The sequence below is a fragment of the Stenella coeruleoalba genome (assembly GCF_951394435.1).
Source record: "Stenella coeruleoalba genome assembly, chromosome: 3".
Classification (NCBI taxonomy): domain Eukaryota; kingdom Metazoa; phylum Chordata; class Mammalia; order Artiodactyla; family Delphinidae; genus Stenella; species Stenella coeruleoalba.
In genome coordinates, this window is record NC_137148.1 from 165,922,103 (window position 1) to 166,210,460 (window position 288,358).

General features: G+C 40.9%; 2 protein-coding genes and 1 long non-coding RNA gene across 8 annotated transcripts; 2 read left to right on the top strand and 1 right to left on the bottom strand.

Annotated features, from left to right (window-relative positions):
- Window positions 1–1,247: 1,247 nt before the first annotated feature.
- On the top strand, window positions 1,248–27,546 carry ZNF333 (zinc finger protein 333). Of its 6 annotated transcripts, none has more exons than XM_079915463.1 (12): window positions 1,248–1,571; window positions 4,384–4,427; window positions 5,477–5,600; window positions 6,022–6,120; window positions 9,458–9,540; window positions 12,587–12,703; window positions 13,906–13,993; window positions 20,974–21,062; window positions 21,663–21,789; window positions 22,206–22,301; window positions 22,803–22,879; window positions 23,381–27,546. In XM_079915463.1, exons 1-12 carry the CDS (start codon window positions 1,508–1,510, stop codon window positions 24,476–24,478), a joined length of 2,106 nt encoding a protein of 701 aa, XP_079771589.1. In that variant the 5' UTR covers window positions 1,248–1,507; the 3' UTR covers window positions 24,479–27,546. The 6 variants fall into 6 exon arrangements, with proteins under 6 accessions (XP_079771589.1, XP_079771592.1, XP_079771590.1 ...); XM_079915466.1 differs by having other exon boundaries at window positions 23,462–27,546; XM_079915464.1 differs by having other exon boundaries at window positions 20,977–21,062.
- A 2,802-nt stretch (window positions 27,547–30,348) lies between these two features.
- Window positions 30,349–54,900, bottom strand: ADGRE2 (adhesion G protein-coupled receptor E2). Its single transcript, XM_079918488.1, is given in 11 exon segments — window positions 30,349–31,171; window positions 31,255–31,423; window positions 32,405–32,481; window positions 32,845–32,911; window positions 42,244–42,479; window positions 42,754–42,951; window positions 45,650–45,829; window positions 46,013–46,130; window positions 46,132–46,243; window positions 46,433–46,540; window positions 54,886–54,900. Coding segments are annotated over 10 exon segments (1,347 nt in total). The 5' UTR covers window positions 46,476–46,540; window positions 54,886–54,900; the 3' UTR covers window positions 30,349–31,024.
- A 916-nt stretch (window positions 54,901–55,816) lies between these two features.
- Window positions 55,817–152,160, top strand: LOC307184754. Its single transcript, XR_013827819.1, has 4 exons — window positions 55,817–55,945; window positions 59,473–59,599; window positions 61,345–61,417; window positions 152,033–152,160. It is a non-coding gene; the product is annotated as an uncharacterized lncRNA (long non-coding RNA).
- Window positions 152,161–288,358: the final 136,198 nt, after the last annotated feature.

The following is a 288,358-nucleotide window of genomic DNA, read 5'->3' on the forward strand; positions in this document are numbered from 1 at the left end:
GGTCACAGGTTGGCTAGTTAAGTATCAAAAACCAGTACTCTTAACCATTGGGCTATGCAACTGATACCATACCTTTGAAAAATATAAAGCAAAATCTGTTAGGAATACTATTCCTATACTTTCATCTAATATCTTAAAGTTTTTTTAAGTTTGAGTCAGTCTTCCTGTAATTTATTGTTGTGAATGATGTGAAATGGGGATCTAAGAACTTAATCCTTTAGCCAATTGTCCCACTGCCTCCTTCCCCCATTGATTTGAAATACTACCCCCTAACCCATATAAAAGTCCATACATGCCTGAGTCTGCTTCTGAGCTATTGTTTCTTTGATCTATTTGTGTATTCCTGTGACAGTAACACACACAAAGAGCTTTAATCTCTAGCCATAACTCATTATTCAGTGTTCCCAGAACATGCATTCCCCCCTTGCCTCTGTGTTTTTGCTCACAATATATCCCCAAGTTGCAACATTTCTCACCCACTGCACTAACCATTCTCCATGACTTGATATTCATCCTTTAAGATCTACTTTCAACCAACTATGCCAAGTTTCTTTATTTCTCTTCCACATATCCTTATCAGTTAAAAAAATTATGCTAATACACCACATATGACAATGTGTTGAGTTAGTTTTATTGGAAGGGATCAATCTCATCTCTCTCTCCACATCTTCCCTCCAATCCTCCACTTGTAGCACCCTTGCAGGAAAGGGCTTTGTAACCTTAGCATGTAGCAATCAACTGATACTCTGTAGGTTACTTATTGAGAAAAATAATACACGCAGTGCTTGAAATATAAACGATATCAGGGAACTGGTCACAGTGGTTGTTTCTGGGGAGGAAAACTTAGGGATGGAAGGAGATCCCCCATTTGAACTTTTCCTATATGTATGTATTATCTGTACGACATAACAAATACATAATTTTAAAAAGAACAGTCAGATCTATCTATTGTCTTGAATAGAGTTTCACATTTTATTTTTAGTAAGAAAGGCAAATTGTAGAAGAAGTAGAATATATAATCTTATTTTTAGAAGAAATCATAAATTCTGAACAAAACAATCTTACTTATGGGTATGTTTTTGCAGGGCATTGGGTTAAGGCAAAGGAGAAGGCAGGGCGGGGCAGGGTCGGGGGGAAGGAAGGGGGAGAGGAAAGTAGAACATCAAGCGTGCCAACGAGCCAGCGAGGCCCCGCCTCTATTCCGCCCACCAAGCCCTGGCCCTCTCCCAATCCCCACCCATCGGGCTTCGGCTCTGTCCTTAGCCCCGACCAGTCGGCGTACACTCCGCTCCAACCCCACTCTTTAGGCCCGGTCAGACCCCACCCCAGAGCTTAACCTCGCCCGCAGCCCTGGGGAAGGAAACTAGAATTTTTCCTCCAAGGTTGGATGAAGGAGTCAACCTTTCCGCCAGTGCCCTGAGGTCCTCTGGCACTGAGGGCCGGTGCCCCGACCACTTCCGCTCCCGGCGGCCCTGACACCGGAAGCAGAAGTGCGCAGCGGCGGCGGATGGTGGCTGCAGTACGGGGCCGCACGGCGCGCTGCGGTGGGAGTGTCTCCGGCCGTTCTGCAGGTGCGGCCAGGCCCCTCGGGAGGGCGGGGAGGGCTCGGCGGGCGCGGGGAGAGGCCGGAGGGCCTAGGACGGCTGCCTGGGCCGAGGTGCTTCCTCCCCGCGGTAACCCCGGGGCCGGGATGGGAGCCCGCACAGCTCGGCTCTGCAGCCGGGCTCCCCCTTTTCGGTCTGTCGCTCTCAGGTACCCCTTGTTCGGGCCAACAGGACTGTCATCCGCCTGTTGAAGGGGAAGTCACGAAGTACAGCCCAGGTCCCGCAGCTAACAAGTGGTGACACCAGCCGGCCCCAGTACTCACCCGTCTTCCCCGATTTGTAGGCCTACCGTATCTCCCATATGCAGGATAACTGTTTATTAATAAATCACGTTTTATTTCATATTACGTTTCAGGTTATCTAGCTCTGCAAATGGAAATTTAGGTCTGAGTCTACATGTGCAAACTGGTTTGAGTGACTTGGCATGTGAATTTAAAAAATGGAATGTACCCTCTATCAAGGGATGAATTAGTTGGTGACTGACAATTTGCACTTGCTTACCTTAGGACCTGTTAACTTAGCTTTCTTTTCCTTTTCCTTTCCTTTCCCCTCCCTCCCTCCCTCCCTTCTGACTTTTACTTTGTATCAGTTTTCTTAACTGTAAGGAGAGCATGTCCTAATAAAAGCTATTTCTCACTTATGTCACAAGTCTTATTAACATCAAAGAAAAGTAAGACTATTCAGTTCTTTTCAAGTTGGCTCCAGCCTGTAAATCGCCGTAAGGCTTCAAAAGATGGGACTCCAGGAAAAAGAACATAAGCTTTGTTAGTACCGGGAATTGAAATTGAGTTGGCAGTAAATGGGATGTCTTTTTTTTTTTTTTTTTCGGTACGCGGGCCTCTCACTGCTGTGGCCTCTCCCGCTGCAGGGCACAGGCTCCGGACGCGCAAGCTCAGTGGCCATGGCTCACGGGCTCAGCCGCTCTGCGGCATGTGGGATCTTCCCGGACCAGGGCACGAACCCGTGTCCCCTGCATGAGCAGGCGGACTCTCAACCACTGCGCCACTAGGGAAGCCCGGGATGTCTTTTTTAAATCATAGGGTTAAGACTCACTTCTAATGAGAAATGGAGAAAAAATTAATTCTGGAGGAAAATTAAGCATCAGATTTCAATTTGATGAGTGTGGTGTTTGTTTTTAGAGAGGATTCATGTCCTACCTTGTCTTTTTAGAAAGAGTTAACGTTTCTTAAAGACAGCTGAAATCTAGTGTTGCGATTTTTGTTATATGAACAGGCATTTTAAGTCATTTTTATTTTTGACTTGTGGTGTTGTCTTATGTGTTTGTGTGTGTGTGTGTGTGTATGTGAGTGTGCATGTGGGCACATGGCTTCTTAGTCTAACTATATTGAATTATTCTTGAGGGGTGTTGATTGTTTGGCAATTTTCATCGGGGGTGCCCTCAATGAGCCAGGCCCTGTACAGGGGAAACAATGTGACTGAAATAGATTTAGTGCTTGCCCCTGTGGAGGTTTTGTTCTAGCTGGGAAGACAGATTTTAAATTAATAATGACAAGGGTGATGTAGAAACACAGAACAGGGGAACTTGAGGAGGAGATCAGCAAAAATATCTTAAATGGGACAAATGTTTGAAATTAAAAGATGAGTTTTATGTAACTAGACAGGGGTCAGGCTGTGGAGTCGGAGTGGGGAGGAGATTTGAAAGAACGCTGTATGCGTAATCCCTCAGGCAGTACAAAGCCTGGTGTATTCCAGGAGCTGAGAAAAGATAGGGAAAGCTAAAACACAGAAGACAAAGTACCGAATGGAAAAGCCGGGAGGAGAGGAGGGCAGGGCCCTGAAGGCCATGGTAAACTTTGGACCTTGTTCTAAGGCCAGTGGGAAGCCACTGAATCAGAGTTTTAAGTAGGGAGTAATATGATTTTGTTTGTGATTTAAACAAACCACCAACTCCTGGGTTGAGCATGGTGTTTAGGATGGACAAGAATGAATGCAAAGTCCACACATATAGCAGCTTGGGTTAGTTCAGGACTCAGACAATTGTGGAGTTGGAAAAGTTGGGGCTTGGTGGTGATCGTGGAATTGAAAAAGTTGGAATGTTTGCGATGCATAAGAGGTAGAACTGAGAGAATTTGGTGCTCGATGTATTCTCTCTACCACATGATATAGAGTAGGGCTTGGCAAACTGTGGCCTGTGGGCAAATCTGCCCCAGTGCTGGTTTCTATTAATAAGGTTTTATTGGAACACGTGTTTATGTGTTCCCTGTGGCTGTTTCTGTGCTATAACCACAGTTAATAGTTGCCATACATGTGGCCCACAAATTTTAAGATATTTACTGTCTGGCCCTTTACAGAAAGTTTGCCAACCCCTAGTACGTAAAGTACTTAGTACTTATCAAGTGCGGTTCTGGTGGCAGGATTTGGAGTCCTGAAAAAAGTGGACACAGGTCTATACCTCGAGAGTTTACATCGTGGTTGGAGAGAGAGAGGCAAACTTACCTATACAAATACATATTAAAAAATCGCAACTTGATAAGGGCAGTGGAGGAAATGTAGAGGATGTTAGAGGTGTTTTGAGGGAGGATAAGAGGAGAAATGATCCTTGTATTAGGTGACTGGAGCCAGTAGAAACGGTCAGGGCCTGTGATGTGAAAGGTGGCTCAGGGCCCAATATGTTCCTTATTGAGATAATTTCCGGGTAAGCATGTTTCGCTTGGCCACCCTGCTGGTCCACAGAAATGGAATTATCTGGGCCAAACCCCTGCTTGGTGTTCTGCTTCCACTCTCATTTCTTCTTTTACCTCTGTCTCTCTTATTGCAGGAAGGACACCTACTGAAACTTTAAACCCTGGCGCTGGTGTCATGGTGAGGGGGAAGGAGGTGGTTAGGATGGATGGAGGGGGAATAATTATGTACTCTGGGCCCTGTCTCCTCTCTGCCTGCCTCCCAACTGAGGAAGAAAGAAGAGGGAAGTGTGGAGCATCTTTAGCCCCGTCCCCAGGACCTGGCAACCTCTTTCAGTACATGACCTCCGGAGGGAACTGGTTTGGGTGGAGGGTTCCCAAAGCGACCCTGGGGTTCTGTGCCTAATTCCAGAGTCTGACTGCAGTGCGGGGCTCATTTAGAGCCGGCAGCAGCAGAGCTCCAGGGCCATCCCTGCCATCGCTCGTGAGACCTACCAAAAGCACATGGCTCTATACGGTAAAATTAAAATTGATTAAAATCCAACAAAATTAAAACCTCAGTTACTCAGTCACCCAAAGTACATTTCTCAAATGCTTAGTAGCCACATGTGCCAGTGGCTGCCTTTTTGGAAAGTGCAGACATAGAACATTCCCATTGAGCTTTACCAGTCAGTGCTGTTGTAGAGAATTCTGAGATTAAAAGGCCATCAAGTTTCTCAGATGCAATGAAAGTCCTATTTTAACAAGCATAAAAAATGACTAAATGCTTATCTATGTCTTGGGCGGCGTCCTAGGGACTTCATGAAAACTAAAAGATCAAACCCAAACTTTTGATGTCTTAAATAAGGAGTTTAGGAAAAGCTCTGTAAAGCTGAGAAGAACAGGCTCCGCCATCACTGGTTAGTGGAGTGACAGAGAGCCAAAGTTTATACTTTTGGATCTGTCCAAACGTTAAAAGAAAGTCAGTATTTTCTGCTGGGTCCCAGCAACTCCTCAGTTCTGCCCTTGTAGCACAAAAACTGCCATAGAGATAAACAAAGGGGTGTGGCTGTTTGCCAGTAAAACTTTATTCAGACAAACAGGAGGCAGGCCGGGTTTGCTAAGCCTTGCTTTGGAGAGAACACTCTCTGAATGTTCTTGCATTGGGTCTACCTTCCCCAGGGATAACCCCTCGTCCTGCAGAATGGTGAGGGTGGTCCTTGCTGAGCCGGAATATGTGTACTGTCTTAGGAATCAGTCACCTTGGAGGATGTGGCAGTGGGACTCATCCAGGAGTGGGCGTTGCTGGATGACGCTCGGAGGAATCTGTGCAGATACGCGCTGCTGGACAACTGCAGGACCCTGGCCCCCCAGGGTAAGGCTGGTGCTACTCCGGTCCTTCCTGTATGCAAATGCTTTTTAAGCGCCTGCCACGTGACCATAGTGATGTAGTGTGGGTTTCCAGTTCATGGGCTTCCACAGGATAACAGCTCCATGCATTGCTTTTACTTAATTCTCTCCATAGTCACTCGTGTGGGTCTCACTGACCTTGAGCTTGGGCTTTGGGACTTAGAGAACCTCAGTTCCATGGGGCAGAGAGGGAGCGTTTGTAGTTTGGGCCCTTGTGAAAGAACCTCACTGAGTTCATTAAAAACTGGATGTGATCACTTAGGTACCCCATGTATTTGCTCGGGGTCAGGAGCTGAGGTCCAGGTGGTGGGTGGGCAGGCAGGGGAAGCATTTATTTTCCTCTGCAAGCCCTCCCTTCTCTCAGCATGTATGTTTTTCTCCACCAGCAGGGACTCCATCCTGCAAAACCTGTCTGGTCTCCCAGGTGGGGCCAAGAGAAGAGCTGATGACAGCAGAACGAGGCATTCTCTGTGCCATGGGTGTGGGTGAGTACCAGGGGGCGTAGCACATTGTGACCCATCCAGACCGGGGTTTGAGGGTGGGTGCTGCTGGGAAGTGTCAGTCTGAGGGCATTTTGAAGGTTCTTTATTTTGAGGGGAAATAAGGTTGTTTGGGGTGAGTTCCTTTAGCTCTTCTTTTTTCACTTTTTAACTCTCTTACTTTTTGTTGGTTTCAGAAAAAGATCTGTTCCAATTTCTCTTTTTTTAAAAAAAATTTGAGATACATACTGTAAAATTCACCCTTTTAAAGTGTACAATTCAGAGGTTTTTAGTATATTCACAGAGTTGTGCAACCATCACCACTATCTATTTCCAGAACATTTCTATCACCTCCAAAAGAAACCCTGTACTTATTAGCAGTCCCCCCCATCCCCCTTCCTGCAGCCCCCAGCAACTACTAACTCACTTTCTGTCTCTGTGGATTTGCCTGTTCTGGACATCTCATATAAATGGAATCATACGTCTGTGTCTGTCTTCTTTCACTCAGCATCATGTTTTTGAGGTTCTTCCATATAGTAGCATGAAATGCTTCATTCCTTTTTAAGGCTGAGTGATATTCCATTGTGTGGATGCACCACATTCTGTTCATCCATTCATCAGATAATGGCCATCTGTCTTGTTTCCACTTTTTGGTGATTGGGAGTAGTACTACTCTGAACATTCATGTATAAGAATTTATGTGGAGCAAACATCATTCTCAATGGTGAAAAACTGAAAGTATTTCCTCTAAGATCAGGAACAAGACAAGGATGTCCACTCTCACCACTATTATTCAACATGGTTTTGGAAGTCCTAGCCATGGCAATCAGAGAAGAAAAAGAAATAAAAGGAATACAAATCGGAAAAGAAGAAGTAAAACGGTCACTGTTTGCAGATGACATGATATTATACATAAAGAATCCTAAAGATGCCACCAGAAAACTACTAGAGCTAATCAATGAATGTGGTAAAGTTGCAGTATACAAAATTAATGCACAGAAATCTCTTGCATTCCTATACACTAATGATGAAAAATCTGAAAGAGAAATTAAGGAAACACTCCCATTTACCACTGCAACAAAAAGAATAAAATACCTAGGAATAAACCTACCTAGGGAGACAAAAGACCTGTATGTAGAAAACTATAAGACACTGATGAAAGAAATTAAAGATGATACCAACAGATGGAGAGATATACCATGTTCTTGGATTGGAAGAATCAATATTGTGAAAATGACTATACTACCCAAAGCAATCTACAGACTCAATGCAATCCCTATCAAATTACCAATGACATTTTTTACGGAACTAGAACAAAAAATCTTAAAATTTGTACGGAGACACAAAAGACCCCGAATAGCCAAAGCAGTCATGAGGGAAAAAAATGGAGCTGGAGGAATCAAACTCCCTGACTTCAGACTATACTACAAAGCTATAGTAATCAGAACAATATGGTACTGGCACAAAACAGAAACATAGATCAATGGAACAATATAGAAAGCCCAGAGATAAACCCACAAACCTATGGTCAACTAATCTATGACAAAGGAGGCAAGGATATACAATGGAGAAAAGACAGTCTCTTCAATAAGTGGTGCTGGGAAAACTGGACAGCTACATGTAAAAGAATGAAATCAGAACACTCCCTAACACCATACACAAAAATAAACTCAAAATGGATTCAAGACCTAAATGTAAGACCGGACACTATAAAACTCTTAGAGGAAAACAGGAAGAACACTCTTTGACATAAATCACAGCAAGATCTTTTTTGATCCACCTCCTAGCGTAATGGAAATAAAAACAAAAATAAACAAATGGGACCTAATGAAACTTCAAAGCTTTTACACAGCAAAGGAAACCATAAAGAAGATGAAAAGACAACCCTCAGAATGGGAGAAAATATTTGCAAACAAATCAACAGACAAAGGATTAATCTCCAAAATATATAAACAGCTTATGCAGCTCAATGTTAAAGAAACAAAAAACCCAGTCCAAAAATGGGCAGAAGACCTAAATAGACATTTCTCCAAAGAAGACATACAGATGGTAAAGAAGCACATGAAAAGCTGTGCAACATCACTAATTATTAGAGAAACGAAAATCAAAACTACAATGAGGTATCACCTCACATCAGTTAGAATGGATATCATCAGAAAATCTACGAACAGCAAATGCTGGAGAGGGTGTGGAGAAAAGGGAACCCTCTTGCACTGTTGGTGGGAATGTAAATTGATACAGCCACTATGGAGAACAGTATGGAGGTTCCTTAAAGAACTAAAAATAGAATTACTGTATGATCCAGCAATCCCACTACTGGGCATATACCCAGAGAAAACCATAATTCAAAAAGGCACATGCACCCCAATGTTCATTGAAGCACTATTTACAATAGCCAGGTCATGGTAGCAACCTAAATGCCTGTCGACAGAAGAATGGATAAAGAAGATGTGGTACATATATACAATGGAATATTACTCAGCCATAAAAGGAATGAAATTCAGTCATTTGTTGAGATGTGGATGGATCTAGAGACTGTCATACAGAGTGAAGTAAGTCAGAAAGAGAAAAACAAATATTGTATATTAACTCATGTATGTGGAACCTCGAAAAATGGTACAGATGAACCGGTTTGCAGGGCAGAAGTTGAGACACAGATGTAGAGAGCAAACGTATGGACACCAAGGGGGGAAAACCACGGAGGGGTGGTGGTGGTGGTGTACTGAATTGGGCGATTGGGATTGACATGTATACCCTGATGTGTATAAAATTGGTGACTAATAAGAACCTGCTGTATGAAAAAATAAAATAAAGTTCAAAAATTAAAAAAAAACGAATTTATGTGGATATGTTTTCATTTCTCTTGAGTATATACTTAGGTGTGGAATTGCTGGGTCATTTTTTAAACTTTTTGAAGAACCGCCAAACTGCTTTCTAGAATAGTCACACTATTTTACCTTCCAACCAGCGGTGCATGAGGGTTCCAATTTCTCCATATCATACAAACAATTATTGTCCAATTCCTCTTTAAACCAAACATTTCTTTGTGTGTTCCTTTTCTAATTGCTTCTTACTTGTTTGCCTGATAACACTGTCTGATAACGTCGCTTTCAATCTCCACGGATTCCTTTGCTGGGAAAAAAGTCTCTCATATCCACCTCATTCCCATCACTACCCAATTCCTACTCTTAGAGCCTCACTTTCTCACTGATAGCTTCTTCCATTTCAGTACTGACCCAAGTTTAGGGTCAATATTAAAAAAAAAATACATGTTGTGTGTGTCAGTATCATGCCACTACTTCTTTCTGAAAGAAGGTAATTTTTTTTTTCCAATTCATTTTAGACTGGGAATCTCAACTTAAACCCAAAGAGTCTACGCCTCTGCAGGATATTTTGGAGGAAAATTCATCCCATGATTTGCAAATGGTAAGATTCACGGGTGATGATTCTTTACTCCCTCTCATAGAAGAAGTTGAGGAATACGTGAGTTGGACACACACACCAAGCGCCAGGCAGATATTTGAGCCAGGGCTTTTCCTCAAGGACATGAAGTGTCTGGAGGGAGCATCCATGACCCATGAATTTGGGCAAATCCCACCTATCACTTAAGATTCTTTCTTCTTAGAAAGTTCCCCTGAGTAAACATTTCCATCAGTGAGAGTCAGACATTGATTGTATGCAGTGTGATTTACTCTTCAACAGTGATCAGAAACACGCTGTCTGTTAGAGATGCCCCATGTAAGTTCAGGATGTGAGAAAGCCTAGTGGTGGAACCTGCCACATCCTGGAAGAACTCGACCTGTCTGAACAAGGCGCACCTTTGAAAATGCTGAAAACGTGCCCCTGACAAGGAGCATCCCTGGGTGACCTTTTTGTCATCATCCACCGCTCATCAGGAGCAAACTCCTCCTGGAGAGAAGCCACCTGCTGATTTAACCGTGGTGAGAAAGGCTCCTGGAGGAATTATAACTTGGACCTGAACAAGAGGACCTGCAGGAGAGGGCCACTCTGATTGTAAAGAATGTGGGAAAGTTGTCAGGGGTCCCACACCCCTAGGGAGACAAGTTGAGACCCCACACTGGAAGGAAGCCCTTGTCAAAGAGTGGAAAATCATTCAGAACCAGCTTGCACAGTATGGTGTGTGAGAAAATGCAGAGTCCTGCCATCCCCCCTTTGACCCTGAATTCCTGCCTTCCTAAACTACCGAGCCTCCAAGTTTGAGTTCCCATTCTTGGGGTTTTGAAGCTTAGGGTTAGGGCTAAGATTTGGATAGAGGGACATACAGAGCCCATCTTCACCCCCAGGCCCAGAGCCAATGAGGTATCTAGCTTCCCTTCCTCTCCACCTCTATCACGGATGGTGTCAGCCTCAGAGTGTCAGAGACACTGGCACAGTGCATGGGGTGGTGAGGCCGGGGTAGTAGAGACCCCTTTTCCATTCCTGTGCCCTGAGCACGCGGAGCCTCAACCCTGCACAGCCTCGTGAGGAGTGGGCTGCCAGGCAGCTGAAACTCTCGCCCCTGCATGGCTGGCATCAGACCCCAGGGTAGCCGAGCCCTCTCCTTAGTGCCCAGATCCTCCTTGTCCTTGGTTTACACTCTTGTTTTGGAAGAGAACGTCCTCCACTAGCTGCTTGGGAAAGGGCGCTGGCTTTTGAGACCTTAGGATCTGCAAATGTCTTACTGGAGCTGCTGGATCCCAGGGGCCTCATCTGCTGTTGTTGTTGCAGTAACCCCATTATAGAGTGTTCTGTGCGCCATTATAGAGCTCTCGATTGATGCCTGTTGAATGAAGGAGTGAACAGATGGGTGCTGGTAAAGACGGCTCCAGGCCCCTACCGGCACCATGCCTCAATCAGCAGATGGACTGTGTGAGGGCGGGAGTACGGGCCATGAGGGACGGGTGTCCTCTGTGGTTTCTGTGGGCTCTTTCCTCTCAGTATGGGGTTCCAGCACTTTCCACAGAACTTCACTGCCAGCTCAGTAGTGAGTACTGAGTGTGGGAGAGGAGGGGCTTCTGCTGTATCTGGAAACACAGGCAGTCACAGAATGTTGTGAGTGGGCATAAGTGGTCCACTTCCTTCTATATAGAGGAATCCCACTACAGTTCCTTCTGTGTAGAGGAATCAAGCAGCTCACCCCTGAATATGCCCCTGAGTGGTCCAGCATATGTGAGGTCGGGAGTCCAATCCAGGCCTGTCTCTAGAGACCGCCGTCTTAGCCACCAGGGTCTTCTGCTTGAGGATCACACATCCTGATACTTGGTCGATGTGGCTGAACCTTTGGTTATCCCTTCTAGGCCATGTGGGTGTCACTGAGCCTTGTCGCAATCACTGGGGCCCCTTATGGCAGCTCTGAGGTCACGTGTGAATAAGTGCTGGTGGCCAGGGACAGACCAAGGCCCTGTAGCCCCAAAGAATGGGCATCTCCAGGCTCAGCCTTCCTACTGTCCCAGGGCCACCCACGCCACCTCTCCTGCACAACACCCAGCTCCTCAAGGCTGTGGTTTCACCTCTTCTGTTTCCTGCTGGATCCACAGTGCCTGTACTAGCAGTGCTCAATAAGTACGTGTTGAGCAAATAGGCGGAACTCCTAAAAACCTTCAAGAAGAGTGATCTGTGTCAGAATTATTCTGATGAAAACATTTGTCTCAAAATGGTACCCCCGGGATTTCAATTTACAGAGGTGACTGAGTGATGACATGGAGAGGCCAGTGACAGCGACTTACATTTCTTGAGAGGAGGGGGCTGGCCACGCCACACAGGGCCACACGAGGAAGCACCAGCATCAGTCAGGAGGCTGACAGGAGTGAGGGGAGACTCTAGGCCGGAGCCTTCATTGGTTTTCTGTAGGAAAGGCAAGGCAGGGCAGGGTAAACATCTTAGGATTGGTGAGTTTGAGTGATAATTCTGGGGAATCTTGAGGCGCAGGGGCTGTCCCCAGTTGTCTGGTACCTGGCCTTGGTGATTTAGGGCAGGGGGAATGTTGGCTTGGTGTGTGAGAACTAGCTAAAGGAGGTGGTTCGGAGTACGAGCTGTGGATCACAGGGGAGATGTAAACAGCTGTGGCCATCAGTTTGGCCCTGTGATTGATGGATGCCAGGGGCATCCTCAAATATGGAATCTAAGGAAACAGAATGAAGTTCATATTCAGAGCCAAGGGCTCCCAGCCTTTCTATAGCAACCTTTCTAGTAAAATATCTTGTAGTGCCTCCAAGGGCTTGTGGCCTGACCTCCAGACAGGGCCTCTCCAGAACCAGAAAGGGGACAGGTCTGTCTCCAAGTCTCTGGCATGATCAGTCCTCGTTGGTGGCAGGGGCCCACAGTGCAATAGGGGGAGTCACGAGGTCTGAAACTACCAGGCCCACGTTCCCCAAATTCTGATGGCACGAGCCCCAAACTTAGGGTCTCTGAGGGTGAGAACAGCCTCCATACCGCCTCTGTCCTGCTCAGCACCCTCCATGCCTTTTCCCAGGGGCTGGGACTGGACCTGAGGATGCAGATCAAGCCCATGATGGGAGAGAGGGGGACACCTCTGACTCCAGGGGACCGGTCAGCTCTCCAGGAGTCACCTTGGTCTTCTGAGGACACAGTAAGCCTGGGAAGTGGTTTGCTGGGAGGGCCCCAGCCCCATCCAGGAAAGCCTAGGGTTCAGGAGTTTTGTTAGGTGGGGAGGCAGGAGGGAGGGATGAATCTAGGACCAACTGCCAACTGTTGGGGGAATTGGGAACATGCTGGAGGCCCAGGCTTACCTCCTGGTAGGAACTGCTGGACATGCCGTGGCATTTCTGCGTTGAATGTAAATATCCCTAGTGTGATGTCAGGCCCAGAGCAGTCCTAGGGGAGGGGCTAGCACCTAGGGTTCAGGCCCTGCCTCTCTTCGTCCAGTCCTTCCACCCTCATTCCCACCCTGTCCATGGCCAGGAAACCTACAGGAATGAGTGGGTCCAAGGGCTGTGTGAAGAGTGTCCAGGCCGGTAACCAAGCTCTTGGCTCAGGGCCTTGTGTTTTGGTACTGAGGTGGACAGAGTTACCGAGAAGGACACTTTAAGGTGTGCTATGAGCCCCGCGCTGAGGAGGAGGGGCCTCCTCTCACCTGTCCCTGCCCATCACCTGCCCTGAGGGACCTGCCACATTTACTTCCCATCCACCACCAAGTCCTACAAACTTTTCCTCCAAAATATAAACCTACCTCTGACTGCTCCTTCTGTTCCTGGTGCCACCACCCTGCCCAGAGCCACCGTTATTTCTCCTGGACCCCCGGGAACTGCTCCTGACAGGCTCCTGCTACCACTGGGCATCACCCTGGACACCGAGGCCAGAGGCATCCCTTAGAAATGCAAGTCAGTTCAAGTACCCTTCCCAAGGGAGTGGCTGGCGGTAGAGGAGAGTTCAGGTCCTTTCTCCCACAGCAGGGCTTCCCCTCCGGAATAGTTTACTTATGTCCCCTCATTTGCAGGGGTCCACCTCTGCATCCTCCCTCTACCCCCTCAATCTGCTGGCCATCCACTGCCCCTCTCTGCTCCAGCATTTCCCCCACTACCGGAGGCTGCTCAGAGGAGGCCTCCCTTACCCAGGCCCCCTCTCTCCATCCCATCTTGGAGTTGAAATTCCACGACGGTGGCTAACTTTATACTGAAGAATTGTAAACCTGGACAAGGGAACAGGGCCTGTCCCTGTATGTTCAGTGTGTTTCCCCAAAGCAGGGCCAGTCATGCCAATTCAGTCTGGGTGAGCAGGTGTGAGTGGATCCCACCGACTGTGTGACTAATATGTTCCTGTCACTCTGTCCAGGGGCTGAAGGTGGCTGTGCAGATTCAGAGGGTGGCCACGCCGGAGCCTACGCTGCGCCTCCTCAACCTGTTGGGGGCTGGGGATTCTGGTGAGTGAGAGCTGGGTGGAATTGACAGCCAGAGGGCCCCGCTTTGCTGTGTTGTGTCTGGGAACTTGCATCCGCCGCCTTTTCCTCTGACTGCAGTCGTTGCCACAGGGAGAGAATGTATGAAGCAATCTCTCATTATTTACATACGCAAGGGGAAAGGCACTTTCTAGGGATTGTGGGCTGGGATTCTTTTTTTGTTTTTTTTGGTCTCAGATCTTTCTGTTATGGAAGAGCAGTCCCCACTCAACTATGGCAAAGGCCAGACCTCTTTTGGGGCACGGTTAAATTCTCCACTGCACAAGCATGTCGATGCTGAAGGTTACAGTTGAATTTACTATAAGTGGCACATGTTTGAACTGAGCTTTTAAAAAATGAGGCTAAAAGCCACATCTCCTGAGAAGTGGGGGAAAAAATTAATTCTGGAGGACAAATAACATTGTAGCTTGTACTGCAAGGCGTTTGTTTCCTTCCATCTTAATTTATTGTAAGAATAATAAATTTTGATTATTAATCATATCATCCAGTCTTGCATTTGGAATCTGTATTATGCCACTGACAGGAAGTAATGCTTAGATTTGGGTTATATGTTGTTGTTCTATATATTTTTGGTACGCCTTCTGGGCCAGGCTCTGCCATAATGTACTCGTTTTATTTATTTATTTTTAAAATTTTTATTAGAGTATAGTTGATTTACAATGTTGTGTTACTTTCTGCTGTACAGAAAAGTGAATCAGTTACATATATCCATATATCCACTCTTTTTTAGATTCTTTTCCCTTTTAGGTCATTACAGAGTATTGAATAGAGTTCCCTGTGCTATACAGTAGGTCCTTATTAGTTATCTGTTTTATATATAGTAGTGTGTATATGTCAATCCCAGTCTCCCAATTTATCCCTCCCCCCCTTTCCCTCCTGGTAACCATAAGATTGTTTTCTACATCTGTGACTCTATTTCTGTTTTGTCAGTAACTTCATTTGTACCGTTTTTTTAGATTCCACATATAAGTGATATCATATTTGTCCTTCTCTGTCTGACTTACTTCACTCAGTATGACAATTCCTAGGTCCATCCATGTTGCTGCAAATGGCATTATTTCATTCTTTTTTATGGCCAAGTAATATTCCATTGTATATATGTACCACATCTTCTTTACCCATTCCTCTGTTGATGGATATTTAGATTGCTTCCATGTCCTGGCTATTGTAAATAGTGCTGCAGTGAACATTGGGGTGCATGTATCTTTTCAAATTATAGTTTTCTTCGGGTATATGCCCAGGAGCAGGATTGCAGGATCATATGGTAGCTCTATTTTTAGCTTTTTAAGGAACCTCCATACTGTTCTCCATAGCGGCTGTACCAATTTACATTCTCACCAGCAGTGTACGAGGGTTCCCTTTTCTCCACACCCTTTCCAGCGTTTATCGTTTGTAGACATTTTAATGATGGCCATTCTGACCTGTGTGAAGTGATACCTCATTGTAGTTTTGATTTACATTTCTCTAATAATTAGTGATGTTGAGCATCTTTTCATGTGCTTTTTGGCCATCTGTGCCATAAAGTACTGTTGAAGTACTTGGTGTGCTCTGTGCTTTTGAAGTACTCTGGAAGGTACTCTTGAAGTACTCACCGCTGTCATCCTGTGGTGAGATGGGCACTGGGAAACAATTGCAGACCAAACCCTGAGGCCCTCCCCCATGGAGTTCACAGTCTGGCTTGGTGGTCAGATTTTTCAATGGAGACTGGAATGCAGTGGAAGCATGTAACAGGAGGGCTTTATCTTGGGGGGCAGGGAGGAGCTCTGGGAAATTTAAGTTTAGACCAAGTTTCTGAACTGCAGCACTGCTGATACAGGGGCTGGATCTCTGTGGTGGGGGCCGTCCTGCATGTTGTAGGATGTTTAGCAGCATCCCTGGCCACCACTCCCTAGCTGGCAGTACCACCTCCCCCTGTATTAGTTTGCTAGGGCTCCCATAACAAAGTACCACAGGCTGGGTGGCTTAAACAACAGAACTTTGTTTTCTCACAGTTTTGGAGGACAGAGGTCCAAGATCAAGAGGGCCGTGATCTGTTCTTTGGCTTGTTGATGTCCGTCTTCGTCCTGCATTTTCCCTCTGTATGTGTCCGTGTCCAAATTTCCACCAATTACATTGGATTAGGACCCATCCTACTGACCTCATTTTAATTTAATGACCTCTGAAAAGACCCTATGTCCAAATACAGTTATATTCTGAGATTCTAGGGGTTAGGACTTCAACATATGAATCTTTGGAGGGACACAGTTCAGCCCATAACACCCTAGTCATGACGACCAAAGACATCTTCAGGTGCTCTGGATTGTCCCCCTCTAATGCATATGTTGATGCCGTAACCTCCCATGTGGCTGTATTGGAGACAGGGCCTTTAAGGAGGTTGTTAGGGTTAAATGAGGTCTTAAGGGTGGAGCCCTGATCGCATAGAATTGGTGTCCTTATAAGAACAGGAAGAGAAAAAGCAGAGTTCTCCACCATGTGAGGACACAGTGAGAAGGCAGATGTCTGCTAGCCAGGAAGAGCATTCTCACCAGAGCCGGACCATGCTGGCACCCTGGTCTCAGACTTCCAGCCTCCAGAACTGTGAGAGAATAAATTTCTGTTGTTTAAGCCACCCAGTCTGTGGTATTTTGTTACAGCTGCCCGAGCTAAGATACTAGACACTGCCACCTGACCTCTGGGGAGAGGGGTGGCTTAAGACCATAATAATTACTGTATTGTTTAAATGTTGGTCTGTTTGGAGGTTTGGGGAGAGGCGTTCAGGCCTAGGAATGGCATCTGTAAAATCCACTGGGCACCGGGGAAGAAGAGCCTGGTCTTTCAGCACCTGGGAGGAAGATGGGCCTCGGGAGGGTATGAGTGGTGGGTGGAGGCAGTTAGAAAAAGGATGGTGGTGGCCTAGACTTGGGGGTGAGTGTGGAGTAGGTGTGTCAGGGGTCCCTAAGACCACTCCCAGGTTTGACGATTTGCTAGGAGGACTCAGGACTTAGCTTACAGTTGTACTCATGGCTATGATTTATTCCATTGAAGGGATGCAAAGCAAAGTCAGCAAAGGGAAAAGCCTCATGGGGTGAAGTCTGGAGGAATTCAGGCACAAGTTTCTGGAGTCCTCTCCCAAGGGAGTCGCATGGGACACGCTTAATTCCCCCAGCAACAAGCTGTGACAACACGTGTGCAGTATTATCTACAGGGAAGTTCCTTAGAGACTCAGAGCCCAGGGTTTTCCCTGGGGGCTGGTCATGTAGGCACCCTCTGCCCAGCACATACCTAAATTCCAGACTTCCAGAAGGAAAACAGGCATTCAGCATAAACCACACTGTTTGTACAAACAGTTTAAGCAGAGAGTGAGCCCCTCTTATCAGTTAGGGTGGTGGGAACCCTCTCGAAATCCAAGTTCCCAGAGGCCAGCTAAGGGTCAACCTTCCTGGCAGGCCTTGCTGAGGAGAGCAGTCAGGCCTGCTGTGTTAACTCTTGTCTGCACACCAGGTAAGCTAGGAACCATGTAAGATGTACACAGGAGGTCGAGTTGAGATGTTTGGTGAGTCATGTGTGCATTCGTTTACCAGACATTCCAGGGCTTTTTTTTTTTTTACATCTTTATTGCAGTATAATTGCTTTACAATGGTGTGTTAGTTTCTGCTTTACAACAAAATGAATCAGTTATACATATACATATGTTCCCATATCTCTTCCCTCTTGCGTCTCCCTCCCTCCCACCCTCGCTATCCCACCCCCCCCAGGCGGTCACAAAGCACCGATCTGATCTCCGTGTGCTATGCGACTGCTTCCCACTAGCTATCTACCTTACGTTTGGTAGTGTATATATGTCCATGCCACTCTCGCTTTGTCACAGCTTACCCTTCCCCCTCCCCAGGGCATTTTTATATGCCAAGCACGGTTGGGGGGTGAGGGTGTAGCAAAAGGAAAAGGACCCCAGGCTTGTTCTTCCGAAGCTGCCAGTCCATTGGGGGAGATGGAAGATAATCACCTAAGGAAGCAAAAAAAAAAAAAAAGTAGCTGGTTATAGATAGGTAAGGGCTGTGAAGAAAGGAGAGGGTCTTTTTAGAGAAAAGAAGGGTATTGGGGAGGAGAGACTCTCCAAAGGAGTGACATTTAAGTGGGTCCAAATGAGAAGGTATGATATAGGCATTCCCCATAGCAGGGACAGGGTGGGAGGAAGGGGAATGGGGTGGGTGGAGGTGGGGAGGTGGGTGTAGAAATGTCATCACTGATTTTTTTTTTTTTGACTGATCGTTGGGGTCAGAGGGGGAGGGATTGCTCATCTGAGATCAGGGACACTGGAAGAAGGACAGGCTTTGAGAAGAAGGTGATAAGTGCATTTGTTGTTTTTTTTTTTTTTTGGATGGAGTGGGTGAAACAACAGAAATTTCTATCTCAGTTAGAGGTCAGAAGTCTGAAATCAAGGTGTCGGCAAGGCCATGCTTCCTGTGAAACCTGTAGGGAAATAATCTTTCTTGCCTCTTCCTAGCTTCTGGTGGTTGCTGTAAGCCTCAGTATTCCTTGGCTTGTGGATGCATCGTTCCCATCTCTGCCTGCCTTGCCACGTGGCTTTCTCCCCTCATTCGGTATCTCTTCTCCTCTTACAAGGACACCATTTGTATTGGATTAAGGGCCCTCTACTCCACCATAACTTTATCTTAACATCTGCAAAAACCCTATTTCCAAGCAAGGTCATATTCTGAGGTGCTGGGGGTTAGGACTTGTTATTTTTTGGGGGGACACAGTTCAACTCATAATGTCTGCTCTCTAGACCCCCCAAATTCATATCCTCCTTACATGCAAAATACAGTCACATGATCCCAACATCCCCAAAGTTTTTACCCATTCCAGCATCAACTCTGTCTAAAATCTCATCTAGATATTGACCCAGAATATCCCAGATCTTGTCATCTAAATAATCTAAATCAGGTATGGTGAGACTGGGGGTGTGATCCATCCTGGGGGCATAATTCCTCTCCATTTGTAAATTGGTAGAACCAGAAAACAGGTTCTCTGCTTCCAAAATACAATGATGGGGCAGGCATTGGATAGACATTCCCATTCCCAAAGGGAGAGGAAACAAGGGTCCCGGGTCTCACGTACGTTTGAAACCCAGCAGGGCAAGTTCAAAGCCTGAGAATGATCCTCTGTGGCTTGAATCTCTGTCCTCCGCCTCCTGGGGCAACAGCTCACCCCATATAGCTCATTTTGGATGTTTCATTCGTATTCCCCCAGGTAGATGAGTGGAGATATCGGAGCCAATGGTTGTGTATATGGGTCTGGAGTGCAGATGTGAGAGTCAGCCTGGAGATTTGGGCCTTGTCAGGTAGTTGGGAATTGACGCCCAGAGCCGGGGACGGTGCCTTCCAAGGCGGAGACTACAAGGTGAGAAGAGGAAGGTGTGCACCTTGGGGACACCAGCAAGTGATGGAGGAGGAGCCTATACAGGAAACCGGGAGGGAGGCTGCGGGGTAGGGGTGGGCACTGAAGCCCAGGGGGGTGGGTTTTAAGATGGAGGGATTGGATGACTGAACATGTCAACTAGATCCCCACTCTGGATGGAGGTCACAGGTCATCCTAGTGAGGTGCTGGTCCTTGGAATGGTGATGTTGGGAAGTGAGTAGGAGGTGAGAAAATGGATACAGAGATTGCCCACGATGGGGAACAGAGAGATAGAACAGTAGCTAGAGGGAAGTGTGGAGTATTACAGCTTGAATTGTGACCACCCCCAAAAAAGCTATATTGAAGTCCTAACCCTCAGTACCTGTGAATGTGACCTTATTTGGAAATAGGGTCTTTGTAGATGCCATCAAGTTAAGATGAGGTCATGATGGTGGGCCCTAACCTAATATGAATGGTGCCCTCGTAAGAAGGGGAAAATGCCATGTGAAGACAGGAACACACGGGGGGAGGGCAGCCATGTGATGACAGAGGCAGAGATTGGAGGGACACGCAGTTACAAGCCCAGGATTGACCTTCACCACCAGAAGCCAAGAAGAGGCAAGGAAGGACTCTACCCAGAGTCTCAGAGAGAGTGTGACCCTGCCCACACCTTGATTTTGGGCTTCTGGCCTCCAGAACTCTGAGAGAATACATTTCTGTTGCTTTAAGCCACCCAGTTGTGGTACTTTTTTACAGCAGCCCCGGGAAACTAATGACATGGGGGTCAGGGATTGGATGTGATTCAGGTTTAATTACCAAGGGGAAAGGTCCCATCGAGAGGGGAGGTGAGGGTGCAGGGAGACAAGGGTTGGCTGGGGAATCACTTGCTCCTCTGTAACAGGCCAGAGTGAAGAGGCCTGGTGCGGATGAGGGATGTTATTGATTTGAAGGCAGGAAAGGAAGGATGCTTCCTTCTCAGGCACACTCACAGGGAGGTGGTGGTTTCTCTGTCCCCTACTTGTGGTAAGTCCTGGGGTGCTATCGGCCCTGCAGAGTTGGGGCAGAGGAAGGGGCCCAGCAGCTAAGGCAGGACAGCTGACCCAGGGCTGAATCAAGGGGGAGAAAGGGGTGCCCCAGAAACTTCAGAGTCTGTTGGTGAATTGAGACTGTGGCTCCAGAGATTTGGAACAGAGGAAACGTGTGTGTGTGTGCATGCGTGTGTGCATGCATGTGTGTCTGTGTGTATGTCTGTATATTTCTGTGTGTTTGTGCTTGTCAGTGTGGGTATGCGCATACTGTGTATGCGTGGTGTGGATGTAAACATTTGTGTGAGTGTACGCATGCGTGTGTACTGGTGTGTGTGAGTGTACGTGTGTGCCCAAGCAGCTGGGAGTGTGTGCAAGCATATGTGCGTGCATCTCTCTGTGTACATTACATATGTGTGTCCCTGGGAGTGTGTGCATATGTGTGTGCACATGCGGTCATTCACAGGGTGGGCAGCCCTTGGCCCTGCAAGTGGGGTCACTGGGCCAGGCCCAGACCCTAACGGCTCCCCTCTTCTCCTCCAGCAGTGCCTGCTCAGGACCCCACCTGGCTCCGGGAGGAGAGCACAGAGGAAGAAGCCGTGGCTCCTGGGACACTGAACACTTGTCTGCAGGTAAGTAACAAATACTTGTTCTTCTTGCTTTGCCTCCTTGTCCCCTTCCCCTGTCTGGGAGTTTCTTGACCCCAGAGGACTGGTCTCCAGGCTTCCAGGCACTGGGCCTCTAGTGGTGGGTGGGCAGTGACCCCACTCCCTCATTCAGGCCTTCCCCCGGTTATCAAGGGCCATGTTCAGCTGAATGTCAGGAGGGAAAGCAGGGCGAGGACGTGGGCTGTCCTTGTCTTATAGTCATCATGGTCTCCCAAGAGCAAACAGTTGTCATTTACCAAACATTTTTCTCTTGCCTGTAACGCGATCAGGTCTGCTGGACCCTGGGGCTAGAGGGGAAGGACTTCCCAGCTAGTTGTTAATAACTAAGTCCTGTCATGAAGTTTAGGTCCTTTTCTGCCACCCCTTGGGATGCTGTCATTTAGGGAGGGAAGAGTAGATGGAGAAGAGTTCTAGTTCTGAGGCCTGAGCAGAGAGACCTCAGAACTGTGTCTGAACATCTTCTACATGTAAGTGTCCCTTTCCCAGGCCTGCAAGCCCCACACTGTCCTCTTGAGTATTGGTCGGGGTGGCCCCTGGCTGAGCAGGGACGGGTGTGCGTTTTAGGAACCAGTCACCTTTGCGGATGTGGCCGTGCTGTTCACACCGGAAGAATGGCTGTTTCTAGACTCTGCTCAGAGAAGCCTGTACAGAGACGTGATGCTGGAGAACTATAGGAACCTGACCTCTGTGGGTAAGGCTGGCCTTGCTGCTTCATCCACACACTTGCGCAGCTACTATGGTTTCCCGGAACTGTGCTGGTTTCGGAAATCGAGAGGTGAAGAGACAGGAAGGTCCTGCCTTCATTGTGCTTATAGTCTAGTGGTTTCTTCTTGGAAATGAAGATCTGTCCATTGTTTCTGGTCTTCTCAAGTTTGTCCCTGAGCCAGGCGCCGGGTTTTGGGGACTGGAGAGTCCCACTGTCCTTTGGGACCCAGTGAGGGAGCTTGTACTTTGGTTCCTTAGTGAAAGAGCTCAGCGGTGCCATCAGAATATAGGTGTGTCCATTTTGCTATTCCTATCTCCAGTGACCCTAAAGACTTCAGAATATCGGCTCCCGTTGCATGGCAGGCACAGTTGCTCATACCCTGCATCTTTTCCCATGAGCAGGAGATCAACTCTGCAAAGCCAGTACATTTTCCCATTTGGAGCAAAGAGAAGAGCTGTGTGTCACTGAGAGAGGGATCTTCCCAGGAACCCACTTAGGTGAGCACCAGGCAGATTAGGGGTGCTCAGTGCCCTTGATGGGGAAGGCTGTTGGGTTGAGCTCCCTCAGTAAATTCCACTTTCTTTCCTCTTTCTCTTCCCTTTTTATCTCTAATGCTTTACTTTGGCTTCATAGAAAGATTTATCCTACCTCCTTTTCACATTTAGCACGTCCATGTGTATATTTCATCCAGTTCCTCCCCACTGTATGTTCTTACTAATACTTCCTCTCAACATCAGTCCCAATCTTCATAGAATCCCTTCTTAGTAAATTATCTACTATTTCCATTCCTTGTTCCTATGATTACGTGACTCCTCACGTAGCCAAACACCTTAAAATTTTCCTTTACCCTCTGATACATTCCTCTTATTCATAGTTTCTTCCCATATTTAGGATCAGTATTAAAAAAAAATCTGCACATGCCTAGCTTTTTTTGTCATCTTGATCCCACAGTTTCCTTCTCTGTGCGCTTAATATTTCTTCCCCTTAATTCATTCCAGAACCTCAACTTCAACCACAAGACTCAATTCCTAACCAAGATATTTTTGCAGAGATTTCATCCATTGGCACAAAAAGGGTAAGGCATAAAGGGGTTATTCTTGTTCCTCTACAGTAGGAAATGTCTGGGATTGCTGTAGGTTAGAAACACAAGAAACCCAGAGAGAGATTCAAGGCAAGTGGTACTCACCTAGGAGAAAGCAGTTTCTTGGGAGAGAGTCTGTGAATGTCATGAATTGGGGGAAAACTCTAAATGTAGATCAAGATGTGGCTTTACAGAGTTCCCAAAGCTAACCATTTTCGTAAATTTGACACAGATGTAGAGCATTTAAAACTTAATTTAGCCTTACATAATACAGAAAAAGTCTACATCTAAGAAGTCCCATGAAAGTAATGAAAATGATAGCTCTTGGTGGCAGAGTATATGCTTGAAGGAACTCAGGGTAGAAATGTATAGATACACTAAAATGGTAAAATCTTCAGCTATAGGAATGTCTCTTTCCTACACTCAGTTCACTTGGGGGAGCATATCTGTGAATGCAATAAAGCCTCTGGTCTTCCCATTTTCCTCAATTGACAGGAGCAACCTCAGACTGGAGAAAAACTCTATAAATGCAATGTACTAGGGAAACCTATTAACAGCATCAAACCACTTTTTCAGTACCAGAGAATTCCTGCAGGAGGGAACCCCTGTGAATGCCGAGAGAGTGGAAAACCCTTCTTCCAGACTGCTCACCTAATCGTGTCTGAGAAAATCCATAGCGGGGATAAAACCTATGCATGTAACAAATGTGAAAAATCGTTCAGATACAGCTCCGATCTCATCAGGCACGAGAAGACTCACACTGCGGAGAAGTGCTTCGAGTGTCAGGAGTGCAGGCAGGCCTTCAAGTATTCCTCAAATCTGCGGCGGCACATGAGAACTCACACTGGAGAGAAACCCTTCGAGTGCAGTCAGTGTGGGAAAACCTTCACGAGGAACTTTAACCTGATCTTGCACCAGAGAAACCACACGGGCGAGAAGCCCTACGAATGTAAGGACTGTGGGAAAGCTTTCAACCAGCCGTCCTCTCTGAGGAGCCACGTGAGAACTCACACCGGAGAGAAGCCTTTTGAATGTGGCCAGTGCGGGAAAGCCTTCAGGGAACACTCATCACTGAAGACACACCTGCGGACCCACACCAGAGAGAAACCGTACGAATGTAACCAGTGTGGGAAGCCCTTCCGGACGAGCACTCACCTGAACGTACATAAGAGGATCCACACAGGGGAGAAGCTTTATGAGTGCGCCACCTGCGGGCAGGTCTTGAGTCGTCTCTCGACCCTTAAGAGTCACATGCGGACCCACACGGGAGAGAAGCCCTACGCGTGTCAGGAGTGTGGGCGAGCCTTCAGTGAGCCCTCATCCCTCAGGAAACACTTGAGGACCCACACCGGCAAGAAGCCCTACGCGTGTCAGGAATGTGGGCGAGCCTTCGGCCAGTCTTCACACCTTATTGTACATGTGAGAACCCACACTGCAGGGAGACCCTACGAATGTAATCAGTGTGAGAAAGCCTTCAGGCACAGCTCTTCACTTACCGTGCATAAAAGGACTCACGCCAGGAGAGAAAACGTCAGGACTGGCAGCCTGCCTTTATCAGTGTCTCTTGCATACGGTGGGCCCCATGATGATTAACTTCCAATTTGTAAAAACATAAACATCCAAGGCTGTGATCATCTCTCATAGTACTCGTTAAGCGACATCCCATGTTTTGATATATAATATTTTTATTTCAGTTTAATTCTCCATATTGTCTTAGTTTCTTTTACCACTTATTCTTTGACACACGAGTTAAATGGAATTAGGTTTTTAAATAAAAGTACATGGGTATATTTTTATAGAGGCATAATTGTAGTGAAATGCATAAATCTTAAGTGTACAGTTGGATGAGTTTGACAGATGTATACTTGTGTGTAATCAATACTCCATTCAGGATATAGACTGTTTCTGTCGTCCTGGAAAGTTCCTGCATATATATGGGTGTTTCTTTTTAGTTGCCTTTTTGTTGTTGGTTTCTAATTTAATTACACTCTTAGCAGGGTGTGTGGTCTTTATGTTGTTGAATGTTAAGTATTTGTGGAGATTTGCTTTTAGGTCTAGTGTGGCGCGTCCTGTTAGTTGCCTACCAAAATTGCCCCTTCTTGCTTACCAAAGCACTTAGGTTTTTTTTTGTTCAGATTGGGTCTGTGCACTATTTTTTTTTTTTTTTTTTGTGGCTTAAAACAACAGAATTTTATTCTCTCAGAGTTCTGGAGGGCAGAAGTTGAAATCAAGGTGTCTGCAGGACCACACTCCCTCTAAATGCTCTAGGGGAGGTTCCTTCCTTGCCTCTTCCAACTTTTGGTGGCTCCAGGTGTTCCTTGTCTTGTGGCAGCATCTCTCCCATCTCTGCCTCCGTTTTCAAATGGACTTCTCCTCTGTGTGTCTGTGTCTTCTCCTCTTCTGTCTCTTTTAAGGACACTTGTCATTGGATTTAGGGTCCACCCAGATATCCAGGATGGTCTCATCTCAAGATCTTTAATTACATCTGCAAAGACCCTTTTCCAAATCAGATCACATCCATAGTTTCCAGGTGGACATATCTTTTGTGGGGGCATCATTCAAACCACAACACCATCAGGGAATGTGCACTATTAAAACACCTCCATCTTCCTGTCCTTGCTGCCAGGTGAGGCCACATCCTCCAGTCCTGGCCAGTATGAGACAGCGCTGGGTGTGAGTCCTGGGAAAGATGTTGCAAAGGAGTGGTTTCATTTAGCCAGATCCTTCTCCTTCTTCTGTACAAGCAGACACCGTGTCCAGGGCTAGAGGAGCCATCCTGTGACCATGAGGGTGAAAGCCACAGGCTAAAGAGAGTGTGGCCAGAAGTCACAACCATCCTGGTTCCCCAGTTGGTGTCCTTGTATGGCTGTACCAGCCCTGGATTATTTATTTCTGGACATTCTGTTACACGAATAAGATGTACCTCTTGCTGGTACATGACATTGTCTGTTTTGGGGGGAGGCTGGGGGAAGGCAGGGATGGGTTTATTATGGCTGAATGCAGTCTCTAACTGGTACACTTAGTATATGGTCAATTTTTATAAATGCTTCGTGGGTAGTTGAAATCAATGTATTCTACATATATTCACTAGATGGAGCATATTATTTGTGTTTAAAAGTCCTTTACACATTTTAAAATATTGATCTCTGTCTTAGCTCAGGCTGCTATAACAAAAATACTGTTGACTGGGTAACTAATAAACAACAGAAATTTATTTCTCACAGTCCTGGAGGCTGGAAGTCCAAGATCAAGGCTGGTAGATTTGACGTCTGGTGAGGGCCCACTTCCTGGTTCATAGATGGCCACACTCTCGCTGTGTCCTCATGTGGCAGAAGGGGGAGCAAGAGAGCTCTCTGGGGTCTCTATAAAAATAAGGGCACTGATCCCATTCATGAAGGCTACATCCGCATGACCTAGTTACCTCCCAAGGGCCCCACCTCTTAATACCATCCTCTTGGGGCTGAGGCTTCAGCATGTGAATTTTGGGGAGCACAAACATACAGTCCTTAGCAGTTTCTGATCTATCATATACTGAGAAGCCTCTCAGTATATGATACTTTCCCACCATAAGTATGGATTACTGAATAAGTCTTGTAATTCTGTCAATTTTAAGTTTCATATATTTTGAAGAAATGGAATTAAATGAAAATATTTTTGACATTTTATAAGTTTCCAGATAATTGTTCCTTTTATTCTTATAGTGACCATCTTTCTCCCTAGCAATGAATATTCAACCATTCATCATCATACTAACAAATAATTATTTAGTGCTTATTATTACTAGATAGTAGCTACTACCCTAAACTTCGTATCTTTTAGGTTATTTAGTCCTCACAGACTTTCAGGAAGGTACTGGTTATTATCCCCAATTCACAGATGAGGAAACTGAGGCCTGGAAAGTTGAGGTGAGTTTACAGAGGTATGTAAGGTGGTAAGTGACAGAGTCTGGCTCTTTCTACAGAGCTTCACCCCAGGGGGCCATTCTCCGTTTTAACCTGTACTCAACATGATTCTATTTTTGTGTTTTAAAGTTCTTTAATTGAGGCATAAATTAGGTAAAATTTCATAAGTTTTAGTATATACCTTAATGAATTTTATATATGTCTATACCACCCACATCAAATATAAAATATTTTATCTCCCCGGAAGTTTCCCTTGGGCCCTACCCCAGTCAATAAGCCCCATCATCAGAGGTAACCAGTATTCTGACTTCTATCACCATAAATCTGTTTTTCCTGTTCAGAGAAATAGAACCACACAGTATATGGTTCTATTTCTGGTGTCTGGTGCCTGGTGTCTGCTGTTTTCACTTAATATAGTGCCCATGAAATTTATCTTTGTCACATTATCAGCAGTTTATTCTTTTTTTTAATTAAATTTTATTTTTTTTACATCTATATTGGAGTATAATTGCTTTACAATGTTGTGTTAGATTCTACTGTATAACGAAGTGAATCAGCTATATGTATACATATATCCCCATATCCCCTCTCGCTTACGTCTCCCTCCCAGCCTCCCTATACCACCCCTCTAGGTGGTCACAAAGCACCGAGCTGATCTCCCTGTGCTATGCAGCTGCTTCCCACTAGCTATCTGTTTAACATTTGGTAGTATATATATGTCAATGCTACGCTCTCACTTCGTCCCAGCTTATGCTTCCCCCTCCCTGTGTCCACAAGTCCATTCTCTACATCTGCGTCTTTATTCCTGTCCTGTTCCTAGGTTCATCAGAACCTTTTTTTTTTTGATTCCATATGTATGTGTTACCATACAGTATTTGTTTGCTTTTTCTGACTTACTTCATTCTGTATGACAGACTGTAGGTCCATCCCCCTCACTAAAAATAACTCAATTTCATTTCTTTTTATGGCTGAGTAAAATTCCATTGTACACGTGTGCCACATCTTCATTATCCATTCATCTGTTGATCGACACTTAGGTGGCTTCCATGTCCTGGCTATTGTAAACAGTACTGCAATGAACATTGTGGTACATGTCTCTTTTTGAATTATGGTTTTCTTGGGATATATGCCCAGGAGTGGGATTGCTGGGTCGTATAGTAGTTCTATTTATAGTTTTTTAAGGAACCTCCATACTGTTCTCATAGTGGCTGTATCAATTTACATTGCCTCCAACAGAGGGTTCCCTTTTCTTCACACCCTCTCTAGCATTTATTGTTTGTAGATTTTTTGATAATGGCCAGTCTGACTGGCGTGAGGTGATACCTCATTGCAGTTTTGATTTGCATTTCTCTAATGATTAGTGATGTTGAGCATCCTTTCATGTGTTTATTGGCAATCTGTATATCTTCTTGGAGAAATGTCTATTTAGGTCTTCTGCCCATTTTTTCGATTGGGTTGTTTGTTTTTTTGATATTGAGCTGCATGACCTGCTTGTATATTTTGGAGATTAATCCTTTGTCAGTTGCTTCATTTGCAAATATTTTCTCCCATTCTGAGGTTGTCTCTTTGACTTGTTTATGGTTTCCTTTGCTGTGCAAGAGCTTTTAAGTTTCATTAGGTCCCATTTGTTTGTTTTTATTTCCATTTCTTTAGGAGGTGGGTCAAAAAGGATCTTGCTGCGATTTATGTCATTGATTGTTCTGCCTATGTTTTCCTCTAAGAGTTTTAGAGTGTCTGCCCTTACATTTCAGGTCTTTAATCCATTTTGAGTTTATTTTTGTATATGGTGTTAGGGAGCGTTCTAATTTCTTACTTTTACCTGTAGCTGTCTAGTTTTCCCAGCACCACATATTGAAGAGGCTGTCTTTTCTCCATTGTGTATTCTTGCCTCCTTTACCAAAGGTAAGGTGACCATATGTGCGTGGGTTTATCTCTGGGGTTGCTATCCTTTTACACTGATCTATATTTCTGTTTCTGTGCTAGTACCATATTATCTTAATTACTGGGGCTTTGTAGTAGAGTCTGATGTCAGGGCGCTGACTCTGCCAGCTCCGTTTTTTTTTTCCATTCCCTCAAGATTGCTTTGGCTATTTGGGGTCTTTTGTGTCTCCATACAAATTGTGAAGCTTTTCGTTCTAGTTCTGGGGAAAATGCCATTGGTAGTTTGATAGGGATTGCATTGAATCTGTAGATTGCTTTGGGTGTATAGTCATCTTCACAATGTTGATTCTTCCAATCCAAGAACATGGTATATCTCTCCATCTGTTTGTATCATCCTTAATTTCTTTCTTCAGTGTCTTATAGTTTTCTGCATACAGGTCTTTTGCCTCTTTAGGTAGGTTTATCCTTAGGTATTTTATTCTTTTTGTTGCAGTGGTAAATGGAAGTGTTTCCTTAATTTCTCTTTCAGATTTTTCATCATTAGTGTATATGAATGCAAGAGATTTCTGTACATTAATTTTGTATCCTGCTACTTTACCAAATTCATTGATTAGCTCTAGCAGTTTTCTGGTAGCATCTTTAGGATTCTCTGTGTATAGTGTCATGTTACTGCAAACAGTGACAGCTTTACTTCTTTTCCAATTTGGATTCCTTTTGTTTCTTTTTCCTCTGTGATTGCTGTGGCTAAAACCTCCAAAACTATGTTGAATAGTAGTAGTGACAGTGGGCAAGCTTGCCTTGTTCCTGATCTTAGAGGAAATGGTTTCAGTCTTTCACCATTGAGAACGATGTTGGCTATGGGTTTGTCATATATGGCTTTTATCTGTTGAGGTAGGTTCCCTCTATGCCTACTTTCTGTAGAGTTTTTATCATAAATGGGTGTTGGATTTTGTCAAAAGCTTTTTCTGCACCTACTGAGATGATCATATGGTTTTTATTCATCAATTTGATAATATGGTGTATCACATAGATTGATTTGCGTATATTGAAGAATCCTTGCATTCCTGGGATAAACCCCACTTGATCATGGTGTACAATCCTTTTAATGTGCTGTTGGATTCTGTTTGCTAGTATTTTGTTGAAGATTTTTGCATCTATGTTCATCAGTGATATTGTCCTGTAGTTTTCTTTTTTTCGTTAAATCTTTATCTGGTTTTGGTATCAGGGTGGTGGTGGCCTCATAGAATGAGTTTGGGAATGTTCCTCCCTCTGCTATTTTTGGAAGAGTTTGAGAAGGATAGGTGTTAACTCTTCTCTAAATGTTTGATTGAATTCGCCTGTGAAGCCATATGGTTCTGGGCTTTGGTTTGTTGGAAGATTTTAATCACAGTTTCAATTTCATTACTTGTGATTGGTCTGTTCATATATTCCATTTCTTCCTGATTCAGTCTTGGAAGGTTATACCTTTCTAAGAATTTGTCCATTTCTTCCAGGTTGTCCATTTTATTGGCATAAAGTTGCTTGTAGTAGTATCTTAGGATGCTTTGTATTTCTGCGGGGTCTGTTGTAACTTCTCCTTTTTCATTTCTAATTTTATTGATTTGAGTCCTCTCCCTCTTTTTCTTGATGAGTCTGGCTAATGGTTTATCAATTTTGTTTATCTTCTCAAAGAACCAGCTTTTAGTTTTATTCATCTTTGCTATTGTTTTCTTTGCTTCTATTTCATTTATTTCTGATCTGATCTTTATGATTTCTTTCTTCTGCTAACTTTGGGTTTTGTTTGTTCTTCTTTCTCTAGTTCCTTTAGGTGTAAGGTTAGATTGTTTATTTGAGATTTTTCTTGTTTCTTGAGGTAGGCTTGTATAGCTATAAACTTCCCTCTTAGAACTGCTTTTGCTGCATCCCATAGGTTTTGGGCCGTCGTGTTTTCATTGTCATTTGTCTCTAGGTATTTTTTGATTTCCTCTTTGATTTCTTCAGTGATCTCCTGGTTATTTAGTAACGTATTGTTTAGCCTCCATGTGTTTGTGTTTTTTACGTTTTGTTCCCTGTTATTCATTTCTAATCTCATAGCGTTGTGGACAGAAAAGATGCTTGATATGATTTCAGTTTTCTCAAATTTACTGAGGCTTGATCTGTGACCCAAGATGTGATCTATCTTGGAGAATGTTCTGTGCACACTTGAGAAGAAAGTGTAATCTGCTGTTTTTGGTAGGAATGTCCTATAAACCTTCTTTCATGATAGATGAATGTCTTGGGTGAGTCTAGATGTAAACCACTGTGAGCTATCATAGGGTATCACCTGCTTTATACCCAATTATTCAGCATGATAAGCATGTGCTGCTCAATGGATCTTTTAGTGAAGTGCTCTGGGAGCAGTACATGATCTTACCACACTGTGTTTAGAGGGATCCGACAAGGTCTTGCTGGAGAGTGTGTACTCCTCAGACTCGGCTTTGGTTTTCTTCATCCTTTTGAACCATGTCCTGTACTGCTCTTTGACCTGTAGATGCAAAACGTGGTCTGGGTCAGAACAGAGAGGAATGAGGATGGGAAGAGTTTTGAGTGGGAGTCAGACAGTGATACCTGATGGCTTAGGAGGCAGTACACCAGGAAGATGAAGACACCCAGCAGGCTGTTGATGATGGTGAAGAGGTAGGCCATGATGTGGGCAGCCGGTCCCACCTGCAGGATTCCCAGACACCATGTACATCCCAAGATGAAGAGCTGAGCTGTGGCTTTAAATGTCATCATCCTGGGTAGGAAGCGAAAGGAGGCTCGTGATGCACCCTGAGCAAAACAATCAAAGCCATTTCTTTTCTACACCATGGATGCCTCTGACTGAGTTGTGGCCACTCTGATATTTACTGTCAATGATTCTCGAAAAGAAATGCTTTTTCGATCCTGGATGGCATTTAGACTTGGACTGAAGTTGGTAGTGACACTTCATAATGTGGGTTTCAGTAGTATGATGTTGCATGAATATCCCCAGTTTCAATCAACCGATATTACTGTGGATGTTCTGTACACCTGGCTGTGTGTTGGACCCTGTGCATTAAAAATAACAAGGGCAAGATTTTTGTTTTCACAAACCTTACAGTCTACTGGAAAGCCAAATACAAATGGTCAATGATTAATTTGTGAATATTAGGTACCTCTGTCCTTGGTCCCTCCAATGCTGTTCCTATCCTTTTCCTCTCTATGAACTGACCCAGAGCATGCTTTGCCCAGATGATTCATTCTTTGTAAACTTGAGGAAAGCAAAGCACATCCCTAGCCTCTTAGAAGATGTGATATGTGGCTAATGAACCTGATTTCATCAGGTAGCGCAGTGTGGTTGAAGGTAGCAGGAGGAGCTTAAATAAAGGTATGGGCAGGAAAGAGCATCCTGGGTTCTGGGTCAGGTATGTAATTTCCTAAGTGGTTTATAAGTATGTAAATGTTCTCAGGACCTTTCTCATAGAGCCATGGTAGTAATCCCTGTTTTTCAGAACAAAGTCAATTCTCTTTGTAGCTGACGTAGTTTCATTCTTGGGTTATAGACGAATGGAATGTTTCCGGCTTGGGTGTCAGCAGAAAAACACTGTATCTGAACTTCCAAGGTGTGTGGCTGTACATCTTCCCTCAAGTCTGCTTAGAATTCCTGTGAATGTACATCAGGAGCTTGGAACCATATGGCCTCACTCCCGGGTCATGCTTTTTATGAGGAGCAATGTGTACCTCTGATCCATCTCACCTAGTGATCCAGAGAGTGGACATCATCAGTGTTGAGAGCTTGTTTTTCACAATCCAGAAGGTTATCAGGAAATTAATCTGCAGAAACACCATAAGGCATATTGAATACATCCACACCTGCTAAATGTTCCTCCTGGCTCATCCAACACCTAAACCAGCAGGTAGGAAGGTTTTTTATTTCACTACAGTCATAGAACACCAGACCAAACACCCAGTAACTCAGTTTGCGTGGGAATTTACATCTTTAAACACTGAAAGTCCCGTGTCTAAGGAAACAATCCTTCTTGGTTTTAAAGTGGAAATTCCTGCATCCTGGGGGTCCACTCATTCCTGAACAAACTGGAAAAACTGGTCACTCTGCCTATACTCCTCTTTAGACCTCTGCTTTTGATTCACGCTCAACCAGATAGGAAGGATGCTCTGACGTCATCCATTACTCACAGAGAAGATGGTGCAGACAGGGCCAAGAAAGGTCCATATAAATCCTTTGTCTGTGTGGAGCCAGCATCTATGAGAGAGGTGGAAGGAGATTCAAGAATATATTGGCCTTACCAGTCCCCTCCACCAGGAAGTCTACACAAGCCACTGAACCAACATTACCCACTGGGGGCAGACAGCAAAAACAATGGGAACTACAAACCTGCAGCCTGCAAAAAGGAGACGCCAAACACAGTAAGTTAAACAAAATGAGAAGACAGAGAAATATGCAGCAGATGAAGGGGCAGGGTGAAAACCCACCAGAGCAAACAAAAGAAGAGGAAATAGGCAGTCTACCTGAAAAAGAATTCAGAATAATGATACTAAAGATGATCCAAAATCTTGGAAATTGAATGGAGAAAATACAAGAAACGTTTAAAAAGGACTTAGAAGAAGTAAGGAGCAAACAAACAATGGTGAACAACACAATAATTAAACTTCTCTAGAAGGAACAATAGCAGAATAACTGAGGCAGAAGAATGGATAAGTGACCTGGAGATTAAATAGTGGAAATAACTACTGCAGAGCAGAATAAAGAAAAAAGAATGAAAAGAACTGAGGACAGTCTAAGAGACTTCTGGGACAACATTAAATGCACCAACATTCGAATTATAGGGGTCCCAGAAGCAGAAGAGAAAAAGAAAGGGGCTGAGAAAATATTTGAGCAGATTATAGTTGAAAACTTCCCTAACATGGAAAAGAAAAGAGTCAATCAAGTCCAGGAAGTGCAGAGGGTCCCATACAGGAAAAATCCAAGGAGAAACACACCAAGACACATATTAATCAAACTATCAAAAATTAAATACAAAGAAAAATTATGAAAAGCAGAAAGGGAAAAGCAATAGATAAAATAGATAGATAAAATCCCCTTATGGGGATTCCCCATAAGGGAATCCCCATAAGGTTAACAGCTGATCTTTCAGCAGAAACTCTGCAAGCCAGAAGGGAGTGGCAGGACATATTTAAAGTGATGAACGGGAAAAACCTACAACCAAGATTACTCTACCCAGCAAGGAACTCATTCAGATTAGACGGAGATATTAAAACCTTTCCAGACAAGCAAAAGCTAAGAGAATTCAGCATCACCAAAGCAGCTTTACAACAGCTGCTAAAGGAACTTCTCCAGGCAGGAAACACAAGAGAAGGAAAAGACCTACGAAAACAAACCCAAAACAATTAAGAAAATGGTAATAGGAACACACATATCGATAATTACCTTAAACATATATAAAATAAATTCTCCAACCAAAAGACATAGACTGGCTGAATGGTTACAAAAACAAGGCCTGTATATATGCTATCAACAGAGACCTGCTTCAGACTTAGGGACACATACAGACTGAAAGTGAGGGGATGGAAATAGATATTCCATGCAAATGGAAATCAAAAGAAAGCTGGAGTAGCAATTCTCACATCAGACAAAATTGACTTTAAAATAAAGACTATTACAAGAGACAAAGAAGGACACTACATAATGATCAAGGGATCAGTCCATGAAGAAGATATAACAATTGTAAATATTTATGCACCCAACACAGGAACACGTCAATACATAAGGCAAATGCTCACAGCCATAAAAGGAGAAATCGACAGTAACACAATCATATTAGTGGACTTTAAACCCCACTTTCACCAATAGAGATCATCCAAAATGAAAATAATAAGGAAACACAAGCTTTAAATGACACCTTAAACAAGATGAACTTAATTGATATTTATAGACATTCCACCCCAAAACAGCAGAGTACACTTTCTTCTCAAGTGCTCATGGAATATTCTATAGGACAGATCACATCTTGGGTCACAAAAAAACCTTGGTAAATTTAAGAAAATTGAAATCGTTTCAACTATGTTTTCTGACCACAACGCTATGAGACTAGATATCAATTAGAGGGGGAAAAAATGTAAAAAATCGAAACACAATGGATGCTAAAAAATATGCTGGGGCTTCCCTGGTGGTGCAGTGGTTCAGAGTCCGCCTGCCAATGCAGGGGACACGGGTCTGTGCCCTGGTCCAGGAAGATCCCACATGCCACGGAGTGGCTGGGCCCATGAGGCATGGCCACTGATCCTGCGCATCTGGAGCCTGTGCTCCGCAACAGGAGAGGCCACAACAGTGAGAGGCCCATGTACCGCAAATAATAATAATAATATATGTATATATATATATATATATATATATATACACACATATATATATGTGTATATATATATATGCTACTAAATAACCAAGATATCACTGAAGAAATCAAACAGGACATCAAAAATATGTAGGAAAAAATGACAATGAAAACATGATGACCCAAAACCTAAAGGATGCAGCAAAAGCAGTTCTAAGAGGGAAGTTTATAGCAATACAATCCTACCTCAAGAAACAAGAAAAATCTCAAAAAACAAACTAAACTTACACCTAAAGCAATTAGAGAAAGAAGAACAAACAAAACCCAAAGTTAGCAGAAGGAAAGAAATCATAAAGATCAGAGCAGAAATAAATGAAATAGAACAAAAAAAACCCCAAAATAGCAAAGATCAATAAAACTAACAGCTTGTTCTTTAAGAAGATAAAGAAAATTGATCAACCATTGCCAGACTCATCAAGAAAAAAAGGGAGAAAACTCAAATCAAGAGAATTAGAAATGAAAAAGAATTAACAAATGACACTGCAGAAATACAAAGGATCATGAGAGATTACTACAAGCAACTATATGCCAATAAAATGGACAAACTGGAAGGAATGGACAAATTCTTAGAAATGCACAACCCTCCGAGACTGAACCAGGAAGAAATAGAAAATATGAACAGACCAATCACAAGCACTGAAATTGAAACTGTGATTTAAAATCTTCCAACAAACAAAAGTCCAAGAACAGAAGGCTTCACAGGCGAATTCTATCAAACATTTAGAGAAGAGCTAACACCTATCTTTCTCAAACTCTTCCAAAATATAGCAGAGGGAGGAACACACCCAAACTCATTCTACGAGGCCACCATCACCCTGATACCAAAACCAGACAAAGGTGTCACAAAGAAAGGACTCTACAGGCCAATATCACTGATGAACATAGACGGAAAAATCCTCAACAAAATACTAGCAAACAGAATCCAACAGCCCATTAAAAGGATCGTACACCATGATCACGTGGGGTTTACCCCAGGAATGCAAGGATTTTTCTATATACGGAAATCAATCAATGTGATACACCATATTAACAAAATTAAGGATAAAACCATATGGTCATCTCAATAGATGCAGAGAAAGCTTTCGAAAATATTCAACACCCACTTATGATAAAACCCCTCCAGAAAGTAGGCATAGAGGGGACTTATCTCCACATAATAAAGACCATATATGACAAACCCACAGCCAACATCATCCTCAATGGTGAAAAACTGAAACCATTTCCACTAAGACCAGGAAGAAGACAAGGTTGCTCACTCTCACCACTATTATTCAACATAGTTTTGGAAGTCTTAGCCACAGCAATCAAAGAAGAGAAAGAAATAAAAGGAATCCAAATGAGAAAAGAAGAAGTAAAGCTGTCACTGTTTGCAGATGACATGACACTATAGATAGAGAATCCTAAAGATGCTACTAGAAAACTACCAGAGCTAATCAATGAATTTGGTAAAGTGGCAGGATAGAAAACTAATGCACAGAAATCTCTGGCATTCCTATACACTAATGATGAAAAATATGAAAGTGAAATTAAGAAATCACTCCCTTTTACCATTGCAACAAAAAGAATAAAATACCTAGGAATAAACCTACTGAAGGAGATAAAATACCTGTATACAGAAAATTAAAAGACACTGATGAAAGAAATTAAAGATGATACAAACAGATGGAGAGATATACCATGTTCTTGGATTGGAAGAATCAACATTGTGAAAATAACTCTACTACCCAAAGCAATCTACAGATTCAATGCAATCCCTGTCAAACTACCACTGGCATTTTTCACAGAACTAGAACAAAAAATTTCACAATTTGTATGGAAACACAAAATACCCCGAATAGCCAAAACAATCTTGAGAAAGCAAAACGGAGCTGGAGGAATCAGGCTCCCTGACTTCAGACTATACTACAAAGCTACAGTAATCAAGACAGTATGGTTCTGGCACAAAAACAGAAATATAAATCAATGGAACAGGAAAGAAAGCGCAGAGATAAACCCACACGCATATGGTCACCTTATCTTTGACAAGGGAGGCAAGAATATACAGTGGAGAAAAGACAGCTTCTTCAATAAGTGGTGCTGTGAAAACTGGACAGCTACATGTAAAAGAATGAAATTAGAACACTCCCTAACACCATACACAAACATAAACTCAAAATGGATTAAAGACCTAAATGTAAGATCAGACACTGTCAAACTCTTAGAGGAAAACATAGGCAGAACAGTCTATGACATACATTACAGCAAGATCCTTTTTGACCCACCTCATAGAGAAATGGAAATAAAAACAAAAATAAACAAATGGGACCTAATGAAAGTTAAGAGCTTTGCACAGCAAAGGAAGCCATATACAAGGTGAAAAGACAACCCTCAGAATGGGAGAAAATATTTGCAAATGAAGCAACTGACAAAGGATTAATCTCCAAAATTTACAAGCAGCTCATGCAGCTCAATATCAAAAAAACAAACAACCCAATCCAAAAATGGGCAGAAGACCTAAATAGACATTTCTCCAAAGAAGACATACAGATTTCCAACAAGCACATGAAAGACTGTTCAATATCATTAATCATTAGAGAAATGCAAATCAAAACTACATTGAGATATCATCTCACACCAGTCAGAATGGCCATCATCAAAAAATCTAGAAACAATAAATGCTGGAGAGGGTGTGGTGAAAAGGGAACCCTCTCGCACTCTTGGTGGGAATGTAAATTGATACAGCCACTATGGAGAACAGTACGGAGGTTCCTTAAAAATCTAAAAATAGAACTACCATACGACCCAGCAATCCCACTCTTGGCCATATACCCTGAGAAAACCATAATTCAAAAAGACTAATGTACCACAATGTTCATTGCAGCTCTATTTACAATAGCCAGGACATGGAAGCAACCTAAGTGTCCATCGACAGATGACAGGATGAAAAAGATGTGGCACATATATACAATGGAATATTACTCAGCCATAAAAAGAAACAAAAATGAGTTATTTTTAATGAGGTGGATGGACCTTGAGTCTGTCATAGAGAGTGAAGTAAGTCAGAAAGAGAAAAACAAATACCATATGCTAACACATATATATGGAATCTAAAGAAGAAAAAATAATGGTTTTGACAAACCTAGGTGCAGGACAGGAATAACGATACAGACGTAGAGAATGGACTTGAGGACATGGGGTGTGGGAAATGTAAGTTGGGAGTAAGTTAGAGAGTAGTGCTGACATATACACACTACCAAATGTAAAATAGATAGCTACTGGGAAGCAGCTGCATAGCATAGGGTGATCAGCTCAGTGCTTTGTGCCCACGGAGAGGGGTGGGATATGGAGGATGGGAGGGAGAGCCAAGAGGGAGGGGACATGGGGATATATGTATACATATAGCTGATTCACTTTGTTATACAGCAAAAACTAACACAACATTGTAAAGCAATTTTACTGTAATAAAGATGTTAAAAATAAAAGAATATATTGGCCTTTGTGGATAAAGAATTGATAAATAAACATATCCCTCATCCTCCAAAGTATTTTTCTGCCTCTGTTATTAATAATAATAATAAATATTATTATTGCTTTTTTTTGGTAAGAATATTTCACATAAGAGCTACACCCTTAGCAAATTTTAAATATACAACACACTATTATTAGCTATAGGCACTATGCTCTGTATTAGAGCTCCTGAAGTTATTATTTTGCAGAATTGAAAGTTTGTGTATGCCCTTTATTTTGGTAAGGGACATGGCTGTATACTTATTCCCAATTTATCAGGCTGTATACATGAATTATGTGCAGCTTTTTACATGTACAGCAAAGTTAAAAAGTGGTTTTAAAAAAAGAAAAAATTTTTTAAAAATGTGTTTTAAGTTTTGGTCTTCAGATACACTGGCAGAAAAATACACATGTTTTAAAGAAAAAATGAATAGAGAAGTTAATTTATGGTTTATTGGAGCAATATTGAGTGTCTCCTCCTGTATAAGGATTTGTACTTGGTTTTGAAGGCCCAGTTCTTGTTAAGATAGAGTGATGTCTGTCATCAGGGAGTTCCTAGCTAGGTGGGCACATCAACAATCAGAAAATAGAAACTATCAAAATGATGAAGTTTACAATCAAATATGAGGAGCTGTCTGAACATGTAGCTGGATCTATAACCTAGTCAGGGTTATAGGAGATTCAGATATTGGGAAGGATTCCCTGAGAGAATTGAATTGTGTTTATGCTGAGATATGGATGATGAGTAGGTGTAGATAGGATAAAAAAAATTGGGACAGCCAAGGAGAGAGAGAGTGAGAGAGTATGAGAGACAGAAGCAACAGTAAACCTGACACTGCTATGGCAGGGTTCATGTGCATTACGTAATTTCTTCTTCATGACAACATAGGTAATCAAATGATCACAGGTCAGACATCTGAGGCATAAGGATACAGAGTCAGTAACTGAAGTTCACACTGATAGAAATGATCAAGTTGGTGTTTCATCCCAAGTAGGGAATTGTGAATGACTTGGGAGGTGTGAGGACCATGGAGAGGGTTAGCTGGATCCACCAGGAAGAACCTATGAGAGAGCTGCTAAGGCAGGAGTTAGCAAACTGCAGCCTGTGGTCCACGTTGGGCTGCTGTCTGATTTTGGAAATGTGTTTTACTGAGTCACAGTCACATTCATTTCTTATAGCTTTTCTGTGGCTGCTTTTGAGGTACAAGGATAGAGGTGAGTCGTCACAACAGAGACCATATGACCCACAAAGCCAAAATATATACTATCTTGCCTTTCACAGAGAAAGTTTGCTGACTTTTTTGCTAAGATATCTAGGAAGGCCGGCATGCCAGGGCCCATCTGATGCAGGTTAACATTAATTTTTATCAGCATAGGACTTTGTTGTGGGTGACAGTCTGCACTTGCTCACATCTCTGCTACCGATAACCTGATTTAAAAATGGCAGGAGAGCTGAATAGACGTTTTCCAAAGAAGACATAGAGATGGCCAGCAGGAACATGAAAGAATGTTCAACATCACTAATGTTAGGGAAATGTAAATCAAAACCACAATGAGATGTCCCAGCACAGCTGTCAGAATGGCTCTTATCAAAAAGGCATGAAATAACAGTGAGGATGTGGAGAAAAGGGAACCCTTATATTACTGTTGGTAGGGATGCAAATTGGTGCAGCCACTATGGAAGACAGTATGGAGATCCTCAAAAAAAAAATTAAGAACAGAACTGCCATCTGATCCAGGTATCTCACGTCTAGATACTTATCCAAAGACTACAAAAACACTAACTCAAAATGATATATGGACCTTTATGTTCACTGCAGCATTATTTACAATAGATAAGATATGGAAGCAACCTAAGTGCCCATCAACGGATAAAGAAGGCATGATACACACACACACACACACACAGCCACACCAGCCATGGCAGCCATAAAACTGATGAAATCTTGCCATTTGTGACAACATGGATGGACATTGGGGGTATTGTGCTAAGTGAAATAAGTCAGGTGGAGAAAGACAAATACAGTCTGATTTCATACATATGTGGAATACAACAAACTATAAACAAACAAAAGAAATGAACAAACCAAACCAAACAAGCCTCCTCCCCCTGTAGATACAGAAAACAGAGTACTGGCTGTCACAGGGGAAGGGGCATGGTTGAGGGGAGGCAAAATGGGTAAAGTGGGTCAACTTTATGGTGATGGATGGAAACTCAATTTCTGGTGGTGAGCAAGTTGTAGGTATACAGAAGTAGAAATATAAAGTTGTATACATGAAACGTATATAGTGTTACAAAACAATGTTACTTCAATAAAAAATATATCTTAAAAAACTAAAGTGCTATGTTGGTTCTATGATGGCCATGGTCATGCTGGAGAAGATAAGTACAGTGGAGATTTGCTTTTTTTTTTTTAACATCTTTATTGGAGTATAATTGCTTTACAATGGTGTGTTAGTTTCTGCTTTACAACAAAATGAATCAGTTATACATATACATATGTTCCCATATCTCTTCCCTCTTGCGTCTCCCTCCCTCCCACCCTCCCTATCCCACCCCTCCAGGCGGTCACAAAGCACCGAGCTGATCTCCCTGTGCTATGCGGCTGCTTCCCACTAGCTATCTACCTTACGTTTGTTAGTGTATATATGTCCATGCCTCTCTCTCGCTTTGTCACAGCTTACCCTTCCCCCTCCCCATATCCTCAAGTCCATTCTCTAGTAGGTCTGTGTCTTTATTCCTGTTTTACCCCTAGGTTCTTCATGACATTTTTTTTTCTTAAATTCCATATATATGTGTTAGCATACGGTATTTGTCTCTCTTTTTCTGACTTACTTCACTCTGTATGACAGACTCTAGGTCTATCCACCTCATTACAAATAGCTCAATTTCGTTTCTTTTTATGGCTGAGTAATATTCCATTGTATATATGTGCCACATCTTCTTTATCCATTCATCCGATGATGGACACTTAGGTTGTTTCCATCTCTGGGCCATTGTAAATAGAGCTGCAATGAATATTTTGGTACATGACTCTTTTTGAATTATGGTTTTCTCAGGGTATATGCCCAGTAGTGGGATTGCTGAGTCATATGGTAGTTCTATTTGTAGTTTTTTAAGGAACCTCCATACTGTTCTCCACAGTGGCTGTATCAATTTACATTCCCACCAACAGTGCAAGAGGGTTCCCTTTTCTCCACACCCTCTCCAGCATTTATTGTTTCTAGATTTTTTGATGATGGCTATTCTGACTGGTGTGAGATGGTATCTCAATGTAGTTTTGATTTGCATTTCTCTAATGATTAATGATGTTGAGCATTCTTTCATGTGTTTGTTGGCAGTTTGTATATCTTCTTTGGAGAAATGTCTATTTAGGTCTTCTGCCCATTTTTGGATTGGGTTGTTTGTTCTTTTGTTCTTGAGCTGCATGAGCTGCTTATAAATTTTGGAGATTAATCCTTTGTCAGTTGCTTCATTTGCAAATATTTTCTCCCATTCTGGCAGTTGTCTTTTGGTCTTGTTTATGGTTTCCTTTGCTGTGCAAAAGCTTTGAAGTTTCATTAGGTCCCATTTGTTTATTTTTGTTTTTATTTCCATTTCTCTAGGAGGTGGGTCAAAGAGGATCCTGCTGTCATTTATGTCATAGAGTGTCCTGCCTATGTTTTCCTCTAAGAGTTTGATAGTTTCTGGCCTTACCCGGGTGGTGTTCCATAAAGATGGGGCCTGGATGCTGCAGAAATGACCACAATCACAGCCGGGACTCCGTAGCCCACTGGGAATGTGAGTTTCTTCATGAACTTGTTGACACTGGAGTAGTTGACCACCGTCAGGTTGTGTGCAGTGAGGAAGAGGTGCAGGCCCTCCAGCAGCATCCAGGTGAAGGAGGCCAGGTAGAGATAGTGCAAGGCACCTGCAATGATGGCACATAGCACCTGCGGAAGGAGGAAGGTGTAACCAGGAGGGATTGTCAGGGTGTAGCATGACCCCAGGACCTCTTCTATACTTCATCACTGGGGAGAACTCTGACGTATATGGAGGAGTTGTCAATGGAGTGTCTTCTAATTGCGCCAGTCAGTGTGAAATTGGCTACTTACATATCTAACTTTACCTGGAATGCCATTTTATTAAGGAGCCCAAGGCAGCATGGCTTCATGAACTCAGCATCCCCTGGGGCAGAGCAGGGGTATTTTGGGACAATTTAAGCACCTTGATCTCGGTTCTGTTGATGGCTATTAGGAAGAGCAGGTGGGCCAGGAAGAGGCAGAGTGAGAGCTGCAGGTAGAGCGAAGTGCTGGTGTTCTGGATGGCTTTGCACAGCAGGAAGGTGAGGGCTGCCAGGAGGAGGCACAGCAGAGACAGGCTCAGCCCCACGTAGGTGATCACAGTCAGCGTGGGATCCTTCTCCTGGGACACATCAGAGAGGACATCACAGTCACCCTTTCCTGCTCTGGGGTAATGATGCTTCCACCATTTTTGTTTTTATTTTTAGGCATATAAAAACCAGGAATGGAGGAGCCAAGTCGATATGTGATGTTTATGGCTAACTTTCTACAGGTTCAGAATGTTAGAATTTTATGGGATCTGATATGATTAATTCTGTCTCTGGAAGGATTGAGGGACAGGAGAGTCCTTAGTCAAGACCAAGCCCTGGAACTCACAAGGGTTTATTTTCCTTTAGACTTTTGGGCATGACTAAGCTTATGGGTCACCACAAGAGGTTCACATAGGCATGTAGTTCCATATTGAGCAAGCCTCCATCCCCATCATGTGATGGTGTGTGACATAGTCTGTACCGGGAGTCATGATGTCCAGGTGTAAACCCTGACCCTGAACTCCACACACCTCATCCTGTAATAATTGTTCCTGACTCGTCACAAATCCTTACAGATTTAGAATTAAATCCTTGGTTAAAAGAGGAAAACTGATACATTTTGTTGACAGTGGTGGGTTAAAACTCATATTTTTCTGCCACTTTTTGGAATACATCCTAAAATCCCTGAGGACAAGGAAAAAAACCCTCACCAATTCCCTTTTAGTGTAAGTCAGGGAAGGAGAGAGATCGAGAGTTGGAGAGAGGTGGAGAGAGAGAGACAAAGACAGGAAAGGATGAAGGAGAAAATGAAGATTAAAACATTCAAAGTAGGTGCATCTGGATAAAGAGCAATTGAGTATTTTTAGCACAAATTTTATTTTGCAACATATCTCTATGTTTGATTTTGTTTAGGAATAAAATGTTTAAAAATAAATAATGAGGCCACCAGATGATTTTGATGAACTATAAATTTTGAGAATATTTGGTTTATTGAATAAAACTAATTTTCCTCCTGTATTAAGAGCTCCCCCAAATCCATAAGAAATTTACCAACAAGACAGTGGAAAAATATACCAAGGATGTGAACAAATTGTTTCCAGAGACAGAAATACTAATAGCTCCTAAATGAAGATGTTACAGTCCATTAATAATAAAAAACACACACAGTTTTTCCTAGATATGATATTTACATCTTAGATGGGTAAACATCCAAAAATTTGCTAGTAAACTTGTGGTAATGGTGTGAGGAATCACAAACTTTTACATAATACCTGTGTCAGTGTCCACAGGTGCGACCTCAAGATGTTGAAATACAGAAATATCTACCAACATGCAATTATGAATTTGACCCAGTATCCATTCTAACTGCATATTCAAACATGAGATCAATGAGGTAAGTGTAAACAGTTGCAACATTATTTGTATTAGTAAGTGATCTAATAAAAACGCCCATTATGAGAGGCCTTGATATAGAATTTACAGCACATTCACACAACAGAATGTATTTGGCCAGAAAATAATGAAGAATCCTTTGACAACTCAAGAGAATAATCTATCAGCTGTGTGAAAAAAGGAGAGCCAAAGAAGAAATACATGTACTATATTTATATGTGTAAAATATCAATTGAAATTTGCAGGAGAAATTAACAACTTTGGTTGTTGAAGCAAGAGGAACTAAGTGTCTGGAGCTAAGATTGAGATGGAGAATCTCCAGTGTTTCCTCTCTTGTTCCGTTGGAATTCAAAACTCAACTATCTGAACTCTTCAAAAAACAGGAAGCAGTATATAAGTAAAAGTATGAATATTGTGGTATTTAGGGACATGGCTGTAGGAAACATGGACTCGGAGTATCGTTCAAACTTCTGGGGGCTCCTATGAGGTCTGACCATGGTGCTGTGATCATTTCCATGCTTACTTTCATGTGAGTGCCACCTTTATTTCAGTAAATTCCCCATTACTTGAGATCACCAGAGAGTATTTGGTTTTGGTGAACCAGAGAAAGTAAGCAGCTCACCTGGCCAGGTGAGGAGGCAAAGATTTCTCCTGATCCACCTGTACTCACTGGCTCCCTTGGCCCCGTCTGCTATCACCAAATCTTCCTTTATGCAGCCCCTGTGCGTCCCTGGTCTGAAGACCCCTGTGGTAAGCAGAATTCTAATTGGCAATCATATCCCATCCCCTGAGGTACACATAACCACTTCCAGGTTTGAAGTCAAATGCCAATGTAGGTTCTGCTGTGAAGGGATTTGCAAATGGAATTCATGTCCCATATTAAGTGATGTTAAGAAAGTTTATCCTGCATGGGCTTGCCTTAATCATGTGAGCTCCTAAGAGATCTGGGCTTTTTATTGGAGAAAAGATCCAAAGTTTGAGAGAGTTTTGATGTGAGGAAGCTTCTCTTGCTGGCCTCCAGATAGGAACACTGATACACTGTGAGAGGGCCCAGGAGAGGTCCACATGAGAAGGAATGCAGGTAGTCCCTGAGAGCTAAACCTGGACCCCTGCTGACAGATAGGAGACAAGGAGACCTCAGTCCTACCATCACAAGGAACTGAACTGTACCCAGAATCAGAGGGTTAGAGGAGGACCCCAAGCCTCAGATGAGAATGCAGTCCAGGCTGACAGAATGATTTCAGCCTTGTAAGAACCTGAGCAGACAACCTAGCTATATACCATGCCAGATTGCTGACCAGCAATAACTGTGAGATAATAATTTTTTCAGGTTTTACATATGTGGGAATTTGTTACACAGTGGTTGACATTGAATGCAGCCCTTCTCAGGGCTCTCACCTGCACATCGTATTGGGCCATGAGGACAGCAAAGCTGCTGAGGTGGGTGCATTGGAAGATGGTGTTGTTGTCTCTGGTGCTGGCCATCCTGCAGCCTTTGGCGGCCCAATGACCAATTCCATTCTGGCCACACTCCCAGAAAACACAGCATATCTTCTCCCTTGGCCCAGGGATCACTGACTTTAGGAACAGGAAATAGGTGTGAGATGGTGGTTCTGTAACTCAGAAATGCTGACCCAAATCTGGCTCATGAAGGGCTTTCCTGGGGATATTATGCACCCATGGGGGAGCCCCCTGAAGCCCAAGGCTGTGCCCAGGACACAGGGGTCTTCCACCCCACAGGTCCATCCCACCTGGACTCACATGTTGGAAGACAAAGGTGACTGGGGAGCTGAGGTTCCGGGTGTTATTGCTGGTGATAAAGGTGGATACAACATCTGGCAGCAGGATGTGGGAGATTTCTTGCAGCAAACCCTTGTGTTTTGCTGCACAACCCATGCAGAACTGCCTGTTCTTCAGTATCCAGGACCAGGGGGACTTTATCCAACAACTTCCCTATCCCTGGGGTGGAGACAAGGCCCACCACAATAGTACCTGCAGGATAAGAGCAAGGTTGACATCTTGGGGGTGCCCAACATGACCCCTCCTTTAGATGGACTCTTTCCTTGTGGCCCCACCATAACCCGCAATTCCCTTTAAAGTTTAGTTTTCTGTTTGTCACTTCTTCGTGTATCTTTTCCCACTGTGAATCCTCAGGGACCGTTTCCCCGCCTCAACCATTACCTGAGTCATTAGATTCGTGCACTGTATCCCAGGTCAGCATCATCTGTGTCTGACTCTGAATCAAGGTGATATTCCTGTCTTCTTCCTCCAACACCTTCAGGGACAGTTCTAAGAGTTGTGGGGGTTATACAAGGAAGTTAGATTAGCAATTGTGCCTACAGTGGTAAACATAATACTATTATTTGTATATATAAGAAAATAAATGTTTTACTATATTATATAAATATGTAAATACTTTATATATTACATAACATATATTATATATAATGGTATTATTTGTTATAAGTACTAACATTTGGTACACATAATAATGGTATATCTGTATATCTTTTGAATCTACAAAGGATTACAATAGAACACTATAAGAAATTTATTCCACAACAAGTTAGGCAACCTAGATGAAAAGGAGAAATTCCTAGAGACACACAAAATACCAAAAGTGACTTAAGAAAATGGAAAATCAGAATGATCTGGTAACAGGTAAGCAGGTTGAATCAGTATCCAAAACTTCCCCAAAAGAAAAGAACAGAACAGATGGCTTCTATGTTGAATTCTCCCAGCCATTCATGGAAGAATTAACACTAATCCTTTGTAAACCTCTCCATAGAATAGAAGAGAAAGGAACACTACCTAAATATTCTATGAGACCATCATTACCCTATAAATAAAATAAGATAAAGACATCACAAAAACCCTATAGACCAATATCCATTATAAACATGGATACACAAATAGTCAATTAAATATTAGGAAAAATTTTATCCAAGGAAACTCAAGACATATATTGAAAACTACAAAAGATTGTTGAAAGAAATTAGAAACCCTAAATATATCATAAGACATCCTATGTTCATAGACTGGAGAGTTCATATTGTTAAGGTTCATATTGTTAAGATGGCAGTAGTCCCCAAAGTGGTCTACAGATTCAGTGCAAGCCATATCAAAATTCTGACATCATTAAATTAATTTTGGGGGAGAAATGGAAAGCTCATCCTAAAATTCATAGGGAATTACGAGTGGCCTGGCTATGCAAAGCAATCTTGAAAATGAAAAACAAATTCGGAGGAGTTACAATTCCTCATTTCAAAACTTACTACCAACCTATGTTCCAGCCACTCTGGGGTCCATGTGTTTGTGGTCAGCATACAGTTAACTTCTTCCACCTGGTGGGAGTTTTATTATCAGGAAAACAACTCAAAGATACAGCTCAGATTATTATATATACCCTTGAGGAGGAACTCAAGTCCTTGGCTTTGTTTTCTGGCTAAACTATTATTATTTTGTCTTGCTTGACCCTTTTCCTTTCTTTCAGCATTCTCCCCCTTCTCTTATTAAATTTGCTCTTTGGAACTCCGGGAAGGCCTAGGAGGCTAAAGATTTTCTACAATATAAACATCAGGTGGGGGATACAGGGGTCTTTCCCCTGTAAAGTCCCCACGGGTTCTGCTTGGTTTGATATGGACTGAATATTATATGATACCAAAATAGTCTCAACTTTTGAAGCGCGGTATTGGTATTATGGTTACACAGGACAATGTCCTGATTCTGGGTGATTCATGCTGAAATATTTAATGGTGAAGTGTCATGATATTTTCAACTTTCAAATGGTTCAGAAAAAAATTATACATCTACATGCAGTCAGTTCTGCTATAATGCTTGTTTGAAAACATGATATTTTTCTGGGTATTGATAAATTTGGAAACAATTTGAACATAATGTAAATTTCATGTTTGCTTATGTGCAATTTCATCAGCAAGGCACACAAGAGAAACAGGAGTTAACTGCAGAAAACTGCACCCAGGTGAACCTAGCTGCTCAGAAATACACAAAACACATGCGCACAGCTCAAGACACTGCCAGCTCATTCAGTGCCTCTCAGGTGTTATGAAGGATCCCAATATCCATCTGGGTTCTGACTTTCTGTCTGATTTTAGGTAACTCTCCCTCCACCTCTTCATTATAACTCACAAGTGTCAATCCTTCTGATGATCACTTCTAAAAGCAAAGGACAGGCCTCTTTCAAGGTAAAGTGCTCTGTTTCTTGTAGTGCTTTTGTATTTCTTAATCATTCAATATATGTAAGATGCTGTTTTATTAGATTCCTTTTTTTTTAAATGTCAGTGACAAGTTTTGAGAGTTGAACCCCACCCAATCCCATTTTTCCCATAAGCCCTGTGGCTTTCACTGTGTGATTATGCACAATATTGGTTAGGAACACCTATGAAAAAATCTTGTTTAAAAGCAAACTTCCCTGGAGGGGGCAAGTTCCAGCCCACTGGCTGAAACTCATTATGTTCAACCACGTGACCTTCTGCCCTGTTGTCACTCAGGGAAAGGGGGTGGGTTCTCATGAACTGTCCAATCAGGGGCGCAGCACGAGAAGGTGGGTGGGGCAACACTTAGCCGACCACTTAAAGGCTCCTGTAGGTGCTCAGCGTCAGGTTTCATCTGCTCTCCCGGGTGCCTGGTGTGTCTTTGTAGCGTATATGATGCGGTGAACTACAGAGGCGGCAGGAGTGGAACGGAGGACCCCAGGGGGACCCCAGAAGCCAGGAAATGGTGAGTTGAGGGGCCAGGTGTCCCAGGACAGGGAGGAGGGGTTGAGTCGGAACCTGCCACTGTGGGACCCGGACCCTGCTGCGGTCAACTCCGGAGTCTGCAGACCGAAGTCCGCCCGGGGCTCAGCTCAGACCTAAGCCCCCTCCAGCTCTCAGCGCGGGGGCTGGGCCAGCAGCCGAGACTTCGGGCGTCCTGTCCTATCACTGTGCGTGGTGACTTTGGCCCCGGAGCCTCTCTGGGCAGCTCTGCACCCGCAACCCGTCTCTCCTCAGATTGTACATTGACCTCGGGTAGAGTCTTCAGACTCTGTGTCTGGTCTTTAAGTGTGGGTGGAGCTTTTGTGTGTGGGGACCCCCGTTCCAGTTTTCTCCCCAAGAGGACCCGTTTTCTCCTGAGTTTTCCAAATGTTTGGGGAAGCAGAGTCTCAAATCCACGAACCTGTCGCCCCAGCCTAGCTCTTCCTAGGGCTGGCATTAAATCCATAAATTCCAGGTCCCTCCCCGCCTTCCCAAAGCCCTGCGTCTCTAATTCACAGCATCATTATCAACTATTTGTCCTCCGTGGTGCATGTCAAACAGACGCCGTATTTTTCTTTCCAGGGCAGAAAATTTATGTGTTCATTTATTTAATAATAAAATCAGGGCTTCCCTGGTGGCGCAGTGGTTGGGAGTCCGCCTGCCGATGCAGGGGACGCGGGTTCGTGCCCCGGTCTGGGAAGATCCCCCATGCCGCGGAGCGGCTGCGCCCGTGAGCCATGGCCGCTGAACCTGCGCGTCTGGAGCCTGTTGCTCCGCAACGGGAGAGGCCACAACAGTGAGAGGCCCGCGTACCGCAAAACAAACAAACAAACAAAACAAAATAATAAAATCAATAGTATTATTAATGGAAATAAAAATTATTTAATGCTCACCATATATCAGGGACTGTGCAGACACCTTACACAGATCTCATTTAATCCTAACATGCAATAAATATTAAGCTCACTTTTTAGAAGCAAACATTGAAGGATCCAAGAAGTTAAATCCTTACACAGGGTCCCACAGCCCCTCTTTGGCAGAGGGGGATGCAGAATTTTGTCATTTTCCCACAGCCAATGAGTGGCTCATGTTTAAAGGTGTAGTTTTTGGTTTTCCTCTCTTTACCATGAGAGGAAAGCAGAGAATAATCACCTGTATCTAGGCTGTGTGAAACCCTTGGGTGTCTCCCCCCAGAGTCTTTCCTGGGCACAGACATCCTGTATCCTATGGGAAGCCCGAGGGTGTAGCTACCCCCTGAGAAATGTTCCTGCTCCTCCATGGGTTTGTCACCCTAAAAAGTTTTATTCACTTTTTAGTCACCATTTTACAGTAATTGTAAACTAAAGAAAGAGGTGAATTTCAGAAAAGTATAATATAACATTAGTACATTGCCTGTGTTAAAATTTGTTTCCCTTTCTTCCTGCCCTTAGCGGGTGTTTCTGAAGTCTTTTGCTTACTTTTGGGTGCTTTCGAATGTATCAGTAATTCCAGGGCTTAGGCTTGCAGAGCAGAAGTGCTCAAGTATGATTGTTTACAAAAGTTTCTTGTCATGGAAATAATAACCAGCATCATTATTTTCTGGAGTCAATAGATACTCGTGGCTTTTCTTGTTGAGCTGGCAGAATGCCTTACAATCTTCATTTTTTTTTTTTCCTTCTTCATTTTTCATGAAGTGTTGTGTTGCTGTCTTTGCATTTGAAGAAACAGTCACCTCCTCCAGTTTTTACTGACTGGCTTTGGGAGAGAAACACCCTCACCATTCAACCCAGATGGATATTCTGAGCTTCTCTCAGGCTTTTTCTGTGGATGCCCACTTCATGCCTCTTGTTCCCTCTTTTGGACAGAATTCTTAAGATTCTATGCCTTTCCTTGATCCCTCACATCCAGGCTGGATGCTGTGTTTGCTTCCCCTGAAATGCTCAAGTCTGTATGTCTTCCCAATCCCACCTAGTCATGTGTGTGCTTATGAGCTACATGTGTGTGCTTACTGTGCAGTCTTGCGCTCCTCACCTGGGGGTCATGTGAGGAGCCAGACATAGGGTGGGGGTTGACGTATATGGAGCATTGGGTGTGCCCATGGCCAGTTGGAAGTGTCTGCAGGCAGAGTATCCCAAGCAGCTGGTGTGCAAGGCTCCTGATGGATTCAGTGAGCAATTAGTAGGGTGTGCAGCCCTTTTTTGGACTTCCAAGCCCTGGTTGGTGTGAGTCCTCATGACTTCCTGGTACCAGCCTTCCAGCCACTCATCCATGCTGACCCCCTTAGTATTCTTATTTATTTATTTATTTATTTTTGGCTGTGTTGGGTCTTCTTTGCTGCATGCGGGCTTTCTCTAGTTGTGGTGAGTGGGGGCTACTCTCAGTTGCAGTGCATGAGCTTCTCATTGCGGTGGCTTCTCTTGCTGCGGAGCACTGGCTCTAGGGCACGTGGACTTCAGCAGTTGTGGCTCACGGGCTCTAGAGTGCAGGCTTAGTAGTTCTGGCGCATGGGCTTAGCTGCTCCATGACTTGTAGGATCTTCCCGGACCAGGGCTCGAACCCATGTCCCCTGCATTGGCAGGCGGATTCTTAACCACTGCGCCACCAGGGAAGCCCAGTTTTGTTTTGTTTTTTAATCTACTGTGACAGGTTTTTTTGGTTTCACTTATTGTATTTAGACCACTGATGTTTAAAGTGATTATTGATATAGCTGGATTAATATCTACCATATTTTAACATTTTTTATTTGTTGCCCTTGTTCTTTGTTTCTTTTTTGTCTTCCACTTCTCTTCTGTCTTCTCTACCTTTTAGGGGATATTTTACTTGATTCCATTTTTTCTCTTCTCTTAACATATCATTATAACTTTTTTTTTTTTTTACATTTTTGGTCATTGCCCTTGAGTTTGTAGTATACATTTACAACTAATCCAACTCCTCTCTGAAGTAACACCATAGCATTTCACTGGATGTGAAAATTCTCTCCCTTGCCCCTTGTAACATTTCTGTCATTCATTTCACTCATCCAAAAGCTATAATTACTGAATATGTTGCTGCTATTATTATTATCAACAAAATGTCAGATTAATTAAGAATAACAAAAACAAATGATTTTATTATTACCTTCATTTTTTCCTTCTCTAACACTTAACCTTTATCATTTACCTTCTTCCTGATGAATTTCTTTTAACTTTTTTTTTTGCAAAGCAGGGATATTGGTGACAAATTCCCTCCATTTTTTTGGAAGTCTTTATTTCTCCCTCACTTGAAAGATAATTTGCTTGACACAAAATTCTAGTTGGGTGGTTTCTCTTTCAACTCTGTGTTTCACAAAACTGTCTTTCTGCTTGCATGGTTTCTGAAAAGTCCAATTTACTTCTTATCCTTGTTTCTCTGTAGCTAAGGTTTTTTTTTTCCCTGACTTCTTTCAAGATTTTTTTTGTTTTTGATTTTTCTTGAGTTTGAATATATATTTCTAGGTGTGCATTTTTAGGGTTTTTATCCTGTTTGGTGACCTCTGAGCTGCCTACATCTGTATTTTGGTATCCATTATTAATTTGGGGGAAAATCTCATTATTTTATGTATCCTGTTTATTTCTTCTCCTTCATGTATTCCCATGTTGTATATGTTACACCTTTTTTAATTGTCCCAAAGCTCTTGGATTTCTGTTCTGTCTTTTTACCCTTTTCTTATCTTTGCATTTCAGTTCAGAAGGTTCTAGTGACAGCTCCTCAAGGTTGCCAATTCTTTTTTCTCACACATTTCCACTGTAATGATAAGGTCCCCCCAAAAAGGAACTCTTTACTTTTGTTCTGTTCTTTTGCTTTTTTAAAAAGAATTTCTTTGATTTCCCTTTGGTTCTTTTTTAGAGTTTCCAGCTCTGCACATGTTACCTATCTGTTCTTGCAGGTCATCCATTATTTCCATTAGCGCACTTAGCATATGAATCATGGTTGCTTTAAATTACTGGTCTGATAATTCCAGCATATCTGCTATATCCAAATCAGGTTCTTTTGCTTGTCCTAATCCCAGAGATGTGTTGGGGTGGTTTTTTTCTCTCTCCCCACTTTTTGTTATTTTTTTAGGAGATGTGTTTTTTAAGTCTTTTATTGTGCCTTTTAATCTTTTGTTGAATACCAGACATGACGTACCATGAAAAGGAACTGAGGTTTTTAGGCCTGTAGTATGAGATTTTAGGTTTATCTGACTAGGGTTTGGACTTATTATTTGCCGTGGCTGTCAGAGGCTAAAATATCTTCAGGTGTCCTTGCTTTTGTCTCCCATGTCATCTTTAGGAGTACTATAGAGACTTGTAAATGAGTTCTGAAACATACGGTTCTGTCAGTGTTTTATACTGTTACTAGGTGTCTTCTTGATGTGGTGGTATGTTGAGGGTGGAAAGGAAATGTTTTATAGTCGCATGATTGGGTCTCAGTATGTGACCATGGACTGTGACCCTTCTGTGGTATAAGAAGGATATTTGGTCTTTGTCCATGGTTCTTAGCAAAGACCTCCTAAAGCCCTTGGAATTTCCCATGTGATAAGGGTGATAGTAGCATCTTACGTTCTAATGAGGCAACTGTTTCCAGACCCATAGATGATTTCATGATGGGGAATGGTTACCAGGAAGAACAAAGCTATGATTAGAGGCTTAGAACTTTCAGCCCAGCCCACCCTCAAGCCCCCAGTGTTGAAAACTCCATCAAAACCCCTAAACTTCGGGATTCAGAGATATCTGAGTTGGTGAACACATCACTGTGCCGGGAGGCTCTCATGCCAGGAGAGGGCATGGAACCTTCCTACCCCTGTTCCCCTACTTTGCCCTGTGCACCCTTTCCATTCGGCTGTTCCTGACTTGTATCTTTTCAAATAAACTGATAATAATAAGTAAAGCATTTTTCTTAGTTCTAATATTCTATCAAATTAACAGACATGAGGGGTTATAGGGAACTTCTGAATTTGTAGTCAGCCATCCAGAAACGTGTGTGGCCTGGGCCTTGCATTTGCAGCTGGCATCTGACACGGGGGCCGTCTTGTGGTGTTGCAGGAAGGGGAACCCCTTCCAGGGCCTGAGAATGGGCTCTTGTCTAACACTCAGAAATGAATTGTCCAAGGAGACACACATGTTGACAAAGCGAGAGATTTCACTGGGAAGGGGCGCCCGGGTGGAGAGCAGCAGGGTAGGGGAACCCAGAAGAACTGCTCTGCCACATGGCTCAAAGCCTCACGTTTTATAGTAATGGGGTTCGTTTCTGGGTTGTCTCTGGCCAATCATTCTGACTCAGGGTCCTTCCTGGTGGCACGCCCATCACTCAGCCAAGATGGATTCCAGTGAGAAGGATTCTGGGAGGTTGGTAAGATACACGGACTGGCATCTCTTTTCTCCTTTTGACCTTTCCCGAATTCTTACGGTTGGTGGTAGCTGTTAGTTCATTCCTTACCAGAACCTCCTGTTGTAAGATAACTCATTGCAAGCGGTTACTATCGTGTCTGGCCAGGGTGGGCAGTTACGGTCAGAGGTTCCCCCAACAACAGGACTTGGCCCTTCAACTATGGAATCTGATATTAACTTTGGTTAGTGTTAGAATTGAGTTGTAAGACACCCAGTTGGAACTGGAGAGCTGGTGAAGTGGTTTCGGAAAACACACCACGTATTTGCTGTTGGGGTTTAAACAAAACAAAACAAAACTCTCAACCTCACAAGTCTTTCTGAGGTCCCCTCAACTTAGGTTAGGCAGAAAGGCTAGAGGAGACTCAAGTTAGCAATTTTCCCTGTTGCCAGAAAAACTTGGCTCTCTGTGCACTGATATTGAACAGGAATATGGAGACAGGGTTTTTGGAGGAAAAGAAAGATAGCTTTTAATTCTTTGCCAGGCAAAGGGGAAAACACAGCAGGCTAGCACCTCAAGAACTGTGCCCTCACTTCCTGAGGAGTCAGAGGAGATCTTATAGGTGGGGCTCGAAGTCCGGGGGTGTATGATAAGGATCAAATCATGAAGGTCTTGCATTTTTCTTCTTCTTGCATTATTTCAAAACAGTCACAGCTGGAGTCAGGCAGCCCATCCCTGTAACTGGGCCTGTTTGTCTCTGGTTTATTGGCCTGTGACCTTCTTTCTGAAATGCAAAAAGCGACAAGGGGTGACTTGTAACAAGGGAGTGCAGGGAGCTTAAACACCAGGTGCAGGATGTAATTTACATCACACAGAGTTAGGGAGTGATAGGTGTAGGATGTAATTCACATAGTGTCAGGTAGTGATAGGTTAGCTTTGTGAAGGACTAATCTAGTTACAGACACTACAGATTAGTACCAGTTAAAATATAGCTAGAAGTGATTAACTCTTTCAGACCTGTTGGTTTCTTCACTAGCCTGATCACTGTTCCCTTAACTTTCCTTGTTCTCAGGAGAGGAAAAACTTCATTTCTATTTTTGCTGCAACAAACTCCCCACTGCTGGTTCATTCCCTCCATATCAGTGGAGGAAGGGAAACGGGCATCATTCTTGTCTGGCTGAGGACAAAACTTCAGTTTTGCTCCACTTGACAAACACCAGCTGTCTGGCCCAGGGGCCCATCCATCTCCTACTTCACCCTCCCACCACGTCAGTTAGGCACTGGCTAAACAGACTCTTTTGAGGACAGGCATTGTTAAGAGCAGAATATTGTGGGCGTATTTCAAATTTTCTATTTTACTGTCTCTCCAATTTTGGAGACAGCAGTCGGCCCTGTGATTAATGGTTTGATAGATCCGAGTCGTTAATTTGAGGTTTGTTTGCTTTTTTCTGGTGAGGATTATAGGACTGTCCCCTTCCATGCTCTTCACATGCCAGATGAGAATCTAGAAGTCTGACTCCATTTTTTTGTGTTTGACTGCTGACAACGTTTAAAGTCTCATCCTTCCTTCTCCTGGTGCCCCACATCTGTACAAGATGACAAGAAGCCCTGGGTGCTTACTTCTTTGGTGCTGGTAAGAGATGAAATCCTTGGTAGCCTCTGCCTTTATGTGCAAAATCTCACACTAGTCCACCTCCTAATCTCAATTCAAACAAACAAACAAACAAAAACCTCAGGCCAAAATTTGCAGCAACATGGATGGACCTAGAGATTCTCATACTGAGTGAAGTAAGTTGGACAGAGAAAGACAAATATCATATTATATTGCTTATATGTGGAATCTAAAAAAAATGGCACAAATGAACTTATTTGCAAAACAGAAATAGAGTCACAGATGTGAAAAATAAACATGGTTACTGGGGGGAAAAGGGGGTGGGGAAGGTTAAATTGGGAGATTGGGATTGACATATACACACTAACATATATACAATAGAGGGATTTCCCTGGTGGTCCAGTGGTTAAGACTCTCCACTTCCAATGCAGGAGGCACAGGTTCAATCCCTGGTCTGGAAACTAGACCCATGTGCTGCATGGTGTGGCCAAAAATTTTTTTTTAATTAAAATAAATAAAATAGATAACTAATAGGGACCTACTGTATAGCACAGGGAGCCCTACTCAGGACTCTGTAATGACCTCTATGGGAAAAGAAGCTAAAAAAGAGTGGATATATGTTTATGTATAATTGATTCACTTTGCTGTACAGCAGAAACTAACACAACATTGTAAATCAACTATATTCCAAAAAAAATTAAAAAAACAAAAAACTCAGGCCAGGCTCCTTGCCTTGTTCTGTCAAGGCACTTCCCACCTGCTTAAGAGGCCTTCCCTGCCCTCCCCAGACACTTCCATTATGGAAGTAATAAACTCTTTCATACGTTCCTGGCAGTAATGTGTTGTCAATCAAACCTAGGGTACGGACCCCCCTAACACAGTAGGTTACCATAACAGTTATAGAAGGGGTAAGGTATTGTCAACTGAAAAAAAATATTCACAACCTGAAAGTTGAGTGTTATGTTTTCTTCAGTGGACATACTGAGGAGTTCAAGTCCGGAGGCAGCATTTCAAGTAACCCTGAGAAAACTGCTCTGAGGAGGCGAGAGGGGAGCTAGGATATATAGGAGTTTTGCAACAAAGGGCAGGTAGTAGGAACAAAAGGTTACTGTTAATAAAAGAAAACTAGGTACAGTAAGTCCCCTACATAAGAATGAGTTCTGATTCTGAGAGCACTCTCATCAGTCCGATTTGTTTGTAAGTCCAACAAAGTTAGTCTAGGTACCCAGCTAACACCATCGGCTATATGGTACTGTACTGTAATAGGTTTATAATACTTTTCACACAAATAATACATAAAAAACAAAGAATAAATAAAACATTTTAAATCTTACAGTACAGTCCCTTGAAAAGTACAGTAGTACAGTACAACAGCTGGCATACAGGGCTGGCATCGAGTGAACAGGCAAGAAGAGTGACTGACTGGAGGAGAGGGAGGAGGTGGGAGATGGTAGAGCTGAAGGATCTTCAGCCATAGGAGACGGAGGGCAAGCTGCAGTTTCACTCAAGCCTAACGTTGATGGAACGCTCATTTGCATCTTTGAAAGTTCGCAACTTGAAGGGTCGTTTGCAGGGACTTACTGTATCTCAAGTTAAGGAATTTAGCGCTTTTCTATGTTTGGGAAGATGCAAGAGTCTGGGCTCACTGAAATCATTCTTTTGGTATGCACCTCAGCTATCTGGGGCCAGTATCCTGTGTTTTCACATCCTGAGCTTCCTCCTGGCTCACCAGCTCACCTTTTCAGCGCTGCAATCGCTGATGACTGTGACATCCTTTGCTTACTGATATGGCAGGCAATATTTTATTTCTCAGTATCTTTATCAGTACACTTTGCTTAATTGTTCTATTGATAAAAACTCCAGATTTTTACGTATCAGTGCACGCCACCCTTTATTTTTAAAAGGTACAAATGATGATGAATTTATGTAATCCATTTTTTCTAAATATTGGGTTGGCCAAAATGTTCGTTTGGGTTTTTCCGTAAGGTGGACCATAATGCGGAAAAACCCAAACGAACTTTTTGACCAACCCGATAGATACATGGCTTGTTACTGTGGATGAAAAATGCTGCCTGCCATATTGATAAACAAAGGATGTTGCAGCCATCAAGTCATCAGCCATCCCCAACTGTGCACCCTGAGGGGATTCAGGGTGGAAAAAAGGATACTGGCCCTAGATAGTGAAAGTGCGTATCAAAAGAATGTTTTCAGTGAGCCCAGACTCTCACATCTTCCCACAGGTAGAAAAGCGCTAATTCATTAACTTGAGATATCTGGTTTTCTTTAATTAACAGTAATCTTTTGATGTTCCACTACCTATGGCAAAACTCCTGTATATCCTGGCTTCTCCCTTATGTCTTTGGAGCAGTCCCTCAGAGCTACCTGAGAGACGGCCTCCCAAGCTTGAGTCCTCAGAAAGTCCGCCAAATAAAACATAATTCTCAACTTTTATCTTGTGCATTTTTTCAGTCGATATTACTAATTTTTGATGCCAAAACCATGAATGAAAACTCAGATTGCCACCTGACAGGGCAAACAAACATATACAAATTATGTTACTTTCCAAACTGAATTTCTTCTTAAAATTTTTTATCATAAAATATATTCAGGGAAAAATGTACAAAATGTTTTGTGGTAAGATTTAGTAATAATATACACATCCTTGGAATCATCATGAAGATTCTTAAATGGCCTGTGGGCAGTGGTGAGAGTGTCCTGATGTTCCCATCCCTGACTTATCTCCATCCTGCCCCATTCATGACCACTGTCCTGATTTTTTGTTTATCTACATACCCTTACCATCTAAATATTATTTTTCACTCAGCAGTGTTCTTTCAGTTTTACCTGCTTTGACCTTTCGACAATCGAGTATTAATGGAATTCCACTGAAAAGGTTTTCCGGTGGTTTCTCTGCCTGTGTTTCACACATGCTAGTGTTTGAGGCTTCAGGGCTGGTCTAGGACTGTGGGATTCATCCTCCCACCGGAGCCAAGTGCCCCTGAGGCCAGGGGACTTAAAGTACCAAATGAGTGGGGATGGGGAGGGAGGGACAGAATTCTCCTAAAGGAAATGGTGAAAGATGAAAGTAGAACGGAACAGTCTTTTTTTTTGGAGGAGGGGGGAGTGGGAGAGCTGCTCTGCGGGGCTTGTGGGACCTTGGTTTCCAGACCAGGGATCCAACCCGTGCCCCCTGCAGTGGAAGCACGGAGCCCTAACCACTGGACGGCCAGGGAATTCCTGGAACAGCCTCATTATTAGTGAATAGTGAGGGTACAAAAGTGTCCATGTTTGTGAAGGGTCACAGTTCTGTGCCAGGCCTTAGTGGCCTTACGGTTTGACGATGTGTCCTTGGAGAGAACATTTCCCACCCACTGGCAGGACAAGGTCGGCTCAATGACGCGACCTCCGACCTCCTGTCATTCAGGCACGGGAGGGCGGGGCCCTGTGAACTGTCCAAACAGGGGAGTCACCAATTATTTTATGGGGCGGTGCTGTTCCGATGGCGGCGGAGGCGTGGATTGCGTGCTCAGTGCCACTTGTTCTGACAGTGGCCGTATCAGCTCCTGCTGCCCTTAAAGGCTCCAGGTGGTTATGCCGCATTCTGTGTCGCTGTGACCGGCACTTGCCGCGGCGGTCATGGGGTGGACAACCGGAAACTCCAGAAACCGAAAAATGGTGAGTGTGCGGGGTCGGGTGTTGGGAGAGGGAGGCGGTGGGACTGATGGAACCGGGCCTCCCGCGCGGCCAACTCCAGAGTCTGTGGACCCGAGTCAGCCGGTGGCACGCCACACAGCCTAGGGGCTGGGTCGACAGCCGGGACCCCCGGGTGTCCTGTCCTGTCCCTGCGAACCCGAGTCTCCCCCACACGGCGCGGTGGCCATAGGGAGGGACTCGGGGCAATCGTGACTCGGTCTCTGGGGTACACGTGTGGGAGCAGCTATGGTCTGGGGGTGTCCGGTTCCCCCTTTCTCTCCAGGGGAATCATTTTACGCTCACTTTTTAAAATGTTTGAGGAACAGGATCTCAAATCCACGACCCTGTCCCCCCAGCCTAGCTCTTCCTAGGGCTGGCAATAAATCCCTAAATTTACAGATGTTTCCCCGCATTCCCAAATGCCATCTTCCCCTCGGCAGTTCATAGTATCACTATTAACTGTTTTTCTCCGTGGTGCGTTTCAAACCGATGCAGTATTTTAATTGTTTAATCATTTATCAACAGAGCCATAGATGGCTCTTTAATTTAAAGATTTATTTTTATGCCTATTTTACTTGAGAGGAAAGCAGAGAACCACCACCTGCAATATGTTATATGGAATGCTTGCGCCTCTCCTCTCAAAATCTTCCTTGGTCACGGACATCCTATGGGAAGACCTTTGGGTGGAGGGTCCTCTTGAGAAACTTTCCTGGGTGATCTTTTTTCAGCACTGCCTCCGTTCCTGAGTTTCTCTCTTTGAAAAGATTTATTCACTTATTTGAGACTCAGTTTTTCAATAAATGTAAATTTTATTTATTCAGTAGACCTGGGGAGACAGTATAAATTTTTTCCAAAGAGGCAAGAAAGGTGAATTTTGGAAAAATATTTCATTATTACATTCTGTGTATGAAAAGTTTTGTTTCCCCCTTTTTTTCCCCACCCTGAGCGGATGTAGTAATATTCTGAGGTCCTTTGGGTGATTTCCAATAGCATATCAGGACTTAGACTTGCAAAATCTAGAAGTGTTCCAATATGATTGTTTACAAATCAGTTTCTCTTTTTGGAAATAAGTCATTGACATCTTCATTTTCCGACAGGAATAGGTGTTTTGGGATTTTCCTGTTTAAAAAATAAAATTGCCTTACAGTCTTCTCTCTTCCTTGACACATAAACACTGGGTTGAGTGATTTTTCTGGATTATTGAAACACTGGGTTTATGTCATTTAAATTATCAGTGGTGATCCAAAGTATTGTGACTGGAGCAGAAGCCTGAGGCCAGTGACTCCAAACTAAAGTTCCCATCTGGAGCTGGCAGTGAGGGGGGGGCGGTTTCTTTGGCCTAGATGTTTTATGTTTGAGTTCTGCATCCATGATATAGGTGCACCCGGAGTGTATTTTGTGTATTAAAAAAAAGCCTGTGGTCAGGAGTTCTGTCTCCTGGACAAAAAGTTTATGAATTTGGGAGTTTGAGTCGGATATTAAACTGAATCTGCCTGAGAGTTTCCTCACGTGAGAATGTGAGGAGAGCTCTCTCCAGTGACTGCTCAGGTGTCCCTACCCTCCTTCACCAGGGACTGACCCACCTTAGGGGCTGTATCTCAACCTGGTATCTAGACCCCAAGCTTGGGAATATGTTTAACTTTCTGAATGTGTGTTTTCGGTCTTAACTGTGGGTAAGCAGGCTTCTTACCTGAGCTGATTTGAATATTTGTGTTTCTTTTCTTTAGATGCCTTTATCTATTGGATATTTCAGTCCTTTAACTCTAGTTTCCCTTAGCAGTTTGAAATTTTATTTCCTTGGTGAGTATATGATTTTTGATTTCTTAGACTTTGAAAAATATAAGTTGATTGAAAAATATGTGTGTAAGACAAGAAAATCCTGGAACCAAACAGAATTTCTGCTCCTTTTAGGCAACAGAGTCTTAAGCTGTGAGATGGGTATGTTTAGGTTCTCAGGCACATTTTTCATTTTTAGGTCAGTTTTTGTATGTGCTTGTCCCTAGAGAACTTTGATATTTAAAAGGCCGTACAATTCTTAAGGCAAGTAAATTTCTACTTGTATTGATGAGTGAGAAAAACTATTGAATTTCTGTTTTAATTGATATGATAAAAACTACTCAAACTTAGGGGAATCTCTGAAAATCCTAGTATGTTTCTTCATGGATTAAATGCAAACCCCTAATGCATTATAATACGATACTCATTCCTGACCATATCCTGAGTGTGAAATATAGTGGAGGGACAAACTATGATGTCATTTGTCCTTTTAGTTAGAAAGACATTTGAAGTCTTTCACTTTCTACAGTTTGCAGTTTTATACCCAATAGTGTTTAAAGAATTAAATTTAGAATGATTTCCTTTGTAGAAAAGTTAAAATTAATTTAAAAATAAATTTAAAGTAGCAAAAGTTAATTAAAAACAGACTACTAGGTAGGAAAGTATGGTGTATATAAATTTCTCTTAATTTTAAATAATGCTTATAAAGGATTTATAAAATTGTAAGGTATGAAACAGTGAGATTTCTGGTTTTTTAGGACATTTTAGGCCTACAGAAAAATTGATCAGAAAGTACAGAGTGTTTCCACTTGACCCCTCTGCATCCACACAGTTTGTACTATTTTTTTACATCTCATATTATTATGGTATATTTGTTACAATCGATGGATCAATATCGATGCTATAAAGTCCACTGTTTATATTAGCCTTGACTCTTTGTGTTATACAATGTAGGGGTTTTGGCAAATGTATAATGACATGTGTCCATCATTTCTATATCATATAGAATAGTTTAACTTTGCTAAGGATATCCTGTGCTTCACCTGTCCATTCGTCCGTCCCTCAAACCCCCAAATCCTTCCCAAGCAAAGATCTTTTTACTGGCTCATAGTTTTATCTCTTCCAGAATGTCCTGAACAGTAGGAATCATACAGTATGTAGCCTTGTCAGAGTGTCTTCTTTCACTTAGCGATACGCTTCTAAGTTTCCTGTTTCGTTCAGGCAAATTATCCTCAGAGACTGAGATTGTCTTTGCCAGTAATTTATTTAACACAGGTTCAACTGTGGGAATTATAATTTATAATATTTCACAAGCCAATAGCAAATAGGATAATGTCTCTTAATAAGCCAGTAAAGACATAACGTACCCCAAACCAATGATAGTTTAATTACACTGTTGTTCCAGACAAAGGGAAGATGAAAGAAATAAAGTCCAAATTTAGTTGAGTTGCACCTTTATATGAATTGGTTCGTGATAGCGTCAGTCCTTCCAACTAAAAGCTGGGTATCAGATGCCCGCTTAGATCCCTCCCTGCTGGGCAAAGGCACTAGTGTTGGTAGGCAAGGTAGGCTGCTTGGTCCAGGGACCATTTCATGGCTTGCACCACTGCCTATGAGGAGTAGGCTCGCCAAGGCAGAAACAAATATGTCCCTTCTCTTCCTGAGACTGCTGCTTGGTTTAACTCCACTGCTATCCAAGAGTAATCTGGCCACAGCAGGAGCAAGTGTCTCGTGATCCTCTGAGAGCTTTTTAGATTAACAAAGAGTAGCCTTGCCCAGACTGAACACCCAAATTAAGTCCTCACAAATTCCTGGTATTTAAAGTTTAAATGTCTGTCACATGATTGTCACTCCTCCACATGTTCATAATGGCAAGCACAATTTTGATGGCGTCATCCTGACATGGCCTCCCAAAGTAAACAAATTCACTCTTGGACCAAAACATCTTTACTTGAGCCATAAACAAGTAGATCAAAACAACTTCACTTAAGCCATAAATGCGTAAATTTAAAATTATAACAAACCAATACACTGCAGTTTCCTCGTCTGTTCATGGCTTGATAGCTCATTTCTTTTTATCACTGAAAAATATTTTATCATGTGGATATACCACTGGTTGTTTATTCATTCTACTATTGAAGGATATCTTGCTTAACTGTACGTCTTGGCAATTATGCATAAAACACCTGTAAACACTAATTTGCATATTTCTGTGTGAAGACAAGTTTTCAACTCATTTGGGTAAATATAAATATATAAGGAGTATAATCTAGGAGCTAGATCCTGTGATAAGGGTATATTTAGTTTTGTGAAAAAACTGCCTGTCTTCCAAAGTAGGCATACCATTTTCCATTCCCATCAGCAATGAGTAAGGATTCCTGTAGCTTTATGTCTTCATCAATATTTGGTATTCTGAGTGTTTCGTATTTTACCCGTTGTAATAAGCGTTTAGTGGTATCTATTTGTTTTATTTGCAATTTCCTAATGACATTTGATGTTGAGTTTCTTTTCATATGCTTATTTAACATCTGTATATCTTCTTTATTGATGTGTGTGCAAATCTTCTGCCCATTTTTTCCCCCATGTTTGGGACTTTATTTTTTCCCCCCAGGGATTCTTGTTTTATTTTCAATTTTGCCCCCATTTTTTTTTTGGCTGTGCCACACGGCATGTGGAATCTTAGTTCCCCAACCAGGGATCAAACCCGCGCCCCCTGCATTGGAAGCGTGGAGTCTTAGCCACTGGACCACCAGGGAAGTGTCCCGAATTTTGCCCATTTTTTAACTGGGTTGTTTGTCATCTTACTGTTGCATTTTAAGAGTTTTTTAGACATGTTGGATACCAGTCCTTTGTCAGATAAGTGTTCTGAAAAGATATTTTTCCCAATCTGTGACTGTCTTTGTATTCTCTTACCACTGTCTTTTGTAGCACAGGGGATTTTAATGAAGTAAAGCTTATTGTTTTCTTTCTTGGATCTTGCTTTTGGTGTTGTATCTTAAAATTCATCAATTAAGGTAACCTTGATTTTCTCCTACGTTATCTTCTAGAAGTTTTTTACTTTTGCATTTTACATTTAGAGCTATGGCCTATTTTAAGTTTTGTGTAAGGTCTGTGTCTAGGTTTACTTATTTGTTTTTTGCATGTGGATATCCACTATTTCCAGCACTGTTTGTTGAAAAGACTTTTTTTCCATTGAATTGCCTTTTAGTTGCCTTTAGTTGCCTTTATCAAAGATCAGTTGGCTATATTTCTCTGGGTCTATAAGAAAGCAGTTGACTTCTGTATTCTCAGTCTTTCTATACTCTCATTAATTCCTGGAGTGATCTCTGGTGTTACGGTTTCTTTCAGATATTTTACATAGAAAATCATGTCATATACAAAAAAGACAGTTTTATTTCTTTCTTCCCAATCTGTATACATTTTATTTCCTTTTCTTGCCTTATTGCATTAGGTAGGTCTTCCAGCACAGTGTTGAATAGGAGTGGTGAGAGGAGACTTCCTTACCTAGTTTCTTATCTTACAAAAAAAAAAGCATCTAGTTTCTCACTATTGTGATGTTGCCTACAAGTTTCATGAAGATGTTGTATCTCAAGAGCCTGAACTCCCCTCTATTCCTAGTGTGTTATCATAAGTGGATGTTAGATTCTATCAAATGCTTTTCCATTTTACTTACCCTCCTTTCATTCCTGATATTACTAACTTCTGTCTACCCTCTTTTCTCAGTTAGCTTGACTAGACCTTTATCAATTTTACTGATTATTTCAAAGCGCACCAGCTTTTGGTTTTGTTGATAGTCTGTATTCCTGCAATTTTTATGTCTTCCCTAATTATTTCTGTTTTTGGTCATTTTACTTATTTTTATTGAGATATAATTGACATATAACATTGCTTTTAAGTGTACAACATAACGAGTTGATATTTGTATACATTGTGAAGTATTACCACAATAAGTCTAGTTAACTAGACTAACATCATCACACATAGTTTTTTTTTCTTGTGATGAGAATTTTTGAAATTTCCTCTTTTCAACTTTCCAATATGCAATAAAGTATTATTAATTATAGTCACAATGCTGCACATTATATCCCCTGACTTATTTTATAACTGAAAGTTTGTAACTTTTGATCTGCCTTCACCTGTTTCACCCACGCCTTGACACACACACACCCACACACACCTTCACGTCCCACCTCTGGCAACCACCAATCTGTTCTCCATTTCTGTGAACTTGGGGTTTTTGGTTTATTTGTTTGTTTTGCTGCGTGGCTTGCAGGATCTTAGTTCCCTGAACAGGGATTGAACCCAGGCCCATGGCCGTGAAAGCACCACGTCCTAATCACTGGACTGCCAGGGAATTCCCAGGGTTTTCTTTCTTTGTTTCAGATCCCATATATAGGTGAGATCATATGGTATTTTTCTCTCTGACTTATTTCACTTAGCATAATACCCTTAAGGTCTATCCATGTCACAAATGGCAAGATTTCCTTTTTTATGACTAATATTCCATTATGTGTGTGTGTGTGTGTGTGTGTACATTTTTTAAATCCATTCATCCATCATTGGGCACTTAGGTTGTTTCCATGTCTTGGCAATTGTAAATAGTGTTGTAGAGAACATGGGGGTGCAAATATTGGGTTGGCCAAAAAGTTTGTTTGGATTTTTTGATTTTTTTGAGGAAACTCCACACTGGTTTCCATAGTGTCTTCATCAATTTACATTCCCACCAACAATGCGCAAGAGTTGCCTTCTCTGCACTTCCTCACCAACACTTGTCAGTTTTTGTCTTTTTGATAATAGTCATTCTAACAGGTGTGAGGTGATACCTCATTGTGGCAGTAATGTTGAGCACATTTCGTGTACCTACTGGCCAACTGTATGTCTTTGGATAAGTATCAGTTCAGATCCTCTGTTCACTTTTCTTAATCATATTGTTTATGTGCAGTTGAGTTGTATGAGTTCTTTATATATTTTGGATAGTAATTCCTTATCAGATATGATTGCAAGTATTTTCTCCCACTCAGTAGTTTGCTTTTTCATTTCATTGATGGTTTCCACTGCCGTGCAGAAGCTTTGTAGTTTGATGTAGTCCCACTTGTTCACTTTTGCTTTTCTTGCCTTTGTTTTTGGTGTCAAAACCAAAAAAATCATCTTCAAGACTGATGTCAGAGAAGTTACCGCCTGTGTTTTCTTCTAGGATTCTTATGGTATCGAGGCTTATGTTCAAGTCTGCCATTTAAAAAAAATTTTTTATTGGAGTGTAGTTGATTTACAATGTTGTGTTAGTTTCAGGTGTATAGCAAAGTAAATCAGTTATAAACATATCCACTCTTCTTTAGATTCTTTTCCCATATAGGTCATTTCAGAGTATTGAGTAGAGTTGCCTGTGCTATACAGTAGGTCCTTATTATCTTTTTTTAAAAATAAATTTATTTTTGGCTGTGCTGAGTCTTCGTTGCTGCATGTAGGCTTTCTCTAGTTGCAGCGAGCGGGGGCTACTCTTCATTGTGGTGCACAGGCTTCTCATTGCAGTAGCTTCTCCTGTTGCGGAGCATGGGCTCTAGGTGTGCAGGCTTCAGTGTTTGTGGCACATGGGCTCAGTAGTTGTGGCACATGGGTTCAGTAGTTGTGGCTCGTGGGCTCTAGAGAGCAGGCTCAGTAGTTGTGGTGCACAGGCTTAGTTGCTCTGTGGCATGTGGGATCTTCCCGGACCAGGGATGGAACCTGTGTCCCCTGCATTGGCAGGTGGATTCTTATCCACTGCACCACCAGGGAAGTCCTCTATTTTTTATATATTAGTGTGTGTATGTCTATCCCAGTCTTCCAATTTAGTTAATCCATTTTGAGTTGATTTTTGTGTATGGTGTAAGATAGTGGTCCAGTTTTGTTCTTCTGCATGTAGCTGCCCAGTTTTCCCAGTCTGTTTATTGAAGAAACTCTCCTTTCCCCATTGTAAATTCTGGGATCCTTTGCCAAAAGTTAATTGACCGTATAAGCATGGGGTTTTTTCCTTAGACTCTTTATTCTGTTCCACTGATCTATATATGTCTGTTTTATGCCAATGCCGTACTGTTTTGATTACTTTAGCTTTGTAATGTAGTTTGAAATCACGATGCATTATGCTACCAGATTTGTTCTTTCTCAAGATTGCTTTGGCTATCCAGGGCCTTTGTGGTTCCATACAAGTTTTAGTATTGTTCTATTTTATGGAAGGTGCCATTGAAATTTTGATAGGGATTGCATTGAATTGTTCATTGCTTTGGGTAGTGTGGATATTTTTCCAATCCATGAGAGCAAAATATCTTATTTGTATCTTCAATTTCTTTCATCAACACCTTATAAATTTCAGTATACAAATCTTTCATGTCCTTGGTTAAATTTATTCTCAGGTATTTTATTCTTTTTAATGCAGTTGTAAATAGAATTGTTTTCTTTCTTTTTTTGTCATTGAAGTAGAGAATTTTTTGGGTTTTTTTGCAAAAGATAAAATTTAAATTTATACTGATGTTTCCACAGGACTACAGGATATTAGTGTCTCTACTAAATGTGTATCTCTTTTCTCTCAGACTGAAATTCCTGGTTTTCAAGAGTTTGATCTAATCAGAATCTTATCTGATTTGCTAATTACTAATTTGCTTTTTCTAAAAAATTGAAGTATACTTGATTTACAATGTTGTGTTTCAGGTATATAGCAAAAGTGACTCATTATATATAATCCTTTTTCAGATTATTTCCCATCATAGGTTATTATAAGATATTGAATATAGCTCCTTGTGCTAAATAATAGGTCCTTATTTATCTATTTTCTGTATAGTAGTGTGTATCTGTTAATACCAAACTCCTAATTAGTATTGTTTTCTTAATTTCTCTTTTTGATTATTCATTGTTAGTGCATAGAGATAGATTTTTGTATACTGATATTGTATCCTGCAGCTTTACTGAATTCGTTTATTGGTTCCAACAGATATGATGGAGTCTTTAGGGCTTTCTATATATAATGTCATGTCATCTCCAAATAGTGACAATTTTACTTCTTTCCAATTTGGATGCCTTTTGTTTCTTTTTCTTGCCTAATTGTTGTAGCTTATCATCCAATACTATGTGGTGGGCATCTTTGTCTTGTTCCTGATCTTAGAGGGAAAACTTTCAGCTTTTCTGTATATTAATTTTGTATCCTGAAACTGTACCGAATTCATTAATGAGCCCTAGTAGTTTTTTGGTGATGTCTCTGGGATTTTCTATGTATAGTGTAATGTCATCTGCAAAAAGTGACAATTTTACTTCTTCCTTTCCAATTTGGATTCTCTCTCTCTCTCTCTCTCTCTGATTGCTGTGGCTAGGACTTCCAATACTATGTTGAATAAAAGTGGCAAGAGTGGGCATCCTTGCCTTGTTCCTGATCTTAGAGGGAATACTTTCAGCTTTTCACTGATGAGTATGATGTTAACTGTGGGCTTGTAATATATGGTCTTTACTATGTTGAGGTACATTACCTCTATACCCACTTTATTGAGAATTTTTATCATAAATAGATGTTGGATTTTGTCAAACACTTTTTCTGCATCTATCGAGATGACCATGTGATTATTATCCTTCATTTTGTTAATGTGGTGTATCACATTGATTGATACATAGCTGTTGAACCATCCTTGCATCCCTGGAATAAACCCCACGTGAACATGGTGTGTGATCCCTTTAATTTGCTGTTGAACTTCGTATAATAATAGTTTCTTCAGGACTTTTATATCTATGTTCTTCCTGACCTGTAATTTTCTCATGGAGTCCTTGTCTGGTTTTGGCCTTGTAAAATGAGTTTGGAAGTGTTCTGTCCTGTTTTTTTGGAAGAGTTTGCAAAGGATTGATCATAGTTTTTCTCTAAATGTTTGTTAGAATTCACAAGTGAAGCCAGCTGGCCCTAGACTTTTCTTTGATGGGAGGTTTTAGATTACTGATTGAATCACCTTACTAGTAATTGGCCTCTTCAGATTTTCTATTTCTTCATGATTCAGCCTTGGTAGATTTTATGTTTCTAGGAATTTCTTCTAAGCTGTCCAATTTTGGGGGAGTGTAATTGTTCATAGAAGTATCTTCTGATCCTTTGTATTTCTGTGGTACCTATTGTAACGTCTCTCATTTCTGATTTTATTTATTTGGATTTTCTCTTTTTTGAATTTGTGAGTCTAGCTAAAGGTTTTTCAGTTTATTTTATATTTTATTTTTTTAACATCTTTATTGGAGTATAATTGCTTTACAATGTTATGTTAGTTGCTACTGTATAACAGTGAATCAGCTATATGTATACATATATTCCATAGCCCCTCCCTCTTGCAGCTCCCTCCCACTCTCCCTATCCCACCACTCTAGGTGGACACAAAGCATGGAGCTGATCTCCCTGTGCTATGTGGTTGCTTCCCACTAGCTATCTGTTTTACATTTGGTAGTGTATATATGTCAATGCCACTCTCTCACTTCATCCCAGCTTACCGTGCCCCCTCCCCATGTTCTCAAGACCATTCTCTACGTCTGCTCTTTTATTCCTGTTCTGCCCCTAGGTGCATCAGAACCTTTTTTTTTTTCGATTCCATACATGTGTGTTAGCATACGGTATTTGTTTTTCTCTTTCTGACTTACTTCACTCTGTATGACAAACTCTAGGTCCATCCACCTCATGACAAATAACTCAATTTCATTACTTTTTATGGCTGAGTAATATTCCATTGTATATATGTGCCACATCTTCTTTTTCTATTCATCTATCAATGACACTTAGGTTGCTTCCACATCCTGGCTTTTGTAAATAGTGCGGCAGTAAACATTGTGGTACATGACTTCTTTTGAATTATGTTTTTCTCAGGGTATATGCCCAGTAGTGGGATTGCTGGGTCATATGGTAGCTCTAGTTTTAGTTTTTTAAGGAACCTCCATACTGTTCTCCATAGGGACTGTATCAATTTACATTCCCACCAACAGTGCAAGAGTGTTCCCTTTTCTCCACACCCTCTCTGGCATTTATTGTTTCCAGATTTTTTGATGATGGCTATTCTGAATGGTGTGAGGTGATACCTCGTTGTAGTTTTGATGTGCATTTCTCTAATGATTAGTGATGTTGAGCATCCTTTCATATGTTTGTTGCCAATCTGTATATGTTCTTTGGAGAAATGTCTATTTAGGTCTTCTGCCCATTTTTGGATTGGGTTGTTTTTTATTGGGATATTGAGCTTCATGAGCTGCTTGTATATTTTGGAGATAAATCCTTTGTCCATTGCTTTGTTTGCAAATATTTTCTCCCATTCTCAAGGTTTGTCTTTTGGTCTTGTTAATGGTTCCCTTTGCTGTGCAAAGGCTTTTAAGTTTCATTAGGTCCCATTTGTTTATTTTTGTTTATATTTCCATTTCTCTAGGAGGTGGGTCAAAAAGGATCTTGTTGTGAGTTTTGTCATATAGTGTTCTGCCTGTGTTTTCCCCTAAGACTTTTATAGTGTTTGGCCTTACATTTAGGTCTTTAATCCATTTTGAGCTTATTTTTGGGTATGGTGTTAGGGAGTGATCTAATCTCATACTTTTACTTGTACCTGTCCAGTTTTCCCTGCACCAATTATGGAAGAGGCTGTCCTTTCTCCACTGTACAATCCTGCCTCCTTTATCAGAGATAAGGTGACGATATGTGCATGGCTTTATCTCTGGGCTTTCTATCCTGTTCCATTGATCTATCTTTCTGTTTTTGTGCCAGTACCATACTGTCTTGATTACTGTAGCTTTGTAGTATAGTCTGAAGTCAGGGAGCCTGATTCCTCCAGCTCCGTTTTGTGTTCTCAAGATTGCTTTGGCTATTCGGGGTCTTTTGTGTTTCCATACAAATTGTGAAATTTTTTGTTCTAGTTCTGTGAAAAATGCCAGTGGTAGTTTGATAGGGATTGCATTGAATGTGTAGATTGCTTTGGGTAGTAGAGTCATTTTCACAATGCTGATTCTTCCAGTCGAAGAACATGGTATATCTCTCCATTTATTTGTGTCGTCTTTAATTTCTTTCATCATTGCCTTATAATTTTCTGCATACAGGTCTTTTGTCTCCTTAGGTATGTGTATCCCTAGATATTTTATTCTTTTTGTTGCAATGGTAAATGGGAGTGTTTTCTTGATTTCACTTTCAGATTTTTCATCATTAGTGTAGTGGAATGCCAGCAATTTCTGTGCATTAATTTTGTATCCTGCTACTTTACCAAATTCATTGATTAGTTCTGGTAGTTTTCTGGTAGCATCTTTAGGATTCTCTATGTATAGTAACACGTCATCTGCAAACAGTGAAAGCTTTACTTCTCCTTTTCTGATTTGGATTCATTTTATTTCCTTTTATTCTCTGATTGCTGTTGCTAAAACTTGCAAAACAATGTTGAATAATAGTGGTGAGAGTGGGCAACCTTGTCTTGTTCCTGATCTTAGTGGAAATGCTTTCAGTTTTTCACAATATAGGATGATGTTGGCTGTGGATTTGTCATATATGGCCTTTATTATGTTGAGGAAAGTTCCCTGTATGCCTACTTTCTGCAGGGTTTTTTTATCATAAATGGGTGTTGAATTTTGTCGAAAGCTTTCTCTGCATCTGTTGAGAAGATCATATGGTTTTTCTCCTTTAATTTGATAATATGGTGTATCACGTTGATTGATTTGCATATATTGAAGAATCCTTGCATTCCTGGAATAAACCCCACTTGATCATGGTGTATGATCCTTTTAATGTGCTGTTGGATTCTGTTTGCTAGTATTTTGTTGAGGATTTTTGCATCTGTGTTCATCAGTGATATTGGCCTGTAGTTTTATTTCTTTGTGACATCTTTCTCTGGTTTTGGTATCTGGGTGATGGTGGCCTTGTAGAATGAGTTTGGGAATGTTCCTCCCTCTGCTGTATTTTGGAAGAGTTTGAGAAGGATAGGTGTTAGCTCTTCTGTAATTGTTTGATAGAATTCGCCTGTGAAGCCATCTGGTCCTGGGCTTTTGTTTGTTGGAAGATTTTTAATCACAGTTTCAATTTCAGTGCTTGTGATTGGTCTGTTCGTATTTCCTATTTCTTTCTGGTTCAGTCTCGGCAGGTTTGCATTTCTAAGAATTTGCCCATTTCTTGCAGGTTGTCCATTTTATTGGCATAGAGTTTTTTGTAGTAATCTCTCAGGATCCTTTGTATTTCTGCAGTGTCAGTTGTTACATCTCCTTTTTCATTTCTAATTCTATTGATTTGAGTCTTCTCCCTTTGTTTCTTAATCTTTCTGGCTAATGGTTTATCAGTTTTGTTTACCTTCTCAAAGAACCAGCTTTTAGTTTTATTGATCTTTGCTATCGTTTCCTTCATTTCTTTTTCATTTATTTCTGATGTGATCTTTATGATTTCTTTCCTTCTGCTAACTTAGGGTTCTTTTCCCCTTCTTTCTCTAACTGCTTTACGTGCACGTTTAGGTTGTTTATATCAGATGTTTCTTTTTTCTTAAGGTAGGATTGTATTGCTATAAACTTCCTTGTTAGAACTGTTTTGCTGCATCCCGTAGGTTTTGGGTCGTCGTGTTTTCATTGTCATTTGTTTCTAGGTAATTTCTGATTTCCTCTTTGATTTCTTCAGTGATCACTTAGTTATTAAGTAGTGTATTGTTTAGCCTCCATGTGTTTGTATTTTTTATAGACTTTTGCCTGTAATTGATATCTAGTCTCATAGCGCTGTGCTCGGAAAAGATACTTGAAACGATTTCAATTTTCTTGAATTTACTAAGGCTTGATTTGTGACCCAAGATATGATCTATCCTGGAGAATGTTCCATGAGCACTTGAGAAGAATGTGTCTTCTGTTGTTCTTGGATGGAATGTCTTATAAATATCAATTAAGTCCATCTTGTTTAATGTATCATTTAAAGCTTCTGTTTCCTTATTCATTTTCATTTTGGATGATCTGTCCATTGGTGAAAGTCGGGTGTTAAAGTCCCCTACTATGATTGTGTTACTGTCGATTTCCCCTTTTATGGCTGTTAGTATTTGCCTTATGTATTGAGGTGCTTCTGTGTTCGGTGCATAAATATTTACAGTTGTTATATCTTCTTCTTGAATTGATCCCTTGATCATTATGTAGTATCCTTCTTTGTCTCTTATACTAGTCTTTATTTTAAAGTCTATTTCGTCTGATATGAGAATTGCTACTCCAGCTTTCTTTTCATTTCCATTTGCATGGAGTATCTTTTTCCATCCCCTCACTTTCAGTCTGTATGTGTCCCTAGGTCTGAAGTGGGTCTCCTGTAGACAGCATATATATGGGTTTTGTTTTTGTATCCATTCAGCCAGTGTATCTATGTCTTTTGGTTGGATCATGTAATCCATTTACATTTAAGGTAATTATCAATATGTATGTTCCTACTCCCATTTTCTTAATTGTTTTGGGTTTGTTATTGTAGGTCTTTTCCTTCTCTTGTGTTTCCTGCCTAGAGAAGTTCCTTTAGCATTGTTATAAAGCTGGTTTGGTGATGCTGAATTCTTTTAGCTTTTGCTTGTCTGTGAAGGTTTTACTTTCTCCATTAAATCTGAATGAGATCCTTGCTGGGTAGAGTAAACTTGGTTGTAGGTTTTTTCTCCTTCATCACCCTAAATATGTCCTGCCAATTCCTTCTGGCTTGCAGAGTTTCTGCTGAAAGATCAGCTGTTAACCTTATGGGGATTCCCTTGTGTATTATTTGTTGTTTTTCCCTTGCTGCTTTTAATATACTTTCTTTGTATTTAATTCCTGACAGTTTGATTAATATGTGTCTTGGCGTGTCACTCCTTGGATGTATCCTGTATGGGACTCTCTGTGCTTCCTGGACTTGATTAACTACTTCCTTTCCCATATTAGGGAAGTTTTCAACTATACTCTCTTCAAATATTTTCTCAGTCCCTTTCTTTATCTCTGCTTCTTCTGTGAGCCCTATAATTCGAATGTTGGTGTGTTTAATGTTGTCCCAGATGTCTCTGAGACTGTCCTCAATTCTTTTCATTCTTTTTCCTTTATTCTGCTCTGCAGGAGTTATTTCCACTATTTTATCTTCCAAGCCATTTATCTGTTCTGCCTCACTTATTCTGCTATTGATCCCTTCTAGAGAGTTTTTAGTTTCATTTATTGTGTTGTTCATCATTGTTTGGTTGCCGTTTAGTTCTTCTAGTTCCTTGTTAAACGTTTCTTGTGTTTTCTTTATTCTATTTCCAAGATTTTGGACCATCTTTACTATCATTATTCTGAATTCTTTCTCAGGTAGACTGCCTATTTCCTCTTCATTTGTTTGGTCTGGTGGGTTTTTACCTTCCTCCTTCATCTGCTGGGTGTTTCTGTCTTCTCATTTTGCTTAACTTACTGTGTTTGGGGTCTCTTTTTCACAGACTGCAGGTTCATAGTTCCTATTATTTTTGGCGTGTGTCCCCAGGGGCTAAGACTGGTTCAGTGGGTTGTGTAGGCGTCCTAGTGGAGGGGACTAGTGCCTGCCTTCTGGTGGATGAGGCTGGATCTTGTCTTTCTTGGGGGTAGGTCCATGTCTGGTGGTGTGTTTTGGGGTGTCTGTGGCCTTATTATGATTTTAGGCAGCCTCTACGCTAACGGATGTGGTTCTGTTCCTGTCTTGCAAGTTTTTTTGCATAGTGTGTGTAGCACTGTAGCTTCCTGGTCATTGAGTGAAGCTGGGTCTTGGTGCTGAGGTGGAGATCTCTGGGAGATTTTTGCCATTTGATATTACATGGAGCTGGGAGGTCTTTCGTGGACGAGTGTTCTGAAGTTGGATCTCCCACCTCAGAGACACAGCCCTGACTCCTGTCTGGAGCACCTAGACCCTTTCATCCCCATGGCTCAGAATAAAAGGGAGAAAAAATAAGAAAGAAAGAAGGAAAGAAAGAAAGAAGATTAAAACATAAATTTATTAAAATTAAAAATAATTAAGAAAAAATTTTTCAAAAGAAAGAAAAACAGATGGACAGAGCCCTAGGACAAATGGTAAAGGCAAAGCTATACAGACAAAATCACACACAGAAACATACACACTCACAAAAGAGTGAAATGGGAAAAAGTATATATCTTTGCACCCCAAGTCCACCTCCTCAATTTGGATGATTTGTTGTGTATTCAGGTATTCCACAGACGCAGGGTACATCAAGTTGATTGTGGAGCTTTAATCCGCTGCTCCTTTGGCTGCTGGGAGAGATTTCCCTTTCTCTTCTACGTTCGCATGGCTCCAGGATTTCAGCTTTGGATTTGGACCCACCTCTGCGTGTAGGTTGCCTGAAGGCGTCTGTTCTTTGCTCAGACAGGACAGGGTTAAAGGAGCAGCTACTTCAGGGACTCTGGCTCACTCAGGCTGGGGGTGGGGGTTGGGAAGGGAAGGGCACGGAATGCGGGGCGAGCCTGCGTCAGTAGAGGCCTGTGTGATGTTGCAACAGCCTGAGGCATGCCGTTCATTCGCCAGGGGGAAATTGTCCCTGGATCACAGGACCCTGGCAGTGGCAGGCTGCACATTCTCCCGGGATAGGAGGTGTGGAGAGTGACCTTCTTTATGGCTGCAGCAGCAGCCTTAGCGTCCCATGCCCGTCTGTGGGGTCCACGCTGATAGCCGCAGCTCGCTCCCGTGTCTGGAGCTCCTTTAAGCGGCGCTCTTAATTCCCGCTTCTGGAGCAGCAGGAAACAAAGAGGGAAGCAAAAGTCTCTTACCTTTTCAGCAGCTCCAGACTCCTTCCCAAGACTCCCTGTCGGCTAGCTGTGGCGCACTAGTCTCTTCAGGCTGTGTTCCCACAGCCAACCCCAGTCCTCTCCCTGGGATCCAAGTGAAGCCGAGCCTCAGCCTCCAGCCCCCGCCCGCCCTGGTGGGTGAGCAGACAAGCCTCTCGGGCTGGTGAGTGCTGGTCGGCACCGATCCTCTGTGCGGGAATCTCTCCGCTTTGCCCTCCGCACCCCTGTTGCTCTGCTCTGCTCTGTGGCTCCGAAGCTTCCCCCCTCCACCACCCACAGTCTCCGCCCACGAAGTGGCTTCCTAGTGTGTGGAAACCTTTTCTCCTCCAGAGCTCTCTCCCACCGGTGCAGGTCCCATCCCTAATTTTTGTCTCTGGTATTTCTTTTTTCTTTTGTCCTACCCAGGTAGGTGGGGAGTTTCTTGCCTTTTGGGAGGTCTGAGATCTTCTGCCAGCATTCACAAGGTGTTCTATAGGAGCAGTTCCACGTGCAGATGTATTTCTGATGTAGTTGTAGGGAGGAAGGTGATCTCCGTGTCTTACTCTTCCGCCATCTTGAAGCTCCTCCCTTTCTTTATTCTTCTTCTGGGACCCGTATAATTCGAATGTTGGTACATTTAATGTTGTCCCAGAGGTCTCTGAGACTGTCCTCAATTCTTTCTTTTTTTTTTAATTTTTATTCTGCTCTGCCTCAGTTATTTCCACTATTTTATCTTCCAGGTCATTTATCCTTTCTTCTGCCTCATTTATTCTGCTAATGATTCTTTCTAGGGAATTTTTAATTTCATTTATTGTGTTGTTCATCGTTGTGTGTTTGCTCTTAGTCCTTCTACGTCCGTGTTAAACATTTCTTATATTATTTCCATTCTATTTCCAAGATTTTTGGATCATCTTTTCTACGTTAGTCTGAATTCTTTTTCAGGTAGGCTGCCTATTTCCTCTTCATTTGTTTGGTGTGGTGGGTTTTTACCTTGCTCCTTCATCTGCTGCATATTTCTCTGTCTTCTCATTTTGTTTAACTTACTGTGTTTGGTGTCTCTTTCTCACAGGCTACAGGTTTGTACTTCCCATTGTTTTTGGTGTCTGCCCCCGGTGGGTAAGGTTGGTTAAGGGGCTTGTGTAGGCTTCCTGGTAGAGAGGACTGGCGCCTGTGTTCTGGTGGGTGGGGCTGGATCTTACTGGTGGGCAGGGCCGTGTCCAGTGGTGTGTTTTGGGGTGTCTCTGAACTTAGTATGATATTAGGCAGTCTCTCTGCTAATGGGTCGGGTTGTGTTCCTGTCTTGCCAGTTGTTTGGCATGGGGTGTCCAGCACTGGAGCTTGCTGGCTGTTTAGTGGAGCTGGGCCTTAGGGTTGAGACAGAGATCTCTGGGAGACCCCTCGCCGATAGATACTACATGGAGTTGGGAGGTCTCTGCTGCTCCAGGGTACTGAACTCAGCTCTTCCACCTCAGAGGCTCAGGCCTGACAGCAGGCCAGAGCACCAAGACCCTGTCAGCCACACGGCCGGGTACATGGGGAGTTTCTTGCCCTCTGGGAAGTCTGAGGTCTTCTGCCTGCCTTTAGTAGGTGTTCTGTAGTTGTTCAACATGTAGATGTATTTGCGGTGTATTTGTGTGGCGGAGGGTGATCTCCACGTCTTATTCCTCTGCCATCTCTATTGGATATCTATTTTATATTTTAAAAGCTCTTAGTTTCATTCATTGTTTTTCTCCTCTCATTTTAGTCTTTTCATTTATTTCCACTGTTATGTTTGTTATTTCCTTCATTTTACTAACTGTGGCATCTGCTTTTTCTTCCTTTTCTAGTTCCTTGATATGTAAAGTTAGGTTTTTTGAGATCTTGTTTGTTTCTTGATTTATCACTATCACTGTGAACTTCCCTCTTGGAAATTCTTTTGCTGCATCCTATAAGTTTCAGTATATTGCACAATAGTCTCCCTTTATCTGCAGTTTTGCTTTTTACAGTTTCAGTTACCTGCAGTCAAGTGTGGTCTGAAAATATTAAGTGGAAAATTACAGAAGTAAACATTTTTAAAATACTTTAAAATAGAGTTTTGAATTGTGCATTGTCCTGAGGAATGCAATAAAACTTTGTGCCACCCTTCTCCATCTTGCCTGGGATATGAATCATCCCTTTGTCTGTTGTATACACACTGTGTGTGCATGTGTGTATAGGAAAAAGCATAATATTTGTGGGGTTAATTACTATTCATGGTTTCAGGCATCCACTCAGTGTCTTGGAATGTATCCCTCAGAGATAATGGGGTTCTACTATATTTCCATTTCATTTCTCTCGAGGTACTTTTTAAAATTTCTCTTTTGATTTCTTTTACCTATTGGTCGTTCAGTATCATTTTTAATCTCCACATGGGAATATTCCAGTTATCTTCTCATAATCAATTTCTAGTTGTATTGCATTGTGGTTGGGAAACATGCTTAATATGACATTAATCTTTTAAAATTTATTAAGACTTGTATTGTGGCCTAACATATTCTCTCTCCTGGAGAATGTTCCATGTGCCCTTGAGAATATCGTGTATGCTGTTGCTTTTGGATGGAATGACTGGCCTAATGTGTCACTGAAGGCCAGTGTTTCTTTTTTTTTTTTTAACATCTTTATTGGAGTATAATTGCTTTACAATTGTGTGTTAGTTTCTGCTTTATAACAAAGTGAATCAGTTATACATATACATATGTTCCCATGTCTCTTCCCTCTTGTGTCTCCCTCCCTCGCACCCTCCCTATCCCACCTGTGTAGGTGGTCACAAAGCACCGAGCTGATCTCCCTGTGCTATGCGTCTGCTTCCCACTAGCTATCTATTTTACATTTGCTAGTGTATATATGTCCATGCCACTCTCTGACTTTGCCACAGCTTACCCTTCACCCTCCCCATATCCTCAAGTCCATTCTCTAGTAGGTCTGTGTCTTTATTGCCATCTTGCCCGTAGGTTCTTCATGACCTTTTTTTTTTCTTAGATTCCATATATATGTGTTAGCATACAGTATTTCTTTTTCTCTTTCTGACTTAACTTTAGTCTGTATGACCGACTCTAGGTCCATCCACCCCACTACAAATAACTCAATTTCATACTTTTATGGTTGAGTAATATTCCATTGTATATATGTGCCACATCTTCTTTAACCATTCATTGGTTAATGGACGCTTGGGTTGCTTCCATGTCCTGTCTACTGTCATTAGAGCTGCAATGAACATTTTGGTACATGACTCTTTTTTCTTTTTACTGGAGTATAATTGCTTTACAATGGTGTGTTAGTTTCTGCTTTATAACAATGTGAATCAGTTATACATACATATGTTCCCTTATCTATTCCCTCTTGCGTCTCCCTCCCTCCCACCCTCTCTATCCCACCCCTCTAGGTGGTCACAAAGCATCGAGCTGATCTCCCTGTGCTATGCGTCTGCTTCCCACTAGCTATCTCTTTTATGTTTGGTAGTGTATATATGTCCATGCCACTCTCTCACGTTGTCACAGCTTACCCTTACCCCTCCTCATATCCTCAAGTCCATTCTCTAGTAGGACTTACTCTTTATTCCTGTCTTACCCTTAGGTTCTTCATGTCATTTTTTTCCCTTAAATTCCATGTATATGTGTTAGCATACGGTATATGTCTTTCTCTTTCTGACTTACTTCACTCTGTATGACAGAGTCTAGGTCCATCCACCTCACTACAAAGAACTCAATTTCGTTTATTTTATGGCTGAGTAATATTCCATTGTATATATGTGCCACATCTTCTTTATCCATTCATCCGATGATGGACACTTAGGTTGTTTCCATCGCCAGACTATTGTAAATAGAGCTGCAGTGAACATTTTGGTACATGACTCCTTTTGATTTACAGTTTTCTCAGGGTATATGCCCAGTAGTGGGATTGCTGGGTCATATGGTAGTTCTCTTTGTAGTTTTTTAAGGAACGTCCATACTGTTCTCCATAGTGGCTGTACCAATTCACATTCCCACCAGAAGTGCAAGAGTGTTCCCTTTTCTCCACACCCTCTCCAGCATTTACTGTTTCTAGATTTTTTGATGATGGCCATTCTGACTGGTGTGAGATGATATCTCATTGTAGTTTGGATTTGCATTTCTCTAATGATTAATGATGTTGAGCATTCTCTCATGTGTTTGTTGGCAGTCTGTATATCTTCTTTGGAGAAATGTGTATTAAGGTCTTCTGCCCATTTTTGGATTGGGTTGTTTGTTCTTTTGTTCTTGAGCTGCATGAGCTGCTTGTAAATTTTGGAGATTAATCCTTTGTCAGTTGCTTCATTTGGAAATATTTTCTCCCATTCTGAGGGTTGTCTTTTGGTCTTGTTTATGGTTTCCTTTGCTGTGCAAAAGCTTTGGAGTTTCATTAGGTCCCATTTGTTTATTTTTGTTTATATTTCCACTTCTCTGGGAGGTGGGTCAAAAAGGATCTTGCTGTGATTTATGTCATAGAGTCTTCTGCCTATGTTTTCCTCTAAGAGTTTGATAGTTTCTGGCCTTACATTCAGGTCTTTAATCCATTTTGAGCTTATTTTTGTGTATGGTGTTAGGGAGTGATCTAATCTCATACTTTTACATATACCTGTCCAGTTATCCCCGCACCAATTATGGAAGAGGCTGTCCTTTCTCCACTGTACAATCCTGCCTCCTTTATCAGAGATAAGGTGACGATATGTGCATGGCTTTATCTCTGGGCTTTCTATTCTGTTCCATTGATCTATCTTTCTGTTTTTGTGCCAGTACCATACTGTCTTGATTACTGTAGCTTTGTAGTATAGTCTGAAGTCAGGGAGCCTGATTCCTCCAGCTCCGTTTTGTGTTCTCAAGATTGCTTTGGCTATTCGGGGTCTTTTGTGTTTCCATACAAATTGTGAAATTTTTTGTTCTAGTTCTGTGAAAAATGCCAGTGGTAGTTTGATAGGGATTGCATTGAATGTGTAGATTGCTTTGGGTAGTAGAGTCATTTTCACAATGCTGATTCTTCCAGTCGAAGAACATGGTATATCTCTCCATTTATTTGTGTCGTCTTTAATTTCTTTCATCATTGCCTTATAATTTTCTGCATACAGGTCTTTTGTCTCCTTAGGTATGTGTATCCCTAGATATTTTATTCTTTTTGTTGCAATGGTAAATGGGAGTGTTTTCTTGATTTCACTTTCAGATTTTTCATCATTAGTGTAGTGGAATGCCAGCGATTTCTGTGCATTAATTTTGTATCCTGCTACTTTACCAAATTCATTGATTAGTTCTGGTAGTTTTCTGGTAGCATCTTTAGGATTCTCTATGTATAGTAACACGTCATCTGCAAACAGTGAAAGCTTTACTTCTCCTTTTCTGATTTGGATTCATTTTATTTCCTTTTATTCTCTGATTGCTGTTGCTAAAACTTGCAAAACAATGTTGAATAATAGTGGTGAGAATGGGCAACCTTGTCTTGTTCCTGATCTTAGTGGAAATGCTTTCAGTTTTTCACAATATAGGATGATGTTGGCTGTGGATTTGTCATATATGGCCTTTATTATGTTGAGGAAAGTTCCCTGTATGCCTACTTTCTGCAGGGTTTTTTATCATAAATGGGTGTTGAATTTTGTCAAAAGCTTTCTCTGGAGAAGATCATATGGTTTTTCTCCTTTAATTTGATAATATGGTGTATCATGTTGATTGATTTGCATATATTGAAGAATCCGTGCATTCCTGGAATAAACCCCACTTGATCATGGTGTATGATCCTTTTAATGTGCTGTTGGATTCTGTTTGCTAGTATTTTGTTGAGGATTTTTGCATCTGTGTTCATCAGTGATATTGGCCTGTAGTTTTATTTCTTTGTGACATCTTTCTCTGGTTTTGGTATCTGGGTGATGGTGGCCTTGTAGAATGAGTTTGGGAATGTTCCTCCCTCTGCTGTATTTTGGAAGAGTTTGAGAAGGATAGGTGTTAGCTCTTCTGTAATTGTTTGATAGAATTCGCCTGTGAAGCCATCTGGTCCTGGGCTTTTGTTTGTTGGAAGATTTTTAATCACAGTTTCAATTTCAGTGCTTGTGATTGGTCTGTTCGTATTTCCTATTTCTTTCTGGTTCAGTCTTGGCAGGTTTGCATTTCTAAGAATTTGCCCATTTCTTGCAGGTTGTCCATTTTATTGGCATAGAGTTTTTTGTAGTAATCTCTCAGGATCCTTTGTATTTCTGCAGTGTCAGTTGTTACATCTCCTTTTTCATTTCTAATTCTATTGATTTGAGTCTTCTCCCTTTGTTTCTTAATCAGTCTGGCTAATGGTTTATCAGTTTTGTTTACCTTCTCAAAGAACCAGCTTTTAGTTTTATTGATCTTTGCTATCGTTTCCTTCATTTCTTTTTCATTTATTTCTGATGTGATCTTTATGATTTCTTTCCTTCTGCTAACTTAGGGTTTTTTCCCCTTCTTTCTCTAATTGCTTTACGTGCAAGTTTAGGTTGTTTATATCAGATGTTTCTTTTTTCTTAAGGTAGGATTGTATTGCTATAAACTTCCTTCTTAGAAGTGTTTTTGCTGCATCCTGTAGGTTTTGGGTCGTCGTGTTTTCATTGTCATTTGTTTCTAGGTAATTTTTGATTTCCTCTTTGATTTCTTCAGTGATCACTTAGTTATTAAGTAGTGTATTGTTTAGCCTCCATGTGTTTGTATTTTTTATAGACTTTTGCCTGTAATTGATATCTAGTCTCATAGCGCTGTGCTCAGAAAAGATACTTGATACGATTTCAATTTTCTTGAATTTACCAAGGCTTGATTTGTGACCCAAATATGATCTATCCTGGAGAATGTTCCATGAGCACTTGAGAAGAATGTGTCTTCTGTTGTTCTTGGATGGAATGTCTTATAAATATCAATTAAGTCCATCTTGTTTAATGTATCATTTAAAGCTTCTGTTTCCTTATTCATTTTCATTTTGGATGATCTGTTCATTGGTGAAAGTCGGGTGTTAAAGTCCCCTACTATGATTGTGTTACTGTCAATTTCCCCTTTTATGGCTGTTAGTATTTGCCTTATGTATTGAGGTGCTTCTGTGTTCGTTGCGTAAATATTTAGTTGTTATCTCTTCTTCTTGATTCGATCCCTTGATCATTATGTAGTGTCCTTCCTTGTCTCTTATAATAGTTTTTATTTTAAAGTCTATTTTGTCTGATATGAGAATTGCTACTCCAGCTTTCTTTTCATTTCCTTTTGCATGGAATATCTTTTTCCATCCCCTCACTTTCAGTCTGTATGTGTCCCTAGGTCTGAAGTGGGTCTTCTGTAGACAGCATATATACGGGTTTTGTTTTTGTATCCATTCAGCCAGTGTATCTATGTCTTTTGGTTGGATCATGTAATCCATTTACGTTTAAGGTAATTATCAATATGTATGTTCCTATTCCCATTTTCTTAATTGTTTTGGGTTTGTTATTGTAGGTCTTTTCCTTCTCTTGTGTTTCCTGCCTAGAGAAGTTCCTTTAGCATTGTTGTAAAGCTGGTTTGGTGATGCTGAATTCTCTTAGCTTTTGCTTGTCTGTGAAGGTTTTAATTTCTCCATTAAATCTGAATGAGATCCTTGCTGGGTAGAGTAATCTTGGTTGTAGTTTTTTCTCCTTCATCACTCTAAATATGTCCTGCCAATTCCTTCTGGCTTGCAGAGTTTCTGCTGAAAGATCAGCTGTTAACCTTATGGGGATTCCCTTGTGTGTTATTTGTTGTTTTTCCCTTGCTGCTTTTAATAATTTTTCTTTGTATTTAATTCCTGACAGTTTGATTAATATGTGTCTTGGCGTGTTGCTCCTTGGATGTACCCTGTATGGGACTCTCTGTGCTTCCTGGACTTGTTTAACTACTTCCTTTCCCATATTAGGGAAGTTTTCAACTATACTCTCTTCAAATATTTTCTCAGTCCCTTTCTTTATCTCTGCTTCTGTGAGCCCTATAGTTCGAATGTTGGTGTGTTTAATGTTGTTCCAGATGTCTCTGAGACTGTCCTCAATTCTTTTCATTCTTTTTCCTTTATTCTGCTCTGCAGTAGTTATTTTCATTATTTCATCCTAATGTCACTTATCCGTTTTTCTTCCTCAGTTATTCTCCTATCGATCAGTTCTAGAGAATTTTTTATTTCATTTACTGTGTTGTTCATTGTTTCATTGCACTTTAGTTTTTCTAGGTCCTTGTTAAACGTTTCTTGTGTTTTCTCTATTGTATTTCCAAGATTCTGGATCATCTTTACTCTCATTATCTGATTTCTTTCCCAGGTAGACTGCCTATTTCCTTTTCATTTGTTCGGTCTGGTGGGTTTTTACCTTGTTCCTTCATCTGCTGGGTATTTCTCTGTCCTCTCATTTTCCTTAACTTACTGTGTTTGGGATCGCCTTTTCAAAGGCTGCAGGTTCATAGTTACCATTATTTTTGATGTGTGTCCCCAGTTGGTAAGGTTGGTTCAGTGGATTGTGTAGGCTTCCTAATGGAGGGGACTAATGCCTGTGTTCTGTTGGATGATGCTGGATCTTGTTTTTCTGGTGGGCAGGTCCACTTCTGGTGGTGTGTTTGTGGCCTTATTATGATTTTATGATTATGATATTAAGATTTTAGGCAGCCTCTCTGCTAATGGATGGGGTTGTGTTCCTGTCTTGCTAGTTGTTTGGCATAGGGTGTCTAGCACTGTAGCATGCTGGTCGTTTAGTGAATCTGGATCTTGGTGTTGAGATGGAGATCTCTGGGAGATTTTAGCCATTTGATATTATGTGGAGCTGGTTGGTCTCTTGGGTACCAGTGTCCTGAAGTTCGCTTTCCCACCTCAGAGGCACAGCCTTGAATCCTGGCTGGAGCACCTAGAGCCTTTCATTCACACAGCTCAGGATAAACTGGAGAAAAAATAGAAAGAAAGAAAGAAGGAAAGAGGAAAAGAGAGAAAGAAAGAAGATGAAATAAAATAAATTTATTAAAATAAAAATAATTATGAAGAAAAAATTTTAAGTAAAATAAAGAAAGACGGACAGACAGAAGCCTAGGACAAATGGTAAAAGAAAATCTATACAGACAAAATCACACCCAGGAGCATCCACATACACACTCACAAAAAGAGAAAAAGGGGAAAAAATATGTATCTTTGCTCCCCAAGTCCACCTCCTCAGTTTGGGATGATTCGTTGTGCATTCAGGTATTCCACAGATGCAGCGTACATCAAGTTGATTGTGGAGATTTAATCCGCTGTTTCTTTGGCTTCAGGGAGAAATTTCCCTCTCTCTTTTTGTTCGCACAGCTCCCGGGGTTCAGCTTTGGATTTGGACCGGCCTCTGCATGTCGGTCGCCTGAAGGCATTTGTTCTGCACTCAGAAAGGACGGGGTTAAAGGAGCAACTACTTCGGGGGCTCTGGCTCACTGAGGCTGGGGGGAGGGAGGGGCACAGAAAGCGGGGATAGCTTGCTGCAGCAGAGGCCAGTGTGATGTTGCAGCAGCCTGAGGCATGCCATGCATTCTCCCGGGGACGTTGTCCCTGGATCACGGGACCCTGGCAGTGGCGGGCTGCACAGGCTCCCGGGAGGGGAGGTGTGAAGAGTGACTTGTGCTTGCACAGAAGCTTCTTTATGGCTGCAGCAGCAGCCTTAGCGTCCCATGCCCGTCTCTGGGGTCCACGCTGATAGCTGTGGCTCGCCCCCGTCTCTGGAGCTCCTTTAAGGGGCACTCTTAATCCCCTCTTCTCGTGCACCAGGAAACAAAGAGGGAAGAAATAGTCTCTTGCCTCTTTGGCAGCTCCAGATATTTTCCCAGACTGCCTCCCGGCTAACTGTGGCTCACTAGTCCCTTCAGGCTCTCTTCCCACAGCCAATCCCAGTCCACTCCCTGGTATCCAACCGAAGCCCGAGCCTCAGTTCGCAGCCCCAAGCCGTCCCGGCAGGTGAGCATACAAGCCTCTCGGGCTGGTGAGTGCTGATTGGCACCATTTCTCTGTGCTGGAATCTCTCCACTTTGCCCTCTGCACCCGATGCTGCTCTCTCCTCTGTGGCTCCCAAGTTTTCCCCCTCTGCCACCCACAGTCTCTGCCCACAAAGGGGCTTCCTAGTGTGTGGAAACCTTTCCTCCTCCACAGCTCCCTGCCACTAGTGCAGGTCCTGTCCCTATTCTTTTGTCTCTTGTTTTTTCTTTTTGCCTACCCAGGTAGATGGGGAGTTTCTTGCCTTTTGGGAGGTGTGAGGTCTTCTGCCAGCAGTTAGTAGGTGTTCTATAGGAGCAGTTCCATGTGCTGATGTATTTCTGATGTAGTTGTGGGGAGGAAGTTGATCTCCACGTCTTACTCTTCCACCATCTTGAAGCTCCTCCCTTTCTTTTTTCTTCTTCTCATGGGACCCCTATAATTCGAATGTTGGTACATTTAATGTAGTCCCAGAGGTCTCTGAGACTCTTCAATTCTTTTCATTCTTTATTCTGTATTCTTCTTTGCAGCAGTTATTTACACTATTTTATCTTCCAGGTCATTTATCCTTTCTTCTGCCTCATTTATTCTGCTCTTTATTCCATCTAGGGAATTTTTAATTTTATTTATTGTGTTGTTCATCGTTGTTTGCTCTTTAGTCCTTCTAGGTCCTTGTTAAACATTTCTTATATTTTCTCCATTGTATTTCCAAGATTTTTGGATCATCTTTTCTATCATTACTCTGAATTTTTTTTCAGGTAGGCTGCCTATTTCCTCTTCATTTGTTTGGTTTGGTGAGTTTTTACTTGTGCTCCTTCATCTGCAGCATATTTCTCTGTCTTTTCATTTTGTTTAACTTACTGTGTTTGGTGTCTCTTTTTCACAGGCTACAGGTTCGTAGTTACCGTTGCTTTTGGTGTCTGCCCCTGTTGGGTAAGATTGGTTAAGGGGCTTGTGTAGGCTTCCTGGTACAGAGGACTGGTGCCTGTGTTCTGGTGGGTGGGGCTGGATCTTGTCTTTCTGGTGGGCAGGGCAGTGTCCATTGGTGTGTTTTGGTGTATGTGTGAACTTAGTATGATTTTATGCAGTCTCTCTGCTAATGGGTCGGGTTGTGTTCCTGTCTTGCTAGTTGTTTGGCATGGGGTGTCCAGCACTGGAGTTGCTGGCTGTTTAGTGGAGCTGGGTCTTAGGGTTGAGACAGAGATATCTGGGAGACCCTTCGCTAATAGATATTACATGGAGTTGGGAGGTCTCTGCTGCTCCAGGGTACTGAACTCAGCTCTCCCACCTCAGAGGCTCAGGCCTAACAGCAGGCCAGAGCACCAAGACCCTGTCAGCCACTCAGCCAGGTACATGGGGAGTTTCTTGCCCTCTGAGAAGTCTGAGGTCTTCTGCCAGCGTTTAGTAGGTGTTCTGTAGTTGTTCCACATGTAGATGTATTTGCGGTGTATTTGTGTGGAGGAAGTTGATCTCCACATCTTATTCCTCCACAATCTCTACTGGATATCTATCTTATATTTTAAAAGTTCTTAGTTTCATTATTGTTTTTCTACTCTCTTTTTAGTCTTTTTCATTTATTTGCACTGTGATCTTTGTTATTCCCTTCATTTTGCTAATTTTGGCATTTGCTTTTTCTCTTTCTACTTCCTTGATATGTAGTTAGGTTTTTTGAGATATTTTTTGTTTTATAACTATCACTATGAACTTCCTTCTTGGAAATGCTTTTGCTGCATCCTGTAAGTTTCAGTATGTTGCACAATACTCCCCCTTTATCTGCAGTTTTGCTGTTTACAGTTTCAGTGACCTGCAGTCAACTGTGGTCTGAAAATATTAAATGGAAAATTACAAAAATAAACATTTTTAAAATACTTTAAATATTTTTTAAAATAAAGAATTGTGCAGTGTCCTGAGGAGTGTGATAAAACTTTGTGCCATCCTGCTCCATGTTGCTTGGGATATGAATCATCCCTTTGTTCGTTGTATAAACACTGTGTGTGCATATGTATGTATAGAGAAAAATCATAACATTTGTGGGGTTAATTACTATTCATGGTTTCAGGCATCCACTCAGTGTCTTGGCATGTATCCCTCACAGATAATGGGGTTCTACTATATTTCCATTGCATTTGTCTCAAGGTAGTTTTAAAAATTTCTCTTTTGATTTCTTTAACCTATTGGTTGTTCTTGTATCATTTTTAATCTCCACATGGGAATTTTCCAGTTGTCTTCTCATAATCGATTTCTAGTTATATTGCATTGTGGTCGGGAAAGATGCTTAATATGACTTTAATCTTCTTAAATTTATTAAGACTTATTTTGTGGCCTAACATATGCTCTGTCCTGGAAAATGTTCCATGTGCCCTTGTGAAGATTTTGTATACTGCTGCTTTTGGATGGAATGACTGGCCTCATGTGTCACTGAAGGCCAGTGTTTCTTTCTTTTTTTAAAACATCTGTATTAGAGAATAATTGATTTATAATGGTGTGTTAGTTTCTGCTTTATAACAAAGTGAATCAGTTAAACATATACATATATTCCCATATCTGTTTTCTCTTGTGTCTCCCTCCCTCCCACCCTTCCTATCCCACTCCTGTAGGTGGTCACAAAGCACCGAGCTGATCTCCCTGTGCTATGCGCCTGCTTCCCACTAGCAATCTATTTTACATTTGCTAGTGTGTATATGTCCGTGGCACTCTTTCATTTTGTCACAGCTTACCCTTCCTCATCACCATATCCTAAATTTCATTCTCTAGTAGGTCTGTGTCATTATTCCCATCTTGCCCCTAGATTCTTCATGACAATTTTTATTTTTTCCATTTATATATGTTAGCATATGGTACTTGTTTTTTTCCTCCTGACTTACTTCACTCTGTATGACAGACACGCAGTCCATCTACCTCACTACAAATAACTCAATTTCGTTTCTTTTTAAGGCTGAGTAATATTCCATTGTACATATGTGCCACATTTTCTTTATCCATTCATCTGTTGATGGACTCTTAGGTTGCTTCCATGTCTGGGCTATTGTAAATAGTTCTGCAATGAACATTTCGGTACATGACTCGTTTTTTTTTTCTTCTTTTTCTTTATTGGGGTAAAATTGCTTTACAATGGTATATTAGTTTCTGCTTTATAACAAAGTAAGTCAGTTATAAATATACATATGTTCCCATATCTCTTCTGTCTTGGGTCTCCCTCCCTCCACCCTCCCTATCTCACCCCTGTAGGTGGTCACAAAACACCGAGCTGATCTCCCTGTGCTATGCATCTGCTTCACAGAAGCTACCTATTTTACATTTGGTAGTGTATATATGTTCATGCCACTGTCTCACTTTGTCACAGCTTACCCTTCCCCATCCCCATATCCTCAAGTCCATTCTCTAGTAGGTCTATGTCTTTATTCCCATTGTTGCCCGTAGGTTCTTCATTACCTTTTTTCTTTTTTCCTTAGATACCATATATATGTGCTAGCATACGGTACATGCTTTTCTCTTTCTGACTTACTTCACTCTGTATGACAGACTCTAAGTCCATCCACCTCACTACAAATAACTCAATTTCGTTTCTTTTTATGGCTGAGTAATATTCCATTGCATATATGTGCCACATCTTCTTTATCCATGCATCTGTTGATGGACACTTACGTTGCTTCCATGTCCTCGCTATTGTAAATAGAGCAGCAATGAACATTTTGGTACACGATTCTTTTTGAATTATGGTTTTCTCAGGGTATATGCCTAGTAGTGGGATTGCTGGGTCATATCGTAGTTCTATATTTAGTTTTGAAGAAACCTCCATACTGTTCTCCGTAGTGGCTGTATCAATTTACATTCCCACCAACAGTGCAAGAGTGTTCCCTTTTCTCCACACCCTCTTCAGCATTTATTCTTTCTAGATTTTTTGACGGTGGCCATTCTGACTGGTGTGAGATGATATCTCATTGTAGTTTGGATTTGCATTTCTCTAATGATTAATGATGTTGAGCATTCTTTCATGTGTTTGTTGGCAATCTGTATGTCTTCTTCGGAGAGATGTCTAGGTTTTCTTCCCATTTTTGGATTGGGTTTCTTGTTTTCTTGATATTGAGGTGCATGAGCTGCTTGTAAATTTTGGAGATTAATCCTTTGTCAGTTGCTTCATTTGCAAATATTTTCTCCCATTCTGAGGGTTTTATTTTGGCCTTGTTTATGGTTTCCTTTGCTGTGCAAAAGCTTTTAAGTTTCATTAGGTCCCATTTGTTTGTTTTTGTTTTTATTTCCATTTCTGTAGGAGGTGGGTCAAAAAGGATCTTGCTGTGATTTATGTCATCGAGTGTTCTGCCTATGTTTTCCTCTAAGAGTTTGATAGTGTTTGGCCTTACATTTAGGTCTTTAGTCCAATTTGAGTTTATTTTTGTGTATGGTGTTTGGGACTGTTCTAAATTCATACTTTTATACGTACCTGTCTAGTTTTCCCAGCACCAATTATTGAGGAGGCTGTCTTTCCTCCACTGTATATTTTTCCTTCCTTTATCAAAGATAAGGTGACCATATGTGTGTGGGTTTATCTCTGGTCTTTCTATCCTGTTCCATTGATCTATATTTCTGTTTTTGTGCCAGTACCATACTGTCCTGATTTTGTAGCTTTGTAGTGTAGTCTGAAGTCAGGGAGCCCGATTCCTCCAGCTCCACTTTTCATTCTCAAGATTCCTTTGGCTATTCGGGGTCTTTTGTGTTTCCATACAAATTGTGAAATATTTTGTTCTAGTTCTGTGAAAAATGCCAGTGATAATTTGATAGGGATTGCATTAAACCTGCAGATTGCTTTGGGTAGTAGAGTAATTTTCAGAATGTTTATTCTTCCAATCCAAGAACATGGTATATCTTTGCATCTATTTGTATCATCTTTAATTTCTTCCATCAGTGTCTTATAATTTTTTGCACACAGTTCTTTTGTCTCCTTAGATAGGTTTATCCCTAGATATTTCATTCTTTTTCTTGCAATGGTAAATGCGAGGGTTTTCTTAATTTCCCTTTCAGATTTTTCATCATTAGTGTATAGGAATGCCAGAGATTTCTGTGCATTAATTTTCTATCCTGCTACTTTACCAAATTCATGCATTAGCTCTAGTAATTTTCTGGTAGCATCCTTAGGATTTATATGTATAGTATCATGACATTTGCAAACAGTGACCGCTTTACCTCTTTTTTTCCAACTTGGATTCGTTTTATTTCTTTTTCATCTCTGATTGTTGTGGCTGAAACTTCCAAAACTATGTTGAATAATAGTTGTGAGAGTGGGCAACCTTGTCTTGCTCCTGATCTTAGTGGAAATGCTTTCAGTTTTTCAACATTGAGCACGATGTTGGCTATGGGTTTGTCATATATGGCCTTTATTATGTTGAGGAAAATTCCCTCTATGCCTACCTTCTGCAGGGTTTTTATCATAAATGGGTGTTGAATTTTGTCAGTAGCTTTCTGTGCGTCGATTGAGATCATATGGTTTTTCTCCTTCAATTTGGTAATAATGGTGTATCACATTGATTGATTTGCGTATGTTGAAGAATCCTTGCATTCCTGGAATAAACCCCACTTGATCATGGTGTATCATTCTTTCAATGTGCTGTTGGATTCTGTTTGCTAGTATTTTGTTGAGGATTTTTTCATCTGTGTTCATCAGTGATAGTGGCCTATAATTTTCCTTCTTTGTGACATCTTTGTCTGGTTTTGGTATCAGGGTGATGGTGGCCTCGTTCAATGAGTTTGGCAGTGTTCCTCCCTCTGCTGTATTTTGAAAGAGTTTGAGAAGGGTAGGTGTTAGCTCTTCTGTAAATGTTTGATAGAATTCACCAGTGAAGCCATCTGGTCCTGGGCTTTTTTTTTTGTTGGAAGATTTTTTTGTTTGTTTGTTTTTTGTTTTCCGGTATGTGGGCCTCTCACTGTTGTGGCCTCTCCCGTTGCGGAGCACAGACTCCAGACGCACAGGTTCAGTGGCCATGGCCCACGGGCCCAGCTGCTCCGCAGCATGTGATATCTTCCCAGACCGGGGCACAAACCCACGTCCCCTGCATTGGCAGGCGGACTCTCAACCACTGCCCCACCTGGGAAGCCCTGTTGGAAGATTTTTAATCACAGTTTCAATTTCAGTGCTTGTGACTGGTCTGTTCAATTTTTCTATTCATGATTCAGTCTTGGCAGGTTGTGCATTTCCTAGATTTTGTCCATTTCTTCCACGTTGTCCATTTTATTGGCATAGAGTTGCTTGCAGTAATCTCTCATGATCTTTTGTATTTCTGCAGTGTCAGTTGTTACTTCTTTTTCATTTCCAATTCTGTTGATATGAGTCTTCTCCCTGTTTTTCTTGATGAGTCTTGCTAATGGTTTATCAATTTTGTTTATCTTCTCAAAGAACCAGATTTAATTTATTGATCTTTGCTATCATTTCCTTCATTTCTTTTTCATTTCTTTCTGATCTGCTCTTTATGATTTCTTTCCTTCTGGTAACTTTGGGTTTTTTTTTTTTTTGGTTCTTTCTTCTCTAATTGCTTTAGGTGTAAGGTTAGGTTGTTTATTCGAGATGTTTCCTGTTTCTTAAAGTAGGATTGTATTGCTATAAACTTCCCTCTTAGAAGTGCTTTTGCGGCATTCCGTAGGTTTTGGGTCGTCATGTCTCCATTGACATTTGTTTCTAGGTATTTTTGGATTTCCTCTTGGATTTCTTCAGTGATCACTTGGTTATTAGGTAGTGTATTGTTTAGGCTCCATGTGTTTGTATTTTTTACAGATCTTCTCCTGTAATTGACATCTAGTCTCATAGCATTGTTGTCGGAAAAGATACTCTATACAATTTCAATTTTCTTGAATTTACCAAGACTTGATTTGTGACCCAAATATGATCTATTCTGGAGAATGTTCCATGAGCACTTGAGAAAAATGTGTATTCTATTGTTTTTGGATGGAATGTCCTATAAATATCAATTAAGTCCATCTTGTTTAATGTATCATTTAAAGCTTCTGTTTACTTCCATTTTGGATGATCTGTCCATTGGTGAAAGTGGGGTGTTAAAGTCCCCTACTATGAATGTGTTACTGTCGATTTCCCCTTTTATGGCTGTTAGTATTTGCCTTATGTATTGAGGTGCTCCTATGTTGGGTGCATAAATATTTACAATTGTTATATCTTCTCCTTGGATCAATCCCTTGATCATTATGTAGTATCCTTCTTTTTCTCTTCTAATGGTCTTTAAAGTCTATTTTGTCTGATATGAGAATTGCTACTCCAGCTTTCCTTTGGTTTCCATTTGCATTGAATATCTTTTTCCATCCCCTTACTTTCAGTCTGTATGTGTCCCTAGGTCTGAAGTGGGTCTCCTGTGGACAGCATATATACAGTTTTTGTTTGTATCCATTCAGCCAGTCTGTGTCTTTTGGTTGGAGACTGTAATCCATTTACATTTAAGGTAATTATCAATATGTATGTTCCTATTCCCATTTTTAAATTGTTTGGGTTTGTTATTGTAGGTCTTTTCCTTCTCTTGTGTTTCCTGCCTAGAGAAGTTCCTTTAGCATTTTTGTAAAGCTGGTTTGGTGATGCTGAATTCTCTTGGCTTTTGCTTGTCTGTGAAGGTTTTAATTTCTCCCTTAAATCTGAAAGAGATCCTTGGTGGTTAGAGTAATCTTGGTTGTAAGTTTTTCTCCTTCATCACTCTAAATATGTCCTGCCAGTCCCTTCTGGCTTGCAGAGTTTTTGCTGAAAGATCAGCTGTTAACCTTATGGGGATTCCCTTGTGTGTTATTTGTTGTTTTTCTCTTGCTGCTTTTAATATTTTTTCTTTTTATTTAATTCTTGATAGTTTGATTAGTGTATGTCTTGCCATGTTTCTCCTTGGATTTATCCTGTATGGGACTCTCTGTGCTTCCTGGACTTGATTAACTACTTCCTTTCCCATATTAGGGAGGTTTTCAACTATAATCTCTTTAAATATTTTCTCAGTCCCTTTCTTTAACTCTGCTGCTTCTGTGAGCCCTATAATTCGAATGTTGGTGTGTTTAATGTTGTCCCAGATGTCTCTGAGACTGTTCTCAATTCTTTTCATTCTTTTTCCTTTATTCTGCTCTGCAGTAGTTATTTCCACTATTTTATCTTCCAAGCCACTTATCCGTCCTGCCTCAGTTATTCTGCTATTGATCCCTTCTAGAGAGTTTTTAGTTCCATTTATTGTGTTGTTCATCATTGTTTGGTTGCCGTGTAGTTCTTCTAGTTCCTTGTTAAACGTTTCTTGTGTTTCCTCTACTCTATTTCCAAGATTTTGGATCATCTTTACTATCATTATTCTCAATTCTTTCTCAGGTAGACTGCCTATTTCCTCTTCATTTGTTTAGTCTGGTGGGTTTTTACCTTGCTCCTTCATCTGCTGTGTGTTTCTCTGTCTTCTCATTTTGCTTAACTTACTGTGTTTGGGGTCTCCTTTTCACAGGCTGCAGGTTCATAGTTCCCATTGTTTTTGGTGTGTGTCCCCAGTAGCTAAGGTTGGTTCAGTGGGTTGTGTAGGCTTCTTAGTGGAGGGGACTGGTGCCTGCGTTCTGGTGGGTGAGGCTGGATCTTGTCTTTCTTGGGGGCAGATCCACGTCTGTTGGTGTGTTTTGGGATGTCTGTGGACATACTATGAATTTATGCAGCCTCTATGCTAATGGATATGGTTGCATTCCTGTCTTGCAAGTTGTTTGGCATAGTGTACCCAGCACTGTAGCTTGCTGGTCATTGAGTGAAGCTGGGTCTTGGCGTTGAGGTGGAGATCTCTGGGAGATTTTTGCCATTTGGTATTACATGGAGCTGGGAGGTCTCTCATGGACCAGTGTCCTGAAGTTGGACCTCAGAGACACATCCCTGACCCCCGGCTGGAGCACCTAGAGCCTTTCATCCACACGGCTCAGAATAAAAGGGAGAAAAAATAAGAAAGAAAGAAAGAAGGAAAGAAAGAAAGATGATAAAATATAAATTTATTATGATTAAAAGTAAAAAATAATGACTACGAAAAAAACTTGAAAATTAAAAAAACAGAAGGAAAGAACCATAGGACCAATGGTAAAGGCAAAGCTATACAGACAAAATCACACAGAAGGGCATACACGTACACACTCACAAAAAAGTGAAAAAGGGGAAAAAATTATATATCTTTGCTCCCCAAGTCCACCTCCTCAATTGGGGTGATTCGTTGAGTATTCACGTATTCCACAGATGCAGGGTACATCAAGTTGATTGTGGAGATTTAATCTGCTGCTCCTTTGGCTGTTGGGAGAGATTTCCCTTTCTCTTCTTTGTTCGCATGGTTCCCAGGGTTCAGTTTTGGATTTGGACCCGCTTCTGCGTGTAGGTCGCCTGAAGACATCTGTTTTTGCTCAGACAGGACAGGGTTAAAGGAGCAGCTACTTCAGGGACTCTGGCTCACTCAGGTCTGGGGGGGGGAAGGAGGGTCATGGAATGCGAGGCGAGCCTGCGTTAGTAGAGGCCTGTGTGATGTTGCAACAGCCTGAGGCATGCCGTGCACTCTCCAGGGAAGTTGTCCCTGGATCACGGGACCCTGGCAGTGGCGGGCTGCACAGGCTCCCGGGATAGGAGGTGTGGAGAGTGACCTGTGCTTGCACACAGTCTTCTTTATGGCTGCAGTAGCAGCCTTAGCATCCCATGCCCATCTCTGGGGTCCACGCTGATAGCCGCAGCTCGCACCTGTGTCTGGAGCTCCTTTAAGCAGTGCTCTTAATCCCCTCTTCTGGAGCAGCAGGAAGAAAAGAGGGAAGCAAAAGTCTCTTACCTATTCGGCAGCTCCAGACTCTTTCCCAGACTCCCTCTCAGCTAGCTGTGGCTCACTAGACTCTTCAGGCTGTGTTCCCACAGCCAACCCCAGTCCTCTCCCTGGGATCTAAGTGAAGCCGAGCCTCAGCCTCCAGCCCCCACCCACCCTGGTGTGTGAGCAGACAAGTCTCTCGGGCTGATAAGTGCTGGTTGACACCATCCCTCTGTGCGGGAATCTCTCCGCTTTGCCCTCCGCACCCCTGTTGCTCCGCTTCCCTCTGTGGCTCTGAAGCTTCCCCCCTCCACCACCTGCAGTCTCCGCCCACACAGGGGCTTCCTAGTGTGTGGAAACCTTTCCTCCTCAACGTTTCCCTCCCAGTTGTGCATGTCCCATCCCTATTCTTTTGTCTCTTTTTTCTTTTGGCCTACCCAGGTACGTGGAGTGTTTCTTGCCTTTTGGGAGGTCTGAAGTCTTCTGGCAGCGTTCAGTAGGTGTTCTATAGGAGCAGTTCCACGTGCAGATGTATTTCTAATGTAGTTTTGGGGAGGACTGTGATCTCCGTGTCTTACTCTTACACCATCTTGAAGCTTCTCCCTTTCTTTTTTTTCTTCTTCTTCTTGGACCCCTATAATTCAAATATTGGTACATTTAATGTTGTCCCAGAGGTCTCTGAGACTGTCCTCAATTCTTCCTTTCTTTTTTTATTCTGCCCTGCAGCAGTTACTTCCACTATTTTATCATCCAGGTCATTTATCCTTTCTTCTGCCTCATTTATTCTGCTAATGATTCTTTCTAGGGAATTTTTAATTTCATTTATTGTGTTGTTCATCGTTGTTTGTTTGCTCTTAGTCCTTCTACGTCCGTGTTAAACATTTCTTGTATTTTCTCCATTCTATTTCCAAGATTTTTGGATCATCTTTTCTATCATTACTCTCAATTCTTTTTCAGGTAGGCTGCCTATTTCCTCTTCATTTGTTTGGTCTGGTGGGTTTTTACCTTGCTCCTTCATCTGCTGCATATTTCTCTGTCTTGTCATTTTGTTTAACTTACTGTGTCTGGTGTCTCTTTTTCACACACTACATGGTCGTACTTCCCGTTGTTTTTGGTGTCTGCCCCTGGTGGGTAAGGTTCGTTAAGGGGCTTGTGTAGGCTTCCTGGTAGAGAGGACTGGAGCCTTGTTCTGGTGGGTGTGGGTGGATCTTACTGGTGGGCAGGGCCATGTCCAGTGGTGTGTTTTGGGGTGTCTCTGAACTTAGTATGATTTTAGGCAGTCTCTCTGCAAATGGGTCGGATTGTGTTCCTGTCTTGCCAGTTGTTTGTCATGGCGTGTCCAGCACTGGAGCTTGCTGGTCATTGAGTCAGCTGGGTCTTAGGGTTGAGACACAGATCTCTGGGAGAGCCCTCGCAGATTGATATTACATGGGGCCTGGAGGTCTCTGGTGGTCCAGTGTACTGAACTCAGCTCTCCCACCTGAGATGCTCAGGCCTGACAGCAGCCCAGAGCACCAAGACCCTGTCAGCCACACGGCTGGGTACATGGGGAGTTTCTTGCCATCTGGGAAGCCTGAGGTCTTCTTCCTGTATTTAGTAGGTGTTCTGTAGTTCAACATGTAGATGTATTTGCAGTGTATTTGTGCATCGGAGGGTGATCTCCCCGTCTAATTCCTCTGCCATCTCTATTGGATATCTTTTTTATATTTTAAAAGCTCTTAGTTTCATTCATTGTTTTTCTCCTCTCTGTTTAGACTTTTTCATTTATTTCCACTGTTATGTTTGTTATTTCCTTCATTTTACTAACTTTGGCATCTGCTTTTTCTTCTTTTCCTAGTTCCTTGATATGTAAAGTTATGTTTTTTGAGATCTTGTTTGTTTGTTGCTTTATCACTATCACTATGAACTTCCCTCTTGGAAATGCTTTTGCTGCATCCTGTAAGTTTCAGTATGTTGCACAATAGTCCCCCTCTATCTGCAGTTTTGCTTTTTACAGTTTCAGTTACCTGCAGTCAAGTGTGGTCTGAAAATATTAAATGGAAAATTACAGAAGTAAACATTTTTAAAATACTTTAAAATAGAGTTTTGAATTGTGCATTGTCCTGAGGAATGCAATAAAATGTTGTGCCATCCTGCTCCATCTTGCCTGGGATATGAATCATCCCTTTGTCTGTTGTATACACACTGTGTGCATGTGTGTGTATAGGAAAAAACATAATATTTGTGGGGTTAATTACTATTCATGGTTTCAGGCATCCACTCAGTGTCTTGGAATGTATCCTTCACAGATAATGGGGTTCTACTATATTTCCATTTCATTTCTCTCGAGGTACTTTTTAAAATTTCTCTTTTGATTTCTTTAACCTATTGGTTGTTCAGTATCATTTTTAATCTCCACATGGGAATTTTCCAGTTATCTTCTCATAATCAATTTCTAGTTGTATTGCATTGTGGTTGGGAAACATGCTTAATATGACATTAATCTTTTAAAATTTATTAAGACTTGTTTTGTGGCCTAACATATGCTCTCTCTTGGAGAATGTTCCATGTGCCCATGAGAAGATTGTGTATGCTGTTGCTTTTGGATGGATTGACTGGACTAATGTGTCACTGAAGGCCAGTGTTTCTTTTTTTCATCTTTATTGGAGTATAATTGCTTTACAATGGTGTGTTAGTTTCTGCTGTATAACAAAGTAAATCAGTTATACATATGTTCCCATGTCTCTTCCCTCTTGTGTCTCCCTCCCTCCCATGCTCCCTAACCCACCTGTGTAGGTGGTCAGAAAGCACCGAGCTGATCTCCCTGTGCTATGCATCTGCTTCCCACTAGCTATCTATTTTACGTTTGCTAGTGTATATATGTCCATGCCACTCTCTCACTTTGTCACAGCTTACCCTTCACCCTCCCCATATCCTCAAGTCCATTCTCTAGTAGGTCTGTGTCTTTATTGCCATCTTGCCCATAGGTTCTTCATGACCTTTTTTTCTTAGATTCCATATATATATGTGTTCGCATACGGTATTTGTTTTTCTCTTTCTGACTTCACTCTGTATGACAGACTCTAGGTCCATCCACCCCACTAAAAATAACTCAATTTCATTTCCTTTTATGGCTGAGTAATATTCCATTGTATATATGTGACACATCTTCTTTATCCATTCATTGGTTAATGGACACTTAGGTTGCTTCCATGTCCTTTCTACTGTAAATAGAGCTGCAATGAACATTTTGGTACATGACGCTTTTTTCTGTTTTTACATCTTCATTGGAGTATAATTGCTTTACAACGGTGTGTTAGTTTCTGCTTTATAACAAAGTGAATCAGTTATACATACATATGTTTGCTTATCTCTTCACTCTTGTGTCTCCCTTCCTTGCACGCTCCCTATCCCACCCCTCTAGGTGATCACAAAGCACCGAGCTTATCTCCCTGTGCTATGTGTCTGCTTCCCACTAGCTATGTGTTTTACGTTTGGTAGTGTATATATATCCGTGCCACTCTCTTGCTTTGTCACAGCTTACCTTTACCCCTCCTCATATCCTCAAGTCCATTCTCTAGTAGCTCTGTGTCTTTATTCCTGTCTTACCCTTAGGTTCTTCATGACATTTTTTTTCTTAAATTACATATATATGTGTTAGCATATGGTATTTGTCTTTCTCTTTCTGACTTACTTCACTCTGTATGACAGACTCTAGGTCCATCGACCTTGTGACAAAGAACTCAATTTTATTTTATAGCTGAGCAATATTCCATTGTATATATGTGCCACATCTTCTTTATCCATTCATCCGATGATGGACACTTAGGTTGTTTCCATCTCTGGGCTATTGTAAATAGAGCTGAAATGAACATTCTGGTACATGACTCTTTTTGAATTATGGTTTTCTCAGGGTATATGCCCAGTAGTGGGATTGCTGGGTCATATGGTAGTTCTCTTTGTGGTTTTTTAAGGAACCTCCATACTGTTCTCCATAGTGGCTTTACCAATTCACATTCCCGCCAGAAGTGCAAGAGTGTTCCGTTTTCTCTACACCCTCTCCAGCATTTATTGTTTCTACATTTTTTGATGATGGCTATTCTGACTGGTGTGAGATGATATCTCATTGTAGTTTTGATTTGCATTTCTCTAATGATTAATGATGTTGAGCATTCTTTCATGTGTTTGTTGGCAATCTGTATATCTTCTTTGGAGAAATGTCTACTTAGGTCTTCTGCCCATTTTTGGATTGGGTTGTTTGTTCTTATGTCCTTGAGCTGCATGCACTGCTTGTAAATTTTGGAGATTAATCCTTTGTCAGTTGCTTCATTTGGAAATATTTTCTCCCATCCTGAGGGTTGTCTTTTGGTCTTGTTTATGGTTTCCTTTTCTGTGCAAAAGCTTTGGAGTTTCAAAAAGTCTCACTTGTTTATTTTTGTTTTATCTCCATTTCTCTGGGGGGGTGGGTCAAAAAGCATCTTGCTGTGATTTTTGTCATAGAGTCTTCTGCCTATGTTTTCCTGTAAGAGTTTGATAGTTTCTGGCCTTACATTCAGGTCTTCAATCCATTTTGAGCTTAATTTTGTGTATGGTGTTAGGGAGTGATCTAATCTCATACTTTTACACGTACCTGTCCAGTTTTCCCCGCACCAATTATTGAAGAGGCTGTCCTTTCTCCACTGTACAATCCTGCCTCCTTTATCAGAGATAAGGTGACCATATGTGCATGGGTTTATCTCTGGGCTTTCTATCCTGTTCCATTGATCTATCTTTCTGTTTTTGTGCCAGTACCATACTGTCTTGATTACTGTAGCTTTGTAGTGTAGTCTGAAGTCAGCGAACCTGATTCCTCCAGGTCCGTTTTTCATTCTCAAGATTGCTTTGGCTATTCAGGGTCGTCTGTGTTTCTATACAAATTGTGAAATGTTTTGTTCTAGTTCTGTGAAAAATGCCAGTGGTAGTTTGATAGGGATTGCATTGAATGTGTAGATTGCTTTTGGTAGTAGAGTCATTTTCACAATGTTGATTCTTCGAATCCAAGAACATGGTATATCTCTCCATCTATTTGTATCTTTAATTTCTTTTATCATTGTCTTATAATTTTCTGCATACAGGTCTTTTGTCTCCTTAGGTATGTGTATCCCTAGATATTTTATTCTTTTTGTTGCAATGGTAAATGGAAGTGTTTTCTCAAGTTCCTTTTCTGATTTTCATCATTAGTGTATAGGAATGCCAGAGATTTCTGTGCATTAGTTTTGTATCCTGCTACTTTACCAAATTCATTGATTAGCCGTAGTAGTTTTCCGGTAGCATCCTTAGGATTCTCTATGTGTAATATCATGTCATCTGCAAACAGTGACAGCTTTATTTCTTCTTTTCTGATTTGGATTCCTTTTATTTCCTTTTCTTCTGTGATTGCTGTCACTAAATTTCCAGAACTATGTTGAATAATAGTGGTGAGAGTGGGCAACCTTGTCTTTTTTCTGATCTTAGTGGAAATTTTTTCAGTTTTTCACCATTGATGATGATGTTGTCTGTGTGTTTGTCATATATGACCTTTATTATGTTGAGGAAAGTTCCCTCTATGCCTACTTTCTGCAGGGTTTTTATCACAAATAGGTGTTGAATTTGTCAAAAGCTTTCTCTGCATCGAATGAGATCATCATATTGTTTTTCTCCTTCAGTTTTTTAATACGGTGTATCACATTGATTCATTTGCGTATATTGAAGAATCCTTGCATTCCTGGAATAAACCCTACTTGATCATGGTGTATGATCCTTTTAATGTGCTGTTGGCTTCTGTTTGCTAGTATTTTGTTTAGGATTTTTGCATCTATGTTCGTCAGTGATATTGGCCTGTAGTTTTCTTTCTTTGTGACATCTTTGTCTGGTTTTGGTATCAGGGTGATGGTGGCCTTGTAGAATGAGTTTGGGAGTGTTCTTCCCTTTGCTATATTTTGAAAGAGTTTGAGAAGAATAGGTGTTTGCTCTTTTCTAAATGTTTGTTAGAATTCGCCTGTGAAGCCATGTGGTCCTTGGGTTTTGTTTGTTGAAAGATTTTTTTTTTTCTTTTGCTGTACGTGGGCCTCTCACTGCTGTAGCCTCTCCTGTTGAGGAGCACAGTCTCCGGACGCAGGCTCAACAGCCATGTCTCACGGACCTAGCTGCTCCACGGCATGTGGGATATTCCCAGACTGGGGCAAGAACACATTTCTGCTGCATCAGCTGGCGGACTCTTAACCACTGTGCCACCAGGGAAGCCCTATTGGAAGACTATTAATCACAATTTCAATTTCAGTGCTTGTGAGTGGTCTGTTCATATTCTCTATTTCTTCCTGGTTCAGTCTCGGCAGGTTATGCATTTCTAAGAATTTGTACATTTCTTCCAAATTGTCCATTTTATTGGCATAGAGATGTTTGTAGTAATCTCTCATGACCCTTTGTATTTCTGCGGTGTCAGTTGTTACTTCTCCTTTTTCATTTCTAATTGTAGTGATTTGAGTCTTCTCCCTTTTTTTCTTGATGATTCTGGCTAATGGTTTATCAATTTTGTTTCTGTCTCAAAGAGCCAGCTTTTAGTTTTATTGATCTTTGGTATCGTTTCCTTCATTTCTTTTTCATTTATTTCTGATCTGATCTTTATGATTTCTTTCCTTCTGCCAACTTTGGGGTATTTTTGTTCTTCTTTCTCTAATTGCTTTACGTGCAAGATTAGGTTGTAATTTCAGATGTTTCTTTTTTCTTAATGTAAGATTGTATTACTGTAAACTTCCCTCTTAGAACTGCTTTTGCTGCATCCCAGAAGTCTTGGGTCGTCGTGTTTTCATTGTGATCTGTTTCTAGGTATTGTTTGATTTCGTCTTTGATTTCTTCAGTGATCACTTGGTTATTAAGTGGTGTATTGTTTAGCCCCCATGAGTTTGATCTTTTCCATATTTTTGCCTGTAATTGATATCTAGTCTCACAACGCTGTGGTTGGAAAAGATACTTGATACGATTTCAATTTTCTTGAATTTACCAAGGCTTGATTTGGGACCCAAGATATGATCTATCCTGGAGAATGTTCCATGAGCACTTGAGAAGCATGTGTATTCTGTTGTTTTTGGTTGGAATGTCCTATAAATATCAAGTCCATCTTGTTTAATGTATCATTTACAGCTTGTGTTTCTTTATTTATTTTCATTTTGGATGATATGTCCATTGGTGAAAGTGGGGTTTTAAGTCCCCTACTATGATTGTGTTACTGTCGATTTCCCCTTTTATGGCTGTTAGTATTTGCCTTACGTATTGAGGTGCTTCTGTGCTGGGTGCATAAAAATTTACAATTGTTTTATCTTCTTCTTGGATCGATCCGTTGACCATTATTTAGTGTCCTTCTTTTTCTCTTGTAATAGTCTTTGCTTTAAAATCTATTTTGTCTGATATGAGTATTGCTACTCCAGCTTTTTTTTGATTTCCATTTGCATGGAATATCTTTTACATCCTCTCACATTCAGTCTGTATATGCCCTTAAGTCTGAAGTAGGTGTCTTGTAGACAGCGTATATACGTGTCTTGTTTTTGTATCCATTCACCCAGTCTATGTCTTTTGGTTGGAACATTTAATCCATTTACATTTAAGGTAATTATCAATATGTATGTTCCTATTCCCATTTTCTTGACTGTTTTGGCTTTGTTATTGTAGGTCTTTTCCTTCTCTTGTGTTTCCTGTCTAGAGATCTTTCTTGTGTTTTCTCTATTGTATTTCCAAGATCTGGATTATCTTTACTATCATTTTCTGAATTCTGTCCAGGTAGCCTGCCTATTTCCTCTTCATTTGTTCAGTCTGGTGGGTTTTTACCTTGCTTCTTCATCTGCTGTTTGTTTCTCTGTCTTCTCATTTTGCTTAACTTACTGTGTTTTGGGTCTCCTTTTCACAGGCTGCAGGATCATTGTTCCCGTTGTTTTTGATGTGTGTCCCCAGTGGGTAAGGTTGGTTCAGTGGGCTGTGTAGGCTTCCTAATGGAGGGGACTAGTGCATGTGTTCTTTTGGATGATGCTGGATCTTGTCTTTCTGGTGGGCAGGTCCACATCTGGTGGTGTGTTGTGGGTCGTCTGTGGCCTTATTATGATTTTAGGTAGCCTCTCTGCTAATGGATGGGGTTGTGTTCCTGTCTTGCTAGTTGTTTGGCATAGGGTGTCTAGCACTGTAGCATACTGGTCGTTGAGTGCGTCTGGATCTTGCTGTTGAGATGGAGATCTCTGGGAGATTTTTGCCATTTGATATTATGTGGAGCTGGTTGGTCTCTTGTGGACCAGTGTCCTGAAGTTCGCTCTCCCACCTCAGAGGCACAGCCCTGACCCCTGGCTGGAGCACCTAGAGCGTTTCATCTACACGGCTCAGAATAAAAGGGAGAAAAAATAAGAATGAAAGAAAGAAGGAAAGAAGAAAAGAAAGAAAGAACATAAAATAAAATAAATTTATTAAACAATAATTATGAAAAAAATTTTTTAAGTAAAAAAAAAAACAACGGATGAACAGAACCCTAGGACAAATCGTAAAAGCAAATCTATAAAGACAAAATCACACACAAATGCATACACATACACACTCACAAAAAGAGGAAAAGGGGAATAAATATGTATCTTTGCTCCCCAAATACACCTCCTCAATTTGGGATTATTCGTTGTCTATTCAGGTATTCCACAGATGCAGGGTACATCAAGTTGATTGTGGAGATTTAATACACTCCTTCTTTGGCTTCTGGGAGAAATTTCCCTTTCTCTTCTTTGTTCGCACTGCTCCCGGGGTTCAGCTTTGGATTTGGACCTGCCTCTGCATGTAGGTCGCCTGAAGGCATTTGTTCTTCGCTCAGAAAGGACGGGGTTAAAGGAGCAGCTACTTCGGGGGCTCTGGTTCACTGAGGCCAGGGGGAGGGAGGGGCCCAGAAAGCAGGGATAGCCTGAGGCGGCAGAGTCCAGTGTGACATTGCAACAGCCTGAGGTGTGCCGTGCATTCTCCCGGGGAAGTTGTCCCTGGATCACGGGACCCTGGCAGTGGCGGGCTGCACACGCTCCCAGGAGGGGAGGTGTGGAGAGTGACCTGTGCTTGCACACAGGCTTCTTAGTGGCTGCAGCAGCAGGCTTAGCATCCCATGCCCATCTCTGTGGTCCGCGCTCATAGCCGCGGCCTGCGCCCATCTGTGGAGCTCCTTTAAGCGGTGTTCTTAATCCCCTCTTCTCGTGCACCAGGAAACAAAGAGGGAAGAAATAGTCTCTTGCCTCTTTGGCAGCTCCAGATATTTTCGCAGACTCCCTCCCAACTAATTGTGGATCACTAGTCCCTTCAGGCTGTGTTCCCACAGCCAAACTCAGTCCTCTCCCTGGGATCCAACCGAAGCCCAAGCCTCAGCTCCCAGCCCCCGCGCGCCCCAGCAGGTGAGCATACAAGCCTCTCAGGCTGGTGAGTGCTGATTGGCACCATTCCTCTGTGCGGGAATCTCTCCACTTTGCCCTCTGCACCCATTGCTGCTCTCTGCTCTGTGGCTCCGAAGTTTCCCCCCTCTGCCACCCACAGTCTCTGCCCGCAAAGCGGCTTCCTAGTGTGTGGAAACATTTCCTCCTTCACAGCTCCCTGCCACTGGTGCAGTTCCTGTCCCTATTCCTTTGTCTCTTGTTTTTTTCTTTTTTCTTTTGTCCTACCCAGGTATGTGGGGAGTTTCTTGCCTTTTGGGAGGTCTGAGGTCTTCTGCCAGCGTTTAGTAGGTGTTCTATAGAAGCAGTTCCACGTGCTGATGTATTTCTGATGTAGTTGTGGGGAGGAAGGTGATCTCTGCATCTCATTCTTCCGCCATCTTGAAGCTCCTCCCTTTTTTTTCTTCTTCTGGGACCTCTATAATTCGAATGTTGGTAGATTTAATGTTGTCCCAGAGGTCTCTGAGACTCTTCAATTCTTTTCATTCTTTTTTCTGTATTCTCCCTTGCAGCAGTTATTTCCACTATTTTATCTTCCAGGTTATTTATCCTTTCTTCTGCCTCATTTATTCTGCTCTTTATTCCATCTAGGGAATTTTTAATTTCATTTATTCTGTTTTTCATCATTGTTTGTTTGCTCTTTAGTCCTTCTACGTCCTTGTTAAACATTTCTTGTATTTTTTCCATTTTATTTCCAAGATTTTTGGATCATGTTTTCTATCATTACTCTGAATTCTTTTTCAGGTAGGCTGCCTATTTCCTCTTCATTTGTTTGGTTTGGTGAGTTTTTACTTGTGCTCCTTCTTCTGCTGCATATTTCTCTGTCTTTTCATTTTGTGTACCTTACTGTGTTTGGGGTCCCTTTTTTGCAGGCTACAGGTTCGTAGTTACCGTTGCTTTTGGTTTCTCCCTCTGGTGGGTAAGATTGGTTAAGGGGCTTGTGTAGTCTTCCTGGTACAGAGGACTGGTGCCTGTGTTCTGGTGGGTGAGACTGGATCTTGTCTTTCTGGTGGGCAGGTCACTGTCCATTGGTGTGTTTTCGTGTATGTGTGAACTTAGTATGATTTCAGGCAGTCTCTCTGCTAATGGGTCAGGTTGTGTTCTTGTCTTGCTAGTTGTTTGGCATGGGGTGTCCAGCACTGGAGCTTGCTGGCTGTTTAGTGGACGTGGGTCTTAGGGTTGAGACAGAAATCTCTGGGAGAGCCCTCACCAATAGATATTACATGGGTTTGGGAGGTCTCTGGTGGTCCAGTGTACTGAACTCAGCTGTCGCACCTCAGAGGCTCAGGCCTGACAGCAGGCCAGAGCACCAAGACCCTGTCAGCCACATGGCTGGGTATGTGGGGGAGTTTGTTGTCTTCTGGGAAGTCTGAGGTCTTCTGCCAGCATGTAGTAGGTGTCCTGTAGTCGTTCCACATGTAGATGTATTTGCGGTGTATTTGTGTAGAGGAAGTTGATCTCCACACCTTATTCCTCCACCATCTCTAATGGATATCTATCTTGTATTTTAAAAGCTCTTAGTTTCATTATTGTTTTTCTACTCTCTTTAGTCTTTTTCATTTATTTCCACTGTGATCTTTGTTATTTCCTTCATTTTACTAATTTTGGCATTTGCTTTTTCTTTTTGTACTTCCTTGATATGTAAAGTTAGGTTTTTTTGAGATCTTTTTTGTTTTTTGATTTATCACTATCACTATGAACTTCCCTTTTGGAAATGCTTTTGCTGCATCCTGTAAGTTTCAGTATGTTGCACAGTAGTCCCCCTTTATCTGCTGTTTTGCTTTTTACAGTTTCAATGACCTGCAGTCAACTGTGGTCTGAAAATATTAAATGGAAAATTACAGAAATAAACATTTTTTAAATACTTTAAATATTTTTTAAAATAAAGTTTTGAATTGTGCATTGTCCTGAGGAGTGTGATAAAACGTTGTGCCATCCTTCTCCATCTTGCCTGGGATATGAATCATCCCTTTGTCCGTTGTATACAAACTGTGTATGCATGTATATGTAGGAAAAAACCATAGTATTTGTGGGGTTAATTACTATTCATGGTTTCAGGCCTTCACTCAGTGTCGTGACATGGATCTGTCACAGATAATGGGGTTCTACTATATTTCCATTTCATTTGTCTCAAGGTAATTTTTAAATTTTCTCATTTGATTTCTTTAACCTATTGGTTGTTCTTGTATCATTTAATATCTCCACATGGGAATTTTCCAGTTATCTTCTCATAATCAATTTCTAGTTGTATTGCATTGTGGTTGGGAAAGATGCTTAATATGACTTCAGTCTTCTTAAATTTATTAAGACTTCTTTTGTGGCCTAACATATGCTTTATCCTGGAAAATGTTCCATGTGCCCTTGTGAAGATTGTGTATACTGTTGTTTTTGGATGGAATGACTGGCCTCATGTGTCACTGAAGACTAGTGTTTCTTTTTTTTTAAGCATCTTTATTAGAGTATAATTGATTTACAATGGTGAGTTAGTTTCTGCTTTATAACAAAGTGAATCAGTTATACATATGTTCCCATATCTCTTCCATCTTGCGTCTCCCTCCCTCCCACCCTTCCTATCTCACTCATGTAGATGGTCACAAAGCACCGAGCTGATCTCCCTGTGCTATGCGTCTGCTTCCCACTAGCTATTTTACGTTTGCTAGTGTATATATGTCAATGCCACTGTCTCACTTTGTCACAGCTTACACTTCCCCCTCCCCATATCCTCAAGTTCATTCTCTACTAGGTCTGTGTCTTTATTTGCATCTTGCCCCTAGGTTCTTCATGTCCTCTTTATTTTCTACATAGATTCCATTTATATTTGCTAGCATACGGTACTTGCTTTTCTCTTTCTGACTTACTTCACTCTGTATGACAGACACTAGGTCCATCCACCTCACTACAAATAACTCAATTTCGTTTCTTTTTATGGCTCAGTAATATTCCATTATATATATGTGTCACATCTTCTTTATCCATTCATCTGTTGATCGACTCATAGGTTGCTTCCATTTTCTGGCTATTGTAAATAGATCTGCAGTGAACATTTTGGTACATGAGTCTTTTATTTTCGTCGTCTTTTCCTTTATTGGAGTATAATTGCTTTACAGTGGTGTGTTAGTTGCTGCTTTATAACAAAGTTAATCTGTAATAAATGTACACATGTTCCCATATCTCTTCCCTCTTGGGTCTCCCTCCCTCCAACACTCACTATCCCACCCCTGTAGGTGGTCACAAAACACCGAGCTGTTCTCCCTGTGCTATGCATCTGCTTCCCACTAGCTATCTGTTTCATGTTTGGTAGTGTATATATGTCCATGCCACTGTCTCACTTTGTCACAGCTTACCCTTTCCCCTCCCCATATCCCCAAGTCCATTCTCTAATAGGTCTATGTTTTTATTCCCACCTTGCCCCTAGGTTCTTCATGACCTTTTTTCCTTTTTTCCTTAAATTCCCTATATATGTGCTAGCATACGGTACTTACTTTTCTCTTTCTGACTTACTTTACTCTGTATGACAGACTTTAGGTCCATCCACCTCACTACAAATAACTGAATTTCATTTCTTTTTATGGCTGAGTAATATTCCATTGTATACATGTGCCACATCTTCGTTATCCATGCATCTGTTGATGGACACTTACGTTGCTTCCAAGTCCTCGCTATTGTAAAGAGGGCAGCAATGAACATTTTGGTACATGATTCTTTTGAATTTTAGTTTTCTCAGGGTATATGCCCAGGAGTGGGATTGCTGGGTCATATCGTACTTCTATATTTAGTTTTTAAGGAACCTCCATACTATTCTCCATAGTGGCTGTATCAATTTACATTCCCACCAACAATGCAAGAGTGTTCCCATTCCTCCACACCATCTCAAGCATTTATTCTTTCTAGATTTTTTGACGGTGGCCATTCTGACTGGTGTGAGATGATATCTCACTGTAGTTTTGATTTGCATTTCTCTAATGATTAACAATGTGGAGCATTCTTTTTTTTTTTAACATCTTTATTGGGGTATACTTGCTTTACAATGGTGTGTTAGTTTCTGCTTTATAACAAAGTGAATCAGTTATACATATACATATGTTCCCATATCTCTTCCCTCTTGCGTCTCCCTCCCTCCCACCCTCCCTATCCCACCCCTCCAGGCTGTCACAAAGACCCGAGCCAATATCCCTGTGCCATGCGGCTGCTTCCCACTAGCTATCTACCTTGCTACGTTTGTTAGTGTGTATATGTCCATGACTCTCTCTCGCCCTGTCACAGCTCACCCTTCCCCTCCCCATAACCTCAAGTCCGTTCTCTAGTAGGTCTGCGTCTTTATTCCTGCCTTACCCCTAGGTTCTTCATGACATTTTTTCCCTTAAATTCCATATATATGTGTTAGCATACGGTATTTGTCTTTTTCTTTCTGACTTACTTCACTCTGTATGACAGACTGTAGGTCCGTCCACCTCATTACAAATAGCTCAATTTCGTTTCTTTTTATGGCTGAGTAATATTCCATTGTATATATGTGCCACATCTTCTTTATCCATTCATCCGATGATGGGCACTTAGGTTGTTTCCATCTCCGGGCTATTGTAAATAGAGCTGCAATGAACATTTTGGTACATGACTCTTTTTGAATTTCGGTTTTCTCAGGGTATATGCCCAGTAGTGGGATTGCTGGGTCATATGGTAGTTCTATTTGTAGTTTTTTAAGGAACCTCCATACTGTTCTCCATAGTGGCTGAACCAATTCACATTCCCACCAGCAGTGCAAGAGTGTTCCCTTTTCTCCACACCCTCTCCAGCATTTATTGTTTCCAGATTTTTTGATGATGGCCATTCTGACTGGTGTGAGATGATATCTCATTGTAGTTTTGATTTGCATTTCTCTAATGATTAATGATGTTGAGCATTCTTTCATGTGTTTGTTGGCAGTCTGTATATCTTCTTTGGAGAAATGTCTATTTAGGTCTTCTGCCCATTTTTGGATTGGGTTGTTTGTTTTTTTATTATTGAGCTGCATGAGCTGCTTGTAAATTTTGGAGATTAATCCTTTGTCGGTTGCTTCATTTGCAAATATTTTCTCCCATTCTGAGGGTTGTTTTTGGTCTTGTTTATGATTTCCTTTGCTGTGCAAAAGCTTTGAAGTTTCATTAGGTCCCATTTGTTTATTTTTGTTTTTATTTCCATTACTCTAGGAGGTGGGTCAGAAAGGATCTTGCTGTGATTTATGTCATAGAGTCTTCTGCCTATGTTTTCCTCTAAGAGTTTGATAGTTTCTGGCCTTACATTTAGGTCTTTAATCCATTTTGAGCTTATTTTTGTGTATGGTGTTAGGGAGTGATCTAATCTCATAATTTTACATGTACCTGTCCAGTTTTCCCAGCACCACTTATTGAAGAGGCTGTCCTTTCTCCACTGTACATTCCTGCCACCTTTATCAAAGATAAGGTGTCCATATGTGCATGGGTTTATCTCTGGGCTTTCTATCCTGTTCCATTGATCTATCTTTCTGTTTTTGTGCCACTACCATACCGTCTTGATAACTGTAGCTTTGTAGTATAGTCTGAAGTCAGGGAGCCTGATTCCTCCAGTTCCTTTTTTCGTTCTCAAGATTGCTTTGGCTATTCGAGGTCTTTTGTGTTTCCATACAAATTGCAAAATTTTTTGTTCTAGTTCTGTGAAAAATGCCAGTGGTAGTTTGATAGGGATTGCATTGAATCTGTAGATTGCTTTGGGTAGTAGAGTCATTTTCACAATGTTGATTCTTCCAATCCAAGAACATGGTATATCTCTCCATCTATTTGTATCATCTTTAATTTCTTTCATCAGTGTCTTATAATTTTCTGCATACAGGTCTTTTGTCTCCTTGGGTAGGTTTATTCCTAGATATTTTATTCTTTTTGTTGCAATGGTAAATGGGAGTGTTTTCTTGATTTCCCTTTCAGATTTTTCATCATTAGTATATAGGAATGCCAGAGATTTCTGTGCATTAATTTCGTATCCTGCCACTTTACCAAATTCATTGATTAGCTCTAGTAGTTTTCTGGTAGCATCTTTAGGATTCTCTATGTATAGGATCATGTCATCTGCAAACAGTGACAGCTTTACTTCTTCTTTTCCGATTTGGATTCCTTTTATTTCCTTTTCTTCTCTGATTGCTGTGGCTAAAACTTCCAAAACTATGTTGAATAAGAGTGGTGAGAGTGGGCAGCCATGTCTTGTTCCTGATCTTAGTGGAAATGCTTTGTTTTTCACCATTGAGGATGATGTTTGCTGTGGGCTTGTCATATATGGCCTTTATTATGTTGAGGAAAGTTCCCTCTATGCCTACTTTCTGCAGGGTTTTTATCATAAATGGGTGTTGAATTTTGTCAAAAGCTTTCTCTGCATCTATTGAGATGATCATATGGTTTTTCTCCTTCAGTTTGTTAATATGGTGTATCACATTGATAGATTTGCGTATATTGAAGAATCCTTGCATTCCTGGAATAAACCCCACTTGATCATGGTGTATTATCCTTTTAATGTGCTGTTGGATTCTGTTTGCTAGTATTTTGTTGAGGATTTTTGCATCTATGTTCATCAGTGATATTGGCCTGTAGTTTTCTTTCTTTGTGACATCCTTGTCTGGTTTTGGTATTAAGGTGATGGTGGCTTCGTAGAAGGAGTTTGGGAGTGTTCCTCCCTCTGCTATATTTTGGAAGAGTTTGAGAAGGATAGGTGTTAGCTCTTCTCTAAATGTTTGATAGAATTCGCCTGTGAAGCCATCTGGTCCTGGGATTTTCTTTGTTGGAAGATTTTTAATCACAGTTTCAATTTCAGTGCTTGTGATTGGTCTGTTCATATTTTCTATTTCTTCCTGATTCAGTCTTGGCAGGTTGTGCATTTCTAAGAATTTGTCCATTTCTTCCAGATTGTCCATTTTATTGGCATAGAGTTGCTTGTAGTAATCTCTCATGATCTCTTTTATTTCTGCAGTGTCAGTTGTTACCTCTCCTTTTTCATTTCTAATTCTATTGATTTGAGTCTTCTCCCTTTTTTTCTTGATGAGTCTGGCTAGTGGTTTATCTATTTTGTTTATCTTCTCAAAGAACAAGCTTTTAGTTTTATTGATCTTTGCTATTGTTTCCTTCATTTCTTTTTCATTTATTTCTGATCTGATTTTTATGATTTCTGTCCTTCTGCTAGCTTTGGGGTTTTTTTGTTCTTCTTTCTCTAATTCCTTGAGGTGCAAGGTTAGGTTGTTTATTCTAGATGTTTCCTGCTTCTTAAGATGGGCTTGTATTGCTATAAACTTCCCCCTTAGAACTGCTTTTGCTGCATCCCACAAATTTTGGGTCGTTGTGTCTCCATTGTCATTTGTTTCTAGGTATTTTTTGATTTCTTCTTTGATTTCTTCAGTGATCACTTCATTATTAAGTAGTGTATTGTTTAGCCTCCATGTGTTTGTATTTTTTACAGATCTTTTCCTGTAATTGATATCTAGTCTCATGGCGTTGTGGTCAGAAAAGATACTTGATAAAATTTCAATATTCTTGAATTTACCAAGGCTTGATTTGTGACCAAAGATATCTATTCTGGAGAATGTTCCATGAGCACTTGAGAAAAATGTGTATTCTGTTGTTTTTGGATGGAGTGTCCTATAAATATCAATTAAGTCCATCTTGTTTAATGTATCATTTAAAGCTTGTGTTTCCTTATTTATTTTCATTTTGGATGATCTGTCCATGGGTGAAAATGGAGTGTTTAAGTCCCCTACTATGAATGTGTTACTGTCGATTTCCCCTTTTATGGCTGTTAGTATTTGCCATATGTATTGAGGTGCTCCTATGTTGGGTGCATAAATATTTACAATTGTTCCATCTTCTTCTTGGATCGATCCCTTGATCATTATGTAGTGTCCTTCTTTGTCTCTTTTAGTAGTCCTTATTTTAAAGTCTATTTTGTCTGATATAAGAATTGCTACTCCAGCTTTCTTTTGGTTTCCATTTGCATGGAATATCTTTTTCCATCCCCTTACTTTCAGTCTGTATGTGTCTCTAGGTCTGAAGTGGGTCTCTTGTAGACAGCATATATAAGGGTCTTGTTTTTGTATCCATTCAGCTAATCTGTGTCTTTTGGTGGGAGCATGTAATCCATTTACATTTAAGGTAATTATCGATATGTATGTTCCTATTCCCATTTTCTAAATTGTTTTGGGTTCGTTATTGTAGGTCTTTTCCTTCTCTTGTGTTTCTTGCCTAGAGAAGATCCTTTAACATTTGTTGTAAAGCTGGTTTGGTGGTGCTGAATTCTCTCAGCTTTTGCTTGTCTGTAAAGGTTTTAATTTCTCCATCAAATGTGAATGAGATCCTTGCTGGGTAGAGTAGTCTTGGCTGCAGGTTTTTCTCCTTCATCACTTTCAGTATGTCCTGCCACTCCCTTCTGGCTTGTAGGGTTTCTGCTGAGAGATCAGCTGTTAACCTTATGGGGATTCCCTTATGTGTTATTTGTTGTTTTTCCCTTGCTGCTTTTAATATGCTTTCTTTGTATTTAATTTTTGACACTTTGATTAATATGTGTCTTGGCATATTTCTCCTTGTATTTATCCTGTATGGGACTCTCTGTGCTTCCTGGACTTGATTAACTATTTCCTTTCCCATATTAGGGAAGTTTTCAACTATAATCTCTTCAAATATTTTCTCAGTCCCTTTCTTTTTCTCTTCTTCTTCTGGAACCCCTATAATTCAAATGTTGGTGCGTTTAATGTTGTCCCAGAGGTCTGAGACTCTCCTCAGTTCTTTTCATTCTTTTTTCTTTATTCTGCTCTGCAGGAGTTATTTCCACTATTTTATCTTCCAAGCCACTTATCCGTTCTTCTGCCTCAGTTATTCTGCTATTGATCCCATCTAGAGTACTTTTAATTTCATTTATTGTGTTGTTCATTGTTGCTTGTTTCATCTTTAGTTCTTCTAGGTCCTTGTTAACTGATTCTTGCATTTTGTCTATTCTATCTCCAAGATTTCGGATCATCCTTACTATCATTATTCTGAATTCTTTTTCAGGTAGACTGCCTATTTCCTCTTCATTTGTTAGGTTTGGTGCATTTTTATCTTGCTCCTTTATCTGCTGTGTGCTTTTCTGTCTTCTCATTTTGCTTATCTTACTGTGTTTGGGGTCTCCTTTTTGCAGACTGCAGGTTCGTAATTCCCGCTGTTTTTGATGTCTGTCTCCAGTGGCTAAGGTTGGTTCAGTGGGTTGTGTAGGCTTCCTGGTGGAGGGGACTAGTGCCTGTGTTGTGGTGGATGAGGCTGGATCTTGTCTCTCTAGTGGGCAGGTTCACGTCTGGTGGTGTGTTTTGGGGTGTCTGTGGCCTTATTATGATTTTAGGCAGCCTCTCTGCTAATGGGTGGGGTTGTGTTCCTGTTTTGCTAGTTGTTTGGCATAGGTTGTCCAGCACTGTAGCTTGCTGGTCGTTGAGTGAAGCTGGGTGCTGGTGTTAAGATGGAGGTCTCTGGGAGATTTTCGCCGTTTGATATTATGTGGAGCTGGGAGGTCTCTTGTTGACCAGTGTCCTGAAGTTGGCTCTCCTACCTCAGAGGCAGAGCCCTGCCTCCTGGCTGGAGCACCAAGAGCTTTTCATCCACATGGCTCAGAATAAAAGGGAGAAAAAGTAGAGGGAATTAGTAGAAGTATGAGGAAAGAAAGAAGGAAAGGAGGGTAGGAAGGAAGGAAGAAAGAAAGAAGGAAAGAAGGCAAGAAGGAAAGAAAGGAGGGAGGGAGGGAGGGAGGAAGGAAGGAAGGAGGGAAAGAAGGAAAAAAGACAGAAAGAAAGCAGATACAGTAAAAATAAAATAAAGTATAATAAAGTTATTGAATTTAAAAATTCTTATTTAGAAAAAAAAAAGGGACGATAGAACCTTAGGACAAATGTTGGAAGCAAGGCTATACAGACAAAATCTTACACAGAAGCATACACATACACCCTCACTAAAAGAGGTAAATGGGGAAAAATCATAAATCTTGCTGTCAGAGACCACCTCCTCAATTTGGGATGATTCGTTGTCTAAAGGAGGGAAGGAAGGAAGGAAAGAAAGAAAGAAAGAATGAAGGTAAAGTATAATAACGTTATTAAAATTAAAATTGATTATTAAGAATAAAATTTTTTTAAAAAAACCATGGATGGATAGAACCCTAGGACAAATAGTGGAAGCAAGACTATACAGACAAGATCTCACACAGAAGCATACACATATACATTCACACAAAGAGGAAAAGGGAAAACATAGATCTTGCTCCTAAAGTCCACTTCCTTAATTTGGGATGATTGGTTGTCTATTCAGGTATTCCACAGATGCAGGGTATATCAAGTTGATTGTGGAGCTTTAATCCGCTGCTTCTGAGGCTGCTGGGAGAGATTTCCCTTTCTCTTCTTTGTTCTCACAGCTCCCAGGGGCTCAGCTTTGGATTTGGCCCTGCCACTGCGTGTAGGTCGCTGGAGGGCGTCTGTTTCTTGCTCAGATAGGACGGGGTTAAAAGAGCCGCTGATTCGGGGGCTCTGGCGCACTCAGGCCTGCGGGGAGGGAGGGGCACGGAGTGCAGGGCGGGCCTGCGGCGGCAAAGGCTGGCGTGACTTTGCACCAGCCTGAGGCGCGCTGTGCGCTCTCCCGGGGAAGTTGTCCCTGGATCCCAGGAACCTGGCAGTGGCGGGCTGCACAGGCTCCGCAGAAAAGGGGTGTGGAGAGTGACTTGTGCTCGCACACAGGCCCCTCGGTGGTGGCAGCAGCAGCCTTAGCATCTCCCGCCCGTCTCTGGGTCCGCGCTTTTCGCTGCGGCTCGCGCCCGTCTCTGGGGTCCGCACTTTTAGCCGCTGCTCGCGCCCGTCTCTGGGGTTCGCGCTTTTAGCCGCGGCTTGTGCCCGTCTCCGGAGTTCCCTCAAGCAGCGTTCTTAAACCCCTCTTCTCACGACCAGGAAACAAAGAGGGAAGAAAAAGTCTCTTGCCTCTTCGGCAGGTGCAGACTTCTCCCCGGACTCCCTCCCGGCTAGCCGTGGTGCACTAAACCCTTCAGGCTATGTTCAAGCCGCCAACCCCAGTCCTCTCCCTGCCCTCCATCCGAAACCGAAACCCGAGCCTCAGAGCCTCAGCTCGCAGCCCCGCCCGCCCCGGCGGGTGAGCAGACAAGCCTCTCGGGCTGGTGAGTGCCGGTCGGCACCGATCCTCTGTGCGGGAGTCTCCCCGCTTTGCCCTCCGCACCCGTTGCTGTGCACTCCTCTGCGGCTCCGAAGCTCCCCCCTCCGCCCCCCGCAGTCTCCGCCCACGAAGGGGCTTCCTAGTGTGTGGAAACTTTTCCTCCTTCACAGCTCCCTCCCACTGGTGCAGGTGCCGTCCCTATTCTTTTGTCTCTGTTTTTTCTTTTTTTTCTTTTGCCCTACCCAGGTACGTGGGGAGTTTCTTGCCTTTTGGGAGGTCTGAGGTCTTCTGCCAGCGTTCAGTAGGTGTTCTGTAGGAGTTGTTCCACGTGTAGATGTATTTCTGGTGTATCTGTGGGGAGGAAGGTGATCTCCGCGTCTTACTCTTCCGCCATCTTCAAGGTCCGCCCTCTGGAGCATTCTTTCATGTGTTTGTTCGCAATCTGTATATCTTCTTTGGATACATGTCTATTTAGGTTTCCTGCCCATTTATGGATTGCGTTGTTTGTTTTGTTGACATTGAGCTGCATGTGCTGCTTGTAAATTTTGGAGATTAATCCTTTGTCAGTTGCTTCATTTGCAAATATTTTCACACATTTTGAGGGTTGTCTTTTGGCCTTCTTTATGGTTTCCTTTGCGTGCAAAAGCTTTTAAGTTTCATCAGGTCCCATTTGTTAGTTTTTGTTTTCATTTCCATTTCTCTAGGAGGTGGGTCAAAAAGGATCTTGCTGTGATTTATGTCATCAAGTGTTCTGCCCATGTTTTCCTCTAAGAGTTTGATAGTGTCTGGCCTTACATTTAGGTCTTTAATCCAATTTGAGTTTATTTTTGTGTATGGTGTTAGGGACTGTTCTAATTTCATACTTTTATATGTACCTGTCCAGTTTTCCCAGCACCAATTATTGAGAAGGCTGTCCTTCCTCCACTGTATATTCTTGCCTCCTTTGTCAAAAATAAGGTGACCATATGTGCATGGGTTTACTCTGGGCTTTCTATCCTGTTCCATTGATCTATATGTCTGTTTTTGTGCCAGTACCATACTGTCTTGATTTTGTAGCTTTGTAGTGTAGTCTGAAGTCAGGGAGCCTGATTCCTCCAGCTCCATTTTTTGTTCTCAAGATTGCTTTGGCTATTCGGGGTCTTTTGTGTTTCCATACAAATTGTGAAATATTTTTTTCCAGTTCTGTGATAAATGCCAGTGGTAGTTTGATAGGGATTGCATTAAACCTGCAGATTGCGTTGGGTAGTATAGTCATTTTCAGAATGTTTATTCTTCCAATCCAAGAACATGGTATATCTCTGCATCTATTTGTATCATCTTTAATTTCTTTCATCAGTGTCTTACAATTTTCTGCACACAAGTCGTTTTTCTCCTTAGGTAGGTTTATCCCTAGATATTTTATTCTTTTTGTTGCAATGGTGAATGGGAGTGTTTTCTTAATTTCCCTTGCAAATTTTTCATCATTAGTGTATAGGAATGCCAGAGATATCTGTGCATTAATTTTGTATCCTGCTACTTTACCAAATTCATTGATTAGCTCTAGTAGTTTTCAGGTAGCATACTTAGGATTTTCTATGTATAGCATCATGACATCTGCAGTGACAGCTTTACCTCTTCTTTTCCAATTTGGATTCCTTTTATTTCTTTTTCGTTTCTGATTGCTGTGGCTAAAACTTCCAAAACTATGTTGAAAAATAGTGGTGAGAGTGGGCAACCTTGTCTTTTTCCTGATCTTAGTTGATTTTGTTTGAGTTTTTCACCATTGAGCACGATGTTGGCATGGGTTTGTCATATATGGCCTTTATTATGTTGAGGAAGGTTCCCTCTATGCCTACCTTCTGTAGGGATTTTATCATAAATGGGTGTGGAATATTGTCGAAAGCTTTCTGTGCAGCGATTGAGATCATATGGTTTTTCTCCTTCAATTTGTTAATATGGTGTATCACATTGATTTGTGTATGTTGAAGAATCCTTGCATTCCTGGAATAAACCCCACTTGATTATGGTGTATGATTCTTTCAGTGTGCTGTTGGATTCTGTTTGCTAGTATGTTGTTGAGGATTTTTTCATCTATGTTCATTAGTGATACTGGCCTGTAGTTTTCTTTCTTTGTGACATCTTTGTGTGGTTTTGGTATCAGGGTGATGGTGGCCTTGTAGAATGAGTTTCAGAGTGTTATTCCCTCTGCTATATTTTGAAAGAGTTTGACAAGGATAGATGTTAGCTCTTTTCTAAATGTTTGTTAGAATTCGCCTGTGAAGCCATCTGGTCCTGGAGTTTTGTTTGTTGGAAGATTTTTTTTTTTTTTTTTTTTGCGCAACGCCAGCCTCTCACTGTTGTGGCCTCTCCTGTTGCGGAGCACAGTCTCCGTACGCACAGGCTCAGTGACCATGGCTCACAGGCCTAGCTAGTCCGTGGCATGTGGGATCTTTCCTGACTGGGGCAAGAACTCGTGTCCCCTGCATCAGCAGGTGGACTCTCAACCACTGCATCACCAGAGTAGCCCTGTTGGAAGATTTTTAATCACAGTTTCAATTTCAGTGCTTGTGATTGGTCTGTTCATATTCTGTGTTTCTTCCTGGTTCTGTCTTGGCAGGTTTTGTATTTCTATGATTTTGTCCATTACTTCCAGGTTGTCCATTTTATTGGCATAGAGTTTCTTGTAGTAATCTCTCATGACCCTTTGTATTTTTGCAGTGTCAGTTGTTACTTCTCCTTTTACATTTCTAATTGTAGTGATTTGAGTCTTCTCCCTTTTTTTCTTGATGAGTCTGGCTAATGGTTTATCAATTTTGTTTATGTCTCAAAGAGCCAACTTCTAGTTTTATTGATGTTTGGTATCTTTTTGCTGCATTTCTTTTTCATTTATTTCTGATCTGATCTTTATGATTTCTTTCCTTCTGCCAACTTTGGGGTATTTTTTTTTTTCTCTAATGGCTGTAGGTGCAAGTTTAGGTTGTTTATTTCAGATGTTTCTTTTTTCTTAAGGTAGGATTGTATTGCTGTATACTTCCGTCTTAGAACTGCTTTTCCTGCATCCCATAAGTTTTGGGTCGTCGTGTTTTCATTGTGATTTGTTGCTAGGTATTTTTTGATTTCGTCTTTGATTTCTTCAGTGATCACTTTGTTATTAAATAGTGTATTGTTTAGCCTCCATGAGTTTGATTTTTTAGACTTTTGCCTGTAATTGATATCTGGTCTCACAGCACTGTGGTCGGAAAAGATACTTGATATGATTTCAATTTTCTTTAATTTACCAAGACTTGATTTGTGACCCAATATATGATCTATCCTGGAGAATGTTCCATGAGCACTTGAGAAGAATGTGTATTCTCTTGTTTTTGGATGGAATGACCTGTAAATATCAAGTCCATCTTGTTTAAAGTATCATTTAAAGCTTGTGTTTCCTTATTTATTTTCATTTTGTATGATCTGTCCATTGGTGACAGTGTGGTGTTAAAGTCCCCTACTATGATTGTGTTACTGTCAATTTCCCCTTTTATGGCTGTTAGTATTTGCCTTACGTATTGAGGTGCTTCTGTGCTGGGTGCATAAATATTTACAATTGTTTTATCTTCTTCTTGGATCGATCCCTTGATCATTATGTAGTGTCCTTCTTTGTCTCTTGTAAGAGTCTGTGTTTTAAAGTCTATTTTGTCTGATATGAGTATTGCTACTCCAGCTTTCTTTTGATTTCCATTTTTTTCCATCCCCTAACTTTCAGTCTGTGTGTGCCCTTAAGTCTGAAGTAGGTGTCTTGTTGACAGCGTATATACGGGTCTTGTTTTTCTATCCATTCAGCCAGCCTATGTCTTTTGTTTGGAGCATTTAATCCATTTACATTTAAGGTAATTATCAATATGTATGTTCCTATTCCCATTTTCTTAACTGTTTTGGCTTTGTTATTGTAGGTCTTTTCCTTCTCTTGTGTTTCCTGCCTAGAGAAGTTCCTTTGGCATTTACTGTAAAGCTGGTTTGGTGGTGCTGAATTCTCTTAGCTTTTGCATGTCTTTCAAGGTTTTCATTTCTCCTTTGAATCTGAATTTGATCCTTGCTGGGTAGAGTAATCTTGGTTGTAGGTTTTTTTCCTTAGTCACTTTAAATATGTCCTGCCAATTCCTTCTGGCTTGCAGAGTTTCTGCTGAAAGATCTCCTGTTAACTTTATGGCGACTCTCTTGTGTGTTATTTGTTGTTTTTCCCTTGCTGCTTTTAATATTTTTCCTTTGTATTTAATTTTTGATAGTTTGATTAATATGAGTCTTGGCGTGTTTCTCCTTGGATTTATTCTCTGTGGGACTCTCTGTGCTTTCTGGACGTGATTAAATATTTCCTTTCCCATATTAGGGAAGTTTTCAACTATAATCTCTTCAAATATTTTCTCAGTCCCTTTCGTTTTCTCTTCTTCTTCTGTGACCCGTATAATTCGAATATTGGTGTGTTTAATGTTGTCCCAGAGGTCTCTGAGACTGTCCTAAGTTCCTTTCATTCTTTTTTCTTTATTCTGCTCTGCAGTAGTTATTTCCACTATTTAATCTTCCAGGTCACTTATCTGTTTTTCTTCCTCAGTTATGCTGCTATTGATCCCTTGCAGAGAATTTTAAATTTCATTTATTATGCTGTTCATCAGTCTTTGGTTGCTCTTTAGTTCTTCTAAGTCCTTGTTAAACGTTTATTGTGTTTTCTCTATTGTATTTCCAAGATTCTGGATTATCTTTACTATCATTATCTGAATTCTGTCCAGGTAGACTGCCTATTTCCTCTTCATTTGTTCAGTCTGGTGGGTTTTTACCTTATCCCTTCATCTGCTGTGTGTTTCTCTGTCTTCTCATTTTGCTTAACTTACTGTGTTTGGGGTCTGCTTTTCACAGGCTGCAGGTTCATAGTTCTCGTTGTTTTCATTGTGTCCCCAGTGGGTAAGGTTGGTTCAGTGGGCTGTGTAGGCTTCCTAATGGAGGGGACTAGTGTCTGTGTTCTGTTGGATCATGCTGGATTTTGTCTTTCTGGTGGGCAGGTCCATGTCTGGTGGTGTGTTGTGGGGTGTCTGTGGCCTTATTATGATTTTAGGCAGCCTCTCTGATAATGGATGGTGTTGTGGTCCTGTCTTGCAAGTTGTTTGGCATAGGGTGTCTAGCACTGTAGCATGTTGGTTGTTGAGTGAATCTGGATCTTGGTGTTGAGATCGAGATCTCTTGGAGATTTTCGCCATTTGATATTATGTGGAGCTGGGAGGTCTCTTGTGGAACAGTGTCCTGAAGTTCGCTCTCCCACCTCAGAGGCACAGCCCTGACTACTTGGTGGAGCACCTAGAGACTTTCGTCCACACGGCTCAGAGTAAAAGGGGGAAAAATAAGAAAGAAAGAAGGAAAGAAGAAAAGAAAGAAAGAAAATGAAATAAAATAAATTTATTAAAATAAAAAAATTATGAAAAAAATATTTTAAAACGTAAATAACAACAACAACAAAAAAAACGGATGGACAGAACCCAAGGACAAATGGTAAAAGCACATCTATACAGACAAAATCACACACAGAAGCATACATACTCACAAAAAGAGAAAACGGGGAAAAATATGTATCTTTGCTCCCCAAGTCCACCTCCTCAATTTGGGATGATTTGATATGTATTCAGGTATTCCACAGATGCAGGGTACATCAAGTTGATTGTGGAGATTTAATCTGCTGCCTCTTTGGCTTCTGCGAGAAATTTCCCTTTCTCTTCTTGTTCACACAGCTCCCGAGGTTCAGCTTTGGATTTGGACCCGCCTCTTCATGTAGGTCGCCTGAAGGAGTTTGTTTTTGCTCAGAGAGGACGGGGTTAAAGGAGCAGTGACTTCAGGGGCTCTGGCTCACTCAAGCCAGGGGAAGGGAATGGCATGGAAAGTGGGTATAGCCTGTGGCGGCAGAGGCCAGTGTGACATTGCAACAGCCTGATGCATGCCATGCATTCTCCCGGGGATGTTGTCCCTGGATCATGGGACCCTGGCTGTGGCGGGCTGCACAGGCTCCCAGGAGGGGAGGTGTGGAGAGTAACCTGTGCTTGCACACAGGCTTCTTAGTGGCTGCAGCAGCAGGCTTAGCATCCCATGCCCATCTCTGTGGTCCGCGCTCATAGCCGCAGCTCGCACACGTCTCTGGAGCTCCTTTAAGCGGTGCTCTTAATCCCCTCTTCTCGCGCACCAGGAAACAAAGAGGGAAGAAATAGTCTCTTGCCTCTTTTGCAGCTCCAGATATTTTCCCATACTCCCTCCCAGCTAACTGTGGCTTACTAGTCCCTTCAGGCTGTGCTCCCACAGCCAACCCCAGTCCTCTCCCTGGTATCCAACTGAAGCCAAAGCCTCAGTTCGCAGCCCCCACCCATCCCGGCGGGTTAGCATACAAGCCTCTCAGGCTGGTGAGTGCTGATTGGCACCATTCCTCTGTGCGGGAATCTCTCCACTTTGCCCTCTGCACCCATTGCTGCTCTCTCCTCCATGGCTCTGAAGTTTCCCCCCTCTGCCACCCACAGTCTCTGCCCACGGAGTGACTTCCTAGTGTGTGGAAACCTTTCCTCCTTCACAGCTCCCTGCCACTGGTGCAGGTCCCGTCCCTATTCTTTTGTCTCTTTTTTCTTTTAGCCTACCCAGGTATGTGGGGAGTTTCTTGCCTTTTGGGAGGTCTGAGGTCTTCTGCCAGCATTTAGTAGGTGTTCTATAGGAGCAGTTCCATGTGCTGATGTATTTCTGATGTAGTTGTGGGGAGGAAGGTGATCTCTGCATCTCATTCTTCCGCCATCTTGAAGCTCCTCCCTTTTTTTTCTTCTTCTGGGACCTCTGTAATTCGAATGTTGGTAGATTTAATGTTGTCCCAGAGGTCTCTGAGACTCTTCAATTCTTTTCATTCTTTTTTCTGTATTCTTCTTTGCAGCAGTTATTTACACTATTTTATCTTCCAGGTTATTTATCCTTTCTTCTGCCTCATTTATTCTGCTCTTTATTCCATCTAGGGAATTTTTAATTTCATTTATTCTGTTTTTCATCATTGTTTGTTTGCTCTTTAGTCCTACGTCCTTGTTAAACATTTCATGTATTTTCTCCATTCTATTTCCAAGATTTTTGGATCATGTTTTCTATCATTACTCTGAATTCTTTTTCAGGTAGGCTGCCTATTTCCTCTTCATTTGTTTGGTCTGGTGAGTTTTTACTTGTGTTCCTTCATCTGCTGCATATTTCTCTGTCTTTTCATTTTGTTTAACTTACTGTGTTTGGTGTCTGTTTTTCACAGGCTACAGTTTCATAGTTACCATTGCTTTTGGTGTCTGCCTCTGGTGGGTACGATTGGTTAAGGGGCTTGTGTAGGCTTCCTGGTAGAGAAAACTGGTGCTATGTTCTTGTGGGTGGGGCTGAATCTTGCCTTTCTGGTGGGCAGGGCAGTGTCCATTGGTGTGTTTTGGCGTATGTGTGAACTTAGTATGATTTTAGGCAGTCTCTCTGCTAATGGGTCAGGTTGTGTTCCTGTCTTGCTAGTTGTTTGGCATGGGGTGTCCAGCACTGGAGCTTGCTGGCTGTTTAGTGGAGCTGGGCCTTAGGGTTGAGACAGAGATCTCTGGGAGACCCCTCGCCGATAGATATTACATGGAGTTGGGAGGTCTCTGCTGCTCCAGGGTACTGAACTCAGCTCTCCCACCTCAGAGGCTCAGGCCTGACAGCAGGCCAGAGCACCAAGACCCTGTCAGCCACACGACCGGGTACATGGGGAGTTTCTTGCCCTCTGGGGAGTCTGAGGTCTTCTGCCAGCGTTTAGTAGATGTTCTGTAGTTGTTCCACATGAAGATGTATTTGTGGTGTATATGTGTGGAGGAAGTTGATCTCCACATCTTATTCCTCCACAATCTCCACTGGATATGTATCTTGTATTTTAAAAGCTCTTAGTTTCATTATTGTTTTTCTACTCTCTTTTTAGTCTTTTTCATTTATTTCCACTGTGATCTTTGTTATTTCCTTCATTTTACTAATTTTGGCATTTGCTTTTTCTTTTTCTATTTCCTTGATATGTAAAGTTAGGTTTTTTGAGATCTTTTTTGTTTTTTGATTTATCACTATCACTATGAACTTCCCTCCTGGAAATGCCCTTGCTGCGTCCTGTAAGTTTCAGTGTGTTGCTCAATAGTCCCCCTTTATCTGCAGTTTTGCTTTTTACAGTTTCAATGACCTGCAGTCAACTGTGGTCTGAAAATATTAAATGGAAAATTACAGAAATAAAGTTTTTAAATACTTTAAACATTTTTTAAAATAAAGTTTTTTATTGTGCATTGTCCTGAGGAGTGTGATAAAACTTTGTGCCATCTTGCTCCATCTTGCCTGGGATATGAATCATCCCTTTGTTCATTGTATACACACTGTGTGTGCATGTGTATGTATAGGAAAAAAACAATATTTGTGGTGTTAATTACTATTCATGGTTTCAGGCCTCCACACAGTGTCGTGGCATGTATCCCTCACAGATAATGGGGTTCTACTATATTTCCGTTTCATTTCTCTCAAGGTAATTTTTAAAATTTCTTTTGATTTCTTTAACCTATTGGTTGTTCTTGTATCATTTAATATCTCCACATGGGAATTTTCCAGTTATCTTCTCATAATCGATTTCTAGGTGTATTGCATTGTGGTTGGGAAAGATGCTTAATATGACTTCAATCTTCCTAAATTTATTAAGACTTCTTTTGTGGCCTAACATATGCTCTGTCCTGGATAATGTTCCATGGGCCCTTGTGAAGATCGTGTATACTGTTGCTTGTGGATGGAATGACTGTCCTCATGTGTCACTGAAGTGCAATGTTTGTTTCTTTTTTTTAAACATCTTTATTAGGGTATAATTGATTTACAGTGGTGTGTTAGTTTCTGCTTTATAACAAAGTGAATCAGTTATACATATACATATGTTCCCATATCTCTTCCCTCTTGCATCTCCCTCCCTACCACCCCTCCTATCCCACTCCTGTAGGTGGTCACAAAGCACCGAGCTGATCTCCCTGTGCTATGTGTCTGTTTCCACTAGCTATCTATTTTACGTTTGCTAGTGTATATATGCCCATGTCACTGTCTCACTTTGTTACAGCTTACCCTTCCCCCTCCCCATATCCTCAAGTTTATTCTCTAGGTCTGTGTCTTTATTCGCATCTTGCCCCTAATTTCTTCATGACTGTTTTTATTTTTTCCATAGATTCCATTTATATATGCTAGCATATGGTACTTCCTTCTTTCTTTCTGACTTACTTCACTCTGTATGACAGACACTAGGTCCATCCACCTCACTACAAATAACTCAATTTCGTTTCTTTTTATGGCTGAGTAATATTCCATTGTATAAATGTGCCACATCTTCTTTATCCATTCATCTGTTAATGGACGCTTAGGTTGTTTCCATGTCCTGGCTATTGTAAATAGATATGCAGTGAACATTTTGGTACATAACTCTTTTTTTTCCTTTTCTTTATTGGAGTATAATTGCTTTACAGTGGTGTGTTACTTTCTGCCTTATAACAAAGTAAATCAGTTACAAATATACATCTGTTCCCATATCTCTTCCCTCTTGGGTCTCCCTGCCACCCTCCCTATCCCACCCCTGTAGGTGGTCACAAAACAGTGAGCTGTTCTCCCTGTGCTATTCATCTGCTTCCCTCTAGGTATCTATTTTACGTTTGGTAGTGTATATATGTCCATGCCACTGTCTCACTTTGTTACAGCTTACACTTCCCCCTCTCCATATCCTCAAGTCCATTCTCTAGCAGGTCTATGTCTTTATTCCCATATTGCCCCTAGGTTCTTCATGACCTTTTTTCTTAGATTCCATATATATGTGCTAGCACACGGTACTTGCTTTTCTCTTTCTAACTTACTTCACTCTGTATGACAGACTCTAGGTCCATCCACCTCACTACAAATAACTCAGTTTCTTTCTTTTTATGGCTGAGTAATATTCCATTGCATATATGTGCCATATCTTCTTTATCCATGCATCTGTTGATGGACACTTACGTTGCTTCCATGTCCTCGCTATTGTAAATAGAGCAGCAATGAACATTTTGATACATGATTCTTTTGAATTTTGGTTTTCTCAGGGTATATACCCAGGAGTGGGATTACTGGGTCATATGGTAGTTCCATATTTAGTTTTTTTTGTTTTTTTTCTTTTTTTTATTAGTGTATGCATGTCAAACCCAATCTCCCAATTCATCCCACCACCAGCCCATCCCCCACCAGCCTCTTTCCCCCCTTGGTGTCCATACACTTGTTCTCTACATCTATTTCTGCCCTGCAAACCAGTTCATCTGTACCATTTTTCTAGGTTCCACATATATGCGTTAATATATGATATTTATTTTTCTCTTTCTGACTTACTTCACTCTGTATGACAGTCTCTACATCCATCGATGTCTCTACAAATGACCCAGTTTCGTTCCTTTTTATGTCTGAGTAATATTCCATCATGTATATGTACCATATCTTCTTTATCCATTTATCTGTCAATGGGCATTTAGGTTGCTTCCATGACCTGGCTATTGTAAATAGTGCTGCAATGAACATTGGGCTGCATGTGTGTGGTTTTTTTTTTCTAACATCTTTATTGGGGTATAATTGCTTTACAATGGTGTGTTAGTTTCTGCTTTATAACAAAGTGAATCAGTTATACATATACATATGTTCCCATATCTCTTCCCTCCTGTGTCTCCCTCCCTCCCACCTTCCCTATCCCACCCCTCCAGGCTGTCACAAAGCACCGAGCCAATATCCCTGTGCCATGCGGCTGCTTCCCACTAGCTATCTACCTTACTACGTTTGTTAGTGTGTATATGTCCATGACTCTCTCTCGCCCTGTCACAGCTCACCCTTCCCCCTCCCCATAACCTCATGTCCGTTCTCTAGGAGGTCTGCGTCTTTATTCCTGCCTTACCCCTAGGTTCTTCATGACATTTTTTTATCTTAAATTCCATATATATGTGTTAGCATACGGTATTTGTCTCTCTCTTTCTGACTTACTTCACTCTGTATGACAGACTGTAGGTCCATCCACCTCATTACAAATAGCTCAATTTCGTTTCTTTTTATGGCTGAGTAATATTCCATTGTATATATGTGCCACATCTTCTTTATCCATTCATCCGATGATGGGCACTTAGGTTGTTTCCATCTCTGGGCTATTGTAAATAGAGCTGCAATGAACATTTTGGTACATGACTCTTTTTGAATTTCGGTTTTCTCAGGGTATATGCCCAGTAGTGGGATTGCTGGGTCATATGGTAGTTCTATTTGTAGTTTTTTAAGGAACCTCCATACTGGTCTCCATAGTGGCTGAACCAATTCACATTCCCACCAGCAGTGCAAGAGTGTTCCCTTTTCTCCACACCCTCTCCAGCATTTATTGTTTCTAGATTTTTTGACGATGGCCATTCTGACTGGTGTGAGATGATATCTCATTGTAGTTTTGATTTGCATTTCTCTAATGATTAATGATGTTGAGCATTCTTTCATGTGTTTGTTGACAATCTGTATATCTTCTTTGGAGAGGTGTCTATTTAGGTTTTCTGCCCATTTTTGGATTGGGTTGTTTGTTTTTTTGATATTGAGCTGCATGTGCTGCTTGTAAATTTTGGAGATTAATCCTTTGTCAGTTGCTTCATTTGCAAATATTTTCTCCCATTTTGAGGGTTGTCTTTTGGCCTTGTTTAAGGTTTCCTTTTCTGTGCAAAAGCTTTTAAGTTTCATTAGGTCCCATTTGTTTGTGTTTTTATTTCCATTTCCCTAGGAGGTGTGTCAAAAAGGATCTTGCTGTGAATTATGTCATAGAGTGTTCTGCCTATATTTTCCTCTAAGAGTTTGATAGTGTATGGTCTTACATTTAGCTGTTTAATCCAATTTGAGTTTATATTTGTGTATGGTGTTAGGGAGTGTTCTAATTTCATAATTTTACATGTACCTGTATGGTTTTCCCAGCACCAATTATTAGGGAGGCTATCTTTCCTCCACTGTATATTCTTGCCTCCTTTATCAAAGATAAGGTGACCATATGTGCATGGGTTTATCTCTGGGCTTTGTATCCTGTTCAATTGATCTATATTTCTGTTTTTGTGCCAGTACCATACTGTCTTGATTTTGTAGCTTTGTAGTGTAGTCTGAAGTCAGGGAGCCCAATTCCTGCAGCTCCATTTTTCGTTCTCAAGATTCTTTTGGCTTTTCGGGGTCTTTAGTTTTTCCATACAAAATGTGAAATATTTTGTTCCAGTTCTGTGAAAAATGCCAATGGTAGTTTGATAGGGATTGCATTATTAAACCTGCAGATTGCTTTGGGTAGTAGAGTAATTTTCAGAATGTTTATTCTTCCAATCCAAGAATATGGTATATCTCTGCATCTATTTGTATCATCTTTAATTTCTTTCATCATTGTCTTATAATTTTCTGCACACAGGTCTTTTGTCTCCTAGGTAGGTTTATCTCTAGATATTTTATTCTTTTTGTTGCAATGGTAAATGGGAGTGTTTTCTTAATTTCCCTTTCAGATTTTTCATTATTAGTGTATAAGAATGCCAGAGATTTCTGTGCATTAATTTTGTATCCTGCTACTTTACCAAATTCATTGATTAGCTCTAGTAGTTTTCTGGTAGCATCCTTAGGATTCTCTATGTATAGTATCATGTCATCTGCAAATAGTGACAGCTTTACTTCTTCTTTTCCAATCTGGATTCCTTTTAATTGTTTTTTTGTCTCTGATTGATGTGGCTAAAACTTCCAAAACTATGTTGAATAATAGTGGTGAGAGTGGGCAACCTTGTCTTCTTCCTCATCTTAGTGTAAATTGTTTTAGTTTTTCACCATTGAGCACGATGTTGGCTATGGGTTTGTCATATATGGCCTTTATTATGTTTAGCAAATTTCTCTCTATGCCTACCTTCTCCAGGGTTTTTATCATAAATGGTGTTGAATTCTGTTGAAAGCTTTCTGTGCATCGATTGAGATCGTATGGTTTTTCTCCTTCAATTTGGTAATATGGTGTATCACAATGATTGTTTTGCATATGTTGAAGAATCCTTGCATTCCTGGAATATACCCCACTTGATCATGGTGTATGATCCTTTCAATGTGCTGTTGGATTCTGTTTGCTAGTATTTTGTTCAGGATTTTTTCATCTATGTTCATCAGTGATACTGGCCTGTAGTTTTCTTTCTTTGTGACATCTTTGTCTGGTTTTGGTGTCTGGGTGATGGTGGCTTCGTAGAATGAGTTTGGCAGTGTTCCTCCCCCTGCTATATTTTCGAAGAATTTGAGAAGCAAAGGTGTTAGCTCTTCTGTAAATGTTTGATAGTATTTGCCTGTGAAGCCATCTAGTTCTGGGCTTTTGTTTGTTGGAAGATTTTTAATCACAGTTTCAGTTTCAGTGCTTGTGATTGGTCTGTTCATATTCTCTATTTGTTCCTGGTTCAGTTTCAGCAGGTTGTGCATTTTTCAGAATTTGTCCATTTCTTCCAGATTGTCCATTTTATTGGCATAGAGTTGCTTGTAGTAATCTCTCATGATCTTTTGTATTTCTGCAGTGTCAATCGTTACTTTTCCTTTTTCATTTCTAATTGTATGGATTTGAGTCTTCTCCCTTTTTTTCTTGATGAGTCTGGCTAATGGTTTATCAATTTTGTTTATATTCTCAAAGAACCAGCTTTTAGTTTTATTGATCTTTGCTATCATTTCTTTCATTTCTTTTTCATTTATTTCTGATCTGATTTTTATGATTTCTTTCCTTCTGCTATCTTTGGGGTTTTTTTGTTCTTCTTTCTCTGATTGCTTTAGGTGCAAGGTTAGGTTGTTTATTCGAGACGTTTCCTGTTTCTTAAGGTAGGATTGTATTGCTATAAACTTCCCTCTTAGAACTGCTTTTGCTGCATCCCATAGGATTTGGGTCATCTTGTCTCCATTTTCATTTGTTTCTAGGTATTTTTTGAATTCCTCTTTGATTTCTTCAGTGATCACTTCGTTATTAACTCGTGTATTGTTTAGCCTCCATGTGTTTGTATTTTTTACATACCTTTTCTTGTAAGTGATGTCTAGTCTCACAGTGTTGTGGTCAGAAAAGATACTCGATACAATTTCAATTTTCTAAACTTTACCAGGGATTGATTTGTGACCCAAGATATGATCTGTCCTGGAGAATGTTCCATGAGCACTTGAGAAAAATGTGTATTCTGTTGTTTTGGGATGGAATGTCCTATAAATGTCAATTAAGTCCATCTTGTTTAATGTATCATTGAAATCTTGTGTTTCCTTATTTACTTTTATTTTGGATGATCCGTCCATTGGTGAAAGTATGGTGTTAAAGTCCCCTACTATGATTGTGTTAGTGTCGATTTCCCTTTTCATGGCTGTTAGTATTTGCCTTGTGTATTGAGGTGCTCCAGTGTTCGGTGCATAAATATTTATAATTGTTATATTTTCTTCTTGGATGGATCCCTTGATCATTATGTAGTGTCCTTCTTTATCTCTTGTAATAGTCTTTAAAGTCTATTTTTCTGATACGAAAACTGCAACTCCAGCTTTCTTTTCATTTCCATTTGCATAGAATATCTTTTTCCATCCCCTCACTTTCAGTCTGTATGTGTCCCTAGGTCTGAAGTGGGTGTCTTGTAGACAGCATATATATGGGTCTTGTTTTTCTATCCATTCAGCAAGTCTGTGTCTTTTGGTGGGAGCATTTGATCCATTTACATTTAAGGTAATTATCAATATGTATGTTCCTATTCTCATTTTCTTAATTGTTTTGCATTAGTTATTGTAGGTCTTTTCCTTCTCTTGTGTTTCTTGCCTAGTGAAGTTCCTTTAGCATTTTTTGTAAAGCTGGTACTGAACTCTCTCAGCTTTTGCTTGTCTGTAAAGTTTTAATTTCTCCATCACATCTGAATGAGATCCTTGCTGGCTAGAGTAATCTTGGTTGTAGGTTTTTCTCCTTCATCACTTTAAATATGTCCTGCCACTCCCTTCTGGCTTGCAGAGTTTCTGCTGAAAGATCAGCTATTAACGTTATGGGGATTCTCTTCTGTGTTATTTGTTGTTTTTCCCTTGCTGCTTTTAATATTTTTTCTTTGTATTTAATTTTTGATAGTTTAATATGTGTCTTGGTGTGTTTCTCCTTGGATTTATCCTGTATGGGACTCTCTGTGCTTCCTGGACTTGATTATTTCCTTTCCCATATTAGGGAAGTTTTCAACTATAATCTCTTCAAATATTTTCTCAGTCCCTTTCTTTTTTCTTCTTCTGGGCCCACTATAATTCGAATGTTGGTGCATTTAATGTTGTCCCAGAGGTCTCTGAGACTGTCCTCAGTTCTTTTCATTCTTTTTTCTTATTTCTGCTCTGCAGTAGTTATTTCCACTATTTTATCTCCAGGTCACTTATCTATTTTTCTGCCTCAGTTAATCTGCTATTGATCCCTTCTAGAGTATTTGTGTTGTTGTTTTTTTTTTTTCTCTTTTTTTGCCATATGCAGGGCTCTTACTGTTGTGGCCTCTCACGTTGTGGAGTAGAGGCTCCAGACATGCAGCCTCCAGATATGCAGGCACAGCGGCCATGGTTCATGGGCCCAGCCGCTCCGCGGCATGTGGGATCTTCCCAGACTGGGGCATGAACCCGTGTTCCCTGCATTGGCAGGCGGACTCTCGACCCCTGCGCAACCAGGGAAGCCCCTCTAGAGTATTATTAATTTCATTTATTGTGTTGTTCATTGTTGCTTGTTTCCTCTTTAGTTCTTCTAGGTCCCTGTTAAGTGTTTCTTGCATTTTATCTATTCTATTTCCAATATTTTGGATTATCTTTACTATCATTATTCTGAATTCTTTTTCAGGTAGACTGCCTATTTACTTTTCATTTGTTCTGTCTGGTGGGTTTTTACCTTGCTTCTTCACCTGCTGTGTGTTTTTCTGTCTTCTCATTTTTGCTTATCTTACTGTGTTTGGGGTCTCCTTTTTGCAGGCTGCAGGTTCGTAGTTCCCATTGTTTTTGGTGTGTGTCCCCAGTGGCTAAGGTTGCTTCAGTGGGTTGTGTAGATTTACTGTTGGAGAGGACTAGTGCCTGTGTTTTGGTGGATGAGGCTGGATCTTGTCTTTCTGGTGGGCAGGTCCATGTCTGGTGGTGTGTTTTGGGTTGTCTGTGGCCTTATTATGATTTTAGGCAGCCTGTCTGCTAATGGGTGGGGTTGTGTTCCTGTCTTGCTAGTTCTTTGTTGTAGGGAATCCAGCACTGTAGCTTGCTGGTTTTTGAGTGAAGCTGGGTGTTGGCTTTGAGATGGAGATGTCTGGGAGATTTTCACGGTTTGATATTACGTGGAGCTGGGAGGTCTCTTGTGGACAGGTGTCCTGAATTTGGCTCTCCCACCTCAGAGGCACAGCACTGACTCCTGGCTGGAGCACCAAGAGCCTTTCATCCACATGGCTCAGATAAAAGGGAGAAAATGTAGAAGGAAAGAAAGAGGATAAAATAAAATAAAGCAAGATTAAAAAAATAGTTATTAAAAAAATAATTATTGGGCTGCCCTGGATGTGCACTGGTTGAGGGTCCACCTGCTGATGCAGGGGACATGGGTTTGTGCTCCAGTCCAGGAAGATCCCATGTGTCGTGGAGTGGCTAGGCCCGTTACCCTTGACCACTGAGCCTGTGCATCTGGACCCTGTGCTCCACAATGGTAGAGGCCTCAACCATCACAGACCCGTGTAGCACAAATAAAATTTTTAAAAATTAAAAATTATTAAGAAAAAATGTTTTTTAAAAGTAAAAGAAAAAGGATGGGCATACAGAACTCTAGGACATATGGTGAAAGCAATGCTGTACAGACAAAATCTCACACAGAAGCATACACATACACACTCACAAAAAGAGGAAAAGGGGAAAAAATCATAAATCTTGCTCTCAAAGTCCACCTCCTTATTTTGGGATGATTCGTTGTCTATTCATGTATTCCACAGATGCAGGGTACATCAGGTTGATTGTGGAGCTTTAATCTGCTGCTTCTGAAGCTGCTGGGAGAGATTTCCCTTTCTCTTCTTTGTTCTCACAGCTCCCAGGGTTCACCTTTGGATTTGGCCCCACCTCTGCCTGTAGGTTGCTTGAGGGTGTCTGTTCCTCGCTCAGAGAGTACGGGGTTAAAGGAGCTGCTGATTTGGGGGCTCTGGCTCTCTCAGGCCAGGGGGAGGGAGGCGTACAGATGCCCAGAGAGCCTGTGGTGGCAGAGGCTGGTGTGATGTTGCACCAGTCTGAGGCGTGCCGTGCGATCTCCTGGGATGTTGTCCCTGGATCACGGGACTTTGGCAGTGGCAGGCTACACAGGCTCCTGGGAGGGGAGGTGTGGAGAGTGACCTGTGCTTGCACACAGGCTTCTTGGTGGCTACAGCAGCAGCCTTAGCATCCCATGCCTGTCTCTGGGGTCCGTGCTGATAGCTGCGGCTCGCGCCCGTCTCTGGAGTTCCTTTAAGCGGTGCTCTTAATCCCCTCTTCTCATGCACCAGGAAACAAAGAGGGAAGAGAAAGTCTCTTGCCTCTGCATCAGCTCCAGACTTTTTCCCAGACTCCCTCCCGGGTAGCTGTGGTGCAGTAGTCCCTTCAGGCTGTGTTCACACAGCCAACCACAGTCCTCTCCCGGGGATCCAAGTGAAGCCCAAGCCTCAGCTCCCAGCCCCCGCCAGCCAGAGCAGGTGAGCAGACAAGCCTCTCGGGCTGGTGAGTGCTAGTTGGCACCATTCGTCTGTGTGGGAATCTCTCCGCTTTGCTCTCCACACCCCTGTTGCAGCGCTCTCCACTGTGGCTCCGAAGCTTCCCCCGTCAGCCACCTGCAGTCTCCGCCCGCGAAGTGGCTTCCTAGTGTGTGGAAACCTTTCCTCCTTCACAGCTTCCTCCCACTGGTGCAGGTCCCGTCCCTATTCTTTTGTCTGTGTTTTTTCTTTTTCCCTACCCAGGTACATGGGGAGTTTCTTGCCTTTTGGGAGGTCTGAGGTCTTCTGCCAGTGTTCAGTAGGTGTTCTATAGGAGCACTTCCACATGCAGATGTATTTGTGATGTAGTTGTGGAGAGGACGGTGATCTCCACGTCTTACTGTTCCGTGATCTTGAAGCTCCTCCCTTTCTTGTTTTCTTCTTCTGGGACGCCTATAATTCGAATGTTGGTACATTTAATGTTGTCCCAGAGGTCTCTGAGACTGTCCTCAATTTTTTTCATTCTTTTTTCTTTATTCTGCTCTGCAGCAGTTATTTCCAGTATTTTATCTTCCAGGTCATTTATCCTTTCTTCTGCCTCATTTATTCTGCTATTGATTCTTTCTAGGGAATTTTAAATTTCATTTATTGTGTTGTTCATTGTTCTTTCTTTGCTCTTTAGTCCTTCTAGGTCTTGTTAAACATTTCTCGTATTTTCTCCATTCTATTTCCAAGATTTTTGGATCATCTTTTCTGTCATTACTCTGAATTCTTTTTCAGGTATGCTGCCTATTTCTTCTTCATTTGTTTGGTCTGGTGAGTTTTTCCTTGTGCTCCTTCACCTGTTGCATATTACTCTGTCATCTCATTTTGTTTAACTTACTGTGTTTGGTGTCTCTTTTTCGCAGGCTACAGGTTTGTTGTTTTTGGTGTCTGCCCCCGGTGGGTAAGGTTGGTTAAGGGGCTTGTGTAGGCTTCCTGGTAGAGAGGACTGGTGCCTGTGTTTTGGTGGATGGGGCTGGATATTGTCTTTCTGGTGGGCAGGGCTGTGTCCAGTGGTGTTTTGGGGTGTCTTGAACTTAGTATGATTTTAGGCAGTCTCTCTGCTACTGGGTTAGGTTGTGTTCCTGTCTTGCTAGTTGTTTGGCATGGGGTGTCCAGCACTTGAGCTTGCTGGCCATTGAGTGGAGCTGGTTCTTAGGGTTGAGACAGAGACCTCTGGGAGAGCCCTCGCCGATTCATATTACATGTGGCCATGAGGTCTCTGGTGGTCCAGTGTACTAAACTCAGCTCACCCACCTCAGAGGCTCAGTCCTGACAGCAGGCTGGAGCACCAAGACCCTGTCAGCCACACAGCCAGGTACGTGGGGAGTTTCTGCCCTCTGGGAAGTCTGACGTCCTCTGCCTGCATTTAGTAGGTGTTCTGTAGTTGTTCCACATGTAGATGTATTTGTGGTGTATTTGTAAGGAGGAAGGTGATCTCCACGTCTTATTCCTCCACCACCTCTATTGGATATCTATCTTATATTTTAAAAGCTCCTAGTTTCATTGATTGTTTTTCTACTCTCTTTTTAGTCTTTTTCACTTATTTCTACTGTGATCTTTTTTCTTTCTTTCATTTTACTAACTTTGCATTTGCTTTATTTTCTTTTTCTAGTTCCTTGATATGTAAAGCTAGGTTTTTTGACACCTTTTTTGTTTCTTGACTTATCACTATCACTGTGAACTTTCCCTCTTGGAAATGCTTTTGATGCATAATGTAAGTTTCAGTTTGTTGCACAGTAGTCCCCCTTATCTGCAGTTTTGGTTTTTACAGTTTCAGTTACCTGCAGTCAACAGTGGTCTGAAAATATTAAATGGAAAATTACAGAAATAGACATTTTTAAAAATACTTTAAACATTTTTTACAGTACAGTTTTGAATTGTGCATTGTCCTGAGGAGTGTGATAAAACTTTGTGCCATCCTGTTCCATCTTGTCTGGTATATGAATCATCCCTTTGTCCATTGTATACACACTGTGTGTGCATGTGTATGCATAGGAAAAACCATAATATTTGTGGGGTTAATTACTATTCATGGTTTCAGGCATGCACTCAGTGTCTTGGAATGTATCCCTCACAGATAATGGGGTTCTACTATATTTCCATTTCATTTGTCTCAAGGTACTTTTTTAAATTTCTCTTTTGATTTGTTTAACCTATTGGTTGTTCAGTATCATTTTTAATCTCCACGTGTGAATTTTCCAGTTATCTTCTCATAATGGATTTCTAGTTGTATTGCATTGTGCTCAGGAAAGATGCTTAATATGACTTTAATCTTCTTAAATTTATTAACACTTGTTTTGTGGCCTAACATATGCTCTGTCCTGGAAAATGTTCCACGTGCCTTTGAAAAGATTGTGTATTCTGTTGCTTTTGGATGGAATGACTGGCCTAATGAAGGACCAGTGTTTCTTTCATTTTTTTAAACATCTTTATTGGAGTATAATTGCTTTACAATGGCTTTACAATGGTGTGTGAGTTTCTGCTTTATAACAAAGTGAATCAGTTATACATACATATATGTTCTCATATCTCCTCCCTCTTGCGTCTGCCTCCCTCCCCCCTCTGTAGGTGGTCACAAGCACCAAGCTGATCTCCCTGTGCTATGCAGCTGTTTGCCACTAGCTATTTATTTTACGTTTGGTAGTATATATATGTTCATGCCCACTAGCTATTTATTTTACGTTTGGTAGTATATATATGTTCATGCCACTCTCTCACTTTGTCACTGCTTATCATTTCCCATCCCCATATCCTCAAGTCCATCCTCTAGTAGGTCTGTGTCTTCATTCCCATCTTGCCCCTAGGTTCTTCATGACTTTTTTTTCTTAGATTCCATATATATGTGTTAGCATCTGGTATTTGTTTTTCTCTTTCTGACTTACTTCACTCTGTATGACAGACTCTAAGTCCATGCACCTCACTACAAATAACTCAATTTCCTTTCTTTTCATGGCTCAGTAATATTTCATGGTATATATGTGCCACATCTTCTTTATCCATTCATCTGTTGATGGACACTTAGGTTGCTTCCATGTCCTGGCTATTGTAAATAGAGCTGCAATGAACATTTTGGTACATGTCTCTTTTTGAATTAGTTTTCTCAGTGTATATGCCCAGTAGTGGCATTGCTGGGTCGTATGGTAGTTCTATTTTTAGTTTTTTAAGGAACCTCCATACTGGTCTCCATAGTGGCTGTACCAATTCACATTCCCATCAGCAGTGCAGGAGTGTTCCCTTTCCTCCACACCCTCTCCAGCATTTATTGTTTCTAGAGTTTTTGATGATGGCTATTCTGACTGGTGTGAGATGAAATCTCACTGTAGTTTTTATTTGCATTTCTCTAATGATTAATAATGTTGAGCATTCTTTTAGGTGTTTGTTGGCAATCTGTATGTCTTCTTTGGAGAGATGTCTATTTAGGTCTTCTGCCCATTTTTGGGTTGGATTGTTTATTTTTTTGATATTGAGCTGCATGTGCTACTTGTAAGTTTTGGAGATTAATCCTTTGTCAGTTGCTTCATTTTCAAATATTTCCTGTCATTCTGAGGGTTGTCTTTTGGTCTTGTTTATGGTTTCCTTTGCTGTGCAAAAGGTTTGAAGTTCATTAGATCCCATTTGTTTTTGTTTTTATTTCCATTTCTCTGGGAGGTGCGTCAAAAAGGATCTTGCTGTGATTTATGACATAGAGTATTCTGCCTATGTTTTCCTCTAAGTGTTTGATAGTTCTGGACTTACATTTATGTCTTTAATCCATTTTGAGCTTATTTTTGTGTATGGTGTTAAGGAGTGATCAAATCTCATTCTTTTACACGTACCTGTCCAGTTTCCCCAGCACCAGTTACTGAAGAGGGTGTCCTTTCTCCACTGTACATTCCTGCCTCCTTTATCAAAGATAAGATGACCATATGTGCATGCGTTTATCTCGGCTTTCTATCCTGTTCCATTGATCTATCTTTCTGTTTTTGTGCCAGTACCATACTTGTCTTGATTACTGTAGCTTTGTAGTATAGTCTGAAGTCAGGGAGCCTGATTCCTCCAGTTCTACTTTTCGTTCTGAAGATTGCTTTGGCTATTCAGGGTCCTTTGTGTTTCCATACGAATTGTGAAATTCTTTGTTCCAGTTCTGTGAAAAATGCCAGTGGTAGTTTGATAGGGATTGCATTAAATCTGTAGATTGCTTAGGGGAGTAGAGTCATTTTCACAATGTTGATTCCTCGAATCCAAGAACATGGTATGTCTCTCCATCTATTTGTATCATCTTTAATTTCTTTCATCAGTGTCTTATAATTTTCTTCATATTGGTCTTTTGTCTCCTCAGGTAGGTTTATTCCTAGATATTTTATTCTTTTTGTTGCACTGGTAAATGGGAGTGTTTTCTTAATTTCCCTTTCAAATTTTTCATCATTAGTGTATAGGAATGCCAGAGATATCTGTGCATTAATTTTATATCCTGCAACTTTACCAAATTCATTGATTAGCTCTAGTAGTTTTCTAGAGCTACTAGTTAGCTTCTAGGTAGCAACTTTAGGATGCTCTATGTATAGTATCATGTCATCTGCAAACAGTGACAGCTTTACTTCTTTTCCGATTTGGATTCCTTTTATTTCCTTTTCTTCTCTGATTGCTGTGGCTAAAACTTCCAAAACTATGTTGAATAAGAGTGGTGAGAGTGGGCAACCTTGTCTTTTTCCTGATCTTAGTGGAAATGCTTTCAGTTTTTCACCATCGAGGATGTTGTTGGCTGTGGGTTTGTCATATATGGCCTTTATTATGTTGAGGAAAGTTCCCTCTATGCCTACTTTCTGCAGGGTTTTTATCATAAATGGGTGTTGAGTTTTGTCGAACACTTCTTCTGCATCTATTTAGAAGATCGTGTGGTTTTTCTCCTTCAATTTGTTAATATGGTGTATCACGTTGATTTATTTGCGTATATTGAAGAATCCTTGCATTCCTGAAATAAACCCCACTTGATCATGGTGTATGATCCTTTTAATGTTGGCTTCTCTTTGCTAGTATTTTGTTGAGGATATTTGCATCTATGTTTATCAGTGATATCGGCCTGTAGTTTTCTTTCTTTGTGACATCTTTGTCTGGTTTTGGTATCAGGGAGATGGTGGCCTCATAGAATGAGTTTGGGAGTGTCCCTCCCTCTGCTACATTTTGGAAGAGTTTAAAAAGGATAGGTGTTAGCTCTTCTGTAAATGTTTGATAGAATTCACCTGTGAAGCCAGCTGGTCCTGGGCTTTTGTTTGTTGGAAGATTTTTCATCACAATTTCAATTTCAGTGCTTGTGACTGGTCTGTTCATATTTTCTGTTTCTTCCTGGTTCAGTCTCGGCAGGTTGTGCATTTTTAAGAATATGTCCATTTCTTCCAGGTTGTCCATTTTATTGGCATAGAGTTGCTTGTAGTAATCTCTCATGATCCTTTGTATTTCTGCATTGTCAGTTGTTACTTCTCCTTTTTCATTTCTAATTCTATTGATTTGAGTCTTCTCCCTTTTTTTCTTGATGAGTCTGGCTAATGTTTTATCAATTTTATCTTCTCAAAGAGTGAACTTTTAGTTTTATTGATCTTTGCTATCATTTCTTTCATTTGTTTTTCATTTATTTCTGATCTGATCTTTATGATTTCTTTCCTTCTGCTAACTTTGGGGTTTTTTTTGTTCTTCCTTCTCTAATTGTTTTAGGTGCAAGGTTAGGTTGTTTCCTTGAGATGTTTCTTATTTCTTAAGGTAGGACTGTATTGGTATAAACTTCCCTCTTAGAACTGCTTTTGCTGCATCCCATAGGTTTTGGTTCGTCGTATTTTCATTGTCATTTGTTTCTAGGTATTTTTTGATTTCCTCTTTGATTTCTTCAGTGATCTCTTGGTTATTTAGTGTACTGTTTAGCCTCCATGTGTTTGTATTTTATTACAGATTTTTGCCTGTAATTTATATCTAATCTCATAACGCTGTGGTCGGAAAAGATACTTGATACGATGTCAATTTTCTTGAATTTACCAAGGCTTGATTTGTGACCCAGGATATGATGTATCCTGGAGAAGTTTCCCTGAGCACTTGAGAAGAAAGTGTATTCTGTTAAGTCCATCTTGTTTAATGTATCATTTGAAGCTCGTGTTTCCTTATTTATTTTCATTTTGGATGATCTGTGTACTGGTGAAAGTGGGGTGTTAAAGTCCCCTACTATGATTGTGTTACTGTCGATTTCCCCTTTTATGGCTGTTAATATTTGCCTTATGTATTGAGGTGCTCCTATGTTGGGTGCATAAATATTTACAATTGTTATATCTTCTTCTTGGATCGATTCCTTGATCCTTATGTAGTGTCCTTCTTTGTCCCTTCTAATAGTCTTTATTTTAAAGTCTATTTTTTCTGATATGAGAATTGCTTGTCCAGCTTTCTTTTGATTTCCATTTGCATAGAATATCTTTTTCCATCCCCTCATGTTCAGTCTGTATGTGCCCTTAAGTCTGAAGTAGGTGTCTTGTAGACAGCGTATATACAGGTCTTGTTTTTGTATCCATTTAGCCAGTCTATGTCTTTTGTTTTTGAGCATTTAATCCATTTACATTTAAGGTAATTATCAATATGTATGTTGTTATTCCCATTTTCTTAATTGTTTTGAGCTTGTTATTTTAGGTCTTTTCCTTCTGTTCTGTGTCCTTCCTAAAGAAATTCCTTTAGCATTTGTTGTAAAGCTGGTTTGGTGCTGCTGAATTCTCTTAGCATTTGCTTGTCTATGAAAGTTTTAATTTCTCCATTAAATCTGAATGAGATCCTTCCTGGGTAGAATAATTTGGTTGTAGATATTTCTCTTTCATCACTTTAAATATGTCCTGCCACTTCCTTCTGGCTTGCAGACTTTCTGCTGAAAGATCAGCTGTTAACCTTATGGGGATTCCCTTGTGTGTTATTTTTTTTTCCCTTGCTGCTTTTAATATTTTTTCTTTGTATTTAATTTTTGATAGTTTGATTAATATGTCTTGTCTTTTTTCTCTCCTTGAATTTATCCTGTATGGGACTCTCCGTGCATTAAACTCTGTGCATCAACCCCACTCCTCTCCCTGGACTTGACTATTTCCTTTCCCATATTAGGGAAGTTTTCAACTATAATCTTTTCGAATATTTTCTCAGTCCCTTTCTTTCGCTCTTCTTCTTCTGTGACCCCTATAATTCGAATAATGCGTTTAACGTTCTCCCAGAAGTCTCTGAGCCTGTCCTAAGTTCTTTTCATTCTTTTCTCTTTATTGTGCTCTGCAGTAGTTATTTCCACTATTTTATCTTCCAGGTCACTTATCCATTCTTCTGCCTCAGTTATTCTGCTATTGATCCCTTCTAGAGAATTTTTAATGTCATTTATTGTGTTGTTCATCATTGTTTGGTTGCTCTTTAGTTCTTCTAGGTCCTTGTTAAACGTTTCTTGTGTTTATTCTATTTCCAAGATTTTGGATCATCTTTACTATCATTATTCTGAATTCTTTCTCAGGTAGACTGCCTATTTCCTCTTCATTTGTTCGGTCTGGTGGGTTTTTACCTTGCTCCTTCATCTGCAATGTATTTCTCTATCTTCTCATTTTGCTTAACTTACTATGTTTGGGGTCTCCTTTTCGCAGATTGCAGGTTCGTAGTTCCCGTTGTTTTTGGTGTGTGTCCCCAGGGGCTAAGGTTGGTTCAGTGGGTTCTATAGGCTTCCTAGTGGAGAGGACTAGTGCCTGTGTTCTGGTGGATGAGGCTGGATCTTGTCTTTTTGGTGGGCAGATCCACGTCTGGTGGTATGTTTTGGGGTGTTTGTGGCCTTATTATGATTTTAGGCAGCCTCTCTGCTAATGGATGGGGTTGTGTTCCTCTCTTGCTACTTCTTTGGCATAGGGTGTCCAGCACTGTAGCTTGCTGGTCGTTGAGTGAAGCTGGGTCTTGGTGTTGAGATGGAGATCTCTGGGAGATTTTCACCATTTGATGTTATGTGGAGCTGGGAGGCCTCTTGTGACCAGTGTCCTGAAGTTGTCTCTCCCACCTCAGAGGCACAGCCCTGACTCCTGGCTGGAGCACCTAGAGCCTTTCATCCACACAGCTCAGAATAAGAGGGAGAAAAGAAAGAAAGAAAGAAAGAAAGAAAGAAGATAAAATAAATTTATTAAAATAAAAAAATATTAAGAAAAATATTTTTGAAAGTAAAAAAACGGGATGAACAGAATCCTAGGACAAATGGTAAAAGCAAAGCTATACAGACAAAATCACAGAAAGAAGAATACACATGCACACTCACAAAAAGAGGAAAAGGGGGGAAATATATATATATCTTTGCTCCCCAACTCCACCTCTTCAATTTGGGATGATTCGTTGTCTATTCAGGTATTCCACCGATGCAGGGTACATCAAGTTGATTGTGGAGATTTAATCCGCTGCTCCTGAAGCTGCTGGGAGATTTCCCTTTCTCTTCTGTGTTCACACAGCTCCCGGGGTTCAGCTTTGGATTTGGACCTGCCTCTGCATGTAGGTCGCCTGAAGGCATCTGTTCTTTGCTCAGACAGGACAGGCTTAAAGGAGCAGCTACTTCAGGGTCTCTGGCTCACTCAGGCTGGGGGGGGCGGGAAGCAGGGGCACAGAATCGGGGCTAGCCTGCATCGGCAGAGGCCTGTGTGATGTTGCAACAGCCTGAGGCATGCTGTGCATTCTACTGGGGAAGTTGTCTCTGGATCACAGGACCCTGGCAGTGGCGGGCTGCACAGGCTCCCGGGAGGCGAGTTGTGGAGAGTGACCTGTGCTTGCACACAGGCTTCTTGGTGGCTGCAGCAGCAGCCTCAGCATCCCATGCCCGTCTCTGGGGTCCACGCTGATAGCCGGAGCTCACGCCCGTCTCTGGAGCTCCTTTAAGGGGCACTCTTAATCCCCTCTTCTAGCGCACCAAGAAGCAGAGGGAATAACAAGATTCTACCCTCTGCGGCAGCTCCAGAGTTTTTCCCAGACTCCCTCCCGGCTACCCGTGGTGCACTAGTCCCTTCAGGCTGTGTTCTCACAGCCAACCCCACTCCTCTTCCTGGGATCCAACCAAAGCCCGAGTCTTAGTTCCCAGCCCTGGCGGGTGAGCAGACATACCTCTCGGGCTGTTGAGTGCTAATCGGCACTGTTCCTCTGTGCGGGAATCTCTCTGCTTTGCCCTCCGCACCCCTGTTGCTGCGCTCTCCTCCATGGCTCCAAAGCTTCCCCCTTCCGCCACCCATAGTCTCCACCCGCGAAGGGGCTTCCTAGTGTTTGGAAACCTTTCCTCCTTCACAGCTCCCACCCACTGGTTCAGGTTCCATCCCTATTCTTTTGTCTGTTTTTTCTTTTGGCCTGCCCATGTACGTGGGGAGTTTCTTGCCTTTTGGGAGGTCTGAGGTCTTCTGCCAGCATTCAGTATGTGTTCTATAGGATCAGTTCCATGTGCAGATGTATTTCTGATGTAGTTGTGGGGAGGAAGGTGATCTCTGTGTCTTACTCTTCCACTATCTTGAAGCTCCCCCTTTCTTGTTTTCTTCTTCTTCTGGGACCCCTATATTTCGAGTGTTGGTACGTTTAATGTTGCCCCAGACGTCTCTGAGACTGTCCTCAATTCTTTTCATTCTTTTTTCTTTATTCTGCTCTGCAGCAGTTATTTCCACTATTTTATCTTCCAGGTCATTTATCCTTTTTTCTGCCCCATTTATTCTATTGATTCTTTCTAGGGAATTTTTAATTTCATTTATTGTGTTGTTCATTGTTGTTTCTTTGCTCTTTAGTCCTTCTAGGTCTTGTTAAACATTTCTCGTATTTTTCCATTCTATTTCCAAGATTTTTGGATCATCTTTTCTATCATTACTCTGAATTTTTTTCAGGTAGTCTGCCTATTTCCTCTTCATTTGTTTGGTGTTCTGGGATTTTTTTAAATTTTTTTTTTTTTTTGCGGTATGCGGGCCTCTCACTGTTGTGGCCTCTCCTGTTGCAGAGCAAAGGCTCCAGATGCACAGGCTTAGCAGCCATGGCTCATGGGCCCAGCCGCTCTGTGGCATGTGGGATCTTCCCGGACCAGGACACGTATCCGTGTCCTGTGCATTAGCAGGTTGACTCTCAACCACTGCACAACCAGGGAAGCCCTGGTCTGGTGGGTTTTTATCTCGCTCCTTCATCTGCTGCATATTTCTCTGTATTCTCATTTTGTTTAACTTACTGTGTTTGGTGTCTCTTTTTCACAGGCTACAGGTTCGTAATTCCCGTTGCTTTTGGTGTCTGCCCCCGGTGGGTAAGGTTGGTTAAGGGGCTTGGGTAGGCTTCCTGGTAGAGAGGACTGGTGCCTGTGTTCTGCTGGGTGGGGCTGGATCTTGTCTTTCTGGGGGTAGGGCCGTGTCCAGTGATGTGTTTTGGGGTGTCTGTGAACTTAGTATGATTTTAGGCAGTCTCTCTGCTACTGGATTGGGTTGTGTTCCTGTCTTGCTAGTTGTTTGGCATGGGGTGTCCAGCACTGGAGCTTGCTGGCCGTTGAGTGGAGCTCGGTCTTAGGGTTGAGACAGAGATCACTGGGAGACCCCTCGCTGATAGATATTACATGGGGTCAGGAGGTCTCTGGTGGTCCGGTGTACTAAACTCAGCTCTCCCACCTCAGAGGCTCAGCCCTGACAGCAGGCTGGAGCACCAAGACCCTGTCAGCCACACGGCCAGGTATGTGGGGAGTTTCTTGCCCTCTGGGAAGTCTGAAGTCTTCTGCCAGCGTTTAGTAGGTGTTCTGTAGTTGTTACACATGTAGATGTATTTGTGTGGAGGAAAGTGATCTCCATGTCTTTTTCCTGGTATCTACCTTATATTTTTAAAGATCTTAGTTTCATTTATTGTTTTTGTCTTCTCTTTTTAGTGTTTATTTATTTCCACTGTGATCTTTGTTATTTCTTTCATTTTACTAACTTTTCCATTTGCTTTTTCTTCTTTTCCTAGTTCCTTGATATGTAAAGTTAGGTTTTTTGAGATCTTTTTTGTTTCTTGATTTATCACTATCACTGTGAACTTCCCTCTTGGAAATGCTTTTGCTGCATCCTGTATGTTTCAGTATGTTGCACAATAGTCCCCCTTTACCTGCAGTTTTTCTTTTTTCTTTTTCTTTTTTAAGGTTTTTTAATTTATTTTTGGCTGTGTTGGGTCCTCGTTTCTGTGTGTGGGCTTTCTCTAGTTGCGGCGAGCTGGGTCCACTCTTCATGGTGCTGCACAGGCCTCTCACTGTCGTGGCCTCTCTTGTTGCAGAGCAAAAGCTCCACACGTGCAGGCTCAGTAGTTGTGGCTCACAGGCCCAGTTACTCCGCGGAATGTGGGATCTTCCCAGACCAGGGCTCAAACCTGTTTCCCCTGCATTGGCAGGCAGATTCTCAAGCACTGCGCCACCAGGCAAGCCCTGCAGTTTTGCTTTTTACACTTTCAGTTACCTGCAGTCAACTGTGGTCTGAAAATATGAAATGGAAAATTACAGAAATAGACATTTTTTAAATACTTGAAACATTTTTAAAAATAAAGTTTTGAATTGTGCAGTGTCCTGAGGAGTATGATAAAACTTTGTGCCATCCTGCTCCATCTTGCCTGGGATATGAATCATCCCTTTTTTCATTGTATACACACTGTGTGCGCATGTGTATGTATAGGAAAAAAACATAATATTTGTGGTGTTAATTACTATTCATGGTTTCAGGCATGCACTCAGTGTCTTGGAATGTATCCCTCACAGATAATGGGGTTCTACTATATTTCCATTTCATTTGTCTCAAGATACTTTTTAAAATTTCTCTTTTGATTTCTTTAACCTATTGGTTGTTCAGTATCATTTTTAATCTCCACATGTGAATCTTCCAGTTATCTTCTCATAATGGATCTCTAGTTGTATAGCACTGTGGTCAGGAAAGATGCTTTATATGACTTTCATCTTCTTAAATTTATTAAGACTTGTTTTGTGGCCTAACATATGCTCTCTCCTGGAGAATGTTCCATGTGCCCTTGAGAAGATTGTGTATTCTGTTGCTTTTGGATGGAATGACTGGCCTAATGTGTCACTGAAGTCCAGTGTTTCTTTATTGATTTTCTGTCTGAATGATGTATCCACTGATGAAATTGGGGTATTAAAGTCCCTTTCTGTTATTTTTTTATTATTTTTTATTATTTTTTTTGCTGTACGCGGGCCTCTCACTGTTGTGGCCTCTCCCGTTGCGGAGCACAGGCTCGGGACGCGCAGGCTCAGCGGCCATGGCTCACGGGCCCAGCCGCTCCACGGCATGTGGGATCTTCCCGGACCGGGGCACAAACCCGTGTCCCCTGCATCGGCAGGTGGACTCTCAACCACTGCGCCACCAGGGAAGCCCCCTTTCTGTTATTGTATGGCTTTCTACTTCTCCCTTTAGACCTGTTAAATTTTGTTTTACATATTCAGATGTTCCTTTTTTGAGTGCATAAATGTTTACAAATGTTATATTCTCTTTTTAGATTTACTCCTTTATCATTATATAATGACCTTTTTTGTCTCTTATAACAGTCTTTATCTTAAATTTATTTTGACTGTTACAAGTATATCTGCCCCAGCTTTCTTCTGGTTTCCATTTGCATGGAATATTTTTTTTCCATCCTTTCAGTCTGTGTGTGCACTTTTATCTCAGGTGATGTTTTTGTAGGCAGTATATAGGTGAGTCTTTTTTTTTTAATTCATTCAGCCACTCTGTGTTTTGATGGGAGAATTTATTATTTGTTTTACATTTAAAGTAATTATTGATAGGTATGTCCTTATTGCTATTTTGTTCACTGTTTTTTGGCTGTTTTGTAATTCCTATTTTCCTGTCTTCTTTGCTTGCTTAGATTCCTGTCTTTTTTGGTATGCTTAGATTCCTTTACCTTTTTCTTTTGTGTATCTACCACAGGTATACCACAGAGATATTGCAGGTTCAGCCCACTGCAATAAAGCAGTTATCACAATGAAGCAATTATCACATGAATTTTGGTTTCCTAGTGTATATAAATCTATGTTTACCCTATATTATGGTCTATTAAGTGTATAACAGCATTATGTATAAAAAGTGTATATACCTTACTTTTAAAATACTTTAGAGCTAAAAAATACCAACCATCATCTGAGCCTTCAGTGAGTCATTGTAGTAACATCAAAGATCACTGATCACAGATAAACATAACAAATAGTATAATAATTTGAAAGGAGAAAGGGGAATCAAGATGACAGGGTAGGAGGATGTGGAACTCCCCTACCCCTACAACACATCAAAAATACTTGCTACAGTTCTCACAGAAAATTAACTGGAACCTGGCAGAAGAACTTTTTTTTTGGCCCACACTGCACAGCTTGCAGGATCTTAGTTACCCAACCAGGAATTGAACACACGCCCGTACAGTGGAAGTGCAGAGTCTTAACCACTGGACTACCAGGGAGGTCCCCAGAAGAACTTCTGTACAACCAAAGCCGCAAGAAAGATCTCCATGTAACTGGGTAGGACAGAAAAAAAGACATTAGGTTGGGATCTGTGCCCTTGGGAGGGATCTGAAAGGAAGAGAAGGTCCACACGGGCAGCCCCTCACCTTGGGGAGCAAGCAGGTGGAGCCACAGTCTGTGCATCCCAGTCCTGGCGTCCTGTGGAGAGGAGACTAGCCCTCTTGGCTGCTCGGAAAACCACTGGGACAGTCAGAAGGGCTGGAGAAGCCAAGATGCTACTCGCAAGGAGTGTGCACATGCTGGCTTGTCAACAATCAGCGCAGAGAGAGCCTGGCACTGGCAGCTGCTGCCTCGCCACTCCCCAGTGTGAATTGGGCAAAATTCACTCCACACCACAGCCTGGTGGGAGATCTGGGCCAACTGGGCCCTGGGAAAAGACTCGGTCTGTATACAAAGACAGACCAAGGGTCTTGGGTGTGATCTTGGTGGGGCAGCTGGAAGCAACCATTGTCCTTGCACACACAGGGCAGCACCCCAGGAATCCTGGGCAGACAGGCTCTGGGAGAGGACTCAGTCTAGCTATGCAGAGACAGCCCAGAGAACCCGGGTGTGATCCAGGCAGGGCAGCAGCAGATGTTGTCATGCGTATAGGAACATACAGCAACTCATCTCTCATTGCCCATAACTGGCAATTCCCTATGCATAGGGCAAATGAGAACACCCACATCAAAGTGGGTAGAAGCTGAGGCACTATCTTACCATAACCGGCCCCCAACCCATGTATGGCACCCCACCTTCAGGAAGGCACTCAAAACTCCAAGCTTCTCCTTAAGGAGCAAAGGGTTTAGACCCCACACTTGGCACCCCAGCTTTTAAGAGTCACACATGAAGACAAGCCCCCCAAACATCTAGCCTTTCAGGGGTGGGGGGCACAACCACACAGCATGTGGGATCCTAGTTCCCTGATCAGGGATGGAACCCACATCCCCTGCAGTGGAAGGGCAGAATCTTATAACCACTGGACCACCAGGGAAGTCCCAAAACATCTAGCTTTGAAAACCAGTGGGGCTTGTGTCCATGAGACCAACAAGGCTATAGTGAACTGAGAACAGCTCTTAAAGGGTCCTCTTTTCTAATGTTTCACCTGTTTATATCATTTTCAGACATACCTTACTTTATTGCGATTCACTTTATTGCACTTTACAGATAATGCATTTTTTGCAAGTTGAAGACTGGTTGTAACCCTGTGTGAAGCAAATCTATTGGCACCTTTTTTTCAATAGCATTTGCTCATTTTGTGTGTCTGTCACATTTTGGTAATTCTCACAGTATTTCAAATTTTTGTTACATTTGTTATGGTGGTCTGTGATCTGTAATCTTTGATGGTTAGAATTTTTTAGCAATAAAGTTTTTTTTAGCAATAAAGTATTTTTAAATTAAGGTATGTACATTGTATTTTTATACATAATGCTAGTGCACACTTAACAGAGTACAGAATAGTATAAATACAACTTTTACATGCACTGGCAAACCAAAAAATTCATGTGATTTGCTTTATTGTGGTAGTCTGGAACTGAACCCTCATTGTCTCCAAGGTATGCCTGTACCTCCTAATGAATTTCTTTTACTGTTTCTTGTAAAACCAGGTGTATTGATGTTAGAGTCCCTCAATTTTTTCTCAGAAAGTATTTCTCCATCACTGTTTTTCCTGAGATGCAGCAGTCCTAGAGATTTTTTTTATTACAAAGGCTTATCTGCTTTTTAATATTTTTTATTGAAGTATAGTTGATTTACAGTGTGTGTTCATTTCAGGTATACAGCAAAGTTATTCAGTTATTATATATATATTCAGTTATTTTATATATATATATATATATAATTATTTTCCAGATTCTTTTCACATATAGGTTATTACAAAATATTCTCCCTCACTTTTGAAGAATAATTTTGCTTGACACAGAGTTTTAGGATGGTGGTTTTTTACCTTCTGCACTTTAAATATTTCATTCCACTCTCTTCTTGCTTGCATATTTCGGGTTTTTTTGTTGTTGTTGTTTTGTTTGGTTTTGGTATGTTAATGTTTACAGCAGCTTTATTCATAATCACCAAAACCTGGAAACAACTCAGATGTCATTTGGTGAATGAATAAATAATAGTACATCTGTACAATGCAATCCTACTCAGCAATAAAAAGTAATGAACTGTTAATATGTGCAACAACATGGATAAATCTTATATATATATTCATATATGTGTGTATGTATATGTATATGTATATATATTCATATGTATGTATATATGTGTATGTATATATATGTATATATATGTATGTATATGTGTGTATATATATATATGTGTGTGTGTATATATATATATATATATATATATTGCTAAGTGAAAGAACCCAGATTCCAAAGGATAAATATTATGTGATTCCAGTTATATGATATTTCTTGCTTGCATAGTTTTTGAAAAGAGGTCTGATTTAATTCTTATCCTTGTTTAAGTAAAACTAAGGTTTGTTTTTTCCCTCTGGCTTCTTTCAGAATGTTCCCTTTGTCTTTGATTTTTCTCCAGTTGAAAATGATGTGCTTGGCAGTGCAGTTTTTGGTGTGCTTTTTTTTTCATGTTTTGTGTTTTTCTTAGCTTCCTGAATCTGCAGTTTGCTGTCTATCACTAATGTTAGGAAAATCTCAGTGACGATTGCTTCACTTATTTTTTTTGTTCCTTTCTGCTTTTCTATGAGATATTCTCATTTTGTGTATTTTACACCTGCTGTCATTGTCCCAAAGTTCTTAGATGTTGTATTCTTTTTTGTCTTTGCATTAAGCCCTGGTGAAACAGTCTCTTTTGAGGATAGGCCTTGTTAAGAATAGTTATTTCAAAATAGCTTCTTTCTTTTTTTCCAATTTTGGAAACAGTGGTTTGTTCTGTGTCTTCAGTTCTTTGCTTTTCTTCTTGTGAGGTTAGGAAGGATGATTTCTAAGTTCTTTATACAAAGAACAAGAAAAGAGAAGTCTCTGACTCCAGTTTTTTGACTGCTGACAGCTTTGAAGCCTCATCCCTCCTTCCTCCTCTTGTGACCCACATGTATCCATGATGATAGGAAAGCCTTAGTTTCCTTCCTGTGGCAGTGACAAGAGATTCAATTCATGCCTGCCCTTGTATGTGAACTCTCTCTTCAGTCCACCCACAACCTCAACTAAAAAATAAGTCCATGTACTTTTCCTTGCACTCTCAAGCCATTTCATGCCTTCTTGAGAGGCCTGCCTTACTCCCCAGAGACCTCAATTATGGAAGTAATAAACCCTTTGTACACTATTGGCAGTGTGTGGTGTCATCAACTTACATATTCCTGTACTCGGGGCTGGGCTGTTCTGCTTCTGTGCACCATATGGGAGTTCAGAAGTGAGAGATGTTGGGAGGATTGCCTCTGGAGTGGCTGGCCAGGAAACTTCCACCTGAAATTAGAGAATGGAGGTTTTACATTGTTTGGAGGAAAGCACTGTGAATTCTTTATGTATTATATAATCATGGGCAGATTCACCACCAGACCTTTGTGGAGTGTTGTGAATTCCTGTGCAATATGCAGCTCTTAACCCATTTCTCGAGGTTATTTAGCAAGGGCTTTGACCAAAAAGAAATGTTTTAGCACTTTATCATTTCATTATGTGTGCCTGTGTGTGCTAAAAACTAGTGAGAAGCAGCCCTGAGGCTCATTGTGTATAGGGTTTTGTGGAGGTCTAAGTAGCTGTGTCTTTTTAGCATGTCATATCATGCAAAGTTGTCTGAGCCTTAACTTCTGAATAACTTCCTAGCTCCATGAATGGGACAGAGAGAGAATGGAGAAACTAGTCTGCAATAAATTTTACACAAGCTAAAAGTACTACTTCTTTACAACAATACTTTAATCTAGCCAGTTGCACCTGGCTATTTCTTATCACCTGGAGTAATTCTCAGGCCAGTATGGCAAACTGATCCTTGTCACAAGTTGGATTTCCACAGGCCTCCTGGACTCTCATGTTTGGTGATGCGAATAGAAGAAAAAGCTTCCAGTTCTTCACTGTGTTTTATTCATTGAAAGCTCCTGCAGATTTGACCTCATACATCATGGAGTGTACTGAGTTAAATGGTGTGTAATAACAAGAGAGATGAGTTTTTCTCACAAGAGATTGATGTGTTTAAAATGATTCATTTGTGTAGCATTTCTCTCATTTCTCCAGGGTGCTCTAGACCCTGACATCAGAGAGCAATAACATTTAAAGTAATCACAGTGAAAATTAATAAATTATTTGCATGTGTTTATTATGCTGTTAAATTCATGAAGAAGTAAGTAAGGACATAGAGTCAGTTTCTGATGACCAAGACATAAAATAAATGTTTGAAGGTGACAGAATCATATGTAATCTTCCTGTAAATTGAGTATAAATCCCCAGTTCTGTCAGACTCACACATCTTACTGGAAACATATTTGGTCTGTTTTAGGACCCAGTGACCTTTGAGGATGTGGCTGTGAACTTCACCCAGGAGGAGTGGGCTTTACTGAATCCCTTGCAGAAGAAACTTTATAGAGATGTGATGCAGGAAATCTTGAGGAACCTGGTCTCAACAGGTAAGCATGACAACATTCCTTCACTTCTTCAGTTAGAGAACAAGTATTTCTTGCCCATCAACACTGTTCCAAGATGTGGAATATGGAAAAGTAATACAGTAGTCCCCCCTTATCCGCAGGGGATACATTCCAAGACCACCAGTGGATGCCTGAAACTGCAGATAGTACTGAATCCTATACATACATACCTATGATAATTTTAATTTAGAAATTTGGTGCACAGTAAGATATTGATAACAATAAGAATAGAACATGTAAAATAGACATGAACTTAACATGCATAAGTGTTAAGTGTCCATAACTTGCAATTTGAGATGAGACAGCAAAACTAAGATCACCTTCTTTTTCCTTCTTTACAATTTCATGATAGAAGATTCATTTTTCCTATAGATCTTAGCAACATCAGTGTATGATTTTTTTCTTCCCTTAAATCAAGAACTTTCATCTTTTCACTGAAAGGAAGCACTTTATAACTTTTCTTTGGCATATCCTAATTACCAACATCACTATTCTTGCGCTTTGGGGCCATCGTTAATTAAAATAAGGACTACTTGAACACAAGCACTGCAATACCACCACAGTGATCTGAAAACTGAGATGGCTACTAAGTTACTGATGGGCAGGTAGCATATACAGCATGGATACACTGAACAAAGGGATGATTCACATCCTGGATGGGACAGACCTGGACATTGCAAGATTTCATCATATTACTTGGAAGGGTGCACAGTGTAAATTAGCATTTTCAGACTGCAATTGACCATAGGTAACTGACACCATCGAAAGCGAAACTGGGGGTAAGGGGGAACTGCTGTACATTGGTAAATAAACTAAGCATGGTCACAGCTCATTGTGGACCTAAAATCTAATATTTTTCTATAATTTCTAATAATTTGCATTATTTTTCTGGGTCTGCATTTTAGGGGAAAAAATGGGACAGTCATAACACTGAAGATTGGTACAAAATCCAAGGGAGAAAACTAAGGTGAGTCACACACACAGTAGATATCAGTGTGCCACATGAGAATCCTGGTATGTCATAAACTTTTTAAAATAAAACAACCCCAGCTTCAAAGTTATCCATAAATTTTTTTCACCAAAAACATTTACTTAAACGTGACATAGATGTCCAGTGTTTTCGGAAACAATATTAAGAAACCCAATATATTAATATTACTGTTTTCATAATAGGTATGTCAAGTCCTCTTACAGAGCTTTCAGTATAAATCACCCTCAAAAAATTCAGAAAGGGCAAAAAACCTTCACTTTTGCTATAAAATATAAAAATGTAATTCTAATAAATACCCTACTAATAAATGTGAAATTGTTAAAGAAATCATCAATAATTTCTCATTTTTTACACAAGTCATATGGTAGAAAAACTCTGTGAAAGCAAAGAAGGTAATCAAGATGGAGAAATTGTCAGCCAGATTCCAAATCTTAATCTGAACCAGAAAACCCTTTCTGGAGTAAAACCATGTGACTGTAACGTGTGTGGGAAAGTCTTCATGCGTCATTCATTCCTTAATAGGCACATCAGATCTCACAGTGGACACAAACCATATGAGTATCATGAATATGAGAAGAAGCCATATAAATGCAAGGGATGTGGGAAAGCCTTCAGTTACCACAAATCTGTTCACAGACATGAAAAGACTCACACTGGAGAGGAATCCTATGAATGTAAGGAATGTGGGAAAGCCTTCACGTGGTTCACAACCTTTCAAAGACACATGATAACACACACTGGAGAAGGACCCTATAAATGGAAGGAATGTGGGAAAGCCTGTAGTTATTCCGCTTCCTTTCGAGCACATGAAAGAAATCACACTGGCGAAAAACCCTATGAATGTAAGCAGTGTGGTAAAGCCCTCAGCTGTCCCAGTTCCTTTCGAAGACATGAAAGGATTCACACTGCAGAGAAACAATACGAATGTAAACTGAGAAAACCTTCAGTTCTCCTCTAGGTTTGCGAATACATGAAAGAATTCACACTGGAGAGAAACCCTATGAATGTAAGGAATGTGGTAAAGCCTTCATTTCTCTTTCAACCATTCGTACACACATGATAACACATACTGGAGATGAACCTTATAAATGTAAGGAATCTGGGAAAGCCTCCATTTGTCCCAGTTCGTTTTGATCACATGAAAGGATTCACACTGGAGAGAAGTCATATGAATGTATACAGTGTGGTAAAACTTCCAGTTGGCCCAGTTCATTTCGAATACACGAAAGAACTCACACTGGAGAGAAACCCTATGAATGTACAGAATGTGGGAAAACCTTCATTTATCACACAACCTTTCAAGGACACGTGAGGAAGCACACTGGAGAGAAACCCTATAAATGTAAAGAAAGAATGTGGGAAAGCCTTCATTTCTCCCTCAAGTGTTCAAACACACATGGTAACACACACTGGAGATGGACCTTGTAAGTAAGGAATGTGGAAAAGCATTCAGTTTCCCCAGTTCATTTAGCATACTTCAAAGAACTCACACAGGAGAGAAACCCTATGAATGTAAACAATGTGGCAGAGCCTTCAGTTGCTACACATCCTTTTGAACACATGAAAAAACTCACACTGGAGAGAAACTTTATGAATGTACAGAATGTGGGAAAACCTTCATTTACTGCACTACCTTTCAAGGACACATGAGAATACACACTGGCGAGAAACCCTACAAATGTAGATAAGGTGGGAAAGCCTTCAGTCGACCCAGTTCCTTTCGAAGGCATGAAAGATCTCATACTTAATGGAAACTTCTTGAATGTAAGCAATGTGGGGAAAACATCAGTTGGCCTTCATTCTTACATGTGAAAACTCCCACTGAAAAGAAACCCTATATGTGTAAGAAATCTGAGAAAGTCTGATACAAATTAATCCATGTATAATATTCCAGAAAAAAATAACACGAAAGAATAATTTTTAGAGTTACATCGCCTTTATCAGTGCCTCATTCTTAAAGGGGATCTCTCGACTGCATATTTACTACTTACGTTCAAAAATGAACACTGAAGGTTTTGGACGGAGCGCAGGGTGAGGACTGGGGTTGGCGGCTTGAACATAGCCTGAAGGGGTTAGTGAACCACGGCTAGCCAGGAGGGAGTCCGGGGAAAAGTCTGCACCTGCCGAAGAGGCAAGAGACTTTTTCTTCCCTCTTTGTTTCCTGGTGCGTGAGGAGAGGGGTTTAAGAACGCTGCTTAAAGGAATTCCAGAGACGGGCGCAAGCCGCGGCTAAAAGCACGAACCCCAGAGACGGGCATGAGCCGCGGCTAAAAGCACGAACCCCAGAGACGGGCATGAGCCGCGGCTAAAAGTGTGAACCCCAGAGACGGGCATGAGCCGCGGCTAAAAGCGCGAACCCCAGAGACGGGCATGAACCACGGCTAAAAGCGCAGACCCCAGAGACGGGCGGGAGACACTAAGGCTGCTGCTGCCGCCACCAAGGGGCCTGTGTGCGAGCACAGGTCACTCTCCACACCCCTCTTCCGCAGAGCCTGTGCAGCCCGCCACTGCTAGGTTCCCAGGATCCAGGGACAACTTCCCCGGGAGAACGCACAGCGGGCCTCAGGCTGGTGCAAAGTCACGCCAGTCTTTGCTGCCGCAGGCCCGCCCCGCACTCCGTGCCCCTCCCTCCCTGCCAGCCTGAGTGTGCCAGAGCCCCCAAATCAGCGGCTCCTTTAACCCCGTCCTGTCTGAGCAAAAAACAGACACACTCCAGCGACCTACACGCAGAGGCAGGGCCAAATCCAAAGCTGAGCCCCGGTGAGCTGTGAGAACAAAGAAGAGAAAGGGAAATCTCTCCCAGCAGCCTCAGAAGCAGCAGATTAAAGCTCCACAATCAACTTGATATACCCTGCATCTGTGGAATACCTGAATAGACAACCAATCATCCCAAATTAAGGAAGTGGACTTTAGGAGCAAGATCTATGATTTTTTTCCCTTTTTCTCTTTTTGTGAATGTGTATGTGTATGCTTCTGTGTGAGATCTTGTCTGTATAGTCTTGCTTCCACTATTTGTCCTAGGGTTCTATCCGTCCATGGTTTTTTTAAAATTTTTTTCTTAATAATTAGTTTTAATTTTAATAACGTTATTATACTTTACCTTCGTTCTTTCTTTCCTTCCTTCCTTCCCTCCTTTAGACAATGAATCATCCCAAATTGAGGACATGGTCTCTGAGAGCAAGATTTATGATTTTTTCCTTTACCTCCTTTAGTGAGGGTGTATGTGTATGCTTCTGTGTAAGATTTTGTCTGTATAGCTTTGCTTCCAACATTTGTCCTAAGGTTCTATCCGTCCCTTTTTTTTTCCTAAATAAGAATTTTTTAATTCAATAACTTTATTATACTTTATTTTATTTTTACTGTATCTGCTTTCTGTCTTTTTTCCTTCTTTCCCTCCTTCCTCCCTCCCTCCCTCATTTCTTTCCTTCTTGCCTTCTTTCCTTCTTTATTTCTTCCTTCCTTCCTTCCTTCCCTCCTTTCCTTCTTTCTTTCCTCATACTTCTACTAATTCTCTCTACTTTTTCTCACTTTTATTCTGAGCCGTGTGGATGAAAGGCTCTTGGTGCTCCAGCCAGGAGTCAGGGCTCTGCCTCTGAGGTAGGAGAGCCAACTTCAGGACACTGGTCAACAAGAGACCTCCCAGCTCCACATAATATCAAACGGCGAAAATCTCCCAGAGACCTCCATCTTAACACCAGCACCCAGCTTCACTCAACGACCAGCAAGCCACAGTGCTGGACAACCTATGCCAAACAACTAGCAAAACAGGAACACAACCCCACCCATTAGCAGAGAGGCTGCCTAAAATCATAATAAGGCCACAGACACCCCAAAACACACCACCAGACGTGAACCTGCCCACTAGAGAGACAAGATCCAGCCTCATCCACCACAACACAGGCACTAGTCCCCTCCACCAGGAAGCCTACACAACCCACTGAACCAACCTTAGCCACTGGAGACAGACATCAAAAACAGCGGGAACTATGAACCTGCAGTCTGCAAAAAGGAGACCCCAAACACAGTAAGATAGGCAAAATGAGAAGACAGAAAAACACACATCAGATAAAGGAGCAAGATAAAAATGCACCAGACCTAACAAATGAAGAGGAAATAGGCAGTCTACCGAAAAGAATTCAGAATAATGATAGTAAGGATGATCCGAAATCTTGGAAATAGAATGGACAAAATGCAAGAATCAGTTAACAAGGACCTAGAAGAAATAATGATGAAACAAGCAACGATGACAAACACAATAAATGAAATTAAAAGTACTCTAGATGGGATCAATAGCAGAATAACTGAGGCAGAAGAACGGATAAGTGACCTGGAAGATAAAATAGTGGAAATAACTACAGAGCAGAATAAAGAAAAAAGAATGAAAAGAACTGAGGACAGTCTCAGAGACCTCTGGGACAACATTAAATGCACCAACATTCGAATTATAGGGGTTCCAGAAGAAGAAGAGAAAAAGAAAGGGACTGAGAAAATATTTGAAAAGATTATAGTTGAAAACTTCCCTAATATGGGAAAGGAAATAGTTAATCAAGTCCAGGAAGCACAGAGAGTCCCATACAGGATAAATACAAGGAGAAATACACCAAGACACATATTAATCAAAGTGTCAAAAATTAAATACAAAGAAAGCATATTAAAAGCAGCAAGGGAAAAACAACAAATAACACATAAGGGAATCCCCATAAGGTTAACAGCTGATCTCTCAGCAGAAACCCTACAAGCCAGAAGGGAGTGGCAGGACATACTGAGAGTGATGAAGGAGAAAAACCTGCAGCCAAGACTACTCTACCCAGCAAGGATCTCATTCAGATTTGATGGAGAAATTAAAACCTTTACAGACAAGCAAAAGCTGAGAGAGTTCAGCACCACCAAACCAGCTTTACAACAAATGCTAAAGTATCTTCTCTAGACAAGAAACACAAGAGAAGGAAAACACCTACAATAATGAACCCAAAACAATTTAGAAAATGGGAATAGGAACATACATATCAATAATTACCTTAAATGTAAATGGACTAAATGCTCCCACCAAAAGACACAGATTGGCTAAATGGATACAAAAACAAGACCCTTATATATGCTGTCTACAAGAGACCCACTTCAGACCTAGAGACACATACAGACTGAAAGTAAGGGGATGGAAAAAGATATTCCATGCAAATGGAAACCAAAAGAAAGCTGGAGTAGCAATTCTCATATCAAACAAAATAGACTTTAAAATAAGGACTATTAAAAGAGACAAAGAAGGACACTACATAATGATCAAGGGATCGATCCAAGAAGAAGATAAAACAATTGTAAATATTTATGCACCCAACATAGGAGCACCTCAATACATAAGGCAAATACTAACAGCCATAAAACGGGAAATCGACAGTAACACATTCATAGTAGGGGACTTAAACACCCCACTTTCACCCATGGACAGATCATCCAAAATGAAAATAAATAAGGAAACACAAGCTTTAAATGATACATTAAACAAGATGAACTTAATTGATACTTATAGGCCACTCCATCCAAAAACAACAGAATACACATTTTTCTCAAGTGCTCATGGAACATTCTCCAGGATAGATCATATCTTGGGTCACAAATCAAGCCTTGGTAAATTTAAGAAAATTGAAATTGTATCAAGTATCTTTTCTGACCACACCACCATGAGACTCGATATCAATTACAGGAAAAGATCTGTAAAAAATACAAACACATGGAGGCTAAACAATACACTACTTAATAATGAAGTGATCACTGAAGAAATCAAAGAGGAAATCAAAAAATACCTAGAAACAAGACAATGGAGACACAACGACCCAAAACTTGTGGGATGCAGCAAAAGCAGTTCTAAGGGGGAAGTTTATAGCAATACAAGCCCACCTTAAGAAGCAGGAAACATCTAGAATAAACAACCTAACCTTGCACCTCAAGCAATTAGAGAAAGAAGAACAAAAAAACCCCAAAGCTAGCAGATCATAAAAATCAGATCAGAAATAAATGAAAAAGAAATGAAGGAAACAATAGCAAAGATCAATAAAACTAAAACCTGGTTCTTTGAGAAGATAAACAAAATAGATAAACCACTAGCCAGACTCATCAAGAAAAAAAGGGAGAAGACTGAAATCAATAGAATTAGAAATGAAAAAGGACAGGTAACAACTGACACTGCAGAAATACAAAAGATCATGAGAGATTACTACAAGCAACTCTATGCCAATAAAATGGACAATCTGGATGAAATGGACAAATTCTTAGAAATGCACAACCTGCCAAGACTGAATCAGGAAGAAATAGAAAATATGAACAGACCAATCACAAGCACTGAAATTGAAACTGTGATTTAAAATCTTCCAACAAACAAAAGCCCAGGACCAGATGGCTTCACAGGCGAATTCTGTCAAACATTTAGAGAAGAGCTAACACCTATCCTTCTCAAACTCTTCCAAAATATAGCAGAGGGAGGAACACTCCCAAATTCCTTTTACGAGGCCACCATCACCTTGATACCAAAACCAGACAAGGATGTCACAAAGAAAACTACAGGCCAATATCACTGATGAACATAGATGCAAAAATCCTCAACAAAATACTAGCAAACAGAATCCAACAGCACATTAAAAGGATAATACACCATGATCAAGTGGGTTTATTCCAGGAATGCAAGGATTCTTCAATATACGCAAATCTATCAATGCGATAAACCATATTAACAAATTGAAGGAGAAAAACCATATGATCATCTCAATAGATGCAGAGAAAGCTTTTGACAAAATTCAACACCCATTTATGATAAAAACCCTGCAGAAAGTAGGCATAGAGGGAACTTTCCTCAACATAATAAAGGCCATATATGACAAGCCCACAGCAAACATCATCCTCAATGGTGAAAAACTGAAAGCATTTCCACTAAGATCAGGAACAAGACAAGGTTGCCCACTCTCACCATTTTTTTTTTTTTTTTTTTTTTTGTGGTACACGGGCCTCTCACTGTTGTGGCCTCTCCCGTTGTGCAGCACAGGCTCCGGACGCACAGGCTCAGTGGCCATGTCTCATGGGCCTAGCTGCTCCACGGCATGTGGGATCTTCCCGGACTGGGGCACGAACCCATGTCCCCTGCATCGGCAGGTGGACTCTCAACCACTGCGCCACCAGGGAAGCCCTCACCACTCTTATTCAACATAGTTTTGTAAGTTTTAGCCACAGCAATCAGAGAAGAAAAGGAAATAAAAGGAATCCAAATCAGAAAAGAAGAAGTAAAGCTGTCACTGTTTGCAGATGACGTGATCCTATACATAGAGAATCCTAAAGATGCTACCAGAAAACTACTAGAGCTAATCAATGAATTTGGTAAAGTGGCAGGATACAAAATTAAGGCACAGAAATGTCTGGCATTCCTATATACTAATGATGAAAAATCTGAAAGTGAAACAGGAAAACACTCCCATTTACCATTGCAACAAAAACAATAAAATATCTAGGAATAAACCTACCCAAAGAGACAAAAGACCTGTATGCAGAAAATTATAAGACACTGATGAAAGAAATTAAAAATGATACAAATAGATGGAGAGATATACCATGTTTTTGGACTGGAAGAATCAACATTGTGAAAATGACTCTACTACCCAAAGCAATCTATAGATTCAATGCAATCCCTTTCAAACTACCACTGGCATTTTTCACAGAACTAGAACAAAAAATTTTGCAATTTGTATGGAAACACAAAAGACCCCAAATAGCCAAAGCAATCTTGAGAACGAAAAAAGGAGCTGGAGGAATCAGGCTCCCTGACTTCAGACTATACTACAAAGCTACAGTAATCAAGACAGTATGGTACTGGCACAAAAACAGAAAGATCAATGGAACAGGATAGAAAGCCCAGAGATAAACCCACGCACATATGGACATCTTATCTTTGATAAAGGTGGCAGGAATGTACAGTGGAGAAAGGACAGCCTCTTCAATAAGTGGTGCTGGGAAAACTGGACAGGTACATGTAAAAGTATGAGATTAGATCACTCCCTAACACCATACACAAAAATAAGCTCAAAATGGATTAAAGACCTAAATGTAAGGCCAGAAACTATCAAACTCTTAGAGGAAAACATAGGCAGAACACTCTATGACATAAATCACAGCAAGATCCTTTCTGACCCACCCCCTAGAGTAATGGAAATAAAAACAAAAATAAACAAATGGGACCTAATGAAACTTCAAAGCTTTTGCACAGCAAAGGAAACCATAAACAAGACCAAAAGACAACCCTCAGAATGGGAGAAAATATTTGCAAATGAAGCAACTGACAAAGGATTAATCTCCAAAATTTACAAGCAGCTCATGCAGCTCAATAATAAAAAAACAAACAACCCAATCCAAAAATGGGCAGAAGACCTAAATAGACATTTTTCCAAAGAAGATATACAGACTGCCAACAAACACATGAAAGAATGCTCAACATCATTAATCATTAGAGAAATGCAAATCAAAAGTACAATGAGATATCATCTCACACCAGTCAGAATGGCCATCATCAAAAAATCTAGAAACAATAAATGCTGGAGAGGGTGTGGGGAAAAGGGAACACTTGCACTGCTGGTGGGAATGTGAATTGGTTCAGCCACTATGGAGAACAGTATGGAGGTTCCTTAAAAAACTACAATTAGAACTACCGTATGACCCAGGAATCCCACTACTGGGCATATACCCTGAGAAAACCAAAATTCAAAAAGAGTCATGTACCAAAATGTTCATTGCAGCTCTATTTACAATAGCCCAGAGATGGAAACAACCTAAGTGCCCATCATCAGATGAATGGATAAAGAAGATGTGGCACATATATACAATGGAATATTACTCAGCCATAAAAAGAAACGAAATTGAGCTATTTGTAATGAGGTGGATAGACCTAGAGTCTGTCATACAGAGTGAAGTCAGAAAGAAAAAGACAAATACTATATGCTAACACATATATATGGAATTTAAGGGAAAAAAATGTCATGAAGAACCGAGGGGTAAGGCAGGAATAAAGACGCAGACCTCCTAGAGAATGGACATGAGGTTATGGGGAGGGGGAAGGGTGAGCTGTGACAGGGCGAGAGAGAGTCATGGACATATACACACTAACAAACGTAGTAAGGTAGATAGCTAGTGGGAAGCACCTGCATGGCACAGGGATATTGGCTCGATGCTTTGTGACAGCATGGAGGGGTGGGATAGGGAGAGGGGGAGGGAGGGAGACGCAAGAGGGAAGACATATGGGAACATATGTATATGTATAACTGATTCACTTTGTTATAAAGCAGAAACTAACACACCATTGTAAAGCAATTACACCCCAATAAAGATGTTAAAAAAAAAAAAAGAACACTGAAGTGAGATAATTCTGTAAGTACTCTGTAAGCAGTACTACATAATGATTAACAGGTATTGTTTTGCCCTTAAAGCAATTAACACTTTTCTCTTTTCATTTTGGAGCCTGTTTGATCCATGGTTGAACTGATATGTATTCCTAATATGCAGGTTGGTTTAATTTTTATGTTTTGATCATTTTGTATGGGGCTATTGATAAATGACATTTTGGTATTTGTTGGGATTTTCCTACTGGCCTCCTGTAGTGCCAGGTATTGGATATTCCTTACCCATTATATAGTCCATCCTTCTTATGAGAAAATCTACTCTTGTTTTGGCCAGTAGAGCCTTATTTCATTTTCCTTGCTAGTAAAAGATGGCATAAATTTGTAAATATCATAGTGTATATAGTCTCATGTGAATTATTTCTATGTTTTGCCCTTTGCTCTTTGTCATTCCTTCTGGCTAGGATTTGAATAATAAAGAGGTTGCATTAACACATAATTGACCAGGGGATTTTTGCAGAAACTAACACCTGTGGCCGGCAATTTGTTATGTAAATGAATATTGAAACACCCACATTTGAGTAAATATCAACAACTTTTTTTGCACTTAATGTATTTATTTGAAACTTTGTACATGTCTTACAAAAGCATTCTAATATTTCTTTAGAGTGTGATAGGCAGTATAGCAAGCAGAACATCTATTACAAACATACCGTGTTTCACCGTGCTTTCCCCTGGAAGAGCAGACTTTCTGGCGGCATTTTTTTTTTTTTTTTTTTTTGGTCCTGTGGGTATTATTTCCTCTAAAATATGTTCGTTTATTTTACCTGATAGTCGACAAGGTGGATCTTTGCGGGGGACTCTTTTAAAAACGTCACAAGAAGGACCAGGTGCGGGACTACCACTGCATTCACCAGAATGGTCAGTTACCCATTCTCTAGCTACTGCTAACAACAATTGCTTGTAAGTCATTTCATTAAGACTACAATAAATTTTAAATGCATTGAATAAACCGCAGTTACTCAAATGGAAACCCACTTTCTTATACCATTTTCAAGTTTTCCAGAGGATATTGAAGTTTGCCAGATACTGATCAGATCGATCAACTCCTTTCATATATTTATTATACTCTAATATACAAATGGGCTTAGTTATCTGATGGCCAGTCCTCCTGTTTTCCTTTCCTGTAGATGCTATGGAAGCATCATGAATAGTTGTCACCCTGCGGACTAGCCTCTTGTCTTTCCATATAGGAAGAATCACTTCTCCCTTCCATAAGGATGTTATTTCTCCCCTCTGTAGATTTTTAGATTTCTCCTTTAATTGGTTTGGTAGACCATGATTCTCTTATAGTCCCACAAACTCTGGTTTTATATTTCAACAGTATTTCAGATGTGAACACACTGTTTTATTTTTCAGTAGTATTTCAGATGTGGACACACTGTTGTAATAATTGTCTTGGTAAATATGGTGCCATGAACCAAGATAAGGTTGTACGACTGATAATATTGTTTCTTGCAGTTTCTTTACTTCACCTGTGTAAATCTCAAGGTTGCATATATAACCAGTTTCACTTTCGCTAACAATTCTGACCAAAATTCCATATTTTGTAAGTTTTCCAGGATTTGAATCTGAGTTGTCCTCTCCACTTTATCATTCTCTCGTCAAGTGATAGCTCTTGTTTGGGTATACAGATTGATTGAAATTTTGATAGAAAATAATCCAGAAGAGGTTTAACTTTTGAAATTCTGCAGGAAGTGGAGTTTTCCGAGTTATCATTAAAGTGAAGAAATGTCTATTTGTTCAAACCTTTTTCTCTTCATAATCTTTCGAAAGATAGGTGTTTCAATTAAGGGATCAGTCGACCAATATTCTTTCCAGTGTGACTTTCTTATTTGTCCCATCGAAAGTATTAACCCAAGAAACTTCTTTGTGTCACTGTTGGTTACATCAGTCCATTTTAAAGCCTTACCATACTTTTTATATGATTTTTCATTCTGTTGGTGATACAAGTTTGTTTGAGAAGGAACCAACTCAAGAAAGTTGTTACCAAATATTGTTATTTCACTAACACTTTGTGGGTTATTTGCACCTGGCACACTGTAGAGTCTTCTGATTTTCATGAAATGTTGTCTTCACTCTTCTGTAGAAGCAAAGGAGCATTCTCCAGCACTGTGAGTTTCATTTTCATTTCCTGTATCAGAATCAATCACTAAGGTTTTTTGTCTTTTTGTTGGTCTAATATTCACATCGTCTGAATCAGAACTATATTCTGAGACACTAGTATATATGTCACATGGACAATCAGAGAAAGTATCTGCATAAAATTCACCAAAAAATTCTTCTTCACTCAAAATTTCACGATGCATCATTTTTGAAAATTGTATGGCCATAAACTTGCGTTTATAATAGATAACAAGGTTGGAACAAAAACCTAATGGAGCAAAGTGTGAATGATAATGACAATCACAAGTTGTATAATGAACCTTGATCAGTTTTAAGCTCTAACAACTGCACAGTCATGTTAATTGTATCACTCTCTAAAAACGTATTGGTACATCTCTGGTCAATAACATTCAGGTAACAAAAGATATATTAATACACCTCTTGTCAATAATGTGTTAAGAGGGACTTCCCTGGTGATCCAGTGGCCAAGACTCTGCACTCCCAATGCCAGGGGGCCGGGTTCGATCCCTGGTCAGGGAACTAGATTCCATGTGCTGCAACTACGAGTTCACATGCTACAACTAAAAATAAAAATTCCACATGCTGCAACTAAGACCCAATGCAGCCAAATAAATAAATAACTACTAAAAAAAATAATTGTTAAGACAGACCCGTCACTGAACAATAAAATGTAGAATTGGAGTTGGCTTTCCTACCTTGTTTTGTCACCTGGGTAATGTGACATTTTCTATAATCCATTTCTCTTATGGTTCCATGTGAGAATTCACATGTAGCCTCACTTGCATGAGATTTGAAATTCAGAAGTACAGGAGGCATTAGTCAGATTTCAGCAGCGTCCAGGGAGATAGACGTGCAGGAACTTTGAGGACACTTGTTCTAGCCTGTTTTCCTGATTCCTTACCCTGCCAATCCAGAGTATCCTGGAAACCATTATCAGCTGGTTGACTTCCATTTTCTTAGACGTGTAAGTTTCCACACATCTTCACAAGTTCCACATCAAAGATCCATCATATTTTGGATTTGGATTTTCCTGCAAGTTTCCATGAGTCCACCAGGCAACTAATTCTAACTTTCATGGTTCAGAGTGTTCTCTGATGCTTGGACGTCCATCTTCTCTAGATCAAATTCATATAAGGTCTAATTTGTGTAGTAAACACCTAATTCTGGTAATACTGATAGTGACCATGTGTTCCTGATTCCACTATGACAGCTATGGTTGCACAGTCCAAAAGAACCATATTGGAGTTTGTTCCTCTGCTGCACTGTTCAGTGACTGCCCTGGCCCAGCCCCTCCAAGTGAGAATTGGCACCTTCCTTATATCAGGCAGACTGTGGGTGCTTCCCGTTGCTCACAGCTGTACACAATTCCTCAGTACATTTTCAATTATGTTTGATTGTGATTACAAACAATACATTTTTGTTGAACAAAATCTTCTGTTGTTTCTTAGAAATATTTTCATTAACTGTTTTCATACAATTTGCACACTAATAAATGTGTTTTTCATTTCCTGAACACGTATATTTAAATATTCTGTTGTGACTATGAATTTTCAGGTGAACTTTGTAATTTGGTCAAGTTAATTGCTACACATTCTCATTCAATAGTCCCTTGTGTATACATGTTCCGGTATTTCTTTCCTCGGGTAAATTTTATTTTTATTTCTACATAGTTATGATTTTTGTCTTGAAACGAATTTCTCATTTGTTTTGTCAGTGTCATGTGGCCAGAACCCACTGGGATCACACCAGCAGTCAACAAGAGTGGTGTCATAAATTGTAGTACTCAGAATGACCACAAACCCTAAATGACTGGATTTATCAGTAAGGGTACTCAAAAGGATTTACAATTTGGCTTTTGGTAGGTGATTTGATTACTCTTCAGGGAAGCAACATGTTTCTGGATGTACTGGATGCTGCAAGAAGGTGAACTTAATTCTATCATAGGTAATCATAATCAATGTTTTCTAGAAGACAAAAACAGTGTAGTGAAGCTAAATCTAATTCACAGGAAGCTCCACAGTCAGTCATATTATTGAGAAGAGCAGAATCTTGGTAATTTTTATGATTTGGAATTGTCTCATCGTTTTTAGTGATATGGTTACAAAATACCCTTATTTTTGTCTTGATCCATTTGTGATCACTGAACAGCTTTGTCTGATGATGCAAGTGTTTGACATTTTTCTCTTCAACATGATAAAAGAACACAAGGCCAGCATCCAGTCCCCTGGTGTTACTTTTTACCTTTCCTACCCATTATCTAAACACTCTTATACTTCCTGTGGTATACTGGATGGATAGTGTTTACCATAAAGTACCTCAGTGAAAATATATAACTTCACTTCTTAGTAAAGTATACGATACCTTTTAATATCTCCTTTATAACTCAGCTGATACCTATATGTTCAGGTAAATTGTGAGAGAACACAAACCTAGCAAGAGAGAAAGACAGGATCACTGTTCTAGTTAAGCATTTCTTGCTCAGAGACTATACTCTTGATGCTATTTCAACATGCCTGGCACTAGATTCAACACATACCCAGTTTAGCACAAATAAGGCACTCTAGGATTTGGATATAGAGGCATGAAACAAGTTCTTACAGTCCTGGTGCTCATATTTTTGTGGGAAAAGGGAGATAGTTAACAACTGATGAAGCTTTGGTTTATAAGATGGAAATGAGAGCTTTGAAGGAAAGTAAATAATGACATGTCAGATAATAGAGAGGCTGGGAGTGTGTGTATATCTTTCTTATGAGGGTAGGAGCCTCAAGTGAGTGAGGATGTCATTATTGATCACTTGCATTTCTATTAAGTTACAGGAACTGCTTGGGTGTGGAAGTAAATAGAGGGCAGCAGTGTAGAAAGTCCTGCTTTCTTTGATTAACAGTAAAGATTCCCCATAAAGGTAAAGATATAGATATGGTTCATCTTCATTTTTACAGTTTCCTGTACACAACATGTGATCATGAGTTTGGACATAGGTTTCTGGGACTTGAGACTTTCCTTTGATCTGGCCACAGATATTTGTGGCATCATTTTGTTTAACATCCTTTAAGAAACTATTCACTTTAACTATTTCAAGTTTTATATTTGGCATTTTCATTTTGCTTGTATACTGACTGAAACAGTATATACTCTATTAAACCCTGGAGTTCCCCCCAGTCTGAGAAAAGGTTATGTTCATCTGCACTGTTCTAGCCCAGCCTGAGTTTATACCGTGAGTAGAGTGATATTCATGTAAGTCTACTGTGATTTCCTGGTGGAAACAACAAAAAGAGCTATGGATGTTTAGAAGGCAATCATCCAAGGAATAACTGAGGTGAGCTACAGAGAGAGGGTATAATTTTGAGTAATATCCTAATTTAATGTGAAAGGAGATAGTGGAAAATTTTAATGCCTTTCTATAAGAGAATTAGTTGAAAGCTTTTTCTTTTCAGTGACCCACAAAGCCTCATATTCCATCTTACTGTTCACAGGTATCATTTCTATATGCTTAGACTTAAAGCACATATTCTAGAGTAGGAGGATACAAAAGTAACAGCTCTGAGTTTTATTAAAGAGCAAAGGAAAGCCAAATTCTGTCCATTTTTAGTGCTAACTTACATTTTCTTAGCACTGTAAAGATTGTCATTTCACAATTATTAGTCTCCCTTTTGACGTCCCTGCAAGTCATTCCTTCCATCATTCCTAACGTCTTAACGAGAAGGTTAACCATGGTAGAAGAGGTTATTACCCAAACGTACAGAGCTCACAGTAATGGAATCTCAGTTTTGAAAGCCTAATGTATGCCACAAACTTATCACTTGTCAAAATTTTAAACTCAGAAGAACACTGCAAGGGACTTCCCTGGTGGTCCAGTGGCTAAGACTCTGTGCTCCTAATGCAAGGGGCCCAGGTTCAATCCCTGGTCAGGGAACTAGAACCCACATGCCACAACTAAAGATACTGCATGCTGCAACTGAAGAGCCCATATGCTGCAGCTAAGACCTGACACGGCCAAATAAATAATTTTTTTAAAAAAGAAGAATAACACTGCAAGAAATTACTCACTTTGAAAGAAAATATGGCATCAAATTTCACAGATGACTCAAGTGGCAATATGTTCTATTTATGTTACATTCTGGAAAGGCATACATAGGGACCTAAACCATCAGTCAGTGGTGAAGGGGTTTGGTAGAAAGGGGCATCACAAAAATGTTCTTTTGGGGTGATGGAGTATAACCCATCTTTTGGTGGTAACGTTACTGTACATTTGTGAAAACTCACAACTACACTTAAAATATGGTATATATAGGTATTTAAAATAACTAACAAAAAGCAATGCTTTCACATGCTAGGAAAATGTTAATCTTTACTGAATCTTGATTTTTACATGTGCAACAGTTATTTCCACCACCTTTTGGTACTACTTACAAAGAATTGAAGGACCAGGAAGAAGGACTCAGTCCTCAACAGACCTCTCTTGAAATCTCAATTTAGAAAACACCCTCTAGGGCTGCACTGGCCCTCATCTCATAACAGGAGTGGAGTGAGAGGGCTCCCAGATCTTTTGAGTTTAAGTTAGGTTCCACGGTCAGATCTTTGGAAGTACTATGGTTCTGAAACATAAAGGTGTATCCCACAGTCTCCCCAAGTGGAATCTGCCTGGGAACATCCTAATTCATGATCATCAGCATCATATCTTTTCCAGGCTCATCTTTAGGCCATTTCCAGCTCTACATTTTCCAGCTCAAGCCTACTCTGTGCCCCCTACTGGCAAACATCTTTAGAAATCCACACCTGCCCCACTCTGGAAAATTTCTCTGTGGCAACACCAGGGGGTTGTGAGCTGAGATGGTGGAAGAAACAGTGGTCAAACCCATGTCATGGGTACATACCTCTCAGCTGCAACAATCCCAGGTGTCCCATAATTATCATCTCTACTTGCTTACAAAATACTTAAACATCAGCAGATTTTGAACAGGAAAACAAAAGGATCTAGACTCTGACCAAATAACAGGCACTACGTTAGCGTTGCCCTCCCCACACTCCTACACCACAAAGGCCCTAGCAGCCACCCCTCATGCCTCTCAAGTCTCTAAACCACCCATGATGGCCATAAACCAGGACATTCTGGTGTAAGAAACTATTCTCAGCCTAGTGCTAAACACAGAGCAGCCACTGTTGGTAATGGACACAGTCTGGAAATGGAGGATCTCAGAGGCCCTGAGCTGATGATTCAGTGTAGCCAGGTTTCCATTTTGTCTTGAGTCGTGAAGCCAGGATCCCTCAGGCTTTTTTCACCACAGAGGCTTCCTCATTGAAAGGATAATGGTACCTATAGGATAAAGCCAAAATTGGGACCTCTGGCACATCTCAACTACAGGAGAAAGTGTGTTCCCTTCTGAGTAATGCAGTTGTTCTGGAGGAGGTCACCCCTTTTCTAGACTCATTGGCCATTTGGAGAGTCGCTTAGGATCACATGAAGGACCATGAGAGTTCATATACTTTATAGACCATGTGCTACCACCACACCGATGGAGTCCACTGGAGAGAATGGCAGGTTCTGCCCCCGATCAAAGAAGATATCCCTGATAAAAACTGCACCCAAGCATCCGCTCAAATTCCAGCAAGCACACTAGCACTACAGGATGCCCTGGCCAATAGTCAAACTCATCTGCACATTTTCACAGATCCTCTGACCGTTGCCAATGATCTTGCTATCCAGTCCCACCAATAGTGACAAGAACTCCTTATCACCACTCTGGAATAAAGAACTCTGGGAATGTCTTGCTTCACAGTTACCCAATCAAGGTCACTCCTAACTCTGCACATATGAAACTCTGCACTCCCAACTCTGCACATAAGAAACCTCTCAAACCTGATGGTATTAATCTTGTCTCTGTGGGCCCATGATGTGTGAAACCGTTGAGAGACCTCTACCCTAAAGCTCTAGGCTAAAGCTCTACCCTAAAGCCCATAAGCTCTAGAATGCAAGGGACTCCCCTCTGCCATGGCTAACTTACTAACTGTCAAGTGTACCTGATAAGGAAAACAATGCCCCTAGTAGTATAATCAATGGACATAATTTGCAGGCTGAGGAAGGGGTCCCTACAGCTGATGGAAAATAGACCTAATAGGACCCTTCATCCCCTCAGCAGGACTACTTGCTATGCTCTGACCATGGTATATACTTATATAGACATACTCCTCACTTATCCTATTAGACACACCACTGATGAAGCCAAAACGGAAGGACTCACCAAGACACTGATGTGACCTACTCATTTCTCAAAAACAAACCAAAAAAACCCTCAAGACACTGGGCTCTAGAAAAAGGCATTCTGTGGCACTTTTACTTCTTATGACCCCAGGATACAGCCCTCATAGAAGTTAGAATGGCTTCCTTAGACAAACTGTGTTAACTCCTAAATGAGTCTTCCTGCTGTTTGAGGCATTAGTTAGACCCTCCCACCCACCCCCCACCTCGGTACATGGGCCCATTACTTTGTTCTGATCCTCAGGCTTAGTGACACCTTATAAATAGAGGCCTTTCTGCACGAGACATTTCTGTCAAATGGTCATTCTCAACAATCCTTTTGTTTACTGTAAGAGTTTCCAGTAGCAAACACTCATATCCCACCACCGGACCTTCCTCCTAACACCACCTATACTCTGTACCCTGGATGTCAATATTTTATTTGGGGCATCCTCCTTCATAACACGCTGTGGCCCTTCCCAACACAAATGTGTTTTCCTACCGATTGCACTCACTGTCCTGAGAGTCACTGGCATTGCCCAGGGTACACACGATGCCATTCAACAAACTCACATCACTGATCCCAGTCAAGAAATGTCTGAAACACTCTAAACACATGCAGCAGGCAACTAACATTTTAAAGACTTTCCATGAAGGGGAACTCCCTGGCAGCCATCGTGGCTGATGACTAGTTGGCTTTAGACTATTGGCCACCCGGGGAAAGTTCTGTTCCCTTAAAGGATTGCTTGCTGCCTGTGGGTAAACAACATGGCAAGGGGCCACCAATAACTCAACACATGAGAAAACAAATGAAAGTAATGAATAACATAACTAAGGTAATTGAATTGAGTTCTGGAACCCCACTGACATATTTTCCTGGATTTCTCCAACTCCTTAGGATGACTGGAATTGGAATGCTTTTTTCAAGACTTCCTCATCTTAACATGTTGCTTGTGCTTTTCACATGGCTACTCAAATTCTTGTGAGATGTGGCATAATTCGGTCCACAATCATCAGGAGTGAACTTTTAATAAAGACACTGATTCCACTTTTGATGTGTGACTGTTAATTGGTTTTAGATACTCACCCTGCCTGGTCTGCAATAGGCAATCAAGTTACAAAGGTAGACACATGCCTCTTTTCTCTTTGTGCCAGTGGATAGGAGGGTCAAACCTTGAATACCCAAACTCAACTCCTTGATACATTAGAGGCCCAACCCACTCTCCTCTTTGCTGCAGCCACCTGCACCCACTTACACTTGCCCTACTCTCCTAAAAATTGCCTTTGCGGAATAAACCGGGAGCAGAAGCCACTCGAGCCAGTAAACTGTAGGAACACATGAATTGCTGGAGACACAGTGTAAACTAGCTCGAGAATTAAAAGGTCTGCAGAACCCAGTCTTAGAGGGCCACCCACAATTCATGAATTCTTCCTGAAGGAGCCAAACCATGTTCTTACCATAAATATTTTTTTTAAAAAATTGCCTCATGCTTCATGCAGCAAACAGGGAAATATTTTGATATATACACAGTGCATTCTGTTCTTTGCATCTTAGGCTATTTCTCAAAGGAAACTAGCTTGCCAACGCTTTATCTGATTAGAGAAAGAGCAATTATGCAACTCCAGCCCTTTTCAGCTTTCCTCTCTGATTTAAAAAAAAAAAAAGGAAAAAAAGAAGGGCTGAGAACTTTCTCTGATTTTCATAGTCCAGTCCATAGAAACAGTCCTATGCACAGTCTCCTCCACCAAAACACTGCAGGCTCAATCATAACATAATAGAACATATTCCATCCCAAAGACCTTACCACCATATATCATTAGGGTCCCAATACAGTAACAGTGGATTAAAACAGAGAGCTGCAAGACATAGACTCTACTCAAGAATGAGCTTCTGGGACTACTCAAACACGAGGAAGAAAAATTCAAGGGCACTAGAGGATATTGAAGCTCCTGATACTTACAGCTATGTTAAGCATTAAACATACTCTAATCTCCTGTTCAAGAACACATAAAACCTCACACTAAAGACCTATTTACCTCAAATTACCTGATACATCTGGTTTTCAACCAAAAATTAGAAGGCATACTAAAAGGTAAGAGAAAACACATTGTATGGAAACAACCTAAGTGCCCATCATCGGATGAATGGATAAAGAAGATGTGGCACATATATACAATGGAATATTACTCAGCCATAAAAAGAAACGAAATTGAGCTATTTGTAATGAGGTGGATAGACCTAGAGTCTGTCATACAGAGTGAAGTAAGTCAGAAAGAGAAAGACAAATACCGTATGCTAACACATATATATGGAATTTAAGGGAAAAAATGTCATGAAGAACCTAGGGGTAAGGCAGGAATAAAGACGCAGACCTACTAGAGAACGGACTTGAGGTTATGGGGAGGGGGAAGGGTGAGCTGTGACAGGGCGAGAGAGAGTCATGGACATATACACACTAACAAACGTAGTAAGGTAGATAGCTAGTGGGAAGCAGTCGCATGGCACAGGGATATTGGCTCGGTGCTTTGTGACAGCCTGGAGGGGTGGGATAGAGAGGGTGGGAGGGAGGGAGACGCAAGAGAGAAGAGATATGGGAACATATGTATATGTACAACTGATTCACTTTGTTATAAAGCAGAAACTAACACACCATTGTAAAGCAATTATACCCCAATAAAGATGTTAAAAAAATAAATAAATAAAGTAATGGAAAAAAAAAAGAGAAAACACATTGTGAATAGAGAAAGCAATCATCAAAACAATACTCAGGTACAGGAGAGATTTTTGAATGACCCGGCTATTAATTTAAAATAACTATTAATTTCACACAAAGCTGATTTCAGAACAAGGAAAATTATCAGGGAGAAAGAGGGGCATTACATACAGATAAAAAGTGCCAATTCTCCAGGAAGACATAATAAGCCTTTATTATACATGTGCTGAAACAGACTGACAGAATAAGTGATGCAAAAATGTAAAAAACTGGAATATGAGGTAGACAAATCTACAATTCTAACTGAACATTTCAATGTCACTGTCAGTAACTGACAAATCCTGCAGGCAGAAAGTCAGTAAACATATTTTTGAAGAGAACAGTACCATCAATCAACTGGTTTTATTTGATATTTATAGAATACATCATCCAACAACAGCAGACTAGCCATTCTTCTCAAGATAACATGGAACATTTACCAGATAGACCACATTCTGGGCCATAAAACACGCCTGAAAAGTAAAGAATAGAAGTCCTACAAATAGGGAGAGATGGAGGGAGAGGGAGAGATGGAGGGAGAGGGAGAGACATGGAGGGAGGGAGGGAGGGTTTATTATATCCTATAATATGGTTTATTATAGGATATTGAATATAGTTCCCTGTGCTATACAATAAGACCCTGCTGTTTATCTATTTTATATATAGTATATTTTATCTGCTAATCCCAAACTCCTAATTTATCCCTCCCCTACCCCCTTTCCCCTTTGGTAACCATAAGTTTGTTTTCTATATCTGTGAATCTGTTTTTGTTTCGTAAGTTCATTTGTATCACAGTTTAGATTCCACATGTAAGTGGTATCTTATGGTATTTGTCTTTCTCTTTCTTCACGTAGTATGATAATCTGTAGGTCCATCCATGCTGCTGCAAATCCTAATGACCTCATTTTAATTCAATCACTTCTTTAAAGACTCTATCTCCAAATACACTCACATTCAGAGGTACTGGGGGTTAGGGCTTCAACATATGAATTTCAGGGGGACACAGGTCAGGTCATAAGACAACTCAAAAGTCTATCAACAAATGGATGGACAAAAAAACTGTCTTCCATCTCTACAATGGAGTACCACGTAGCAATAAAGAGGGGCAAATGACATTGATGCACGGTGACATGGATGCATGTCACAGACACAAAACAATAGATACTATATGATTCCATTGGTATGAAATTCTCAGGCGAAACTAATGCTTAGTAACAGAAATCAGAACTGTGACCATCTCTTAATGGGGATGGGACCCACTTGCGAGGGGTGCCAGGCAGGTGATGGGAATTTTCTCCATCTTGATCTGGGCAGTTGATGACACAGACAAATACACACATTAAAAAATCCAGCTACCCTTAAAAAAAAGAGTCAGACCCTTAAAAAAAATCCAGCTGTACATATAAGATCTTTACATTTTAATAATAAAATCTGGAGAGGCACAAAGCAAAGATCAGAGTCACTCTATCCCAATTCTCTGCTTTATTTTGATTGTAGAAGTTCTCACTCTTTCAAATCCCCTTGTTCGTTGTGGAGTTTGCCTGCCTGCCTTGTTCTTGAGACAGGCCGGGGCGGCATTGGTCTGTCTTATTGCTACGTGCATGCCCAGCCCCGGAACCAGGACTGTAACAGTCAGCAGTAGATCAGTGGTTGTGTGACGATGTCTGTGTAAGTTTTTGATTAGTAGTTGCAAACGATTGCATGTCAGTGTGGACAAAGCTCACAGGCATATTACACATGTGCCTGATCATGGTCACTGTGGTGACGATGGGGTGTTAGAAAGGCTTCCTTATGACACAGAAAGAGGAAACAAGTGCTGACAATTCGTTTTGGCTGTCGTGAGATTCAATGTCTTTTTTTCTATAGCTTGCTTCTTAAAAACTGCAAACATGCTTGAGGGAGAAAAGCAGGTTGCAGATAGATATGTGTGGTAGAATAGATTAACCTAATGTGTTTTTGTTGTTGTTTTCTTTTTGTGGTACACGGGCCTCCCACTGTTGTGGCCTCTCCCGCTGCGAAGCACAGGCTCCAGATGCACAGGCTCAGCGGCCATGGCTCACGGGCCCAGCCGCTCCGAAGCATGTGGGATCTTCCCAGACCGGGGCACGAACCCGTGTCCCCTGCATCGGCAGGCGGACTCTCAACCACTGCGCCACCAGGGAAGCCCTAACCTAATGTTTTTAAAGACACAGAATAACTGAGTTTAGGGACAAAAGATAACTGTGGAAAAACCTGGACAGGAAGGAGACAGACCAACACTTTCATAGTGGTTGTGTCTGGGGAAGCAGCAGACGGGGATCCGAGATGGCACACAAATGGGCTACAGCTGTTCCTTGAATACTTATTAACTAAATAAAGACAAAAAGAAAAACACCCTGCTGTTGTGGAAAACAGTATGACAGGTCCACAAAAAATTAGAAATAGAATTACTGTAGAATAGAAATATAACCCAGCAATTCTACTGGGAATTGCAAGTGTGGTCTCAGGACTTCCCTGGCAATCCAGTGGTTAAGACTCCACGCTTCCATTGCAGGGGGCATGGGTTCGATCCCTGGAACTAAGATCCCACATGCCATGCAGCATGGCCAAAAGATTAAAAAAAAGGGGGGGTCTCAAACAGATATTTGTACATCCACATTCATAGCAGCATGATTCACACTAGCCAAAAGGTGGAAGCAACCACAGTGTCCATCAACGGATGAATGAACAAAATGTGGTCCATTCATACAATGGAACATTATTCAGTCTTAAAAACGAGGGGGCTTCCCTGGTGGCGCAGTGGTTGAGAGCCCACCTGCTGATGCAGGGGACACGGGTTCGTGCCCCGGCCCAGGAAGATCCCACATGCCGTGGAGTGGCTGGGCCTGTGAGCCATGGTAGCTGAGCCTGCATGTCTGGAGCCTGTGCTCTGCAATGGGAGAGGCCACAGCAGTGAGAGGCCCGCGTACCGCAAAAACAAACAAACAAAAAATAAACACGAGGGACTTCCCTGGTGGTGCAGTGGTTAAGAATCCGGCTGCCAATGCAGGGGACACAGGTTCGAGCTCTGGTCTGGGAAGATCCCACATGCCGTGGAGCAACTAAGCCCATGCACCACAACTACTGAGCCTGCACTCTAGAGCCCGCAAGCCACAACTACTGAACCCGCATGCCACAACTACTGAAGCCCGCGTGCCTAGAGCCTGTGCTCCGCAACAAGAGAAGCCACCGCAGTGAGAAGCCCACTCACTTCAACGAAGAGTAACCCCTGCTCGCCACAACTAGAGAAAGCCCGTGCACAGCCAAAAATAAATGTTTATTTAAACAATAATTTTAAAGACTATTAAAAAAAATAGGAAGGAACTTTTGAGAATTCCCTGGCGGTCTAGTGGTTAGGACTCTGTGCTCTCACCACTAAGCGCCTGGGTTCAATCCCTGGTCGGGGAACTAAGATCCCACAAGCTGTGCAGTGTAGCCAAAAAAAAACCCAAAAGGCTAAAGTATTTTAAAAAAAAAAAAGAGAGGAGGAACTTCTGATACTTGCTACAATGTGGATGTACCTTGAGGACATCATGCTCAGTGAAATAAGTCAGTCACAAAGAGCAAATACTGTGTGATTCCACTCATATGAGGTCTCTAAAGGAGTCAAATCCAGAGAGACAGAAAGCAGAATGGTGGGTGCCAGGGGCTGAGGTTGGGGAGGGATGAGGAGTTAGTGGGGGGTTTTTTGCTTTTTTTGTTTTAATTGAAGTATAGTTGATTTACAATGTTGTGTTAATTTCTACCATACTGCAAAGTGATTCAGTTATACATATATATATTCCTTTTCATATTCTTTTCTATTATGGTTTATCGCAGAATATTGAATACAGTTCCCTGTTCTATATAGTAGGACCTTGTTGTTTACCCATCCTATATATCACAGCTTACACCTGCTAACCCCAAACTCCCAGTTCTTCCCTCCCCCAACACCCCTCCTCCTTGGAGACCACAAGTCTGTTCTCTATGTCTATGAGTCTGTTTCTGTTTCTTAGGTAAGTTCCTTTGTGTCATATTTTAGATTCCACACGTAAGTGATATCATATGGTATTTGTCTTTCTCAGTCTGACTGACTTTGCTTAGTATGATAATCTCTAGGTCCATCCATGTTGCTGGAAATGGCATTAGTTCACTCTTTTTATGGCTGAGTAATATTCCATTGTGTATACATACCACATATTTTTTAAAATTTTATTTTATTGAAGTATAGTTGATTTACAATGTTGTATTAATTTCTGCTGTACAAAGTGATTCAGTTATAAATATATATACATTCTTTTTCATATTCTTTTCCCTTACGGTTTATCACAGGATACTGAATATAGTTCCCTGTGCTATATAGTAGGACCTTGTTGTTTATCCATTCTCTATACAGTAGTTTGCATCTGTTAATCCCAAACTCCCAATCCATCCCTCCTCCACACCCCTAGGAGTTGGTGTTTAATGGGGACAGAGTTTCAGTTTCACAAGATGAAGAGAGTTCTGGAGATGGATGCTACTGATAGTTCCACAATGTGAAATTACTTAGTGCCATTGAACTGTACACTTAGAAACGGTTAAGATGGTTTAAAATTTTTTTTAAATCTCAGTCATGATTCTTGACTGAATAAATTAGAGCATTAAGGATTACGAAATGACTACCTCAGTTTATTCTTTCACCTACATTTATTAATTGTCATTCTATTGGAAATAGAGCTTTCTTCTGATCAGCAGGCATGATCTGGTTATCGTGAAACACAGTCCCTGCTGGAAAGAAGGGAAAAGAGTCAATGATTTAAAAATGTGGCATTTGTAGGAATTCCCTGGTGGTCCAGTGATTAGGACTCAGGGATTTCACTGCCGGGGCCTGGGTTCGATCCCTGGTCAGTGAACTAAGATCCCATAAGCCGCGCTGTGCAGCCGGAAAAAAAAAATTGGCATTTGTGAATAGTCGCTTCAAATGGTAATGAGGTTTTTGTGTGTGTGTGTGTGTGTGTTTGTTTGTTAATTTTATTTATTTATTTTTGGCTGTGTTGGGTCTTCATTGCAGTGCACGTGCTTCTCATTGCGTGGCCTCTCTTGTTGCGGAGCACAGGCTCTAGGTACACGAGCTTCAGTAGTTGTGGCACGTGGGCTCTAGAGCACAGGCTCAGTAGTTGTGGCACACGGCCTTAGTTGCTCCATAGCATGTGGGATCTTCCCAGACCAGGGCTCGAAGCCGTGTACCCTGCATTGGCAGGTGGATTCTTAACCACTGCATAACCAGGTAAGTCCAGTAATGAGGTTTTGAGCACCAGTGGATTTCCATTGATTAAATGTACTCCAATCTGCAGCCACTGTGGAAGACAGTATGGAGGTTCCTCAGAAAACTAAAAATAGAATTACCTCGGGGGTTACTTACAATTTGGGACCTCCCTGGAGGTCCAGTGGTTAAGACTTCACCTTCCAATTCAGGGGGTGTGGGTTCATTCCCTGGTCAGGGAGGTAAGATCCCACATGCCTTGCGGCCAAAAAGCCAAAACATAAAACAAAAGCAATATTGTATCAAATTCAGTAAAGACTTTAAAAATGGTCCACATCAAAAAAAATCTTAAAAAAAAATTATCATATGATCCAGCAATCCTGGGCATATATCCAGACAAAACTCTAATTCAAAAAGATACATCCACCCCTATGTTCATTGCAGCACTATTCACAATAGCCAAGACATGGAAACAACCTAAATGTCCATCAACAGATGAATGGATAAAGAAGATGTGGTATATGTGTATATATATATATATATATATACACACACACACACACACACACACACACACACACACACACACACAATGGAATATTACTCAGCCATTTAGAAAAAGAATGAAATAATGCCATTTGTAGCAACATGGATGCAGCTAGAGATTATCATACTAAGTGAAATAAGTCAGAAAGAGAAAGACAAATACCACATGTTATCACTTATATGTGGAATCTAAAATATGGCACAAATGAACCTATCTATGAAATAGAAACAGACAGACATAGAGAACAGACTTATGGTTGCCGATGGGGAGGGGGAATGGGGGAGGGATGGACTGCAAGTTTGGGCTTAGTAGATGCAATCTATTACATATAGAATGTATAAACAAGGTCCTACTGTACAGCACAGGGAACTATAGTCAACATCCTGGAATAAACCATAATAGAAAAGAATATTTTAAAAATGTATATATGTGTATAACTGAGTACAGCAGTACTTTGCTGTACAGCAGAAATTAACATAGCATTGTAAATCAACTATACTTCAATTAAAAATTAATTTAAAATAAATAAACAACATTCGTAAATAAAAACCCAACAAGGGTTTAAAATCAAGATTGAAAGTTACTTCACCACAGTGGAGTTAAAAAAAAAAAAGGACAATGCAGAATATCACAATATATTGGTACCTCACCTTCACAACAAAAATATTTTTCTGTCTTTCACTACATTACAGATTTCATATGCATTCATTTAAGTTTATTTCATATCTTTACTATCTGATGTAACAGATGCATCTAATGATAATGATGACAATGAGTGTCTGTGTTGCCAGGATGCATGTAGAAAAGAGGATGTACCTAAGTAGTTTTAACCCTCCACTATGGTTTAGGGGGTGAAAGAGAAAATCAGCTTTGCAACGGAAATAGTCTATATTAATTTTTAACTGGATATTTTTCTAATAAACATCTGGAGTTAGGCTGTTATAAAATTATAAAACAGACTCACAACTGTGACATTTAGCATTCTGGACCTAGGCCTGGCCTACTCCTGAGGCTTTGTCCTTGTGAATTACACCTACTGGTTGACACTTGGTGTGGTACTTCTCCAGGAAGGGAAGGCTCACAGACAGTTAATTCCCCGAAACTCAGCAGCAGCCACTACGTAGATAAATGCTCATGATTTGTTTGGTTGAGGGATTTCTACAAAAAAAATGTACTTTTAATAAAATAATAGCATAGAGGACTTCCCTGGTGGCGCACTGGATAAGACTCTGTGCTCCCAATGCAGGGGGCCCGGGTTTGATCACTGGTCAGGGAACTAGATTCCCACATGCATGCCGCAACTAAGATTTCGCATGCCACAACTAAGGAACCCACGAGCCACAACCAAGGAGCCTGCCTGCCTCAACTAAGGAGCCCATGTGCTGCAACTAAGGAGCCTGCAACTGCAACTAAGACCCAGCACAACCAAATAAATAAATAAATATTTTTAAAATAAATAAAATAATAGCATAAATATAGTAGACTTTAAAATACTTTCAGCCCAGAAGATTTAAAGAAAAAAGCTACATAGACATTATTGAGCAGACTAATGTGAAAGTGTCAGTGCCTATTTAAATAACTATTGTTTTGTAAGCTTAAAAAAAAATACATTCACGCCTATGCTGACAGCAGCACTACTCACAATAGCCAAGACATGGAAACAACCTAAATGTCTGTCAGCAAATGAATGGATAAAGAAAATGTGGTACAAATGCACAATGGAATACTACTCAGACATTAAAAAGAATGAAATAATGCATTTGCAGCAACATGGGTGCAACTAGAAATTATCATACTAAGTAAGGTCAGTCAGAAAGAGAAAGACAAATACCATGTGATATTGCTTATATGTGGAATCTAAAATATGACACAAATGGACTTATCCACAAAACAGAAACAGACTCACAGACATTGAGAACAGACTTGCAGTTGCCAAGGGAGGGGCCGAGGGGGGAGGAATGGAGTGGGAGTTTGGGGTTAGCAGATGCAAACTATTATATACAGAATGAATAAACAAACAAGGTCCTACTATATAGCATGGGAAACTATACTCAATATCCTGTGATAAACCATAATGGAAACAAATATGAAAAAGAATGTATAGGGAATTCCCTGGTGGTCCAGTGGTTAGGACTCCATGCTTCCACTGCAGGGTCCCTGGTTGGGGAACTAAGATCCTGCATGCTGTGTGGTGCAGCCAAAAAAAAAAAAAAGAATGTGTGTGTGTGTGTGTGTGTGTGCGCGTGTGTGTGTGTATATATATATATATATATATATATATACATACACACACACACACATGTGTAACTGAATCACTTTGCTGTGCAGCAGAAATTAACACAACATTGTACGCCAACTCTACTTCAATTTAAAAAAAAGAACTGCTGTCATCAAAAAGTCTACAAATAATAAATGCTGAAGAGGATGTGGAGAAAAGGGAACCCTCATATACCATTGGTGGGAATATAAATTGGTGCAGCCACTATGGAAAACAGTATGGAGGTTCCTTAAAAAACTAAAAATAGAACTACCATATGATCCAGCAATTCCATTCCTGGTCATATCTGGGAAAAATGAAAACTCTAATTTGAAAAGATATATGCACCCCAATGCTCATAGTAGCACTATTTATAATAGCCAAAATATGGATGCAACCCAAGTGCCCATCATCGGATGAATGGATAAAGATGTGGCACATATATACAATGGAATATTACTCAGCCATAAAAAGAAATGAAATTGAGCTATTTGTAATGAGGTGGATAGACCTAGAGTCTGTCATACAGAGTGAAGTAAGTCAGAAAGAGAAAGACAAATACCGTATGCTAACACATATGTATGGAATTTAAGAAAAAAAAATGTCATGAAGAACCTAGGGGTAAGACAGGAATAAAGACACAGACCTACTGGAGAACGGACTTGAGGATATGGGGAGGGGGAAGGGTGAGCTGTGACAGGGCGAGAGAGAGTCATGGACATATACACACTAACAAACGTACTAAGGTAGATAGCTAGTGGGAAGCAGCCGCATGGCACAGGGATATTGGCTCGGTGCTTTGTGACAGCCTGGAGGGGTGGGATAGGGAGGGTGGGAGGGAGGGAGACGTAAGAGGGAAGACATATGGGAACATATGTATATGTATAACTGATTCACTTTGTTATAAAGCAGAAACTAACACACCACTGTAAAGCAATTATACCCCAATAAAGATGTTAAAAAAAAAAGATGTGGTATACACACACACACACACACACACACACACACACACACACAATGGAATATTACTCAGCCATAAAAAAGAATGAGATATTGCCATTTGCAGCAACGTAGATGGACCTAGAGAATATCATGCTAAGTGAAATAAGTCAGACACAGAAATAGAAATACTATATGATATCACTTATATGTGGAATCTAAAACATAATACAAATGAATCTATATACAAAACAGAAACAGACTTACAGATGCAGAAAACAAACTTATTGTTACCAAAGGGAGCAGGGAGGAAGGGAGGGAGAAATTAGGAATATGGGATTAACATAAAAAAACCACTATATGTAAAAATAGATAAGAAACAAAAATTTACTGTATAGCACAGGGAATTATACCCAATATCTTGTAATAACCTATAATGGAATATAATCTGAAAAAAACTTGAATCACTATACTGTACACCTGAAACTAAAACAACCTTGTAAATCGACTATACTTCAATAAAAATTAAAATTCAAAAAATAATAAAAATGAATGTATATGCAAAACAAAAACAGACTCACAGATATAGAAAACAAACCAGTGGGTATCAGTAGGTAGAGGGAAGCAGGGAGGGGCAGTTAGGGGTATGGAATCAAGAGGTACAAACTGCTATATATAAAATTCATGTGCAACAAGGATACATTGTATAGCACAAGGAATTATAGCTATTATCTTGTAATAACTTTTAATGGAGTATAATCTTTAAAAATATTGAATCACTATGCTGTACACATAAAACTAATATAATATTGTAAATCAACTATACTTCAATTAAAAAAAGAAAATCAATAATGTAATCTTCCACTGTAGGAAACCAGGGTAAGACGAATTAGAAGAAATAAGATGATCAGAACATAAATCAATGAAATTAAAATAACAGGGAGTTTTTAATAGAGAAAATCCATAAAAACCAAAGCTTATTCTTTGGAAAGGTCAATGAAATTGATAAACTTCTAGCCAGGCTAGCCAAGAAAAAAAGAGAAGGCACAAATTATTAATATCATAAATGAAAGTGAAGCCATCACAAATGATCTCATTGGCAGTAAGGGATAACAAAGGAGTATTATGAACAATTCCATGCCCACAAAGTTGATAATGTAGATCAACGGAACCAATTTACTGAAAGACACAATCTACTAAAACCCCCGAAAAGAAACAGGTAATCTGAATAGACCTATATCTATTAAAGTAATTGAATCAATAATTGATGACCTTCTAAAAATAAGAAAGCACCAGGCCCAGATGAATTCACTGGTAAATTCTACCAAACACTTAAGGAAGAATTATATCAATTCTCTTCATTCTTTTCCACAAAACAGAAGCAGAGGGAATACTCCCTAAATCATTCTATAAGGCCACCATTACCTTAATACCAAAACCAGAAAAAGACATAAAAAAGGAGAAATTCAGATTATTATCTCTCATGAACATAGATGCAAAATCCTCAACAATAATAGCAAACTGGATCGAACAATGTATAAATAGAATTATAGACCATGACCAACTATAGACCATGACCAACTGGAGTTTATTCCAGGTATGCAAGGGTAGATCAACATTCAAAACTCAATTAAAGTAATCCATCACATCAACAGGCTAAAAGAGAAGTCATAGAATCATATCAATAGATGAAGAACAAGCATTTGAAAAAATCCAACACCCATTCCTGATTTCAAAACAAAACTATCAGCCTTCTAGGAATAGAATGGAAATTCCTCAACTTCACAATGAACACGTAAGAAACCTTTCAGCTAATATCATACTTAATAGAGAGAAACTAAACCCTTCCTCTTCCCACCATGAAAACTGGGAACAAAATAAGGATGTTCTCTCTCACCACTCTTATTCATACTAGAAATCCTAGCTAAGGTTTTGGGGGAAGATGGCAGAAGAGTAAGATGCGGAGATCACCTTCCTCCCCACAGATACAACAGAAATACATCTACACGTGGAACAACTCCTACAGAACACCCACTGAACGCTGGCAGAAGATCTCAGACCTCCCAAAAGGCAAGAAATTCCCCACGTACCTGGGTAGGGCAAAAGAAAAAAAACAGAGACAAAAGAATAGGGACGGGACATGCACCAGTGGGAGGGAGCTGTGAAGAAGGAAAGGTTTCCACACACTAGAAGCCCCTTCGTGGGTGGAGACTGTGGGTGGCAGAGAGGGGGAGAAGCTTCAGAGCTGCGGAGGAGAGCACCGCAACAGGGGTGCAGAGGGCAAAGCGGAGAGATTCCTACACAGAGGAACAGTGCTGACCAGCACTCACCAGCCCGAGAGGCTTGTCTGCTCACCCGCCAGGGTGGGTGGGGCTGGGAGCTGAGGCTCGGGCTTCGGTCGGATCGCAGGGAGAGGACTGGGGTTGGCGGCGTGAACACAGCCTGAAGCGGGATAGTGCACCACACGTAGCTGGGAGGGATTCCGGGGGAAAGTCTCGACCTGCCAAAGAGGCAAGAGACTTTTTCTTCCATCTTTGCTTCCTGGTGCGCGAAGAGAGGGGATTAAGAGCGCTGCTTAAAGGAGCTCCAGAGACGGGCGCGAGCCGCGGCTAAAAGCGCGAACCCGAGACTGGCATGAGAGGCTGAGGCCGCTGCTGCCGCCACCAAGAAGCCTGTGTGCAAGCACAGGTCACTCTCCACACCGCCCCTCATGGGGGCCTGTGCAGCCTGCCACTGCCAGGGTCCCGTGACCCAGGGACAACTTCCCCGGGAGAACGCACGGCACGCCTCAGGCTAGTGCAACCTCTCGCTGGCCTCTGCCACTGCAGGCTTGCCCCGCACCCCATGCTGCTCCCTCCCCCTAGCCTGAGTGAGCCAGAGCCTCCAAATCAGCTGCTCCCTTAACCCCGCCCTGTCTGAGCGAAGAACATACGCCCTCCGGCGACCTACACGCAGAGGCGGGGGCAAATCTGAAGCTGAACACGGGGAGCTGTGCGAACAGAGAAAGGGAAATTTCCCAGGCAGCCTCAGGAGCAGCGGATTAAATCTCCACAATCAACCTGATGTACCCTGCATCAGTGGAATACCTGAATAGACAACGAATCATCCCAAATTGAGGAGGTGGACTTTGAGAGCAAGATATATTATTTTTTCCCCTTTTCCTCTTTTTCTGAGTGTGTATGTGTATGCTTCTGTGTGAGATTTTGTCTGTATAGCTTTGATTTCACCATTTGTCCTAGGATTCTGTCCGTCCATTTTTTTGTTTGCTTGTTTGTTTGATTGTTTTCTTGTTTTGTTTTTTTCTAACTTAAAAAAATTCTTTTTCTTAATAATTACTTTTTAGTTTTTATTTTAATAACTTTATTTTATCTTACATTACTTTATTTTATCCTCTTTCTTTCTTTCATTCTACTTTTTCTCCCTTTTATTCTGAGCCGTGTGGATGAAAGGCTCTTGGTGCTGCAGCCAGGTGTCAGTGCTGTGCCTCTGAGGTGGGAGAGCCAACTTCAGGACACTGGTCAACAAGAGACCTCCCAGCTCCACATAATATCAAACAGCGAAAATCTTCCAGAGATCTTCATCTCAACACCAGCACCCAGCTTCACTCAACGACCAGCAAGCTACAGTTCTGGACACCATATGCCAAACGACTAGCAAGAGAGGAACACAACCCCACCCATTAGCAGAGAGGCTGTCTAAAATCATAATAAGTCCACAGACACACCAAAACACACCACCAGACGTGGACATGCCCACCAGAAAGACAAGATCCAGCCTCATCCACCAGAACACAGGCACTAGTTCCCTCCACCAGGAAGCCTACACAACCCACTCAACCAACCTTAGCCACTGGAGGCAGACACCAAAAATAACGGGAACTACGAACCTGCAGCCTGCAAAAAGGAGACCCCAAACACAGTAAGATAAGCAAAATGAGAAGACAGAAAAACACACACCCGATGAAGGAGCAAGATAAAAACCTACCAGAACTAACAAATGAATAGGAAATAGGCAGACTCCCTGAAAAAAAATTCAGAATAATGATAGTAAAGATAATCCAAAATCTTGGAAATAGAATAGAGAAAATGCAAGAAATATTTAACAAGGGCCTAGAAGAACTAAGAGGAAACAAGCAATGATGAAGAACACAATAAATGAAATTAAAAATACTCTTGAAGGGATCAACAGCAGAATAACTGAGGCAGAAGAACGAATAAGTGACCTGGAAGATAAAATAGTGGAAATAACTACTGCAGAGCAGAATAAAGAAAAAAACATGAAAAGAACTGAGGACAGTCTCAGAGACCTCTGGGACAACATTAATCACACCAACATTTGAATTACAGGGGACCCAGAAGAAGAATAGAAAAAGAAAGGGACTGAGAAAATATTTGAAGAGATTATAGTTGAAAACTTCCCTAATATGGGAAAGGAAATAGTTAATCAAGTCCAGGAAGCACAGAGAGTCCCATACAGAATAAATCCAAGGAGAAACATGCCAAGACACATATTAATCAAACTATCAAAAATTAAATACAAAAATAAATATTAAAAGCAGCAAGGGAAAAACAACAAATAACACACAAGGGAATCCCCATCAGGTTAACAGCTGATTTTTCAGCAGAAACTCTGCAACACAGAAGGGAGTGGCAGTACATATTTAAAGTGATGAAGCAGAAAAACATACAACCAAGCACTGAAATTGAAACTGTGATTAAAAATCTTCCAACAAACAAAAGCCCAGGACCAGATGGCTTCACAGGCGAATTCTATCAAACATTTAGAGAAGCGCTAACACCTATCCTTCTTAAATTCTTCCAAAATATAGAAGAGGGAGGAATACTCCCAAACTCATTCTACAAGGCCACATCACCCTGATACCAAAACCACACAAAGATGTCACAAAGAAAGAAAATTACAGGCCAATATCACTGATGAACATAGATGCAAAAATCCTCAACAAAATACTAGCAAACAGAATCCAATAGCACATTCAAAGGATCATACACCATGATCAAGTGGGGTTTATTCCAGGAATACAAGGATTCCTCAATATACACAAATCAATCAACGTGATACACCATATTAACAAATTGAAGGAGAAAAACCATATGATCATCTCAATAGATGCAGAGAAAGCTTTCGACAAAATTCAACACCTATTTATGATAAAAACCCTGCAGAACGTAGGCATAGAGGGAACTTTCCTCAACATAATAAACGCCATATATGACACACCCACAGCCAACATCGTCCTCAATGGTGAAAAAATGAAACCATTTCCACTAAGATCAGGAACAAGAAAAGGTTGCCCACTCTCACTACTATCATTCAACATAGTTTTGGAAGTTTTAGCCACAGCAATCAGGGAAGAAAAGGAAATAAAAGGAAACCAAATAGGAAAAGATGAAGTACAGTTGTCACTGTTTGCAGATGACACGATACTATACATAGAGAATCCTAAAGATGCTACCAGGAAACTACTAGAGCTAATCAATGAATTTGGTAAAGTAGCAGGATACAAAATTAATGCACAAAAATCTCTGGCATTCCTATACACTAATGATGAAAAATCTGAAAGTGAAATCAAGAAAACACTCCCATTTACCACTGCAACAAAAAGAATAAAATATCTAGGAATAAACCTACCCAAAGAGACAAAAGACCTGTATGCAGAAAATTATAAGACACTGATGAAAGAAATTAAAGATGATACAAATAGACGGAGAGATATACCATGTTCTTGGATTGGAAGAAACAATATTCTGAAAATGACTCTACTACTCAAAGCAATCTACAGATTCAATGGAATCCCTATCAAACTACCACTGGCATTTTTCACAGAACTAGAACAAAAAATTTCACAATTTGTATGGAAACACAAAAGACCCCGAATAGCCAAAGCAATCTTGAGAACGAAAAGTGGAGCTGGAGGAATCAGGCTGGCTGACTTCAGTCTATACTACAAAGCTACAATAATCAAGACAGTATGGTACTGGCACAAAAACAGAAAGATAGATCAATGGAACAGGATAGAAAGCCCAGAGATAAATCCACGCACATATCGTCACCTTATCTTTGATAAAGGAGGCAGGAAAGTACAGTGGAGAAAGGACAGCCTCTTCTATAAGTGGTTCTGGGAAAACTGGACAGGCACATATAAAAGTATGAGATTAGATTACTCCCTAACACCATACACAAAAATAAGCTCAAAATGGATTAAACACCTAAATGTAAGGCCAGACACTATCAAACTCTTAGAGGAAAGCATAGGCAAAACACTCTATGACATAAATCACAGCAAGATCCTTTCTGACCCACCTCCTAGAGAAATGGAAATAAAAATAAACAAATGGGACCTAATGAAACTTCAAAGCTTTTGCACAGTAAAGGAAACAATAAACAAGAGCAAAAGACAACCCTCAGAATGGGAGAAAATAATTGCAAATGAAGCAACTGACAAAGGATTAATCTCCCAAAATTAAAAGCAGCTCATGCAGCTCAAGAACGAAAAAACAAACAACCCAATTCAAAAATGGGCAGAAGACCTAAATAGACATTTCTCCAAAGAAGATATATAGACTGCCAACAAATACATGAAGAAATGCTCAACATCATTAATCATTAGAGAAATGCAAGTAAAAACTACAATGAGATATCATCTCACACCGGTCAGAATGGCCATCATCAAAAAATCTAGAAACAATAAATGCTGGAGACGGTGTGGAGGAAAGGGAACCCTCCTGCACTGTTGGTGGGAATGTAAATTGATACAGCCACTATGGAGAACAGTATGGAAGTTCCTTAAAAATCTACAAATAGAACTACCATATGACCCAGCAATCCTACTACTGGGCATATACCCTGAGAAAACCATAATTCAAACAGAGTCATGTACCAAAATGTTCATTGCAGCTCGATTTACAATAGCCAGGTGATGGAAACAACCTAAGTGCCCATCATCCGATGAATGGATAAAGAAGATGTGGCACATATATACAATGGAATATTACTCAGCCATAAAAAGAAATGAAATTGAGCTATTTGTAATGAGGTGGATAGACCTAGAGTCTGTCATACAGAATGAAGTAAGTCAGAAAGAAAGAGACAAATACCATATGCTAGCATATATATATGGAATTTAAGAAAAAATGTCATGAAGAACCTATGGGTAAGACAGGAATAAAGACACAGACCTACTAGAGAACGGACTTGAGGATATGGAGAGGGGGAAGGGTAAGCTGTGACAAAGTGAGAGAGAGGCATGGACATATATACACTACCAAACGTAAGGTAGATAGCTAGTGGGAAGCAACCGCATAGCACAGGGAGATCAGCTCGGTGCTTTGTGACCACCTGGAGGGGTGCGACAGGGAGGGTGGGAGGGAGGGAGATGCAAGAGGGAAGAGATATGGAAACATATGTGTATATATAACTGATTCACTTTGTTGTAAAGCAGAAACTAACACACCATTGTAAAGCAATTATACTCCAATAAAGATGTTAAAAAAAATCAACGCACGGAAATCTCTTGCATTCCTATACATTAATGATAAAAATCTGAAAGTGAAATCAAGAAAACACTCCCATTTATCATTACAACAAAAAGAATGAAATATCTAGGAATAAACCTACCTAAGGAAACAAAAGACCTGTATGCAGAAAATTATAAGACACTGATGAAAGAAACTGAAGATGATACAAATAGATGGAGAGATATACCATGTTCTTGGATTGGAAGAATCAACATTGTGAAAATGACTCTACTCCCAAAGCAATCTACAGATTCAGTGCAATCCCTATCAAACTACCACTGGCATTTTTCACAGAACTAGAACAAAAAATTTCACAATTAGTATAGAAACACAGACGACCCTGAATAGCCAAAGCAATCTTGAGAACAAAAAACGGAGCTGGAGGAATCAGGCTCCCTGACTTCAGACTATACTACAAAGCTACAGTAATCAAGACAGTATGCAACTGGCACAAAAACAGAAAGATAGTTCAATGGAACAGGATAGAAAGCCCAGAGATAAACCCGCACACATATGGTCACCTTATATTTGATAAAGGAGGCAGGAATGTACAGTGGAGAAAGGACAGCCTCTTCTATAAGTGGTTCTGGGAAAACTGGACAGGTACATGTAAAAGTATGAGATTAGATTACTCCCTAACACCATACACAAAAATAAGCTTAAAATGGATTAAAGACCTAAATGTAAGGCCAGGAACTATCAAACTCTTAGAGGAAAACATAGGCAGAACACTCTATGACATAAATCACAGCAAGATCCTTTTTGACCCACCTCCTAGAGAAATGGAAATAAAAAATAAACATATGGGACCTAATGAAACTTCAAAGCTTTTGCACAGCAAAGGAAACGATAAACAAAACCAAAAGACAACCCTCAGAATGGGAGAAAATATTTGCAAATGAAGCAACTGACAAAGGATTAATCTCCAAAATTTACAAGCAGCTCATGCAGCTCAAGAACAAAAAAACAAACAACCCAATCCAAAACTGGGCAGAAGACCTAAATAGACATTTCTCCAAAGAAGATATACAGACTGCCAACAAACACGTGAAAGAATGTTCAACATCACTAATCATTAGAGAAATGCAAGTAAAAACTACAATGAGATATCATCTCACACCGGTCAGAATGGCCATCATCAAAAAATCTAGAAACAATAAATGCTGGACAGGGTGTGGAGAAAAGGGAACACTCTTGCACTGCTGGTGGGAATGAGAATTGGTACAGCCACTATGGAGAACAGTATGGGGGTTCCTTAAAAAACTACAAATAGAACTATCGTATGACCCAGCAATCCCACTACTGGGCATATACCCTGAGAAAACCGTAATTCAAAAAGAGTCATGTACCAAAATGTTCATTGCAGCTCTATTTACAATAGCCAGGAGATGGAAACAACCTAAGTGTCCATCATCGGATAAATGGATAAAGAAGATGTGGCACATATATACAATGGAATATTACTCAGCCATAAAAAGAAACGAAATTGAGCTATTTGTAATGAGGTGGATGGACCTACAGTCTGTCATACAGAGTGAAGTAAGTCAGAAAGAGAAAGACAAATACTGTATGCCAGCACATATATATGGAATTTAAGAAAAAAATGTCATGAAGAACCTACGGTAAGACAGGAATAAAGACACAGACCTACTAGAGAATGGACTTGAGGATACGGGGAGGGGGAATGGTAAGCTGTGACAAAGCGAGAGAGTGGCATGTACATATATACACTACCAAACGTAAAATAGCTAGCTAGTGGGAAGCAGCCAAATAGCACAGGGAGATCAGCTCGGTGCTCTGTGACCACCTAGAGGGGTCGGATAGCGAGGGTGGGAGTGAGGGAGACGAAGAGGGAAGAGATATGGGAACATATGTATATGTATAACTGATTCACTTTGTTATAAAGCAGAAACTAATACACCATTGTAAAGCAATTATACTCCAATAAAGATGTTTTAAAAAATCCTAGCTAATAAGACAAGAAAAGGAAACATACTCCTTCCCCCTTGCTTACAGTTTTCTCTATTTTTAACATTTTGCATTAGTGTGCATTTGTAAAAATGGATGAACCAACATTGGAACATTAACTAAAGTCTGTAGATAACATTACAGTTCATTCTTTGTTTTGTACACTTCTACGACTTTTGACAAATGCATGATGTCATATATGTACCGTTACCATATTTTCCAGATACTGTTCACTGTCCAAAAAATCTCCTGTACTTCACCTATTCATCCCTATTTACTTACCTCACCACACACTCCCATTTTTCAGATCCTTGGCATTGGTGATATTTTATTGTCTCCACAGTTTTGCCCTTTCCAGAATATCATATAGTTGTAATCATACAGATTGTAGCCTTTGGGGGTAGGAGGGTTTTTTCACTTAGCAAAATGTATTTAGGGTTCCCATATATCTTCCTGATAGTTCTTTTCTTTTTAGTCACTGAATAAATATTCCATTGTTTGGATATACCATAATTTGTTTATCCATTCGTCTATTGGGCCTCTAGATTGCTTCTAGTTTTTGGTATATATGAATAAAGCTTCTATACATGTGTGTGTGCATGTTTTTATGTGGCCATAGGTTTTCAAATCATTTGGGTAACTATGTAGAGGCACAACTGCTGGATCATATACATGGTAAAACTTAGGTGTAGTTTTGCAAGAAACTATCAGACTGTCTTCCAAAGTGAACTTCTCAGGCCCAAGATATATAGTTGGAATAGATGCACTTATTAACCTATATTGGTTTCTAACACTTTTGTTGAGGCACATTCTGGCAGGAAAGGCCAAATGGATGCTTCTTGATCTGTTCCCCAGCCAAGATAGTAACTCAGAAGTGACACCTTATCCATGGAAGAATTACATAGATAAGTTCTGTCATCAAAGACCTGAAAGATACAGGAGCATTTTTTTTACCACCTTCTTTTTAAATTCACATGTTTGTTACAATACAAAACTATGGTGAGTTTATAATATTACATACATAAATAGTTTGGGATGTTAATCACAGCTGTTTTCTAACTATAATATCATTACTGGAGCATAGGAACAAGCTTTGTGGCATCTGGTATGCAGCTTCTGCTTTTTGCCCATCTCTGCCAGTAGAGTTCATCAGAATCAATTTTCCCTTTCTTGGCAATCACAATAGTGTATTTTTACTGTCTTGTCTTAGGGCTAGGTCGTAAGTCCTTACCTTTATCAAAATAGAGTACAGACACGCATATCAGATATCAGGGTATAAGTGCCATGAACGTACATGGCCAGGTATGTTTGTGGATTTTCTAGGGTTTCAGTTGTCTGAGAACAGGATGAAATATGACCTGCAGTATGTGAGATAAATTGGTGCACCTTGTACTGTCCTCCATCAGGTAGGTAGCAAGGTCAGTGGGAATGTTTAGATTATGGAGACCATATACATATTTGAGCTTGCCACTCAGACTCATCTACTGGTCACACATAAGAGTGCCAGTTTTGCATAGGAACCAGAACAGGAAATTCTGCATCATGTCCTTGAAGAAACTGCCTTTCTATTTAGGTCTTATTACACAGATCTGATTGGAATATGCTGTGTGGAACTGATGGAAATCCCAAATAGTAGAATCACAGAGTAGATCCCTGAAATTGACAGTCTGGTCATACCCTCTTCTCCTGAAAACCTTTCAAACTTTGAAAAATAACCTTGGCTTCCTACTGGGTTCTGGTACAGACTAAATTTCTGACCACAAGGGACTATATAACGTTGACCTTTAATGCCCATCATCCCTGGGCACTGAACCATAAAACTGCATTAAGAATAGCATTCATTATAATATGGGAAAGGTATACATATACGACTGGGCCTGAGCATGTTTCAGAACACAAGTTCCAGGACTCCCCTGGCAGTCCAGTGATTAAGACTTCGCCTTCCAGTGCAGGGGCTGGGGGTTTGATCCCTGGTCAGGGAGCTGAGATCCCACATGGCTCGAGGTAAAAAAATCAAAACATAAAACAGAAGCAATATTGTAGCAAATTCGATAAAGACTTTAAAAATGGTCCCCATCAAAAAATAAAAAGAACACAAGTTCCTTTTTTAAAAAATTAAGATACAATTGGTATATAACATTGTGGAGGTTTAAGGTGTACAATGGGTTGATTTGATCCATTTATACACTGTAATATGTTTACCACTGAAGCTTTAGCTAACACCTCTATCATGTCATGTAATTATTACTTCTTTTGTGGTAAAAACATTTAAGGTCTCATCTCTTAGCAGTTTTGAAGTATATAATACAGTATTATTAACTATAATTACTGTGCTGTGCATTACATCTCCAGAACTTTTCATCTTCTAGTTGCAAGTCTGTACCTTTGTAAAACATCTCCCCAATTCCCCCACCCCCTGGTAACCACCACTCTGCTGTTTCTATGAGTTTGACTTTTAATTAGCAGGTAGTTCAGACTTCCTTTGTACTTGTGCCTAGTAATATCCTATCATCTTCACCCTTAGCCCACATCTCTGTTCTCCTGGGTGTCTTGAGTCAGATTCTTTCAATGTATATTACCCAAAGATATTTAATGGGAAGTTTTGTACATTTCCAGGTGGAAGAGCCTTCTTGTCTTTTGTTTTTGTTAATTTCTATTTTTAGATGTGCTATTTTGCATTATCTTCTGAGACCATCTTAGTCATATTTCGGCATTATGGACACATTGATATTTTGTTATGCTTTAATCTATATTTTGGTGAATGCCATGTCACCTAAGACAAACGTACATTCTTATCATTAGAATGCTGTCTTCCATATATATCCATTGGATACATCCTATTCAGAAGTGTTATATTTTCATCATGAACTGTGGCTTTTAGCATCAAAAAAGTGTCCTTCAAAATAAATAAACAATGGAAACCAGGAAAAAGAAATAAAAATTTTAAATAAAAAAGTGTCCATTATCACCTTTAATGCTTTAGGCTTCACTTCTACTTTGTCAGATACTGGAACATTACCCCTGCTCTCTTTTTGTTTACATTTGCCCAGTGTACCTTGTCTATCCTCTTGGGGTTTTTTGTTTGTTTTTTGGGTTTTGTGTTTTGTTGGCCGTACTGACTGCTTTCATTTTTTTTAACATCTTTATTGGAGTATAATTGCTTTACATTGTTGTGTTAGTTGCTGCCGTATAACAAAGTGAATCAGCTATACATATACATATATCCCCATATCCCCTCCCTCTTGTGTCTCCCTCCCACCCTCCCTATCCCTCCCCTCTAGATGGTCACAAAGCACGGAGCTGATCTCCCTGTGCTATGCGGCTGCTTCCCACTAGCTATCTATTTTACATTTCGTAGTATATATATGACCATGCCACTCTCTCACTTCGTCCCAGCTTACCCTTCCCCCTCCCCGTGTCCTCAAGCCCACTCTCTACGTCTGTCTTTATTCCTGTCCTGCATGTCTTCTGAATACAGTATACACTTGCATCTTGTTTTGTAAACTAAATCAAAAATATTTTTCTTTTAATATGTTTATATTCATATATGAATGGTATGTTTGGTCTCAACCCTGTCATAATAATTTTCATAAAACTTGCTATTTCTAACAATTTTAGATTTAGAAAAAATTTTCAAGGATAGTAAAGGGAGTTCTTATTTACTTGTGCTCAGTTTCTCCTACTATTAACATCTTAACATTAGTATGGGAAATTTGTTACATTTAATGGACCAGTATCCACAATTATTAATAATTTCCATACATTATTCAATTTTCTTGTTTTCCTTGATGTCATTTTTCTGTTCCAGGAGAAGATTAAGGCTATCACATTACATTTGGTCATGCATCCTCTCAGGTTCTCCTTCACTGTGCCCATATGTCACTTTCCTTGTTTTTTATTAACTTGACAGTTTTGAGGAGTACTGATCAGATATTTTTGAAATTGTCTCACTTTGGAATTTTTCTGAAGTTCTTTCTCATCATTAGACTAGGATCATGGGTTTCGGGGAGGATAAGCCCATAGGTAAAGTACCATTTTTATTATGTCATATCAAAGGTACGTACCCTCAACATGACTTACCACTGTTCATGTTGACCTTGATCACCAGACATAGGTTGTGTTTCTTGAGTACCTACATTATAAAGTCTTTCTCATCCCAGTTGCCTACTGTACTCTTTGCAAAGTATTCATTATGCAGAGGTCACAGAGAGTGGGGAGTTACCTCCTCAAGGGAAAAGTATCTAAGAACATTATTTGGAATTCTTCTGCATGGGAGATTGGCTCTTCTCCAGCATTCATTCATTCATTCATATCAATAAGGATCATGGATATTTATTTTAAACTTTGGGTCATATCCTAATATGACATTATTTACTTTGTTGCTCAGATTGTTCCAGCTTTGGTCACTGGCAGCTCTTTCAGTTGGCTCTGTGTCTTTTTGTCATACTGTTTTTAAAGCATTTGCTGGTATTATACGATGCTCCAGGCTCATCTGTTATTTCCTTCCCAGTCCTAAAATCAGCAATTTCTCCAAGAAGCTTTGGTTTCTTTTATTCGGTAATAGTCTTAGTGACCAAGACACGGGTATAGGTAAGCTTTTTGCTATTAGGATGTCCTTTTTTTCTAAGTATCATAAGGTTTTACAATTATGCATATTTTGTTTTCTATGCTGTTTCTTTATGAGATATGTATTCTTTGCTCCTTTTGAAATTTAAGGCTTGCAGTTTTGTTCTATCGATAATTGTTATCTTGGTACTTATTCCTTTTTAATACTTCTATTTCTGTTTGCTTATTTAACTGTTCACTATCTGGGTAACTGTCAGGTTTGTTTTTATATCCTTTAATGCCCTCCTATTGCCTATACATCAATGAGCTTTACTCTGCTTCATTTTTCTATCTCCCTTTTCCTCTCATTCACAATTACATTATTTCTACCTTGTCAGAATGTGAATATTTGTACCTTTGTCTTCCACCCTCATTCCCATGTTTGGCTTAGTCTGCGACTTATATTTACATATTTTAAGTGCTCATCATCAGTCCTTTTGCTGCAGTTTCCCAATTCTCACTTGGGTGGAAAATGTTCATCATCGAGTAGACTCAAGAAGCTGATGGTAGCTAAATACTCTATGTTCTTATCTGTTGCAAGCTGTCTTTACACAGCCCTGACACTTGACGGAAAGCGTGTAAAATCCTTGGTTCATAATTACATTGTCTTTTTAAAAACACTGATCCATTGTTGACTTTTTTGTACAAGAAACTAATAAAATTATTACCTACGTACTTTGGGGTAAGGAGACAGAAATGTGAGTTGACATACTAAGAGCAAGTCCTCAGGTAGACTGTTAAATGTCAGGCTGATTGTTTGAAACTTGACATTTGCTGTTAATTCATAACAAAAATTTGTATTAATCATATGTGATGTTTAATTTTACAAGTCAAGTTGGCTGGGACATGGTGCTCAGATATTTGGTCAAACAGTATTGAGCATGTTTCTGTAAAGGTGTTTTTTGGATTAAATTAACATTTAAATCAGCTGATGTTGAGTAAAGCAAAGTACCCTCCAGAGTGTATATACCTCATCCAATAAATTAAAGGCATTAATAGAGCAAAGACAGACCTACCCTGAGCAAGAAGGAATATTGCCAGCAACTGCCTTTGGAACGGAACCACAAGTCTTCCCTGGGTTTCCAGTCTGCCTGCCTACACTGCAGCTTTTTGACTTTTCAAACCTTCAGCATCACATGATCCCATTCCTTAAAATTAATTAATCTCTGTCTTTCCATCTCCATATATATACGCATACACATGCTCCTGGTTCTGGTTCTCTGGAGTACACAGACTAATACAAATTTTCGTAACAAGAGTGGTTTTGGAGGAATATAAGCTTAAGGATTCGTTTTCTACAATGTTTTTGGAGTCTCTGGAATTGGCTAATATGATTAGATTTAAAGACATTAATGACTCTATTTCCAATAGTAAAGAGAGCACTGATGGTGCATAATGTGATGTGGCAACAGAGGTACACAAAATACCACCACTGCATATTCCTAATCAAAGAAGTATAAGAGGCAGAGTGCTGTATGCTCATGTATATGATACCTTTGAACATTTTTGTGAAACTAATGAGCATAAAGAGATTGGCTGGTTGCTCCTAATATGATTCCTCAAAGCAGGAGAAGAAGAGGACAGGCTCAGAGATAGGAAGTCCCAGATAAAGCTGCATAAATGATATGAAAGTTGACAAATCTGCCCTGAAAAAGACCCATATCTCCTGTAGCTGCAGAGCTGAGGCTGCTAAAAACCAAAACGTAGAATCTCATGCTTTGAACGGCTGAATTACAAGATAAATTGAATTCCCAATTCATAAGACGTCTACTGCTAAAGTGAGGGTGGGCATTGTCTGGGAAGGAGTTGGATCCTGAAAATTGGAGTGGGGATGTACGGAAAGACCCTGATGAAGCAGGGGTCCTTGAACCCCTAAATTGCGACGAGTCTTCTTTGCCAGAAGAAGCAGCCTCTCCACCCCCACGTAAGGAAATTAACCCTGCATTTATTCAGGAAACTATAATAACACAAGACACTGCTGATTCTCCTCAGGAACTACCCCTATTAGCCCTCTTTTCTTCTAGACTTATAACTAGACTCAATTCCCAGCAAGCCCCTAAGGGTGAAGTACTGAGTGTGACCCATGAAGGGAAGCATTACACTCCAAAAGAAATACTTATTTTTTCTAATTTATAGAGAAAGAAATCCAGAGTATATGCATGGGAATGGATATCAAACATGTAAGATAATGGTGAAAGGAACCTAATGTTGCTTCAGGCTGAATTTATTAATATGGGCCTACTTAGCAGAGATTCCACACTTAATGTTGCACCTTAGGGAACTGAGTATCTATCTGCCAGTTTTGTTGGTTAGGTAGGTGAAACATAGACAAAAAGGCAACTAAAAGTAAATGAGCCTGCAATGCCAAGACTCTCTTGGTTTACTGCAGCGGAAGGGATTCAAAAACTTATGCAGGGCTTCCCTGGTGGCGCAGTGGTTGAGAGTCCGCCTGCCGATGCAGAGGACACGGGTTCGTGCCCCGGTCTGGGAAGATCCCACATGCCGCGGAACGGCTGGGCCTGTGAGCCGCGGCTGCTGAGCCTGCGCGTCCGGAGCCTGTGCTCCGCAACGGGAGAGGCCACAACAGTGAGAGGCCCGCGTACCGCAAAAAAAAAAAAAAAAAAAAAAAAACTTACGCAGAATGGAATTAAAGTAGATTTGTCACCAAAGACCTACTCACTCACAAGTTGGACACACCTTTTATCACAACTGTGAGAAATTAGTTTATGAGGGGAGCTTCGGCCTCCTTGATGAGCTCTGTGATAACTGTTTTCCTTAGCCCAGAATTTACACTGGGAAATCCTGACACTGAGTTGGGAAATCTAAATGCAATAGGAGTAATTAGATCCTGGGATAGCAGGGGCCAAGTGGTAGCATGGAATTCGCCAAAGGCAAGATGGACATGGTTACCATCATGGACATAAGAGTCAAAGCAGGAATCAGAAAAGTTTGTCTCAGGGAGACCTACAGCACTGTCTGGTTGATAATGTTGTTCCTAGAAGTGAAATACATAGGAAGCTTAATAAATTCTTACTTGATCTGTATAAGCAGAAATGTTCTAGGTTAGTGAACAAAATTCTAACTTGAATCATCAAAAGACAGTCACAGTCCCTCACTCAATTCCCAGACTTGAGTCACTTTACAGTTCCAGAACCCCTTGAATTAAGAGGAGAATAATTCCCCATGAGGAAGGACCCAGGTACACTGCCAAATGTATACATTTAATCTTTTTCCCAGCCTTCCCAACAGGGCCTTATAGTCAGGGTGACAGTACATGGGGAAAAGGAAATAATCAGACCTACTGGAGACTAATTACATTAATTCCAGGAGACCCAAAATGTCACTACGATCCACTACTCAGAGGGGCTTAAGAAGGTCAGATGATCTATGGAGATTTAGCTCAGATCCATCTCAGAGGGGGCCCAGTGATTCCCTGGACTTATCCTTTGGTTACTTCCATAGTTCTGGAATTCATAATTGAAATAGACATAGTCAGCAACTGGCAGAATCTCCCATTGGTTCCATGACCTGTGGAGTGAGGGCTATTATGGTGGGCAAAGCCAAGTGAAAGCCACTAGAATGGCCTCTACTCAGAAAAATAGTAAACCAAAACCAATTCAGCATTCCTAGAGGGATGCGGAATTAATGCCACTATCAAGGACTTGAAAGATGCAGGCAAGGTTATGGCCAGCACATCCCCATTCAACTCACCTATTTCTCCAATACAGAAAACAGATGGAACATGAAGAATGACACTGGATTACCATAAGCTTGACCAGGTGGTAACTCTAATTGCAGCTGTTTTATCAGATGTGGTTTCACTGCTTGAACAAATTAACATAACCCCTGGTACCAGCTATGCAGCTGTTGATCTAGCAAATTTTTTTTTTGGGGGGGGGTTGGTTTTGGGGTTTTTTTGCGGTACGCGGGCCTCTCACTGCTGTGGCCTCTCCCGTTGCGGAGCACAGGCTCCGGACGTGCAGGCTCAGCGGCCATGGCTCACGGGCCCAGCCGCTCCACGGCATGTGGGATCTTCCCGGACCGGGGCACGAACCCGCATCCCCTGCATTGGCAGATGGACTCTCAACCACTGCGCCACCAGGGAAGCCCTAGCAAATGTTTTTTTCTCCATTCCTCTTAATAAAAACCACCAAAAGTAATTTGCTTTCACATGGCAAGGCTAGCAGTTCACCTTCCCTTCCTACCTAAGGAGTATATCAATTCTCCAGCCCTAAACCATAATATACTTTTCCAGCCTTGATCACCTCTTCATTCCAAAATATGTCATATTACATTGATGGTCCTCTGCTGACTGGAACTAGTGAGCAAGAAGCAGCAACTACTCTAGACTTCTCGATAAGACATTTGCATGTCAGAGGATGAGAAATGAATGCAACAAAAATTCAGGTGCCTTCTACCTCAGTGAAATTTCTAGGGGTCTGATGGTGTGGAACATACCAAAATATTCTTTCTAAGGTGAAGGGTATATTATTGCATCTGGCCCCTCATATACCAAAGAGAGGAAAATGCCTAGTGGGCCTCTCTGGATTTTAGTAGCCAACATTAACCTCATCTGTGTGTGCCACTCCAGCCTATTTACGAGGTGATCCAAAAGGCTCCTAGTTTTGAGTGGGGCCTGGAACAAGAAAAGGCTTTTTAACAGGTCCAGGCTGCCTACAAGCTGCCCTTCACTTAGGCCATATGATCCAGAAGACCCAATGTTGCTTGAAGTGTTAATGGCAGATAGGATACTCTTTGCAGCCTTGGGCAGGCCCATATTGGTGAAACATGGCAAAGACCTGTAGGATTTTGGACCAAAGCCCTGATATCCTCTGCCGATGATTCACCTCCTTTTGAGAAAAGGTTTGCTAATGATCCTTAGTAGAAACTAAACATTTAACCACGGGCTCCCAGGTTGCCACGCTAACTGAGCCACCTGTCATGAACTGGGTGTTATCTGACAGACCAAGACATGAAGTTTGGTATGCAGAGCAGCACTGTAGCATCAAAAGGAAGTAGTATAGGGACTTCCCTGATGGTCCAGTGGTTAAGACTCCGCGCTCCCAATGCAGGGGGCCTGGGTACGATCCCTGGTCGGGGAACTAGATCCCACATGCTGCAACTAAAATAAGATCCTGCTCGCAGCAACAAAGATCCCGTGTGCCACAACTAAGACCTGGTGCAGCCAAATAAATAAATAATTAAAAAAAAAAAAGAAGTAGTATACACAAGAAGAGGTACAGACCATGAAGGCGCCAGTAAGTAAGTGGATCAAATGCCCATAGTCTCCACTTCTGCTACACTACATTCTCCCTCCCGACCTGTACCTGTGGCACCTATGGGGAGTTCCCTGCAATCAGCTGACAGAGAAAAAGGAGTCTAGGGCCTGGTTAACAGAAAGTTCTGATGCAGGCACCACCTGAAATGGACAGCTGCAGCAGTATAGCCCTTTTCTGGGACCTCCCTAAAGAAGATGGTGAAGGGCACTACTCTTCAGCAGGCAAAACTGCAAGCACTGCACCTGTTTGTTCACTTTCCTTGGACGGAGCAATGGCCAGAAGTATGATTATACACTGAATCATGGGCTGTGACCAAAGGTATTGGCTGGATGGTCATGGACTAGGAAGAAACATGATTGGAAAATGGATGACAAGAGAGTTGGTGAAAGTGTTATGTGGATAGATATCTCTGAATGGTTGAAAAAAGTGAAGATATTTGTGTCCCATGTGAATGCTCACCAAAGGGTGACTGCAACAGAAGAGGATTTTAATCATCAAGATTTATAGGATGACCCATTCTGTGGATAACAGTCAGCCTTTTTCCACAGCCAACCCTGTCTTCACCCAATGGGATCATGAACAAGTGACTATGGGGCAGGAATAGACGTTATTCATGGGCTCAGCAACATGGACCTTCGCTCACCAGGGATGACCTGGCTACACACACTGAGTGCCCAATCTGCTATCAGAGACCAACACTGAATTCCCGATAAGGCACCATTCTCTAGGATAATCAGCCAGCCACTCAGTGGCAAGTTGATTTCATTGAACTGTTTCCATCATGTAAGGGGCAGCATTTTCTTCTTTCTGGAATAGACATTTATTCTGGATACAGATACACATACACTCATATGCAATGCTCTTGCATAAACTACCATCCATGGACTTACACAATGCCTTACGTACCATTATGGTATTCCATACAGTATTTCTTCTGATCAAGGGGCTCACTTCACAGCAAATGAAGTGCAGCAATGGACAAATGCTCATGGAATTCACTGGTCTAACCATGCTCCCCATCATCCTAAAGCAGCTGGCTTGACAGAACTGTAGAATGGCCATTTGAAGACTGAGTTATAGCACCAGCTGGGTGACAATAACTTTTAGGGCTGGGACAAGGTTTTCCAGGAGGCTGCATATGCTCTAACTTAGCATCCAATATATAGTCATGTTTGTCCCGTAGGATACACAGGTCAAGGAATCAAAGGGTGAAAATGGGATGGTACTGCTATTTCTCCTGATGACCCATAGCAAAATTTTTGCTTCCTGCCCCTATGACCTGATGCTTCACCATCCCAGAGGTCTTTGTTCCAAATAGAGTAATGAATTCATCAGGACATACAACCATGATTCCACTGGACTGGAAGTTAAGATAGCCATCTGGCCACCTTAGGATCCTCATGCCTCTGAATCAACAAAGATGGGAGTTATTGTGCTGGCTAGGGTTACTGATCCTGCCTACCAAGTGGAAATTGGTCTGCTATTCCACCAATGAGGCAAGGAAGAGTATGTCTGATCTACAGGACATCCGTTAGGGCATCTCTTATTATTACCATGCCCTGTGATGGAAGACAATGGAAAACTATCACTACAACAACCAAGTCAGGCAGGATGACAATTTTGGTGAAAATAACAAGCCCCAGAGTGAAAGGAACCAGTCTACAGAGTTGCTACGATGTATCATCTAAAATGTCCCTTTGCAGGACTTTCCTGGTGGTCCAGTGGTTAAGACTCTGTGCTCCCAGGGCAGGGGGCCCGGGTTCCATCCCTTTTCAGGGAACTAGATCCCACATGCCACAACTAAAGATCCCTCATGCCGCAACTAAAAGACCCCACATGCCACAACTAAAAAAGGATCCCACACGCCTGCAACAAAGATCCCATGTGCCGCAATAAAGACCTGATGCAGACAAATAAATAAATAACGTGCCTTTGCAATAAAATTAGGAGACATACAAAGAAATAGGAAAGTGTGAATCATACAACAACAACAAAAAAGCAGGCAATCAAAACTGCATGTGTGAGCAATCAGATGTCAGATTTAACAGAAAAAGACTTCAAAGTAGCCATTATAAATACGTTCATGGAATAAGAAAAAAGCATGATTAAAGAAGTATGTTGAGGGACTTCCCTGGTGGCGCAGTGGTTAAGAATCCGCCTGCCAATGCAAGGGACACAGGTTCGAGCCCTGGTCTGGGAAGATCCCACATGCCACGGAGCAATTAAGCCCGTGCACCACAACTACTGAGCCTGCGCTCTAGAGTCCGTGTGCCACAACTACTGAAGCCCACAGGCCTAGAATGCATGCTTCACAACAAAAGAAGCCACCACAATAAGAAGCCCGCGCACTGCAACAAAGAGTAGCCCCCACTCACCACAACTAGAGAAAGCCCGCATGCAGCAACCAAGACCCCACTCAGCCAAAAATAAATAAATAAATGTATTTTTTTAAAAAAGATGTTGAAAATGTTTGATCAAATAAAATTACCAATCAAGACACAGAAATTATGAATTGAATCAAAAGGAAATTCTGGAGTTGAGAGGTACATCAACTGAAATGAAAATTTCACTAGGGGCTCTCAACTGTAGATTTGAACTGGAGAAGAATGAGCAGACTTGAAGATAGACTGACGGGGAATTCCCTGGTGGTCCAGTGGTTAGGACTCTGCACTTTCACTGCTGAGGGCCCAGGTTCTATCCCTGGTCAGGAAACTAAGATCCCGGAAAAAAAAGAAGATAGACCAATGGAGATTATGTAATCCAAAAACAGAGATAAAAAAGAACGCAGAAAAATGAACAGAACCTCAGAATAATGTGGAATACCACTAAGTACACCAATATATTATAATGGCAGTATCCATAGGAGAAGAGAGGAAGAAATGAGAAAAGATATGTAAAGAAATAATAGCTGAACTTTTCCAAAATGTATGGAAACACTAACCTACACATCCAGGAGCTCATCAAACTCCAAGCAGGAGAAACACAGAGGGTCACAAAGAGACACAGCATAATAAAAATGCTGAAAGTCAGTCGATGACAAAATCTTCAAAACGTCAATAGTAACTGGAAGAAGAACCAATGTTTACAAGGACACCTCAGTAAAATTAACAGCAGACATCTCAGCAGAAAAAAGAGGGGCCAGAATGCAGAGTGATGACATATTCAAAGTGCATTAAGAAAAAGAAGGTCAACCAAGACATTTGGTCAGCCTATATTCAGTGAAGCTACCTTTTAAAAATGAAGGCAAAGACTTTGCCAAATAAACAAAAACTGAGAAAATGTATTGATAGCCAATCCAACTTACAAGAAATACTGAAGGAGGTTCTTCAGGCTGAAAGCGAGTGAGCCTAGATGGTAATGCATAGCAACATGAAAAAATAAGGAGTGCTAGTATAAGTATTTATGTATTTATGAAAGACAGAATAAGTACACATTTAATCCTTTATTTTCTTAACTGATATCAAATAAATTACAGAAAGTAATATGTATATAATGCGATGTTAGGTCTATAGCATAAAGAAATATAACAGGTTTGTAATATGTTTGCCAATAAATCCTACAAAGGCAGAAGCAAAACTGTATTGGGCTGACAAAATGAGCACAAGAAGTAAAGTAATAAGCGTAACAGTGTATTATTGGGTTATACCATTAATAGGTATAACCTGTATGATAATACTACTACAAAATGGCAAAAGGGAATACAGCTGTACAGGAGTAACCTCTCTATATGTCATTTGAATTAAACTAGAATATACCTGAAGCTGCTTCTAATAAAAAGAATACTATAAACAATAGAGCATCCAATAAAAAATAACATCAAAAATATGGTAAGAAATTCATTCAAAATATTAAAATGCAACATTACAAAATATTCACCTAATGCAAAATAAAGAAATGAAGGAAGAATAAAAGAAAACTCTTAGAGGAAAACATAGGAAGAACACTCTTTGACATAAATCACACAAGATCTTTTTTGATCCACCTCCTAGAGTAATGGAAATAAAAACAAAAATAAACAAATGGGACCTAATGAAACTTCAAAGCTTTTGCACAGCAAAGGAAACCATAAGCAAGACCAAAAGACAACCCTCAGAATGGGAGAAAATATTTGCAAATGAATCAACAGACAAAGGAATAATCTCCAAAATATATAAACAGCTCATGCAGCTCAATATTAAAGAAACAAACAACCCAATCCAAAAATGGGCAGAAGACCTAAATAGACATTTCTCCAAAGAAGACATACAGATGGCCAAGAAGCACATGAAAAGCTGCTCAACATCACTAATTATTAGAGAAATGCAAATCAAAACTACAATGAGCGATCAGCTCACACCAGTTAGAGTGGGCATCATCAGAAAATCTACAAACAACAAATGCTGGAGAGGGTGTGGAGAAAAGCGAACCCTCTTGCACTGTTGGTGGGAATGTAAATTGATACAGCCACTATGGAGAACAGTATGGAGGTTCCTTAAAAAACTAAAAATAGAATTACCATATAAGCCAGCAATCCCACTACTGGGCATATACCCAGAGAAAACCATAATTCAAAAAGACACATGCACCCCAATGTTCATTGCAGCATTATTTACAATAGCCAGGTCATGGAAGCAACCTAAATGCCCATCGACAGATGAACGGATAAAGAAGTTGTGGTACATATATACAATGGAATATTACTCAGCCATAAAAAGGAATGAAATTGAGTCATTTGTTGAGACATGGATGGATCTAGAGACTGTCATACAGAGTGAAGTAAGTCAGAAAGAGAAAAACAAATATCGCATATTAACACATGTATGTGGAACCTAGAAAAATGGTACAGATGAACCGGTTTGCAGGGCAGAAGTTGAGGCACAGATGTAGAGAACAAACGTATGGACACCAAGGGGGGAAAACTGTCGTGGGGTGGGGATGGTGGTGTGCTGAATTGGGTGATTGGGACTGACATGTATACATTGATGTGTATAAAACTGATGACTAATAAGAACTTGCAGTATAAAAAAACAAACAAAAAAACAACTAATACTATACTTTCTTTGGGTTATTTATATGGAAATACGTTAATATAAATGTTTCAGACATTACATGAAATTTCTAAAAATCTTATATGTTCTGGTATAATGTTATGTCATAACTCTAGTTATTACTTTAAAATGTGTATCTCAGAAATAACTAAATTTCCTCGTCAATTGCATTATTATGAACTTTCATCAAATCTTTAACCATGGTCATTTTTAAGTCTTTTGTCATTTACAGACAGTTCTGGGTGTACTCTGATGCTTTTGCAAAAATGTTCCTATAAAAGGGTTTCATCTTCAAGGAATTCATGGAAAAGACTCTGACAAGTACAGGTTTCTGGTAACTGACTATACTGCTGAACTGAATGAATAAGCATTTTCAGAACTCTAATGGAAAACTGATGAATTCATAAAAGTGCTAACAAAAGATCAAGATAAAAAAAATTAATTACATGGGACTGAGTGAACTGATGAGGATGATTATAATTTTTGTGACTTTCTGTTTGAATAAAAAAAAAAATCCCACAAGGACTCAGAGGCAAAAAATATACAAATCAATTTTCACTGCAAAGTAAAGGAGCTGTTACAGTGGAGGATTACTGGACTGAATGTCAATATTATGGCATAGTATGAGGGTGTTTCATGTTTCATAATTGCAATCATTGTTTCTTTCGTTGTGGTCATCCATTTACGATGCTTGGTGTCAGTTTATCTCTTGTAAAAATAAAACACAATGTGTGCGTGTGTGAAAAAAAATTAAAATGCAACATTACAAAATATTCACCTAGGGCTTCCCTGGTGGCGCAGTGGTTGAGAGTTCGCCTGCCGATGCAGGGGACGCGGGTTCATGCCCCGGTCCGGGAGGATCCCATATGCCGCGGAGCGGCTGGGCTCGTGAGCCGTGTCCACTGAGCCTGCGCGTCCAGAGCCTGTGCTCCGCAACGGGAGAGGCCGCAGCAGTGAGAGGCCCACGTACCGCAAAAAAAAAAAAAAAAAAATTCACCTAATGCAAAATAAAGAAATGAAGGAAGAATAAAATAACTAAAAATAATGTGAGAACTGTAGAAAACAAAAGGTACAATAGCAGATGTAATTGCAACTATATTAATAATACCAAATATGAATGGATTACATAATCCAATGAAGGGGCAGAGATTGTCACCCTAGATTTTTTTTTTAATTTTTTAAATCTAAATACATGCTATCAATAGGAGATGCAGGTTAAATTTAAAATACAAATATATTGAAAGTAAAAGAATGGGGAAATATACATCTGTAAACATCACCCACTAGAAAGCTAGAGAGACTACACAAATAACAGTCAAAACAGACTTTAAAACAAAAAATATTACTAAAGATAAAAAGGAACATTATATCATGATAAGAGGATTAATCCATCAAGAAGCTATAACAACTATGAAAATATATGTATCCAATAACACTGTGCCAAAACACAGGAAGCAAAAAAATGACACAAATAAAGGGAGAAAGAAATCAATCAACAAGAATTGGAAACTTCAATATCCCACCTTGTATGATATATGCAACAACTAAATAGAAGATCAGTAAGGAAATAAGACTTGAAAAACACTATAAACCAGGCATGCCTAAGTATATCTACAGAACACTGGGCCCAACAAAAACAGAATATTCTTCTCAAATGCACAGGAAACTTTCTCTCGGGTAGAACAAATGCTGGACATAAGACAATCCTCATTAAATTTAAAATCTATGGCCTGTGTCCAGAATGGAACGAAATTAGAAATCAGTAACTTGAAGAAAATTGGGGAAATTTACAAATACAAGTAAATTAACGCATTGGTTATTAACGCATCCCTAAATAACCAATAACCATTAACATATAAATGAGAAAACAGTGTGTGTTGAATGAAAGGGCAAAGTTACTGGGCTGCCTCTGAAATACGACTCAAAGAAACGTTTATTGATGTAACTATACTAATATTATGATTTTGTTAAATTAACATTTGTTAAGTGGAACCCCAGGTGGGAGACATATGGTGAGCCACGGTTCACCAAAGACCACGAGGGGAAGTGAAATAGAGAAGTTTATTACTCACAGATCCTGGAGGAGGTACACAGGAAGTCGAGGCAGGGTGCAGGCACACTAAGAGCACCACGCCCTGGGGCATACGACTTTATTCGAGTCCACGGGTTGGATGTTTCTGGGGTTCCCAGGCTGAAGATGGGGATTGGTCGCTTCAAGCCAAAAGGAGCAGGGGTTTCTGGTAGGCCCAACAAGGGTCTTATCTAAGGAGCACAGACGGGAAGGAGCTGGGAAGCAGGAGAGATTTTGCCCCCACATTGTTGGAGAAGTCCTATCAGAAACTTATATTTGCCCTACCACATCCTACCTATAGGAGGCCCTCTCACATTTCAGGTGCATACATCACAAGGCTCAAGTTCTGCCAAGTCCACGCAGATGTTCTGCGCCGCATGCGCTGACCCCGCCCCCAGCCCCTTGCCTCAGAGCCTGCCTCACTTACACCCATCCTGGGCGGGCCTGGAGCCTGCCCGCTGAGACCAATACCTACTTCTTCCTGGAATGGGACCGCTCCTCCGCTCACCCCACCCCACAAGCGCTCCAGCTCTGTGGCCTGCCGGAAATGGTGACCTTGGAGCAAGAGCCCCTCGCTTCACGTGCACCCCAGAATGAAAAGCACGCTCATCTCCTGGAGACTTAAAAGAGTTTCCGGTTCCCCTGAAGTGCACAGTCTCAGGAGGTGGCATCTCCTTTGTCCAAAGTGAGCCCACGGTTCTCGGATGACTATATATACAGTGCGGGGGAGGGAAGTGGCAGAAATAAGGGAGGCCACATTCCCAAGCATGCTAGCAACAGCTTCCAGCCCATTCCTGGGTCCCAGAAGCAATTTCTGTGGCTGGAAACTTGTCTGAGCTCAGGAGGCCTCCTCCCTCCCCCGACAGCAGCAGATGTGACTACAGAACGCAGTCGCCACGCTTGGACCCTGCAGGATCTATGGGAGAAACCTCTATGGACAGATGAGACGCCTGTGGGAGTGCTGTCCACCGAAGAGACCACATGGAGGATGTGGCGGCCGGGTGGGGGGATGCAAACCTTTACAGACCTTAACTACCCTTACTGGTAGTGTTTGGAAAACCAAAATGAACAAAGGGTCAGGTCAACTACGGTGCGTTTCTGGAGGTGAGTCTGGAGCATGAGGGGTTGGAATTATGTCCTGGCCCTGACTCTCACCTCTTCAACTCCTGTTTTGCGTTTCTGTATAGTGAGCTGAGGAAGTGTGAGATCCCTTCCTCATCAGGAGGGGCAGATGGACCCTCCTTTGGGGATTGCCTTGGGGGCCAGGACACACCCTTCTACCATGTGGCCTGGGGGTGAGAACAGTTCACTCTGTGAAGATCAGGTGGCTGTAGGCCTGAGATTTGTGTAAAACCCCTGTGTGGGGGGGAGGGGGGGCGGGGGGAGTGTACGTGGGAGTGAGAGGGCTCAATTATTCATTAAGTGTCAATTCCTTCCTGTGTAGTAACAGGCCTTCTAGTAGGTGCTGAAGTGAAAAAAGCCAAACAAATATCCCTGTCCCCTTGAAGCTGACATTCCAGGAGATAAGAAATGAGAGATACAAGAAAATACATAATGTATCTGGTAGTGGTTATTCAGAAGGAGAGAAATAGAGCAGGGGAGGAGTCTGGGGGACTGGGCCTGTGCATTTGTGTAATTTTGTATGTCTGTCTGGGGGACTGTGTGTGCATGTCCTTTAAAATTTGGAATGCTTTTATATCATTTGCTTGCCTAATTGCTATGGTAGCCCCTCCCTTACCACGTTGAATAGAACTGGCAAAAGCTGAATACCCTTGCTCTGTGTCTGCTCTTAGGGAGAAAGCAGTCAGAGTTTCACCATCAAATATGATGTTAGCTGTTGGTTTTTCTAGATGCCTTACATCAGGTTGAAGAGGTTCCCTTCGGTTTACTGAGAGTTTTCCATGTAAAGTGTTGTTGAGCTTTGTCAAATGCTTTTTCTCCATCTATTGAGATGATCCTGTGGTTCTTGAGTTCAGCATGATTATAGGAGGCAAGATCAATATATAAAAATCAATTGTATTTTGATACACTTGCAGTGAATGGTGGGAAAGTAAAATTAAGACAATTTCATTTACAATAACATCAAAATGTATAAAACACTTAGGAATTTAACATGAGGTACAAAACACATTGAAAACAACAAAAAATTGTTGAAAGAAATTAATAATATTATAAATAAATGGAAAAATACCCCATATTCATGGATTTGAAGACTTAATACACTTGAGATGGCAGTACTCCCCCGAATTATCTACAGATTCAGTGCGATTCCTATCAGAATCCCGGCTAACTTCTCTGTAGACAATGAAAAGCTGTTTCAAAAATTCATATGGAATTGCAAGGGACACAGAAAAACAAAACCAATCTTGAAACAGAAGAAGGAACCACATTTCCCAATTTCAAAACTTACTGCAAAGCAATGGTAATCATGACAGTAGACAGTGTGGTGCTGGCATGATCAAAGAATAAAATTTTGATTTCAGAAATAAACCCATACAAATATGTCAAATGATTTTCAACAATGGTGCCAAGAGCATTCAATGGTAAATAATATTCGTGTCAACAAATGGTGCTAAGACAACTGGATAATCACATGTAAAAGAATGAAGTTTGGCTCTGACCTCACACCATCTACAAAAACTACTCAAAACTGGATCAAAGACCTAAATGTTAGAGTTAAGACTATAATACTCTTAGAAGAAAACATCAAGTAAAATCTTCATGACCTTAGATTTGGGAAAGGATTCTTAGAAGTCACCCCAAAAGCATGAGCAACAAAGAAAAAGGATAAGTTGGACTTCATCAAAACTGAAAACTATGGAGAACAGTATGGAGTTTCCTTTAAAAACTACAAATAGAACTACCATATGACACAGCAAGCCCACTACTGGGCATATACCCTGAGAAAACCTTAATTCAAACAGAGTCATGTACCAAAATGTTCATTGCAGCTCTATTTACAATAGCCAGGAGATGATAGCAACCTAAGCAATCATCAGATGAATGGATAAAGAAGATGTGGCACATATATACAATGGAATATTACTGAGCCATAAAAAGAAATGAAATTGAGTTATTTGTAGTGAGGTGGATGGACCTAGAGTCTGTCATACAGAGTGAAGTAAGTCAGAAAGAGAAAAACAAAGACCATATGCTAACACATATATATGGAATCTAAGAGAAAAAAAAAGGTCATGAAGAACCTAGGGGTAAGACGGGAATAAAGACACAGACCTACTAAAGAATGGACTTGAGGATATGGGGAGGGGGAAGGGTAAGCTGTGACAAACTGAGAGAGTGGCATGGACATATATACACTACCAAACGTAAAATAGATAGCTAGTGGGAAGCAGCCACATAGCACAGGGAGATCAGCTCGGTGGTTTGTGACCACCTAGAGGGGCGGGATAGGGAGGGTGGGAGGGAGGGAGACGCAAAAGGGAAGAGATATGGGAACATATGTGTATGTATAACTGATTCACTTTGTTATAAAGCAGAAACTAACACACCATTGTAAGGCAATTATACTCCAATAAAGATGTTAAAAAAAAAGAACTCTTACAACTCAATAATTTTAAAAAACATAATTTTTTAATGAACAAGGGATCTGAATATACATTTGTCCAAGCAAGACATGTCCAAGTGGCTAAAAAGCACATGAAAGGATGCTCAACATCACTAGTCATCAGAGAAATGCAAGTCAAAACCACAAAGAGATACCACTTCATACCCACTAGGATAGATAGAATTTTTTAATGTTGGTGAGGATGTGGAGACACTGGAACCCTTAAACACTGCTGATGGGAATGTGAAATGATGCAACCACCTTGGAAAACAGTGTGACAGCTCCTCAAATGATTAAACATAGACTTAACATGTGACTCAACAATTCCACTCCTACATGAAGAATACCATTCCCCAAATAAATTAAAACATATGCCCATATAAAATGTGTGTATGAATGTTTATAGCAATGTTATTCATAATACTGAAAAAGTAGAAGCAAACCAAATATCCATCAGTGGATAAATGGATAAATCTAGCACCCAATGTGCTAGATCAATGCAATGGAATATTACTAGGCCACAAAAAAGAATGAAATACTGATTCATGCTACAACATGGGTATCCCTTGAAAACATTATGCTATTGTAAATGGAATTGTTTTCTTAATTTACTTTTCAGATTATTCACTGTTAGTGTTAGAAATGCAACCAATTTTTGCATATTAATTTTGTATCCTGCAACTTGGCTGAATAAGTTTATGAGAACTAGCGGGGTGTGTGTGTGTGTGTGTCTGTGTGTGTCTGTGTGTGTCTCTGTGTGTGTATTATATTTAGCGTTTTCTACATGTAAGATCATGTCATCTGCAAACAGAAATAATTTTATTTTCTCCTTGCTAATTTGTATGTCTTTTCTTTTTCTTGCCCATTTGCTCTGGCTAGATTTCCCCATATTATGTTGAATACAGGTGTTAAAAGCAGGCGTCCTGTTTTGTTCCTTATGTGAGAAGAAAAGCTTTCAGTCCTTCATCAGAGTATGAGGTTAGCTGTGGGTTTTCCATATATGGCCTTTATATTATGTTGAGATAGTTTCCTTCTATTCCTAGTTTGCTGAGTGCTGTTATCATAAAAAGGTGTTAAATTCTGTCAAATGCTTTTTCTTCATCAATTAAGTGATCATGATTTTGTGTGTGTGTGATTCTGCTAATATGGTATATTACATTATTTGATTTTCACATGTTGAAAATTCTGCATTCCAGGAATAGCTCTCATTTAGTTGTGGTTTCTAATCCTTTAAGATGCTGCTGAATATGGTTTGCTGGCATATTTTGAAGATTTTTCCATCAGTGTTCATAAGCAAAATTTGTCTGAGTTTTCTTGTACTGTCTTTGGCTTTGAAATCAGAGTTTATGCACACCTCATGGAGTGAGTTCTTAAGTGTTTCCTCCTCTACACTTTTTCAAAAGATTTTGAGGAGGACAGTTGTCAATTCTTTCAATGGTGGAATTCATCGGGGAAGTAATCTGGTTTTAGACTTTTCTTTGTTGGGAGGGATTTGTGGGTTTTTTTGTTTTCATACTGCAGCAATCTCCTTACTAGTTATAGGTCTGATCAGATTTTCTCTTTCTTCATGAATCAGCCTTGGTAGTTTGTGTGTTTATAGAACTTGTCCATTTCATCTAGGTATTTGTTACTGCACCCCTAGAAACCTCTTAAGTAAGGTCTGAGGCGTGCAGTTCCTTCAGTTGTGTTCCCCTGTTATTTTACAGGAGCCCTCTTATGTGGAGGAAGGGAGGAGAATTCTAGAGTCTATATCCTGTGTCCCTGGGCTGTGACTTTCACAAGCGCTTTTCCGTACCCTGCCCCCCAATCTGATTGAGGCAGAAAGGCTAGAGAATGATGGAGTTGGGTGTTTCCCTTTCTCCAGGTCAGTTAGGCTCTGGTAAAATCCTAGTTGGTTAGGCTTTGTAAAATAGTTTCTTTTGAGGGCAGGCCTTCTTAAGAAGTACAGAATACTTGGGATATACTTCAAGATGGATACTTTTCCCCTCCTTGTGCTGGAAGCACAAAGAGATTTTTCTCAGATCTTCCCTCTAAGAACCTGGTAGGGATCTCTGGATGTAAAATTCACAAATTGGTGGGGACACCCTAAGACTGTGTCCTGTGGGGTTTTTAACACTAAAAGTTGTCCACACGTGACCTCCAGCAATTTGTCAATTACGGTTCAGGTTTTCCTACCTGAGCACATGTGCATGAAAAGTATCACCCTGGGGCTTCCCTGGTGGCCCAGTGGTTAAGAATCTGCCTGCCAATTCAGGGGACACAGGTTCGAGCCCTGGGGAGGGAAGATCCCACATGCCCAACTAAGGCCCTGCGCCAAAACTACTGAACCCTGCACACCTAGAGCCTGTGCTCTGCAACAAGAGAAGCCACCGCAATGAGAAGCCCATGCACCTCAACAGAGAGTAGCCCCCACTCGCCATAACTAGAGAAAGCCCGTGCGCAGCAACAAAGACCCAACGCAGCCAAAAATAAATAAATTAAATAAATTTATTAAAAAAAAAAAAGTATCACCCTGACCCCACACTAACCACAATCAAAAACCAGGGAGTCTCCTTTCCTTGCTTTCTCAAGCCATTTCCCACCTGCTTGAGAAGCCTGCCCTCCTCCCCCTAGAGCCCTCAATTATTTGAGTAATTAATATTTTCATACCCTCTTGGTCTGTATTTGCAGTCCTCAGTCTCAACACTGGCACCAAACTTTGGGTGGATGTCCACCTGCATCACCAGTTGACCACAACAGTTACAGAAAAGGTAAGATAGTTTATACATTGCAGTACTTTGTTCTATTGATAAATCTTCTAAGATCTTTTCATATCAATACATGCCACCTCTCATTTTAATTACAGGTATATATGATGATGACCTTATGTAATCAATTCTTTCTAAATAGACACTGAGCTTGTTTCTAAACTTTTGTTACCAAAATTGTTCATTAAAACTCATATAGTGGGGACTTCCCTAGTGGTGCAGTAGTTAAGAATCCACCTGCCAATGCAGCGGACATGGGTTCGAGCCCTGGTCCAGGAAGATCCCACATGCTGCGGAGCAACTAAGCCCATGCAACACAACTACTGAGCCTACGTTCTAGAGCCTGCAAGCCACAACTATTGAGCCCGTGTGGCATAACTACTGAAGCCTGCACACCTAGAGCCCGTGCTCCGCAACAAGAGAAGCCACCGTGATGAGAAGCCCACACGCCACAACGAAGAGCAGCCCCCGCTCGCCGCAACTAGAGAAAGCCTGTGTGCAGCAACGAAGACCCAACGAAGCCAAAAATATTAATTTTTTTAAAACCTCATATTGTGGGAAATCCCTGGTGGTCCAGTGGTTAGGACTCTACACTTTCACTGCTGAGGTCCCAGGTTCGATCCCTGGTCAGGGAACTGAGATCCTACAAGCCACACAGCAAGGCAAAAACAAAAAGCAAACAAACAAAAACTCATGTTGTCATGTTATAAGGCAAACAAGTATATTAAAATTCTCTTCTTTTCCAAATTTAAATAGTGCTTTGAAGTTTTATTTTGAAACATATTCCAGAAAGAATACATAAAATGTCTTGTGGTAAGTTTTGGTAATAATAACAATATAAACATTCTTGGACTCATCAAGATTCATAAATGGGCCTTGGGCACTTGTTAGGGTGCTCTGATGTTCCCCTCACTGAACCCATCTCTGACATGGCCCATAGATGGGCCACCATTATAATTCTTCATTTATTCTTCATATCTTTACCATGTATTCTTTCTCACTAAGCAGTCTTCATTTAGTTGTGCCTGTTTGGGACTTTCCATAAATGAATATTAAAGCAGTTACACCGAAAAGGGTTTTTTGTTGTTTCTTTGCCTTGGTAGTTTCACTTGGTGGCATCTGAGGCTGCAGGTCATCCAATTTGTTCATCCCTTCCAATGTTTTTGGTGTCTGAGTTTTATCAAAATTATATTTTACTGTTGAGAAAAATACCACTGCTGTCTTTCTTTTTCAGACTCAGGTGTAAATGTACAAGAAATTCTTTGCATATTAGAGAAAGGTTGTTGGGGTATAGACCATAGTCAAGGCTACATTTACAGGAAATAGCAATGGATGTATCAGCTGACCCTCCTACCACTCTTTGTCTAACTATTTACTCAGTATGGTCATCAACACTTGGGATTGTTTTATTTCCGAATTTTTGCCCCTCTAATAAATGTGAAATGGGACTACTTGAGATTGTATCTGGATACTTTTTCATTACCAAGGAGGTTGACCTTTTTTTGATATGTGATCTTTCACCTTTTGTGAAATATGTTCTGGTCATATTCTCCTTTTTAAATTACTCGCTCATTCATTTTTACTCTCTGCACTAATCCTTTTATATTGCATGCAATGCAGAAAAATTTCTCCCAGTTTGTATATCTTTTAACTCCCTTAAATTTTTTTCATTGAAGTATAGTTGATTTACAATGCTGTGTTAGTTTCAGGTGTATGGCAAAGTGATTCAGTTTACATATATATATATAAAATTATAGAATAGTATATAGAATATTCTATAATATAAAATATATTCTTTTTTCAGATTCTTTTCCATCATAGGTTATTACAAGACATTAAATATTGTTCCCTGTGCTATACAGTATGTCTTTGTTGTTTATCTTTTTAACTCCCTTAATTTTAATGTATTTGAATCCTTTATGGCTTACTCATTTTTTTCTTGTATAAGAAAATTCTTCCCTATTCCTGTGTCAAAAGAATATTTGCCTGGGGACTTATCAGGTTGTGCAGTGGTTAAGACTCCATGGTCCCAATGCAGGGGGCCCAGGTTCGGTCCCTAGCCAGGGAACTAGATCCCACATATATGTCACAACTAAGAGTCCGCATGCTGCAACTAAGGAGCCCGTGTGCCGCAACTAAGGAGCCGGTGAGCAGAAACTAAGACCTGGCACAACCAAATAGATATTAAAATATATATATATATTTGCCTGTGGCTTCTGAAGTATTTAGTTTTGTCTTTCACATCGAAATCTACAATAAATTGATCACTGTCCGTAGTATGGAGGGGAATGTCATGTATTTTTCCAACATAGATAACAGTTTGTCCCTGCCCCATGTATTAAAGTGTTCACAATTTTTGCCACTACTCTGTAACGCCTTCTCTATCTAATCAGATTTCCATAACATGCCAGCCCACTGAAGACTGTTTTCCTTTCCCTTGGTCTATTTGTCAACTCTCTGCTAATATACTGTCTGTAATACTATAGTATTAAAATCCTTGATATATATTATGCCAGTCCTCACGTTGTGATTCAGAAAATTTTGACCAATTTTAGACATCTGTTCTTCCTATTAGGTTTGCAGTAGTTTTTGTTAGTTCCTTCAAAGGAAGTGAAATGGACAGACAAGTCATGGACAGCTAAGTCTTAGAATAAATGTTTGAAGACCACAGAATCATGTGACTTTCTTATGAATTGAGCGTATATACCCAATGCTCTTAGCCTCACCCATCCTCCTATACTCATACATGGGAAGTTTTAGAACTCAGTGGCCTTTGACAACGTGGCTGCGAACTTCACCCTGGAGGAGTAGGCACTGCTGGATCCTTCTCAGAAGAAACTCTACAGAGATGATGCTGGAAACCCTCAGGAACATGGTCTCAGTCAATAAGGTGACATCACACCTCCACTTAGTGAATTAGAGGACAGCCCTCATTAAATGTCATAATGACTTACTTAGACAAACCTTGCTAAGATTACAAAATATCTTTTATTTTAATAAATTTATTTATTAATTTATTTATTTTTGGCTGCATGGGGTCTTCGTTTCTGCACATGGGCTTTCTCTAGTTGCAGCCAGTGGGGGCTACTCTTCATTGTGGTGTGCGGGCTTCTCGTTGCAGTGGCTTCTCTTGTTGCGGAGCACAGGCTCTAGGCACACGGGCTTCCGTAGTTGTGGCTCTCGGGCCCTAGAGCACAGGCTCAGTAGTTGTGGTGCACGGGCTTCATTGCTCCGCGGCATGTGGGATCTTCCCAGACCAGGGCTCGAACCCGTGTCCCCTGCATTGGCAGGCGGATTCTTAACCACTGCGCCACAAGGGAAGCCGCACAAAATATCTTTTAAACATGTTCTTCTAAATTAGCATCCCTCCTGTTTGAGGGCTCAACCCCCAGCCTGCAGGGCCTTAATCATCAGGAGCACGGACATCTTACAAATAAAGTCATTCCTATACCAGACACTTCTATCAGAATGGTCACTCCCACAGGCCTTTGATTTGTTGCTTTGTGCTCACTAGCCACCATTCATATCCTACACCTGGGCCTTCCTCAAGGTGCCGATATTTCCTTTTGGATACTTACCCTCAGGCCCATCTCAACACAAGTGTGCTGTTTTCCTACCAATTGCACTCATGCACTCACTGTTGTGGGAATCTCCAGGACTGCCCTGGGCATACATGACATCACTCAACAAACTCACATCATTGACACTAGTCGGGAAATATCAAAAAGTCTCCTAACTCATGCAGCAGACACCTAATGTCTTAGATGCTTTCCATGAAGGAAAACCCTCCCTGGCAGCCATGGGAGCTGGTGAAAGTGTGGTTCTGGATTATTCGTTGGCCAGTCAGAGAGAGCTCTGTTCCCTTAAAAGAGGTTTTGTGCTGCGTGTGGGCAGACAACAATGACAAAGCACCACCAATAATTCAACAAATGAGACAACAGATTAAAAGAACCAATAACATGACTAAAATCACTGAACACAGCTCGAGCCCCACTCACATATTTTCCTGGGTTTCTCCAACACCGGGATGACTAGATTCAAGTGCTTTTTCAAACCTTCCTCGTCTTATTTAGAATGTTGCCTGTGCTTTTCACTTGGCTTTTAAAACTCACATTCAAAACCAAATTCATGTAAATGAGATATAGCATATTTCAGTCAACATCAAACATCAGAAGTAAACTCTAATAAAGACATTGACTCCATTTTTGATGTTTGACTATTAACAGATTTTATATACTTATCCATCCTCCCTGCCTGGCCCAACACAGATAACCAAGTTAAAAATGATCACAATGTCCCTTTTCTTTTTGTGCCAGTGGCTAGATTTGTCAAACTTTGAACAGCTCTAGCTTCAACCTATAGACACAACAAAGATACAGCTGACCCTATCTGCTTTATTTGAGCCATCTTACACTTGCCCTCCTTTCCTTAGAAGGTCACACTGAGTAATAAACATTTTTGTATTCACTTGCTGTGTGTGACATCATCGGTTTTGACACTCAAACCCATTTTGGGTACGGGGTTGATCCTTCCCCAAAAGGGGGCAAAGATAAAACCAAAGATCACCTGTGGGAAATGTTTTTGAGGTGATGAACAGGAGCTTAGGGTGGGGAATTTTGAAAGGAATATGAGGATAAAACGTCCAAATACAGAGTTCCCCATATGATAAGCTTTTTAGACCCATTGGTTTAATAACTCTGAAATAACTCAGAGTTTAAAAACTCTGAAACTACACAAATGGTCACTAGCCATAAAATCAACAAGTGAAAATCCTATGGTCTCACAAGGGAAAAACACACAGCAGCAGAAGTGAATAAATGGTTTCTGCTCTGACATGAAAAGAGCTTGGAGTCATCAGTTACATCATAAGTAAAAAGGTGAACAAAATGAAAATCAACAATTGTTCTTAAATCCATCAGAGAATTGAGATTATAGGGTAAACCACTGCCCTAAAAACTGGAGCGGGGGGACTTCCCTGGTGGTTCAGTGGCTAAGGCTCCATGATCCCAATGCAGGGGATCCCTGGTCAGGGAATTAGATCCCACATGCCACAACTAAAGATCCCACATGCCACAACTAAAAGATCCCCCCATGCCGCAACTAAAAGAGATCCCGCATGCCGCAACAAAGATCCCTCCTGCCGCAACTAAGACCCGGTGCAGCCAAATAAATAAAAATTTTTTAAAAACTGGAGGGATGGGCTTCCCTGGCGGCACAGTGGTTAAGAATCTGCCTGCCAATGCAGGAGACATAGGTACAAGCCTTGGTCCGGGAAGATCCCACATGCCGCAGAGCAACTAAGCCCATGCGCCACAACTACTGAGCCTGCGCTGTAGAGCCCGTGAGCCACAACTACTGAGCCCACATGCCACAACTACTGAAGGCCGTGTGCCTAGAGCCCGTGCTCTGCAACCGCAATGAGAAAACTGCACACCACAGTGAAGAGTAGCCCCCACTCACCACAACTAGAGAAAAGCCCACGTGCAGCAATGAAGACCCAATGCAGCTAAAAATAAATAAAAATAAAAATAAATTAATTAATTTAAAAAAAAACTGGAGGGATGTGTGAATATAGAGAATTACCAGTCGCTGGGAGCGGAAGCCACTGGAGCAAGCAAACTGTGGTAACACATGAACTACTACAGATGGACTGCTGGAGACACAGTATGGACTAGCTTGAAAGTATTCTGGGGGGACCCAGTCATAGTGTACCCCCCCACAATGAATTTTACCTCCAAGAGCCCAAGCCTTGTGCTTCACACAGTTAAAGAAGAAAAACATTTTTAAATACACTCAGAGCATTCTGTTCTCTGTAATTTATGCCATCCTTCAAAGAAAACTAATTCACCAAAGCCTTATCTGACCTGAGGAAGGGCAATTAGCCAACTATAGCCACTTCCAGCTTTCCGGTATGACAAAAGGGGAGGAAAAATAGAGGCAAAGAAACTGTTCTGAAGGTCACAGCCCCAAGAATCTGTCACACCAAATCATCACAGGCTTAATCATATTGTTATAGAACACCCTTGCCTTCCCAAATACCTATCACCATATTAACAGGACTTCAATTTAATAGTAAGAGTAGATTACAACTGACATAGGCAGTAAGACATAGGCTCTACTAAGGGATGAGTTTCTAGGGAAACCCAAGCACAACGGGGCAGAAAAATACAAGGACCGTAAAGGATACTGATGCCCATAACACCCATAGCTACAGCATGCAGGAATTGAACTCCTGTTCAAGAAAACATAAAGTCTGACACTAAAAGCCTGTCTAACTCAAATCTTATTACCTCATCTATCGTGTCCAGTTTTCACAAGAAATTACAAGACATCCAAAAAGGAAAGAGAAACAATTTGAAGAGACAAAGTAAGTATTAAAACAAAACTCAGATATGGCAGAGATCTTTGAAGGACCAGACCAAGAATTTAACTCCACAGAAAGCAGACTTCAGAACAAGGAAAATCAGCAGGGATAAACATGGACATAACATAGTGATAAAAAGGCCAATTCTCAAAGAAGACATAACAATCTATGCTCCTAACAAAAGATTCCCTAATTTGCTATTCCCTAAGGACATTAATGATAATGTTGATCAACTTTTCATATGTTGGATTTGCCATCAGTATATCTTCTTGGGTGAGATGTCTGTTCAGATCTCTTACCTATTTTTTAAACATTTATTTTCTCTAATTTTAATACATCTCTTTTTTCTTTTTTTTTTTTTTTTCTTTTTAACCGCACAATGTGGCTTGTGGGATCTTAGTTCCGCAACCAGGAATTGTATCCCAGCCATGGCAGTGAAAGTGCTGAGTCCTAACCACTGGACCACCAAGGAAATCCCTTGCATATTTTTTAAATTGGATTGTTTGTTTCATTACTGTTTAGCTTTAAGAGTTCTTTTTATATTCTGGATACAAGTCCTTTATCAGATATTTTCTTCTAGTGTGTGGCTTAACTTTCCATTCTCTTAACAGTATCTTTTTCAAATTGGAAGTTTTTCATTTTAATGAAGTTCACCTTATCAATTTTTCTTTCTTAGATCTTGCTTCTGTTCAATATCTAAAAGCCTCATCATCAAAACCAATGTTTCATAGATTTTCTCCTATATTTTAGAAGTTCAATAGTTCTGCATTTTACATTTAGGTCTATGACACATTTTGAGTTACTTCTTGTGAAAATTGTAAAGTCTATGTCTAATGTACAACAGTGTTCATTGCAGCACTGTTTACAATAGCCAGGACATGGAAGCAACCTAAATGTTCATCAACAGATGAATGGATAAAGAAGTTGTGGCATGTGTATACAATGGAATATTAGCCATAAAAAGAAATTAAATTGAGTTATTTGTAGTGAGGTGGATGGACCTAGAGTCTGTCATACAGAGTGAAGTCAGGAAGAGAAAAACAAATACCGTATGCTAACGCATATATATGGAACCTTAAAAAAGTGGTACTGATGAACCTAGTGGCAGGGCAGGAATACAGACGCAGACATAGAGAATGGACTTGAGGACACAGGGGGGCAGGAGAAGCTGCGGCGAAGTGAGAGTACCACTGACATATATACACTACCAAATGTAAAATATATAGCTGGTGGGAAGCAGCAGCATAGCACAGGGAGACCAGATCGGTGGTCTGTGACTACTTAGAGGTGGGGGATAGGGAGGGTGGGAGGGAGGCTCAAGAGGGAGGGGATATGGGGATATATGTATGCATATGGCTGATTCACTTTGTTGTACAACAGAAGGTAACACAATATTGTGAAGCAATTATACTCCAATAAAGATGTATTTTAAAAGTCTATGTCTAGATGCATTTCTTTGCATGTGGATGTCCAATTGTTCCAGCACCAATTGTTGAAAAGACTATCCTTTCTCCATTGAATTGCCTTTGCTCCATTTTCGAAGATCAGTTGACTATATTTGTAGGGTCTATTTCTGGGCTCTCTATCCTGGTTCCACTGATATATGTTATGCCTGTTCTTTTGGCAACACCCCCGCTGTCTTGATTACCATAGCTTTATAGTTCATACAGAAGTCAATTGGTGTCAATCCTCTGATTGTTTTTCTTCTACAGTATTGTGCTGGCCATTCTAGGTATTTTGCCATATAAACCTTAAAATCAATCTGTTGGTATCTACAAAAGAGTCATCTATAGATCAAATTGGAGACAACTGACATCTTAACAATACTGAGCCTTCCTACCTATGATCACAGAATATCCACACTTAATTGGATCTACTTGGATTTGATTTTTTCATCAGTTTTGCCATCTCCTCATATAGATTTTATACATATTTTGTTAGATTTACATCTAAGTAGTTCTCTTTTTTGGCACTACTATAAATTGTATTGTGTTTTTAATATCAAAATCCAATTGTAGGGACTTCCCTGGTGGCACAGTGGTTAAGAATACGCCAGCCAATTCAGGGGACACAGGTTCGATCCCTGGTCCAGGAAGATCCCACATGCCGCAGAGCAACTAAGCCCACGAGCCACAACTATTGAGCCCGCACTCTAGAGCCCGCAAGCCACAACTACTGAAGCCCACGTGCCTAGAGCCCATGCTCTGACAAGAGAAGCCACCGCAATGAGACGTTGCGCACTGCAACGAAGAGTCGCCCCTGCTCGCTGCAGCTAGAGAAAGCCTGTGCACAGCAATGAAGACCCAACGCAGCCAAAAATAAATAAATTTATTTTTAAAAGTCCAACTGTATATTACCAGTATATAAAAAAGTAATTGATATTTGTATATTTCCCTCATATTCTGTGATCTTCCTCTGATTGCTCATTAGTGCCAGGAGTTTGTTTTTGTGTTTTCTTTTTTTTTTGCAGTACGCAGGCCTCTCACTGTTGTGGCCTCTCCCGTTGCGGAGCACAGGCTCCAGACGCACAGGCTCAGCGGCCATGGCTCACAGGCCTAGCTGCTCCGTGGCATGTGGGATCTTCCCAGACCAGGGCACGAACCCGCGTCCCCAGCATCGGCAGGTGGACTCTCAACCACTGCGCCACCAGGGAAGCCCAGTGCCAGGAACTTTTTAAATAAACTTGGAGGGGATTTTCTACATAGACAATCATATTAGAAAAGTTTTATTTCTTCCTTTCCAATCTCAATACGTTCTATTTCCTTTTCTTGTTCTATTCCATTAGCTAGGACTTGTAGTACAATGATGAATTGAAACAGTGAGAAGGGACATTCTTGCCTTGTTCCTGATCTAAGTGGAGAAGCATCTAGTTTCTCAAAATGAAGTATGATATTTGCTGTGTGTTCTTTTTAGAAGTTCTGTATCAAGTTGAGGACTTGGCCTAGGCCAAGCCGTTCTGGGGTTTCCATAGGAGTGGTAAGATGGGGCAGAATAAACATCTTATGACTGTCTAGTTTCAATAATTACAGAAGGCTCTGGAGCATGGGGGCTGTTACAAGTTGTCTAGCACCTGACCCTGGATTGGTTTAGGACAGAAGATATATTGGTTTGGGTGTGGGAAACAGATAAGGAGGTGGGTGGGGATATGACACTGGATTAGGCAGTCTGCACAGGAAAGGTGGGCTCCTGGCAAACTGTCCACTACCACCACCCCTTGGAATTAGGTACCTCTGGGAGGAGCAATCACTCCCCAGGTCTAAAAGACCCCCAAATGTCAAAACATCTTAAGACACAGAAAATATAAAAACATGATTAATACAACCAGAAACAAGACAATGATGTCTGCTATTGCCAGTTCTATTCAACATGGTATGGGAGGGGCAACCAAGGACAATAAAATATAAAGCATTCAAGATTTTGAAGAGTACACACACATATCCCCTCTACTCAGACATACAAAACCACATAGACTTTGTCACTGCACATACAGGTAGACACACCCTGACATAGATATGAACACTCATAAGCCCTCAGAGAAGATGCAAAGACACACAGAGCCCAGGTCCTCAGACTCCTCCCTGCTCTCTCCCCTCCTTTTGAATCATCGCCACCAGATACATTGTATATTTTACTTGTATCTCCTTTCTTATCTCCTAGAATGTCAGCTTCAAGGAGACACAGGTGTTTGTTCTGCTTTGTTCACTGCAGCACCTACTAGAAGGCCTGTTACACAAGAGGGAATTGACATTTATTGAATAACTGGACACACACACACACACACACACACACACACAGGGTTTTTACACAAATCTCACCACAGGCCTACAGCCACCTGATCTTCACAGAGTGAATTGTTCTCACGCCCCAGGCCACATGGCAGAAGTGTGTGTCCTGGCCCCCAAAGCAACCCCCAAAGGAGGGTCCATCTGCCCCTCCTGGGGAAGAAGGGATCTCACACTTCCTCAGCTTACACTGTGTAAAAAGATTATGTCTACAGATCTGCAAAACAGGAATTAAAGAGTGAGAGTCAGGGCCCAAAATGGCTGCAATTATGTTCCAGCCCCCTCACACTGCTATAATCACCTCCAGAAATGCACCCTTGTTAACTTGACCCTTTATTCACTTTGGTTTTCCAAACACTATCAGTAAGGGTAGAAAAGGTTTGCGTCTCCCTGCCCAGCCGCCACATGCTCTCCTCAGTGGACATCACCTCCACTGGGGTCTCATCTGCCCACAGAAGTTGCTCCCATCAACCCTGCAGTGTCCAAGCGTCCTGACTGCAGCCTGCAGTCACATCTGCTGTTGGGGAAGGGGTGAGGCCTCCTGAGCTCAGACAAGTTTCCAGCTACAGATATTGCTTCTGGGACTCAGGAATGGGCTGGAAGCAGTTGCGAGTGCACTTGGGCACATAGCCTCCCCTCCAGGGCAATGTATACAGTCCTGCAAGAAACTGTGGGCCCACTTCCAACAAGGGAGGGGTCACCACCTCCTGCACATGTGCACTTCAGGGAAAGCGTGACTCCCAAAAGGCTCCAGGACACAGTCTATTTGGAGACGAGTGTACTTTGCATTCCAGGGTGCATGTGAAGTGAGGGGGCCCCAGGGGCTGTAGAGCCTCCAAGATCACCATTTCCAGCAGGCCACGGAGCTGGAGTGGGGTGGGGGGGAGGATCCCGTTCCAGAAAGAAGTAGACAGTGGTCTCACAGTAGGTTCCAAACCCACTTTGGATGAGTGTCGGGGAGGCAGGCTCTTACGTAAGGGGCTGGGGCGTAGCCAGCACATGCACTGCAGAACCTCTCAGAAGGGAATGTGCAAAAGAATTTGGGTCACATGATTCATGGACCATGAGGTGTGAGAGGTCCTCCTATAACTGGGACATGCTAGCGCATCTTTTGGCAGGTTGGAGACTGTTATATGACTTTGCAGGTGGGTGTGGAACTGATGATGACGGGAGAGCAGGGGTTATTGTGGCTGAGGGGGGTATGCCCTGTGACATGGGTTCTGACACTAAGTCTTCTCTTTTACCTTAGAGCCACTGGAGGTTTCCACAGAGAAAAATCCTCACTTTGGGACAGGTGTGGCTATTTAAAGATGTTTCCCAGAAATAAAGCACAGAAGAGGCTTGAGATGGGAAACTTAGAGCTGAAAATGGCCTCAAGATGGCCTTGGAAAGACATGACGCTGATGCCCATGAATTAGCATGTCCCAGGAAGATGTTACTTGAGAAGATCTATGGGGTGCACCTTTATGTTCCAGAGCCACAGTATTTCCAAAGATATGACCCAAGGAATCTGGTGTCAATGCAGACAGATCTTGGCAGCTGTCTCATTTGTCTCCAGTATGTGTGTGAGGTGAAGGCAGGTGAAGTGCTAAAAAGTGTTTCCTAACTTCAGACTGAGTTCCAAAATGGCCTGGTGGGGAACCCAAGTTCTTACTCCACAGTCCTTAAATTCTTCCAAAGAAGGATATCAAGGTGATAGAAAGAAGTGCCGAACACATAAAAATCAAGATTTAGGGGAGTTTAACGTTCTCCTGGCATACGAAAGCAATTTTTTTGTTTTCTATTGTTTTTAGTGCAAACACATATGATTTTAATTGTAACTGCGACTTCTCACAAATATATAGTTATACCACCACCAAGATAATACTATGATAAAAGACAGCCAGAAAGAACAATGGAGCTGGAGGAATCAGGCTCCCTGACTTAAGACTACACTAAAAAGCTAGAGTTATCAAAACAGTATGGTTTGGGCACAAAAACAGACACACAGATCAATGGAACAGGATAGAAAGCCCAGAAATAAACACATGCACTTATGGTCAATTGATCTACAACAAAGGAGGAAAGAATGTACAATGGAGAAGTCTCTTCAACAAGTGGTACTGGGGAAACTGGACAGCTCCATGTAAAAGAATGAAATTAGAACATTCTCTAACACCATATAAAAAAATAAACTCAAAGTGGATTAAAGACCTACATGTAAGACCAGATACTATAAAACTCCTAGAGGAAAACATAGGCAGACACACTTTGATATAAATTGCAACAATATCTTTTTGGATCCATCTCCTGGAGTAACGGAAATAAAAGCAAAAATAAACAAATGGGACCTCATTAAACTTAAAGCTTTTGCACATCAAAGGAAACCATAAACAAAACGAGAAGAAAACCTACAGATTAGGAGAAAATTTTGCAAATGATGCAACCAACAAGGGATTAATCTCAAAAATACACAAACAGCTCATGCAGTTCAATATCAAAAAAACAAAAAACCCAATCAAACAATGGGCAGAAGATCTAAATAGACATTTCTCCAAAGAAGACATACAGATGGACAAGAGGCATGTGAAAAGATGCCCAACATCACTAATTATCAGAGAAATGCAAATCAAAACTACAGTGAGGTATCACCTCACTGCAGTCAGAATGGCCATCATCAAAATATCTACAAACAATAAATGCTAGAGAGGGTATATAGAAAAGGGAACCCTCCTACACTGTTGGTGGGAATGTAAACTGGTACAGACATTATGGAGAACAGTATGGAGGTTCCTTAAAAAACTAAAAACAGAACTACCATATGATCCAGCAGTCCCACTCCTGGGCATATATCCAGAGAAAACCATAATTTGAAAAGATACATGTACCCCAATGTTCACTGCAGCACTATTTACAATAGCCAGGACATGGAAGCAACCTAAATGTCCATTAACAGAGGAATGGGTAAAGAAGATGTGGTTTATCTATCTATAGATAGATAGATACACACACACACATAATGGAATATTACTCAGCCATAAAAAAGAACAAAATACTGCCATTTGCAGTGACATGGATGGACATAGAGACTGTCATACTAAGTAAAGTCAGACAGAGAAAAATACCATATGATATCGTTTATATGTGGAATCTTAAAAAATGGTACAAATGAACCCATTTACAAAGCAGAAATAGAGTCACAGATATAGAAAATCTTATGGTTACTAAGGGGGAAGGGGAGGAGGGATAAACTGGGAGATTAGGATTGACATATACACACTATATATAAAATAGATAACTAATGAGGACTTACTGCATAGCACAGGGAACTCTACTCAATACTCTGTAATGACCTATATGAGAACAGAATTTTAAAAAGAGTGGATATGTGTATATGTATAACTGATTCACTTTGCTGTACACCTGAAACTAACACAACATTGTAAATCAACTGTACTCCAATAAAAATTAATTTTTAAAAAAATTTTTTAAAGCAAAAAAAAAAGAATATACAATGGAGAAAAGACAGTCTCTTCAGCAAGTGGTTTTGGGAAAGCTGGACAGTTACATGTAAATCAATGAAATTAGAACACTCCCTCATACCATATACAAAAATAAATTCAAAATGGTTTAAAGACCTAAATGTAAGACATGACACTATTAAACTCCTAGAAGAGAACATAGGCAAAACATTCTCAGATATAAACTGTAGTAACATTTTCTCAGATCAGCCTCCCAAGGCGAAAGGAATAAACAAATAGGACCTAATTAAAGTTAAAAGTTTTTGCACAGCAAAGGATATCATCAACAAAGTGAAGAGACAACATATGGAATGGGAGAAAATATTTGCAAATGATGCAACTGAAAAAGAGTTAATATCCATAACATACAAACAGGTCATACAACTCAATATCAAAAAAAAAAAAAAAAGGGCTTCCCTGGTGGCGCAATGGTTGAGAGTCCGCCTGCCAATGCAGGGTACACGGATTCATACCCCGGTCCGGGAAGATCCCACATGCTGCACAGCGGCTGGGTCCGTGCACCATGGACGCTGAGCCTGCACGTCTGGAGCCTGTGCTCTGCAACGGGAGAGGCCACAACAGTGAGAGGCCCATGTACTGCAAAAAAAAACCCAAACAACCTGACAGTCACAGAAAGACAGACAAGATGAAAAGGCAGAGGGCTATGTCCCAGATGAAGGAACAAGATAAAACCCCAGAAAAACAACTAAATGAAGTGGAGATAGGCAACCTTCCAGAAAAAGAATTCAGAATAATGATAGTGAATATGATCCAGGACCTCGGAAAAACAATGGAGGCAAAGATCGAGAAGATGCAAGAAATGTTTAACAAAGACCTAGAAGAATTAAAGAGCACACAGAACTGAACAATACAATAACTGAAATGAAAACTACACTACAAGGAATCAATACCAGAATAACTGAGGCAGAAGAACGGATAAGTGACCTGGAAGACAGAATGGTGGAATTCATTGCTGTGGAACAGACTAAAGAAAAAAGAATGAAAAGAAATGAAGACAGCCTAAGAGACCTCTGGGACAACATTAAATGCAACAACAATCGCATTATAGGGGTCCCAGAAGGAGGAGAGAGAGAGAAAGGACCGCAGAAAATATTTGAAGAGATTATAGTTGAAAACTTACCTAACATGGGAAAGGAAAGAGCCACCCAAGTCCAGGAAGTGCAGCAAGTCCCATACAGGATAAACCCAAGGAGAAACACGCTGAGACACATAGTAATCAAACTGGCAAAAATTAAAGACAAAGAAAAATTATTGAAAGCAGCAAGGGAAAAACAAGTGATGAAAGGGAAGAACTTACAACCAAGATTACTCTACCCAGCAAGGATCTCATTCAGATTCGATGCAGAAATCAAAAGCTTTACAGACAAGCAAAAGCTAAGAGAATTCAGCAGCACCAAACCAGCTCTACAACAAATGCCAAAGGAACTTCTCTAAGTGGGAAACACAAGAGAAGAAAAGGATCTACAAAAACAAACCCAAAACAATTAAGAAAATGGTCATACGAACATACATATCAATAATTACCTTAAACGTGAATGGATTAAATGCTCCAACCAGAAGACACAGGCTTGCTGAATGGATACAAAAACAAGACCCATATATATGCTGTCTACAAGAGACGCACTTCAGACCTAGGGACACATACAGACTGAAAGTGAGGGGATGGAAAAAGATATTCCATGCAAATGGAAATCAAAAGAAAGCTAGAGTAGCTATACTCATATCACATAAAATAGACTTTACAAAAAAGAATGTTACAAGAGACAAGGAAGGACACTACATAATGATCAAGGGATCAATCCAAGAAGAAGATATATCAATTATAAATATATATGCACCCAACATAGGAGCACCTCTATACATAAGGCAACTGCTAACAGCTATAAAAGAGGAAATCGACAGTAGCACAATAATAGTGAGGGACTTTAACACCTCACTTACATCAATGGACAGATCACCCAAAATAAAAATAAATAAGAAAACAGAAGCTTTAAATGACACAACAGACCAGATAGATTTAATTGATATTTATAGAACATTCCATCCAAAAACAGCAGATTACACTTTCTTCTCAAGTGCACTCAGAACATTCTCCAGGATAGATAATATCCTGGGTCACAAACCAAGCCTCAGTAAATTTAAGAAAACTGAAATCATATCAAGCATCTTTTCTGACCACAACGCTATGAGATTAGAAATGAATTACAGGGAAAAAACATAAAAAACACAAATATATGGAGGCTAAACAATATGTTACTAAACAACCAAGAGATCACTGAAGAAATCAAAGAGGAAATCAAAAAATACCTAGAGACAAATGACAATGAAAACACGACAATCCAAAACCTATGGGATGCAGCAAAACCAGTTCTAAGAGGGAAGTTTATAGCTATACAAGCCTACCTCAAGAAACAAGAAAAATTTCAAGTAAACAATCTAACCTTACACCTAAAGGAACTAGAGAAAGAAGAACAAACAAAACTCAAAGTTAGGGTTTCCCTGGTGGCGCAGTGGTTGAGAGTCCACCTGCTGATGCAGGGGACACAGGTTCGTGCCCCGGTCCGGGAAGATCCCACATGCCGTGGAGCGGCTAGGCCCGTGAGCCATGGCTGCTGAGCCTGTGCGTCCGGAACCTGTGCTCCACAACGGGAGAGGCCACAACAGTGAGAGGTCTGTGTACCGCAAAAAAAAAAAAGAAAGAAAGAAAAACCAAAGTTAGCAGAAGGAAAGAAATCATAAAGATCAGAGCAGAAATAAATGAAATAGAAACAAAGAAAACAATAGCAAAGATCAATAAAATTAAAAGCTGGTTCTTTGAGAAGATAAACAATATTGATAAACCATTAGCCAGACTCATCAAGAAAAAGAGGGAGAGGACTCAAATCAATAAAATTAGAAATGAAAAAGGAGAAGTTACAAGAGACACCGCAGAAATACAAAGCATCGTAAGAGACTACTACAAGCAACTCTATGCCAATAAAATGGACAACCTGGAAGAAATGCACAAATTCATAGAAAGGTATAACCTTCCAAGACTGAACCAGGAAGAAACAGAAAATACGAACAAACCAATCACAAGTAATGAAATTGAAACTGTGATTAAAAATCTTCCAACAAACAGAAGTCCAGGAACAGATGGCTTCACAGGTGAATTCTATCAAACATTTAGAGAAGAACCAGCCTTCTCAAACTCTTCCAAAGATTTGCAGAGGAAGGAGCACTCCCAAACTCATTCTATGAGGCCACCATCACCCTGATACCAAAACCAGACAAAGGTACTACAAAAAAAGAAAATTACAGACCAATATCACTGATGAATATAGATGCAAAAATCCTCAACAAAATACTAGCAAACAGAATCCAACAACACATTAAAAGGATCATACACCATGATCAAGTGGGATTTATCCCAGGGATGTAAGGATTCTTCAATATACGCAAATCATTCAATGTGATACACCATATTAACAAATTGAAGAATAAAAACCATATGATCATCTCAATAGATGCAGAAAAAGCTTTTGACAAAATTCAACACCAATTTATGATAAAAATTCTCCAGAAAGTGGGCAGAGAGGGAACCTACCTCAACATAATAAAGGCCATATACGACAAACCCACAGCAAACATCATCCTCAATGGTGAAAACCTGAAAGCATTTCCTCTAAGATCAGGAACAAGACAAGGATGTCCACTATCACCACTACTATTCAACATAATTTTGGAAGTTCTAGCCACAGCAATCAGAGAAGAAAAAGAAATAAAAGGAATACAAATTGGGAAAGAAGAAGTAAAACTGTCACTGTTTGCAGAAGCCATTATACTATACATAGAGAATCCTAAAAATGCCACCAGAAAACTACTAGAGGTAATCAATGAATTTGGTAAAGTTGCAGGATACAAAATTAATGCACAGAAATCTCTTGCATTCCTATACACTAATAATGAAAAGTCTGAAAGAGAAATTATGGAAACACTCCCATTTATCACTGCAACAAAAAGAATAAAATATGTAGGAGTAAACCTACCTAGGGAGACAAAAGACCCATATGCAGAAAACTATAAGACACTGATGAAAGAAATTAAAGATGATACCAACAGATGGAGAGATATACCATGTTCTTGGATTGAAAGAATCAAAATTGTGAAAATGACTTTACTACCCAAAGCAATCTACAGATTCAATGCAATTCCTATCAAATTACCAATGGCATTTTTTATGGAACTAGAACAAATCATCTTAAAATTTGGATGGAGACACAAAAGACCCCGAATAGCCAAAGCAGACTTGAAGGAAAAAAACGGAGCTGGAGGAATCAGTCTCCCTGACTTCAGACTATACTACAAAGCTACAGTAATCAAGACAATATGGTACTGGCACAAAAACAGAAACATAGATCAGTGGAACAAGATAGAAAGCCCAGAGATAAACCCACACACCTATGCTCAACTAATCTATGACAAAGGAGGCAAAGATATACAATGGAGAAAAGACAGTCTCTTCAATAAGTGGTGCTGGGAAAACTGGACAGCTACATGTAAAAGAATGAAATCAGAACACTCCCTAACACCATACACTAAAATAAACTCAAAATGGATTCAAGACCTAAATGTAAGACCAGACACTATAAAACTCTTAGAGGAAAACATAGGCAGAACACTCTATGACATAAATCACAGCAAGATCTTTTTTGATCCACCTCCTAGAGTAATGGAAATAAAAACAAAAATAAACAAATAGGACCTAATGAAACTTAAAAGCTTTTGCACAGCAAAGGAAACCATAAACAAGACGAAAAGACAACCCTCAGAATGGGAGAAAATATTTGCAAATGAATCAACAGACAAAGGATTAATCTCCAAAATATATAAACAGCACATGCAGCTCAATATTAAAGAAACAAACAACCCAATCCAAAAATGGGCAGAAGACCTAAATAGACATTTCTCCAAAGAAGACATACAGATGGCCAAGAAGCACATGAAAAGCTGCTCAACATCACTAATTATTAGAGAAATGCAAATCAAAACTACAATGAGCTATCACCTCACACCAGTTAGAATGGGCATCATCAGAAAATCTACAAAACAACAAATGCTGGAGAGGGTGTGGAGAAAAGCGAACCCTCTTGCACTGTTGGTGGGAATGTAAATTGATACAGCCACTATGGAGAACAGTACGGAGGTTCCTTAAAAAACTAAGAATTACCATATAAGCCAGCAATCCCACTACTGGGCATATACCCAGAGAAAACCATAATTCAAAAAGACACATGCACCCCAATGTTCACTGCAGCATTATTTACAATAGCCAGGTCATGGAAGCAACCTAAATGCCCATCGACAGATGAATGGATAAAGAAGTTGTGGTGTATATATATACAATGGAATATTACTCAGCCATAATAAAGGAATGAAATTGAGTCATTTGTTGAGATGTGGATGGATCTAGAGACTGTCATACAGAGTGAAGTAAGTCAGAAAGAGAAATATCGCATATTAACGCATGTATGTGGAACCTAGAAAAATGGTACAGATGAACTGGTTTGCAGGGAAGAAGTTGAGACACAGATGTAGAAAACAAACGTATGGACACCAAGGGGGGAAAACCACAGTGGGGTGGGGATGGTGGTGTGCTGAATTGGGCAATTGGGATTGACATGTATACTCTGATGTGTATAAAATTGATGACTAATAAGAACCTGCAGTATAAAAAATGAAACAGACGAACAAAAAACTAATACTAAACTTTCTTTGGGTTATTTGTATGGAAATATGTTAACATAAATGTTTCAGACATTACATGAAATTTCTAAAAATCTTATATGTTCTGATATAATGTTATAAGTCATAATTCTAATTATTACTTTAAAATGTATATCTCAGAAATAACTAAATTTCCTTGTCAATTGTATTATTATGAAAGTTCATCAAATCTTTAACCATGGTCATTTTTAAGTCTTTTGTCATTTACAGACAGTTCTGGGTATACTCTGATGCTTTTGCAAAAATGTTCCTATAAACGGGTTTCATCTTCAAGGAATTCATGGAAAAGACTGACAAGTACAGGTTTCTGGTAACTGACTATACTGCTGAACTGAATGAATAAGCATTTTCAGAACTCTAATGGAAAACTGATGAATTCATAAAAGTGCTAACAAAAGATCAAGATGAAAAAAATTAATTACATGGGACTGAGTGCACTGATGAGGATGATTGTAATTTTTGTGACTTTCTGTTTGAATAAAAAAAAAGTAACCTTTAAAAATTGTGAAAAAGAAAAGGAAGAAAAAAAACCAACAACCTAATCCAAAAATGGGCAGAAGACCTAAATAGACAGACATCTCTCCAAAGAAAATATACAGATGGCCAGCAGGCACATGAAAAGATGCTCATCATCGCTAATTATTAGAGAAATGCATGTCAGAATCACAATGAGGTATCACCTCACACCGGTCAGAATGGCCATCATTTAAAAGTCTACCAATAATAGGGCTTCCCTGGTGGCGCAGTGGTTAAGAGTCCGCCTGCAAAGGCAGGGGACATGGGTTCGTGCCTGGTCCGGGAGGATCCCACATGCTGTGGAGCGGCTGGGCCTGTGAGCCATGGCCGCTGGGCCTGCGCGTCCGGAGCCTGTGTTCCACAATGGGAGAGGCCACAACAGTGAGAGGCCCGAATACGGCAAAAAAAAAAAAAAAAAAAAAAAGTCTACCAATAATAAATGCTGGAGAGGGTGTACAGAAAAGGGAACCATCCTGCACTGTTGGTAGGGATGTAAATTTGTGTAGCCACTATGGAGAACAGTATGGAGGTTCCTTAAAAAACTAAAAATAGAGTGGCCATATGATCCAGCAATCCCACTCCTGGGCATATAACTGGACATAACTCTAATTCAAAAAGATACATGCACCCCAGTGTTCACAGCAGCACTATTTATAATAGCCAAGACATGGAAGCAACCTAAATGTCCATTGAGAGACGAATGGAAAAAGAAGATGCGGTATATCTATATATATAATGGAATACTACTCAGCCATAAAAAAGAATGAAATGCCATTTTCAGCAACATGGATGGACCTAGAGATTATCATACTAAGTGAACTAAGTCAGACAAAGACAAATACCATATGATGTCACTTATATATTGAATCTAAAATAAAATACAAATAAACTTACAAAACAGAAACACACGGACATAGAAAACAAGTTTATGATTACCAAAGGGTAAAGGACGGGGGAGGGAAAAATTAGGAGTATGGGATTAACAGACACAAACTACTATATATAAAATAAACAACGAGGTCCTACTGTATAGCACAGAGAACTATATTCAATATCTTATAATAACCTATAATGGAAAATAATCTGAAAAAAAAAAAAATATATATATATATATATATATGATTCACTTTGCTGTATACCTGAAACTAACACAATATTGTAAATCCACTATAGTTCAATTTAAAAAATGAAGTCAGAGACCTCTGGTTTCTGGTCTGGCATATAAGGAGCATAGAAGCCGGTCATGCTGTCCTCATAGGAAAACAAAAAAACGAACACACTTAAACCAACACCACTTCCAGGAATTCCCTGGTGGTCCAGTGATTAGGACTCTGCACTTTCACTGCCAAGGGTGTGGGTTCCATCCCTGGTCAGGGAACTAAGATCCCACAAGCCGCACACTGCAGCAAATAAATAAATAAACAACAACGATACTTCCATCAGAGAACTGTGGTCAGAAGGCAAACTGCTGTCTCCAAAATTGGAACAAGGGGGCTTCCCTGGTGGCGCAGTGGTTGAGAGTCCGCCTGCCGATGCAGGGGACACGGGTTCGTGCCCCGGTCTGGGAGGATCCCACATGCCGTGGAGCGGCTGGGCCCGTGAGCCATGGCCGCTGAGCCTGCGTGTCCGGAGCCTGTGCTCCGCAGCGGGAGAGGCCACAAGAGTGAGAGGCCCACGTACCGCAAAAAAAAAAAAAAAAAAAATCAAGACAAAATTGGAACAAGGGACAGGGAAGTAACCATTCTGAAATATGCCCAGAACATTCTGTTCTTAACAAGGCCTGTCCTCAAAAGATTCTGTTTCAGCAGAGTCTAACTGACTGGGACGCTACCGACCGCCCTGGGCAGAGAGAAATACTAAACTTGAGTCTCCTCTAGCCTTCCTGCCTCAGCTAAGGTGGGGGTAGGGGTCTGAGAAGCAATTCTAAAGGTGATAAGTTTTTTTCCCTCTTGACACCAAATACGTGGTGTCTTTTTCAATACCACTTCTCCACCTCTCCCACATCAACACAAATGTGTCCTACACTTCGATTCAATTCTAAAACTACCTACCTGGAGTTAGCATCAGACGCCACAGGTGAAGGGCTCAATTCCACAAGACTGTTCCACTGCAGATGCCAGTCACAAATAGCATGCCCAGGCTACCCACATTTCTGCTCAGCCAGCTATAGATTTGGGGGCTCCCTCCACACCGCCTCAAGTTAGATATGTCATTAGAACTACGCTCAGAACTCAGAAAAGCACTTTACTTACCATCACCAGTCTTTTTAAGGACACCGTTAAGAAACTGTCAAATGGAAGAAATGAACAGAATGAAGTTTGGGGGATGTGCAGGGCATAAAGCTTCCACATCTCCACTAGGCATGCCACCCAGAACCTCGACGCATTCACCCACCCAGAAGCTCTCTGAACCCCGATGCTTAAGCGTTGTTTATGGAGGTTTCATTACGTAAGGATGATTGATTAAATCATTGCCATTCATGATTAGCTCAGTCTCCTGCCCCTCTCAATTCTCTGAAGACTGGGGCTGAAAATTCCAAGCTTCTAATAAAGGCTGCCTCTTACTGGTGACCAACCCCCATCCTGAAGCTTAAATCTACAGAGCTGCCAAGAGTTGCTTCATTAGAAGAAAAGAAGTTCTATCACCCCTTTCACTCAAGAAATTCCAAGGGCTTTAGGAGGTCTAGGAACCAGAGACAAAGAACAAATATCTTTCTCATTATACCACAGAAGGTCAGAGCCCAGGGACCCAAGCTCACTAACAGACTGAGATCAAATCACAAACTACAGAAGTCTTCCCCTCCACCCACACTTACCTCTATGTTGGGAGGGCTCCTGTTTAATAACGGTGGACTATGCTGAAGGAAACGCACTTTTCAGACCTTATTTAAGAAGCCTCTAGAGCAGGGGTCCCCAACCCCCGAGCCAAGGACCACTAATGGTCTGTGGCCTGTTAGGAACCAGGCTGCACAGCAGGAGGTGAGCGGCAGGCAAGCAAGTGAAGCTTCATCTGTATTTACAGCTGCTCCCCATCCCTCGCATTACTGCCTGAGCTCCGCCTCCTGTCAGATCAGCAGCAGCATTAGATTCTCATAGGAGCACAAACCCTACTGTGAACTGCACATGCGAGGGATATAGGTTGAGGCAGTGTGGAGGGAGCCTCCAAACCTGTAGTTGGCTGAAAGTACAGATTATCCTTAGCAGAAAGGTTTGACTGCACAGAGACCATAATAAATCAATTGCTTGCAGACTCATATCAAAACCCTATCAGTGAGCCTTCCTTGGTGGTGCAGTGGTTAAGAATCTGCCTGCCAATGTAGCGGACACGGGTTCAAGCCCTGGTCCGGGAAGATCCCACATGCCACAGAGCAACTAAGCCCATGTGCCAAAACTACTGAGCCTATGCTCTAGAGCTCATAAGCCACAACTACTGAGCCCACGCACCACAACTACTGAAGTCCACATGCCTAGAGCCTGTGCTCCACAGCAACAGAAGCCACCACAATGAGAAGCCCATGCACCACAATGAAGATTAGCCCCCACTCACCGCAACTAGAGAAAGCCCGCATGCAGCAACAAAGACACAACACAGCCAAAAATAAAATAAATAAAAAATAAATTTATTTTAAAAAAACAAAAACAAAAACCCTATCAGTGAGTGGCAAGTGAAAACAAGCTCAGGGCTCCCACTGATTCTGCATTATGGTGAGTTGTATAATTATTCCATTATATATTACAATATAATAATAATAGAAATAAAGTGTGCAATAAATGTAATGTGCTTGAATCATCCCAAAACTATCCCCCCTCCCCCACCCCCATCCATGGAAAAATTGTCTTCCACGAAACTGGTCCCTGCTGCCAAAAAGGTTGGGGACCACTGCTCTAGAGAACGCCAAAGATGACAGAGGAGACAAAGGAAGGACACCAGAGAAAAGTTCAACCTCTGACACTTGCAGGTACAGCAAATAGTAAACATAGACTAGCCAGATAAACTGAAAATATCACACTAAATGCCCATTTATCTTAGTTCCTTTGTCTCAGCACATCATGTCTGGCTTCCAACAAAAAATTACAAGGCACACTAAGAGACTTAATCTTGAAAGAAATCAGAAGAGAAATAAAACACCTTAGTTATGGAGAAAGAAGGATAAAAATTAAATCAGACTTGTTTTCAGAAATCATACAAAAAGAAAAGTTTGTGTTGAAGATTAAAAAAAAACACCCAGTAAGAGGTCTGTGTTGAGCAAAATTATCTTTCAAAAGTGAGAGAGAAATAAAGACTTCCTGAGACAAACAAAAGTTGAGGGAATTTGTCACCAGTACACCTGCTTTGCAAGAAATGTTAATAAATGAATCGCAAACAAGGAAAATGAAAAAGAAAGGTAGAGCATTAGAGAATGAATAACTGAAGGGAAAACGAAATCATTTGTTTTTCATACTCTTAATTAATCTCACAAATAACAGTATGTTGAAAATAATAGCAACATTGTTTTCAGTAATTATAGCTTATGGATAAGTGAAATGTAAGCAATGTTATAAGGGCAGGGAAGGGATAATTGGGAACTCTGTTATGAGGAAGTTATACAACCAGTGAAGTATTATAGTGTTCCCTGAAAGAGTACATAGGTTAATTGTAAATATATGCTGCAAATGCAAGGGCAACCACTAAAACAGTTTTTTTTTTTAAAGCATAATTGATATGCCAAAAGAGGAGGGGGAAAATAAAACAGAATCAGGTAAAATGCTCAATTAAAGCCAGAATGCAGGGGGAAAAAGGTGGAAGACAAAAGAGAAACAAAGAGCAAGCACAACAAATACAAAATAGTAAGAGGGACTTCGCTGGTGGTCCAGTGGTTAAGACTCCATGCTCACAATTCAGGAAGCCTGGGTTCGATCCCTGGTCAGGGAACTGGATCCCACATGCATGCTGCAACTAAAGGAGCCCACATGCCACAACTAAAGGAGCCCATATGCCACAACTAAAGAAGCCCACATGCCGCAACTAAAGAAGCCCACATGCCACAACTAAAGATCCCACATGCCGCAACAAAGATCCCACGTGCCACAACTAAGACCCGGCACAGCCAAATAAATAAATATTTTTTATAAAGGGAAACAGTAAGAGTATGGTAAATACTAATCCTGCTATATGTATAATTATTTTAAATGTCAATGGTCTAAATATAAGAACTGAAAGACAGATACCATCACAGGGTTTTAAAAAATAACAACTTAATGTTGTCCATAAAAAAGCCACTTTAGGAGAAACTGACAGTAAAACAATAATATTTGGGAACTTTAACATCCCACTTACATCAAGGGACAGATCATCCAGACAGAAAATCATTAAGGAAACACTGGCCTTAAATGACACATTAGACCAGATAGCCTTAATTGATATATAGAAAGCATTCCATCTGAAAACAGCAGAATACACATTCTTTTCAAGTGCAAGTGGAAAAGATAATTCCAGGATAGATCACATGCTAGGCCACAAAACAAGCCTCAGTAAATTTAAGAAAATTGAAATCATATCAAGCATCTTTTCCAACCACAATGCTGTGAGACTAGAAATCAATTACAAGGAAAACACTGCAAAAAACACGAACACGTGGACCTAAACAATATGTTACTAAACAACCAATGGATCACCAAAAAAATCAAGGAGGAAATCAAAAAATACCCAGAAACAAATGAAAATGAAAACAGGATGATCCAAAGCCTATGGGATGCAGGAAAAGCAGTCCTAAGAGAGTTTATAGCAATACAAGATTACCTCAGGAAACAAGAAAAATCTCAAATAAACAATCTAATCTTACACCTAAAGAAACTAGAGAAAGAAAAACAAAACCCAAAGTTAGTAGAAGGAAAGAAATAATAAAGATCAGAGCAGAAATAAATGAAATAGAGACCAAACGACAACAAAAACAGAAAAGGTCAATGAAACTAAAACCTGGTTCTTTGAAAATATAAGCAAAACTTCAGTCAGGCTCATGAAGAGAAAAAGGGAGAAGGCCCAAAATAATAAAATCAACCAGCACCACAGAAATACAAAGGATCATAACAGACTACTACAAACAATGATATGCCAATAAAATGGACAACCTGTAAGAAATGGATGAATTTTTGGAAGAGTAAAATCTCCCAAGACTCAATCAGGAAGAAATAGAAAATATGAACACACAAATTACGAGTAATGAAATTGAATCAGTAATAATAATTTTAAAAAAACTTCCCAGCAAACAGAAGTCCAGGACCACACGGCTTCACAGGTGAATTCTACCAAACATTTAGAGCACAGTTAATACCTATCCTTCTCAAACTATTCAAAAGCGCAGAGGAAAGAAGAACACTCCTGAACTCACTCTATGAGGCCACCATCACCCTAATACCAAAACCAGACAATGATATCACACAAAAAGAAAATTACAGGTCAATTTCACTGAAGAACATAGATGCAAAAATCCTCAGCAAAATACTAGCAGGCCAAATTCAACAATACATTAAAAGGATCATACACCATGATCAAGTGAGATTTATCACAGGGATGCAAATATGCTTCAATATATGCAAATCAGTCAATGTGATACACCACATTAACAAACTGAAGAATAAAAACCATATGATCATCTCAATAGATGCAGAAAAAGCTTTTGACAAAATTCAACACCAATTTATGATAAAAACTCTCCAGAAACTGGGCCCAGAGAGAACCTATCTCAACATAATAAAGGCCATATAAGACAAATCCACAGCTAACAACATTCTCAATGGTGAAAAGCTGAAAGCATTTCATCTAAGATCAGGAGCAAGACAAAGACCACTCTCCTCACTTCTATTCAACATAGTTTTGGAAGTCCTAGCCACGGCAATCAGAGAAGAAAAAGAAATTAAAAGAATCCAAACTGGAAAAAAAGTAGGAAAACTTTCACTGTTTGCAGATGACATGATACTATACATAGAGAATCCTAAAGATGCTCCCAGAAAACTACTAGAGCTCATCAATGATTTTGGTAAAGTTGCAGGACACAAAATCAATATACAGAAATCTCTTGCATTCCTATACACTAACCACAAAATATCAGAAAGAGAAAGTAAGGAAACAATCCCGTCTACCATCATATTGAAAAGAATAAAATACCTAGGAATAAACCTACCTAAGGAGGCAAAAGACCTGTACCCTGAAAACTATAAGATGCTGATGAAAGAAATCAAAGATGACACAAACAGATGGAAAGATATACCATGTTCTTGGACTGAAAGAATGAATATTGTTAAAATGACTATAATACCCAAGGCAATCTACAGATTCAATGCAATCACTATCAAGTTACCAATGACATTTTTCACAGAACTAGAACAAAAAATTTTTAAATATGTATGGAAATACAAAAGACCTCAAACAGCCAAAGCAATCCCAAGAAAGAAAAAGGGAGCTGGAGGAATCAGGCTTCCTGACTTCAGACTATACTACAAAGCTACAGTAATCAAAACAATATGGTACTGGCACAAAAACAGAAATATAAATCAATGGAACAGGATAGAAAGCCCAGAAATACCCACAAACTTACGGTCAGTTAATCTACAACACAGGAGACAAGAATATACAATGGAGAAAAGACAGTCTCTTCAATAAGTGGTGCTGGGAAAACTGGACAGCTACATATAAAAGAATGAAATTAGAACATTCTCTAACACCATATACAAAAATAAACTCAAAATGGATTAAAGATCTAAATTTAAGACTGGATATCAAAGACTCCTAGAGGAAAACATAAGCGGAACACTCTTTGACATAAATCGTAGTAATATTTCTTGGACTTGCCTCCTAAAGCAAAGGAAATAAAAGCAAAAATAAACAAGTGGGATCTAATTAAAAGCTTTCACACAGCAAAGGAGACTACTGACAAAATGTAAAGACAACATACTGAAAGGGAGAAAATATTTGCAAATGATATGACCAATAAGGGGTTTGTATCCAACAAATATAAACAGCTCATACAACTCAACATCAAAAAAGTTAAAAACCTGACTTAAAAATGAGCAGAAGAGGGATTTCCCTGGTGGTCCAGTGGGTAAGAGTCCATGCTCCCAATGCAGGGGGTCTGGGTTCAATACCTGGTCAGGAAACTAGATCCCACCTGCATGCCGCAACTAAGAAGCCCACATGCTGCCAACTATGAGGCTGCATGCCACAACTAAAAGATTCTGCATGCCGCAATGAAGATCCTGCATGCTGCAACAAAGACCTGGAACAGCCAAAATAAATAAATAAATAACTATTTCAAAAATAACTTAATTAAAATTTCTAAAAAAAAAAATGAGCAGAAGAACTGAATAGACATATTTCCAAAGAGGACATGCAGATGACCAACAGGCACACGAAAAGATGTTCATCATTGCTAATAATCATCAGAGAAATGCAAATCAAAAACACAGTGAGCTATCACCTCACAGCACCAGAAGGCTGTCATCATGAAGAACACAAACAACAAATGTGGTGAGGATGAGGAGAAAAGGGAACCATTCTACACTGTTAATAGGAATGTAAATTGGTGCACCCACTGTGGAAAACAGTATGGATTTGTCTCAAAACACTAAAAATAGAACTACCATATGACCCAGCAATTCCATTCCTGGGTACATATCCCAAAAAACAAAATTCAAAAAGACACATGCACCTCAACGTTCATAGCATTATTTACAATTGCTAAGATATGGAAGCAACTTAATTGTCCATCAACAGATGAATGAATAAAGAAGATGTTGTATATATATACAATGAAATACTACTCAGCCATAAAAAAAAACACAAAACGAAATTTTGCCATTAGCAGCAACATGGATGGACTTGGAGGGCATTATACTAAGTGAAATAAGTCAGACAGAGAAAGACAAATACCATATTATATCACTTACATGTGGATCCTAAAAAATACAACAAACTAGTGAATAAAACAAAAAAGAAGTAGACTCACAGATATAGAGAACAAACTAATGTTTACCAGTGGGGAGAGAGAAGAGGGGAGGGGCAATATAGGGGTAGGGAATTAAGAAGTACAAACTATTCTACATAAAGTAAGCTACAAGGATATATTGTACAACATGGGGAATACAGCCAATTTTTTTTTTTTTTTTTTTTTTTTTTGCGGTATGCGGGCCTCTGTTGTGGCCTCTCCCGTTGCGGAGCACAGGCTCCGGACGCGCAGGCTCAGCGGCCATGGCTCACAGACCCAGCCGCTCCGTGGCACGTGGGATCCTCCCGGACCGGGGCACGAACCCGTGTCGCCTGCATCGGCAGGCAGACTCTCAACCACTGCGCCACCAGGGAAGCCCATAGCCAATATTTTATAATAACTATAAATGAAGTATAACCTTTAAATATTGTGAATCACTATACTGTACAACTGTAATTTATATAATATCATACTCAACTATACTTCAATTTTAAAAACTCAGCAATAAGACAACCACCCCCAATTAAAAATGGGCAAAAGTTCTTAACACACATTTCACCAAAAAAGATATGTAGCTGGCAAATACACATACAAATGATGCTCAACATCACATACCGTTAAGGAATTGCAACTATAACAAAATGAAATACCAGCAGACAATGATTAGAATGGCTAAAATTCAAAACACTGAGAACGTGATATGATGGAGATGTGAAGCAATAGGAAATCTCATTCATTACTGGTGAGAATGGAGGATGACATGCCTAAGGTGGAAAACAGGAAGTCTCTTTCAAAACTAAATATACTCTTAATATTCTAAATGTTTCTATAAGCTTTATTTCTATCTGGCAAGACTTAGAGGTAACAAAGATATCCTTCAATAGGCAAACAGATAGACAATTAGTGGTGAAAATATCCATATGATGAAATATTATTCTGTGATAAAAAGGCAGGATAAGACAAAGGAAACTTAAAACCATATTGTTAAGTGAAAGAAACCAATCTGACAAGGCTACAAAATTCCAAGTATATGACATTCTGGAAAAGACAAAAATATAGACCATAAAAAGATCTTTGGTTGCCAGGAATTTAGGGGTGGGGTGGACAAATGAATGAATAGGTAGAGCACAGGGAGTTTTAGGGCAGAGAAAGTATTCTGTATGTTACTGAAGTGATGAACACATGTCATTGTACATCTGCCAAGAACCACAGATTATATAACACAAAGAATCAACTCTAAGGTAAGTGTGGACTTTAATGCATCAATATTGTTGAATCAATTATAACATGCATACACAGTAATACAGATATAAAAAATAAGGTTAACGGCATGAAGGCAGAGGGATTATATGTGAACTCTGTATTTTCTCAAGTTTTCTGGAAAATAAAAACTCCTCTTTAAAAAGTAGTCTAGGGAATTCCCTAGCAGTCCAGTGGTTGGGACTCTGCACCTCCACTGCCAAGGGCCCAGGTTAAATCCCTGGTCGGGGAACTAAGATCCCACAGGCCACACGGTGCAGCCAAAAAAATAATAAAATAAAATAATAAATAAAAAGTAGCCTATTAGAAAAAAGAAAAGATTAAAACTTAACCTTTTCTTAATTCAAAAAGATACATACACCCCGATGTTCAGAGCAGCATTATTTACAATAGCCAAGACATGGAAGCAACCTAAGTGTCCATCAACAGATGAACGTATAAAGAAGATGTCATACATATGGAATATTACTCAGCCATAAAAATGAACTAATTCCATTTGCAGCAACATGGATGGACCTAGAGATTGTCATACTAAGTAAGCCAGACAGAGAAAGACAAATATCATATGATATCACTTATATGCGGAATCTTAAAAAAATGATGCAAATGAACTCATTTACATAACAGAAATAGAGTCACAGACATAGAAAACAAACTTCTGGTTACCAAAGGGGGAGAGGGGAAGGGGATAAATTAGGAGTTTGGGATTAAAATATACACACTACTGTATATAAAAGATAATTAACAAGGACCTAGTGAATAGCACAGGGAACTATATACTCAATATCTTATAATAACCTATAATGGAAGAAAATGTAAAAAAAGAATATATAACTGAATCACTTTGCTGTATACCTGAAACTAACACAACACTGTAAATCAACTATATTTCAATAAAAATTTTAAGTAGTCTATTAGCAAAAAAGAAAAGACTAAAACAGACACATTAGCATCCACCAGTGATCAGTGATGATTGAAACAGGCCATCGTTCATTTAACTGATTTGAACTTTAGCCATCACGGTGTGCTATGAGGCCTGCAGGCCAAGACTGGGAAGGGAGGTGAAAGTTCCGTTGAATGCCTTTTCCGAGAGCCCAGCCCTGTGTGTCCTGAGAAGTGAAATGAGTGCCTTGGTTATTGTCATCCGTGTCTAGAACTCCAACATGGATAAGGAGCGTGCTGGTGGGTGAAGCCTTGTATTGCAGAGTCAGTATACATGCAGACAAGTGTTACCTTGATTCATATGGTGGGTATCTATGAGGCAAGAGATTCCCAGAGTTCTTTTATCACAAAGGGGGAACTCTTAGACAATCATCTAGGAATCTGTAAACATGTCCAGATGGGCCAACTGTTGGCCAGTGCTCAGATGACAGCCTGATGTTTGGTCAGCTGTGTGACCCTTGGGTCCAGTCTTTTATCAGGGACGTCCCAGTTAAGGGATGAAAGCAGCAGCTCTTCATCCCTACTGAGCACCATCATGTAGGACTGTGGCCATGTCACCCATAAAGTATACAAAGTCCTCATTGCTTTTATTTTTTCACAGATTTTTTAAAATTTTTATCGGAGTATAGTTGCTTTACAATGTTGTGTTAGTTTCTGCTGTACAGCAAAGTGAATCAGTTATACATATACATATATCCCCTCTTTTTTAGATTTCCTTCCTATTTATGTCACCACAGAGCATTGAGTAGGGTTCCCTGTGCTATACAGTAGGTTCTTATTAGTTATCTATTTTATACATAGTAGTGTATATATGTCAATCTCAATCTCCCAATTCATTCCACACCCCCTTGCCCCCTTGGTAACCATAAGTTTGTTCTCTACATCTGTGACTCTATTTCTGCTTTGCCAATAAGTTCATCTGTACCATTTTTCTGGATTCCACATATAAGCGATATTATACGGTATTTGTTTTTCTCTTTCTGACTTACTTCACTCTGTATGACAATCTGTAGGTCTATCCACATCTCTGCAAATGGCACTATTTCATTCCTTCTTATAGCTGAGTAATATTCCATTGTATATATGTACCACATCTTCCTTATCCATTCCTCTGTCGATGAACATTTAGGTTGCTTCCATGTCCTGGCTATTGCAAATACTGCTGCACATCACTGCTTTTCATTCAGTTAATCCCAAGGAGCTTCCCAGGGAGCCTAGCAGTCTGGGGAAGGGATGACCTCCTTCAGCATCACGGTACCTGGCAAGGGACTGAGGAGAGGGGAGGCCACCCGCTCTTGCAGGGAGGAATACGGAGGGCCCAGGTTTGGCTCTGTTATGTTGCAAGGAGGTGTCGGTAGCCATGCTGAGCTCATGAGGTGCTGTTTCCAGATCCCAAGGCATAATGAGCAGCAGGGTGGAGGGTCACATGCTCAGGGCCTGGGAGAACCTCTGTTTTCAGGAAAGCACAGTACCTGGTGGAAGTGCAGCTCTAATGACATATAGTGTGGGGCAGAGGAGGGCAATTCTTTGCATCAAAAACCTATGGACAGGGGCTTCCCTGGCGGCGCAGTGGTTGAGAGTCCACCTGCCGATGCAGGGGACACGGGTTCGTGCCCCGGTCCGGGAAGATCCCACATGCCGCGGAGCGGCTAGGCCTGTGAGCCATGGCTGCTGAGCCTGCGCATCCGGAGCCTGTGCTCCGCAACGGGAGAGGCCACAACAGTGAGAGGCCCGTGTACTGCAAAAAAAAAAAAAAAAAAAACAAAGAAAAGAAAAAACCTATGAACAGGGCTTCCCTGGTGGCACAGACCGCCTGCCAATGCACGGGACATGGGTTTGATCCCTGGTCCGGGAAGATCACACATGCCACGGAGCAACAAAGCCCGTGCACCACAACTGCTGAGCCCACGTGCTGCAACTACTGAAGCTTGTGCACCTAGAGCCCATGCTCTGCAACAGGAGAGGCCAACGCAATGAGAAGCCTGCACACAATGAAGAGTAGCCCCCGCTCGCTACAACTAGAGAGAGCCCTCATGCAGCAACAAAGACGTAAGGCAGCCAAAAATAAATTAATTAAATAAATTAATATTTTTAAAAAACCTATAGACAGGGGAACTTCCCTGGTGGTGCAGTGGTTAAGACTCCACGCTCCCAATGCATGAAGCCTGGGTTCAATCCCTGGTCAGGGAACTAGATCCCACATGCATGCTGCAACTAAGAGTTCACATGGCACAACAAAGGAGCCTGCCTGCCACAACTAAGACCCAGCACAACCAACCAAATAAAGAAATAAATAAAACCTATGGACAGGGACTTCCCTGGAGATTCGGAGGTTAAGATTTCGCCTTCCAATGCAGGGGGTGCGGGTTCAATCCCTGGTCGGGGAGCTAAGATCCCACGTGCCTAGCAGCCAAAACACCAAAACAGAAAACAGAAGCAATACTGTAACAAATTCAGTAAAGACTTTAAAAATGGTCATCAAAAAAAAATCTTTAAAAAAATGGACAACTTAAGGCCACGATGCGTAACTCAAGGAGGCATGAGAGAAGTTGCTACACCCTCTACAGTGAGTGCCTGCTGTGTGGTAATTTAAACACACTAAAGACCCTTCTATGGTAGGGGTGCCCATTCAAGGTGGGCCAATTTGCAAGTAACAGCATAAATGGACTCAAGTAAAATTTGTAAACAAGAAATACGTTGCCTCTGAACATCAAAAGAACCAAGTAGATGCTTTGGATGCTGAGAGGGACAAGAGCTATTTCTTACAGTGTCAGGGAGGGAGAAGCCGTCTCATTAACAAAGAATTTTCAGGAGGGAGAAGCCGTCTCATTAACAAAGAATTTTCAGGAACTTAACCAGTGTTAGGGCCTCACATTATGTGTGGGGCAATGACCCATCCATTTTGGGAGGTACTCCTTTTTTCATTATTTCTCTTCCTGAATGAATGTCAAACCAATGTCCTCAGAGGAGGATATCACTGGCCTCGTGTCAGACCTGTGCTCCTGGAGCCAGGTAAATGTGGTTCAGATCCTGCCTGCAGAGACTGTGTGCAGTGGTAACTGTGCTGAGGTTCCCTGAGGATAGCCAGGTAAAGGTGTATCATGTCCCTTCAGAGGCGGGACCATCTGCAGCTGAGAGGCTATTCAAATAGGCGCTGAACAGAACACACTTAGCCAAATCTGGGAGAGCAGGATATTTACCCGTTGCTGAGTGGATGGAGTCAGTAATTCCCATAATGTTGCGGACTGAGAATAGGGGTTTGTGTGGTGAGACCACAGCCTCCAGGTTGCAGTAATGCACTGTGAGGTGTCATTCATTCTCTCCAGGTTTAAGAACAGGCCAAATTCCACTATTAAAGGAGAAGAACAGTGGATAATCACTTCTTCATTAAATAGGTGTTATACAATGGTTTTCAATCCTTCAAAGTCCTGTTTACTTTGGGACAGATTAAGTAACTTAATTGGGGTGGGGGGCCGTGGTGGGGGTAAGGTCTGTGGAATCCCATTTTTGTCAAGACAATTTGGAAGTGCTAAAGACTTCATTTAAATGTAATTCATGTTGGTACAGCCACTATGGAGAACAGTATGGAGGTTCCTTTAAAAACTAAAAATAGAGCTACCATATGATCCAGCAATCCCACTCCTGGGCATATACCTGGAGAAAATCATGGTCCAAAAGGATACATGCACCCCAGTGTTCACTGCAGCACTGTTTACAATAGCCAAGACATGGAAGCAACCTAAATGCCCATCAACAGATGAATAGATAAAGAAGATGTGGTACATATATACAGTGGACTCTTAGCCATAAAAAAGAATGAAATAATGCCATTTGCAGCGACACGGATAGACCTGGGGATTGTCATACTAAGTGAAGTAAGTCCGACAGAGAAAGACAAATATCATATGATACTGCTTATATGTGGAATCTAAAAAAATGATACCAATGAACTTATTTACAAAACAGAAATAGACTCACAGACATAGAAAACAAACTTATGGTTATCAAAGGGGAAAGGCAGGGGGGAGGGATAAATTGGGAGTTTGGGATTGACATATACAGTCTACTATATATAAAATAGATAACCAACAAGAACCTACTGTATAGCACAGGGAACACTGCTCAGTATTCTGTAATCATCTAAATGGGAAAAGAATTTGAGAAAGAATAGATATATGTACATGTATAACTGAATCACTTTGCTGTACCCCTGAAACTAACACAACGTTGTAAATCAACTATAGTCCAATATAAAATATTTTTTTAATTTTTAAATAGAAATAAAATATAATAGCAGAAATTTAAAATTTTTTAATAAACTTAATTCATGACTCATTAGTGTAGAGTTTCCCTGCTTGGTATGGGATATTTTAGGACACTGGGTATTATGACCATGGGGAATTTAGGCAAGACAGTAGTTTTCTGATGATTAAGGTGAGGCATACCTATTTGTCCCCCATAGTATATTCAGTAACTCCCCTAAGATGATCATGAGTACCTTGCTTAAATTTAGTGGGACCCCCATATGACTCTACTTTGAGACCTAGTATTGATTAATTGCTTGAAGATTTCTGAATTAGTGCGTTACACCAGATGGCAAAATTAATTCAGAACCTATGTTGTAGAGGGCAAAAGCCAAGCCGTGTCCTTTTACCGTTTTTGTTGCGTAAAATATTTTAGTATATGTTGGATTGCCAACTGGTCAAATTGTTTCAGTACTTTTTTTTCTTTTGCTTCCTCCCTCCTTTCCTCCCCTGTTGTATTTTCATCACTGGATATACTTCATGGGAAGAGGTGTCCTCTCCACCCCGGTGCTTATCATTTTTTCCCTCCAGAGAGCCTCACACCAGTGCCATTAGGGTTAGGGGTCTCCCCCATGACAACTGGTTGCTTCGTAGGGTTTAAGGACCCAGGGCTTAGTTTGAGTTTGTACTAGTACCTTTGCTGGCCACAGAGGTGCCATGGTGTTGTCCCCTATAACCCCAAGAGTAGGATCTTTGTCGCAGTAGAGGCAGGGGCCACAGCAGCAGAGGTACCCAAGGGTCCTGGTGAGCTCCTAGAATTAGGAGGGTGAACTCAGCTGCCATCTACGGGCTGCCGTTCCCCCTCTCTTCTCTTTCTCCCTATTTAAATAGCAGATGTTTCAGGAGTGGCCACCCCTTTTCCAGGGTATAGTCCCCCTCTGCCACCCAAACCCTGGCGGGTGTCAGGGCCAAACCAGCCTCTGTCATCGCTTCACTCTAACACTCAGATAAATCCGGCAAAGGCATCAACGCAGAACTACTTTAAGGAGAGCCCCAATCCCATACTCCTGCTCCTAAAAGCTTTAGGAAGTCTCAAAACTGCCATCTCCGGCTGGCTGAACACAGAACTGAGTCCTGGTGGGGTCAACAATGCAATAAAGGGCAGCACAGCTCACAGCACGAGCTCCCCAGCACCCAGCAGCCCACAGCACCGGCCCCCATCAGAGAGCAGAGCAGGTGAGCGAGTCAGAGCAAGAGAAGACAGACCCGTGGTGGGGTGGTCATGTCCGGACGTGCTGCTCACGGCGCCAACTGTTGTGGTCACCTGCAGAGGTAGGGTTCCCTTGTTGAGGTTGATGCTGATGTGCACACACATGCACACATACCAAAAGGGTAGGAAAAGGCTTACAACTCACACAATTGAGGTCTCAGGAAAGGGCAGGGCTGGCCCCTCAGGCAGCTCAGAAACGGCTTCAGAAACCAAAGAGAGGAGCCTGGCCTGGATGTTCACTGTGGTTGAGGAGTGAGGCTAGGGCAAGTGTTCTGCACACAGGGGCCTGTGCGGGTGGAATCTCCTGCTCTAAGGGAGGGACCACCCAGGCTTTCTCATCAGCTTGTCCAGGTGGGGGCACGAGAGGAAGAGGGCGGGGTGAGGCTTAAGCTGTGAGCTGTCCAACATCCAAAAATGGGGAGTCCAGTCCACACTGCCACTGCAGGGGGGCCGGGGTTCAATCCCTGGCCCGGAAACTAGGATCTCACAAGCCACGCAGCCAAAAACAGAAAAAAATGGGGTGTCTGCTCATTACAAGCGCAAATGTGTAAGAAAAAAAATGCATTTGCAATTGCTTGTTTTTATATAAAGAAACACAAGAAGCTCAAGAAATGATCAACACAGGTATTGGGGTGGCTGAAGCAAGAGCACTAGAGGCGCCCAGGATATGCTGGTGGGGAATCTTCTTAAGTTAGATTCTTATCTTACAGTTTTTTTAACCTTAACATGCATTATTAAAATAAACAGTACGTAATTTATTACCTACCCGATTATCTGTTAGCCTGTATTTTTAACTTACCTTTGCTTTTTCAAATTCATTAATTTTAACTTTTCTTCATAGGAAACCATTCTAAGATATAGTCCTTTAAACCTTAATGGTTATAAAAGCTTAAGCCATAAAAAAAAATGAAAATTTTCAAATCTCTTCCTAACTAAACAAGAGGCTATTTTAAGCTACCTTAAACACTTTCTGGAACAAGGATGGGTATAAACAGTGAACTTTAAAAATGAAAACAAATAACAGGAGGCATCAGAGTTTGTCCTTATATATCCAACGGGAGGGTCTTTGGGGGAATGGGTTGCATATTATAATGCACTAAAGGTTTGGGCCTAATCCCATAAACATAGCATGGTTCTCAAAGATTTAAGTAAGCTTTGAGTAGTTTTCCTCCCATCAATTAAAATGGAAATTCATTTGGCTTGGCAATAGGATAGCCTTTTAAATATCCAAATTCTCAGGGATATGCACATAGAAAACCTAATTTAAAAATTGAAAATGTACCTGAAAATTTAAATTTACCCATCTCACATCTTGAGGTTCTCTGCCCTAAAAGGAGCAAATATTCTATTTGTCTCCAGAATTTTCTCGTCCAACACGCACTGTATCTTTCAGTCAACTTAACATTCTCAAAGCCCAAGAAATTAAAAGTCTCACACACTCCCACAGGAAATAAAATTACAAACTTTTTTAAGGGAAAAAAACTTTTTTAAGGGAAATCAGTTACAGGGCCCTAATAATCAACAGACAAAGGAATCAAGGGGGAAAATCACAAATATTCGAATCAGCTGAAATAAGCAGCCTGAGCCCCACAGTTTAGAAGCAAAAGCTACATTCTGAAAGTGAAACACCTTCCCAAGCTTTGGGCTCCAGACTCTCCTCGTTGAGATAGAACCGCCAGGCCAGGTCAGTCCCTGGAGAAGGAGGGTGGGGACACCAGAGCAGTCACAAGAATAAACTCTGGGACCTCCGCCTGCCCTCCTCTCCCTGGGGGATAATGGAAAAAGCTTCCTCTCCCAGGCTTCCATTCTCACAATGAGGAAACTCTCACCCAAATTCAACTAAAGGTTCTGACCCAGAGAACTCCCAAATTCAAGACCCTTCGTCAGAAGACAGAATGCGTGACCTTCACAGATTTTCTCAATGGGCACAAATTACTTGGATCATGCCTAAGCTGTGGATGCCAAACTCCAACCTACATCTAGAAACAGGCACAAAGGGACTACAGTTACAGCCTCAAAAAGGGGCATCACTCCACGCTGCCACCCCCATTGCAGGGGCATCCCCAGCTTTCCAGGGTTGGAGCTTCTCTCAGTAGAAAGGGCTCCTTCCAGGTGGGTGTGAGCAGGTAAGCATCTGCAGCGGGAGGCTTTCAGGAAGAACCAACTGGCCTTCAAGTCCTTCCCTTTGCAACCTCAAGGCAGGGGCTTTGCTTAGAGACACTGACCTCAAACTCTGCTCCCAGCCAAGTTGCTCTGGACCAGCATTGACATTTTAAAAGTGACGAACCCACTGTTTGGAGAATGCAGTAAAGTCACTCAAAAGCAGTGTTTATGTATAAAGGAGGGAAGAAATTTGCAAGGCTAGTTCAACGAGAAAACTCACAAATATCTATTCCCTTCAGAAATGAATATAACAGTTAATTATTATTTCCACAGCAAGAAACTGCTTGGAAAACAATCACATTTGAACACTTCTAAGTGTTGCGAGTCTAAGACCTGATGTTCCACTTGAAACGCCCCCAAAATAAGGACAGACTGTAACCAAGCAGGACCCTATGGGGTCTTCCAGAACAGATCTCCTCCCCCCACCCCCCGCCATGTCCTCCACCTGCCTCTTGTCTGTAGAAAAACTTTAGACTCCTAGGCCTTCCCAGAGTTCCAAAGAGTAAATTTAATCAGAGAAGTGAGAAAATGCAGAAAAAAAGGATCAAGCAATATAAAATAATAAGACTTTAGCCATTAAAGTCAAGAACCTTTAGTTCCTCCTCAAGAGCTATAGATAATATTCGCAGCCATGTCCTTTGAGCTGTTCTGCAGATACTGAAATCCTCACCAGGTGGAAGATGTTAACTGTATGCTGCCCACCAGCACCTAGATCCCAGAACAGCTGGAAACAGAAGGTTGATGATGCTGACTCCCAATTACCTCACTGCCAACCAATCAGAAGAATGTGCACAAGCTGATCATACACCCCACAACACCCTCTCCCTCACCCCATCTTTAAAAATCTTTCCCTGAAAGCCTTTGGGGAGTTCAGGACTTTTAAGCACTAGCTATCTGGACTCCTTACTTGGTGCCCTGCGATAAATGCTGCACTTTCCTTCACCACATCCCAGGGTCAGTAGATTGGCTTTACTATGTGTGGGCGAGCAGACCCAAGTTTGGCTCCTAACAAGACCTCAGAATATTTATACACGCTCCCAGGGGAGTAAAAAGGAAACAAGAAATAAACGGAACAAACGTGATAATACTGAAATACATTATTTCATTTCTTAGAAACTCACTTCTTTGTAAATATTTTATACTGTCTTTCAAGATCTATTAATTAAATACATTTTATATACTGAAAAACTGAGACTCAAATAAGTGAATAAATTTTTCAAGGTGACAAACACAGAGAGGGGTAGGGCTGACAGGTGAGAACACCCAGGAAAGTTTCCAAAGACGTACCGCTGCCCCAAAGACTTCCCATAGGATATAGGTATCCAGGAAAGATCCAGGGGGAGAGACACAAGGATTTCATATAAAGTAATTCCAGCTGGCAATTCTCTGATTTCCTTTCATGTAAAATATCCACAAACAAAAAATAAATCTTTTAAAAAGAGCCATCCATCGGCTGTGGAGAATAAACAATTAAAATATTGGGTCCGTTTGAAATGCACCACGGAGAACGAACAGCTGATAAGGATGCTGTGAATTCGAGAGGGCAAGTGGGCCTGGGGAAGGTGGGAGGGATCTGAAAGTTTTGGGATTTACTGCCAGTCCTAGGAAGAGCTAGGCTTGGGGGACAGTGTCATGGATTTGAGGTCCTGCTTCCTAAAATTTTAAAAAATTCGAAAGAGAATGGGTGCCGCCTGGGAAGAAAACAGGGACTGGGGACACCACAGACCGCAGCTCCTCCCACGCACGAACCCCGGAAACCGAGTCACGACTGTCCCTTGATGACCCTCCCCAAGGTCACCGTACAATCTGGGGGACTCGGGGGGCTGCGGGCGCAGAGCTACCCAGGAGCCGAAGTCGCGGCGCGAAGCGACGGGACAGGACTCCCGGGGTCCCGGCTGCCGGCCCCGCCCCCACTAGCAAGACGGAGGGGACTGAGGTCCGAGCGGCGCCCCCGGCCCACGCGAGTTCGCAGACTCCAGAGTTGACTGCAGGGAGGCCAGCGTCCCGCCACGGCAGGTTCCGACTCAATCCCCCCTCCCCGTCCTGGGACACATGGCCCCGCACACTCACCGTTTCCCCCTTTCTGGGGTCCCCGGCGTCCTCCCTTCCACTCCCGCGGCCCGGGCAGGTCAAGGCGCAACAGACGGTCCAGCAGAGACACCTGAGGCGGTTAAGTGCCGGTAAGCCGCGATCCCGGCGCATCCACAAGGCGTAGCGATGTCCACGCCCAGCTGAGCGTCGCCCCACCCACCTGCCCTTGATGTGTCTCCTAGAGGACTGTTCGCAAGGAGCCCCTCTCACCACCACCACCACCCCGCCCCCAGAGTTAACAGCAGGTGGAGATCACGTGGCCAAGCAGACCCGGCTTCCTCTCTGGCCCTCCAAGGATCTTTGCTTTCAACCAAATCCTGCTTCGGACCTGAATGGGAAACAGGTGTAAGCAGGTTACTCAAAGCTGTTTCTAGATGGACCGACGCTTTGAGGAGCAAGTCGGTTGCCAGGACCAGGCCAGACTGGAGCAGGAGGATCTCCTCTCACCAGTCACAAGCTATGAGACATGTTCATTAAATTCTTAGATGTATGGGTTTGGTTTTTGTTTTTTGTTTTTTTGCGGTACGCGGGCGTCTCACTGCTGTGGCCTCTCCCGTTGCGGAGCACAGGCTCCAGACGCGCAGGCTCAGCGGCCATGGCTCACGGGCCCAGCCGCTCCGCGGCATGTGGGATCCTCCCGGACCGGGGCACGAACCCGCGTCCCCTGCCATGCAGGCGGACTCTCAACCACTGCGCCCTAGTGGGAAGCCCTAGATGTATGTTTTACATTAGTTTTTCAGTGTGTTCTTAAAGCACTTTGAGAAGTAAACAACTGTAATAGCCCTACAGCAAAATTCCTGTTTTCACTGATAAAAGAAAAACAATAAATTATAAATGTCATATATGTCCCACAATATTATAATTGTTATAAATGTCCCACATTAAATTATAAATGTCCCACATCATATAAATGTGGGATGTACCCAGAAACTATTAATATGCTTAAGAGATTGGATTGCAGACTCTTAATGCATTTAGCCATTTATTTGAAAGGCTTTAAGATGCAACACATACTATACAATGGACCACTTTAAAATGTACAATGGACCACTTTAACATGTACAGTGCTGTGGTTTTCAGTATATTCATCACTATGGTCAATTTTATTTTTTTTTATTTATTTTATTTTATTTTATTTTGGGCCACCACTGCGTGGCATGTGAGATGTTAATTCCTCAACCAGGGATGGAACCCGTGCCCCGGGTGCAGTGGAAATGTGGAGTCTTAACCACTGGACCACCAGGGAAGTCCCTGTGGTCAATTTTAGAACATTTCCATCATCTCAAAAAGAAACCCCTGTACCCTTTAGCTATCAGTATCTTCCCATTTTCCTCCTTCAGGCCCCAGGCAGTCACTTATCTACTTTTTGTCTCTGTAGATTTCAGTATTCACTGACTTCCTATGAATGGAATTATGTAATATGTGGACTTTGTTGTTGGCTTCATTTACATAATTTTTTCAAGGGATATCCAGGTATCAATACTTCCTTTGTTTTTATGGCTGAATAATATTCCCTTATATGGGCATAGCACATTTTGTTATTCATCTGTTAATGGACATTTGGATTGTTACTACCTTTTGACTATTATGAAAAATGTTGCTATAAGCATCTGTAAAAAAATTAATAAAAATTAATAAACATTTATTTGTTAAATAAAACTTGTTTAATTAAACAAATTAATTAAATAGAGTCAGGAGAGCAGAAGGGGGAGCTCCCACACCCTGCAATCATAGCAGAGCCCAAGAGGAAGAAGAAAGACTCCTTTCTTGGCAAAGATTCAGTCAGTGAAAAACCGTAGACTGTTTGCTATAACCCTCCCAAAGTCCTTATCCCTTCTGTAAAAGCATTCTCCTTCCCTTGCTCTGGGGAGACTTGCACACAGCTTGCGGTGGTTGCACACCCTGAATTGCAGTTCTCTGCTGATCCTGAATAAACCCATCTTTGCTGGAGAAATAGCTGACAGTCTGTTTCAAATCAGTGCTGTCATGTACAAGTTTTTGGGTAAACGTGCTTTTATTTCACTTGGGCATATGCCTAGGAGTGGAATTGATGGGTCATGTGGTAATTCTAGGTTTAAGTTTTGAGGAAATGCCAGACTGTTTTCCAAAGTGGCTGCATCATTTTGTATTCCCACCAGCAGTATAAGAGGGTTCCAATTTCTCCATATCCTCAAGTACACTTATTCTTTCACTTTTGATTCTAGCCATTCTAGTGGGTATGGAGTTGTATCTTATGCGGTTTTTTTAACTGTTATAATTAACATATAACATTATATTAGTTTCAGCTGTACAACATGATGATCCCACATTTGTACATATTGCAATATGATCACCACAATAAGTCTAGTTAACCTCTCTTACCACACATAGTTACAAAAAAAATTTTATCTTGCAATGAGGACTTTAAAGCTCCACTCTTTTAGCAAGTTTCAAATCTGCAATACAGTATTTATTGACTACAGTTGCCATGCTGTACATAACATTCCCATGAGTTATTTTATAAATGGAAATTTGTATCTTTTGACCCCCTTCGTGCATTTCACCTAACCCCCACCCTTGTTGTGGTTTTGACTTGTATTTTCGTAATGTGTAATCGTGTTCAGAAATCTTCATATGTTCTTGACCATTAGTATATCTTCCTTGAAAAAATGTCTGTTTTGCCACTTTTTTTAATATTTATTTATTTGGCTGCACCGGATCTTAGTTGTGGCATGCAGGATCTTTTAGTTGTGGCATGAGGAATCTTTAGTTGTGGCATGCGGAATCTTTAGTTGCATCATGCAAACTCTTAGTTGCGGCATGTGGGATCTAGTTCCCTGACCAGGGATCGAACCCTGGCCCCCTGCACTGGGAGTGTGGAGTCTTAGAGACTGGACTACCAGGGAAGTCCCAAGTGTTTTGTCACTTTTAAACTGGGTTATCTGGCTTTCTATTATTGGTTTATAGGAATTCTTTATTTACTCTTGATGCAAGTCCCTTATCAGATACATTATTTTCAAATTTTTATTCCATTCTGTGAGTCGTGTTTTCACTCTCTTGCTTTAAAACTTTATACTTTTAATTGTGATGACATACACATACCATAAAATTTACATCTTAACGATTGCTAAGTGTACAGTTCAGCAGTGTGAAGTACATTGACTATGGGAAACCAATCTCCAGAGCTGTTTTCATCACGCAAAACTGAAACTCTGTACCCAATTAAACAGCAACCCCCATTCACACCCTACTCCAGCCCCTGAAACCATTCTATTTTCTGTCTCTATAAATTCGACTGCTATAGGAACCTTATATAAATGGGATCATGAAGTATTTGTCCTTTATGGACAGGCTTATTTTACTTAGCATAATGTCCTCAAGGTTTATCTATGTTGTAGCATATGTCAGAATTTCCTTTCTCATTAAATCTGAATACTATTCTATTACATGTATATACTACATCTTGTTGATCCATTCATCCCTTGATGAACACCTAGGTTGCTTCCACATTTTGGCTATTGTGAATAATGGTCCTATGAACAAATATACAAATATATGTCCATGTTTTGAATTCTTTGGGGTATATACGCAGTAGAGGAATTGCTGGATCATATAGTACCTGTATAATTTCTGAGGAACTGCCATATTGTTTTCCATACAAGCAAAATGATTTTACATGCCCACCAATAGTGCACAAGGATTCTAATGGGTGTGTTCCCTTTCTTGATGGTGTCCTTTGGTGCACAAAATTTATTAATTTGGTGAAATCCAAAATATCTTTTTTTGCGGTTTCTGCTTTTGGTGTCATATCTAAGAATACTTTGCCAAATCCAAGGTCATGAATATTTCTGCCTATGTTTGTTAAGAGTATTGTAGTTTTACTTCTTATGTTTGGGTCTTTGTTCCATTTTTTTGTAAATTATTGTGTGTGGTATGAAGTAAGAGTCCAACTTCTTTCCTTTGCATGTGGCTATCCAGTTGTCCCAGCACTGGGATTTTACACAAACCTTATCACAGGCCCACATCTACTTGACCTTCACAGAGTAAATTGTTCTTACCTCCATCCCATGTGGTAGAGGGGAGTCTCCTGGTCCCCAAACCAATGCCCAAGTTGGGTTTACCCAAATGAGTTGAAAATTTAAGGCTGCACAAAAACCTGCATGTGGATGTTTATCGCAGCTTTATTCACAATTACCTAAACACAGAAGCAATTGAGATGTCCTTGGTGTAGATGAATGGATAAATAAACTGAGCTACCTCCAGACAATGGAATATTACACAGCACTAAAAAGAAATGAGCTATCAAACCATTAAGAGACATGGAGGAAATTTAAATGCATATTACTAAATGAAAGAAACCAACCTGAAAAGGCTAAATACTGTATGATTCCAACTATATACCATTCTGGAAAAGCAAATCTATGAGACAATAAAAGATTAGTGGTTCAATGTTCATTGCAGCACTATTTACAATAGCCAGGACACGGAAGCAACCTAAGTGTCTATCGACAGATGAATGGATAAAGAAGATGTGGTACATATATACAATGGAATATTACTCAGCCATAAAAAGAAATGAAATTGAGTTATTTGTAGTGAGGTGGATGGACCTAGAGTTTGTCATACAGAGTGAAGTAAGTCAGAAAGAGAAAAACAAATACCGTATGCTAACACATATATATGGAATCTAAAGAAAATAAAATAGTTCTGAAGAACTGAGGGGCAGGACAGGAATAAAGACACAGACATAAAGAATGGACTTGAGGACACGGGGAGGGGGAAGGGTAAGCTGGGACAAAGTGAGAGAGTGGCATGGACTTATTATATATACTACCAAATGTAAAATAGATAACTAGTGGGAAGCAGCCACATAGCACAGGGCTCGCTGCTTTGTGACCATCTAGAGGGGTGGGATAGGGAGGGTGGGAGGGAGACTAAGCAGGAGGGGATATGGGGATATATGTATACATATAGCTGACTCACTTTGTTATACAGCAGAAACTAACAAAACATTGTAAAGCAATTATACTCCAATAAAGATGTTAAAAAAATAAAGATCAGTGGTTGACAGGGGTAGGGTTGAGGGAGGGAAAAATAGGCAGAGCGCAGAGGATTTATAGGGCCGTGAAACTATTCTGTATGATACCATAATGGTGGATGCATGTCATTATGCACTTGTCAAAATCCATAGCATGTACAACACCAAGAGTGAACTCTAACGTAAACTACAGACTTGTGCGTGATAGTGTTGTGTCGACGATGTAGGTTATTGATGGTAACAAATATACCACTCTGGTGCAGGACACTGAGAGTGGGGGAGGAACACATGTGGGAGGAGCAGGGGCACATGGAAACTCTTGACTTTCCGTTCAATTTTGCAGTGAACCTTAAACTACTCTAAAAAATAAAGTCTATGAAAAACAACAAAACCCAGGTCCAGAGAGCTTTACTGCTGAATTCTACCAAACATTTAGAGAATTAATACCGAGTCTTCACAAACTCTTCCAAAAGATAAAAGAGGAGTGAGCACTTCTCAACTCATTCTACAAAACCAGTATTACATTGATAACAATATCAGACTAAGATTACACACTGATTTCTTATAAATATGGATATAAAATTGTTCAACAAAGTACTAGACAACTTAATTCAGGGACATATAAAAGAACTATACATGACTAGGGCTTCCCTGGTGACGCAGTGTTTGAGAATCTGCCTGCCAATGCAGGGGACACGGGTTCGAGCCCTGATCTGGGAAGATCCCGCATGCCGTGGAGCACCTGGGCCCGTGAACCACAACTGCTGAGCCTGCGCGTCTGGAGCTTGTGTTCCACAACAAGAGAGGCCACGACAGTGAGAGGCCCGTGCACCGCGATGAAGGGTGGCCCCCACTCGCCGCAACTAGAGAAAGCCCTCGCACAGAAACGAAGACCCAACACAGCCAAAAATAAATATTAAAAAAAAAAAGAATTCTACATGACTAGGTAGGTTTTACTCCAGGTATGCAAGGTTGATTTAACATCCCAAGATCAACTATTATAATGCATCATATCAGTAGAATAACAAAAATCCCATGATCATCTCCATAGACACAGAAAAAGCCTGTGACAAAATCCAACACTGTCTCATGATGAAAACATGCAGCAAACTTTTTTTTTTTGGCCGCACTGCACAGCATGTGGGACCTTAGTTCCCCAACCAGGGATTGAACCCGCACCCCCTGCTGTGGAAGGGCATAGTCTTAACCATTGGACCACCAGGGAAGTCCCTGCAGCAAACTGTTAACAGAAGGGAACCTCCTCAAGCTGACAAGCGACAGCTATGAAAAACCCACAGCTAAGATCACACTTAATGGTGATAGAGAGGATGCTTTTCCTTACACGAACAGAAACAGAACAAGAGTGTCCACTCTTTTTTTTTTCACACACACACACTGTATTTTATTTTTACAAGAGATAAACTGACACCAAGCATTGTAAATGGATGACCACAACAAAAGCAACAATGATTGCAATTACAAAACACACTCATACTATGTCATAATATTGAGAATGTCCACTCTTGCTGCTTTTATTGAACATATCAGATGTTTTATCATTATTTATCATAATTAGACTAGGAAAAAATAAAAGGCATCCAGATTGGAAAGGAAGAAGTAAAATTATCTCTATTCACAGATGACATGATATTGTACATAGAAAATCCTAAGGATTCTGCTAAAAAACTATTATAACTAATAAGTGAGTTCAGCAAGAGTGGAGGGACAAAATTAATATACAAAAATCAATTGTATTTCTATATGCTTGCAATAAAATATTTTAAAATAAAATTAAGAAAACAAATTCATTTACAACAACCAAATGCTAAAATACATAGGAATAAGTTTAACAAAAGAAGTGCAAAACTTATACTCTTAAAACTACAAAACATTGGGACTTCCCTGGTGGCGCAGAGGTTAAGACTCTGTCTGCCAATGCAGGGGACATGGGTTCGAGCCCTGGTCCGGGAAGATCCCACATGCCACAGAGCAACTAAGCCCATGTGCCACAACTACTGAGCCTGCACTCTAGAGCCCGTGAGCCACAGCTACTGAGCCTGTGTGCTGCAACTACTGAAGCCCACACGCCTAGAGCCCATGCTCTGCAGCAAGAGAAGCCACCGCAATGAGAAGCCCATGCACTGCAACGAAGAGTAGCCCCACTCGTGGCAACTAGGGAAAGCCCACGTGCAGCAACGAAGACCCAATGCAGCCAGAAATTAATTAGTTAATTAATTTTTTAAAAAAACTACAAAACTTTGTTGAAACAAACTTAAAATCTAAATAAATGGGAAAATATCTCATGTTCATGGATTATAAGGCTTAATATTATTAATATGTAATTTCTCCCCAGTTTGAACAATAGATTCAACATGATCCCAGTCAAGGATATTTTACGGATAATGACAACTGGTTAAAGTTTATGCAGAAAGGCAAAAGACCTAGAATGATCAACACAATACTGAAGAACAATGTCACAGGACTATCTGACTTCAAGACAGATAGTCTCTTAATAGAGAGCTACAGTAATCAAAACAATGTGAAAGAATAGACAGACTGGGACTTCCCTGGCGGTCCAGTGGTTAAGACTTTGCCTTTCAATTCAGGGGGTACAGGTCCGTTCCCTGGTCAGGGAGCTAAGATCCCACATGTCTCAGGGCCAAAAACCCAAAACATAAAACAGAAGCAATATTGTAACAAATTCAATAAAAAGACTAAAAATGGTCCACATCAAAAAGTCTTTAAAAAAAAACAAAAAGAATTGACAGATTAATGGAACAGAACAGAGAACCCATAACTGATTCACTTTGATATAAAGCAGAAACTAACACACCATTGTAAAGCAATTATACTCCAATAAAGATGTTTAAAAAAAAAAACCAGAGAACCCAAAAATAAACTCACATATAGTCAACTGATCTTTGACAAAGAAGCAAAGGCAACTCAATGAAGAAAAAAAGTTTTTTCAACAAATAAGTCTTCTTAGCAAATGACAATGGAAAACATGGATAGCTATAAGCAAAAAAACTTAGACACAAACTTCAAAACTTTCACAAAATTAGCTCAAATGTACCTCATAAGCCAAAATGTAAAATGCAAAATTTTAAACATCTGAAAGATAATGTAAGGGATTTCCCTGGCAGTCCAGTGGTTAGGACTCAACACTTTCACTGCAGGGGCCTGGGTTCAATCCCTGGTCAGGGAACTAACATCCCACAAGCCAAACAGAGTGGCCAAATAAATAAATAATAAAAAATTTTTAAATAAAAGATAATATAAGAGAAAATCTAGATGACCTTGGGTCTGGCAATGAGGTTTTAGACACAACCCCAAAAGCATGATCCATGAATGAGAAAACTGATCCATTAAAGTTCATTAAAATTAAACTTTTCTGTTTTTCCAAAGATACTGTTAAGAGAATGAAAAGACAATCCACAAACTGGGACAAAATATTTGCAAAACATATGCCTGAAAAAGAACAATGTGTGAACTGAGTGGAAATATCAACAAAGAAATAGAAAACATAAAAAGAAACCAAAAAGAGACTTGCCTGGTGGCACAGTGGTTAAGGATTAGCCTGCCAATGCAGGGGACACGGGTTTGATCCCTGGTCCGGGAAAATCCCACATGTTGCAGAGCAACTAAGCCTGTACGTCACAAATACTGAGCCTGTGCTCTAGGGCCCAAGAGCCACAACTAGGGCACGTGCCAGCTGCTGGTGGGGACTCTGACGCCCAAGGAGACGGGAGGAACCCCAGAATGAACTGGTAGGTTGTAGAGGGACTGACGGCAGAAGAGAAGTGGAGGCCAGACAAGATCGGCACCCCTGAGGTGGGGGAGATCAGGAGAGGCAGGTGGGAGGGACTCTCCGGGAAGAGTGGGAGAGGAGTGGAGGGCGATCACCTAGCCCACTATGTCTGGGGAGGCTGCTGAGCTTCCAAGCCGGTTTCCCCACCCCCCAAGGCCCCATCCAGGCCACGTGGGTCCTAGGGGCAATGGAGGGAGGCCGAAGAGATCAGGTGAGGCAGGTGGGAGGGGCCCTCCAGGAGGAGTGGGAGAGGAGCAGAGGGTGATTGCCTTGCCCACTGGGGCCCCGGGGAGACTGCTGAGCTCCCAGGCCAGTCCCCTGCCCTCCAAAGCCCTCTCCAGGCTGCATCGTCCTTGGGGGCATAGGAGGGAGGCTGGGGAGATCAGGAGAGGCAGGCAGGAGGGGCCCTCCCAGACTCCAGACTGGAGAAGCAGTAGAAGAGAGGAGGGCATATGTCCTGCCCACTCAGGCCCAGGAAGCCTGCTGGGCTCCCAAGTGAGGTCCCCTGCCCTCTGAGACCAGGAGTGGGGGTACTCCTGGGCCCCTTCTCTTCCTTGAGCCTAAGCCTCACCGCCCACAGCCCTCAGGGCCTTTTCCAGCCCTGTAGGTCCTGAGCATTGGCCTTTCCCACCACCCAAACCTCGCCCTTGCTTAGGCCCCGTTCTCCACAGCCAAAGCCCTTCCCCCAAAACCCCCTTTTTTTTTTCCTTTTCCCTCCTCCTCTTTTTTACTACTGTGGTACTGACGTACCTTCCAGTTGTTGATCCATCTATACTTTTATTTTTACATTTTTTCTAACATATCTGTTAGTTTCCTAGTCTAATTTTATTTTTTACTTTATTGTTCTCTTTTCTTTTTTTTCCACCCCATGCAGCTCGCAGGATCTTGGTTCATGAGCCCAGGGGTCCTCATATCAGCACAAAGACCCAGCTCTACTCAATAGGCTACAACCTCCAGTGTTGGAAGCCTCAGGCCAAACAACCAGTAAAAGAGGAACACAATCCCACTCATAAAAAAAAAAAAAAAGAGACAGCAAAAAAATATGTTACAGATGAAGGAGCAAGGTAAAAAACTACAAGACCAAATAAATGAAGAGGAAATAGGCAATCTACCTGAAAAAGAATTCAGAGTAATGATAATAAGATGATCCAGAGTCTCAGAAATGGAATGGAAGCATGGGTTGAGAAAATACAAGAAATGTTTAACAAAGCTGTACAAGAACTAAAGAACAAACAAACAGAGACGAACAACACAATAACACAAATGAAAAATACACTAGAAGGAATCAATAACAGAAGAACGGAGGCAGAAGAACAAATAAGTGAGCTGGAAGACAAAATGGTGGAAATAACTGCCAAGGAGCAGAATAAAGAAAAAAAATGAAAAGTATTGAAGACAATCTCAGAGACCTCTTGGACAACACTAAACACGCCAGCATTGAATTATAAGGGTCCCAGAAGAAGAAGAGAAAAAGAAAAGGTCTGAGAAAACATTTGAAGAGATTATAGTGGAAAACTTTCCAAACATGGGAAAGAATAGAGTCACCCAAGTCCAGGAAGCACAGAGAGTCCCATACAGCATAATCCCTAGGAAAAACACACCAAGACACATATTAATCAAACTACCAAAAATTAAATTCAAAGATAAAATATTAAAAGCAGCAAGGGAAAAACAACAAATAACATACAAAGGAATCCCATAAGGTTATCAGCTGGTCTTTCAGTGGAAACTCTGCAGCCCAGAAGGGAGTGGCAGGATATGCTTAAGGTGATGAAAGAGAAAAATCTACAACCAAGATTGCTCTACCCAGCAAGGATCTCATTCAGATTCGATAGAGAAGTAAAAAGCTTTTCAGGCAAGCAAAAGCTAAGAGAATTCAACACCACCAAACCAGCTTTACAACAAATGCTAAAGAAACTTCTCTAAGCAGGAAACACAAGAGAAGAGAAAGACCCACAAAAACAAACCCAAAACAATTGAGAAAATGGTAATAGGAACATACATATCGATAATAACCTTGGATGTAAATGGATTAAATGCCCCAACCAAAAGACAGAGACTGGCTGAAAGGATACAAAAACAAGACCCATATATATGCTGTCTACAAGAGACACACTTCAGACCTAGGAACACATACAGACTGAAAGTGTGGAAAAAGATATCTCATGCAAATGGAAATGGAAATCAAAGAAAGCTGGAGTAGCAATGCTTGTATCAGATAAAACAGACTTTAAAATAAAGACTGTTACAATAGATAAGGAGGGACACTACATAATGATCAAAGGATCAATCAAAGAAGATGTAACAATTATAAATATTTATACACCCAACATAGGAGCACCTCAATACATAAGGCAAATGCTAACAGCCATAAAAGGGGAAATTGACAGTAACACAATAATAGTAGGGAACTTTAACACCCCACTTACACCAATGGACAGATCTTCCAAACAGAAAATAAATAAGGAAACACAAGCTTTAAATGACACAATAAACCAGATAGATCTAACCAATATTTATAGAACATTCCACCCAAGAGTGGCAAAATACACTTTATTCTCAAGTGCACATGGAAACTTCTCCAGGATAGATCACATCTTGGGTCACAAATCAAACCTTGGAAAATTTAAGAAAATTGAAATCATATCAAGCATCTTTTCTGACCATAACACTATGAGATTGGAAATAAATTACAGGAAAAAAACTGTAAAAAACACAAATACATGGAAGCTAAACAGTGTGCTACTAAACAACCAAGAGATCACTGAAGAAATCAAAGAGGAAATTTAAAAAATACATAGAAACAAATGACAACAAAAACACAATGACCCAAAACCTATGAAATGCAGCAAAAGCAGTTCTAAGAGGGAAATTTATAGCAATTCAATCTCATCTCAAGAAACAAGAAAAATCTCAAATGAACAATCTAACCCTACACTTAAAACAACTAGAGAAAGAAGAACAAAGAAAACCCAGAGTCAGTAGAAGGAAAGAAATCACAAAGATCAGAGCAGAAATAAATGAAATAGAAATGAAGAAAACAATAGCAAATTTCAAAAAAAACTAAAAGCTGGTTCTTTGAGAAGATAAACAAAATTGAAAAACCCTTACCCAGACTCATCAAGAAAAAAGGGGTGGCTTCCCTGGTGGTGCAGTGATTGAGAGTCTGCCTGCCAATGCAGGGGACACGGGTTCGGCCCCGGTCCGGGAAGATCCCACATGCCGTGGAGCAGCTGGGCCCGTGAGCCATGGCCGCTGAGCCTTTGTGTCCGGGGCCTGTGCTCCGCAACGGGAGAGGCCACAACAGTGAGAGGCCTGCATAACGCAAAAAAAAAAAAAAGGGGGGGGGGTGGAGAGGATGCAAATCAATAAATTAGAAAGGAGAAATCACAAAAGACAGTACGGAAATACAGAGGATTATAACAGACTACTACAAACAACTATATTCCAATAAAATGGACAACCACAAAAATTGAACAAATTCTTGGAAAGTTACAATTTTCCAAGAGTGAACCAGGAAGAGTTAGAAAATATAAACAGACCTATCACAAGTAATGAAATTGAAACTGCAATTAAAAATCTTCCAACAAACAAAAGTCCAGGACCAGAAGGCTTCACAGGCGAATTCTATCAGATATTTATAGAAGAACTAACACCTATCCTTCTCAAACTCTTCCAAAAAATTGCAGAGGTAGAAACGCTCCCAAATTCATTCTATGAAGCCACCATCACCCTGATACCAAAACCAGAAAAAGGTATCACAAAAAAAGAAAATTATAGACCAATATCACTGATGAACATAGATGCAAAAATACTGAACAAAAAATACTAGCGAACAGAATCCAGCAGCACATTAAAAGGATCATACACGATGATAAAGTGGGGTTTATCCCAGAGATGCAAGGATTCTTCAATATACACAAATCAATCAATGTGATACACCACATTAACAAACTAAGGAATAAAAACCATATGATCATCTCAATACATGCAGAAAAAGCTTTCAACAAAATTCAACACCCATTTATGATAAAAACTCTCCAGAAGGCTTCCCTGGTGGTGCAGTGGTTAAGAATCACAGGGAGAAGCTGGGGCGAAGGGAGAGCAGCATCGGCATACACTACCAAATGTAAAATAGTTGGCTCGTAGGAAGCAGCAGCATAGCACAGGGAGATCAGCTCTGGGCTTTACGATGACCTAGAGCGGTGAGATAGGGAAGATGGGAGGGAGGCTCAAGAGGGAGGGATATGGGGACATGCATATGCATATGGCTGATTCACTTTGTTGTGCAACAGAAACTAACACAGTATTGTGAAGGAATTATACTCCAATAAAGATCTATTTTTTAAAAAAAAATTTTTAAAGAAACCAAAAAGGGACTTCCCTCGTGGCGCAGTGGTTACGAATTTGCCTGCCATTGCAGGGGACATGGGTTCGATCCTTGGTCCAGGAAGATACCACATGCCGTGGAGCAACAAAGCCCATGCACCACAACTACTGAGCCTGTGCTCTAGAGCCCACGAGCCACAACTACTGAGCCCGCATGCTACAATTACTGAAGCCTGTGCAGCCTAGAGCCCACGTGCCACAACTACTGAGCCCAGTGCCGCAACTACTGAGGCCCACACACCTAGAGCCCATGTTCCACAAGAAGAGAAGCCACTGCACTGAGAAGCCCATGCAATGCAACGAAGAGTAGCCCCCGCTCGCCACAACTAGAGAAAGCCCGCGTGCAGCAATGAAGACCCAACACAGCCAAAAAAATAAAATTAAATAAATATCTCAAAATTCTCAAAAATATTTTTAAAAAAAAGAAATTCTGGTTACATACATGCACCCCAAGGTTCATAGCAGCATTATTTACAATTACCAAGATATGGAAGCAACCTAAATGTGTCCATCTACAGATGAATGGATGAAGAGGATAAAGAAGGCGATATATATATATATATATATATATATATATATATATATATATATATCACATGGATGGACTTGGAGGGTTTTATGCTAAGTTAAATAAGTCAGACAGAGAAAGACAAATACAGTATGATATCACTTATATGTGGAATCTAAAGAATAAAACTAAGTAGTGAATATAACAAAAAAAAAACAGTCACAGATATGCAGAACAAGTTAATGGTTACCAGTGGGGAGAGGGAAATGGGGAGGGACAACATAGGGGTAGGGGATTAAGAGGTATAAACTATTCTGTATAAAATAAGCTACAAGAATATATCGGGGCTTCCCTGGTGGCGCAGTGGTTGAGAGTCCGCCTGCTGATTCAGGGGACGCAGGTTCGTGCCCCAGTCCAGGAAGATCCCACATGCCGCGGAGCGGCTGGGCCCATGAGCCATGGCCACTGAGCCTGCACATCCAGAGCTTGTGTTCTGCAACGCGAGAGGCCACAACAGTGAGAGGCCCGCGTACCGCAGGAAAAAAAAAAAGAATATATTGAACAACACAGGGAATATAGCCAATATTTTATAATAACTATAAATGGAATATAATCTTAAAAATTGTAAATCACTATACTGTATACCTGTAACTAATATAATATTGTATATCAACCATACTTCAATTTTAAAAAAGAAAAGAAGGGAAATTCTGATTACAATTTTCATTTGTCAATTATACCTTCATTTGTCAATGAAGATGGGAAAAAATAAACCTAGGGGGGAAAAAGAAATTCTCGAGCTTAAAAGTATGAAAACCGCAAAAGAAAATTTCTGAAAGAGATCAAAAGGCGTAATTGAACAGACGGAAGAGAGAATCAGCAAACTTGAAGGTAGAAAAATGAAAATTATTGAGTCTGAAGAACGGAAAATAAAATAAAATTGAATTAAAGTGAACAGAGCCTGGGACTTCCCTGGGGGTGCAGTGGTTAAGAATCCACCTGCCAATGCAGGAGACACAGGTTCAATCCCTGGTCCAGGAAGATCCCACATGCCGTGGAGCAACTAAGCCATTGAGCCACAACCACTGAGCCTGTGCTCTAGAGCCCGCAAGCCACAACTACTGTGCCCAAATGGCACAACTACTGAAGCCCACGTGCCTAGAGACCATGCTCCGCAACAAGAAAAGCCACCGCAATGAGAAGCCTGTGCACCGCAAGGAAGAGTAGACCCCACTCGCTGCAGCGAAGACCCAAGACAGCCAAAAATTAATTAATTAGCTAATTATTTTTTAAAAAGTGAACAGAGCCTAAGGAACCTGTGGGACACCATCAAATGGACAAATATACACATTGTGGGGGACCCATAAGTAGAAGAGAATAAAGGGGAAGGAAGAATATTTGAAGAAATAATGGCTGGGCTTCCCTGATGGCGCAGTGGCTGAGAGTCCGCCTGCTGATGCAGGGGACACGGGTTCGTGCCCCGGTCCGGGAAGATCCCACATGCCGCGGAGTGGCTGGGCCCGTGAGCCATGGCCGCTGAGCCTGCGCGTCTGGAGCCTGTGCTCCGCAACGGGAGAGGCCACAACAGTGAGGGACCTGCGTACCAAAAAAAAAAAAAAAGAAAGAAAGAATGTCTGAAAACTTCCCAAATGCAATAAAAGACATGAATATAAACATCAAGAAACTTCAAGTAAGATGAACTCAAAGAGACTCACACCATGACACATTATAATCAAATTGTCAAAAACCAAAGACAGAGAATTTTGAAAGCAGCAAGTGAGAAGTGATTCATCACCTACAAGGGATCCTCAGTAAGATTATCAGCAGATTTTTCATCAGAAACTTTGGAGGCCAGAAGGCAGAAGACTGATACATTCAAACTACTAAAACAAAAAAACTGTTCACCAAGAGTCCTTTATCCAGCAAAACTGTCCTTCAAAAATGAGCAAGAAATTAAGACATTCTCAGATAAACAAAAGCTGAGGGAGTTCATTACCACTAGTCCAGCCTTGCAAGAAATTCTAAAGAGAGTCCTGTAGGGTGAAATGAAAGGATACCAGATAGTAATTTGAAGCTGTATGAAGAGATAAAGATCTCAGTAAAAGTAAATACATGGGTGATTATAAATGCTAGCTTTATTGTAACATTGGCTTATAACTCCACTTTTTGTTTTCTACATGATTTGCAGAACCGACACAAAAAGACAACATGCGTTGGCAAGGGTGTAGAGAAACTGGAACACTTGTATGCTGTTGGTGGGAACACAGAATGGTGTCGCCACTATGGAAAATAGTACGGGAGTTCCTCAAAAATTAAAAGTAGAACTACCACGTATAGCACAGGGAATATAGCCAATATTTTATAATAAATTTAAATGGAGTATAATCTATAAAATTTTTGAATCACTATGTTGTACACCTGAAGCTAATACAATATAGTAGATCAACTACAGGTCAAATTTTAAAAATGATTGGGAAATAAATAAGTAATAAGAGCTGGAGCAAAGGGGAAAAACCATAAGGAAGACACAAACCTAATATAGTAGTAGTACTTAAGGCAAAATGTGTTGGTAATTACTGGTCAATGAAAACAACAATAATAATATCTAACATTCACTATATGCTTCCTACTTACCAGGCATTAATTTAACTAAGTACTTAGCACGGTCATTAATGCTTCAACAGCCCTGGGAAGTACGTACTGCTATTAGGATAGAATAAAAAAGCAGTCTCGAGGAGGCTGAGTAACGTGCCAAGTTCAAATAGCTTGTAAATGGCCTTCCTGAAATTTGGGCTTTAAATTCATATCTGTCAGATTTCAAAAGCCTAGCCATTTTCTTACATTTTATTCTGCCTCGTATCAACATAGCACTTTATGCAAGGGCTACGGTCCTATCTCCCCAGCTGCTTCCCCATCCAGCCCTATCTTTAATAAAACAACCACACATTTTTCCATAATAAAACACCGTAAATAAGTAAAATGTATCCTACAAATTCATTAATGTCTCAACATTAGGAAACCCAATAATATACAATTTTATTACTTGTGCTTAAAATCTATTTAAAAGAAACCATGTAACCATTTCTTTTTCTTTTCTTGTGTATTAAGAGCTTTTCAGTTCCAGCCATTACAACTTACTTCAAGAATGAAAATGAAAGTCCTGAGATTTCAGAAAATACTAAGCTCTTTTGCATGTTTATGAAACGGCTTCCTGAATATTATGTTGCAATGTAACTTTGCTAAGACAACTTTCCCTCTATGTTTGTTTGTTTGTTTATTGAAGCATAGTTGATTTACAATGCTGTGCTGATTTCTGCTGTACAGCAAAGTGACTCAGTTATACACATATACACATTCTTTTTTTTTATATTCTTTTCTGTTATGGTTTATCCTCTATGTTTTATAAATAGATCTATGAGTGCCTACGTTTAGATATATTGAAGGAAAACAGAAGTTTCTGAAAATAAAGAAAAATTTTGTTCAGATATTTCAACACACTTTTCTTATATAAAAATTATATGAGGGCTTCCCTAGAGGCGCAGTACTTGAGAGTCTGCCTGCTGATGCAGGGGGACATGGGTTCGTGCCCCGGTCCGGGAGGATCCCACATGCCATGGAGTGGCTAGGCCCGTGAGCCATGGCCGCTGAGGCTGTGCGTCCGGAGCCTGTGCTCTGCAATGGGAGAGGCCACAACAGTGAGAGGCCCGTGTACCGCAAAAAAAAATAATTAATTAATTAATTAAATAAAACTACAATTTCACTTCTGGATATTTATCCAAAAGAATTGTAATCAGGATCTCAAGGAGATAGAGCTCCCATGTTCACTGTGGCACTATTCACAATAACCAAGATGTCAAAACAAACTAAATGCCCATCAACAGGTGAATGGATAAAAACACTGTGGCACATACATAAAATGCAACATTGCTTAGACATAAAAAAGAAAGAAACCCTGCAATATGCAGCAATATGGCTGAACCTTGAGGATGTTAGGCTAAGAGAAATAAGCCTGTCACAGGAGGACAAATACTGCAAGATTCCATTTATATGAGATACTTAAAATAGTCAAACATATAGAAACAAGGAATAGAATCGTGGCTGCTGGGGGCTGGAGGGGAGGGGGGAAGGGGGTTGCTAATCAATGGGTATAAAATTTCAGTTATGCAAGATGAATGAGCTCTAGAGATCTGTAGTACAACATTGTGCCTACCGATAAGAAGACTGTATCATAACTTAAAAACCTGTTAAGAGGGTAGATCTTATGGTAAGTGTTTTACCACAATAAAATAAAATCTTAAAAATATTTATAAGATGAGACAATGGTAAATAATGTGAAGGTAATTCTAAAACAACAACAAAAAACAAAAACTGAGGTTTGGGACTTCCCTGGTGGCGCAGTGATTAAGACTCTGCACCCTCAATGCAGGGGGCCCGGTCGGGGAACTAAATCCCACATGCATGCCGCAACTACAAGTTCACACAACGCAGCTAAGGAGCCCACCTGCCGCAACTAAGACCCAGCACAACCAAATAAATAAATAAATATTTTTAAAAAAAACCTGAGGTTTGAGAAATGCTGCCCTAAATAAAGAAAGTGCAAAAGTTGACCATCCTTTATCAAGGACATGTCTTTCTCCACACATCAATAGTTAAAGAGAATCAAGTTTATTTTTTCAAAATTAAAAAAAAACACACAAAAAAGAACTAATACATTTTAAAAAGCAAATATTAGTCTAAAAGCTACTGTTATTGTAACATTAGTTTGTAACTCTGCATTTTGTTTTTTACATAATTTAAGAGGTTAATGCATTTTTTATATAAATTTATTTATTTATTTTTGGCTGCGTTGGATCTTCGTTGCTGCACGGGCTTTCTGTAGTTGCGGAGAGCAGGGGCTACTCTTCGTTGTGGTGCATGGGATTCTCACTGCAGTGGTTCATTTTGTTGCAGAGCAGGGGCTCTAGGCACGCAGGCTTCAGTAGTTGTGGCGGGCGGGTTCAGTAATTGTGGCTCCTTGGCTCTAGAGTGCAGGCTCAGTAGTTGTGGCGCACGGGCTTTGTTGTTCCGAGGCATGTGGGATCTGCCTGGACCAGGGCTCAAACCTGTGTCCCCTGCATTGGCAGGCGGATTCTTAACCACTGTGCCACCAAGGAAGTTCAAAGAGGTTAATGCATTTTTTAATTATTAATTTATATTTTTGACATACAATGTATAAAGATGTAATTTTGTGACATCTACAACTGAAAGGGGTGGGGAATGAAGCTGTAAAAAAGCAAAGTTTTGTATGTTATTGAAATCAAGCTGGCATAAATTCAGATTACAGTGTTATAACTTCAGGATGATAAATGTAACCCCCATGGCAACCAAAAAGAAAATAGCTATAAAATATGCACAAAAGGGAATAAGAAAGAAACTTAAACTTTATACTACCAAAAAAAATCAACTAAACACCAAGAATACAGTAAGGCAGGAAATGAGGGATAAAAAACAATGATAAGGCATATAGAGGACAAATAGCAATGTGACAGATGTTAAGTCCCTCCTTATTTAAAGTAAAATGTTTACTTTAAATGTTCATAGATTCAATGCTACAATCAAAAGACAGATTTTGGACTTTGAATTTTGAAAATATTAGGATTTCCCTATCACTTATTGATTAAAAGTACCAGACATTAAACCATCATGAGCTGGATGCTGAAACCCCCGGTTAAAATAAAGGAGTCAAAACATCAGACAGTCATTAATTAAAACACCTTTAATCCACTCGTAAAAGCTGTAGCATTTTCCATCAGATAAAATGGACATGTTTGGAAAATAAGACAAGATGAATGAGTATAACAAATGAGTAAATGAGCCTGTTTCTTTTGAAAATTAAACACACACACACACTCACACACACTAGTATCAGAGGACACTTCGCCATACCAAAAGGATAAAGTACCACACTGTAAGATGCACTCCTCACTCCTCACATTAACTGCCCCAGGAATAATGTTATGTTTATTTGTTCCCAGAGAGGTATTTAGAGAAAAGACAGTGTATCCAACTATGTCGAGGGGGGATGTTTATTTACGGCTTTTGTATATGTCTACAGATTGCAGCAATTCAATAGTTGACTATTGTGTTGATTTAAATATGTATAAAAGATTTCAGACAAAAATAAGCGTTCACATTACCATGACGGGAAAAAAAGTTAGGAATGATCATTCCTGTGAGAAATTATCAAAAAAATCCAGGGAAGAGGTAAGAAACCTGTAGGTATAGAGCTGGAGGTAAGCTCTGAGAAACCACATTTTGGTGGGGAATTTGGGGACTGCAAAAGGTACGTGCACCAAAATTTGTGTGTAGCAGTTCAAACACAAGGTAGAGAACATATGGGTTGGGTTCTTCACAGTGGCTCTATGACAGCATCAGGGGTTTTTGCATTAGGATGTTTCATTTTTGTCTTTAAGCACACACACACACACACACACACACACACACACACACACACACAAATTCCTTCTCCACCCCTCAGTCACAAAGATATTCTCCTACGTCTGCTACTAAATTTATATTTTTACTTTTCAACAATTCAGCATGAGTTAATTTTAATGTATGGTGTGAGGTAGGGAATCTCAGTTCATCTTTTTACCTGTCCGTATACAACTGTCCCCAGCACCATGTGGAACAGACTTCCTTTTTTTTTTTTTTAATATTTATTTATTTTTGGCTGCATCAGGTCTTAGTTGCAGCACATGGGATCTTTCATTGCAGCCTGTAGGCTCTTCATTGCCATTCACAGGCTTCTCTCTAGTTGTGGTACATGGGCTTAGTTGGCATGTGGGATCTTAGTTCCCTGACCAGGGATCAAACCCACGTCCCCTGCATTGGAAGGCGAATTCTCAACCACTGGGCCACCAGGGAAGTCCCTCCCCATGGAGTTTTCTTGGGCCATTTGTTGAAAATCGATTGACCATAAATGTAGGGGATTATTTCTAGACTCTCAATTCTGTCCCACTGATCCATATGTCTAAACTTATGCCAGTACCACACTGTCCTGGTTATTGTAACTCTGTAGTACTTTTTAAAACGTACTACAGTTAACTTGCTCCTGTTCTAGATCTCATTCATCTTCTCTGAAACCCAGTGGCTCTCCTCTTCCCTACTACTCTATCCAATTGGGACCCTGCTCTTCCATCCTACATAACTCCTCCCACTCTGGTCTTCCATCCCCCACACCACAGGACCCTGCTATTCCTCCTTCTGGAGCCCTAGCCTTTGTCTCTTTGGAAACCTACTCTCTGCTTCAACATTCTTCCTCCTCACTCTTATTTCCAGGATCTCCTTTACCCCCAGGATGCTTGGTCTCCTCTTCCTGAACCGATTCCTCTTCTGTGGGCAGAACTCTACCCTAGGTTCATCTCCTTGCAGTGGTCCTTATTTTCACAGAGCCTTCACTGGGATGGGCATGACAAGCACTGGCCCCAGGTGTGAATGGCTCACAAACATCTCTGGGGAGGCCTTTGCCTCAACTCCTACTTCCTTTCTCTTACCTGTCACCTGGTATCCTGGGGCTAACTCAGGGATAGCCATGAGAGTTTAGGAGAGGGGACCTTTTACCAGGGCAAGGAAAGGGGCTAAAAAGATCAGATGGATGCTCTTCTTACAAAAGACAGTACACATACGAGTTTTTACTGAATTGAGCAGGTCATTTGTAACACAAATTTTCAGCAGCACCTGAAAATATGTGATTTACCACCTCCTCAGGGGGTTGTATCCTTCAAGCAGAGTAGGAATCACTTATTAAGCTACTGTCTCTCAGCTTCAATCTCATCCCTACAGATTTTTGTGTGTGTTGCTGGAACTGGGTCTCAGCAAACCATGTTTCTGCCTTGGTGCAGGCTCCCTCTTAAAGGCTACCCATAGAGGGTGACAGAGAGCCTGAAAGGCTGTAGGCGGGAGAAGGGACTTGATTCTTCCAGTTTCTGGTCAAACCAACTTCTTCACCCTGGCAGAGGCATGTCGTCCTAGCATCAGCTTCTAACTCCAGCTGGTAGTTTTCTCATCACTCGCAGAACCAGCCTCCTTGAGGCTCCTCAGAGAAACAAGCACCAGTCAAGATGCACCCCTCTTTCCCTCTCTCAGGATTCTGTGTTCCAACCCCACAAGACCCATCTTCCATGTTTCTAAAATTGAAACTATATATAGATAGACAGATATAAGATACTACTACTATACTATACTTAAGATTGGTAACCATCAAAGACCTACTGTATAGTGCAGGGAACTCTACTCAATATTTTGTGATAGCCTATATGAGAAAAGAATCTGAAAAAGAATGGATATATGTATATGTATAACTGAATCACTTTGCTGTACACCTGAAACTAACACAACATTGTAAATCAACTATACTCCAATAAAACTAAATATTTTTTTTTTTGGCTGCATTGGGTCTTCATTGCAGTGCATGGGTTTCTCATTGCAGTTGCTTCTCTTGTTGCAGAGCATAGGCTCTAGGCACACGGGCTTCAGTAGTTGCAGCACTCGGGCTCAGTAGTTGTGGTGCACGGGCTTAGTTGCTCCGTGGTATATGGGATCTTCCCAGACCAGGGATCAAGCCCGTGTCCCCTGCATTGGCAGGAAGATTCTTAACCACTGCGCCACCAGGGAAGTCTAAATCCTCCTTATTAATATAACAAAGATGGCTTGTCTCTTCTGACTGGACTGTAGATGCTATAACACCATCCTCAGATGAATAACAAGGTCCTACTATATAGCACAGGGAATTATATTCAATATCCTGTGATAAACCACAATGGAAGAGAATATGAAAAAGAATGTGTATGTGTATATGTATATATGTATATATATATATATATATGTATAGCTGAATCACTTTGCTGTACACCAGAAATTAACACAACATTGTAAATCAATTATATTTGAATAAAATAATTTTTTTTTACAAAGCCCATCCTCCAACTCCCTTAAGTCTAGACATTTTTTGCCAGCCTTAGGTGCCAAGGGAGTTTGAATTCAGACAGACCTCACCTCTGCTGGACCAGTCTCTTGATGGGGTCTTTGATCCCTTGTGTTGGCCAGTTCTGTCTCTGAGAGACATCTTCCCTTTCTACTGTGGCCTCTGCCTTTCTTCCCTTTGGGCTGTGACAGTAGCCCATTGCCCAATTTTAGGAACCTGGCCCTTGAACTGTAGGGAGCAAAGCAGACCTTACCCACTAATTGTTGTGTAAGTCTGTTCTAACCTGTTTGGGAGATGCTTGGAGGACAGGTGCAAGGCACTGGTCTCTCTTGAGTCTAACTCAGCTCTCAGGTAGGAAAAGCAGCAGGCACTGCTCGTAAAGCTGCACAGCAGACTAGAGACCCACAAATATCTGGGGCAAGAGATTATGGAGTTTAGACATACCATAGACTGCCCAAATTCTGGAGGAGACGCTGGAGTGAGATTCTTTGAGATATTGGGACATTCAAAGCAGCTGTGTAGGGAATTCCTTGGCCGTCCAGTAGTTAGGACTCCCGTGCTTCCACGGCAGGGGGCCCGGGTTCGATCCCTGGTCCTGGTCACGGAACTAAGATCCCGCAAGCCGAATGGCAGCCCAAAGGAAAAGAGAAAAGCAGCTGGGTAGAAAATGATGTCAGGGATGATGGTGGAGAAGGAAGCACCAGGTACCTGATTCTCCATGTAGACAACAATTATACTGCCACAAACTCTCTGAAGTTAACTCTTTTGAAACGATGGAGTCTTATTTGAATTAGTGGCTTCCATGGGAAATCTTGGCTACTCCACTGCAGCAATTTCAGTCAATTTCAGCCTTTAGTGCAAGAGTGACTACCCATCCCCCACCACTCAGCCCATGGCAGACAGCTTTGGAGACAGTGGCACCTATGCCAGGTGTGGCTTGCTAGACCCAGGGTGGGACAAAAAGACCTTGTCCTCCAATTATCTGGGTTCTATGTTCTGATGGCTGATTACTGCTTTTGATCACTGAGGTGCAGACACTGAGGCTGGCTAGCATTGTTTCAACCCCTACCAGCCGAAGTGGCTTCCAGGAGATTTTAAGGAACAGTATCTGTGTTTCTTGTTTCTTTCTTTTTCCCTTTTTCACCTTTTTGATTTAAGGATTACAATACTCACAGGCAACCAGATATATGGCAGAATTTAGAAAGTGACTGCAGATGCCCAAGGAAAAAATTAAGAGGTACAAACTATTATGTATAAAATATACTATAAGGTGGGAGTTTCCTGGTGACCTAGTGGTTAGGATTCCGGGCTTTCACTGCTATGGCCCAGGTTCAATATCTGGTTGGGGAACTGAGATCCCGCAAGCCACGCAGCACAGCCAAAAAATAATAATAAATAAAATAAAATATACTACAAAGACACATTGTACAACAGAGGGGACATAGCCAATATTTTATAATAACTATAAATGGAATATAACCTTTAAAAAATGTGAATCACTATACTGTACACCCGTAACTTACATAATGTTGTACATCAACTATACTTCAATTTTAAAATATTTTTTTTAATTTAAGTGAGCCAATAGAATCCAAAATTTAAAACAGAATATCATTAACAATTGCAACAAAGGAGATTAAATACTTAGGTGTAAATCTAACAAAACATGTACAGGATATGTATCCTGAAAATTACAAAATACTGACGGAATCAAAGATCTAAATAAATGAAGAGACATACCATGTCCATGGATTAGAAGACTCAACATAGTAAACATGACAATTCTCCCCTTGATAGATAAGTTTAAAGTCATTTCTGTCAAAATTCCAGCAAGATTTTGCATAGACATAGACAAACGTCTTCTAAGATTTATATGGAATTGCATAGGTCACAGAATAGCTGAAAACAATTTTGGAAAAAATATAAAATAGAAGGGATCACTCTGCCCAATGTTGAGGCTTACTGTACAGCTACAGAAATCAAGATATGGTGGTACTGGTAAAAGGATAGATACCTAAAACAATGGAGTAGAATAGGGAACCCAGAAATAGACCCACAAAAATATGCCCAACTGATTTTTTTTTAAGACACAGAAACAGTCAATGGAGAAAGGATAGACTTTTCAACATATAATGCTGGAGCAACTGGACATTTATGGGAGAAAGAGGGAAGAAGCACTATCTAAATCTTTCACTTTGTACCAAAATTAACTCAAATTATGGATGAAATGAAAATGTAATGCATAAAACCATAACACTTTTAGGGAAAAAAGGAGAAAATCTAATCTTTGGGACTTAGGACTAGTGAAGAGTTCTTAAACTTGATACCAAAAATAAGATCCATGAAAGGAAAAACCAATAAATTGGACTTCATCAAAAGTATAAAATTGTTTGCTCTGCCAGACACCCTGGCAAGAAGATGAAAAGACAAGCTGCAGACTGGGAGGAAATGTTTGTAAAACACATATTGCAAAGGACTCTTATCTAGAATATATAAAGAACTCTCAAAACTCAACTATTTTTATTTTTTTATAAATTTTATTTATTTATTTTTTGGCTGCATTGGGTCTTCGTTGCTGCTCACGGGCTTTCTCTACTTGCTGTGAGTAGGGGCTACTCTTCTTTGCGGTGCGCCGGCTTCTCATTGCAGTGGTTTCTCCTGTTGCAGAGCATGGGCTCTAGGCGTGCGGGCTTCAGTAGTTGTGACATGCAGGCTCAGTAGTTGTGGTTTGTGGGCTCTAGAGCGCAGGCTCAGTAGTTGTGGCGTACGGGTTTAGTTGCTCTGCAGCACGTGGGATCTTCTTGAACCAGGGCTCGAACCTGTGTCCCCTGCATTGGCAGGCAGATTCTTAACCACTGTGCCACCAGGAAGTCCCTCAAAACTCAACTATTTAAAAATAAAAAAAGAAGAAGAAGAAGACCCCAATTAGAAAATGGGCAAAAGACATGAACAGACATTTTATGTGAAAGGACATAAAGTTGGTAAGTAAGCACATTTAAAAAAAAAATGTCAACATGATAAGCCATTATGAAAATGCAAATTCAAACCACAATGAGACATCACTGTGCCCCTTTCAAAGGGCTAAAATAATAAAAGGCAATATCACCAAATGCTGGTGAGGATGCAGAGAAACCAGATCACTCGTGCTTTGGTGGTGGGAATGTAAAATGGTACAGCCCCTCTGGAAAAGAGTATGGTGATTTCTTAAAAAACTAAATATGTGCTTTCCATATAACCCAACAATTACACTCTTAGGCATTTATATTAGAGAAATGAAAACTTAAATTCACACAAAAACTTGTACATATATGTTCGTAACAGCTTTATTTGTAATAGCCACAAACTGGAAACAACCCCAATGTTCTTCAACGGGTGAATGGTTAGACAAACTGGTACAAACCATGAAATACTAGTCAAAATAAAAAGAAACTATTGATACAAGCAACAACTTGGACATATCTCAAGAGATTTGTTTTGGGTGAAAAAAAAAGAAGCCAATGTCAAAGATTACATACTGTATGATTCCAGTTATACAATGCTCTCTTTTTAAACCACTTGAGATAGAATTCACATACCATACAATTCACCCATGTAGAGTGTACAATTCAATGGCTTTTAGTATATTCACAGAATTGTGCACCATCACTACGATCAGTTTCAGTACATTTTCATTACTCTTACATAAAAACCCTGCACCGTTAGCTGTCAGTCCCTTTTATCCCTGGCACCCCACCCCCTACCCTCAATCCAACAGCCCTAGGCATCGCTAATATACCTTCTGTCTCAATAAATTTGCCTATTCTGGATATCGCACATAAATGGAATCCTACAATACGTGGTCCTTTGTGACTGGCTTCTTTCACTTAGCATAATGTTTTCAAGATTCATCTGTGTTGGGCTTCCCTGGTGGCGCAGTGGTTGAGAGTCCACCTGCCGATGCAGGGGACACGGGTTCGTGCCCTGGTCCGGGACGATCCCACGTGTCGCGGAGCGGCTGGGCCCAGTGAGCCATGGCCGCTGAACCTGCGCGTCCGGAGCCTGTGCTCCACAACAGGAGAGGCCACAGCAGGGAGAGGCCCTCGTACCGCAAAAAAAAAGAAAAAAAGATTCATCTGTGTTGTAGCATGTATCTGTGCTTCATTTCTTTTTATTGCTGAATAATATTTCATTGAATGGATATACTTTATAACAGTCTTGAAATGTCAAAACTGTAGACGTGGAGAATAGATGAGTGGTTTCCAGGGGTTGGCAGGGGGAGGTGACAGGGACTACAAAAGGGTAGCGCCAGGGACCCTTGTGATGGAACTGTTATGTATCCTGGCTGTGGTAGTAGTCACACAAATCTAGTCATGTGACAAACTGCAAAGAGTTAAACACACACACTCGTGTGCATACACACACCAGTGCATGTAAATCTGGTAAAATCTGAATAAGGTCAGTGATTGTATGAATTTCCTGGTTGGGATATTGCACTGGAGTTATGCAAGATGTTACCATTGGGAGGAAATGGGTGAAGGTCGTACTGAATCTCTGTATTATTTCTTAAAACTGCATGGGAATCTACAAGAGTATCGAAATTAAAAGTTTGTCTTTTTTTTTAAGTGCTTCACTAAAGTCTGACCCACACTCAAGGCAAGGGGAATGAGGCCCCACTATCTGAAGGGAGGATGCTATGGACAGAATATTTGCATCCCTCAGAAATTTTTATGTTGAAGCCCTAACCCCCAATATGATGGTACTTAGAGTTGAGGCCATTGGGAGGTAATTAGGGTTAGATGAGGTCATGCGGGTGGGGCCCTCAAGGTAGAATAAAGCCCTTATGGGGGACTTCCCTGGCAGTCCAGTGCTTAAGACTTCATGCTTGCACTGAGGGGACCACAGGTTCAATCCCTGGTTGGGTAAATAAGATCCCACATGCTGCAAGCCACAGCCAAAAAAAAAAAAAAAAAAAAAAGAGGAGGTAGCCGTCTGCAACACAGGAAGAGAGCCCTCACCAAAAAGTGAATAGGCTGACACCTTGATCTTAGTGTCAAGATCTTCCATAACTTCCCAGCCTCCAGAATTTTGAGAAATAAATGTCTGTTTCAAGCCTCCCTGTCTGTGGTATTATTATAGCAGCCTGAGCTAAGACAGAGGAATAGCAAAGAAGTTAAACCTATCACACCAGAGATGTGCCATGGAGCGGACAGAGTTGGAGTTAAGCCTCTGCTTCGGAGTTGGAAAAAACTGAGTTCACAGGCATGCTAGTGACCTTGGACAAGTCCCTTGACTTCTCTGAACCTCAGAATGTCCTTCTGTAAAACGGGGATAATAAGGCTGTTGTGAAAGAGCCTTTTTTTTTTCTTTTGGCTGTGCCGCATGGCTTGTAGGATCTCAGTTCCCCAACCAGGGATTGAACCCAGGCCGTGGCAGTGAGAGCCCAGAATCCTAACCACTAGACCACCAGGGAACTCCCTGAAACTGCCTTTATACTGCATGACCCACAGCCTGGCAGCATGTAAAGTGGGTATTTGCTGTTATTATTATTTTTGTTATTATTGTTCATGTGTTGTTCATGCTAACTAGATGGTGGAGCAGGCAGGGCCAGGTCTTCCACGACTTCAGATGCCAGGCTGAATGGCTTGGACTTGACCTCCAGAGCACTAGGGAGCAATGGGAGGTGTGTGAGCAGGGGAGAGCGAGAGAGATTCTTTTGGGACTGGGATGGATGACTAGGAATTGAAGGCAATTAGGACAGACAACTATGGCCCAGGTGATGGCTGTCTGGCCCTGGGTGATGGCCATGGGGATGGGGGAGTGAGAGGAAGAGACACATTCAGGATAAGTACTAGGTGTGGGGCTCACATGGTGACCCCATGACCCAGGTTGAGAGGAGCAGTTAAGCGGGGGGTGGGGGGGGTAAGTTAGATCAGGATTTTAGTTTTGACCTTGCTCTGTACATACCCTTCCCTCTGCCTAGGATGTCTTTTCTTACTGTGCCTTCCTAAAAAACTCCTACTGGTCCTTGGAGACTCTGCCCAAAGACCCCTCCTCTGAGAATCTGGTTTGCAATTTTCTGAGACGCGGGCTGCTCATCGGATTATCCTGCAAACATCTGAATCCCCGTGTAGCTCACTCATCCCTCCCCCCGGGAGCTTCTGGGGTGGGGGGTGAGGCAGACCTTGGCTGGCTCCATTGCCCGACCCTCCACACCCCACACAAGGGGGCCTTTGCGCACCAAAAAGGAAACACGGTTTGCAGGACGTTGCTGCAGTTCAGGATTTGCCCACGCGGAAGCAGCAGTGGACAGGGCAAGAGTCTGAGGAGGGCGCCCGGCATTCTGCTGGGGGTCCCGGGGAGCTTCCGAGGTCAAGATTCTCAGATTTTGTTTACCGGGTTTGGGGGAAACCAACAGGATCCGGTTTTTCCCACCGGTAGCACCCACCACGTAGCTGTGGTCCACAGCCCAACAGCTGGTGGAAATTATGCAAAACCTGTTGATTAGTCCCACCTCTGCTCAGAATTCTCCGCGGCGCCCTCCTCCCTGGGGATAAAAACCCTCTTCCCTGCAGCCCCCAAAGCACTCGCACGCACCCCTTACCTCCCTGCCTTCGTTTCCTCCCACTTTTCCCCTGGCTCCCTCTGCTCGAACCACACTGGTCTTTGCGTTCCTCAAATCAAACAAACTCACGATGGTGTCTGGATTTGGGGCAGCTTTGGTGCCTAGAAAAATCCATCTTTGTGGTTACTTTGCAAGTATACAGTCAGTTTAAATTATACCTTTAAAAACAGAGTTTCTCTTAAGTCTTCGGTTCCAATTACAGCTATTATGTTACTTATACACCTGGCAAAGTGGACCATCACTTTCAGAGAGGTCATTGGATACATATTTGGGTCCATTTAGAAATGTAGTGGGTTGAAATCTCTTAAATATTGCAGATGGCATTTATAAAAGTGTTATATTTGATTCTTTAATCTTAAATCCCTCCACCAAGCAAATGCTTCTGCAGTCCTTAGCGTTGTTACAAATCTAAAAATTAAACATATAAATAGGAGTTTGAAATATGTTCTTTTAAACATTCCAATACTGCTTCTTAATTCAACCAAATTATCATATGACTTTTCAACTTAAATTTAGCAGCCCAGGGCTTCCCTGGTGGCACAGTGGTTTAGAATCTGCCTGCCAATGCAAGGGACACGGGTTCGAGCCCTGGTCCCAGGAGATCCCACATGCCACGGAGCAACTAAGCCCCTACGCCACAACTACTGGGCCTGCGCTCTAGAGCCCGCGAGCCGCATTACTGAGCCCGCGTGCCACAACTACTGAAGCCCGCACGCCTAGAGACAGTGCTCCAAAACAAGAGAAGCCACCGCAATGAGAAGCCCGCATACCTCAAAGAAGAGTAGCCCCCGCTCACGGCCACTAGAGAAAGCCTGCGCGCAGCAACAAAGACCCAACGCAGGCAAAAATTAAAAATAAATAAATTAAGAAAGAAAAAAAAGGTTACCATCCTGAAATCAATTAACCAGCTCTGGAAGGAGACACAAAAATCTGGTAACTTTTGTTCCCTCCAAAGCGGAGGACCAGAATGGGAAGGAGACTTCTCACTGTAAACTATTTAGGATTTTTTTAATTGAAATTACAAGGGGGAGAGGACTTCAACTTTATCTCTACTAGTTTTTTTTTTCTTTCATAAAAAGGATAATGTATATCTGAAGCAATTACAACATTTGCCTCTTCATGTGATGGTAGAGGGGTGTTTTAGGATTATCTTCTGTGCTTTTCTGGTTTTTCTTTTTTTTCAACTTTGGTAAAATGCAAATAACATAAAATTTACCATCGTCACCATTTTTCAGTGTACAGTTCAGTGGCACTAAATACATTCACATTGTTGTGTAACCATCACCACCATCCATCTCCAGAACTCTTTGCATCTTGCAAAACTGAAACTGTCTTCATTAAGCATTACCCCATTCCCCCTCCCCCAGCCCCTGGCACCCACCATCCTACTTTCTGTCCCTATGAATCTGACCACCCTAGGGACCTTGTAGAAGTCGAATCATACAGACCTTTGCTGACTGCCTTATTTCACTGAGTATAATAATGTCTTCAAGGTTCATCCATTTGGAGCAGGGGTCAGAATCTTGACTATGTTTTTCAAATTCCAGTTAAATTAAAATACAAAAGCACGTTAAAAAAATACAAAAGCACATGCACATGATTAAAACAAATGAGACCTTTTGCAGGGCATGAAGTCTTAGCTTTCTCTCTGGGCATCTCCACGATTCTGAATACTGAATACGCTCCTCTCCCTCTAATCACGCACAGGTGAATGGAGCTCTCATCTGCTGATTTTCTGCAGCAGTGGATCAGGATTTAGCTCACAGCCACCCTTTCCTTCCACCTGCCTTCCACACCAGTGTAGATCCCATGCTTAGGTTCCTCTGACGGCCATCTTTGAAATTTTTCAGCAATATACTTACCTCTTTATTTCTTCTTCCACCAAGAGTAATTCTTTTCACTGTTCCAACTGGGTAATATTATAAGTAAGTGTTTTTAAGGCATTTAAAAAAATTTTTTTTAATATGTATTCATTTATTTTGGCTGTGTCGGGTCTTAGTTGCGGCACACGGGATCTTTGCTGAGGCATGCAGGATCTTTAGTTGCAGCATGTATACTCTTAGTTGCAGCATGCAGACTTCTTACTTGTGGCACGCATGCAGGATCTAGTTCCCCGACCAGGGATCGAACCCGGGCCCCCTGCATTGGGAGCATGGGAGTCTTACCCACTGGGCCGCCAGGGAAGTCCCTCAAGGCACTCCTTACATGCCAGGCACTCCTCAGTATTTCTACACGAATTCACGTGTTCAATACCCACAACAACCACAATCAGATCTCAGACAGGCACCCTTACTCTTCCCATTTTAGAGATGAGAAGCTGAAGCCCAGAAAGGTTAAGACACTCCCTCCAGGTCACAGAGCTTTGCAAGTAGCAGAACCAGAGCTGCCTCCATTTACTTCTATTTTTTGTTTTGAATCTCACGGGGGTTGAGTAAGTTCTTTCTTTCATGACCGTAGCTGAGCTTTATCAGAACTTGCCCAGTGTACACTTAAGGCTTGTACATATCATTGTATGTAAATTTCACATCAGAGAAAAGAACTGTAAACAAATATCGAATTCTAGTTAATGGTATGAGCACTGAAGCCTTGGCAGGGAAGTGTGCAGATGTCCACAACATATTAAAATAGGTAAAGAGTAAGATAGATGAGTGAACGGATGGATAGATACTAAAGCAAATATATGCAAATCTTAATTGCAGTAT

Excerpts from the sequence above, each read along its gene's own strand:
- ZNF333 (XM_079915463.1), top strand. The coding sequence starts at position 1,508 with ATGGTGGCTGCAGTACGGGGCCGCACGGCGCGCTGCGGTGGGAGTGTC. Across the intron at positions 4,428-5,476 it reads ACCCTGGCGCTGGTGTCATG|GAATCAGTCACCTTGGAGGA; the intron begins GTGAGGGGGAAG and ends GTACTGTCTTAG. Across the intron at positions 21,063-21,662 it reads CACTGAACACTTGTCTGCAG|GAACCAGTCACCTTTGCGGA; the intron begins GTAAGTAACAAA and ends TGTGCGTTTTAG.